The sequence below is a fragment of the Schistocerca americana genome, chromosome 3, assembly GCF_021461395.2.
Source record: "Schistocerca americana isolate TAMUIC-IGC-003095 chromosome 3, iqSchAmer2.1, whole genome shotgun sequence".
NCBI classification, from domain to species: Eukaryota; Metazoa; Arthropoda; class Insecta; order Orthoptera; family Acrididae; genus Schistocerca; species Schistocerca americana.
In genome coordinates, this window is record NC_060121.1 from 552,092,142 (window position 1) to 552,380,499 (window position 288,358).

Sequence of the window (288,358 nt, forward strand, 5' to 3'; positions counted from 1 at the left end):
TCATCCACAGCAACCATACAGCAGGCCGTCTCCTCTTCTTCAGCTTTGGGTATCAATATTGCCCACTTGACAACCCTCCTTGTGTCCGAAGACAGCTGTGAGCTGCTATGCTCAAAGTACCACTGTGCATACACAGCTTGTTTTTACATTTCCAAATATGTTATTTGGTCGGCTTCTAAATATTACCTCCGTGGAATAGAACATACTTATAAATAGTCATCTCCATTAAAATAAATCCAAAAATATATTGATAAACTTCCTTTTATTGTCATTAATTTGCGCATTGAGAATATTGTTGAAGCTTTCGTGAATAGCTATTTTCTTCTGATTTTTCGTTCTTCCTTTTCTGTTTGGAAGATTTCCATGACGTCTTGTATATCGTTTAAGTGTGACCTTTTTTACAATGTGAGACTTCATATGAGTTTCAAGCACATCGCTGTGATGCTATCAAGATCTGAAGCCAGTGACCCATTTAGTGAATAAATAGCTCCTCATAAGAATGTGTGGACTATTAAAACCAAGTCGCGAAACGGATGTTATAACATCTGAAACTGAACAGAAATGGCTCAATTAACTATGAAATGTGGGTACCATAACTCGCATAGAAATAATGAGGAAAATTTTCGTCAATCTCTCGATGGAAACTACACCGCCAAAGCGCAAAGACTTAATTCCAGAAACTGAATAGATAGTACCAGTAAATATTAAGTGTACAATGGTTTGAATGGATTATAAATATACTCTGACACAGTGGGGTGGCATTGGAAAAGAAATACTAATAATGTCTTACAAAATGCTTTGTCGAGGAAAAGTGCCAATGGTACTGAAATAGTTAACAGATTGAAGACCAAAAGCGTACACATGAACACCAGTACCGTCTGAGAGGGTGAAGTAATTCAGAAAAGCAAGACCTTAACTCGAAACAAACAAGCTCGTGTAAGCCTCGTCATATTGTGCGCAAATGCTCCACTTTGCTTACCATGATTCTAAAACTGACATACACAGAATGGTTGCAGTGGTAACTAAAAGTTATAAGCTCGACGCCAGCATTTGTGATCGGCCTGAGACTCGTAACGACCATTAGCCGAACTGTTGTCTGTTCGAAGTGTTTTCTAAGACAAAGTGTTCCGTCTCTGAATCTCTTAATCGAAGCGTCCCTCCTGACTTACCAAACATTCTGTTGGTGCTGTCACCAGCGTATTCCCTTGAGGCAGTAGCTTTGGGTCTTCTCAACTGCATTCAATGAAAAACTAGAGAAAATCCTTGCATTCTCAAGCCTCTTAGAGAAAGTACTGTGATTAACTAGTAATACACATTTCACTCTTAAAGTGGGGGCAGATCTCGAAATTATCTCCCTATACTGGTTTGGTTTCACGTTTTCGTCGAAGATAGTAGCTGCATGTAGACAACCGCGAGTTTTTCCTCTCCACTACAAAAATAATTTTGATGAGCCAATCCTGTGCTCGCTTACAAAACTTACGCATGAATTATAGCCTACTGCTGACCTGCTTTCCGTACAGCAGATTTCTCTCGTTCAATGTGCGTTTTCCCATCCTCCTCTAATCCTCATCTTTTTAGAAAGCGTCCTAACTGTGCCAGCTTACATCTTTCGGCCTGTTTTCTCCTGCTGTAGCCCATACCGGGTCGCCTTGCTCATCGCAAAGAACACCCGTCGCCCATTGCATACCTGCTAGCGACTCTGCCTTTTGGCGAGTCGTTTTATGGCCCGTTTGCGATTCGACACCTGCGTCCCTCTCTTTGCCACAGTCAAGCAATAAATTCAGCTCACAGAGAAATTCACACACGTCCTACACCACCACAAATGGTTCAAATGGCTCTGACCACTATGGGATTTAACATCTGTGGTCATCAGTCCCCTAGAACTTAGAACTACTTAAACCTAACTAACCTAAGGACATCACACACATCCATGCCCGAGGCAGAATTCGAACCTGCGACCGTAGCAGTCACACAACCACATAGAAATAAAATGAAGAAGTAATAATTATATTCAAAATCATTTGTATTTGTTTCAGTTACTTGCATACGTTCAAATTTCCCATGCAGTTTGAATTGATTTGGTAGTTTAATTTGAATAGATGTTTATTAATCAGGTTACAGAATAGTTTCGCAAAAACTACCCCATAACAATATACATGATGTACTGCTGTTAACTGAACGTGTTTTTGTTTTCTCTATGTCTGATCGGAGAAATTCTTCCTTCCTGTCCATGTATTTTGCATCACAGGATGTGTACTCACAGGATGTGTACTGTGTTTTATAGCATGTCAGTCCTCAACGTTTCGAGACTAAACTAATAAAGAATTGAGAAAATTTAAGATGATGGGTTTAATGCTTCAAGGTTTGCACATAGTTTCCCCCAGTTTGAGCACAAAACTCAGAACGTTCTAATAATAATGTGGCAGAAAAGACCTTCCTTAGAACTTTCTTCAACTCAGATTGACCTGAATGTCGGTTATGTTGTCAAAGTATTCATCTTTTATGTGATTTTCTGCACTTTGTAGTTTTGTGGTGGTTTTGTATTGATAACAGCAAGATCCCTCACTTGCAATGATTTTTTTCTATAAAAGAACTGTTCGCAGTTGCTTTTCAATGAAATTACGGGAGGCATCCAGAGTTATTGTTTTTGTTCCTGAGTGAAGGTATGGAACAAACTTTGTACACACGTTCTCTTCTTCAGAACATTCTGGAGAAGGTCGTGAACACTTCCTTTAGGGATATTGGTCCATCGTGATCAGTGAAACAACATCGTTGACGCACTACCGCCACACATCCACTACTTAACGTTACCTGGTTGTAAATGACTAGTAGAATGCAAATCCGTTGTTTGCAGTTGTTAGTTCAAGCTGCGAACGCAGTTCCCGTGCTAGCCTCGCTCGCACGCCAGGAATAAAATCGGTGTCGGAACTTTATGAATCGACGTTTACATTTCCGACCATTCAAATTTATTCATCGTGTTACCGACCATACATTTAGGCAATACCTCGCTAAATTATTTGTCTTTTCAAATGCATATTTGATTTGTATCAAGATGAATGGAGGTAATTATTATCGCCGAAGTATAGAAACCACTACCTCACATCCAAAAAAAAGATAATATTTAAACAATGCACCACGACTCTGTCATAGACCACATCTCAAACAGCCCACTCTACTTCTTAGAGTGCAGAATTAATTTAAAAATGACCAGATGTGTACTTGCTTGCAGTACACAATCATACACACACAAACACACACGCACACACACACACACACACACACACACACACACATACACAATCACACACAGATTTTTGAATATTACGTGGGGCAACAAACAGCATTTAGAAAGATAATTTTCCAATTCTCTGTTTCTGGCCAAGGATTTTTGGAGGTTTCCATTGCTTCTAGCGCAAATGACGGAACTATAAAACTCTCACGATTAATCCCCAGTAGGGAAAGCCAACTGGAAAAACTGGCGTAAACTGATCAAAACAAGTTCAGGACCATAGATTTATTTTTCGTCGTAATGTTTAAGCGCAAGGAAAACCAATTTCATCATGCACAAGTTTAATCGGTAAGACCCACTAGAAACGCACAAAAAACAAAACCATGATTCGCGACTGAATTACTTTACTATTCTTTAACCAAATGCGTACAGCGTACAGCGATTTTGACTGCATGAAAAGAACTCATACTAACTGTTCTACTATTCCGTACCTAACCACATCTTAAACATCCTAAGAGCACCGTTGGAATTAGGGGAAAATATGTAATCTACCCGAAATTTTGCTTGTGGGCTGCTTTACGTCCGAACATTCGGCTGAAAAAATTCAGGTTATACTGTATTCTGTAGTAGCTGATCGAGTAGCTTGGCCCTCACTCGAGGAGTCTAAAATTTGGTATCCTTAAATCAAAAGTCTCTCTGTTTGAAATTTTTACGTGTGAATATCAACAAACTTTTTGATATTCCTGCCAAAATAATTACTTAAGTCTGAAACAGAATATCCTTTTTAACATTAAGGAACTAACTGCGGACAAAGACGGGATGTGGCAAACGAGCGTGAGATATACTGATTTCACTACGGATCAGCCAGGTCAAAGAAAGGAAAGATACGGAGGCATTGGTCACTCGTCCCAGATTTACATTCAAATTTCGTGTAGAAAATTGCGCAGATGTTCATCACACATTACAAATAGCATACGCTAGGACAAAAACATTCTGGAGGAAGGGTAATCTTATGCTTGAAGCCAAATTCACATCTCTACTTTCATTTAAAGAATAATATTCACGGAGATTCAGCTTCTCCTACCTACAGGTCTTATGCAGTCTGCAACACCTTCAAATACCAAGCGCAGTATTTTCACATTGTTCGCTCGCTACATGCAAAATAGTAATGCGACAGATATAATGAATGGGACCTTTTTTGTACGAAATTAAATGTCGTTAAATTTTTTGTTGAGATATGTTTCCACCTGAGGAAGTAGTTTTCGAATTATGGAAGAAAAATTCTACAAAAGTAACCTTCGAACGCATAACTCGATAACTGTGGCCACCAGCGAAAATGTATCCCAGTACAAAATGTAACTATGTTAAATATCCTACAAAAAGATTCTCCTCAGTTCTCTTGTAGGATTAATAATCAGCGCGTAGTGAGCGAGAGAATATGAAAATTCCACGCTTGGTTTTTGAAGGCATTTCAGGACGCATAACGCCCATAGGCAGTGGCAGCCGAACCACCCTGAGTATACACAGGGTGTTAAAGGTATGCATGCAGATATTTCTGCTGATAACTGAGGATAGTCTACTGTACAACATTATATCAGTATTTACTTCACTCGCAGATTAATAATTATATGAAATGAAATGATCGAATGGTATTTACTGGCCGGGATATCCTCTTCGGGGTTCGGTCGCCATATTGCAAGTCTTTTTAGTTGACGCCACTTCGGCGACTTGCGCGTCAATGATGATGGAGGACACACAACACCCAGTCCACTGCCGGGAATCGAACCCGGGCGCTATTGCGTGGTAGGCGGTAACGCTACCGCTACCGCTGCGCTACGGAGGTGGACAGTAATTATAGATATTATGAGTAATATGTTTCTAGGTTACTTAGTATTGCCAAGTACATGTGGCAGAAGTAGGGAAGCAATATTTATTTTCTCCTGGACAGTAGGTCAAGTATAGAAGTGTGGACACATGGAGGCTAAATGAGTAGTCTGTACTGACAGGCGTAGCCCACTTCCAGCACAGCTTCGACCAGTCAGAAAAACTTACGCGATGTGTTTACAACAAGACTGTTAGAGGCAGAAAAAAAACATCTAACACACTGAAGTGGGTACATATTATCAATTATCATAACATCTGTACCTATGCCCCTGACATCTGTATGTATTCAGAAACGAGATGAATAACAGAAATGAAATGGATGACGTAACATACATACAGTTGATGATTCAGTTAGGAAAGCTTCGAAACGCTAAATCGTTTGCCATGACAGAAAGATTTCATTTAAACACAGTTAATCAACTGAAACTATACGAAAACTGACTGAAAAAAATTGAAATCGCTATGGAATAGGAGGTAATAATTACGTCGATCCAGGTCTCAATGACTACAGTGTGATTAAACCAAGGACTTAGTGGTCATCAACAGCCACGTGGTATGTAAAATCTCAAACTCAGAAAGACAAACTACTGACCAAAATATTAATCAAATACTGTATATTTGAATGTAAAAATAAAAGTAAAAAGCTGAGCTTCATGCGGTCACTGTGACAGTATTTGATTTCACTGATGGTAACAAAGCAAGGAGCTCCAATCGATTGTTTGGCATGTAAGGTGGGCATGTCATTTTGATTATCGATGCGTTCGTCAGAGAGAGAGAGCAAGTTATGCTATTGTTAAACAATATTTCGTCTTGTTGGGGCACAGTCTTTGCGTCTGAGCAATCTGATCATTCTTAGTTGGAGTGTGGTAAGTGATATATATATATATATATATATATATATATATATATATATATATGTGTGTGTGTGTGTGTGTGTGTGTGTGTGTGTGTGTGTGTGTGTGCAATTCAATTCAAATTAAATTCTCCTTAGAGTTCTCGTAAGTCGAAGGTTAACGTACCATTTTGAGGTACGACTGCGCTCTATTCCACAAGAGTGTCGGAATGATTATATTATTGCCAGATAGTTAACTTAGTTCACTTGCTCAGAGCTCAGTGGAAGTCCACCTCACTTTCCTGTGTCATGCATTAACATATCAACTGATTAAACTGTTTGGCTTATTCACAGAAATGCTATGTTAATATTGTACCCTTTTAAATCGTTGTGTACTTTGTTAAACATCGAACTGTTCAGATTAATGTTATAGGTAAAGATCAACCAATGTTTTTCTTTTTCTTTTTGAACACGTATTTCGTTCTGAAATCATTGTCTTGGAATATAATTTCATAGGAACGGTTACTCTAACCATCTCTCTGTTTAAAGCAGGTTTTTCATGATGCACTGCCACATTGTGCGATATGGTATGCAACAGTTTGAATATTGTTTGGAAATTGTATTTAAAAATAGAGATTTAGCTGAGCCGCTGCCTGCTTCCTGTTTACCGTCGTACTTTCGATAAATCTGCAACAATGTTGTCAAGATGCGAGGTAAGTGGAAATTTAGGTTACGGCCATATTTTTACTTCACTTGCGCATTTAATATGAAGACAAGTTGTCAGACCAATTGCAGTTCCATTCAAGTTAGGTTCTCTTTAGTCAAAGGTTATCATGCGAGGTTATGTTGGATAACAGCTTGTGGGTATATCGTTTTGGTAATACGTAGACATTTTATAGAGTGGGAGGTAAATTTGGGCTAAATTTGATGCAGAAACATATGGTGGGGAACTCACAGCACTCTAGTTCACGATGCATCATTGTTACGGTTTTCAGTCTGGAGATGAGCTTGATGAAGCTTTCCACAGTAGTCTGTCTTGTGCAAGTTTCTTCGTCTGTGCATAAGTACTGCAGCCAAATTCCATATGAATGTGCGTACTGTATTCAAGTCTTGGGTCTGTCTCCACAATTTTCTCTAGCTACTTTTATACTTGCGTGTTAGCTCCCTTGTCATCTAGTGGTCAATTCCACATTACATTGGGGTGGCGGTATTCCTTTGATCAGATGCTATATATATATATATATATATATATAACACCGAATACCTCAATACATTCTTCCCATAAACTTCTAGAAAATAAGAAGCCGAACCAAAGCACAGTTTCAGTAAGCAGAATGCGAACCAGCAGTCCTCCAACTAACATTTCATGAGTACATGCACTACACTTCATTTGACAAACATCTAATTCTACGTCTGTCACCTTGTGATGTCCTGAAGGCCTTAACCGCCATCTGCCAACATCTGAAATTTAATTTTCAAATGGTTCAAATGGCTCTGAGCACTATGGGACTTAACATCTGAGGTCATCAGTCCCCTAGAACTTAGAACTACTTAAACCTAACTAACCTAAGGACATCACACACACCCATGCCCGAGGCAGAATTCGAACCTGCGACCGTAGCCGTCGCGCTGTTCCAGACTGAAGCGCCTAGAACCGCGCGGCCACTCCGGCCGGCTGAAATTTAATTGAATCTAATCGTACAAAGAGGAAGAAAAAATCAATACAATGTACGATACGTCAGATGTTTATAGCTTGTAATTTAGAGCACAAAAATCGCCAAATACGAAACTTTATCCACTAAAATGTCGTCTCTCATTTTATTATAGCAAATCCTACAAGAAACCACGGTTTTCGAGGGATTCTCAATGTGGTAGTGCTCTGAAACAGCATACGTGCATAGCACGTAAGTTGTAACACAAATACCACCAAATATGGGCTCTTCAACGGCAAACAACTAATACAGTGTGGACTTTCTAAGGTCGGCTAGTGCCATTTTATCAAGCAATCTTGCGTTTCATCCTTCACTTTCCTCTCCACGAAGCAAAAATGTGGCTTCTAACTTTCACGTGATGCAACGTGAAATTCCACGATGTGACGTCCACATTCGCCCTCACGCCCTGTCAGGAGAAGCGGCCAGTGAAACAACGGCCCGCCGTGGCGCCACACGTTGGTCTCGGCGCCAGCTGCTGAATGGGGCGGGTAGCGTGTTCCCTGAATGGAGCAGCGTGAATGAGCCGGCCACATCCTGCGACGATAACCCAGCAGCCGCAGCCGCAACAGGCTCTGGTTACCGCAGCGTTCAGCTCCAGCAACGCCGATAGCTGCGGCCCGCCAGCCGATAAGACAACCGCGTTGAGAATACCTGTGGCCGTGTTCCAGCTACGACTCGCAACGCTACCAGAGCAAGGCACTGCAACTGCGAAATTGTACAAAATACATCTCTGATAAGACAGGCTAGCTTATACTGAATCAGGTCTCCAGAAATTGTTTCACGGCGGAATATCGTTTCCACTCTTCTTTCTTTACCCCAAACTTTTTTTGCTTCTGCAGATCGTTCACAGAGCCTCTTCCAAACTTCTCTTTCAAAATGGTTCAAATGGCTCTGAGCACTGTGGGACTTAACTGCTGAGGTCATCAGTCCCCTAGAACTTAGAACTACTTAAACCTAACTAACCTAAGGACATCACACACATCCATGCCCGAGGCAGGATTCGAACCTGCGATCGTAGCGGTCGCACGGTTCCAGACTGTAGCGCCTAGAACCGCTCGGCCACATCGGCCGGCAAAACTTCTCTTTCTTCCACGGTCTATCATTTAGTATCTGCTCTCATTGTAGTTCTCTTCGGATCATATCATCCTCAACCTGGGATCTCCATCTTGTCCGTGGTCTTCCAATTGGTCTTCATCCAGATTCTGTCCATTTTGGAGCCCTACTTGGAAATCTTTCTGGTTCATTTCTTTTAATGTGACCAAACCTTTTACGCATTTTTCTCCATAGAGCCTTTTAGGGGCTTCAATTGGAGGGTGTTTCATATTATTTCTATCCTTATCCCATCCCATCTCGTCTTACCGAGGATCCCTCAAACGATCGCTCCTCTGTCGCTTGTTTTCTGCTCAGAACTTTCTTTGTCCAAGTCCAGCATTCTGATTTATTGGCTTATAATGTGACTTGTCCATCATGATCTTTGCGTTGGCAGATATTTACTAATTAGTAGTTATTTTGAATACACAACAACAAAATTTCGAACAATTTTTTTTTCTTTCAGAAATTTCAGTCTTGATCCTTGAAATCTTTGTTAGTTCACTTACTAGATGAAAGAATCTACTTTTTTAATAATTTTTCCATTGCGACTTAAATGGCTCTGAGCACTATGGGACTTAACTGCTGAGGTCATCAGTCCCCTAGAACTTAGAACTACTTAAACCTAAGTAACCTAAGGACATCACACACATCCATGCCCGAGGCAGGATTCAAACCTGCGACCGTAGCGGTCGCGCGGTTCCAGACTGTAGCGCCTAGAGCCGCTCGGCCACCCCGGCCGGCATTGCGACTTACATCCTTAATTTTTTTCCTTTTCCCTGCTTATTTTCATTATTTCATTTTTATTAAGCTTGTATCCATGCCTGCTTCTTCAGTCCAATTTCTGCTCGTTTTCCTCCCAAATCATAATATCACCTGCACATGCGATAATTTTCATATCATCTGCTCGTGAACCTCGGCGAATTGTCCTCATAATGTTGTCCATGACTATATTAAATATCACTGGTGAGAGCACACCTCCTTGCCCAAACCCTCTATCTGTTTTAAACCGTAATGAGTTTTTGCCGTCTTTTGTAACACAGGCATTTCCTGTACTCGTTTCTGATTATCGATCCTTTCAGTTTGACAGTTCCAGTTCATGAAGACCTTACCAACTCTCTTCCCTTATAACACTGTCATTAGCATGTTTTATATCTGTGAATACATCTACAATGTCTTCCGCAATTTATCATTTCTTTTCTATAACCTTCCGCCCCCTTCCCCTCCCCTCCCCCCCCCTCCTCGCACTTCAGCTCTCTCTAGTATCTTGTACCATGGTACCCAATGGCACCCATTCCGTGATGTCTTAACAAATTCCCGTTCTTCTTGTCAGTGCTTTCCATGCTCCGGAGGACCTCCTCACCCCTTGCCGTATCAGTCCACCTAATTTTCATCATTCTTCTGCAGCATAACAGCTCGAATGCTTCCTTTTCCGGTTTTCCCACAGAACATCTTTCGCTACCATACAATGCTGCACTTCAAACGCACATTCTCAGAAATATCTTACTCAAATTGGAGCCTATGTTTGGTACTAGTAAACTCCTCTTGCTTAGGAATGCCCTTTCCCAGTATTAGTCTACTATTTTGCTGACTAGATAGTAGAATTCCTTAATTTCATCTACTTGCTGTCACCAATCCGCTTATTAAGTTTCTCGCTATTCTCATTTCTGCTACTTCTCATTACTGTCATCCTCCTTCGATTTACCCGCAGTTCATATTCTTACTCATTAGACTGTTTACTCCATTCAGTAGGTCCCATAATTTTTCACTTTCACTGAGGAAAGAGAATCATAACATTGATAGCCTTTCACCTTGAATTTTAAATCCACTATTGAAACTTTCTTTTATTTTCACCATAGCTGCTTCGACTTACAGATTGAACAGTGGGGCGGAAGACTACATATGTGCATTACACCCTTTTCAATCCGAGCACTTCGCTTGTTGGTCTTCCACTGTTATTATGCCCTCTTGGTTCTCGTAAAAGTTGTATATTACTCGTTTCTCAGTATAGCTTGCCCCTGTTTTTCTCATAATCTTGCACTATTTGATGCTGTCGCACGCTTCTTCCAGGTCGACAAATCTTATAATGTGTCTTAGTTTTCTTTAGTTTTGTTCCCCTCTCAACCCCAACGTCACAACTGCCTCTCTGGTGCCTTTACCTTTCCTCAAACCAAACTGATCCTCATCCAACACATCCTGAAATTTCTTTTCCATTCTTCAGTATATTATTCTTGTCAACAACTTTGGTGCATAAGCTGTTAAACTGATCGTGCGACAATTTTCGCACTTTCAGGCTGTTTCTATCTTCGGAATTGTGTGGGTGATGTTCTTGCGAAAGTCACATGGTATGTCGCCAGATTCATACATTCTACCATCAACGTGAAAAGTCGTTTTGTGGCCATTTCCTCAAGTGATTTTAGAAATCTGATGTAATGTTCCCTATTCCTTCATCCTTATTCGATCATAAGTCTTCCAAGGCTCTTTTAAATTCTGATTTTAATACTGGATCTCCTATCTGTTTTATACGGACTCCTGTTTGTTCTTCTATCACGTCATCAGACAATCTTCCCCCTCGTAGAGGACTTCAGTGCACTCTTTCAACCTATCCGCTCTCTTCGCTGCATTTAACAGCTTGTTTTGACTTTTCTGTATACTAAGTCAGTTCTTCCGACAGTCATTTCTTTTCCGATTTCTTCACTTTTTCATATAGCCGTATAGCCTTAGGTTTCCTACACTTCCTGTTTGTTTGATTCCTAAATAATTTGTATTTATTCATTCTTGAATTTCACGGAACACTTTTGTACTTCCACCTTTCATCGATCAACTGAAGTATTACTTCTGTTACCCATCGATTCTTCGCATTTAGCTATTTTGTACCTATGTCTTTCTCTCCAACATCTGCGATTGCCCTTTTCAGAGATGTCCATTCAATTGAACTGCCTACTGAACTATCTATAGTCTATAGTCTATAGTCGCAGAGAACTTCAAGCACATGGCCTCATTCCTTAGTAGTTCCGCATACCACTTCTTTGCGCATTGATTCTTCCTGACTCATCTCTTAAACTCCAGCCTACTCTTCATTACTACTGCATTGTGATCTGAGTCTATAGATGCTCCTGGGTACTCTTTATAATCCAATATCTGATTTCGGAATCGTGCCAGATCATGATGTAATTAACTGAAATATTTCCGCTTCTCCCAGCCCTCTTCCAAGTACACCTCGTTCTTTTCGTATTCTTCAGCAGAGTATTCACCATTACTAGCTGCCGTTTATTGCAGAACTCAGTTACTCTCTCTCCTCTCTCATTTCTAGTACCAATCCCTTCTTCTCCCGTAACCCTACCTTCTATTCTTTCTGCAGCAACCACATTCCGATCCCCCATGAGTACTAGATATTCATCTCCATTTACATACTGAATTACCCGTTCAATATACTTCTATACTTTCTCTGTCTCTTCATCTACTGCTTGCGACCGTGAACTATTGTTGCTGATGTGGTTTGCTGTCGGTTACGATGAGAACAACCCTCTCACTGCACTGTTCACAGTAACTCATTCTCTGTGCTGCCTTCCTATTCATTACGAATCCTACTCCAGTTATACCATTCTTAGCTTCTGATGATATTACCCTATACTCATATGACGAGAAATCCTTATCACTTCCCCCCACTATATCTAGATTGAGCCGTAACATTTCCCTTTTCAGATTTTCTACCTTCCCTACCACGTTCAAACTTCTGAAATTCCACGCTCTGAATAGCACGAATAAGCAACGAAAGGATAATATTCTACATTATCTTTTCGTTGCTTATTCATGCTATTTCTCATGGTCAAATACTTAAATGCAGTCCGCAGCGGAGATTCGAGTGGTACGAGTATATTAGTCCGGAATCTTTTACCAGTGGAGATGTCATCATGACACTGTTTCAATTACAGGCCACATGTCCTCTCGATTCACGTTCTGTGTCTTTAATGTAGTGGTTCCCATTGCCTTCTGCATCCTCATGCCGTTAATCATTGGTGATTCTTCTGCCTTTAGGGACAGTTTCCCACCTCGAGGACAAGAGAATGCCCTGAACCTCTGCCTGCTCCTCCGCCCTCTTTTACGAGGGCGGTGGCTGAATCAGGGTGACTTCTTATGCCGGAGGTATTCAGGCGCCATTGTTTTTATTCAAAACTTAAGCTGTGGTGGAGTTCGAACGCGGGACCAAGGACGATTTAACTACTATTGAAAGATGCTACCCCTAGACCAAGGGTCTCAACGCATCTGACTGTAAACATGGCATCTTTAGTCGATCTTCCATATACAAATTCTTATTGTTCTTTTCTCACTTGAATTTCTATCTTATTCCTGATTTTATCTGTCGCCTTGGTACGCTTCTTAAAGGTAGGTTGAAAGGTCTCTGTTGGATTCCTATCATGCAAATTTTTTAAAACTGTTGTCATCTACGGCATAATTTTGGTAAACATTTTTGGAAAGCAGTGATCAATTAATTGTTATATTTTGACTAAAGTTCAGTCTTGATCACGCAGTCAACTGATCAGTTGACTGCGTAGCAGCGAGGAGAGCTCCGCCTACTATCCTAAGGGAGCCATGGGTCTGATGATGGTTTTGTAGAAAGAACCGAAACCGGTTACCTATATTATTAAAACATACATGATGTGATCAAGACTGAACTTTAGTCAAAAAAAAATTACGACATACATTCCACTTATAAATTTACTGTGGCGTTTCTGACTATCTGGGAGGAGATTGAGCAGTGGAACGTGTTACTTTTACACATAATCAAGAACGATCTGTCACACCACTACACTTTAAAACACAGTTTATATGTAATTCATGTTACACAGTCTCATACGGAACCTACAGCCGCTTTCTTCTATACACTGTATATGATAAGATACTGTCATCCCCCTTCCCTTCTGTGTGAAAGGATGAATGAGCAAATGTATTTCTAGTTGCGTGCTTGATGGTAGCAGACAAGCCTGTCTGCTAGAGAACAGTAGGACCAACGTCGGAACAGGTAGCTACGCTTTCTAAAAGCAAAGAGGTTTCTATTCTTAGTATGGTCCTGTCCATCCCTTGTCATGTTGGTACAGAAAGCTGCCTCTCTGGTCACTTCCGTTTTGTATGTGGAAGCTCCCTTTGTAGGCGCCCACGGCAGTCGGTCCGCGGCGAGCGTCTGAAGTGGTAAGATCTCCGGCTAAGCACGTTTATGCTAAGTCCGTAGGACAATGGATTTCTTAACTTCAGCCTAACTAAAAATTTTATTCACCTTTATTTCAGGTTTAGATCTAAAATATCTTATCTTAAAATGCAACGCAGTGTAATTCGAGTGTTAAGTTCAGAATATCTTCCAGTAGTTGCTTTGTCACTACTTTGTGAGTAAAGTGGAACCACGTGTTGATCAGTAACTCTAACTAAGATCATCAATCTTAAATGCGAATGTGCGTGAGATTATAACGTCTCCGCTTGTCAATATTTTTCAATATAGCAACTTTTCTTTGTGTTCAACCCACGTGGGGTGTACTTTGTGAGACCAGTACCACGTGCTTATACAATTGTTTGACCCATCAGGTTAATAGTAAGACGATAGTCAGCAGTTCGAGGTTTTTCTTTTGTAAATTGCGTTTCGATGTAATTTATTTTAATCATCAAAATTACTGTGGAGTTACACTCTTTGTGCAAACCAAGTTGACCACGTAAAGCATGTGCTGCGATCATCAAAATAGCCCTCAGCTATTCTTTTCGGGAAGATTTCACAGAGGGTTAGTATGAATTTAGTATACCAGTGTGTGGTAATTTCATGATGGACAGGAATGCGCTACGAACGTAACTTCTTTGGGTGAAAATTGAATCGGTTGGTTGTGGTTAATTTCCTCTTGCATGTGTTTCAACGTTCTTCGTGTGATATTTTATGAATGCAGTGTTGTATGCAGTCTGCCAATCTTGGCTCCATGTTTGATGTGTTCCGTAAGATTACAAACCCACATTTTCACAATCCTAAATAAGGCACCAGTTTACTTATGAATCAAGTGTAATATGCTAATATTTTAGCGGAACAATGATCAATGTTAAAATAAATCTCCAAATGTAAACTGATATATTTCTTTTTATTTAAATTCTCTTTTTATACCGCTTTTATTGTCTTGAATATCAGCACCGCTTTCAGAACAAATTAATGCATCAACATTACAAGGTACAATAACTGCCTGTGTCCAACCATCAAGAATCTCTCCGTATGTCATACTATCCATTTTATACTATACACACTGAATTAAAACAGCTTCTGCGGATTTGATCATTTTCACTATGATGTCATCTGCTCCAGGAACATTGCCATTTTTAATTTCTAATACATCTTTCACTGCATCCAATATCTGCAGGTCTCTTTCTATTTCCTCTGTGATGGTGATACTTCATTCGTCCTCTCTGTCTCATCACGTGTAGTCGTTTCATCGCTTCCTTCAAATACTTCTTGGATATATTCTTTCCATACTTTCAAAAGTCCCTCTTCCTCTCACACGTGTTTTCCTTCTTTGTTGGCGACTTTTGAAGTATTTTGTTTTTGCTTCCTTCTGATACATAATTTGCAGCGTAGGCTAATATCTTCTTGTCATCCTTAAAATTTTCTTCTATTTCTTTATTTAAATTTTCCCCAGACATCTTTTTAGCCAGTGCCGTCATTTTCCTTGCTGCACTGTTTAGTCGTTTCCATTTGTCTCTGTTACGTACCTTTCTGAACCGTTCTCTCCATGTGTTACTCTTCTCCTTGACTGCTTCTGCAATTCTCTCATGCCACCATAGAGTTTCCTTGTGTCTGAACTCTGTTGATGTCGTCTCGCTTGTTTCTTCCACTGCCGTAACTACGTCCTGTTTGAACGCCCTGTGTTCTTCCTTTACATTCTGCGTCTCATATTTAAAAAGCTGTGTCTTAATCTTCTGCTTCTTACAACAATCAAACGAGTCTCGGAAAACGGTTTCCTCATTTCAGTCTACGCACGACTGTCAAAATGCCGAATAATGAGGTAACTGATCGTGTAACAGAAAATCAAATAAACGTACTCAGCACTGGAAAAGTAATAGGACGGAATGAGCTACATGTGTGGGTCTTCGAAGATTACACAATAAAACGTGCCTTGCTCCTCTTCTAGCAGTAGTTCATCGTAGGACATTAAAGCAACTGCCGGTAGCCTACCTATCGATTGGAAAATTAGCGTAAGTAATTCCCGTTTCTGAAAGGGTCTTCACACATATGCACATAATTATAGCCCTATATCACTGACGTCAGCCTATTGTGCATATTAACAGAATACAAAAATACGCTTCAGTGGCCAATAATTCCTTATTTATTGCACAACCGTTTCGAAAACTAAAGCTTCATCTTCGTATGCCGCCAAATAATTACGAAAACATAAATGTGTGGCAGTCAGATCAGTCACTCATGGAGGGGTCACACGAACGTCAAACAAAGGTTGGACCAGGACTTGCGTCTAATACCGTCAAGCCGAGCGCCGCCGTTGCGGTCCGATGTTCCTATGCGTCTGTTTGATATGCACGTGATTGCTATTCGGTAGAGATTATTAAATCTAACTTTTAAACTTTATGTTCTACGTTTCAACAATGCAGTATAAAAGAAGAATAATTGAGTTTTATGGAATCGTGAAAAAATGTTGATGTTGAGTTTTGTTAAAATTTCCTGTGTTCAGGCACATTTTACAACGACGAATATTCAGTTTTCTCGTACTTTCTTTTAGCCAGTGTGTGAGGCTTGTGTTAAAGTAATAAAATCAGTTAAAAAAACGCTTTTTTAAAAGATGGCATTAGCTAAGTTTTGTTAAAACGGTCCTCAATTGGGTTTGGGATCAACTACGATGGAGTCAATTACTCGTGAACACATCGTTTAATACTGGAATGAAAATAACCATATGTCAAAGTGTGCTCCTGAATGGTTGTGAAAGCTGGATAGCGTTAAAGACTGAATGAAAAATCTTAGAAGTGATGGAAACGTAGCTATGTAGAAAGGGACCTTGTCGTAACTATTCAAAAAAGGGAAACCTAAACTTATGAACATTTATTTAAACACAACAAGTTTTAACTAGCATGTTAGGAGGAACAATTTTACGAAATAAAATCAAGGGGAGGCAAGAAAGAAAATAGTCGAAGATCTAGTGGAAGTAACTAATTGCCAAACTTTTAAAGAAATGAAGAGGACAGTACTGAACAGGGAACAGTGATGGCAGCGACAACGCAAAGCCATTTGGAAGATGAAGAAGACTGAACATTAAAGAAATGTTTTTTATTGTTATGAACTCTTACACAATCAATGTCACCAGATCTCACAGAGAACCAAATCCTGTTATCACAGCGTTAATTATGTTGAAGGTAGCTATTATCACAAAATAGTTTTCGTTATTATCTCTACATTTCTGCTAAATAAGATATCGTCGAGTCATTCAGCAATGACGTAGAGACCAAATTTCTTCTTATGGGCCAGTTCTATCACTTTACAGTGTTTATTAAGCAATAGTTCCTACTAACAGAAGGTGTTGAGAAGACCTCTGAAGAATGAGGTATAGATATCGGACTGAAATCTGACCGGCACGGAATGAAGTTGAAGATTTTATGAAACATCCCCTTAGAAAAATTATAAATGACTTTGCTTAAACTGACACACAATATTTTTAGCGCAACGCAATCTGACTTTTAATAATCCCTACAAAAGAATGGCCCTGACTAACATTAACCTATACCTTTCACAAATCACTTACCACACAAAAATCTTCGTTACTCGAACTACTGCAATACAGCGAGCGCCACTACTGCCATCTAAATAAAAGATTTAAACTACTGAAGGCACTAACTACTGATAGGCATAGTTTGCAAATGAAAGATTTTGATAGAGAACAAACAATGTATTTACTTTAATAGTGTTCAAAAGTCATAATATATATAGCAGTTCATGACATCAATTCTTACAAATTTACTGTCTCTGATGGACACACGTCCAGATCATCCGCTCTCAAAACTCCGCAATTTCTCTCTCCACATCCACCACTGCTGGCGGCTCACCTCCCACTGCGCAACGCTACGCGCTGTTCACATCCAGCTGCCCAACACTGCATAGCGAATATTACAACAATGCTAACCAGCCACAGACTGCGCACAGCACAGCCAGTGATTTTCATATAGAGCGCTACGTGGAGTTATCAATATAAAAACCTAAACAGCCTACTTACACTATCTCTACATTTTCTGCTAAATAAGATGTCATACAGCAATGACGTAGAGACCAATTTTTTTCTTATGGGACAGTTCTCTCACTTTACAGTGTTTATTAAGCAATAGTTCCTGCTAACAGATGGTGTTGAGAAGACCTCTGAAGAATGAGATATAGATTTCGGACTGAAATCTGACCGGAACGGAATGAAGTTGAAGATTTGGCACAGCATCGGCCAAGTTATAGGTTCTGCCGGACTGTAGATAAGCGTATACCATGTATCATTAAACACTTCGTTTGCATGTTACCAACTCTGTTGAGTTTTGACTAAGAGAACTGAATTTACGAAACCGCAATTTACGCCTATGTGTTACAACCAGATTAGCAGCAAATATCGACGAGCAGCTTAGGATGTGAGGCGGGAGAAAATAACTTCTCTAAAAGTGCGTGCGTTCCAGCGCATGAGCGACATGGTATGGACAACGACAGCCCATTCAGGAAAGGACTTGCGGTATGCAGTTGCCTCTAGCAAAAACGCAGCTACAGGCCACGGTCTGCAGCCGAACGTCCTTCAACCCATACAGGTGCTGGCGATGGTAGGAAGTCGCGGCCGCCGCGGCAGAAAAAGCTGCGCGGCCCGCGCTCTGTGTATGGCCAGACACGGTGTCACCCCCATAAAGCTCTCTGTGCGACGACTCCGTGGAAGCAGCCCTTGTCTCCTCTTTCTTTCTGCTTCGTTATCTTCGGCGAGTTTGTGTGTTCGTTGGATACAAACTTCTAATTAGGAGACGGTAGCGGAATGACAACTGTCTACGCTGCAGGTGGAGAAGGATAATCGCGACTTGAGGCACAGGGAACGAGTGAGGGGACAGCTCAAGTAGAATGCGAATTATAACTTTAGTTCCAGCTAACATCGTAACTTCACCTGCCAAAACAGTAGTAACCTTGTTAAAAGGCGACACTGGTCGCTCTGGAACGCTAAACAGGGTATTCGGAGGATCATATTGAAAGGGTACAGTACCGCCCGACATTGAAAATAGGTACAACACTCTTCGTTATTCTTGTCATAACATCCTATTTTTTTTAATAATAACTTAATTTAAATTGAAACAGCGAAGCCGTATACCAGTGTAGGAAAGAATGACAATTTATTTACTTAATTGATTACATGTGCACTCCCACAAAATAAATCCCTACATCCAATTTGGTGAGATCTGTGAAATGAATGAATGTGTGGTCGTCTGCTAACCACAGATAGTAAATTGGAAATATGTGATCATCTTTGAGACGGTTCTTTGGTCTACTTTGGTGGAACCAAAGAGATGAAATTTATCTGAGCTTTGAGCGCCTGAAATGTGGCTGACCAACACGGTAGCAAGTTGCTCCCCCACCTTGACGGAGGTGCAAGATGACCTGAAGAACGGCCATGTTTCAGCACTCTGCCGCTGGATCTTGTGTTGGTAAGACCTGTCTTAGGTGTGCTCGGTAAAGACAAAAGAGTGGAGACATGGTATGCATGTGAAATACTTAAGAGTAGTTTGGAATAATAATTTCTCTATTTCAGGAACTTTTGTGGGGAGAATTAAATGTCAGGCAGGTAATATTAAGGGGATCGTAATAATCTTCGTAAGTGACCAACGGTCACAATGAAACCACGTGTAGCAATAAGTTGAAATACTTCCGAGTGCTAAAGTTAAGCTGAATTACTGGCGTGTGTACTATAAGTTGGAAATATTTAAGAAAGGGCATGTGCAGGACTTGAAATTAGAGACGAGTACTTCCACGTGGTGAGTACTGTGTGAGTCTCAATCTGTGTGTGAGACAAAGGATAAAGAGAAGTACTCGTCATGGTATCAGTTGAGGACTCACGTGTGTGACGAATATGTTCTTAATATTACTTTGCGTGTTATGTTTCCGTGTGATGCTTGATTCAAACTATAATACTCTGAGAGAGAAGCAAGATGAGTCAGCCGACTATCCAGCAACGGCACTTGGCTTGCATTGCACAGGAAGACGTGCATATATCCTCCAGAGTTCATAGTAGGGAAGAAAAGCTACGAAGTGGGGCAGTGTCGTGTGAAACTGGGATAAATTCTAATTGAAGTGAGAAAGCTGAAAGTGATGTGATTATAATGTTGTGACTATTCCTTGCGTTGTATTCCATGTTGCCAGTGTGTTGCATTTCATGTAATTTATGTATGTGTGGTTTGCATGGGAGAGTAGCAAGATAGGTTCAGAGGCAGTGGGTTATGCATGTTCCTTTTTGTACTGCTCGGTCTGGAGGAAAGTTTCGTGATGATGGTTGTGAGAGTCGAAGTGTGAGATATAGCAAAAGATCCACCATCCTATCCAGAAAGTGCATTGTAGTGTTAGATAATTACGGGACCCTAAGATAGAGAATCACCAATGTAAAGCCATGCCCACGGGGCGGAGTTTCTCATGTGCAATTGTTGTAGAAAATGTACTGGTGTGTTTAGGTTATAGAATTTATCGGAATAAAAAAGGTAGTGAAAAGAAAAAGATTGGTGGCCTTTTCCTTCGAATAGTATGTTGTCATGATATCCAGAATTTATAATGTGTGCGCCATTCATATTCAGTGGGATCAAAGCCGTTGGGTAAGAAAGAAAATGTGGTATTGCCAGTGCGTAGTGAACAGTCAGAGTTGTGCAAATTACTAATAGTCAGATGTGCGATTATCCGTTTCCGTTGCGTAATATTCAAACAGGAGAATAATTTGTAACTCAATTGTGAGTACTAGAGCTCATGTTACTTGATAAATAAGAATGAATCCACCCGCTTGGCAGACCACTCATCTTGCAGGCCTGACTGCTTGATGCCACAGTATGAGTAAGGAATGTGGGTGCCTCTCAACATGACTGCCTGGTTCCAGTTCTACACCATGCACGAGGTTTCGAAAATTCCCGTTACAAACTCCTAAAACATTCAGAGGGAAATGAGTAGGTAATATTTTAAAGGGAACCCATGTCCGGAAGCGTAATGTTTCCGTGCTACAACCATTCGAAAACATATTGGTTGCAGGACCACTTTTCCAATTAATTGATTAGACCTGCCCCATTACACAACTTGTTTTATAATTTCACTCATTAATAGACAAATAAATAGCTCCTGTACTCGTTGACGGGTTCTCTTGAACGTGATGCGGAGCGGCCTCTTCCAGTTCGGGAGTGTGGCGTCTTCTCAGAGCACGACAGTCAAGCCTGCCGACGGTGAAGGTACCCTTCCTCTAAGTCGTTGCGGAATTGTGGCGAAAAGCGTATGAGATGTAATCGGATGTAGTGGAGAACGATCTTGATAAATGCAACGGAGCAAGTCTTCAATTACCGTGAGCTTCACCATTCGCAAAGGTCATGTTGGTGTATTCTGCAAACGTGTTCTCAAGCATGTTGCTCAACACTCACAGACAAGTGAATGAGTTTCGAACCAGGTTAAAGGGATGGGGTGGACGACAAGCGACGTAAGTCGATCCGGCATAACCATCAGTCACAACGACTACCCTGTTTCACACGTACCTAGCAAATATGTTTCCAAGCGGCTGTCGCACGGAAATGTTACGTTTTCGGACATGGGTTACTATTCAAAATATTATGTTCTCACTCCTCTCTACAAGGTCTAGAAGGTGGTAACGGGAATTTCCGAACATGCTGTATGTGGTGTAGAACTGGAATCAGAGGGTCATGTGATTCTCCACCAATGAACAGAACCATGGCAGTCGGCTATTTAGAACCAGTTCAGTAAGATGGAGACGCGACGCGACGGAACGGCGTAAACGAGCTGTCGTACTTGCAGGTGCCCTTGACTACATCGTAAATCAAGTTGCCCAGCTTTTTGCTGTATCAAAGTGGACGCTCCAATGCGTCTAGAAGGAATAGCCACGTAATACGACAGAAGAAGAGTAGTCGTAAAAAGACACTAACTGTCCATGACAATTTCCGAATGAACATTTTCCGAACGAACATTGCTAAGGGAACTACAAGGGCGTGCTGAAAAGTAATCCCTCCGTATTCGTAAATCATTTAAGAATGAAATAAACGAAAATTGCAGGGCAACCAAGGTGAAATGGTTCCAGAATAAATGTGAAAAAATCGAAAAGGAAATGATCGTCGGAACGACTGACTCAGCAGATAGAAAATTCAAAACAGCCTTCGGTGACATTACAAGCAAGGCTAATAATATTCAGAGTGTAATGGGAATTGGTGGAAGGAGTATATTAAAGTTCTCTGTGAAGAGAAGGACTTGCCTTATGACGTGCTAGAAGAATAGATTGGAGACGGCATGTGAGACCAGTGATCCAGTATTAGAATTTGAAACAGCTACGAAAGACTTGAAATCAAATAAAGCAGAAGGGACAGATATTGGCAGCAGTAAAGCTGTGAGGACGGGGCGTGAGTCGTGCTTGGGTAGCTCAGATGGTAGAGCACTTGCCCGTGAGTTCAAGTCTCGGTCTGGCACACAGTTTTAATCTGCCAGGAAGTTTCATATCAGCGCACACTCCACTGCAGAGTGAATATCTCACTCTGGGATAGATAACATTCCATTGGAATTTCTAAAATCATTAGGGGAAGTGACATCCAAACGACTATTCTAATTGCTGTGTAGAACCTATGAGACTGGCGAAGTAACATCGGACTTTCGGGAATAATGTCATGGACACAATTCCGAAGATAGTAAAGGCAGATAAGTGCGAAAAGATAAGTGCGAAAACTACCGCACAATCAGCTTAACAGGTCGTGCAAATGTTCAAATGTGTGTGAAATCTTATGGGACTTAACTGATAAGGTGATTAGTCCCTAAGCTTACACACTACTTAACCTAAATTATCCTAAGTACAAACACACACACCCATGCCCGAGGGAAGACTCGAACCTCCGCAGGGACCAGCTGCACAATCCATGACTGTAGCGCCAAAGACCGATCGGCTAATCCTGCGCGGCACAGGTCATGCACCCAAGCTGCTGACAGGTATACTCGAGAGAAGAATGAGATTGATAAAAGACAACTGAGGACCTGTTAGATGAGACAATTAGGCACCAGAAAGGAAGATCTGACGTTCTGTTTGATAGTGGAAGGAAGACTGAGAAAAATCAAGATCCGCTTATAGTGTTTGTCGGCAGAGCGTTCGACACAGTGAAATCGTGCTGGATTTTCGATAACTAGGAATAACGTATAGGGAAAGGCGGGTAATATAGAATACGTACAAGAACCAAGTGGGAAAAATTGAATGGAAGACCGAGAGCCGGCCGGCATGGCCGAGCGGTTCTAGGCGCTACAGTCTGGAACCACGCGACCGTTACGGTCGCAGGCTCGAATCCAGCCTCGGGCATGGATGTCTGTGATACCCTTAGGTTAGTTAGGTTTAAGTAGTTCTACGTTCTAGGAGACTGATGACCTCAGAAGTTTGAAAGGTCTCTGTTGGATTCCTTTCATATTAATTTCTTAAATATGTTGTCATTTATGGCATAAATTCCTCTTCTAAATTTACTGTGGTGTTTCTGACTATCCAGGAGGAGACTGAGCAGTGGAACGTGTCACTTTTACTCATAAACAAGAACGATCTGTCACACTACTACACTTTAAAACACAGTTAATATGTAATTCATGTCACACAGTCTCATACGGAACCTACATCCGCTTTCTCTTATATACTGTATATGATAAGATACTGTCATCCCCCTTCCCTTCTGTGTGAGAGGATGAATGAGCAAATGTATTGAGAGGCACCCATATGCCTTGCTCATACTGTAGCATCAAGCAGTCAGGCCTGCAAGATGAGTGGTCTGCCAAGCGAGTGGATTCATTCTTATTTATCGAGTAACATGAACTCTAGTACTCACACTCAAGTTGCAAGTTATCCTCCTATATGATTAATACGCAACGGAAATACGCATCTGACTATCAGTAATTTACAGAAATCTGACTGTACACTACGCACTGGCAATACCACATTTTCTTTTTGTCTTTTATTTAACGGATTTTGTCAACACGTGGCCACCGCACACATTATAAATTCGGGACATTATGACAACATACAATTCGAAGTAAAAGTCCACCAATCTTTTTCTTTTCACTATCTTATTTATTCCGATAAATTCTCTAACCTAAACACACAAATTCTACAACCTACAACAATAACACATGAGAAATTCCGCCCAGTGGGCATGGCTTTACAATGGTGAATCTCTATATTATGATCTCGTAATTATTTTAACGCTACAGTGCACTTTCTGGATAGGATGGTGGATCTTTTATTATACCTCACACTTCGACTCTCACAATCATCATCACGAAACTTTCCTCCAGACCGAGCGGTACCGAAGGAACAAGCATAACCCACTAATCTTTTGAAACTACCTCGCTACTCTCCCATGCAAACCACACATACCCAAATTACATGACATACACCACACTACAACATGAAATACTACACAGAGAATAGTCACAACATTATCACTTTCAGCTTTCCCACTTCAATTAGTATTTATCCCAGTTTCACACGACACTGCCCCACTTTGTAATTCTACTTTCCTACTATGAACTCTGGAGATATTTGCACGTCTTCCTGTGCAATGCAAGCCAAGTGGCGTTGCTGGATAGACGGCTGACTCACCTTGCTTCTCTCTCAGAGTTTGAATCAAGCGTCACACGGAATCATATCACGCAAAGTAATATTAAGAACATCACACACGCGAGTCCTCAACTGATACCATGGACGAGTACTTCTCTTTATCCTTTGTCTCATACACAGATTGAGACTCACACAGTACTCACCACGTGGAAGTACTCGTCTCTAATTTCAAGTCCTGCACACGCCATTTCTTAAATATTTCAACTTATGGTACACACGCAATTTCTTAAATATTTCAACTTATTGTACATACGCTAGTAATTCAGCTTAACTTAAGCACACGGAAGTATTCCAACTTATTGCAACACGTGGTGTCATTGTGACCGTTGGTCATTTCCGAAGATTACTACAATCCCATTAACATTACCTGCCTGACATTGAATTCTCCCCACAAAAGTTCCTGAAATAGAGAAATTAATATTTCAAACTACTCTTAAATCTTCCACATGCATACCATGTCTCCACTCCTTCGTCATTATGGAGCACAAATAAAACTGGTCTTAACAGCACAAGATCCAGCGGCAGAGTGCTGAAACATGGCCGTTCTCTAGGTCCTCTCCCATCTCTCTCGAGGTGGGGGAAGCACCTTGCTATCGTAATGGTCAGCCACATTTCAGGCGCTCAAAGCTCTGGTAAATTTCATCTCTTTGGTCCCACCAAAGGTGGCCAAAGGATCGACTCAAAGATGATCATATATTCACATTCACTATCTGCGGTTAGCAGACGACCATACATTCATTCATTTCACAGATCTCACCAAACTGGATGTAGGGATTTACTTTGTGGGAGTGCACATGTGATCAATTAAATAAATAAATTGTCATTCTTTCCCACACTGGTATCCGGCTTCGCTGTATTAATTGAAATTGAGTTATTTTACAAAAAAATGTGTTGTTCTGACAAAAATAATGAAGTATGTTGTACGTATTTTCAATGTTGGGCGGTACTGTACCCTTTCACCACCGGCTACCCATGAAGAAAAAAATGGCACGGTACTATCCTTGCAATGTGAGGGTAGTTCCGAACATTTTTTTAAGAAAGCTGTATTAGAACAAACTTAGCAAGTCATCAAAATAACCAGGAGGAGACCTTAGCCCTGGTGACCTCAAATTGACGACCAAATGTTGTTACTTTACCAAAGTATTGACACAGTTGTTCCATTATTGTACTCTCCACAATCCGGAGTAACGTACACATAGAAGTTTGCAACAATGTACGTGACAAATAAAACATTACATCACACAAATAAAAAATAATGTTGAGATAAAAATTTGCGTAGTTACTGGGATCTTCGTTATTTTTATGAGTAATCCAAACTTCACTAATTCTATGACAAATTAAAAAAATGCTAAATTTTAAGTAGCTCACCGTCCAAACACAGAAAAAGTAATCTGACATTCATAAATTGCGGGGTTAACCCTTTACACAGCAAAGTCTATATACAAAACAAAATCAACAACAGAAAAAAAATTTCGTACACTAGTTACATGTAGAATTCAGGCTCCATATCAATACATGCAATAAATAGTTTGCAATAAGTGCTTGAATCCACCAGTAGCTCTCGTATTAGAGTATTAGCTCTCGTAGTAGAGTAATCTACTGCTAATTTCTCTATTGTTACATATTTAGACGACAAGAACTTGCATTTCGACTAACCTTCGTTGCACTTTAATGTGAAATATCACCACTGTGATAATGAAAATAAGTGGCTTCAGTCAACACACCAACAAGATCATTACTGTCCACGACATCAAAATATATCAGTTAATTCTGATATTTGTTGTGCAATGCAAACTCTTGTCCCCTGTGACAACCTTACAGACCAATGCAACAAAAGCCACTACGTTAGTATTACGCCACCGGCTAATAATTAAAGCATCATTGTACCAAATATTCTAATAAACATGCTACGTGAACTTGATAACCCAGAACAAACAAAAAACAAACACTAACTATTCTAAACACAAATGTTAATGAAATGCAATTACACTTGCTGTCCCTTCAGGAATGAAACACATAATAAAAACATTTACACAATTACAAATACATTATTCCCTATCTTGCGAGTCACACGGAAACACTTCATTCTGTGATTTTCTTGGGGTCTAAAAAGTTGCTGACAGGTTCCCTAGAAACACTGTCTCGGTGTCAAAGCTGTCCCATGTTTACCCGGACGAAACTCTTTAAGTCACTCAAATCGGCATTTTGAACATGCACTGAACAGTAAACTGTATCTCACATTAAACACAAATGTCATAGTCACTCTCAGCGTACCATACACACGAATCTGGTCATCCAGAAATGGCCCTACAACTACTATTACCCACGGTTCTGTCCTTTCAGTTCATGGTGTAATTAAAAGTCCTAAGTTCCAACAAACAACACTTATTCCCACACCAATTCAAGAAATGTCTCCTACTACAATTGCAAATGTCAATGTCCCACTTTAGTTTCTTGCGTTCATACAATAATTAGTCACCAAACGACAACTGTCCTCTTCAAGAATACCAAGCGTCCCACATGCAATTCACAAAGCACACTTAACAAGTCACTGCCAAAAGTTTATGGATCCCACCGTTCAGTGGTCATGACAAAACAAAACGATCGTCCTGTCTGCTAAAGACAAAATCTTTTTTTACCACTCACAACGTGGAAACACCAGTCCTTCACTTTCCACCTTATGGAGATGTAACGAGCAGTCGTCTTGTTTCACGGCTCCACAGTCCAGTACTAGTTAATAGTTGCTGGTAACAAATGCCCGCCGGGCTCTGCCGCGCGTCGTCCATTCTGCCGTGGCGCCGCTGCGTGCCCCGTTGAGCAGAAGAAACCACCCGCTGTTGCCTCCGCGGAATACTTTCCCCAGTCGTAAGGGTGGCGGAACTTATGAATGGCCAGTGGTACGTGCGTGTCGCCCCAGGCCGTTGACCTGCTGTAGCGGGCGCGTGGAGTGTACCCCGTCCGGCAGTGGAGTGGGGAGTGCTGCGGCTCTGTCGCCCGTCGCCATGGCTACGTCAGCTCGGCCCGCTAGCAGTTTGGGCGTTACGACACCCAATCAGTCAGACCCTTCCGTGCATCTCGCAACATTACAGACAAAAGGATATATTTAAAAATACTCATTGATTACATGTATGATCTATTAGATACATTGGTAATAAAAGAATCTTTGTTCTAAAAACATACAATCATACCCCCTAGTTTTCTACACATACAACATCAACATTTATCCCTTTTCTATATACCACCCACACTTGTGCTATTGATTGTACCTGTCGTCCCTCATACAAAACATGAAAGTGTAAAAAAAACAAAAGGAATAATAAACAATCTATACAACTCATAATTACAATATAAAATAGTAGACTACTCTAACATTCTACCACAGTGAAAATATTAGAAACTGTTTATTCTAAAACTACAATATACAGTGAACCTTTGTGCTTGTGACAGACTGAAATTAATACCCCTTGAAAGTGTTCTAACAAAAAAATAAGAAATAATCTACACAGCTCTCAATTACCTACCACATGTTATTAAATAGTAAACTACTTTAACATCCTAACACAATAAACATTTTAGAAACTGGTGACTCTAAATCTACAACATACAATGCATCTTTGTGCTTGTGACAGACTGAAATTTATACATTTTACATTTTATTATATATAACAACAATTCTAGGACATGTATGCGCCATCCACATGTCAGATGCTGACCTGACATCGAGGTTCATCCCAATCAAACAATACACAATAATGTTTTAGTTATGGATCGGTAGCATCCACTTTACAGGAGTGTGCGCATTGATCACACTACTCTACGACTCTCGCTCACCAGACATCACATTTTCCTTCTCATTCAATCCATTAATACACTAACAGAATAGGTCTAGAAGTCAGCTAACCTTAACACCACCACACTCACGACAACATACCATACCTTTGCTCCCTTATACTCATAACACCACCACACTCACAATATACCATACCTTTGCTCCCTTATACTCAACCACATAACACATGAAGCTGTTTCGGAGATAGCATTCCAGTCTCCGAATTCGTCCTTTCACTCTGGCACCTCTCTCCATCAGCTTACCTCTGCATTCGCTTTACCGACTATTCCTCCTGCTAAATATCACTTTAGAATTGCGACATTTCATCTAAGAACAAAAATACACAAATTATTCAACCTGCAAAATAACTGTACACATTCTTGGTACCGTTTTGATTAGTTATACTGGTACCAGGCTTCAACAACAACATCAACAACAAATATTATTTTTGCCAAATCGCAAATGTTATGCTAAAAATTAGATCTACACTTATATTACATCTTACGTCAGTATTCCACAACGTTCACCATCTGGATCTCATACTCCCTTTATGTCCTTTCACATTGTGCAGTTGTCCTCATCTCTTCATTCGTATTTCAGCTCTCCGTCCGTCCATTACTCCATCATTTCCTGGTCTTCCTTCGCCATTGGCATCAATCTCTATTGCAGCATACAGAGGCCTCTCTGTAACATACATCTAAGACATCTCCACATTATTAATTCTACTCACCTTTATTTACCACTGTTTCATCACGTCGAATCTCTATTTATTAATCACACTGCTTCACGTCGCTTCTCTCCTTAAATATCACCTTTATTCACTACTATTTATCACGTCGCTTCTCTATCTACCATCTTTATCCACTCATTAATCATCACGTCGTTTCTACTTGATCCTTATTCCTATGACAAAAAATACGTACATACACCACTCTGTCGACTCCTGTTCATGACTCATTCAACCAGTCTATTCCGTCATACTTCCTGACATCCCGCCTGAAAATTCTTATGTTCGATTTGACCTGCACAACGTTACACACCACAAATAAATACACTGACTATCTACCATAAATCGCCTACTTTAGATCTATCCTCAACTTTTCCATAATTTGATGTTAGAAATGTGATGAAGCCCACGAGATTGTTTTCCCTTGGTCGTCTCTATTGTGACAATGATTGTCCTGTCGTGAACGCAATGACTGCCTATCCTCTCTTCCCCCATCATTTTGATTTTCCCTTCTTCTTCCATCTCCGTCCCATCTTCTATTTTCCCGGTTTGATGGTCGATATTCCCATGAATGCTGCCCCCTACTTCCTCGCCATCTTCCATTCCCGTCATTCCTCTGATTCCATGCTCTCCTGCCATTCTGATAGTTTCTGCCGTTCCTATCCTCGACTCTGTCTGACCTATGAGTCGTGTCTCCGTTCACGATGTTCCTCTCATTACCCAGTTCCTGTAACAAGTGCTGAAATGACGCGGAATCTTCTAAGCCTCTGCCTGCTATCGCTATATCTCTGCGCAATCTCACTGGCAACTTCGTTATACAGATCCTAATGACCTCCCCAGGTTGGTATGGCACATCCAAATACCTATTCCGTCTCAGCATTTCCTGATAGCACGCCACTGGATCTGTTATACTACCTTCGTTACAATTTGGCATCATCAATATGCTTTGCTTAACCTGGTCCTGCTTACTTTTCGGCCAGAAGTCATTTAAAAACTTGTCACAAAATATCTTGTAGCTACTACAGTCTTTAATAACTTCCTGCATTTTTGCTCTAGCCTCGTCCCTCAAATGGTTACACACAAACTTCATTTTGAGGAGCGGTCCCCACGATGCAGGTAATGAATCTTGAAACTGAGACAGCCACAGACATGGATGTTGGTAGTTATCAGGATCCGGAAAACAAGTAAACTTTTGTACCGACACGAAGTGCCTCCTACATTCTTCTTCCGCATTTACGTTTTCCGACCTTGGGCTATACCCAGTTGGGTTTGCCACCTGTCTTATCTGACACAACTGTTCTTCTAACTCTCTGAGTTCGTCTTCCTCTTTCTGCCTACTTTCTTTTTTTGAATTTATCTCACTCTCCCTCTGCAATCTACCTGGTGGTGTGTCACCTCCGCTACTGCATGCTAATTGCAACTGTGCTAGTTCTTCCCTATGTTTCCTATTTATTTCTAATTGCGCCTCTTTAAACTGTAATAGTGATTGTATCTCTTCCAGCTTGGCATAAGCCCCTCGCTGCGTACTGTCAGAGCCTGTCTCGCCTCTTATACTGACCTTTTCTACATCTGCAGTAATTGTATTCATTCTGACCACTACCTCCGCAACTTCATCCCTGTATTTATTTAGCGCCACTTCCTGCTGGGTGACTTGAGCTTCCACGCTGTCTAATGCCCCTTGTTTATCTGCAAGTAAGTCCTCCACTATCTCTTTGGTTCGCTCATCCGGCAACACGTCCCTACGTTCTGTAATATCGCTCTCTATTGCACTTATTCTTCCCTCCAAATTATTGGCTTTTTCTTTCACGGCGTCACATACTTGCTTCAACACACCCACATTCTTCTCCCCTCGTCTAACCGATTATTAACTGCGGACAGACGCTCATTGATAACTGAGAGTAACTTCCGCATTGCCTCTTTATTTCCCTTATCCATTGCCTCCAATCTTTCCTTATTATCTTTATCCATCGCTTGCAATCTTTCCCTATTATCCCTATCCATCGCTTTCAATCTTTCCTTATTCTCCCTATCTCTCTCCTTATTATCGCTATCCATCCTCCGTAAAAACTGCAGTAGCACGTTGTCATTTGCTACTTTTGACGCGCTCACCTCGTTCGCCTGTGAAACCGTAGCTTCGCTAAGGGTAGCTGCACTTTCACTGCATACCTGACCTAGTCCCGGCTCGCCCGCGTCGTCGGGAAAAGCCCGCGTTTGTGGACAAAGCCCGCCGTATAAAGGATCATCCAGCAGCGGTCCACTGAACAATTCACCCCCTTCCGAGTGTTTGTCTTTCTCGCTCATTAACCCATGGTCAACAGCTACTTCCTGCTGCCCTGCTACGTTCACCTCAGAATCACTATTCTCCATGGTGACTACACTTTTCGACTGCGACCTAGTTACTACGGACATTACTAAAAAAAAAAGTTATACCACTATCTTCCAGCCTTGGATGATATAGCAATTAATTACATAAAAAAATATAAGATCCTCACCAACCCAGAAAGTATTTACAAACAAAAAAAATTTTACTTCTTAGTGCTATCACAATATATTCCACCAAAATAAAAAAAATCTTAACAGCAAACCCTAACAGCTAAATATCCTGGCAGAATATCCTAGAAGCAAAAAATCCTGGCAAAATATCCTGGCAGAAACGGAATCCTGGCAGGGCGAAATTTTGAGAGGCACCCACATGCCTTGCTCATACTGTGGCATCAAGGCCTGCAAGATGAGTGGTCTGCCAAGCGAGTGGATTCATTCTTATTTATCGAGTAACATGAACTCTAGTACTCACACTCAAGTTACAAGTTATCCTCCTATATGATTAATACGCAACGGAAACACGCATCTGACTATCAGTAATTTACAGAAACCTGACTGTACACTACGCACTGGCAATACCACATTTTCTTTTTGTCTTTTATTTAACGGCTTTTGTCAACACGTGGCCACCACACACATTATAAATTCGGGACATTATGACAACATACAATTCGAAGTAAAAGTCCACCAATCTTTTTCTTTTCACTATCTTATTTATTCCGATAAATTCTCTAACCTAAACACACAAATTCTACAACCTACAACAATAACACATGAGAAATTCCGGCCAGTGGGCATGGCTTTACATTGGTGAATCTCTATATTATGGTCTCGTAATTATTTTAACGCTACAGTGCACTTTCTGGATAGGATGGTGGATCTTTTATTATACCTCACACTTCGACTCTCACAATCATCATTACGAAACTTTCCTCCAGACCGAGCGGTACCGAAGGAACAAGCATAACCCACTAATCTTTTTGAAACTACCTCGCTACTCTCCCATGCAAACCACACATACCCAAATTACATGACATACACCACACTACAACATGAAATACTACACAGAGAATAGTCACAACATTATCACTTTCAGCTTTCCCACTTCAATTAGTATTTATCCCAGTTTCACACGACACTGCGCCACTTTGTAATTCTACTTTCCTACTATGAACTCTGGAGATATTTGCACGTCTTCTTGTGCAATGCAAGCCAAGTGGTGTTGCTGGATAGACGGCCAACTCACCTTGCTTCTCTCTCAGAGTTTGAATCAAGCGTCACACGGAATCATATCACGCAAAGTAATATTAAGAACATCACACACACACGAGTCCTCAACTGATACCATGGACGAGTACTTCTCTTTATCCTTTGTCTCATACACAGATTGAGACTCACACAGTACTCACCACGTGGAAGTACTCGTCTCTAATTTCAAGTCCTGCACACGCCATTTCTTAAATATTTCAACTTATGGTACACACGCTAGTAATTCAGCTTAACTTAAGCACACGGAAGTATTCCAACTTATTGCAACACGTGGTTACATTGTGACCGTTGGTCACTTCCGAAGATTACTACAATCCCATTAACATTACCTGCCTGACATTGAATTCTCCCCACAAAAGTTCCTGAAATAGAGAAATTAATATTTCAAACTACTCTTAAATATTCCACATGCATACCATGTCTCCACTCTTTCGTCATTATGGAGCACAACTAAAACTGGTCTTAACAGCACAAGATCCAGCGGCAGAGTGCTGAAACATGGCCGTTCTCTAGGTCCTCTCCCATCTCTCTCGAGGTGGGGGAAGCACCTTGCTATCGTATTGGTCAGCCACATTTCAGGCGCTCAAAGCTCTGGTAAATTTCATCTCTTTGGTCCCACCAAAGGTGGCCAAAAGATCGACTCAAAGATGATCATATATTCACATTCACTATCTGCGGTTAGCAGACGGCCATACATTCATTCATTTCACAGATCTCACCAAACTGGATGTAAGGATTTACTTTGTGGGAGTGCACATGTGATCAATTAAATAAATAAATTGTCATTCTTTCCCACACTGGTATCCGGCTTCGCTGTATTAATTGAAATTGAGTTATTTTACAAAAAAATGTGTTGTTCTGACAAAAATAATGAAGTATGTTGTACCTATTTTCAATGTCGGGCGGTACTGTACCCTTTCAGTATTGCTAATTGCATGCTTGATGGTAGCAGACAAGCCTGTCTGCTAGAGAGCAGTAGGACCAATGTTGGAACAGTTAGCTACGCTTTCTAAAAGCAGAGAGGTTTCTATTCTTAGTATTGTCCTGTCCGTCCCTTGTCATGTTGGTATAGGAAGCTGCCTCTCTAGTCACTTCCGTTTGTATCGGTTAAGCACGCTCGGTAGGAGCCCAGGAGCAGTCTGTCCGCAGTGAGCGTCTGAAGTGGTAAGACCTCCAGCTAAGTGCGTGTCTGCTAAGTCCATAGGACAATGGATTTCCTAAGTTCAGCCTAACTGAAAATTTAATACCTTTATTTCAGGTTTAGCTCTAAAATATCTAATGTCTTCTTAATTTGCAATGCAGTGTAATTTGAGTGTGAAGTTCAGAATATCTTCCGCTAGTTGCTTTGTCACTACTTTGTGAGTAAAGTGGAACCACGTGTTGGTCAGTAACTCTAACTAAGATCATCAATTTTAAATGCGAATGTGCGTGAGATTATAATGTCTCATCTTGACAATATTTTTCAATATAGCAACTTTTCTTTATGTTCAACCCACATGGGGTGTACTTTGTGAGACCAGTACCACGTGCTTATACAATTGTTTGACAAATCGGGTTAATAGTAAGACGATACTAACCAGTTCAAGGTTTTTCTTTTGTAAATTGCGGTTAGATGTAATTTATTTTAATTATCAAAATTATTGTGGAGTTACACTCTTTGTGTAAACCAAGTTGACCACGTAAAGCATGTGGTGTAAGCAGTAAAGTAGCGCTCAGCTATTCTTTTCGGGAAGATTTCACAGAGAGTTAGTAGGAATTTAATGTACCAGGGTGTGTAAATTTCATGACGGACAGGATTGCGCTACGAACGTAATTTCTTTGGGTAAAAATGGAATCGGTTGGTTGTGGTTGATTTCCTCTTGGATATGTTTCAACGTTCTTCGTGTGTTATTTTATGAATGCAGTGTTGCATGTAGTCTCCCAATCTTGGCTCCCTATTTGATGTGTTCCGTAAGATTACAAACTCACATTTTCACAATCCTAAATAAGGCACCAGTTTAGTTATGGATCAAGTTTGATATGCTGAAATTTTAACGGAACAATGATCAATGTTAAAATAAATATCCAAATAGAAACTGATCTATTTCTTGTATTTAAATTGTCTTTTTATATGTATATCACCGGTTATCGTAAGATGAGTACTAAAAGATTATAATTAATGTTAGTCTGGTTGTGAATTCGGTAAGCTAGACTGCATACCTGGTGAAACAGTTGCGCAGTAATGCAAGGTTAACTTCCTCACATAGCTCACAGCTTTTAACCCACTTTTATGGTGTTCAACATCAGCACCGCTTTAAGAATAAATTAATCCAACAGCGTTACACGTAAAATTACAAGTTAAGTCCCATAGTGCTCAGAGCCATTTGTACCATATTTTTGAAGACCGAGAACCAAGTGCCCAAGTTAAAAAATGAGTAAAACAGGGTTACATCTGTTTTGTATATTCTTGTTCTACATTCTCGACTGGCGAAGCGAACACTGTTTTCTCAAGTTTACAGCAGTTCTTGGCCGTGGGAACTTTACCATTCAGTTACATCTAAACCCTTAGCCTCAAATACTTTTACCTAAAAAATTTATTTCGTTATTTATTCATCATGCGATCATCCACTGTTTCTTACGACAACGTTGGTGAAGAGTAAGACTAAAATTAGAGTTATTCCCAGAAGGTTCCATATAACGTCTGGCGTCTTGCATACAAAATCTTATCCTGCATAAGGATTCTATGAAACAACGCATCGCTTGTCGATAAAGGTTCGCCATTGCTTGTGTTGGCAGAATGTATGCTTGAACCTGTCTGCCAAAGTGCAATACAGTCCTCCTGCTCATCTGCTATGAGAATATTGTTATTAAGAAACCAATGTGTATACGTGTTCATATCAGATGACTTTATTTACCAGAACAGTTGTTATTGTTGCTTACACTTGACTGATTACGGTCCTATCTTTTTTATTTCACAGCATGTTTTTCGTTCATTTGAACTCAGGTTCAGACAATGTCTTTGGCATGCACAATCATTGTGAATGCAAACGTCGTGTTTTCTTTTCAACTTGCATGCCCCTTCATCGATAAAAGAGATTGGTACGGCAAGACTTGGAGACTCTGTATACGCTAAGAAACGTATTTCTACCCTCCGTCTTAGTTTCATTACATTCTGCACACTTTTATCTGTTATCGTTATGTTTGTAGCTTACCTAATTTTATGTAAAGTAGTGTATCAGCTTTTATGCTCAACACTGAATCAGAATTTAAGAGAGACCTCAAATCGGTTGCGGTTTCTGGATATGATAGCATCTTACGATAAATTCCACGTCAGAAGCTAGAACTTTCATTTATCAAGTTCTCTGATTGACGGTTTTAGTTTTCGTGAGCTGAACCGCGGCCTGCCTCAACAATCAGTTTTGGTTCCAATTTTGTTTAAATTGAATGTCCTTCACATTTGAGCTACCAACCTCAAGAAAGTCCAGAATGCAGATGATCTGGTAATAATGTGTCCAGATAACGGTATAAAGCATTGTGAGCGTACTCTTTCACGTGAGCTTTTAATATTGAATGAGTATGTTTTGAACTGAAATTCAAGGGAAAAAGAGGTCACAGCGCTCGTTTTCCATAATAAAGAGGCGTACAGAAAGCGATATGCGTTATTTGATGGGGTCGACCTTCCTTAAATATCTAGGTGTCTCCTCCGATCGGAAACTGCCAAATAACCACGACTCAAAAGAGGAATTGCTCAACAAAATAGCTGGAAACGAATTGTGAGCACATGCAGTTATGCAGCGGAATACATCCATTTCACTTGTATATTCAGCTGCAGAATATTGTGCCCAAGCATGGGAAAACAGCACAGATAAAGCTGAAATCGATCTATGAATGATGTCTCTGCAACCATTTCTGGCACCGCGGATCTACTCCTATTCAGTAGCTGTTTACTGTACCCAATATTGCTCCTCCGCATTTCAGAAGAAAAGCTACCAATGAGTCAATTTCTAAGATGACGGAATCACGTAACAACACATTTCTCAGTAGCGTTCTCTACAATTACCGAGTTATACGGCTAAAGTTACGTATTCGACCTTGGACTGACCTTCAGGTCATATGTTTCCGATGTTACCTACAGGCGAAGAGAATACTGTGATGAACATCCACCTCAGAAAATGGGTCTGAGCACTATGGGACTTAACATCTATGGTCATGAGTCCCATAGAACTTAGAACTACTTAAACCTAACTAACCTAAGGACATCACACAACACCCAGTCATCACCTCAGAAAGCCGAACGGAGAAGGTTACTGGGGCTGACGTACCCCGGCACGAATGATGGGGACCAACCGCATTCAAGCGGGCTACATCTAGAATGAGTGGGGTTGCTGTGAAATTGCTAAGTGTGACTGTCCGCAGAGGAACAGATAATACCACATATTGTGCAGAAATATCCACTCCATAATTTTAAAGGAGGTCTCAAAGACTTGCTCGAAGTGCCAGCGAGTGGTGCACTCTGGATGTTAAATTGAAATATTAACTTGTAAATTCATTGTGTGTATATATATGTGTGTTTTATAATGCTATGCCGCAATCATAATAGACTCTATGACGTAGTGCAGTGTATTTGGACATTTTGTGCTGGTAAGTTGTTTCCAGTGGTCCAAAGAGAGCCCTCCCGTGGTGACTGTGAATGGCAGCTGGTGAATGGCGACACCGCGGCGCCGGCGGTGATGTAAGTTGTACCGCGAACGCGTCCGCACCTGGTGACGCGCGCCGCGCTAAATATACACCACTCGCGCTCACGCCGTTACAGCAGGCATTTCCGGCGCACTGAGGTGAAGAATGCGGCAGTTGAGCACGCGCGTGGGAAACTTAGTGGGTGGACACCTTGCAGAGGTCGTCTTGTGAAGACGACAGCCGGGCCGAAGACGACGCGGCAGTGTTTGTGCTTTCTCCCTTACACGTAGCCACTGAACGTTGATCGCACAGCTATACTCATTACCTCTCCTGTCAATCTTAGATCTTGTGTCTATGGTACGTACCTTGACTGACTGCTTTCTTCATCCATGAAACAATTTGCAGAAAGACCACAAAATGAACAACGTCAGGAAGAAATAATAATATTGTTGTTTCTTGGTCTGTCCGTACGTATTCTTACTCGTGACCCTGTGTAAGCAAGTTCTTATATTTTTTTATTAATTTTAATGGAAACTTAAATTTTAACTGGTTCAAAAATGGTTCAAATGGCTCTGAGCACTATGGGACTTATCATCTGAGGTCATCAGTCCCCTAAAACTTAGAACTACTCAAACCTAACTAACCTTAGGACATCACACACATCTATGCCCGAGGCAGGATTCGAACCTGAGACCGTAGCAGTCGCGCGGTTCCAGACTGAAGCGACTAGAACCGCTCGGCTACCAGCGGCCGGCAAATTTTAACTGTCAGCGTTATCTGTGTGTATCAGCTATCATACGACACTTCTCAACATGTGGAGAATTAGTACAAGAGGCGATTGTAATTTTTAGTTTGAGGCCGTTGCTGCAGCATTTATAAAATGTATTGTGACGCCGATGCGGGTGTCCCAGCACCGATATGAAGGTAAGCGATTAGTGTGGCATTCGTGTCTTTCCGACGTGCGTGCCATAAGTGTGGAAACGTGAACTACGGTGACGTTATTACCAAATGCCTCCAAACAGGACCTGGTTGCAGATATTCTTTTCTTGCTTGCCGAAGTACAAACACCGGTAGGCATCCATCGGAGAATAAAGATTGTGTATGGAGCAGCTGCTTCATGGTAACTCACGTTCCAATATCGCAAATGTCGTAACGCATAGGATACGCCAATTAAAGTGGGAGACACTCGAACGCCCGTCCTATGGGCCTCAGCTCTACTTATGCGATTATCTCACCTTCGATCACTTAAAAAAGACGAAGGCTCGACGATTCCCATCGGACGATGATGTGCAGCAGGCGGCTACGGACTTCTTAGCGCAGCAGAATACGGTAGCAGAATGGTATATTCAACCTGCGTCAGTGAGACGATTTCGCCGGCCAGAGTGGCCGAGCGGTTAAAGGCGCTACAGTCTGGAACCGCACGACCGCTACGGTCGCAGGTTCGAATCCTGCCACGGGCATGGATGTGTGTGATGTCCTTAGGTTAGTTAGGTTTAAGTAGTTCTAAGTTCTAGGGGACTTATGACCACAGCAGTTGAGTCCCATAGTGCTCAGAGCCATTTTTTTTTAGACTATTTCCACAATACTCACGGCGATTTTGCCTGACTGGTATACCGATTCTGGACTGTGAGGGCCTCGAACAGGTACCTTTTGATCGCTTCTTCCAGAAGGTCAATAATGTCTTTACAATAAAATCAAGTCTTTTTTTTTTTCGTCCCTAACGCGTGAGATCCAGAAGAGCTCAATGAAAGTTGAGCGCGCACATTCGTAGCATAGAATTTTCAATGTAGTAAGAGAAAAAAAGCAAAAGACGAATTTCCAAAGAATGAACTAGGAAAGAAATCCATAATAAAATACAACCAATTGTCCAAAGAATGAACGAGGAAAGCAATCCATGATAAAATATAACCAATTGTATGATAAGGGGTCGTGTACTAATAGGTCGTAGAAAGGTTTCCTTTGCTCATGAACAAGCAGTAGACAAGAAAATGTGAGGGGAGAAAAAAATTTGGGTACCAGTATGTAGCGTGAGTTACGGGGGCCGTAAGGAGTATGACGTATCAAAAAAAGAAAAAAACAGTGGCAATTAACAAGATGAGGAGTAAGATATTAAACCAATGATAGGTATGATGACTGAAAAGAAATAAAAATTTGTGCAATATTTATAATACAGTAAAGTTATGGCACTTCCAATAGCCTGTTTACGATGAGTGAAGAGTGGAATAAACAATGTTTTTCAGGAATAAAAACAAAAATCCTATCCGTTGTCGACGGTTCTCAAAAGTAAGAAATGTCCTTTTTCCCCTTTTTTTCGTGCACAATCATCGCTTTCCACAGCTTTCGCTGTGCTTTGTGCTTATCTGCTGAAAATAGATGAGTATCGTCCCTGTAGGCCGCGCCGAAAACAATAACAGTACGCAAAGAAGTATTCAAGCTATCATTCTTCAAACGCTCCATAAGCAAGTGGAACAGGAAGAAACTCTAATACACGGGGAAGCAGCCTGTGTCACGAATTTCACAGTGGTTTGCAGAGTACTGACGTAGACGAAAATAATAAAAAATTGAAAATAACGGCTTTTTGGGGTTTTAAGACATCTTTTTCATTAACTGGCCACAGTAAAATGTATCTCTACGTTTTTACGTTAACTTTCTTTAATGCCTATTAAGGGCTTGCGTCTTTCAGATTACAACTTTTATCAGAACTTCGTTTTTCCGCACATACTGAACAGGCTGTGGACTAACTGCACCTCACTCTGGCGGTGTCACAGACGGATGATGTGTAGCGTGGTTTCCGATTTGACAGTACATGTTGGTTCCTTCTCTTTGTACCCCTTCTTGAACTTCTTATTTCGCCTGCTTTTAAGATACGACTGTGCCCTTTAAATAAGAATGACAATGACGATTAGACACACACACGAATTTCCATATTCTTGCATTATGTTGGATTCTCAGTTGTCTTTGCCACAGTGGTCTCTACGTTATTCCTGATGGAGAGTATGCCACATACAGTGAGACTAGTGTAGTCGGTGTGGTTCTCAGTGACCGAAGCCTGTGATGGTGGCTTGTGCCAATGTGTGCTGAGCTCTTTGCTTGAAGTACCACACACAGCATGTTGGTATGCTGCCTTGCCTATATTTATGTGTATTTGTGTGTGTCAGGGATCTGGTTTTCATGGCGGCCTGTACGTCAGGAACAAATAAATAGTTTTCAACACCCTGATAAGTAGTATGTCCTGCGTGACAGGCGTGTTGTGGGAGTAGTATCGGCCTGTTTTACCGAACTGTTTTCCATAGGCTACATTTTCCGATGAGCAAGGCTGGGAGCAGGTTGAGGCAGATAGAGGAGTGGATGGACAGAACGAGGGGTAGGAAGAAATGGACAGAGAAACGGGAGGAGAGTGCGATGCATGATGTAAGTGGAAGGTACAGTGAAATAATTTGCATGTGGAAAAGGAAAATGGGGAGACAGAGATGGACAGAAAGAGAGGGAGGAGGATATGGACAGATGGAGGGGTGAGGAAGATATGGTCAGAGAGAGGAGGAGGACATGGACAAAAAGAGGGGGAGGAGGAGACGAGGAGAGAGAGAGAAAGTGGAGATAGAATGTTCGAGGTGGGAGGATGAGATGGACAGGCAAAGTGTGGACGAGATGGACACAGTGAAATGGAGGTACGTTCAGTATATGTGTCGAATACATACGGCGCAAGTCGCCGAAGTGGCGTCAGATCGAAAGACTTGCACCCGGCGAACTGTCTACCCGACGGGAGGCCCTGGTCACATGACATTTACATTTAGTGCCCGTCATGGGATTCAGACATCATCCAAAACTTGGAATGTGAACGATGTCTCCACTGAAAGACATTGTTTATCTGTGTCCTTAGCAATACGGGGAGCTGGAGAGGGGAAACGTAATGATTCACGGTTCTTCACTTGACAAAGCGTACTCGAGGAGATTGGGAAATTGAATTGATAATACCGTTAAATTGCAATGAACGCCATTACGGCATACAGCGCTTCAGTTGTGCCACACAAGCACAGCCGTTGATATGTTTACATGCGCTAATGCACGACATAATAAGTCAGTGGGCATTCAAGAAACAGAAAATCAGCAAACTGGGCTACTTGCAGCGGCAGACGTCAGCATCTCAAACGAATGGTCCAATAAGGGTTGTACTTTGTTATGAATTCGCTAAAGACGACCACAGTCGTTACAGGATCCTTACAGGATCTGTAGAACTGTTAACGCCATGTGACGTCATTTTAGGCTCCTCTAACAGACCGCAATGCCATGCATTTGGTTTTCGGCCTTTTCTCGCAGTACGCAGAAATGTAGCGGACAAAACATCTACTAGTACTGGAGAATGAGCGTCACACTTCGTAGACTTCCGACTTTGTGGTTTGTGTACTTCTTCCAATCACCTCTCCGCGCAACCGCAGAGACATTTCGCGAAGTAGTAGTCTCTTCACCCTCGACGGGTTGCTGTGTGGTGTGGAATCTGTGCGATGTTCCTTGATGGCACGCTGACTACCGAACGGTACGTGAAGGTTTTGGTCGGTCGATGATTTCCTCCCCATTATCCAGAGTGATCCGGATTTACACAAGATGTGGTTCATGCAAGACTGAGCTCAACCCCATCGAAGAAGGAGAGTGTTTGATGTCTAAGAGGAACACTTTGGGGACCGCATACTGACTCTGAGGTACCCAGAGGTCACTGATATGGGCCTCGAATGGCCACCGTATTTTCCGGATCCGAACACATGCGACTCCTTTTTGTGGGGCTATACCAAGGAAAGGTGTACAGAAATAACCCCAAAACCGTTGCTGAGCTGAAAAAAGCCACTCAGGAGGTCATTGACATCATCGGTGTTCCGACACTTGAGCTGGTCATGCAGAATTTCGCTACTCGGCTGCCCCACAAAATCGCCAAAGATATCAGGCATATCGAACATTTCATAACTTAAATCCGAATATCTGTAGCGAAGTTAGTATGTTGAATTAAGTGCGTGTACTCCGTAGTTTGTAACTAATTACCTTCTCTTCATATAGTTCAATAACTTTCGCCCTGTTTGTTACAACCCTCAAAATTCATAAGGACTTGTAACCCATAAATACTATAAACTCTCAGTTAGAGAATGCGGCTAGTGCTTTCCGAGATGGCGTGAAATTATGAGATTAATTGAAAGTATAACATAAATAATTAAATGGGCTGTCAGTTTTTCTTACTTCCCTAACGACCTGGCGATGTTAAATCTCACCTGTGGCTCTGATGTTGTCCCGGCCGCGGACGGCAACGGTCTCCATCACTTCTAGCTGGAGTTTCAGTATTCGAATTGATAATAAAAAGAGACTACAGGGGGAAGCCACAGACCAAGAAGAAAGAGACAGATCTGGTAAAATGTTGCATATATTGTCACTTAGGAAGACATTAAATGAGAGCCTGTTACATGTGTATAACAGTTACTGCACACAAATTAAGCTAAGAAGCTAGCGAGAGCTAGTATTGTTGCAGGTAAAGACAAGAAAAATTAAACACGAAAAAATTACTGACACTGTGATGAATGGGCTAACCCGTGAATTAAAAGAGCGTGTGCCGAGAGGTACTTGAAATGAGAACTGAGCAGACTAGCCTAGGTGATTTAGATTAGACTGACATTCCCGAAACATGATACGTTCACCGCTCCTCCGTCCAGGGCACACGCTTTAGTACTTCGACGTAATTATTACCAATTAGCACGTGGATACTGATTACCGCACATAGCGTAGCGAGTCGCATAATCAACGGCCGCTACCGATACAAGAAGCGTGCACGCCCGTGCATAATGGCGGCAACTCACTAGCTGATGGTCAACGAACCAATTTCAACTAAAAAATGACTTCAACCAGGGAGTCAATGGCGCCTTTCGTCACATTTGCGCCCAGATATCTAACGAAAGTAAATGTCTTCATTGGTAAGAGGAGGAACCCCGTGCGCTTCTTGCGATTTTGTTATTGTCTGCGAAGGCAGTGCCTGTGATCCAAAGGTTAGGAGACCTGAAATAGCAGGTCTTCTACGAAAAGGGCGGATGGGGTGTGTTGGGGTGTGTTCCTCCACCGCTAGTGAAGAAAGACTCAAATTCAAACTAATGGCTACCTCATCGTTCCAGGACTACGTAATATTGTACAAACTGCATGTTAATTAAAACAGACGTCAGAAAATTATAATCCCTTGACAAGCCGGTAGTCATATGGTTAGGCAAGCCTACAGAGCTCCCTAATTGCCAGGAAAATTAATTTGATATGATTTAACAGTCATTTAATTAAATTTACTTTTAAACAACTGCGCTTATTTGCTCACGACCTATATCAATCGACGCGTAATATGAAGAGAAACCTGTATCTGTAATCAGAAGCATTAATCACATTTTCTTTAGGCTCTCTCCCTTTATCAGAGGGCTACACCAGTTGCTTCCATGCTACCACATGCCTTGTGGCTAGTTAGCACCATACATCAGTTAATGGTAAAACCCTAACGTAAGAAGCATATAATAATACTACAATTCAAAAATTAAATGACAGAATAGACACAACGTGATAAACTTTGTACACCCCAACGCTGGCGTAATAGGCAATTTTACAATAATCGAAAATCATCCTCGCCTACACACACGTCATATATGAATGACATCAGGTCGTAAGAGTGTGGCAAGCTCTGAACATAGCTAAACCTCAAACCATAAATGTATTGTGATACAACGTTCATAACTTGATAATTTTATAATAATGTTTTACCGGTACGCCCGCATCTCGTGGTCGTGCGGTAGCGTTCTCGCTTCCCACGCCCGGGTTCCCGGGTTCGATTCCCGGCGGGGTCAGGGATTTTCTCTGCCTCGTGATGGCTGGGTGTTGTGTGCTGTCCTTAGGTTAGTTAGGTTTAAGTAGTTCTAAGTTCTAGGGGACTTATGACCACAGCAGTTGAGTCCCATAGTGCTCAGAGCCATTTGAACCATTTTTTTACCGGTACAATAACGAATTCCAACAAACAGTAACAACGAGACTGAACAAGGCAGGCAACGTCGATGCACTAGCCATATTGCGTCTGCAGGTGCCTATAGTAGTTGGCGAGTAGTCAGCTGCACAGTTTCAAAATACAACAAGCACATAACTAAACCAATCCACGATGGTAATCCACAAATGCATAACAAGTATCAAAGATTGTTAATTGCGTATTGCAATGCTGTAACGCTTCCTCGAGCAATCAGGGTGTACAGGGAACACACATCATAGCATCGTCCTTGCATTCCAGGAAACACCGAGCGTCGCACACTTCCTGGTCTGGCCCCGTTTTCTGCGACTCGACACCTAGTAATATTCGCGCACACAAAGTTGGCACTTGGCGCGGCGGCTGATGGGAACGACAAGAAAAGGGAAATGCCTTTACAGTCGCTCCCACCAGCCACAGCACCAAGTGTCGACTTTGTTTGAATGTGTAGTAGCCGCCACTCAGCTTGGAAAGACATACGTTCCCACAGTAGGCTGCGCCGCCGCTGCCCAATAGACTGTGGACACCAAGATAACAGTGTCCGCCCCGCCATCCTAGCATTGCGGCTCCATGCCCAAGTTGTCAGCAGCCAATCGCCCCTTGTGTTCCAATATGCACGCTCCAAGATTCTGCAGTTCCCGACTTACTACCACAGAGCAAGACAACACCTTCTGGATCTTGCCCTTGGCACATGGAGCCGCTCACTTGTGAACCGTCACTCGCGACTTGTCTGCCCAGATGCGCGCTCCAGGACTTGGGGACTCTGCTGCACGCCGACAGTTCAAGAATCAACCACTACACAAAAGCCACACTGTAAGGGGCACACGTGTGTTGACAGTCTGTTGCTGCCCACGGCCCCGGCGCTGGCTACAGTACCCGGCTGGTCCACAGCCACACACATTGTTACTGCACTCAGACACTTGTTGACACGCTGTGGCTCTGTATTCGTCTGCTTTCATGCCTTCTCGCTCTCTGGGTGCCAACCACCTGTGCTTCATAATAATGGCACACATTCAACAACAACGAACCATATGACACCGAAGTTCGTTATTGTTAAATGCGTGCCATTATTACACACCAAAGATAAAGTCTCGTCCGCGCAGCAACAACGAACTGTATGACAAATCTGCTCCCGCCCCCCTCCCCCACGAACCATGGACTCACCGTTAAACACTAAAAACCCGACTCGATTGCAAAAAAAGCACCTAGTGTTAAGTGCTAACCTAGGTTTCGGCGTAGATAACTACACCTTCTTCAGAACAACAATAAAACCCACAAGTGCCTAACAAGACCTTTGTCAATGATTAAAAGAACACTATAGCAATACATTTATAAACGAAAAAGAAAAGGAAAACACAGATGGTTCAGACGGCTCTAAGCACTACGGGACTTAACATCTGAGGTCATCAGTCCCCTAGACTTAGAACTACTTAAACGTAACTAACCTAAGGACATCACACACATCCATGCCTGAGGCAGGATTCGAACCTGCGACCGTAGCAGCAGTGCGGTTCCAGGCTGAAGCGCCTAGAACCGCTCGGTCACAGCGGCCGGCAGGAAAACACAAACAGTACATATGTACAAAGTCAAAACCACTACTTACCTTAATGGTGTACGCTCCACCTCACACCGGCCTATGTTCGATGGGCCATGACCCGCCATCGAACATGGGCCGGTGTGAGGTGGAGCGTACACCATCAAGTTAAGTAGTGGTTTTGACTTTGTACATATGCACTGTTTGTGTTTTCCTTTTCTTCTTCGTTTATAAATGTATAGCTATGGTGTTCTTTTAATCATTGACAAAGGTCTTCTTAGGCACTTGTGGGTTTTATTGTTGTTGTGAAGAAGGTGTAGTTATCTACGCCGAAACCTGAGTGCTTTTTTCGCAATCGAGGCGGGTTTTCAGTTTTTTAATATATTAACCAAGATTGCTCACGCGCTGCGATGTTGAAGGTTCTTGACTTCACCGTTGGTAGAAAGGCTTGGGTGCCTCAGTCATACAGATGCACCTAGGTGGCCAAATCATTCACTCGAACTGTACAGAATGTCCTTGAAACCTAGTGATTCACTTTTTGAATAAAAGTATCCGGACACCCCCAAAAACATACGTTTTTTTATATTCGGTGCATTCTGATGCCACCTACTGCAAAGTTCTCCATATCAGCGACCTCAATAGTAATTAGACATTGTGAGAGAGCAGAACGGGGAGCTCCGTGGAGCTCCCGGACTTCTAACGCGGTCAAGTGATTGGGTGTCACTTGTGCCACTCGTCTGTACCCGATATTTCCACTCTCCTAAACATCCCTAGGTCCACTGTTTCCGATGTCATGGTAAGGTGGAAACGGGAAGGGACAGGTACAACACAAAAGCGTACAGACCGACCTCGTCTGTTGACTGACAGAGACCGCCGACAGTTGAAGAGGCTCGTAATGTGTAATAGGCAGAGTTATATCCAGACCATCACACAGGAATTCCAAACTGCATCAGGATCCACTGCAAGTACTATGACAGTTACGCTGGAGGTATGAAAACTTGGATTTTGTGGTCGAGTGGCTGCTCATAAGCCACACATCACCCCGGTAAATGCCAAAAGAGGCCTCGCTTGGTGTAAGGAGCGTGAACGTTGGACGAATGAACAGTGGAAAAACGTTATGTGGAGTGATAAATCACGGTACACAATGTGGCGATCCGATGGCAGGGCGTGGGTATGGCGAATGTCCGGTGAACATCTGTCAGCGTGTGTAGTGCCAACAGTAAAATTCGGCGGTGGTGTTATGGTGTGGTTGTGTTTTTCATGGAGGGGGCTTGCACCCCTTGTTGTTTTGCGTTGCACTATCACAGCATAGGCCTACAGTGATGTTTTAAGCACCTTTTTGCTTCCCACTGTTGAAGAGCAATTCGGGGATGGCTATTGCATCTTTCAACATGATCTACCACCTGTTCATGTGGCGGAGTGCTTGTAAGACAATAACATCCCTGTAATGGAATGGCCTGCACAGAGTCCTGACTGAATCCTATAGAACACCTTTGGTATGTTTTGGAACGCCAACTTCGCGCCAGGCCTCACCGACAGACATCGACACCTCTCCTCAGTGCAGCACTCCGTGAAGAATGGGCTGCCATTCTCCAAGAAACCTTTCGGCATCTGATTGAACGTATGCCTGCGAGAGTGAAAGCTGTCATCAAGTCTAAGAGTGGGCCAACACCATATTCAATTCCAGCGTTACCGATTGACGGCGCCACGAATTTGTAAGTCATAATCAAACAGGTATCCGGATACTTCAGATCACATAGTGTAGCCGTACGGTAGGTGTAATCCAAACGGGGGGGGGGGGGGGGGTATATATGTTGAGTGGCCAGACAAAGGTGTGTTTCCTGAACAGAGGCAGAAAATTTCTCAATGGTTGCAGTAGGAACAACCTGGATGATTGACGGTTCTGTCCTTCTAACGTCAACCCAAACAACTTTTCTTTGCTGGTACAGCGAACGGTTGAAATCAAGGGTAAGTACAGATGTAATTTTTACAGAGAGCATGGGACTCCACTATATGGTTAAATGATGATGGCATTCTTTGGGAAAAAATATTCCGCAGGTAAAATAGTTCCTCATTCGGATCTCCTAGTGGGGAATTATTCAGGAGGATATCGTCATCATAAGAAACAAAACTGGTGTTCTGTGGTTTGGAGTGTGCAATTTTAGGTCCCTTAGTCGGTCAGGTAGGCCACAAAATTTAAAAATGGAAATGGGTAGTTTGAAGTTAGATATAGTGGGAATTATGATATTCGTTGGCAGGAGGAACAGGATCTCTGGTCAGGTGAACAGAGGCTATAAATACAAAATCGAATACGTGTAATACAGAAGTAGTTTAATAATGAATAAGAAAATAGCAATGCGGGTAAGCTACTACGAACAGCATAGTGAACGCATTGCTGTAGCCAAGATAAGCATGAAGCCTACACCCACCATAGTAGCACAAATTTATATGCCAATTAGCTCTGTAAATGATGATGAGATTGAAGAAATATACGATGACATAAAGTAAATCATTCAAATACTTAAGGAAGGCGAAACTTTAATACGAATGGGGGGCTGGAGTTTGGTTGTAGGAAAAGGAAAGGAAGGAAAGGTGGTAGATGAATATGGACTGGGGGAAAGGAATGAAACAGGAAGCCGTCTGGTAGAATTTTGTATACAGCATACTTTAATAATTGCTAGCATTTGGCTTAAAGACATTGAAAGAAGATTGTCTTCTTGGAAGAGATCTGAAGACACCAGTGGTAAGACATTGGGTGCAAGGGCAGATGTGAAATCTGACCACAATTTATTGGTTGTGAACTCTAGATTAATACTAAAGAATTTCGAAAAAGGTGGGAGATTAAGGCGATGAGACCTCGATTAGTGGAAAGAACCAGATGTTGTTGAGAGTTTCAAAGGGCGTAAAACGATCGACAGTAGCAGGCAGGTGGAAGAGGAATGGGTAACTTAGACTAAATACTGAAGACATCGGAGGATCAAATAGGTAAAAACACAGGGCCTATTAGAAATCCCTGGATAACACAGGAGTACAGGATTTAAATGATAAACGTAGACAATATAAAAATGAAGTAAATGTAGCAGGGGAAAGAGAATACAAATGTCGAAAAATGAAGTTGCCAGAAAATGCAAAATGTCTAAGCAACAATGGCTAGAGGACAGATGTAAGGATTTATAAGCATATATCAGTTGGGGAAAGACAGACAGTGGCTACAGTAAAAGCAAAGAGGCTTTTGGAGAAAAGAGAAGCTGCTGTATGAATATCAACAGCTCAGATGGAAAACTAGTACTAAGCAAACGAGGGAAAACTGAAAGATGGAAATAGTATACAGTGGGTCTACACAAGGGAGATGTAGAGCAGGGCTGTATTACAGAAATAGAAGATCACGTAGAGGAAGATGAGAAGGGAGATAGTATACCGAGAGTAGAATGTGACAGAGTACTAAAAGACCTATGGCGAAACAAAGCCCCATGTGTACACGACTCTCCATCAGAAGTACTGATAGCCTTGGGAAAATCAGACATGACAAAATTCTTCCATCTGATTTGTTATATGAGACAGGCGAAATACCTTCAGACATTGCGACAGTACCTAACGGTTAATGCAATTGCAGTTGTTCTTCTAAACTGCATTCAATACGAGCAAACTACTTGCGTCTTTACCTATGGTTTCTCGTACTTTAGATACTTGGGTTATGCACGCCTCTGTTCAAATAAGAATGCCTCGATGTAGTCATAGAGTCGAGCTGTGCACGTCAGCTTCCATACCCCACAGCTACTTCGCTGCGACTAATGTGATCCCTCACACCAATCGTCGATGCAATGGCTGGAACTGTGATTCAGTTAAATACACAGAAATACAACATAAAAGTTAAATGAATAAATTAACGACAAGGTTTCCATTCTAATATCCGTAACTAATATAGACGACAGCGAAGTATGTTGAAAAACGTTAGTTCAAATAAGGACATCTCAAATAAATGGAGAGTGGTCCTGCTATAATCAATGTATAATACAGACATAAATACAGTAAGAATGATAATCGAGTACAATACAGACACAAATACTCAACTAAAATGCAGTAAAGCTTCGTTGGGAGATTTATTTGAATGGTAGCAAGATTTCCAAACTAAAGTGTAATCAAAGATATGCGAAAGCTAAGATCATTTCGTAACCACGTTACATGAAACATTCACCAGCTCAAAACAGTTCAGAGTTCAAAATGATGATTCACAAATTAACAAATACAATACAAAGTACAATAACTCATGTGCTCAGTTCCCTAATACAATAGTGGAAGAAGTTGGAGTCCTACTCTGCAGCACATTTAGGCCTCTCCAAATATAAAATCACTTCGGAAATTAAAGTAAGGCAGCGTCCATTCACCACCCAGCATCCATCAGCCATACGACCGAATAAAGCATTGTATCACAGGCAGTGCTGCAGTTTTCAAGAATGAACATAAAAAGTCTCAGGAATCGCTCCCTTGAGCTCTTTGCTCGAAAAGTTCTAGTCTCCACTTAACTACCATAGTATTCCGCTTCTGTCTGCTTTCCCACTGGTTGACACCAGGCGTGATATGACTCAACATGACCACTTTCAGTACAAAGCTACCATGTTGCAACAATATTTAAATAACTAAATATTGTAAACATATGGTCATACTTGGAACAGTCACAATAAATGTAAGTAAAGGTCTGTTCATAAATAAATAATACAGGATTCTTGCGCAAGTGTGCTAATGATAAATGACAGCAGATTGTTGTTATCATTGTTTAAACAATTATTTAGGTCTGCTTGTCAGTAGCGCCTTTTGGCACTCTTTTACAAAGGTGGTGTAAGCTAACACATGCAACTGACCACTTCTTCAATTACCATAATTTTACATTATCAATTGTAGTTATTATTTGAATAAAGATATTGGCAAAGTAGTAAACCGTTCATTAAATAAACGCACAAGTATAATAAAATATGAGGTATTCATGCTGTACTCATTTGCTGTGCAATCCTGTAGGATACACTGTTCTGAGAAATATTTACATAATGAAAGGATATAAAAAAAACGTAATAAATCAAGAAAGAAATAGATACAGATCTGTAGCTTTCAGCGATGATAGATATAATGCAGTGCTGTCATCTGAGATATGGCATGTTGTAACTGCATGAAGCGTCTAGAAGTTACTAATTCAGAGGTTCATTGTCTACATATTTATTCACTGTAAATTATTAACTTTTTGCTTTGACCGCATCATAGCACTTCACTAACAAAAACACAGCACATGATTAATGTTCTGGCGTCTAAGATTAGACCATTTGCAGAACAACCGCCACTGCAACAATTCATGACCCCTTTGGCCACGTACCAGACCAAAACATGCTTCAATCCGCAGTCACCGTCAATGTTGAAGGACGGTGGCTGTCGATATACGACTGTGGTTTAATTACTAGAATCATAAAACTTCCCGGATCCCCACAGATTAAGCACTGAATGACCTCCTCAATGGAAGCTACATATTCACAAACAGGATAACAAACAAAAACTGTTTAATAGGGTAGGCAAAACACTTCATCTACTTCGACAGCCGCGCGGAGTGGCCCCGAGGTTTTAGGCACCATGTCACGGTCTGCGCGGTACCTCCCGATGGAGGTTCGAGTCCTCCCTCGGGCATAGGTGTGCGTGTGTGCGTGCGCGCGAGCGCGCGCGCGCGCGCGCGAGTGTGTGTGTGTGTGTGTGTGTGTGTGTGTGTGTGTGTGTTGTTCTTAACATAAGCTAGTTTAAGTCTAAAGATCGATGACATCAGCAGTTTGGTCCCTTAGGAATTCACAAACATTCACTTCGACATTTTAGAAATTCTGTCCACTTTCCCAGTAGAAAACACGTCTTTCGTCCTATGACATTTTTTCGGCACCATACATCAACTAACATTTTATCACTTCTCTACAATTCCACCGTGTCCAATTGAACTAATACTACCTTGTGCAGAAATCGCCTATTCAGCTTGGTTGAAGTTGTGGTGAGGTCTTATGGGGCCAAACTGCTGAGGTCGTCGGTCCCCGAGCTTACGCACTACTCAATCTAACTTAAAGTAACTTACGCTAAGGACAACACACACACCCATGCCCGAGGGAGGACTCGAACCTCCGACGGGGGCAGCCGCGCGGACCGTGACAAGGCGCCCCAAACCTCGCGGCCCATTCAGCTTTCCTTTCAACACAGCAGAGAACTGCTGATTAAATTCATCAATATCCTATTTGCATAATAAAACATTTATCCCTAGAACTATTCTCTTCAACATATCAGGAACTTGTCACCAAAATTTTACAAAGATATATCCATTCAAAACCCTTACAAAATGACCTACTTCATGTAATTGATCTACATAATATTCCCCCAGAAAAATTAGCTTATACTTTTCACGTAACCCCCTGTTCTACTTCCAAGGCAGATAATTTTTTTTTGGCGTCTAGAGACCTCTAAACACCAAATTCTGTGCGAATAATAATTACAAATGAACGAGAACCCATCCAAGTTACTAGAAGTAACGCGTTTAAATAATCAAAAATTAAATATTCCCCAAAATCTTACGTATAGTACGATTTATATTTCTCACTTACACAACTAATTACTGTCTGCTGACCCCTTCCACCAAGATCTGTTTCGCCAATATCGACACTCTCCTTGCACTAAGTCGTGCCTCTCTGTATTAAATTCACCAAAACTTTACGCACAACAGCAATAACCCCCAAAATTCTTTAAACTACACATGAAAATTACACATATATACACACACACATTTGTACACATCTACGACGTTCTTCTTTCTGTATATAATACCAAATCTGTCACGCTTCGTAGCCCCAGTAATTTTCCCGATACAGGATATTTGAGCCTATAGACATTCGAATGTGAACTTTCAGCGACAAACGAATGGTTCACAGTATATTTCGAAGAGCTTTTTTATTTCTCCATCTTCTTCATCTTCATCCCCATCTTCGGTTTTCACCAAGACGCAGTCCCCAATCTTGTGTTTAATTATCCTATAACGCCCATCACGTCGCTCGTGTCTTTCTTTTGCAATGTCTTTCATATGAGCCTTTGCTGCCTCCTCTCTTCCGGCTTCCGTCACGGGTTGACAAAGTGGAAAATCCACACTCTCATTCAGTAAGACCTTCGGCTTGCTTCCTGTCATTACTTCTAATGGCGAGCACCCTGTAGCATTACTCTCAACACTATTTTATTATCTTCAAATGATTTGATGGATTCCATCCACTCAGAATGTTTGTTGCTTGCATTTGTTCTACACAGGCGGCCAATTTCTCGCATATAGCGTTCACACGGCTTAATTGCCGGGTGGCGCCTAATATCTTTATGTGTTTGGTTTCTTGATTATTCATGAAATCATTCCACATTTTAGACGTAAATTGTGATCCAAGCCCGTCTGGTTTTATTACTTTAGCAAAGTCATTCTTTTACAGTTGGCGATCAGAGTTTAGCGTGTTTCACCCGCTGGCACTTGTCACAAGCGGCCAACTGAGAACGCACCAGTATGGCTAGATTATTTGTGTCCACGTATTCCTTAGTGATTTCCACACACCTTAGTAACTTAAGTGGACTTAGTGTGTCATCTGCTCAACATACTTTTCCGGAAAGGACAGTCTCCACCGATCCGTTTTCTCGTCTTTCCTACAAAATAAAACACCCTTACTCATTTTATAGCATCGCGGTATCTTTTCGTAACCCCTGCTGCCAAAATCTGTTCTTATATTTTTCAGTTCCGGGTCATCATTTTTCACTCGTCGCATGTCCTCACAGACAGCAGAAATCTCTCTTTCCCCTTCCACTCCTTTCACGCCTAAGAATCGGAATTCTGCATTTACTTCTTTCTCATCATTGCCCTCATCCCCAACAGGTATCCGTGACAGTGTGTAAGCTATGCAGTTTTCGGTGCCTTCTACATCTGTTATGCAATAGCTAAATTTCTGAAAAAGTATTGCCCAATGCTTAAGACGATCGTGTAGCAACCTACTATCCTGCAGAAAACGAAGAGCTTTGTGATCGGATAACACAATCACCTCACGATCCATCAGAAATAGCCGGAATTTTTTTGAAACCGTACACAAGAGCGAGTAACACTTTTTCAGAAATGCTGTAGCCGTGCTCATGTTTCCTTAAGATACAGCTGGCTAAACGTACACTCCTATGTTCTATCTGTCCTCCTACCGACTTTTCCTGGAACACCTCTCCTCCAATACCGTAATCTAAACTATCCAAAGTTATCCATAGCTAGTATAACGTTTTACTACTAAGAAAGTTTCTCTTGATGGCTAAGAATGAGTTCTCATACTCGTCGTTCCTTGTCAATGTCGAGTCCTTCTTTAATAGTGTGCATAGGTTTGGAGTACTCATCCCCTCATTGCCCAGAAATTTCCGGTAAAAGCCGTACAACCCCTGGTATGATTTTAGTTGTTTCCTGATATATGGCCTCTTGCACTCTGATATTGCTTTAAGTTTCTCAATTCTTGGCAAAATATCTTCGGATGAGAGTTTATGACCTAAAAACTGACTTTCCGCTGTAAAAAAATTCACAATTGGAGAGTTTTAAGGTCATTCTTCCCTTTCTTACGGCCATGAGCTTTTTCTTCATCAACTTACAATGTTCGCGCCAACATTCCGTGGCTCCTCTAAGCAGTATCCCATACGAGCAAACCACTTGCGTTCATACCTCTGGTCACTCGTACTGTAGGTACCTGGCCTATTCACGGCTCTATTTGAAAAGAAGAGCTCGATGTAGTCACAGGGTCGAGCCGATCACGCCCGCTTTCGTGCCACGCAGCTAATTTGCTGCGACTAATAACCTGTAGCTCTGATGCTGCAGTAAAATAGTCTACGCAACGACTAGAATTTCGAGTCAATTAAATACACAGAAATACAACATAAACGTTAGATGAATAACTTAATACCAAAGATTCTATTCTAACGTGTGCGACAGAGAATTACGCTGAAAAATATTTATTCAAGAAAGGGCATCTCAAATAAGAGGAATGTGGTCCCATTATAATCAAAGTATAATACAGACAAAAATGCAGCAATAATGATAATTCATAAATTAACACACGTGATACAAAAAATAGTAACTCTTACTCTATCTGCCCTCAGTTCCATAAAACCATAGAGGAAGGAGTCAGAGTCCTGTACTTAAGCACATTCAGACATCTCGAAATATAATCATTTGAGAAATTAAAGTATAGTGACCACAGATGATTGGTAGCCCTGCACAATTTACGAACATGCGTGGCGATATTGACGCTACAACTTATCTTAGAAGGTATCTTAAGGAAAGGCACAGGATTTGTTGATTTAGAGAAAACTTTGACAACGATGACTGGAATACTCTTTTTGAAATTCTGAAGGTAGCAGGGGTAAAACACAAGGAGCAAAAGGCTGTTTATAACTTGTACAGGAACCAGACAGTAGTTATAAGAGTCGAGGGGCGTAAAACGCAAGCAGTGGTTGAGAAGGATGTGAGACAGGGTTGTAACCTATCCCCCAAGTCATTCAATGTGTATACTGAGCAAGCCGTAAAGGAAATTAAAGAAAAAATTCGAGTAGGAACCAAGTCCAGCGAAAGAAAATGAAAACTTTGAGGTTTGCCAATGACGTTGCAATTCTATTAGAGACAGCGAAGGACTTCTAAGAGCAGCTGTTCGGAATTGTTTTGAGAGGAACATATGAGATGAACATCAACAAAAGCAAAACAAGTGTAATGGCGTGTAGCAACGCTGAAGGAATTAGATTAGGAAACGAGACACCTAAAGTAGGAGACGAGTTTTATTATTTGGGCAGCAAATGAACTGATGATAGCCAAAGTAGAGAGGATACAAAATGTAGACTGGCAACGGCACGAAAGGCGTCTCTGAAGAAGGGAAATTAGTTAACAGCGAATAGATTTAAAGTCAGGAATACTTTTTTGAAAATTCAAGCTTGTCGAGTGTGATCCAGCGTGGTGTCTTTCAATGTGCCCCACAAGAAGTAGTCACAATGAGTCAGATCAGGCGAATATAAGTGCCAGTCGATCCTGTGCCAACAAATTTGCAATAATCCAACATAATCACTCTATTCCCAAAATATTCATCAAGAAAGCGAAACGTGGATTTGGTGTTGTGTGATGTGGCTTCATCTTGCATGAACCACTCTGTGGTAACAAGGACAATAATTATTACTGATTTCAGTGGCGGGTCATAAACATTCATTCGCTGTTAACTAGCAAACGGCACATATACAGACTAATGTTCACTCGAAAGTTTTACTTCTACTACTACATATTATCAATAGTATCAGTTTCCAGTATTAAATAGGAGACACCCTATAAGTTATGATCAATTATAAATACATCGAATTTCACACAGGAAGACATGAATTATGACATTTACAAGAAACAAACATTAGTCTGAATTATCTGTGACACACAATGGTTATACTACTTTTCATACTACATGTTTTTCCAACATCGCATTGGGCCATAAACTTTAGTAATAGCTTCCATCTGAATGATTCCTTACATATTCTCAACCATTGTTTAAACTTCAGAGATATTTTTATTAGGGAATATGATGTCATTACAATCGCTTTTCGTAACATCTCAGTTCATATAGAGAAAGTAGGGAACGTACTTAATTTGGATTCGCAAGACACTTGGGCAAAGGAAGATATGTATCCTTTGTAAAATAATGCACACATTGGTCACTGGTAAAAGTAGACATTCGAAATATGTGTTAGTGCTAGTACTTTGAGTGAAGCTCTACTGGTTATTTTTGATGGGCTTATGTCAGTGACTGACAGCCAACATTGCGTTTCCTGACACATTCGCTTTGGTAGCTCATCCAGTTATCTTATTCTTCCAACCTCGTAATTGCAGTTTCATGATACAAAAAACAGCACCAGTAAAGGTTAATTTTTGCCCCTATCACGAATATTGTTATTTGGTCTTAACCAGCTCTTTGACATCAATGATTTATAATGATCCTGTCACAGTTTTAACTGCATATTCCGAGAATAATTTCAGTTCCTCACTATAACAAGTTTCGTGTATATGCCCAGTATGATGATTGAGAGATTGCCCCACAGCTAAAATACTTACGATCTTGTTAATCTTATTTTCGGTTCATTACACACTGTGAATTCACTGTTATCATTATACTGTTGTGTGCTTCCTTTGTGGTGTCGCAGATTTCACAAAGTGCAATATGTAGGATCTATAAGTAACGAAAATTTATAAATAAATGTCATAAAGGAGAAACAAAAAATGACACCAGGAAAAACTTCAATAATTTTACTCTAAAAGTAGTCAGTTTAGAAATGGTAAGACAGTTATAGTACTTACTTTTATATATGATGTATTATCATACATCGTCGTAGTCAAACATCATTGGGTCATATGAAGTAAAGGGATGTTAAACAGTAGAAGCTCTATGTATTTAAAATGTCTGAGATAAAAATGTAAGTAGGAATTAATGTGTGAAAAAGAGAAATGCCACTGAGATGAAATAAAATATATTCATTATTTTTTCAAATGGAACTCAAAACTCGTAAACTGGAAAAAATGAGTATTTATGCAATGATACAAAAAATATCCTAACAAAAATGGAAGTAAGTTACTGATTAACATATTTTAAGCAACGCTATTCTGTCTTGGATGTAATTTAGAAGCAGTGTAAAAATTCAGACATGATGTGTGTTTGTGTATGTATGTACTGCCTGGATAATACACTAACACACAAACACACTCATATATATATATATATATATATATATATATATATATATATATATATAAGAGCTGAAATCAAAACTTATTCAATAAACAATTCACTCTGTGTATAGCTGAGTATAGAAAAATATGACGAAATTCAGAAGGTTGAGTTTTGTTAAACCTTAGAGGAACTTAGCTTACACAGCCATAAAGTGAGCCTGAAAAAAATTCCTTACAAGTTTTTCATCCTCCAGTGTTTTGAGTATTCTGATGATAATTTTTGAATGGATTGCCTGCAAACATAAAAAAATTTAAAATATCTTCACAAATTCAGAATAAAATTAAATATATTGTTCTATTTCTAACCCTACCTAAGAAGTATCTCATTACTGTGATTTTAATATAGTAAAACCAATTGTTACTTAGGATGTATAATCATTCATTTGAAATAGGTTTTATGTTTGTAGTATTCAAAACACTATTATTATCATCATAATATCAACAGATAAATTATAACTCTCATTACAAATTGAAAGTATACACTTTTTCGAAATGGTTGCATACTTTTGTTTCTGGCTAATTTTATTGTGCTTGTTTTATGACAGGAGAAATGTCACATAACTGATTAGTTATGGTGAGTTGTTAATACAGCATATAGAAGTCAGCTATCTCTTGCTGATTTTCTAAAACTTTTTCCTTGTTGGTGTGCCTTCCCTTCATACTACAATCTCTGAAGAGGTGATTAATAAGTGAATAACCTAATGAACACTAAACGGATTTCCACTCCACGGCGTGGTGATAAAGAAACCAGATTGTAGAATGAGGAGAAGAAAACAGTCTTCGTTGCGATGTTCAAATCACTGTTTATTTGTTCGTTCGACTAATTCAAGGCATTTTCAGACTGGCCGATGTATGTTGATAGGCAAGTTATGGATATCGATGATAAAACATCTTGAAAAATAAATTGCCGTCATGTGCAAGACAAATAGTAGAGGCATGACGGGAGGATGTATTTGCCTACTTTGTATGTTAGAAAAATATTTGTGTTTCGTGTACTATAAAAGGTATGATGTGGCAGTTGATATTTATTGTGCACCGTAAGTGTCAGAAAAATATGATCGAGGCAAGGCGTTATACATACTGTTGATGGTCATTCAGGAAGAAACAGCTGTTTATATCTCCGCTTCGTTGTTCTTTGAATCGACTATTCATTCACAAGCAAGAGCGCTGGCGATGATATAACACTTCCAGGTACGCGTCTAAGAGAGTCGGTCGTTAAACGGAGAGTCGTTAGTGCTTACTCAGCTGAAGGTGATGTCATTGCGTTGCCGAGGCGTGAGGAAAGGCTAGCTCATCTTCTATCGAAAGCACTTCTCAGCTAAATTATTTAGGTGTACTGTTGCTGGAACACTACTGTTTTCAGTCATTTGTACATTTAATTTTTATTTTTATATTTTATTTTTTTATTTTATTCTTGAGTACAGTGAATGAGTATAGAGGAATCCATTTACGTGATCGATTATGTAATCAGTGGTAGACGGTTATAAAATTTAGGTCACACATAATAAGTGAACACAAAACATGACTTCAAGGATTTATAGTTCACTTGCTTGAAGTGAGATTTCTTCCATTGATATTAAAATTGTCTTTGTTGGTTTTGAGTAGAACAGATACCTCATAAGGAGATTAGTGTCTTAATCCAGCGTCACTAATAGGAATTGTGTGCCTTTCGCGAGGAGTGTTGTGTACCTGGAGAGAAGTTTAACGACGAATAAGCGAGTTTGTCTTCTGATTGGTTATATGCAGCCCATCACAATGTCCACTCTTGTTCCGATCCCTTTATCTCAGAACGCAAGTTGCATCTGATGTCCCCACTTGTTTCTTGTAGTTATTTCTCCCGAGGGCATGCAGCTTCACTGTATGATTAAATGATGATGGCGTCCTCTTGGGTAAAATACTCCGGAGATAAAATAGTACCCCATTCGGATCTCCGGGCGGGGCTACTAAAGAGGATGTCGTTATCAGGAGAAAGAAACGCGTTCTACGGATCGGAGCGTGGAATGTCAGATCCCTTAATCGGGCAGGTAGGTTAGAAAACTTAAAAAGGGAAATGGATAGGTTAACGTTAGGTATAGTGAGAATTAGTGAAGTTCGGTGGCAGGAGGAACAAGACTTCTGGTCAGGTGACTACAGGGTTATAAACACAAAATCAAATAGGGGTAATGCAGGAGTAGGTTTAATAATGAATAGGAAAATAGGAATGCGGGTAAGCTACTACAAACAGCACAGCGAACGCATTGTTGTGGCTAAGACAGATACGAAGCCCACACCTACTACAGTAGTACAAGTTTATATGCCAACTAGCTCCGCAGATGACGAAGAAATTGAAGAAATGTATCATGAGATAAAAGAAATTATTCAAATAGTGAAGGGAGACGAAAATTTAATAGTCATGGGTGACTGGAATTCGAGTGTAGGAAAAGGGAGAGAAGGAAACGTAGTAAGTGAATATGGATTGGGGCTAAGAAATGAAAGAGGAAGCCGCCTGGTAGAATTTTGCACAGAGCACAACATAATCATAGCTAACACTTGGTTCAAGAACCATAAAAGCAGGTTGTCTACATGGAAGAAGCCTGGAGATACTGACTGATTTCAGATAGATTATATAATGGTAAGACAGAGATTTAGGAACCAGGTTTTAAATTGTAAGACATTTCCAGAGGCAGATGTGGACTCTGGCCACAATCTATTGGTAATGAACTGTAGATTGAAACTGAAGAAACTGCAAAAAGGTGGGAATTTAAGGAGATGGAACCTGGATAAAGTGACTAAACCAGAGGTTGTACAGAGTTTCAGGGAGAGCATAAGGGAACAATAGACAGCAATGGGGGAAAGAAATATAGTAGAAGAAGAATGGGTAGCTTTGAGGGATGAAGTAGTGAAGGCAGCAGAGGATCAAGTAGGTAAAAAGACGACAGCTAGTAGAAATCCTTGGGTAACAGAAGAAATATTGAATTTAATTGATGAAAGGAGAAAATATAAAAATGCAGTTAATGAAGCAGGCAAAAACGAATACAAACGTCTCAAAAATGAGATCGACAGGAAATGCAAAATGGCTAAGCAGGGATGGCTAGAGGACAAATGTAAGGGTGTAGAGGCTTATTTCACTAGGGGTAAGATAGATACTGCCTACAGGAAAATTAAAGAGACCTTTGGAAATAAGAGAACGACTTGTATGAATATCAAGAGCTCAGATGGAAACCCAGTTCTAAGCAAAGAGGGGAAAGCAGAAAGGTGGAAGGAGCATATAGAGGGTCTATACAAGGGCGGTGTACTTGAGCACAATATTATGGAAATGGAAGAGGATGTAGATGAAGATGAAATGGGAGATATGACACTGCGTGAAGAGTTTGACAGAGCACTGAAAGACCTGAGTCGGAACAAGGCCCCCGGAGTAGACAACATTCCATTGGAACTACTGACAGCCTTGGGAGAGCCAGTCCTGTCAAAACTCTACCATCTGGTGAGCAAGATGTATGAAACAGGCGAAATACCCTCAAACTTCAAGAAGAACATAATAATTCCAATCCCAAAGAAAGCAGGTGTTGACAGATGTGAAAATTGCCGAACAATCAGTTTAATAAGCCACAGCTGCAAAATACTAACACGAATTCTTAACAGACGAATGGAAAAACTAATAGAAGCCGACCTCGGGGAAGATTAGTTTGGATTCCGTAGAAACACTGGAACACGTGAGGCAATACTGACCTTACGACTTATCTTAGAAGAAAGGTTAAGGAAAGGCAAACCTACGTTTCTAGCATTTGTAGACTTAGAGAAAGCTTTTGATAATGTTGACTGGAACACTCTCTTTCAAATTCTGAAGGTGGCAGGTGTAAAGTACAGGGAGCGAAAGGCTATTTTCAATTTGTACAGAAACCAGATGGCAGTTATAAGAGTCGAGGGACATGAAAGGGAAGCAGTGGTTGGGTAGGGAGTAAGACAGGGTTGTAGCCTCTCCGCGATGTTATTCAATCTGTATATTGAGCAAGCAGTAAAGGAAACAAAAGAAAAATTCGGAGTAGGTATTAAAATCCATGGAGAAGAAATAAAAACTTTGAGGTTCGCCGATGACACTATAATTCTGTCAGACACAGCAAAGGACTTGGAAGAGCAGTTGAATGGAATGGACAGTGTCTTGAAAAGAGGATATAAGATGAACATCAACAAAAGCAAAACGAGGATAATGGATTGTAGTCTAATTAATTCGGGTGGTGCTGAGGGAATTAGATTAGGAAATGAGACACTTAAAGTACTAAAGGAGTTTTGCTATTTGGGGAGTAAAATAACTGATGATGGTCGAAGTAGAGAGGATATAAAATGTAGACTGGCAATGGCAAGGAAAGCGTTTCTGAAGAAGAGAAATTTGTTAACATCGAGTATAGATTTAAGTGTCAGGAAGTCGTTTCTGAAAGTATTTGTATGGAGTGTAGCCATGTATGGAAGTGAAACATGGACAATAAATAGTTTGGACAGGAAGAGAATAGAAGCTTTTGAGATGTGGTGCTACAGAGGAATGCTGAAGATTGGATGGGTAGATCACATAACTAATGAGGGGGTATTGAATAGAATTGGGGACAAGAGGAGTTTGTGGCACGACTTGACGAGAAGAAGGGACCGGTTGGTAGGTCATGTTCTGAGGCATCAAGGGATCATCAATTTAGTATTGGAGGGCAGCGTGGAGGGTAAAAATCGTAGAGGGAGACCAAGAGATGAATACACTAAGCAGATTCAGAAAGATGTATGTTGCTGTAGGTACTGGGAGATGAAGAAGCTTGCACAGGATAGAGTAGTATGGAGAGCTGCATCAATCCAGTCTCAGGACTGAAGACCGCAACAACAACTATAACAACCACATTGTAATTTGTCTTCCACTTCATCATTTTTCCTTCTGCATCCCCCGAAAGTAACATGAAAGTTAACCTTCACTAGCAAGCATTTTACATATTTTTCTTCCCCCGGCCGTGTGCCGATAATGTCATTTATTGTCTTACCAGTCCAGTTAAATTTCTGGCTTCTCCGACACTGTTGAACCAGAAAATTATGAGCACTACTCACCGCGAGATTTAATATCACCCTGTGACGTTGAGGATGGTGATGAGGTAAGAAAGGTACGCAGTCCAATTGCATTGATTTAACGCTTGTTATATGGCTGAATAACCACTATTTACCTCGCCTACCGTAGAGAACTCTGCAAGAAGGGAGTCAATGAAGTTGTGGAAGGTAGCGACAGGGATGTGCAGCAATGCCGACTTCATCACCGTTGTAACTGTTCTACGCTTAATTTTGTGAACTGAAACTGGAGTAATGTGAACTGCTATTCCTTATAACTCTTGTATCTGTGTTGTAATCCTGGAAAATGCAGTTGGTGTGGTTACAGAAACTGTAGCTGATAAACGAGCCCCCAAACTCAAATTGTATAACTGTATTTTTAATTAACCTGAACCAAATTAATTAGAAAGCGAAAACTGCAAACTAAATAAGCTGTCCCATGAAACTGTATTGTGCGATGCAGTGAACATTGCTACAATGGGTGACGTCGCAGTTCTTGAGTTGCAATTTCAACACACAATCTAACAGAGTTACACAAAATTATTAATAAAATTTTAAAAATAAACGACAAAAATGTTTCTGTGAAAAACCCTGTGAATTTCCGTACAGAATTCGACTAAATGAAATTCCAAACTCTGAATAATGCACACGCAAATGTAACACCGCATTGTGAAACAAAATGTCTGTATGTGAAACGAAATCTCAACTGGTTGTTACCTAAACTCAACCTGATAATAATTTCGAAAAGCAATGCTTGACGCTAAATGATCTCAGTGTATCCTGTCTGTAATATGACTGGCCCTAACAAATTTCATGTGGGTTACCTGTGGCAACGTAAATTTAGTACTGCTCCAAGTGATGAATATTTAATACGCAACGCAGCAGCAGGCAGGCTGAAAAGAAAAGAAAAACTATTCCGCACTACAGCAAAGGGAATGCAGCTATTCTAAACAGCTCATGCTTCAATCACTGTGCCGCACAAAGTGCAATGCGGCGGCACAAACAATCATAAAGTATGAAATTCATTCATAAGAGGGCGGCTATGGAATCTGTACCTGCAAAATAATTAAATGGAAACAAACGTTTGAAAAACTGTAATGCAAAAACAGAAACTCATTTTCCACTATAACCATCTTCACAAAAATTATCTTTTATAAACAATACCTCTGCCAAGTGAGTAATTACTGAAAATGGTAAACGAGTGGTAAAATCTAACCTCTGAGGGCGAACCATATGAATAGTGAACTTTACTCATTCTCATCTGAACAGTGAAGCCAACTAAGCCAGACTCTAGAAAGAAATTGCACTAAAACCTCCTGCTGATCAAATACATCATAATTACCCGCAAGCAAGCAATGCAGCAACAGCTGTACCCGGACATCTCCACTTCCGAAATTATTCTCTACCAAATCATATTTCATAATTCATCACCCACCGTAGTTTTCTCTCTTTGCTCTGCAAGCTATTTCAAGACTGCTCAGTAGCGTAACCAACACCCGACACTCTCACTAGTTTATCTCAGAAAGCCTACTGCAACGACAATACTACTGATAACCAAAGATCACACTGCTTGTACTTGGAACTTGCGTAGCGTAATATAATGGCTATCGAAAACCTCTGTTTCAAAAATATCCAGTATATACATATAAAATATGACAGATAAAATAAAAATAGAGCTTGCATCACTTTTGTTGAATACCAAAAAGAAGTTAGAAACCTTATATCGAGGTCAGCTGCGCTAAGTTTCCCGGTTGAGAATCCGTGGCGTGAGGTGGTCTGACAGATTCTAGATTGAGTTTAAATCCCGAAATTTTGTGGCAAATGGAGCACGGCAAACTTGTCCTGGTGCTGTTCGAACCACACACATACACTGCGTGCAGTCTGACAAGTTGTCTTGTCCTGCTGGTAGACATCATCGCCCCGAGGAAAAACAAACTGCATGTAGGGGTGCTGCACATGGTCCCCCAAGGTTAGATGCATACTTATGGTGTAGCAGTGTGCCTTCCAGAAGTGTAGATCACCCAGGGAATGCCGTGAAAACATTCTCCAGATCATAACGGTCCCTCCTCCGGCTTGGACCCTACCGCGATTGTTACAGGATGTTTGCTTTCAGATGTTTCACACCGTAGGAGCATAAAACGTGATTCATCTGAGAAGGCAACACGTCGCCACTTAGTGAACGTCAGGCTGCAGCACTGACTTGCAAATTCCAGCTTTCGTTGCCGATGGACAGCACTCCACATGGGTACATGAACCAAACGCCTGCACATACACAGCAACGTTCGCTGAACAGTCGTTGAGGAAAGAGTATTGGTAGTCCCTTGGTTCATCTGGGCGGTCAGGTGCTCAGCAGTTGCACGATTACTTGCCCGTTCACATCTCTGCAGCGGCCGTTCACCCCTGTCATCAACCGCACTTGATGCACCACAGATGCGCTGGCACCGGTTTTGGATAGCGCCATTTTTCCATCCACGGTATACTTTAACCAGGGCAGCTCGTGAACAGTTTGCAAACTTAGCCGTTTCGGAAATGCTTTTGCCTTTGGCCCGAAAGCCAATGGTCGTGCCCTTCTGGACTCTAGATAAATCGCTCCGTTTTCGCAATACAGCGACTGCGCTGTTTCCCGCGCTTGGTATAGTCTCTGGTGCTATTTTTTTTTTAAACCTTATGGGAATTAACTGCTAAGGTCATCAGTCCCTAAGCTTACACATTACTTAACTTAAATTATCCTAAGGACAAATACACACACCCATGCCCGAGGGAGGACTCGAACCTCCGCCGGGACCAGCCGCACGGTGCATGACTGCAGCGCCTGAGACCGCTCGGCTATGAGCTGCTATTGCTGCCACCTACCTTCTATGAGTGGTTACTGCACGTTCATCGAACACAGGCGAAGGTCTCATTAATGTGACTGTACCGTGTATACAATGATCAGTCAAAACATTACGACCACCTGCTTAACAACTTGTTAATCCATCTTCGGAATGAAATACATCACCGATTCTGCGTGTCAGGGATCCGACAGTTTGTTCGTAAGTTTGTGGATGTATGTGGCATTAGATGTCATGTCATTCGCGTAAATAACGGGCCGCTGATATGGGTATTCGGCGACGATGCCCGATAGCGACCCAGATGGGTTCCGTAGGATTTACATCAGGCGAATCAGAGTTCACTACAATACTCTTCAAACCTCTGCTACACGGTTCTGTCTCCGAGACACGTACAATTATACTGCTGAAAGATGACATTGCCGTCGGTAAAGACAACAGGCTGTCAGTGTGTCTTCATTTACAACCACAGGTCCCATGCAAGAGCGGGAGAATGTCACCCGTAGCACAATACTGTTCCCACCAGCCTGCGTCCTTGTCGCGCTGCACCTTTCAAGCCGCTTTTCACCTCGGTCCCCTTGCCCCTGCAGTCGTAGCTGACGATGCCGTTAGGCCAACCTGTGAACACGTAGAGGTGGTCTGCTGCGAAGCTCCATGATCAACAATGAACGGTGTGCTCCGAAACACTTGTGAGTGCCCCAGCATCGTACTCCTTCGGTAGAAATGCCACAGATCACTATCTATTCCACTTCACAGGGAAGACAAGCCTCCGAACTTCACGCTCTATGAAGATTCGGGGACGTCCAACCATTAAGCGCCTAGTGGTAGTTCCGCTGTCGTTCTACTTCTTCCCGTTGATGCTCACGACAGTAGCACGTGAACATTCGACCAGTTTGGCTGCCTCCGAGATACTCTTTCACAGGCTCTGCGTCTCTGTTCCCCTTACATTTTTGCTACCGCGCTACGTGTCGCCAGGCGGCATCCAACTTCGCGGTGAGCGGTAGTCTCATGTGAATAAGCATGTTGTTGTTGTTGCGGTCTTCAGTCCTGAGACTGGTTTGATGCAGCTCTCCGTGCTACTCTATCCTGTGCAAGCTTTTTCATTTCCCAGTACCTACTGCAACCTACATCCTTCTGAATCTGCTTAGTGTATTCATCTCTTGGTCTCCCTCTACGATTTTTACTCTCCACGCTGCCCTCCAATACTAAATTGGTGATCCCTTGATGCCTCAGAACATGTCCTACCAACCGGTCCCTTCTTCTGGTCAAGTTGTGCCACAAACTTCTCTTCTCCCCAATCCTATTCAATACGTCCTCATTAGTTATGTGATCTACCCATCTAATCTTCAGCATCCTTCTGTAGCACCACATTTCGAAAGCTTCTGTTCTCTTCTTGTCCAAACTATTTATCGTCCATGTTTCACTTCCATACATGGCTACACTCCATACAAATACTTTCAGAAATGACTTCCTGTCACTTAAATCTATACTCGATGTTAACAAATTTCTCTTCTTCAGAAACGCTTTCCTTGCCATTGCCAGTCTACATTTTATATCCTCTCTACTTCTACCATCATCAGTTATTTTGCTCCCCAAATAGCAAAACTCCTTTACTACTTTAAGTGTCTCATTTCCTAATCTAATTCCCTCAGCATCACCCAACTTAATTAGACTACATTCCATTATCCTTGTTTTGCTTTTGTTGATGTTCATCTTATATCCTCCTTTCAAGACACTGTCCATTCCATTCAACTGCTCTTCCAAGTCATTTGCTGTCTCTGACAGAATTACAAGTCATCGGCGAACCTCAAAGTTTTTATTTCTTCTCCATGAATTTTAATACCTACTCCGAATTTTTCTTTTGTTTCCTTTACAGCTTGCTCAATATACAGATTGAACAACATCGGGGAGAGGCTACAACCCTGTCTTACTCCCTTCCCAACCACTGCTTCCCTTTCATGTCCCTCGACTCTTATAACTGCCATCTGGTTTCTGTACAAATTGTAAATAGCCTTTAGCTCCCTGTATTTTACACCTGCCACCTTCAGAATTTGAAAGAGAGTGTTCCAGTCAACATTGTCAAAAGCTTTCTCTAAGTCTACAAATGCTAGAAACGTAGGTTTGCCTTTCCTTAATCTTTCTTCTAAGATAAGTCGTAAGGTCAGCATTGCCTCACGTGTTCCATTGTTTCTACGGAATCCAAACTGATCTTCCCCGAAGTCGGCTTCTATTAGTATTTCCATTCGTCTGTAAAGAATTCGTGTTAGTATTTTGCAGCTGTGGCTTATTAAACTGATTGTTCGGTAATTTTCACATCTGTCAACACCTGCTTTCTTTGGGATTGGGATTATTATATTCTTCCTGAAGTCTGAGGGTATTTCGCCTGTTTCATACATCTTGCTCACCAGATGGTAGAGTTTTGTCAGGACTGGCTCTCCCAAGGCCGTCAGTAGTTCCAATGGAATGTTGTCTACTCCGGGGGCCTTGTTTCGACTCAGGTCTTTCAGTGCTCTGTCAAACTCTTCACGCAGTATCATATCTCCCATTTCATCCTCATCTACATCCTCTTCCATTTCCATAATATTGTCCTCAAGTACATCGCCCTTGCATAGACCCTCTATATACTCCTTCCACCTCTCTGCTTTCCCTTCTTTGCTTTAAGCATAGCAGGAAGAAATCAGGAATCATTCTAGCGTCGTTTTTGGGCAGCATATTGGGAATATCCCTGATATAAGCAACTTTGGCAAAGTACTAATGTTTATGACGAGGAGCCTGGGTTCGAGCATCTCGGAAACGGCAAAGCTGGTCGGTTGTTCGCGTCCTACTACCATGATCACCTGCATAAAGTGACTGAAGTACGCTAAAACCGCGACCAGGTGATAGGTTGCTGGAAGTTGACGTCACATCGGAGAACATGTAAGTCGGAGGTTTGCCCTGCTCTGTAAAGCAGGAAAGACAGCGATGTATGGCAGATCTGACAACAGAGAGCAGTGCTGATGCAGGTACAAGTATTTAGGAGCACAGCGTTAATCGCACATCGTTGAACATTGGGTTCCGCAGTAGACGTCTGCTACGTGTCCCCATGTTTACCCACTGACACTGTCAGTTATGACTGCACTGGGTGTGGGACAGTCGATCAGTGGAGACTTGTAGAATTCATGTCAAATAGATCAGCTTCGATGTTGCGTTCCAGTGGCGGGCCAACAAGCTCTTACACCGGTGGCTATTATATTTTGAGTCTTCGGTGTTACGTGAAACTTTCTGTTCTTTGCGGGTTTTCCCAGATTTTGTGTATCATTTCCGTACAATGCAGTACTGCAGACGTAGGGTCTCGGAACCTACTTCGTCAATCTAAGACCTACATTTGAGACTTTTGCTCAGAAAACGCCTCTCTGCCTGTACTTGTCTCCTTCTTTCATACGCCTTGCTTCGTCCATCATTTGTTACTTTCCTTTCGAAGTAGCAGGATTCATTCTATTCATTAACTACGTGGTTTCCTCTTTTATGCTAACTTTTACTCTAACGTCATTAGTATTACTCCATAATACTTTCGTCTTTTCTTTGTTTACTCTTAGTCAGTATTATTTCCACAGTAGACTGTTCATCCTGCTTAAAAGCAGGTTTTGTTTAAAAAAATGACAGTAATGTTATTAGTGAATCGTATCATTTATATCATTTCATTCTAAGTATTAATCCCGTTTATGCTAATTCCCTTCATTACGTCTGTGTAACACAGATTGGCCATTAGAGGAGAAACACGCCTTCATTTAACTGAGTACTTCTCTTCTATGATTTAGATAATGACCTACTGTACCAGTTACTTATTTTCTTGCATAAAACGTTGCTTATCAGGAATTAATTCTCATTTTGAGTCCTGCATACGTTTTGAAGTACCTTTCCACAACAGCTGAAGGTGGTATACTTTCCCGGAAAGCATCGTGCACCGCATGAGAAAACATAACTATTACAGTCTTTCATTATTTAAATTATTAGTGATATATTTTCAGGCTTCCGGAAACACCAATTTATGATGGATGAAATTACGCTTCCCTCATGGTCACTTGAAGCGTTACCAACGTGTTGCACCGGGTAGCTAGACGGGTAGGACACTGCCAATGGGAGACAGATGTTTGAATTAAAGGCTTCAAACAATTAGGAAAGAAAGAAGATAAATGTTTAACACCCCACCTACGACTGGCATGGACATAGCAACTGACCTTTCGTCTTCGGAATAAAGTCCGATAGTTTGATATATCGTCTGTATGAACTCTGAGAATTAAATTGTGGAATCAAACCTTACTGAATGTAAAAGTTGCAGTGTCAATTACTGGAACACTGAAAAGAGATTAGTACATGAAACACTGAATCGAAACGGATATGATCTATGTGTTTTATAAGCAGAAGCATCGTGTCGGGCATATGTGTTAAGTGCTGTAGAGGAATGTTGGACAGTGGGTATCAGTGTCTGAGAGATAAATGTGACTCGTCGAAGTTAATCTATGCGGTATGATGAAGTAATGGTGTTTGAGGTGGAACGAATGGTGAAGCCTACAGACAGATGGTTCAAATGGCTCTAAGCACTATGGGACTTAACATCTGAGGTCATCAATCCCTTAGACTTAGAACCACTTAAACTTAACTAACCTAAGGACAACACACATATCTATGCCCGCGGCAGGATTCGAACCTGTGACCGTAGCAGCAGCGCGGTTCTGGACTAAAGAGCCTAGAACCGCTCGGCCACAATGGCCAGCCCTATAGACGGAGTAACACTGTTTGTTGGACTTCTACTTGAGATCCAATCTTTGGCTTTTGGGGCAACTGTGAATCTTCTAAGCAAATGGAACACAGCTAAAAGCCCTAACCATGTTCCAATGTAGTTTGTGGTACCTATCTTAATGCTGAGGTGGCGTATGTAGGGAACAAGAAAGTCGGAAATAATCATAACGGTCTTAGCACGGTGGCGTTCAGGATATTATAAGGGACGACCGAAAGCTTACATTCGAAGATCGTACATACATCGGTATGCCAATGAGATAAAATCGCCGTGAGCACTGAAGCGATCATCACACCGACACACCAGATTGAAGGTAAAACACCGTGTTCTGCTGCGTGAAGAAGTTCCTAACTGCCTGCTGCACATTCTCGTCCGACAAGCATCGTCGACCCTTCAAGGCCTCTTTTAAGGGACCGAAGACGTGATAATCTCATGGGGAGAGATCAGAACCATAGGGCATGTGCACTAGTGTCTCGCACTTGAGCTGGCGTAACTTCTGCGTTGCGATATTGCGCTATCATGAAGCAGCAGTACCCCTTGTCGCACACCATTCCACATCGGTGGTTACCGAGAGATATGCTGCTCCATACATATTCTTCACTCTTCGATGGACGTGTACCGGTGTTTGTTCTTCGGCAGTCAAGAGAAGAATAACAGCATGTTGGTCCTGTTTTGATGCATTTGGTAATAACGTCCCATAGCCAACGTTGCCGCCTTAACGGTGAGCATGTCTGGAAGACACGAATGCCGCACTAAAACCTCGCTTACGTATCGATGTTTATATAACAGTATCGGAGTCACGCAAAGTTGTATATACGCTGCAGCAATGCCCTAAAACGGGAACTTCCTGTCCTGATTTGCGTGTGATATCCACGCCGCGCAGGATAGCCGCGGGGTCTCGGACGCCTTGACACGGTTCGTGCGGCTTCCCCGGTCTGAGGTTCGAGTCCTCCCTCGGGCATGGGTGTATGTATGTTCTTCTTAGCGTAAGTTAGTTTAAGTTAAATTAAGTACAGTAGTGTGTAAGCCTAGACCACCGATGACCTCAATAGTTTGGTCCTATTGGATCTTATCACAAATTCGTGAAGTCCACCACCGCAGTTTACATGTTTTACTGCATAGAGGACCTAGTTCACATTTTCCTCCGTAGAGAATCCTTCAGACGCCATACCAAGGGCATAACTGATGAGCCAAGACGTTACGACCCCTGCCCATCACGAGACAAAATGCCAACTAATGGTTGTGCGGGCAAGTGACGCCGTAAGGTAAGTATACACTGATGTGCCACATACATTAGACCGTGTGCTTAATGCCGTGTTGATCCTACTTTGGAGCGCAATACAGCAGCGGTTTGTGTTTCAAGGATTCGACAAGCTCTTCTTAGATTTCCGCAGATATGTGGTACTAAATGTCTACACACAGGCCACGCAATTCCCATCAGCTATTCGCCGTATGGCAGCGTATCCAAACACGACCATCGACTTGGTGTAACAAGAAACGTGATTCATCCGACCTGGTGACGCGTTTCCATTGGCCAACAGTCCAATCTCGATGATCGAGTTCCCACTGCCCTCGTAAATGACCACGCCGTTAGGTCAACGTGGAAACTCGTAGGAGTCATCTGCTGCGGAACGCCGTGTAAAACAGCGTGTGCTCTGAAGCACTTGTGCCTGCGTTAGCACTGTACTCTGCAATCAGATCTGCCGCAGAGCGCCATCTCTCGTGCCTTATAGGAGTGGACAAGCTACAAACCACAATGTTCTGTAATGAGACATGAACGTCCAGAACCTTGTTGTCTACTAGTTGTTTCGGCGTTCAGTCACTTTCCATAGATGCACACGGTAGCAGCACGCGATCAGCGACCAGCATCCGCGTTTTCGAGTCACAACGATCAGCCGTTTTTCAAGGTTTCATATTTCATTGGATTTCCCAATTTGGGACCAATACTGTCGCTAGAATGAATCTCTGTCATTCTCCGTCTCTATACTTTACTTATTGCTTCACGTGCCTGCAACGCCATGTGACGAATTTCTATCTAATGGAGAGCAATGGTCACAATATTTTGGCTCATCAACGTTACACAGGGAGCAGGGACGAACAGGTAATTATACTCTCATCAGGAACAGCCCAATAAGCCTTGCCCAAGATCTTTGAGAGTCTCTATCTCCGCAGCCTGTAACGCCACGTGGAAAAGCATTTCGGCATCAGAAGAGGCCATGCAACAAACCACCAGCTGCTGTATCACATGGAGGAAACAATGGAGGCCACCGACAGGCTGGAGTATGTCAGGGCGGTATTGCTCGCTGCCTCGAGATCTTTCGTGTAAGTGGGTCACGATGGGCTCCTGTATGAGTTATTTAAAGTGCCGCGCATACCGCTTTCAAAGTCCTACCATTGGGTACAGCTTACATTTGCATGCACAGGACAGACGATCTAACACTCATTGCGGCTGGTGAACCATGGGGATGTGTACTGTGTCCACACTTGTACACGTTTGCACTGGGAACAAATTGTACTACATTCGGATGATACTGCACTGCATATGCGCAGTACAAGTTTCCAGATTGTGTAGCTTACTGCAGGGCATCTGTGGAGCCCTCTGTGTCTGGACGACAAGATTTCACCTATGCTTTAACGCCACTACGAAGCAGTCGGAATCGATCTGCACACGACCGATACGGAATGGCCGTCCACCAGTGACAATGCGAAGAACCCTCATCTCATGGGGCTATACCATTTGCTACCTTGTTGTCGTCATGGATAGGCTTGTTAACCGGCACCAATAGGTCGAGGAGGCAGTGTATTGAATCATAAGTCACTACCTTTCTCAACGAGTCATCAACACTTCTCCTGGACTTTAGCATCGGATCGTACTTCACGCTATTGCAGTCCACGCTTTAGTTTACTCTCGCAGTGAGGGAAAATGCCGCTGACACTCAACGATGATCGCCTACATCGTATCGAATGGCGGGCGATAAGGCTTGTGCTGCATCTGCTGGGGAACCACCCAACGTCAGAACATTCACTGATGAGTATTCCTCTTCTAAAAGAACGTTTCCGTAAATAAGAGCAGAGCATCTAACGAACGGTCAAAGGGTCCAGTAAGAGTCTGATCAGCGCCCTCAGACACTGACAGCACTTATCATCGTGCAACAGTTGACCAGACTTGATGAAATCAAAATTTTTTATCCATCAACAAAACTGTTTGTATTAAATGGATATGGAAAAAAATAACTCTGATGGAAGCCACATCTTGATGTTACTATTTTGTACATGTTCAATGTAATTTTAAGTTCGCAGGTAAGGCCATAGAGGTTAGGAATGCCTTAAGCAATAGATAGTGACGACTCTGTACGATTCTTCGTCATCGTGGGGACCCATTCTAGCGACGATATGAGTCACATATGACGAAAAATACTGATATAACTTTGACAAAGGACAGATACACAGAGGTGACAAAACTCATCGGATACTACCCGATTTCGTGTCGGACCTCCTTTAGCCTGGTGTAGTGTAGTAACTCGACTCAACAAGTTGCTGGAAGTCCCTTGCACAAATACTAAGCCATATTGCGTCTGTAGCCGTCCATAATTGTGCACTGACATCTCGATTATATCCCATATATGTTTGATGGGATTCATGTCGGGTGACGTGGGTGGGCAAATCATTCGCTCGAACTATGCAGAATGTTCTACAGACCAGCTGTGAACAACTGTAGCCCAGTGACATGACATCGTAGGTTGGGAAAATGAAGTCCATGAATGGCTGCAAATGGTCTCTAACTAGCTAAACATAACAATTTCCAGTCAATGATCGCTTCAGTTGGATCAGAGGACACTGTCCATGTAAACATAGCTCACGCCAGTATGGAGACACCACAACCTTACACAATGCCTAGTTGAGAACTTGGCTCCATGACTTTCTGGGATCTGCGCCACACTCGAAGCCAACCATCAGCTTCCTTTTTTATTTATTTATTTATTTATATTTTTGAATTAGCATTCATCCAACTGGTTTGATGCGGCCCGCCACGAATTCCTCTGCTGTGCTAAAACTATTCATCCCAAAGTAGCACTTGCAACCTATGTCCTCAATTGTTTACTTAATGTATTCCAATCTCTGTCTTCGTCTACAGTTTTTGTTCTCCAGACCTCCTTCCAGTACTCTGAAAAGTCATTCCCTGATGTCTTGACAGATTTCGTATCATCCTGTCCCTTCTCTTGTCAGTGTTTTCTACATATTCCTTTCCTCTCCGATTCTGTGCAGATCTTCCTCATTCCTTAACCTACCAGTCCACCTAATTTTCAACATTCGTCTGTAGCACCACTTCTCAAATACTTCGATTCTCTTCTATTCCGGTTTTCCCACAGCTTATGTTCCACTACCATACAATGCTGTGCTCCAAACATACATTCTCAGAAATTTCATCCTCAAATTAAAGACTATGTTTGATTCTAATAGACTTCTCGTGGCCGGGGATGCCGTTTTTACTAGTACTACTCTGCTTTTGATGTCCTCCCTGCTCCGTCCATCATTGGTTATTTTTCTGCCTAAATAGTAGAGCTCCTTAACTTCATCTACTGCGTGACCATCAATCCTGATGTTAAGTCTCTCGCTGTTCTCATTTCTACTACTTCTCATTACTTTCGTCATTCATCTTGGGTATTAACAACCGCTTCAGCTGTATTCAGTCCTTTCTTGGTGGATCACTACCGGTTTCCTGGCACTAATAGCCACACCTTCAGATGAACATATGACTAAAAATTAAAGCGGAAAAGTTTGCAACCTTTTTACTCAACACCCGTTGTCCGACAGAACGAAACAACGGTGAAAGGCAGTATCTCAAAGAATAAAAGAACCGAATTCGAATATTGCGGATCTATACAGAGATCGGAGAAGCGGACCCATGCACTATATTGGAATTCGGCTGTTTTATCGTATGACATGCCGCCTTTTAGCGGTATTTCGTTCTGATGGACGACGGACGTTGGGTAAAAAGGTTCCGAGCTTTTCTGCTCTAATATTTGAGTCATATGTTCACCTGAAGGTGTGGCTTTTAGTGCCACGAAACGGGAAGTGTCCAGTAATAAACGGCTTATTACAGCTGAAGCGGCTACAGCACCCAAATGAGAACTCATAGCTGTTTGGCCTAATTACGAGGTTGTCTGCACTTGCGTCTTACTTCGATAGACTCTCAGCCCATCGTCTGCACTCATTAGATAGCTCATTCCATTCAGCACATCGTGTAATTCTTCTTCACCTACACACAGAATAGTAAATTCATCAGCGAATCGTATCACTGACGTCCCTTCACCTTGAATTTTAATTCCACTCATGAACCTTTCTTTCATTTCCATCATTGCTTCTTCGACGAACAGATTCAATGGTAGGGGCTAAAGACTACAACCCTGTCGTACACCGTTTTTAATCCAAGCATTTCGGTCTTCGCCGTCCTTTCTTATTATTCCCTCATGCCTCTTATACATATTGTATGTTACCTGTCTCCCCTATAGCTTACCCCTATTTTTCTCAGATTTGCGAACATCTTGAACCATTTTACACTGAAGAAAGGAAACTGGTACACCTGCCTAATATTGTGTAGGGCCCCAGTGAGCACGAAGAAGTGCCGTAACGCGACGTGACATGGGCTCGACTAATGTCTGAAATAGTGCTGGAGGGAATTGACAGAATAAATACTCCAGGGCTGTCCGTAAATCCGTAAGAGTACGAGGGGGTGGAGATCTCCTCCGGACAGCACGTTGCAATGCATCCCGATATGCTCAATAATGTTCATGTCTGGAGAATTTGGTGGCCAGTGGAACGCCTCTCTCTCACTTTAACTACGCTGTCAGTCAGATTAATATTCATATTTTAGGTCATGATCTGCGAGTTCTCCAGTACTACATTTGGGGCCGGCCGGGGTGGCCGAGCGGTTCTAGGCGCTAAGTCTGGAACCGCGCGACCGCTGCGGTTGCAGGTTCCAATTCTGCCTCGGGCGTGGATGTGTGTGATGTCCTTAGGTTAATTAGGTTTAAGTAGTTCTAAGTTCTAGGCGACTGATGACCTCAGAAGTTAAGTCCCATAGTGCTCAGAGCCATTTGAACCATTTTTGAACTACATTTGGTATGTGTGTTTTATGACTTTTTTACATGAGAAACTGGAGACAGAATGTTTATAAACTGCATGTGTAGCCTGTAGAAAACTTGTACCTGAGGGGCTGTAGTGTAGACGATGGAGAACAGTTCAGGAACCAGGCTGTGCGAGTGATTCTAGGAAGCTGGCCCTGTGGATTGTACCTGCAGAGGGTCTCCCGACCGTGGCACTCCCCTCTTTCCATTAAGGGTCAGAGCAGGAAGGTGCCGGTTGAAAAACATTTTACCTGGGCCTGGTAACAGTTTGTCACCAATGTGTTCAGGTGACGGAAAGTGGGTGGATGAAGCCATTTAAGAGAGACTGCTGTAATCTGAGCTTTTGTGCAAACGGTGAGCAGGTCATAAAAGTCTGAACATTTTCATTTTACAAACTGGAACAATATGGACAGAGTGGCTGGTGCACGTATCTAGTGGAGGCAATAATGTAGCTCTCTGACTCCAGGAAGTCGCCAGGTTCTTTCAGCGAACGGTAAAAAGGTATTTTTCACAGGTACAACTGTCTCGGAAGCTTAACAGCCTTCTGCCTGAAACTGGAAATGGTCGGTCTGGAAAGATTGGATCTCTCTGTAAATTGGTCCCATCTAGGTAGACTTTTTTTTCGAAACATGGTCATGCTTACAGTGATAATGACGCCTACCTGGTCTAAAAATCTTCGTTTTTCAGACAAAAGAGATTATGAGTCGCTGATTCGCTCCTCTCAGGATATGCAAAGTAGAGGGTTGCTCCCCCATTGCGGGAACTCCTGTGCTGTGTCTGGATTGGCTGTCAGGCCAACAGAACTTCCAAGAGGGGAGATTCAATGAGTAAAGGATAGTACGATTGAATTGTATAATGTGGAGGCGGTTTCGTTTTTGCTGATTCGGCTCCTGTACCGAGGCCTGGTGGAAAGTGGTTGTGATTCTTTGCCTTCTTCGTCTACTGGTCCTCACCTGGTGTAGCATTTCAGGTGTTTCCCTAGTGTAACTTGTGGTGGACAAACAGCCAGTGGCAGTTTCCAACTGTGCCGATAACGGCACTGCATAACATCGCGGACATATCGTGTGTCACGAGGGTGATCTTATTTGTCCTGAGACGGCCGTCTGACGTTTGACAGTTCCAGGACGCACTATCGTGCCTGTGAGGCAAATTGGTTTGGCCAGACCAGTGATAGTTTGCACCACGCACTGGAATATGCCGGGATTTCAGGGCTCTGATACGGAAGTTTCCCACGTTCTAATACTCAGAACGCCAATCCGCGTAGTTTGCAAATTTTCGTGGACACATCAGAAAATTACAGCTGCCGCAGTGTGCATCAATTCGCCCAAGCATGCCGTTTCCTGCTGCCGCCTGTTATCAGTGTGAAAGGGTAAAGTATTTCTGTACCAGTGGAGGGTTGTTAAATGATATTCGCATCTCCCTGTTCTCTGTGAACCATAGTTTGTGATGTATTTGGCTATACTTGATTCCATTTGAATGGAATAGGAGAGTGGATTTACGTAAATAAAGTCAGATTGCGTTGTGAAAGGAATTAATTCAAGGGAGAATTTGTATTGTTTCCATCCCAAAGAATGCATTGGCAACCAAGCACACTCCCTTCCTCCCTTTTCTGCCTTGTGTTTTAACGGAGGATTATACATCATTCCGGTTCCAGAATGAGATTTTCACTCAGCAGCGGAGTAAAAATCTCATTCTGGAAACATCCCCCAGGCTGTGGATAAGCCATGTCTCGGCGATATCCTTTCTTTCAGGAGTGCTAGATCTGCAAGGTTCGCAGGAGAGCTTCTGTAAAGTTTGGAAGGTAGGAGACGAGGTACTGGCAGTCGTGCTTGGGTAGCTCAGTTGGTAGAGCACTTGCCCGCGAAAGGCAAAGGTCCCGAGTCCGAGTCTCGGTCCAGCACACAGTTTTAATCTCCCAGGAAGTTTCATCCATCCGGATGCACATAACTGTTAGATACATTGACCATGGGTTCGACACCTGCTAGGGGTGTCTTCATCAGAATGAAATTCTACTAAATCCTATAAAATAACACATAGAAAATTAAGTTGACAAAAACACATTAACCAAGATGACAATTTTCATCATGTACAAAGGTTACTTACGTAAAATTACATTGCTAAAACGCAAGATGTCTTAACGAAGAAACAAAAAAAAAAAAAAAAAAAAATTCTTTGTTTTTCGAAATCATTATTCTGTTATCAATAGTCAAAATCTAGTCAGAAAAATCGATGATCTGCAGCGTGACCAAGATACTAAATAGTTTCATTAGACTTTACGAACCTATATACAGACGTACCTGTTCAAACAACCATTGACATTGTTGAAAAAAAGCTTACGAAATTGTAAAGAATATATTTCTGATGAGCATATCACTGACCTAATTCGATTGCTAGGAATAGTAGTAAAATACAACTATTTTGTTTTCAATGGAAAATTATACCATCAGCCTGACAGCCTGGCCATGGGCAACCCACTGGAAGCATCTTGACCGATATTTCCATTCATTCTATAGAAGACGAATCTTCACTAATTTTTCAGCCGCTGATCTCGGTATTTTGTCTTATTCTCGGTACGTAGATGAGATTTTGATCATATACAATGGTTCCCGGGAAGGAATTCAGCATTTTTTTAAGTTTTTAATAGTCTTCATGAAAAAATCAGCATCACTTGTGAGTTAGAAAATAACAACCGTCAGCTCAATTACTTGGACCTCAATATTGCTATTGATAACGACAGACTTTATTCCGATATTTTTCGTAAAGATCAAATTGTGCCTGCTAGTTCAGTGCATCCTTATTCCCATAAGAAAGCACTTTTCCATTCAGCCATTCATCGCGCAATTTCTGTAATTTTGTCACTCGAGAAACTTAATGAGAAGGTGAACATAATAATGACTATACTTGTTTTGTAAATAAAACCGCCTTTCCTGCTGCCACTTCATTTATTAATCCCAGACGCGTTTCGCCTTTTCTTGCTCTAAGGCATCGTCAGTGGGATCTATAACGGTACAGTTTTGTTAGTTTTAGATTATTAAACAGTTCAGGATGCAATTTTTATGTAAAGAAGTAATTACGTGCGATTTGTTGATCTACGTTTCCTCCGTAGGTCTGGAGATAATACTACCACTTTATTACTGACATATACGCACAACTTCTCGTTCTGACCTTTTCACACCGTTCACCATGTTTCTCCTTTTTTGTAGTTATGTGTTTGCTCCTCTTTGGCATGTTTACCTACTCGTTGCCAACCTAACGAAGTATATGTTCAAGACTAACTTCTGTTTATGACGTTTATACCGTGTGTGTGTGTGTGTGTGTGTGTATGAGAGAGAGGGGGGGGGAGAGATCTGAAGAGGGTTTTTTTGCGGGGGGGAGGGAGGGGGAGGAGGTTGGTTGTTTGAATTTTATGGTGTTGTACTACCTGTTAGCGAGTGGTTGAAGGTTTTTAGTTAGAGCTGATTTGACTTTTCGTTTCAATATTCTGTAGAGGGGTTCAGAAATAAGTGGGTGTAAAGATGTTGGGTGGTATTTTTATTATTATATTGGATAGTATCATTATTTAATCCTTTTTGTGAGCGTTATTGTATCATTTTATCTATTAGTGTAAATAATGAATTGCTTGGCATGTGTACTTAATCATTCAACAGGGTTTTTCTTTCTGTTTTGGTTTTCTGTATGTGCTAATTTTCTTGCTGCAGTAGGAGATGTTTTTTATTGTTGATTCTAATAACTCTCGTAAGGAAAGGCTCACCTACGTTTCTAGCATTTGTTGACTTAGAGAAAGCTTTTGACAATGTTGAATGGAATACTCTCTTTCAAGTTCTGAAGGTAGCAGGGGTAAAAGACAGGGAGCGAAAAGATATTTACAATTTGTACAGAAACCAGATGGCAGTTATAAGAGCCGAGGGGCATGAAGGGGAAGCAGTGTTTGGGAAGAGAGTGAGACAGGGTTGTAGCCTATCCCTGATGTTATTCAATCTGTATATTGAGCAAGCAGTAAAGGAAACGAAAGAAAAATTCGGAGTAAGAATTAAAATCCATGGAGAAGAAATAAAAACATTGAGGTTACCCGACGACATTGTAATTCTGTCAGAGACAGCAAAGGACCTGGAAGGGCAGTTGAAAGAAATGGACAGTGTCTTGAAAGGAGGATATAAGATGAACATAAACAATAGCAAAACGAAGATAGTGGAATGTAGTCGAATTAAATCGGGTGATGCTGAGGGAATTAGATTAGGAAATGAGACACTTAAAGTAGTAAAGGAGTTTTGCTATTTGGAGAGCAAAATAACTGAAGATGGTCAAAGTAGAGGGGATATAAAATGTAGACTGGCAATGGCAAGGAAAGCGTTTCTGAAGAAGAGAAATTTGTTAACATCGAGTATAGATTTAAGTGTCAGGAAGTCATTTCTGAAAGTATTTGTATGGAGTGTAGCCATGTATGGAAGTGAAACATGGACGATAAATAGTTTGGACAAGAAGAGAATAGAAGCTTCCGAAATGTGGTGCTACAGAAGAATGCTGAAGATTAGATGGGTAGATCACATAACTAATGAGGAGGTATTGGATAGAATCGGGGAGAAGAGAAATTTGTGGCACAACTTGAAGAAGGGATCGGTTGGTAGGACATGTTCTGAGAAATCGAGGGCTCACCAATTTAGTATTAGAGGGCAGTGTGAAGGGTATAAATCGTAGAGGGAGACCCAGAAATTAATACACTAAGCAGATTCAGAAGGATGTAGGTTGCAGTAAGTCCTGGGACATGAAGATGCTAGCACAGGATAGAGTAGCATGGAGAGCTGCATCAAGCCAGTCTCTGGACTGAAGGCCACAACAGCATAACACAACAGCAACTAGGCTCCTGGAACTTGGGACCCCCTTAGTAATCCATCTTCTTGTAAATAAAATTCATTATTGAACTGGAAGTAATTTCGTTCTGTTATTTGTGTTGTAGTGCTTCTCAAAAAGGGTGCCCATGTGTAAAGCCTGACAAGGCCAATTTCTGTACAAGTTGCTCCATTCTGCTCTGGCCTCGTGTGGCAATAGTCTGTTACAATGCTCGTGTAAAGTCCACAAGGCAAAATACTGCATTCTCCTCTGACCTTGTTCAGCAACAGTGGTTCCACATTTCAAATAAAAGATAGTCTATGTTGCAGTCATTTTGAAATTGGGAGTCATGTCTGAAGATTGATAATGCACACTTCTGTACAAGTTACTGCGTTCCACTCTGCTCGTCCAGGTGGAAATTATCGAACAAAGATTCTTTTCAGGCATGTGGTTACAGAGTTGCAAAACTGTCTTTCTTTCATCCCCATTTTCTACTGATAATATGCTCGGGATGAAATTTTGAAAGAGATGTCTTGTATTGTTAGTATGCAAGAAATCGTGCCGTTGTGTGCGAGTGCGCGAATTTTGTTTCATCCTGTATAATAACTGTAAAACGCCTACGAAAAGCGTGCAGAAAGGGAATTGTTTTAGTAGGCCAGAGCAGTGTTCATAAACGCATTTTCCGTGTATTATTATTTCCCTTTTGGTTCTCCCAATCAATTTCCGAAAAGGTATGCACATAACTGATTTACGCAATAGGTGGATTATGATATGAGAGACGTCACCGCCTATGATAATGGCTTGATGTAATAAAAATTCATACACAGTGAACATGAACCAAACAACACCCGACATAACTATATAAAAGGTGACTGGTAGCATTAATTAATACTTTCTAACAGACAAAGGAAAATTTGTTTTGCAGGTGCATGCTTTCAATAGCAATTTCCTCTTCATCTACCACTTCCCCATGCTTCATGCCTGCTATGATACTCTTTCAGTGGTGTGGTCTTCCCACTTTTCTGCTTTCAGCGCATTTACCAGGAGTCTTTCTCCAATGACAGTCGCCTATGGACTTCCATCTCATGGCCATCTTCATTTTCTGGTGCCAGTGTTATGTCATCCAATTATAAAATGGGCAGTTGTGATTTGATGAATCCTAATTTTTTATGTGAAAACTCTCAAAATTTTTAAATAAAATGAACGTTATTAACATTCTACATCTTTTTATTAATATCTTGATGTCTACATATCTGCAACTCTAGAGGGTTCCAAATTTTACTTCCAAACATGGCGATGTGCTAAGTAACTATGTCGGTGCGTGAGAACAGCGTGGTGTAATTAAGTTTCGAATCCAAGGAGTTCTTCCACACAAAGAACGCCCTCTCCTTGAACGTGAGAAGCCAGACCACACATGAGTTCTGCGACGTTTGCAGCAATCCGACAGCTTGGGTTCATTGTCATCGATTATAATCCATACCATCCTGACATGGCCCCATTCTATTTTCTCTTGTTAGCAAAACTTAAAAAATAACTTCGAGCACTTCACTTTGACAATGATGAAGCTTTGCAAACAGAAGTGACATGGTGGCACGTGCAACAAACATTCTACAGTGAAGATATTAACAAAACGTAAGATCGTTGAATGTGTTTGTCGCCGGGGTTACTAAGATGAGAAAGAAATACGTAAACATGAAGAATAAAGGTGTCGAATGTTAATAGCGTTTATTTTATTTAGAAACCCCCTAAGTGCTTTCTAAATACAAAATCAAAAAGGGGTAATGCAGGAGTAGGTTTAATAATGAATAAAAAAATAGGAGTGCGGGTAAGCTACTACAAACAGCATAGTGAACGCATTATAGTGGCCAAGATAGACACGAAGTCCATGCCTACTACAGTAGTACAAGTTTATGTGCCAACTAGCTCTGCAGATGACGAAGAAATTGAAGAAATGTACGATGAGATAAAAGAAATTACTCAGGTAGTGAAGAGAGACGAAAATTTAATAGTCATGGGTGACTGGAATTTGACAGTAGGAAAAGGGAGAGAAGGAAACATAGTAGGTGAACATGGATTGGGGCTAAGAAATAAAAAAGGAAGCCGTCTGGTAGAATTTTGCACAGAGCTAACTTAATTATAGCTAACACTTGGTTCAAGAATCATAAAAGAAGGTTGTATACATGGAAGAATCCTGGAGATACTAAAAGGTATGAGATAGATTATATAATGGTAAGACAGAGATTTAGGAACCAGGTTTTAAATTGTAGGACATTTCCAGGGGCAGATGTGGACTCTGACCACAATCTATTGGTTATGAACTGTAGATTGAAACTGAAGAAACTGCAAAAAGGTGGCAATTTAAGGAGATGGGACCTGGATAAGCTGAAAGAACCAGAGGTTGTACAGAGTTTCAAGGAGAGCGTAAGGGAACAATTGGCAGGAATGGGGGAAAGAAATACAGTGGAAGACGAATGGGTAGCTCTGAGGGATGAAGTAGTGAAGGCGGCAGAAGATCAAGTAGGTAAAAAGACGAGGGCTAGTAGAAATCCTTGGGTAAGAGAAGAAATATTGAATTTAATTGATGAAAGGAGAAAATATAAAAATGCAGTAAATGAAGCAGGCAAAAACGAATACAAACGTCTCAAAAATGAGATCGACAGGAAGTGCAAAATGGCTAAGGAGGCATGGCTAGAGGACAAATGTAAGGATGTAGAGGCTTATCTCACTAGGGGTAAGATAGATACAGCCTACAGTAAAATTAAAGAGACCTTTGGAGATAAGAGAAACACTTGTATGAATATCAAGAGCTCAGATGGAAACCCAGTTCTAAGCAAAGAGGGGAAAGCAGAAAGGTGGAAGGAGTATATAGAGGGTCTATACACGGGCGATGTACTTGAGGACAATATTATGGAAATGGAAGAGGGTGTAGATGAAGATGAAATGGGAGATACGATACTGCGTGAAGAGTTTGACAGAGCACTGAAAGACCTGAGTCGAAACAAGGCCCTGGGAGTAGACAACATTCCATTAGAACTACTGACGGCCTCGGGAGAGCCAGTCCTGACAAAACTCTACCATCTGGTGAGCAAGATGTACGAGACAGGCGAAATACCCTCGGACTTCAAGAAGAATATAATAATTCCAATCCCAAAGAAAGCAGGTGTTGACAGATGTGAAAATTACCGAACTATCATTTTAATAAGTCACAGCTGCAAAATACTAACGCGAATTATTTACAGACGAATGGAAAAACTGGTAGAAGCCGACGTCGGGGAAGATCAGTTTGGATTCCGTAGAAATGTTGGAACACGTGAGGCAATACTGACCTTACGACTTATCTGAGAAGGAAGATTAAGGAAAGGCAAACCTACGTTCCTAGCATTTGTAGACTTAGAAAAAGCTTTTGACAGTGTTGACTGGAATACTCTGTTTCCAATTCTAAAGGTGGCAGGGGTAAAATACAGGGAGCGAAAGGCTATTTACAATTTGTACAGAAACCAGATGGCAGTTATAAGAGTCGAGGAGCATAAAAGGGAAGCAGTGGTTGGGAAGGGAGTGAGACAGGGTTGTAGCCTCTCCCCGATGTTATTCAATCTGTATATTGAGCAAGCAGTAAAGGAAACAAAAGAAAAATTTGGAGTAGGTATTAAAATCCAGGGAGAAGAAATAAAAACTTTGAGGTTCGCCGATGACATCGTAATTCTATCAGAGACAGCAAAGGACTTGGAAGAGCAGTTGAATGGAATGGACAGTGTCTTGAAAGGAGGATATAAGATGAACATCAACAAAAGCAAAACGAGGATAATGGAATGTAGTCGAATTAAGTCGGGTGACGCTGAGGGAATTAGATTAGGAAATGAGACACTTAAAGTAGTAAAGGAGTTTTGCTATTTGGGGAGCAAAATAACTGATGATGGTCGAAGTAGAGAGGATATAAAATGTAGACTGGCAATGGCAAGGAAAGCGTTTCTGAAGAAGAGAAATTTGTGAACATCGAATTTAGATTTAAGTGTCAGGAAGTCGTTTCTGAAAGTATTTGTATGGAGTGTAGCCATGTATGGAAGTGAAACATGGACAATAAATAATTTGGACAAGAAGAGTATGGAAGCTTTTGAAATGTGGTGCTACAGAAGAATATTGAAGATTAGGTGGGTAGATCACGTAACTAACGAGGAGGTATTGAATTGGATTGGGGAGCAGAGAAGTTTGTGGCACAACTTGACTAGAAGAAGGGATCGGTTGGTAGGACATGTCCTGAGGCATCAAGGGATCACAAATTTAGCATTGGAGGGCAGTGTGGAGGGTAAAAATCGTAGAGGGAGACCAAGAGATGAATACACTAAGCAGATTCAGAAGGAAGTAGGTTGCAGTAGGTACTGGGAGATGAAGGAACTTGCACAGGATAGATTAGCATGGAGAGCTGCATCAAACCAGTCTCAGGACTAAAGACCACAACAACGACAAGTGCTTTCACATAAGATTGCATTTAGTTTGAAGTGGGGATCAACATAAACTCCCTTCTTATTCACTATTTTGCAATTACTAATCATGCACATACATATTGAAGAAAATCAGGGAAGGATACCATACTTACTTAACTCTGTGGTTTGTGATCACTAGCTGTGTGTTGTGTTTACAATATCCACAACGATTTCGGGTGTTTGTTTATAGACTTTTAAGAGCTTCTTTGAGATGAGACGGATAACATCGTTCAAGTATTACACTGAAGCGCCAGAGGATCTGGTATACACATGCGTATTCAAATACAAAGATATGTAAACAGCAGACGGCAACGGTTATATAAGGCAACAAGTGTCTGGCGCAGTTGTTAGATCGGTTACTGCTGATACAGGGTGTTTCAAAAATGACCGGTATATTTGAAACGGCAATAAAAACTAAACGAGCAGCGATAGAAATACACCGTTTGTTGCAATATGCTTGGGACAACAGTACATTTTCAGGCAGACAAACCTTCGAAATTACAGTAGTTACAATTTTCAACAACAGATGGCGCTGCGGTCTGGGAAACTCTATAGTACGATATTTTCCACATATCCACCATGCGTAGCAATAATATGGCGTAGTCTCTGAATGAAATTACCCGAAACCTTTGACAACGTGTCTGGCGGAATGGCTTCACATGCAGATGAGATGTACTGCTTCAGCTGTTCAATTGTTTCTGGGTTCTGGCGGTACACCTGGTCTTTCAAGTGTCCCCACAGAAAGAAGTCACAGGGGTTCATGTCTGGCGAATAGGGAGGCCAATCCACGCCGCCTCCTGTATGTTTCGGATAGCCCAAAGCAATCACACGATCATCGAAATATTCATTCAGGAAATTAAAGACGTCGGCCGTGCGACGTGGCCGGGCACCATCTTGCATAAACCACGAGGTGTTCGCAGTGTTGTCTAAGGCAGTTTGTACCGCCACAAATTCACGAAGAATGTCCAGATAGCGTGATGCAGTAATCGTTTCGGATCTGAAAAATGGGCCAATTATTCCTTTGGAAGAAATGGTGGCCCAGACCAGTACTTTTTGAGGATGCAGGGACGATGGGACTGCAACATGGGGCTTTTCGGTTCCCCATATGCGCCAGTTCTGTTTATTGACGAAGCCGTCCAGGTAAAAATAAGCTTCGTCAGTAAACCAAATGCTGCCCACATGCATATCGCCGTCATCAATCCTGTGCACTATATCGTTAGCGAATGTCTCTCGTGCAGCAATGGTAGTGGCGCTGAGGGGTTGCCGCATTTGAATTTTGTATGGATAGAGGTGTAAACTCTGGCGCATGAGACGATACGTGGACGTTGGCGTCATTTGGACCGCAGCTGCAACACGGCGAACGGAAACCCGAGGCCGCTGTTGGATCACCTGCTGCACTAGCTGCGCATTGCCCTCTGTCGTTGCCGTACCCGGTCGCCCTACCTTTCCAGCACATTCATCCGTCACGTTCCCAGTCCGTTGAAATTTTTCAAACAGATCCTTTATTGTATCGCTTTTCGGTCCTTTGGTTACATTAAACCTCCGTTGAAAACTTCGTCTTGTTGCAACAACACTGTGTTCTAGACGGTGGAATTCCAACACCAGAAAAATCCTCTGTTCTAAGGAATAAACCATTTTGTCTACAGCACACTTGCACGTTGTGAACAGCACACGCTTACAGCAGAAAGACGACGTACAGAATGGCGCACCCACAGACTGCGTTGTCTTCTATATCTTCCACATCACTTGCAGCGCCACCTGTTGTTGAAAATTGTAACTACTGTAATTTCGGAAGTTTGTCCGCCTGAAAATGTACTGTTGTCCCAAGCATATTGCAACAAACGGTGTAATTCTATCTCTGCTCGTTTAGTTTTTATTGCCGTTTCCAATATACCGGTCATTTTTGAAACACCCTGTACAATGGCATGTTACCAATATTTGAGTGAGTTTGAACGTGTTGTTATGGTCGGCGCACTAGCAAAGGGACACAGCATCTCCGAGGTGGCGATGAAGTGGGGATCTCTCCGTACGTCCATTTCACTAGTGTACTGTGAATATCAGGAATCTGGTAAAACTTCAAATCTCCGACATTGCTGCTACCGGAAAAGATCCTGCAAGAACGGGACCAACGACGACTGAAGAGAATCGTTTAAGATGACAGAAGTGCATCCCTTCGGCCAATTGCTGCAGATTTCATTGTTGGACCATCAGCAAGTGTCAGCAAGCGAACCATTCAACGAAATAACAACACGTTCAAACTCACTCAAATCTTGGTAACATTCCATTGTATCAGCAGTAACCGATCTAACAACTGCGCCAGACACTTGTTGCCTTATATAGGCGTTGCCTTCGGAGCCGAAGGTCCACACGTGTACCCTTGATGACTGCACAACACGAAGCTATACGCCTCGCCTCAGCCTGTCAACACCGGTATTAGCCTGTTGACGACTGGAAACATGTTGCCCGGTCGGGTTAGTCTCGTTTCAAATCGTATCGAGCGGATGGACGTGTACGGGCATAGCGACAACCTCATGAATTCAATGACCCTGCATGGGAGGAGGGGACTCTTCAAGCTGGTGGAAGTTCAGTAATGGTGTGGGGCGTGTGCAGTTGGAGTGATATGGGGGACCTCTGAGACGTCTAGATAGGACTCTGACCGGTGACACTTTCGTAAGCATCCTGTCTGATCATTGGCATCCATTCATGCCCATTGTGTATTTCGACGGACTTTGGCAATTCCAACGAGACAATGCGACACCCCACACGCCAAGAATTGCTACAGAGTGGCTCCAGGAACAGTCTTCTGAGTTTAAACACTTCCGCTGGCCACCAAACTCCCCAGACATGAACATTTTTGAGCACGTCTGGGATGCCTTGCAACGTGCCGTTCAGAGGAGATATGGACAGCCCTGCAGGATTCATGATGTCAGTTCCCTCCAGCACTAATTCAGACATTAATCGAGTCCAAGCCACGTCGTGTTGCAGCACTTCTGCGTGCTCGCGGGGGCCTACAAGATATTAGGCAGGTGTACCAGTTTCTTTCTTCTTCTGTGTATATTCCACAGAATTTTCTGTTCATATTATCTAATGATTTTTCAAAATCTAGAAAAGCTTGGGGGCGGGGGATCCCTATGAAATTCTCGTCTGTGTTCTGTAACTTGTTGTTGTGTAAAAACATTGAGCGTCCTTTTCTAAACCCCGATTATTTTTCAGATATATTTCTTTTCCATTTATAAGCGCAGAATTAAAATCAAAAAATCGTCGAAAACTGTTGTAGGAGCTGCTGCCCGTACACACTGTTGGAACTTGCAGGCGACGGCAGCTGCAAAGCCGCGCTGTGACGACGGGCCGTGGTGTGTAGCGGCGCGGGGTGCAGAGCGCGGCGTAACGGTACGCAGGCAGGCAGGGCTGGGCCACCCCACGGCCCTGCCTGCACGCGAACAATGCGTCGCCTCCGGCCCCCAGTCCACAGACTGCCTGCCGCCATTGTTCACCACGCGCTGACCGCTCGGCTTTCTCCTGATTTCTCATAGCCGCCTCGCATTCAGTCGCTCTCCCTGACTGCCTGCGTGCGGTCCCTCGTACCCCAGTCCACTGAGGAAATACGATTCCTCTCCAGAAGACAGTTAAAAAGCTGTTATACTTCCGTACAGTTACTCAGTAACAACATTATTCGACAAGTTCGTTGCTGTGGCCATTTTAATAGAAAAATAAGTAGAACAACATACCAACAGACAAACGTCAGAGTACTGCCACATCCTTCTTTCACGTCATCCTTTCCTAATTCCCCTCCAAATAACCTCTAAATCCGTCTTACACGATCGACTTTCTTGTCGCGATCGACTGCCCGAGACAGGTGAGTCTGCTGCAGCGCCCCTGCCTCTACACTGAGTTTCCTCTGTTTCGAGAGCTTATTTTCGTTTGTACATTTGCGCCAAAATCGCGTGTGTTGCGAGAGCCGCCTGGTTTACAGTTTGGCATCTGACCAATGAAAGTGAGGCTATGAAGGACTATTCTTTTTATGAAACAATTGCACTATAGTAAAAAACCTTGGGACTAAACAGTGGCGATAGAGGTAATTAATGTTCAAATCATTACTCATAGCAGAGGTTCTTGTCAATGATCGTGTGGTAAATTCTTTACACTCCTCAGAACTAAATCCATGGAAGTGTCGTCCAAACATTTCAGAGCGTATACACTTGTTTTCTAGAGAAAATATATACCTGCAAAATCTACAAACAGTATTTAGATCGCAGTAAGTAGCGCCTTTTGTTTCATCCTTTGTATCTAGTTTTCATGCTTAGTGCCAAATTACATCGAAAGCTATTTTTCTCGTCAATTAATTATAACTTGTTTATGGCAACGAGTTCCTCTATTTGACGACATTTTAAAGCTTTTTATTTTCCAACTCATGGATAGGGTTATAGGAAAAATGATCTTTCAGATATCAGGGCGTTCAGAGATCGAACGATTTTGCTTAGGAAGCCAGTATTTTGAACTGTGTAAACCGTATTTCTAAAGCTTCACGCTATCATGAAATGTCCGAGAGCGACATTTCTTTCTGCAGTTTGCTACTGTCTCTCTCTTTGGTCGAAAAGTACTGTGACCATTCCACATTCCTTTCTTTATACACTAAGCGCCTCCGTTAGTCCGACATGATATGAACACAACAGCTGAGCTCTATCCCACTATGAATTAACGAATGTTCTGCAAGGAACTTTTTTCTGTACTTTAGAATATCAGTAACTTACAAATGTATCAGAACGTTTCATTTCTCTAACTACTGTATTTACGCGACCACTTCACGTCATTTAACCATGACATACAGATACTTGGTAATAACATTATTACTTCCAAATATATGTATACCATGGCTGTTTGTGAGTTGTTGATCGTATAATCAAAGGTCACTACTCCCTTATGTATCGTGAAATACACAATTTACCTCGTTCATTGACATTAAGCTTTATTCCCGAATCTTTATAGAAAGCAGGATATTACTTGTTGGTATGAAGGTGATCAGCAATCGTTTGCTTATGATAACCGTAGCTTGACTGTGCTGGTGTCACTCGCATTACGTGCTCAGTGCAACGTCTCATTTATTGTTTTAATTTTTTTGAATGCGTATCCTGCATCCTGGCACTGAATTCATCTTCACCTGAGAAAACAACAACAACAAACCATATTATAATTTAATGTTTGAAATATTTTCATTTGTGTTGTCTCTTTTGCAGTTACTACTAACAGCAATGGCATTGCAGCTACAAGTATTGCTGCAGTCTACATTTATTAGCATCAGAAAACGTAGAGACCACGCTTCAATTCCCGGTTTCAGTCCCACATTTTTTGGTTGTGGAAAGCTGTCCAAAGTGATCCAGACACGAAGTCAAATGAGAAGTGGTTCAATAAACAAATGATGACTTGGTAACAGCGACACGTAACCCCCCCCCCCCTTCCTCCGCCCCCCTACGCAGGTGCATATACGAGAGAGGGGTAGGGGGGGGGGTCGTGACATTCAAAATAATCCTGGTACGATTTCTCAAAACAAGCCGTCATATATTTCATTTCCGTTAACTGCCATAAATATCGGCCAAAGTTTCCGGTAATAGTCCCTTGGTTCTATCAAAACCATGTCAAAGAGTGCGGAATAGTGAACAAAGTTATAGGGCAACCTCTTGGTCGTGGGGTGGCAGACTGTACCTACAGGCCGTAAGAATCAGCAATGATCAACGACATGAGAATACAGAAAATAATGGAAACTATTGCAATGGATGTATCCTCAGATAGCAGGACAAGTGGTCTGTAATTGAAAAAGTAGTGTGATGATCTCTTCGTTGGCAAAAGATGCCGGATTAACTCAAAATTCGTGTTTCCAGAAGGGCACTACCAAAGATGAAGTGGAAGCCTTGATGTTTTAGAGCAGCTAGAAAATCTGAGAGCCGGCCGGCGTGGCCGAGCGGTTCTAGGCGCTTCAGTTTGGACCGCACGACCGCTACGGTCGCAGGTTTGAATCCTGCCTCGGGCATGGATGTGTGTGATGTCCTTAGGTTAGTTAGGTTTAATGAGTTCTAAGTTCTAGGCGACTGATGACCTCAGAAGTTAAGTCGCATAGTGCTCAGAGCCAGCCTTCGACCTCGTCCGTTGACTGACAGAGACCGCCGACAGTTGAAGAGGGTCGTAATGTGTAACAGGCAGACATCCATCCAGACCATCACACAGAAATTCCAAATTGCATCATAATCTACTGCAAGTACTATGACAGTTAGGCATGAGAAAACTTGGATTTCATGGTCGATGGTTCAAATGGCTCTGAGCACTATGGGACTTAACTTCTGAGGTCATCAGTCCCTTAGAACTTAGAACTACATAAACCTGACTAACCTAAGGACATCACACACATCCATGCCCGAGGCAGGATTCGAACCTGCGACCATAGTGGTCGCTCGGTTCCAGACTGTAGCGCCTAGAGCCGCTCGGCCACTCCAGCCGGCTTCATGGTCGAGCGGCTGCTCATAAGCTACATATCACAGTTATGAATGCCAAACGACGTCTCGATTGGTGTAAGTAGCGTAAACAGTGGACGATTGAACAGTAAGAAAACTGTGTGAAGTGACGAACCACGGTACGCAATGTGGTGATTCGATGGCAGGGTGTGGGTATGACGAATTCCCGGTGAACGTCATCTACATCTAAATGTATACTCCGCTAGTCACCAAGGGGTGTGTGGCGGAGGGCACTATTCGCCCCCAAGTCATATCCCCCCCCCCTCCTCTGTTCCACTAGCGGATTGCGAGAGGGAAAAACGACTGTCTGAACGCCTCAGTACGAGCCCTGATTTCCCTTATCTTTGAATGGTGATCACTGCACGTTATGAAAGTTGGTGATAATAATATATGCTCTACATCCTCGGCGAAGATCGGATTTTGGAATTTAGTGAGCAGCCCCTTCCTTTTAGCGCGTCGTCTGTCTACAAGTGCGTCCCACTTCAAACTTCCTGTGAGATCTGTAACTCTCTCGCGATGGCTAAATATACCAATCACGAATCCTCTCGCTCTTCTTTGGACATTCTCAGTCTCTTGAATCAGATCCAACTGGTAAGGGTCCCATGCAGACGAACAATACTCTAAGACTGGACGAACTAAAGTATTGTAAGCAATTTGCTTTGTTGAAGGACAGCATCGCTTCAGGATTCTACCTATAAACCGGAATCTAGAGTTCGCCTTACCCGTTACCTGTGTAATCTGATCGTTCCATATGAGATCATTTCGAATAGTGACACAGATAATTGACGGATGTTACCGCTTCCACAGACTGGGCATTTATTTTGTACTTATACATTAATGAGGATTTTCGCTTTGTTATACGCAGTAGGTTGCACTTACTAATATTGAGAGATAACTACAATTCATTACACCACGCATTTATTTTCTGCAAGTCCTCACTGATTAGTTCACAACCTTCGTGTGATACTACGTTCCTGTAGACTACAGCATCATCGGCAAACAGTTTAATGCCGCTGTCAGTATCATCAACCAGATCATTTATGTAAATCGTAAAAAGCAGCGGACCTGTTACGCTGCCCTCGGGCACACCTGATGTTACGATTGTTTTTGCTGAAGTCTCCTCATTCAGGACGACAAACTGCTCTCTGTCTGTTAGAAAACTTTCTATCCAAACGCATACGTCATCGGATAGACAGTAAGCGCGCACTTTTTGGAGCAAAGCGGAACTGAGTCGAACAACTTTCGAAAGCCGAGAAATATGGCATCAACCTGGGAGCCGGTATCTAGAGCCTGTTGTATATCATGCACAAAGAGGGCCAGCTGTGTCTCGCATGACCGCTGTTTCCTAAAAGCGTGCTGGTTCCTGCAGATGATCTTCTGAGAGTCTAGAAAGGTCATTATACCTGAACAACAAATATGTTCCGTGTTTCTATAACAAATCGATGTCAGTGAAGTTGGCCGGTAATTATGTGCATCCGATTTTCTACCCTTTTTATAGATTTCTATGACCTGGGCCTTCTTCCAGTCACCTGGAACTTTCCGCTGTTCCAATGATATCTGATAGATGTTGGATAAGAATGGTGTTACATTTGTAGCATAGTCGACATAAAATCTTACGGAGATACCGTCTGGGCCAGATGCCTTCCTTCTCAACTGTGTTATAATCCCAGATACATTAAACACTATGTCAGCCATCCTAGCGTTTGTTCGGCAATTGAAAGGGGGAATGGTGCTGCAGTCCCCTACCGTAAAGGAGGTTTTGAAAGCTAAGTTTAGAATTTCGGCCGTCTGTTTATCATCATCTGTTACATTACCCGTACTGTCAGCAAGAGAAGGCATTGAATTATTCGTAGCGTTCATGGATTTTACGTACGACCAAAATTTTTTGGGGTTATTTTTAGAACCTGCAGATAAAATATTGCTTTCAAATTCGTTAAGAGAATCTCTCATTGACTTTTTGACTGCTGCTTTCATTTTGCATAATTTCTGTTTGTCAGTGCGGCAGTGACTACGTTTAAAAAAACTTCCCAATATGTTCGTTGAACCGAGGTGGATCCTTTCCCTCCCCTATATTTTTGCTAGGCACATATTTCTCTAGCACGTGGTGGACAATACCTTTAAATTCCTACCAAAGAAGCTCAATATATTTGTGTCCCACGGTGAATGCTTGGAGCTGACTATGAAGATATTCATTAATGACACTTTTATTTGCTTTCCCAAACAAGAAAACTCTAAGCTGTTTCTTTGTTTTTTTTTTCAACTTCCACTTACATAGAAGCCACAAAGACCTAATACCTTCTTCTAGATTAACTTTCTCAAAAAGATCAGATCTGTTTGTTGCCAAGCTATCTAATATGTTCCCATCTCGAGTTGGTTTTCTAACCAATTGCTCAAGGTTGTATGTTGAGAGCGCTCCTAGAATAACTTCACACGAGTCTTTGCTTCTACCCCCTGTAATAAACGTGTAATTTTCCCAGCCAATGTACGCCAGATTAAAGTCTCCACCTATAAGTGATGGATAATTTGGATATTTATTTCCTATGTACTCAAGACTTTCCCTGAAACGTTCTGCGACGTTTGTTGGGGACGCTGGTGGTCTATAAAAACATCCTAATACAATGATCACTTCTGGTCTGATCGACAGCTTTAGCCAGACTATTTCACAGTCCGACCTAGTGGCGATCTCAACAGCCTTTAAACAGCTTTTCACTGCGATGAATACACCACCTCCCATAGCACCAGTCTATCCTTCCTAAACATAGTCCAATCCGAATTCACACTTTCACTGCTATTTATGTCTGGTCTCAACTAGCTTTTGGTACCTAATACAATATTATCATCACTATTGTTTATTTCGTTGAGTAACTCGAGGATCCTCGACAATTTACTGACATGAGATTAAGAATACTTAAATCCTTTGGAATGACCTGTTTAGGCGAACTAATAATTTTTACGGTTGGCACACCCACATCATTGTCATGAACTGGTAATTCTTCAGGCCAACGGTTTGTTTCCTGTGGGGAGGGACCTGTCTAAAAAAAATCCCCATGTGCACGCCATAAGTACTGTGTCACCCATGTAGCTGCTTCCTGTGTGTAGTGCATCCCTGATCTATCTAGGGGCATCCTGCAACCTTCCACCCCATAGCGTAGGTCGAGGGATCTACAACCATTTTCGTCACTGAGTCGACGTAGCCTCTGTTTAGATTCTCCACTGGACTCCAAACCAGAGGACCCCAGTAGACCCTGGATACGATGCTGAAAATCGTCAGTTTGGCTTTCACTCCTCGAGAGATGGAGGCCGCCTTCGCCAATTTCGACAGCCGCCGAAAGGACACAAGGATTTCCTCGGAACCCCGACGGCTGCATCGTTGGTGCCGACATGTGCAACAATACGTAGCTGGCTGCACCCCGCAAGCTCGATAGCTGCCGAAAGAGCCTCTTCCACATCCCGGACAAAGCCCCTGGCAAGCACACCGAGTGAACGTTGGACTTTTTCCCGCCCTAGCCGCTATGTTCCTGATGGGCTCCATGACCCGCCTAAGATTGGAGCTCCCGATTAACAAACCCCTATCCACACTTGCATGTCCGGACCTTGCTGAAGTGGCGGCCATTATCTTGGCAGAATTTGCATTCTGATCCAGCTCAGCCTCCCTCCCCCCCCCCCCTCCGCCATGACCCCCCCCCCCCCTGCCCAGCAACATATAGCACAGTGAATCTATTAGCAAAGTGCATGGGATTTGGAAGGAGCCTGCTTCCCTCGTGCAGCCTCGCCTTGAGGCTCGAGACCTCGATACAGTCCGCCACCCACACCGAGGTGAGAGTAGGCCGGTCGGCTCAGTCGCATCTGAGGTCGGCTCACTGACAGAGAGCTCTGACATCCCCTCCCCCCCCGCCCCCCCACCCCAACCCCTCCCTGCACATCTAGTACAGCAGAGGCTGTCCTAGGCACACCATCCTCACCGCACCTCAAGGTGGCACTCTGGAACCTGTTGACTGTGGCCAACAAAACTCCCAGCTGCGTTTGGACTGTGGCCAGCTCCTCCTACTTGCGCACACAACAGGCACAGTCCCTATCCATCCAGCTAATATGTGATTTACTATAAGAAACTTAAGAAAACCTACTGCCACACAAGGTTAACAGCTACACTCTGGTTGGCAGGAAGGACACTCAACAATGAAAAACAATAAAAATGTATAGTAGAAGTCAGATCTGGTGCTTATTTTCCTGCTAGGGTCTATCTACTGAATACTAAAGAAAAAATAATACTGACCTACACTAAACTGCTGGGAGCTATCTAGTGAATATTATTAAACAACAAAACAGTAATTTACGGTAAGCTACACCTACTTATTATCCCTCATATTTATAATGTAAACTAACGTTTATGTGCACGCGGAAATGACCAAATAAAACCATAAAAACTGCTACCTTCAATGTATCGATTCTAAATGACAATAATAAACGTAAAGACTGAGTATTGTATACTGACAGATGCATGTACAAAACAAAACCTTTAGCTAACAAAAAGAGTTCAGAATGTAAAGAACAAATACGAACTCTACTTTACAGGAACAGATGGGCTTACAGTTCACAATCATTAAAGCCCACAACAAGCTAAGGACTTTAAACAAACGGCGAGGTGAATTTTAACTTTCTGCTAAGTAAACCGTTTGTAAGAAGGGCTCAGAAGTTGTATTATAACACTGATTTACTCAGATATTGTAGTGTAACACTAATTTAACACGTAGTCTATGTTTCCTCAACTGTTAACGCTCGCAGGTTGCGCTACTGAAACGTATACAAGCGAGGTTAGAATTCACTGTCAGAATCACGTTTCCTAATGAAACGTGTAAAAACTGCTACCTTCAATGTATCGAGTCTAAATGACAATATTAACGTAAATACTGAATATTGTACACTGACTTAATTGATAATCCCGCTTATTTAACGTCAGTTAATAATGTAAACAAACGTTTGCGTACAAGCGAAACTATCCTAAACAGAAATTTCGCTTTTCCTTTTCAGACACCAATAAAAACTGAAGCTCCCAATTTATCAAGTCTATCTGACACTAATGCACGTAAATAGTATAGAATATTCAGCAGAATCAATTCATTATTAGCCCAATTACTTATCTCGTAACATAGCAAGCGAAAAGCGCTTGTATCGGGTGTCAGGCAACGTGTGTGGTGGTAACAGTAAAATTCGGAGGCGGTGGTGTTATGGTGTGGTCGTGTTTTTGATGGAGGGGGCTTGTTGCTTTGCTTTGCGTCGCTTTGCGTGTCACTATCACAGCACAGGCCTACGTTGATGTTTTAAGCACCTTCTTGCTTCCCACTGCTGAAGAGCAATTCGGTGATGGCGATTCCATCTTTCAACACAACCGAGCACCTGTTCAAAATGCACGACCTGTGGCGAAGTGGTTACACGACAGTAACATCCCTATAATGGACTGGCCTGATCTGCATCTTATAGACACCTTTGTGATGTTTTGGAACTCCGACTTCGTGCCAGGCCTCACCGACCGACGTCGATGGCTCCGTGAAGAAAGAGCTGCCATTCCCCAACAAACCTTCCAGCACCTGACTGAACGCATGCCTGCAAGAATGGAAGCTGTCATCAAGGCTAAGGGTGGGCCAACACCAAACTGAATTCCAGCATTAGCGATGGAGGGCGACACGAACTTGTCAGTCATTTTCAGCCAGGTGTCCGGATACTTTTGATCACATAGTGTATATGCTCAACGATTGCTGTAAAAATAACAGCGATCAATACCAGATATCTTTTCCTCCAGCTTGACTCAACAGCCTGTTTAAACTTTTTTAAAGGGATAATGTTTCATCCACAGGCTGTTAGTTACTAGGTATAAAACATTTAATTCGGTTTCGATAGTACAATCTATTTCCAGTTAGGAACTTTGTGATCCAAAATGAGGGGCAAATATTTCTTCCTCTATGGGAAAGTACAAGAATTTGTAAGTGCATTTTTCATAAGCAGCAGTGGATGTCTGATCATATTTTTCCAGATTTTCTTAGGTAAGTGTATGGCCTATTGTATGCACGTATGGTTGGTAGCAGGACACCTGTACTGGACCGTGGAGTCATAAACTACCTGGAGGTGGTGTTATATAGAAGATATGATGAGTAAGGTAGTAAAATATAATTGTTTAGGTGGAAATTTGAGGAGTTTCGGCGTGACTCTAGATTTACATAGCTCTGCGAAGGTTGCAAGGAAACAGTGGGAGGTTATAAGGCAGCAAAATATTTTCATCATACATGAATAATTTTAACGATGCATGTTTCACGTTTACTTAATATGTGACCGCATTTTGGGTGGGTTGATAGAATTATTAATTGGTTGATACTGGGTAACCTCATACTAAAATTTCTGCAGAAGTGCATGCTTGCAACATAATTTGATGCAGGCTCTAGCAGCAAGGAGAAGTCGAGGACCTCCACAGTCTACGAAAGAGACATGGACTGAGGCAGACAGCGCTGGAGGTAGGGCAGTTTTTGTGGTTCTGGAAAGAATAGAACGATGCGAGTGTTTACTGCTAAGGTTCGCTACACCGTAAGAAGCGAACAGAATGGGCTCCATGTGGTGGCCCGTATAGTTGCTAAACAGAATAGGGAGCACGATGATGGCTGTATATTTAGGACTGGAGAAATAACATTTTACAAGCGTCGCCACCGGCCTTTCTAGCATGAAGGAATATTCTGAGGACGCCTGCAGCAGATACGAGCTAATGGTCACAGAAATTCTCACTCAAGACACCAAGCAGTATTCTCATCACAAAGCAGAGAAACAAATCTGATTGGCTGAATCTGCAGTTGGAAGATGAGATACAATGTATCAGAAGGTTTTTCTGAAATGAAAATGGGTTGTAGGCGGCTGTATGACAGCTTCATGACTCGTAGAGTAGGAGGCATTCCATTTTTGATGGGTGCGCAGAGTGGCCACACGGAGAGTGCACACCAATGATGTGAGGTTTGCTCTAAACTGGAGCACGCCATGTGAGAGGGATCCTCTGGTGCGTGGAGATAGCACATACATCGGTGGAGAGCGTGTGATATACTTCTGGCGAGGCAGTTTCGCTATTAGATTTCATAGTGTTGATTTCGCCACTAGGAGCAGATAAACGAATCTGTGCTTCATTGTGGGGACTGAGCCATTATGAGGTGCTCCTTTACGATTGCTCACTTGAGTAAAGTCTCTGCTCCTGGCTTATAAGCAAGCAGCAGTCTTGATTCGTGTTCGGCATTATACTGAAGTAGTTCCCGACCCTAGGAGTCTGCGGGCACTATTTCACATCCTCTGTGTAGTCAGAATTTGCAGTTATCCGCACGAGGGCTGGCAGTATGGACCAGACTGGCGCTGCGAAATTGCTCTTCCCAACACTGATACACACCATGGCTCGACAGATAGGGAATCTTTAGTAGTAAATGTGTTAAGTTACATTTGGTTCATCTCTGAACTCTTTACTGTCGGTGCCAGTCATGGTGGAGGCCTTCTTATCTTTATCAACCACTAAGTGTTCCCATAGAATAAACGGGAGCACGATTTCGAGTCATGTCATAGACGTTTCACCGATCTCAGAATTAGATTAATGAGCAGACGTTAACGTTCTATCTCAATATTTGTTCAACTTGCATTCTTCATGTTGTTTTTTATAATAAATATCTGCACAGTACCCAGTTGGTCTACTTTTCATGGGATTTGATTTCTAGTTCCGATTCAAATTAAGTTAGAGCGAAGTATTATCACAAGTTGGGGACTTATTCACTTGTTCTTCCTAGCTGCATGTTGTCAATGGCAGAGCTAATTTAATACAATTTTAGGTAGGAGCATTCTATTGTGAACACAACAATGACAACCATCAAACATACACATGCTGTAATACAAGCACACCCGCAGTAGCATGGGAAGGAGGTGTATTGACAGCTCTCGAAGTACATTTTCTAAACCAGTGCTCAGTCTTTAGAGCCTTTACTACAGCACTTACAAAATACTTGATCAGAAGAACTTCCGTAACTGAGGTACGTATGAAAGGAATACAAATCCGCTCCAGCTGATTTATTACGTGACCAGTTTCAAAGCCTAAAGCACCATTTTCGTGTGCCACCAACTACGAACAGGAGCAGGAGCTACTACCTTACAAGAACTATGGGGTTGGCATACCTAAATGAAAGGAAAGCATAAAAAGTAGTATTACTCAAATAATTAAGGCAACGTAAATGCGGGGCAGGTGGGCTTGTCAGGCAAGAGGTGACACATTCACGCCAAACAAATGCATGGGACTGGAAAAAAGACGCTAACGTAGAGGGATGAATCCAGACAAAAAGGGAAGAAAAAATAAATAAGCAACTGCACTCACGTGTAGAACCAGCAACCAGGGCCCAGCCTCTACAGCCGACGAGGAAGTGATCAGTGCAGCCTGCCAGCAAGCCTACTGAACGCGGTGCCGCGAGCAACTGACGTAGGCGCCAGTGAGGTGAGGAACCTTTGTTTTGGGTCTCAGGCACGAATCTATGCATGGTCACTGATGTTAACGGTTCGCATCATTCTCTCGTCGCACCTGACCTGTTGTCGTTTAATTGCTTTATTTCTAAATATATTGTATTTACCAACCATACCCTCTGTTTTAGTTGCATTTTTATTCTTATACGTTCTGTACTTCGTCTTTTAGGCATTTTGGTGGAACACTTAGGTTTATATGTGATCACACTATTCTTCTTTTTGTAGTTTTGTATTTACTCGACCTTTTGAACCACACGTATGTAAGCGAATGGTACAGTCAGCCCTTGTTACATGCATATTTTCTCCTGTATATATTGATTCCCGATGACATTGGCTCCTACGTCAGTTGCTTCAGCCGCCGCATTCGGCTGGCTTTCTTGCAGGCTGCTCCAACCATATGCGTGAGTGCAGGTTCTTATTTACATGATGGTTATAATTAAACTGACGCTCTATGAATGCTGCAGTGCTGACTATATAATCACATGACGCTAAAACGTAATAGTTACGTTCATTAATCGGTTACCCGTGGAGTGAAAAAAAATAGTTCCACTTTCTACCACCAGGTAAAAATATGGCGCAGCAAGAACGTGAAATGTTTCCTGTTTTGACGTCAGTATGCCGTTTATTGCTTGATGACGAGTGTTTATTTCTTTTCTGAAGTATAATGGTTCAAATGGCTCCAAGCACCGTGGGAGTTAACATCTGAGGTCATCAGTCCCCTACACTTAGAGCTACTTAAACCTAACTAACCTAAGGATATCACATACATCCAAGCCCGAGGCAGGATTCGAACCTGCGACCGCAGTAGCAGTGCGGTTCCGGACTGAAGCGCCTAGAACCACTCGGCCACAGCGGCCGGCCCTCTTTTCTGAAGTAACTCTTGGCGGAAAGGGTTAATAAGTTTGAAGTTTTCCATACGATACGCAATGGCTGCTGAGAGGAAATACTGTGCACTGCTGGTAGAGCAGTTCTATCCGAGCGACAGCAATAGCAGCGCTGCACTGTGGGAATGTCGCCGACAGAAAGAGATGTGAAGAAGCCCAAAATCAATAAATGAGCTAAGAAATTTGAAGAAACAGGTAGATTAGGAGATGCAGCAGAGAAAGGTAGAAGGCCATCCCCTTTGCAGTTGTTGATGAAGTTGCTCCAGCTATAGCCAACCGCACAGCAAATGCCTCAGATTCTGCAGGCAGTGTTCGATCTGCGTATCGGGAATTATTTATCACCTGGTCAATAGTTAAAAAGATTTTGAGGCGCATTTTCTACTGGTATCGCGACGGGATTCAGAATGTGCACCAAACGAAGCCTCAAGATAGGCTACAAGGCCGTGACTTTGCCCTTCGTTTTTGGCACACATGGAAATTGACGAAATGTGGGCAAGCACGAGTGGTTGAATGGACGACGCACATTTCACTTTGCACGGCGGCGTGGATGCACAATCTGTCGCTTTTGGGATTCTACTCCACCACATGTCCTGCAGGAACATCCGCTGTACTCATCTCATGTGACTGTGTGGTGTAGCTTCAGAAACTCCTTCATTCACGATGCGTTTTTCTTCAAGGTTATACTTCACGGGCGTATTATGTGGACTTTCGTGAAGACGTCCTTGTGCAACATGTGATTCCAGCTTTGTAAAACCTCAACTGTGTTCACACCACTGTTTTCGGGAAAGACACGACACGTCGCCTGCTAGATGAACGATTTACTTCGAGAAACCTTCCATAGCGACCGCATCATGTCTAGGCGATTTCAAGACGTGTGGTCTTCCAGATCCACCTACCTAAATCCATGTGACTTTTGCCTGTGAGGATATCTGGAATATCGTGTCTATCAGCCACGTATGCGGACTCTTCCTGATATGAAGGACAGCACACGATGACATATCGCTCTGAATATACCGGATATGTTGTGAGCAACCATCGACAATGCTGTGTTACAGATTCAGCATGTTGGTGAATCGGTAGACGATTTTGGACACGTGTTGCGCCTTGTGACCGTATCCTACTAAACTTGCCAGAACCATCGATATTATGTGTTGTATTGTTCCTTCCCTTCTCTTGCACCCACGTTACATTCTGGCAGCTTACAGACCCGTATTTTCACTAGTTGGCAGAAAATGGAACTATTATTTTTTCAGCATACTCTACGTATGAGTGCTCCAATTAATGAACATATCAAAGATGTTGCGGCGTCTTGTGATGTATACAGCCCGCACTACAGTACTCGAAACACTGTCATTTTAAATGTAACTACTCGGATCCTTTCCTATACGTAAACAGTTTTGTTCCATTCCTATTCATTTTTTGGGTGTGGACGTGACCCGTCGTGACTGCTTGCGACGATTTCCACGCATTTATGTTTTCTTAATTATGTGAGTAATTCCACTTTTCGCGGCTTTACCTTTCGTTTTGGTATGTCAAACGGATAGTCGTTGCAAGCTCCGGCCTGGGTGGCAGAGCGGTTCTAGGCGCTACAGTCTGGAACCGCGCGACCACTACGGTCGCAGGTTCGAATCCTGCCACGGGCATGGATGTGTGTGATGTCCTTAGGTTAGTTAGGTTTAAGTAGTTCTAAGTTCTAGGGGACTGATGACTTCAGAAGTTGAGTCCCATAGTGCTCAGAGCCATTTGAACCTTTTTTTTTTTTTTTTTCGTTGTAAGCTACCAGCTCCTCATCTTGTTTGCAGCTGGTGGCACCTGAAGATGGAGTTCGAAACCAGTCGTGTAATAAATAAGAAATTACTGGCAACTCAACGGGTCTTTATTTTGTTAATACAGCAGTTACATTAATACGTGAAATTTAAGCTCACCAGACAAAACGTTGCTCACCTCAGTAACAGAGCATTCGTTACTTTGGAGCGCTGTAGGCGGTGTAGAACTGATGCTAGGCTATCAAGTGACATCCCATAACTGACATTGGTCATGGTATTGAAGTGGTGTGGATGTGACAGTTGGTTGAAGTGGTGTGGATGTGACAATCGGTTGTATGGAATCAGCCTAGCAAGGCTGGCCGACAGCGAGACTTGAATGAAAGGCGGTAAAGAGTTATCGTACTTGGACGATTCCAAGACCATGTCGTGAATGAAGTTTCCCGATTAGTTTCCCGAGCGACGTGGATTATACAAACTGCCTACCGGAAATGGTGCACCATTCGAACTATATAAAGCAGCGTAAGAACAGTGGTCGTGAAAACGCCCTAACTGTCATGGATTGCCTACAGTTCTTACACCTTGTAAATAAGAATCGGAATCAAATCCGAAAAGCCGACAAGTATTGCTGTTGCTAGTATCTGCAGGTCCGCCGCACCTAGTTTATGAGCAAACAACGGCTAGAGAATCGAACTCAAAGCGCATTTGGTCTGATCGACACGGGCTGATTCAACGCGTGCAGGGTATTCCGAAGAGTCGCGATTTTGCCTCTTTAGCAATAATGTACCAACGGCCCACTGAGGTGTTCAACATGTAATGAGTTGAGGAATGGTTCAGTCTTTAGTAGGTTCTGTTATGTTTTGCGGACGTTTTACTTACCCAGACATGAGCTCATTCATTCAGGTTATCTTGAATATGAACTCGACAGCTGATTTCGACATTGTCGCTGACGAATTGTTGCTCAGTCTTCTATATGTTCATGCCTAGTATGCTGTCGACACTACCAAGAGACAAAGGGCGGGCTGTCTATGGAGAGACCAGACAAACGCCTGGTTTCGGAGGAGGGGCAGCTGTTGCAGGGCCAAAAGTCTACATGATTAATTGAACGTGCCTTGTAACATTAACCAACATGGCGTTGCTACATGAGAACTGCGATTCACTGAGATCAAGGTTAAGTAAGGCTGTCATATTTCCGGAGGACATGTATCTCTCCTGTATAGTAAAATGATGAAGGCATCCCCCGGGAAAATGTTCTGGATCTCTAGATGGAAACTACTTCCGAGGTTATCGTCATCGCAGAAAACTAAACTGGTATTTACGGGTCGCAGTGTAGAACATTAGGCAAGCTAGAGAATTTAAAGAGGGAAATGGCACAACGGAGTAGGATTCGTTATGAATAGGAAGATAGGGCGTAGAGTGTGTTACTGTGAACAGTCCAAGGGTAGGATTATTCATATCAGAATCGACAGCAAACCAACACCGACAACGATAGTTCGGGTGTACATGCCGACGTTGCAAGCTGAAGATGAAGAGTTAGAGAAAATATATGAGGATATTGAAAAGGTAATACAATACGTAAAGGGAGATGAAAATCTAATAGCCATGGAAGAATGGAATACAGTTGTAGCAGGAGTAGAAGAAAAAGTTACAGGTGAATATGGACTGGGGACAAGGAATGAGAGAGGAAGAAGACTAATTGAGTTCTGTAATAAATTTCAGCTAGTAATAGCGAATACCATTCTTGATATACTTGGAAAAGGCCGGGGGATACGGGAAGATTTCAGTTAGATCACCTCATATTCAGACAGAGTTTTCGAAACCAGGTACTGGATTGTAAGGCGTACCCAGGAGAAGGTATAGACTCAGATCACAATGTAGTAGCGATGAAGGGTACGCTGAAGTTTAAGAGATTAGTCAGGAAGAATCAATACGCAAAGAAGTGGGATACGGAAGTACTAAACAATGAGGAGATACCCTTGAAGTTCTCTAAGGCTACAGATACAGCAATAAGGAATAGTACAGTTGAAAAGGAAACGACATCTGTAGAAAGGTCAATCACAGAAGTTGGAAAGAAAAACATAGATACAAAGAAGATAACTGTGAAGAAACCGTGCAAAACAGAAGAAATACTTTAGTTGATCGATGAAAGAAGGATGAAGTTAAGGGAAAATCAAGGATACAGAACTACAAGTAGGAAAGGAATGAAATAAAGAGGAAGTGCAGGAAGCTAAGACGGAATGGATGCAGAGAAATGTGAAGATATCGGAAAAGAAATGCTTGTCGGAAGGACTGACTCAGCATACAGAAAAGTCAAAACAACGTTAAGTGAAATCGGAAACAAGTGTGATAACATTACGAGTGCAAAGTGAACTCCACTGTAACTTGCAGAGGAGAGAGCGGATAGGAGGAAAGAGTACATTAAAGGCCTCTATAACAGGGATGATTTTTCTGATGTGGTAGAAGAAGAAACAGTAGTCGATTAAGAGAACATAGGGGATCGACTATTAGAATCAAAATTTAAGAGAGCTTTGGAGGACATAGCTCAGAATTGATAGATAACATTCCATCAGAATTCCTAAAATCGTTGGGGGGAAGTGGTAACAAAACGACTAGTCACGTTTGTGTGTAGAATGTATCAATCTGGCGACGTGTCACCTGATTTTCGGAAAAATATCATCCATGCAATTCCGAAGATAGCAAGAGCCGACAAGTGCGACAGCTACCGCACAATCAGCTTAACAGCTCATGCGCCCCAGTTGCTTACAAGAATAATATACATAAAAATGGAAAAGAAAATTGAGAATGTGTTAGATAACGACAACTTTGCTCTAAAGAAAGGTAAAGGCACCAGACAGGGACTTCTGTCGTTGCAGTTGACAATGGAAGCAAGACTAACGAAAAATCAAGACACGTTCATAGGATTTGTCGACCTGGAAAAAGCGTTCGACGATGTGAAATAGTTCAAGATGTTCGAAATTCTAAAAAAAATAGGCGTAAGCTATAGCGAGAGACGGATACTATACAATGTGCACAAGAGCCAAGAGGGAACAATAAGAGTGGATGAATAAGAACGAAGGGCTCGGATTAAGAAGTGTGTAAAACAGGGATGTAGTCTTTCGCCTCTACTGTTCAATCTGTCCATCGAAGAAGCACTGATGGAAATAAAATAAAGGTTCAGAAGTGGAAACAAAATTCAAAGTGAAAGGATCTCAATCATACGATTCGCTGACGATATTGCTATCCTGAATGAAAGTGAAGAAGAATTGCATGATCTGCTGAATGCAACAAATAGTCTGATGAGTACAGAATATGTATTTGAGAACAAAACGAAGAAAGAAGAAAGTTGTGAGAAGTAGCAGAAATGAGAATATCAAGAAACTTAACATCGGGATTGATGATTACGAAGTAGAGGAAGTTAAGGAATTGTGCTACCTAGGCAACCCATGAAGGACGGAGCAAGAAGGACATCAAAAGTAGACTATCACTGGCAAAAAGGGCATTAATGGCCAAGAGAAGTCTACTAGTATCAAACATAGGCTGAGGAAGAAATTTCTGAGAATGTACGTTTGTATGGTAGTGAAACAGGGACTGTGGGAACGCCGGATCAGAAGAGAATCGAAGCATTTGAGATGTGGTGCTACAGACGAATGTTGAAAATTTGGTGGACTGGAGGAGCTCTTGATTTAATCGCATTGCATTAAAGAGCCATGCTTGACGATATGTTGACGTGACAGGAAACCATATGGTGGTAGGTGCTGTTGAATCCGCTGTCCGTTACTTTCCGTGCCTTCCGATGTATTTACAAACGATATAATGTTACAGATTCCACGTTCTTACCTTTCTGCACCAGATGGACAGCTGTTTTCCTTGTCTGTCTTTCTTCCGAAGACAGTCAGACAGTCCCGAGAAGTATAGAAGGCAAACTTTAGGACCAGTGATAAAGTCGGCTTACTATATTCAACAGGAATTGCCGTGATTCATCTTCTTCTACCTTCTTCGTTTGCTACTGGGTCGGCATTGTGCAAAAAGTGGCAGCCATGTTTCCACTTCTGAAACACGATGTCTATTCAAATTTCGCGCCATTAGCGTAAGAGTGGCGCTAGTAGCGCCACTATGAGAATGCAAATCAGGTTTGTTGTAAATACTTGTTGTAACGGTCGTGAGCGTTAGCTATCTTTGTCCCGAGAAGGTTCGTTTCCAGACGGTCGCATGGCATCACCGAGAGGAAAGACCGTCGTGTTCGATATATAGCTCTGGCGCATCGTCTTGCACCTGCAGCAGCGATTTGAGCAGCAGTTGGCACGACAGTCACGCAACGAGGTGTTACAAATCAGTTACTTCAAGGACAGCTCCAAGCCAGACCCCTGCAGCCCACATACCACTGACCCCAAACCGCCGCCATTTGCGACTTCATTGGCGACAAGCGAAAACTCATTGAGAGCAGGGGGAGTTCTGTTGTGTATTCTGATGAATTCTGGTTCTGCCTCCGTGCCAATGACGGTCGTGTGTTGGATAAAAGAGGTCAGCTGAGGACCTGCAGTCAAACCGACGGCCGCCTAGGTACACTGGATCTATACTTACAGTTATGGTCTGCACAGCAGGAGCACTTTCGTGGAAATTCTGCCGTGGAATGGCTGTAAATGGTCTCCAAGTAGCCAACGTAACAATTTCCACTCAGTGTTAGATTTAGTTTGACCAGAGGACCCAATCCATTTGTAGGAAACACAGCCCACACCATTAAGGAGACACTATCAGAGTGCACAGCGCCTTGTTGACAACCTTGGTTATGGCTTTGTGGGGTCTACAGCACAAGTGACCCCTACCATCAACTCTTACCAACTGAAATCGGGACTCGTCCGAGCAGGTCACGATTTTATAGTCATCTAGGGTCTAACGGATGTGGTCACGAGACAAGGAGAGACGCTGCAGGTGATGTCGTGCTGTTACCAAAGGCACTCATGTACGTCGTCTGCCGCCATAGCCCACTAACGAAATATTTCGCCGCATTGTCTTAAAGGGACCACACTCTGCCTATCTAACCCATGTTCATTTAGGCAAAATTTGACCCATTTCTGAAAAAACTATTTGAATCAAGACCTCAATACTTTTACTGTATGTTACATGATGCTAATAGAAACTGTACTTTATCCATTTTATAGTTTTTAAGAAGTACTTTTTAAAATTTATTAACAAAAAATATTAAGTTTTTTCTACAGAATTTTTTTTGTGAACGTCCTAGTGGGGGAATATTAATGAATGTAGTACCAGAGGTGGCTTTTTATGTTATGCAAAGTCTCTGAAAATTTCATTCATTTATCTGTGATAGTTTCTGATATAATGGGGCATATGTACTGAAAATTTTAGTTTGCGGAAATTGACTTTAAGGAAAATACTTTTGAAATTTGTTACTTAGAGTTAATTAAAACTGTTCTGCTGCATATGATGGCCCTTCTTTGGCCTTTAGCAGGTCTTCCAGCTTCTTTCTCAGCTTCCTGGATGTATGTTTTGCTTTCTTGGCCATATTAGATGCAGACCTGTCTGCATCGGCTATCCTCACTTTATCTCAATGTTGCAGCCCAGTGATCATTTTTTCACCAGGATTAATTACCAGCTTCTTCAGTACCCAACATTTTCCAATATTACCACAATTGAATGTAATAACAGCATCATGAACTCCTAGTTTCATTGTATACATGCCTACAAATACAGTTTTAGGAAGGCGGCTCCAAATTACTCTGTTGAAACATTCAATTGGGTTCTGTGTCTGCCTATGCAGACATTTCCTTAGAAGGTCAGGATGAGCCAAGTCTCTGAAAATAGGTTTAACTGCTGTAATTACAGGCAAATGGCTCTGAGCACTATGGGACTTAACATCTATGGTCATCAGTCCCCTAGAACTCAGAACTACTTAAACCTAACTATCCTAAGGACATCACACAACACGCAGTCATCACGAGGCAGAGAAAATCCCTGAACCCGCCGGGAATCGAACCCGGGAACCCGGGCGTGGGAAGCGAGAACGCTACCGCACGACCACGAGCTGCGGACGCTGTAATTACAGCAGCAGCAGGAAGAGAATGCTGGTGAGCATAAGATTCTCCAGTTCTCTGAGCCCTATTGTATTTGCACCACGAATTTTCTCCTGATGGACACAATCCATGACATGACTTATCACCAGTAGAGGGCTTATGGAAGAATATGGCCCAAACATCTCTCTATATTGCCTCCAGGTTTTCTTTATTTCTCCTAATTGCGTGCCCATAGTGTACCTGCAAGTTTTCTATTTCAGTTTTAGTTAACCGACCCTGTCCGGTCGACAGTTTTCCATCTTCTAATTTTTTTCCTGTCATATCAACAGTTAGTTTTCTCAGCCTTGTTCGCAAACGTTTTTGAACATGGCCTACACATTCTATTTTGCTAATATTGACAGTGGGTGGGTTGACAGTGGGTGACAGAAAACTGGGCGTGGCACATAAACACACGTGGTAGGAAAATGCTCTTTAAATGGTCGAAAAAAAATTTGCAGAAAATTCCTTTTCATAGTACGTAAATAAAACCTTAATCTATCGAAATGTGATGAAAACCGAAGATCTATGTGCGACCTGAATCACGGTGTGGTGCCCTTAACTGGTACGTTCGTCGTACATCCCACATTGGTTTCTGCGTTTATTGACGCGCTGCTGCTTGTCTATTAGCACAGACAAGTCAACACAAACACGCTTCTCTCGGTCGTTTAGTGAAAGCCGTCGGACACTGCGTTGTTCGTGGTGAGAGGCAATGTCTCAAATGTGGTATTCTCGACATACTCTTTACACTTGGATCTCGAAATCATACTCTACCAATTTCCAAAATCGAATGTCCCAACTACTATTTCGCGTCGAAACTCTGTTAATTTGCGTCTTGCGGCCATAATCACGTCGGAAACCTTTTGACATGTATCACCTGAGTACAAATCACAGCTCTGTCTGTGCGAAGCCCTTTTACATTTCCTGTACGCGATGCTACCATCACGTGTGTGTGTCTGTGTGCATACCGCTATCCTATTACTTGTGTCACGATAGCGTAAAACACAAGTAAGAATTCCCATCAGGGCTCGATATTTCAGAAGCGATCCTGCAGGAAAATTCTTGTCTTGCGTAGTTTCCATTGTTCACAATCATCCTTGTGTTCACTCTGGGGAAAAAGTAGCAATGGAAGGACGTACTGTATGTGTCAACAAACGAAAGTTCAGTGGCTGCCTTGAAGCTGGTACCACGCAGCAATTTGCCGTGTATAATAATGGCTGGAACCCCCTACCTCCCACCCGGCACTGGAGTGCATTGTGCGGCCAGGAAGCGGAAGGCGGCAGCACCGGCGACGCAATTAGCCAGGGGAGGGCGGTGCGTATCGTATCGTAGCGCCGGGCGAGGGCAGGCGACGCCAGGTGCCGCGTTCTGGTAGCGGCACGCGCCACGCCACGCCATGCCACGCCGCGGCGGCAGCTGCGCCTGCCGGCACACAGCGGAGGCCCGCAGCTGTCCGGCGCTGCGCAGTGCTCACCGAGCGATACGCCGCCGCCCCGGCACATCTGCGCCGCTCTGCACACACCGCCCATTTGATGCCTATCTGCCTGTGTGCACGTACCGACCAGTCGCCACACAACCTTCATTCTCGCTCGAGACGACTCGTTTCGTATTCAGATCGCGCGTCATTGGAATACCAGTCACGCCAAAATAAGTTTCTCAGTTACAGACACGTTCTATCATATTTATGACAAGCATTCTGGAACGGGGTATTGTGGTATCCTAACACGTCCGTACGATAGTCCGTGAGACATGGACACAGCTGTAATTGAACGATCAGATCAAGCTGCTGCAATTCGAACTTTACAATCTCATGCCGGAGACTGACGTGTTTTCGGGTACGAAAAACGACGCTTCCACTGTTTGATTGGAGTTTTCTAAAACTAAACGAAACTTCGCCCACACAGGTCAACGGTACCGACCGACCGCCGTGTCATCCTCAGCCACAGACGTCACTGGATGCGGTTCAAATATGGCTCTGAGCACTATGGGGCTCAACTTCTGAGGTGATTAGTCCCCTAGAACTTAGAAATAGTTAAACCTAACTAAGTACATCACACACATCCAAGCCCGAGGCAGGATTCGAACCTGCGACCGTAGCGGTCACGTGGTTCTAGACTGCAGCGCCTAGAACCGCACGGCCACTTCGGCCGTCTCACTGGATACGGATATGGGTGGACGTGGGGGGGGGGGGGGGGGCATGTGGTCAGCACACCGCTCTCCCGGCATCGGAGTTTTATAGGGACACAAAATTAAATAACGCTCCGACAATGGTTAATGGTGCTGATATCAATAACTGTGAAAGCAGTGCTACAGATTATCTGGAATAAAGTCCGTACATCGTGGTTTAGTGTTTAGCGTCACAACCTCTTGATCGGAAGATCTATTTTCGATTCCTGTCTAAATGGAAGATTTTCTTCGCTCGGAGTCTGTGTGTTTGTGTTGTCCTAATCATTTCATCTATGTTCTTCGATGCGCAAGTTGTCGAAGTGGCGTCAAATAGAAAGACTTGCACAAACTGACCGAACGACCCCTGAGGACCAGTCTATACTTCTATACAAACACAAGTCGTTGTTTATCGTTATTACCAAAAATATCGAAAATTTCGTGACCGATGTAGTTCAAATTTTTGCACGATGTTCTAGTAAACATTCGGACGGACATAAGCTACATATAAAGGGGAAAAATGTTAGCAAAGATCTTCTTGATCGATTTATCGATTTACTTCAGATTTTTACACAGTGCTCCAATAAACATTTGTACAAACATAGGAATTGTGTGTGTGTGTGTGTGTGTGTGTGTGTGTGTGTGTGTGTGTGTGTGTGTGTGTGTGTCTGTGCGTGTGTGTGTATGACGCTCTAATAAAAATTCGAACAGACATAGGCTGCATCTAGAGTGTCCCGAAACAAAACAACACCGGCAATGCTTAGTGTGCTCTGCGGGAAGGCAAGATGCTCAGTTTTCAAGAAGAAAGCCATATCCGGAAACGCATGGCCTGAGCGCTGGAGATCGGCGACGTTCGAGATGGGTTCGTGTTCACATTAGGTCAATAAACACACCATGAGTAGCACATTGCGCTGTCTACAGTACAAATGGACTTCGAACTGCGTACCTCGTACGTCAATGCAGAGCCTACGTTGGTGATGCTGATCCTCACGCACATGAGCCAATATTTGCGGTTGTGTTTAAAGTATTTCTATTGCTCCGTGGACTCGAGCAATAAGGGTCCCCGCTCGCGTTACAGGCGTGCCATACACCATGCTCTTCATATCACCCCACAGAAAATAGTCGACACGTCTGGCTACCGTACTGGCCGTGGAATTGAACCACATCCACCGATTGGAAAATACGACGCTGAGCAAAGTGTGCTGGACTCCGTTGTGTTGCCGTCACACAGCCATCCGAACATTTAGTGGCTCTACATCCAAGAGAGTAGGCAAAATATCTCTAATAATTGTGAGCTAGATAGGGCCTGTTAGTTTGACTGGCAGTAGATATGACCCAACGATATGGTCACCAGTTATCCCGGCCCAGATGTTAATACGGACGCTGTGTTGGTGACTCTGAAGCACCGGCGCATGCGGATTTTCATTGTCCCAAACATGCATATTGTAAGTTTAATAAGCTGTCTCTAGCACGCGTCCATTTATCCGTGAAAAGCTCGAGAATTGTGGATGGAGCATGCATTGTTGTAAATAACATCGTGCAAACTGTACCCGTTACGGGTAGTCCTCCACCCGTAATGCTTGGACTTACTGCAGATGGTATGAATGATGAAGCCGGTGTTCATGAGTACTGGAGGCTGGGTCCTCTTCGAACATTGTCAGCACGTAGTCCTCCAACTAAAGCGTTCGAGACCAGTGTGGACGACCCGCATCACGTTTCAGCACCTACTAGAGAACAAACAGTAGACTGGGCATAATATTCGTAAGTAGCGAGCACTACTACTTTACAGTACAATGGATACACCTCAGGCAGAAAATACCTTGGTGCAACTTTCCGGCTTTTCTGAAGGGTCTCTCGATAGCCGCGATAGTGCAATGATGTCTGTTTGGAAAACGCTCCGCATACAATCTTGCAGCAGTTCTCCCATTGTAGTCCGCTTTGCCGCAGGCAAGCACCGTGTCAGTCATTTCCGAAGCTGTGCATTGGTACATACTACACTAGCAGAGCATACAAGGACCGCAGTAGGATGCGCTCAAGGGCTGTGTGGAGGAATGTAGCTCATGTGCAGTAATGTTATTAGGCTCAGGTCGTCTAACCGCGGAACATAGATGGCTAAAGGGTTGCATACCTTCCGCATACCAAAACGATTCAGAAGAAACCGCCGCAATCTTCGTTATCAGACTCCTCAGACTTCGACGCTCCCCACTGCCCAAGCCGCACGTTTCCGTTTATGGGTTCCTTCTTGAAAATCGATCAGTTTGTCTTCCCGCATAAGATACTAAGGGTTGTTGGTGTTATTTGGGCTCCCTGTATAGAGAGGAAAACTGTTAGCAAAGATCTAGAAAATTTCTTTACTGATTTATTTCTAATGTTTACACACACAGTACTCTACTAAACATTTGGATAATGCAGCAACAATAAACAAGGCTCAAGGCCAGAGAGAGGGAGGCGACGATATGTAGGGAGAGAGTGTGTGTGTGTGTGTGTGTGTGTGTGTGTGTGTGTGTGCGTGGGGGGGGGGGGGGGGGACGGACAGAGAGAGGTAGAGGAGGAGACGGAGAGCGAGGAGGACGAGAAGATGGACGGAGAGGGGGGCAGGAGGGTCTTGACAGAGAAAGGAGAGAGAAGGAGATTAGGACGTGTATCCAGTTCTTACACAAATTAATCAGTTGCCACGCACTGCCGAATTCGCTGGTAATTTCATGAGGTCATTTCATTTCACCTTGAATAAACTGAACTTGTTGAGTTCACTGTTTAAAAAAGACTGGTCAATTATTTAAGTGCACCCTATGAAACGAGGAGTGGGAACAGATTTTTGACTGCAAAAGTCATTGCAATATATTTGTTGCATACTCAATGAATAATGCAGGAGCAGATGATGTAACAATGCACGATTTTGACAGCAGCTAGCCAGGTACAGGAAGATGCATCTAAGACAGGACACCCGAATTACATACAGGACGAGTAAAGGTATAGATGTGCGATTTTTGCCAAGTTACAGCGGACATTGCAACAAAGTCTGTAAATAATTTTTAACTGTTGTAGCTGCCGAATTATGACACCGACGTTTTTGGTCGTACTACACAATGTTTTTTTTTCTGTAGCATAGGGAAAGGCCTTCGAAGAGCACTTTAGCGTGTAAGGGACTTGATCAAATAGTAGCAACGTATTACCGTTGCAACCCATTGTTTCACCGCCAGTAAAAGATGTCACGCGGACGGCTGCCTCATTGCAATAAATATAAAGTACCCTTCTCGTGATTACCTGTTCGCTCTAGGCCTATCTGTGCCCTGCTGTAGTGATGAGACAACTTGCTTTTTAAGCTAGTCAGATACTCGCCATGTATTCCACAGTCGAGAAAAAAAGGACTCAGTTTTCATTTACGCCGAATGTCGCCAATTAAAACAACGGAGTTGTTTTTTGCTCAAAGGTATTTTTTGTTCCTGTACATCATGTTCTGTCTACACCAACATTTTTTTTTTTTTTTATTGTGCCTCTGTACTGCATCGATGCAAGGCTGGCAGTGTTACTGAAGGATCTGGTATTCTGCATTTAAGGGATGGCGGGATGCTTTTCCTGTCGCCTACTTATTCTCCCTCCTTACCCCTCAGCCCGCACCCCCCCCCCCCCCTCTCCACACTCTCCCCATCCCGCCGAGGAAGGAGTGTGCGACCACAACTGTCTGCGTGTAGTACAGCAGCTTTGGTATCAAGCCTCGTATTCACCTCGTCGGATTGAGAAACCGCATCCAGGCTGGCAGCACACCGATCCTCCGCGTTAATCCGGGGGCTGACGCGATCCAACGCCAGCGAATGTCCACGTATCATAAGCAGTGCTTTACACGCAATGCTACCCAGGCGGGTATCTTTATTTACGAACTTTGTGGAAATAATTCAAGAAACTGAGAAGAGTGAAGCATAAAAAACGCCAACGGAAAAGAACAGCAACTGATGGGCTGTAGCTGTAGCTGGAGCAGAGGTAACGTACAGCACATATTTCGCTAGCATATACAATGAGTGTGCGAGCGATACCGGCGAAAGGAGCATTCCGCGAATGCTAAGCTCCAACGCATTTCATCTTTCCCACATTTCACTCTATCAGCGCTTCCTGGCCATTACTTTCAAAATCGATTACAGTTTTCCGAATAGTGTCCACAGTTGCTAACAGGTACACTACTCAGTTATTGGAAGACATTCCACTGGACTTATGGCAATCCATGTGGCACCAACACTGCACATAATTACAGACGTTCGTACAGTGCGTTTGGAGATCGTTCCACCGGGCATTCGGAAGAAAAAAAATTACCTGCACTCTCATCAGAGTTAACGCGTTGTCTTACCTATCGGAAAAAGTTGAACAAGAGAACTCAAAGGAAACACGGAAGTATCCCTAAAACCATGAAATGCAGACTAACATGGACCTAATGGTGTGGTAAATAAGTTACATATGACTATGAAATCCAACGTAGTTTATTGTCTTTAGAGCACGTGTTGGTCATGAACGTAAACATTTCAGCATGTCATGGACGTCATAAGATTCACAAACTGAGCAATTCAATAAACGCATTGGTCTGGCTTTTAAGCAAGCAGTTTTTCGGCTTTCCATTGATTTATGATGTTGTTGGATGCCACTATGAGGGATATCGTACCAAATTCTATCCAATTTGCATTATATCACAAAATACAGAGATAATTGCAGGGTGCTGCCCTTAATGATCCAAACTTCCTTAAATAGGGAGAGATCCGGCGCCCTTCTTGGCAACGTTAGGGTTTGGCAAGCACAAAGACAAGCAGTAGAAATTCTTCCCCTGCGCTGGCGGGCATTATCTTGCTGAAATGTAAATCCAGGATCGCTGGTCATGGAGGGCAACTCAACAGGGTATATAATATCATCAGTGTACTGCTGCTCTGTAAGGGTGCCGCAGATGACAACCAAAGGGATCCTTCTACAAAAAGAAATGGAACATAGGATAACTTCTGGAGATTGGGCCTCACGGCGGACGACAGCTAGATTGCTACTCCATCGATATCCGGGGCGTCTTCAGACACGTTTCCGCTAGTCATCGGTTTTCATTTCTAAGTGGGACACCACCTACGAAAATTCTGCTCCAGTCCTGAGATTCCACGCTGAAGAAGTGTCTGGGGACGCCCGAGGCTGTGGTTGGGATACCAGCCTGAGAGTCATCTACCATACCACCCGACATCCTGGAGTGATGGCCTGGTCTGTCATTTCTTTTCACAGAAGGACCCCTTGGGTTGTCATCCGCGACCCCCTAACAGCACGTCGACGACATCTGCTCCCCATTTTGTTACCCTTCATTACAAGCCATCCTGGGTTCACATTTCAGCAAGATTGTGCCCACCCACACAAGTCGAGGGTTTCCACTACTTGTTTAGAAAACCCTCGAAGGTTTCCACTACTTGCCTCTGTGCTTACCAAATCCAACCTCGGCCAGCAAGGTCGTCGGACCACTAACCAGTCGAGAACGGTTGGAGTATTAAGGGCGGCTCAAGGTTTTGACGATCTAAGACTCCAGTTGGACGTAGTTTGGAACGATTCCCTCAAGAGCATATTCAAAAACTCTCTCAATCACTGACAAATCCGAATAACTGCTTGCATAAAGGTCAGAGGTGGACCAGTACGTTACTGACGTGCTGAGTTTGTGAAGCTCCTTCTCTTGGATAAATCATATGTTTGTGTGACCTCTGCTCCTCAAAGCGGGACAGCGGTTTGCGAAGTTCTTGTTGCTGTTTGATTAATTTACACACTTGTTACGTCACTTAAATGCCCTTCAAAAGGTTTCCTTCATAAAGCGGCAGCTGTAGTCGATAGCAGTTACTTGCGTAAAATAGAAAATTAACCACATCGTCCGCTATAACTTGGCGAAAACTATATACCTAGACATATTTACTCTTGTTAGCTGTAGTTTAAGTGGTATGTCAGCTCCATCACCTCTCTATGCAACACTTTTTTTTTGGTCATCATCCTTCCGACTGGTTTGATGCGGCCCGCCACAAATCTCTTCATCTCAGAGAAACACTTGCAACCTACGACCTCAATTACTTGCTGGATGTATTCGAATCTCTGTTTTTCTCTACAGTTTTTACCGTCTACAGCTCCCTCTAATACTATGGACGTTATTTCCTGATATCTTAACAGATCTCCTACAGTCTTGTCCCTTCTTGTTGTCAGTGTTTTCCATATATTCCTTTCCTCGACGATTCTGCGGAGAGCTTCCTCATTCCTTGCCTTATTTTCAACATTCTATTGTAGCACCACATTTCAAATGATTCGATTCTTTTCTCTTACGGTTTTCCCACAGTCCATGTTTTACTACCATACAATGTCGTGCTCCGAACATACATTCTCAGAAATTTCTTCCTCAAATTGGTATACTTCTCTTGGCCAGCAATGCCCTCTTTGCCAGTACTAGTCTGCTTTTTGTCCACCTTGCTCCGTCTGTCATGGGTTATTTTGCTGCCAGTTCTGATGTTAAGTTTCTCGCTATCTCATTTCTGTTAATTCTCATTCTTTTCGTCCAACTTCGATTTACGCTCGGTCCTTATTCTGTACTCAATAGATAGTTCACTGCATTCAGCACAGCCTGTAATTCTTATTCACTTTCACTCAGGATAAAAATGTCGTCAACGATTCTCATCACTGACATCATATTTAATTACACCGTTCTTTTATTTCGGTCATTGCTTCTTCGATACGTAGATTGCACAGTTGAGGCGAAAGACTACATCCCTTTCTTACACCCGTTCTTATCAGAGCATTTCGTTCTTTGTCGTCCACTCTTATAATTCCCTCTCGGTTCTCGTACATACTGTACATTACCCGTCTCTCCCTATAGCTTACTTCCATTTCTTTCAGAATTTCGTACATCTTACACCATTTTAAACTGTCGAATGTTTTTCTTTTCTAGGTCTCACTAGACAAATGTGTATAATACTTCATAAAACATCTCAAATTTTACTTGAATGAACAACAAGATCAGTACTTATCCTTATTGAGGAAGGGATGAGCGCCGGCCGAAGTGGCCGTGCGGTTAAAGGCGCTGCAGTCTGGAACCGCAAGACCGCAACGGTCGCAGGTTCGAATCCTGCCTCGGGAATGGATGTTTGTGATGTCCTTAGGTTAGTTAGGTTTAACTAGTTCTAAGTTCTAGGGGACTAATGACCTCAGCAGTTGAGTCCCATAGTGCTCAGAGCCATTTGAACCATTTGAATTTGAAGGGATGAGCGCTGAATTAGAGAGGAGGAGGGTGAAGGGTAAGTGGAATAAATACGAGGTGCGGCTAGAAAAAAACCGGACTAATGCTGGGAAAAACATTTATTTACAATTATTTACAATTTCATGTTATCTCCTTCAATGTACTCTCCTCCTCGGTCTCTACACCGCTCCATACGAATTTTCCACTGTTCATAGCAATGCTGCAGGTCATTTTCGGTAAGTCCATACATTACTTCCGTCGCTTTTTCTTTTACTGCTTCAACAGTCTCAAATCTAGTTCCTTTCAAAGCTGACTTGACTTTAGGGAAAAGAAAAAAGTCACAGGGGGCCAAATCAGGTGAGTAGGGTGGATGATCTAAGATGGTAATGTTGTGTTTTGCCAAAAACGTCTTCACTGACAACGCACTGTGAGCTGGGGCATTGTCTTGGTGAAGGATCCATGACTTTTTTCTCCACAATTCGTTCCGTTTTCTCCGTACTCGCTCACGTAGGGTAGCCAGGACGCTAATGTAGTAATGCTGATTCACTGTTTGTCCCTCTGGTACCCAATCAATGTGCACAATCCGTTTGATGTCAAAAAAAACAATCATCATTGCCTTGAATTTCGATTTTGACATTCGTGCTTTTTTTTGTCGTGGAGAACCAGGAGTTTTCCAATGCATCGATTGGCGTTTAGTTTCGGGATCGTAAGTAAAAAACCACGATTCATCGCAAGTAATAACATTTTGTAAGAAGGTGGGATCACTTTCAATGTTTTCCACGATGTCAGAACAAATCATTCTTCGGCGTTCCTTCTGTTCAATTGTGAGACACTTTGGAAACATTTTTGAACACACTTTGTTCATGTTGAAACTTTCATGAAGAATCTGCCTAACACTTTCCTTGTCAACTCCTGTTAACTCAGACACTGCTCTGATTGTTAAACGGCGATCTTGTCGAACAAGTTTACCGATTTTTTCAATGTTTGCATCAGTTTTTGCTGACAATGGTCTGCCAGTGCGAGTGTCATCACTGGTGTCTTCGCCGCCATCTTTAAATCGTTTAAACCACTCAAACACTTGTGTTCGCGATAAACAATCATCGCCGTACACTTGTTGTAACATTACAAACGTTTCACTTGCAGATTTTCCTAGTTTGAAACAAAATTTGATGTTAACACGCTGATCTTTCTGTACACTCAACATTTTCCGACGCACAGACAAAACGTCAACTACTTAAAACAGACGCCACGGGCAGACTGAGTGCAGGAGGCAGATGAAACTCGAGCAGTAGGCGGAGCGAGAGTCACGTGACAGGCCACGCGACTTTCAGCATTATTGCATTCGTTTTATTGTTTCACCAGTACTAGTCCGGTTTCTTTCTAGCCACACCTCGTAAATGTAGGAGTCGAGAGATGAAGAGCCCGATATGGAGCGGAACGTTGTCGGTATTCCTTATGCACTTTACTTTCGTTTTGCGTCTTGTCTTTGCTGTTTCTTCTCCCATCGTCCTCTTTTTTTCCGGTCTCCTATTATCCTTCTGCTGTTTGACCTTCCATTATATCTTGATTTGTATCTACGTTCATTGACCCAATGTTTCTTGTTAAACTTTTTGCATAATTCAAGCGTGGTTCGGATGCTCAACTAACTTGACAACTTGTCATTTTTAACATCAGATTGTCTCATTCTCTCTTCTTGTAATATACTTCATCGGCATCAACAAGTATTGTAGAAGACACTGTAACAGATAACATTAGATCGACACGTCGATAGTTAAATCGAAATAAAATTTGTTTCGGCCGCCGAATTGTTTCTACGGCGCAGAAGAGTTGATGGTGACGACCTGCATTAAGTATCCTCTGGAAAATTGTTAACTGTGATTAACAAGTTCCAAAGCACCATAACAATAGATGTACCTGAAGAAAGCCATTTCAAATAAACAAAGTGAACGACTGTGGGACTAGCACTTCTGGAAGAAAGAATATTGAGGAGATATGGCTTACCCACAGCCTGGATGATGTTTCCAGAATGAAGTTTTCACTCTGCGGTGAAGCGTGAGCCAATATGAAACTTTCTGGCGGACTGAAACTGTGTGTCAGACCGAGACTCGAACTCGGTACCTTTGCCTTTCGTGGACAAGTGCCCTACCAGCTGAGATACCCAAGCACGACTCACGAACCGTGCTCACAGCCTTGCTTCGGCCAGTACCTAATCTCCTACCTTCCAAACTTCACGGAAGTTCTCCTAAGAAACTTGCACGACTAGCACGCCCGGAAGAAAGTTTGGAAGCTAGGAGAGGGGTCTTTGGTCTTGCTTGGATAGCTTGGTTGGTGATAAGGATGTCTTTGAATTTTGATAAGTACTACAGGAGGGACATACGGTCCTACAGTTACTCGAACAATATAGAACACATTGCACATTGCAATTATTTGGGAGCATTATTCTCAGATTCCCCGGCTCGTTGCAGTTCCATGTGCGAGGCGAGAAGCATGAAAATGTTCTGTTAGAGGACTCTTCTCAACGCACCATGTTACCACTTAACAAGAAGGCAATCTGTATCCGTCCCATGGCTCGTTGCAGGGCCCTGTTTTTTGTGTGCTTTGGTGGTCGAAGAACGCCTTGTTGCCTGATCGATTCTTGGAAGGGACGTATGTAAGCATATAATTTATTATATGAAAATCAAGTAATGTGGGTAGAACGATTGCTTGAGAAAGGCAAAGCTCTCGAGTGCGAGTCTCGGCCCGGCACATAGTTTTAATCTGCCAGGAACTTTCATATTAGCGCATACTCTGCTGTAGAGTGAGAACTTCATTCTGGAAAGTGATTACTTACAGCCGACCAACCAACGATGTAAGTATTGCCTCATATTAGGTTATCCTTTTTTTCTGCAGGACGGGCGCAGAACTCTCCAAGGCTATGTGTACATTGGTTAAAAAATCTTCATAGTTTTTGAAATATTTTTCGGGTATTCAGCCACATGGCGTTGTCGAGAAGATGCGCTATTTCGGCAAGCTGGCTTACTTCATCTTCCAAAGTTCCTGATGACTCTGCCATTGCAGCCTGAAGATGAGCGTTCAAGTAAGCCGATTTTCCGACATGCAGGAAAGAGATCTGGAAAGGCGCTCTTTGAGTTTCGAAAACTTCTGTGGCATTTTAATGATCTTAATGGTAAAAACATTCCAATGACCAGCTCACAGGAGAATGATGCTTTACGCTAGCAGGCAGTTCGATATAATATTTTTGGGCTGCTGTTGGGCATAAACCAGGAACTCCATGTAGAAACTATTGTCATCTAAGAGGAAGTTTACACGTTGGAACTCACATAAAGTACCAACTGCCACAGCTCATACCCGTCTTCTTCCATAATTTGAGGGGTATGATGCTCATTTTCTTGTCGAGCAATTGGGTGATTTTACATTGAAGAATGGTAAGGGCGGTGTCATAACTGACAATGTAAAAAAATACATTTCATTATCCAGCGAATCACGCCAAGGATAGCACATTGCTTCATTGTATCATTACAGTCCAATCATGCACCTGTTTAAAAGCGTGCTGACAGAATGAGTCGGGATGATATGTGCATCACCAAAGCCACGTATCCTGATGATGCAAAATTTCTGCTGGTGACAAACAAGGGGGTCTTTCCATACACATTCCTGGAATTGATTGAGCTACTTTATGAGACCAATTGCCCGATATAACTGCATTCACCAGAGGTTTCGTGGAATGCAGTGTTAAAGAAGACACATGTCAACATCGAACTGTTAACTGATGTTGATATATGCGGGATTTGTGGGGAGCTCTGCCAGTACGTCCATAGGTATGCGAAGGCAAATAATCCGTGAATATGTGAGGAAGAGTACAGGATATGTGAGACATTGAGTTACATCCTTTGCTTCGATATAAACAACCTCTACGGACATGCCAGGACACGAACTCTACCGTTTGGAGAGGTCCGATGGATGTCAAAAGATGAAAACGTCAGATTGGGAAAAAGATTCATCATGCGGCTACTGATACTGGTGTGAGATATGTCCTAGTGGCAGACCAGGAATATCCCACTAATCTGCATAACAAGCACAGTGACTTCCTGATGTGTCGGAGCACCTGCGAAATAGTACTTTCCCCAAGTCAATGACAACGCTGGGGAACAAGCAGAGAGACAGTTTATATTCTGTACTATACAAACCTCCAGCAATATCTTAGGGTAGGGATACGACTTATTAGAAACACCAGCAGCGTTTCTCGTGACCAGAGTCCCTGGTTGAAGTAGTACATTACAAAAAGAGGGCTCTTTTTTGGCATGGAATAAAATGCACGCGTAATCGTTCAGAACTTAAACAAACGTAATTAAAGTAATTTTAAGTATCGAACGACTTTAACTGTTCTAAGTCCAGCACAGACGTGTAAGTTAAAATTCGGCGTCATAGTTTACAGTACTGTCTCCACTCGGCGAAACTCTACAAAAACAGTCCGAAACTAGCCGTAACACTTTCACAGTATCTCCATGTCACATCGCTGACTCACCGAGAACACTCTTAGTGGGCTATTTTGTAACCTTCAATGGATCAGGGAATCGAGAGCCGAGGTCTCGGCGTAGCTCCACTGCCAACTAACTGCTGTACTCAAATTCCAGCGCCTTATATATTTGACGGGACCGGATCGATGAAAACGCTTATTCATTTTTAGAGTTACACTGGCCTTGTAAAGGTTAACCATCCTCCTGATATCTTCCCGCTACGTAACTCTGGAATCAACCAGCTCCCTTATAACTATTCCATCAAAGATTACTTCCTTTCTCTTCAGTGAAAAGCGTAGCATCCTGTCTGTAAAATTATGTTCGTAGGAATTGTTCTCACAAAAAAGTGTATTGTTTTACGATTGACCTGAGTTCTTTAAAATTTTTCTATGCCCACTGTTGTCATTTTGAAGGGCATAAGACCTGACACAACTTGCTCGTCTGACCTGCTCTATACAGTAATATTAATAATTCTGAACCTGGACCAAAACTGAGACCATGTAACCTATAATGCTACGATCAACACCAATAACTCATAAACTACTTGCCCGATCTCAAAAGGTCACTAACCGCACGAATATAATATCTGACTAGACACTCATACCAAATCTGGTGTTCGTATATTCAGTCCAGTGCAGATCTCAGTTTCAATCAAATTTGGATAAAACATTGTCAAAGGTCTTAATGTGAGCCGTTTCATTGGCACTACTGAGCTGCCTTCAGCCTTTCTATACTAATTTGCACCTCTGATAGTCAGTACAACCGTGCTTTCGAATCTGGTTAGAAGGAGGAGCAGCAGAGTGTTTCATGAGACAGTCACAGTGGCAACTTAATTTCTCAATTTATACTTTTCATTACGTACATTTAAAGGTATAATAAGTGTATATATAGACCAATGTTTCATTTCACGGTTTGTTTATTACATTTCCATGTTATATTTCTGTGTTTCCATTTCCCATTCTTTGTCATCTGCTAGAGAAAATGTGTGCATATCTTCCGTGCACTTTGGTTCTTGCGTAGGGATGGTCACAAACGTTTTGTCTATGGTTACAAACTTTTTGTCGTCAGATGTCCGATGACAAAAAATTTGTGACCAGAGACGTGAAGTAAAGGAAATTTATTCTATATTCGCGTCACTGTTCAATTCGCGACTATGTCGCAGATCGTGAAACTTTGAGTGGTACTGAGAGTTTAGTCAGACTTTTGTATACAGACTAAGTAACTTCTGCTGGGCTAAAGAGACATTAGGGGTAATACAGGTAATCGGAACGTATTTTCTCTGCCCATTTCCGATCCTGTCTGGGAACGTGTGCCTGGTAGCGTGGAACAGCACAGTTCACTGGATCCTCGGAAGGTGTGGTAGTCCGCTCTGGTCATCCCTTATTATGTAGGTTCAGGCAGTTATAATGTGTAAGAATTTGGTCGAGGTTGACACGTGAATTCGTTTCGTAGCAGTACAACCAAGTTTAATCTTACCGGGGTATCTATTTCAGTTAGAGAGTGCGACTATGTTTATTAGTATTTTAGTTATTTAATGCGATTCTTTGTTCTACCGCTACTTGGCGATGGGAAAGTACTTCGTGTAACCTATGTATCTCTTTAGTTAATGTGAATCTATTATGTTTGAATGCTTTGTGTGTGTGTGTGTGTGTGTGTGTGTGTGTGTGTGTGTGTGTGTGTGTGTGTGCCGCGCAAATTTTTTTTTTTTTTGCATTTTCCAATTTCATATTCATTACCTGTTTCTTTATGTTGATTTCTTAATGCATGCCAAGTGCCTTTCCGTCACGTGGGAAGTCCTCAGCTCAACGTTATTTTTTTATCCAAGCAAGCTGTACAGCTTGAATTTCTAATCGTATGAGAATTTGCTTTTGTCTTATGCAGGATGGGGCAAACAAAAGTGGCCCGGGCGAGTGGATACGATTGGACGGGATTTTGTGGCAGCAATAACGAAGGAGGAAAAGACCTGCAGTTACTTTAAACAGGATGGAGCAACTGCCCATACAGCCGGCCGAACCTTGGAGCACATTTACGCAATCTTCACCCCTAACGGTGTTGTTATCAGAGGCCAGTCTGGTGGCGGCCATAGCTGCCCACGCAGTTCACTTGCTCTGTAGTTGTTTGATTACTTTGTGTGGGAAGCCCTCAAGTCAAAGTAACGTCATTTAGTTCAAGAACTGCAGCAGAATGTTTGGATGAGGCTACAGCAAGTCCAGCAGCCCAGCTTCCTTCGGCCTTCAGCAACCAGGACCCAAAAGTGCCAAGAGATGATTGGTGGTCACTTTCAACAACTGCTAAAGTCAGGTTAGTACTGTATTTCCTTTCCTTTGCCGTGTTTCTTTATACCCTGGAGCTTTGTTCTTCGGGCCACTTTTATTTGCCCCAACCTATATGTTTTCGTATTTTGTTGTACCTCCCAGATGGACAAATGCTACCGGCGATATCGACCACGCGGTTTATCAGCAAAGCTAACGTTTTTCTGGCCCACCGTCTTTCTGTGTGTGTATTTTGTTATGAACGTGAGTGTACATGTAGTTGGGACGAATCCTTCGTTATAACAAACTGAGCCTTTTCCTACGTGTTAAGGAACAGACAATGAAATAGTTACTATGTTGCACAAATAGTATCACACGTTCCATTAATGATCATTATTGTTAGTAATTGAAGTTGCTTGTGAATAAATGTGAATTCGTTTTCGAAATTGTGTTCTTAACGTTACTTGTGCAGCCAAGCTCTCTCAGAGCCATCTGATTTTGCTATTTGATGTGTTGATGTTTTACTTGGGGTTAATACGAAATTTTTAGTCCGAATTTGATCAAATTCTAGTCAGGGAGAAAAAATCCCATTGATTCAGTGAAATCTATATTGATTTAACTACTAATCAATTCAAAAAAACTGATTGAAACTTACTCCATGCAGACGAGCTCTAGGCTCGCATTCAATCTTTCCAATCGGATATGTCGTGTAATTGATGCACATGTGGATATCATTCAACCGATAACTCTCGAGCTGTTGGTCTCAAGAGCTTCAAACTCCGGGCCCTCGGATGTGCAGTCATGGTGAGCACAACAGGCCACAGCAGCAGTGGTCTCGAGATCAACGCCTCTTTGCTCGGCGGCCGGACATTCCCTACACATGGACAACTGGACCTCGTGACCCGACAATGAGATTTACTACAGTGAGTTGACAAACGTCATGGGATGCCTCCTAATATAGTGTAGGACTTTTTTTCCCTCAGCGTAGTGCAGCAGCTCGAAGTGGCATGGACTGAAAAAGACTTTGGAAGCCGCTGCCAAGCGTTGCCGGTGTAGGATATTGTGCACGAACTGAAAAATCGATTATGTCACATAAATGTTAGATGGAATTCATCTCAGGCGATCAGGGTGGCCAAATCACTCGTTCAAATTGTCCAGAATGTTCTTCAAACCATCGCGAACAATTGTTGCCCAGTGACATGGAGGATTGTCATCCATCAAAATTTCATCGTTGAATTACTGCAAATGGTCTTCAAGTACACGAACATAGCCGTTTCCAATCAAGGACATAGTCCATTCCATGTTAACACAGGCCACACCATTATGGAGCCACTACCAGCTCACGGAGTGCCTTGTTGACAATTTGGGTCCACCGCTTCGTGGGTTCTGCCCTTCACTCGGACCCTACTATAGCTCTTGTAAAGTATATATGTAGAACTGTAAACAGATCCTAGCCAAGGCTCGACATACGTTATGTAGCAAGAATAATGGGGACGTAACCCTTGTGCGCAATTTCTGGTTAAGGCACCAGCCCAAACCCTTCCTAACAATTAAGGAAAGACCGAACTGGAAATTATCAGTTTAATTAAATTAAGAATTTAATTAGAAGAATGCAATTTTTTAAAAAAAAGAAACTAACAAGATGAACGACATTGTATGTCGTATATAAAAAAAATTATAAAAAAACAGGGAATAGAAAATTAATTTGAAACCTGGCATCAATGAGAAAGATAAAGGACGCAAAGTTTATGTTTCACGTAGCACATTTATTTCATTACTAAATTTGATGCACATCCTCTGAATACACATGACTGGTGCCTGAACAAAGAAGTTTAACTAAATAATTCGCAAAAAATAGAATCGCGCAATTAAAAAGGAAAAACACAAAAAACGGAAACAGGAAATGGAACACAATAATTCAATCATTTCGTCTACATACCCACGACTGTCCGAAAGGAAAAATGCAACTTCCACACTTTTAATTTCAACCAGCATCATCGCCGAATTTTAACAAAATATTTATGCCACATTCCGAAAATAGATAACTACACACGCTTCAATTAAGCTGAAGTACTGAAATATGTCACGAATTTAACAAAGAGAAGTTCTAATCCGACCTACTTCCTATCAGCCGAAACCCTCTCTAGGAGATACGAACCGTACTCACCAACCGCTAGCTGCAGAGTGCCTTTCTCCACAGAGCTTCTCATAACTACCGGCGCAACAGAAGCTACCAGAGTGGTAGGCTTCCGCCACCAACCTGACAGACAAACCAACCACAGACTAAAAGAGGTAAACCTCTCTGTCCAGGTACTGGTATCCTAAGTTGGTCATCCTGTGCTACCCTCCAAACGAGAAGGAAACATCACCTGCTCCTAGCACACGACAACCAACTCAGCGTCCCCCACAAAAGAAACCCGAAACCACACGTAAAAACATTTATTCAGTCACTTTCACGCACGCATAAGGTAGGGTGAGGGGAAAAACGTAATAAATACAGGTCATGATTTCCTATAGAACACAATAAAATCAAACATAATATCATTTAATAAGCCTTAGTTTGACTGCTCAGGCTTTCTGGGAGAGTTAATAAATTAAACCGCGATCAGGCGGTGGACAGAATAGGATGCACAGAATCTAGTGAGACAAGCGTCTATGAAACGACTTCACGGAGACGTTCCACACTTACCAACCGAAATCGGAACTCATCCGACCACGCCACGGCTTTCCAATCGTCTATGATCCAACCGATATGGTGACGAGCCCAGGAGAGCCGCTGCAGGCGATGACGTGCTGTTACACTCGTGTCGGTCGTCTGCTGCCATAGCACACTAACGCCATATTCCGCTACTCTGTTTAAAGGAAAACGTCCGTTGTACGTCCCGCATTGATTTCTGTGTTTATTTCAGGCTGTGCTGCTTGTCTGTTACCACTGACAATTCTACGCTATCGCCGCTGCACTCGGTCGTTAAGTGAAAGCCGTCGGCTACTGCGTTGTCCGTGGTGAGGGGTAATGCCTGAAATGTGATATTCCCGGGGTACTCGTGTCACGGTAGATATTACAACATTAAATTCCTTAACGGTTTTCGAAACAGAATGTCCTATGCGTCGAGCTCCAACTACTATCCAGCGTCTGTGAATTCCCGTCGTGCGGCCACAATAACGTCGTAAATGTTTTCACACAAATCGCCTGACTACGAATGATAGCCCCGCCAATGCAATGCTCTTTTATACCCTGTTTACGTGACACTGCAGCTATCTGTATACGTGCGTGTCGCCATCCCATGACTTTGGTCACCTCAGTGTCAACTCAGGCCTGGTAAATGGAGAACCGGGAGCAGTAACAGGTAGACACGGCGACAGACTATTGGGCTGGCCTGTAGGGAAAGTCGGCGGAGTGCGCGCCGCGGTTCCCAGGGAAACGGGCCTCCGCGCCGTTGCTGCCTGCCGCAGACGCCCTTCTGCCGCCGTCCTTGTACGGACATCGCGCCGACGTCTGATCGTGGCCAGCACAAAAACCCACCGACCGCCTCTCCACCAGCAGCAGCCAGCAGCCGCGCCAGCATATCACGCAGCGGGAACGCCTCTGCCTCTGCCGCTACCGCTGTCGGTGCCTCTTCTGGCGTGCCCCGGCCTGGCTTAGGCTGCAAACGGAGGGCGCCTAAGCTTCGTTTGCTGTGTGGCTACCTCTGAGCAGAGTTTCCTGCAGTTCAGAGTTCTCCACTCTGCAGAGATGACAGTCGTCTAGTCGCAGAATACATCGGGGCACTGGATTACCAAAGGAACCGGCATCTGCCCCTCTGTCAGCCGCTGATCTCTTCTGCGTCTACATTTACATCCACACCTATACTCCGTAAGCCACCTTACAGTGTGTAATGGAAGATACTTTGAGTGCCAGTGTCACTTCCTTTTCATGTTTCAGTCGCGAATGATTCGCAGGATGAAGGTTGCTGGGAAGCCTCTGAGTGAACTCGAATCTTTCTAATATCACCTTCGTGGTCCTTTCGCGATGTATACACTGAATCACCTAAGAAACTGGCACAGGCATGCGTATTCAAATAAAAAGGTATTTAAACAGGCAGAATACGGCCCTCCGGTCGGTAACGCCTTCATAAGACAACCACCGTCTGGCACAGTTATTAGATCGGTTACTGCTGCTACAATGGTAAGTTATCTAGATTTAAGTGAGTTTTAACGTGATGTTATAATCGGTGCACTAGCAAATAGGACACAACCTCTCCGAGGTAGTGATGAAGTAGGGTTTTTCCCGTGCGCCCATTTCACGAGTGTACCGTGAATATCAGGAATCCGGCAAAAAATAAAATCATCTACGTCGCTGCGACCGGAATAAGATCCTGTAAGAACTACTGATTGAAGAGAATCTTTCAACGTGACTGAATTGCAACCCTTCCGCAAACTGCTGCAGATTCAGTGCTGGACCACCAACAAGTGTCACCGTGCGAACCATTCAACGAAACATCATCGATATGGGCTTTCGGAGCCGAAGGACCATTCCTGTACCCTTGATGACTGCACCACACGAAGCTTTACGCCTCGCCTTGGCCCGTCAACACCGATATTGGACTGTAGATGACTGGAAATATGTTGCCTGGTCGGGCGAGTCTCGTTTCAAATCGAATCGAGCGGATGGACGTGTACGGGTATGGAGACAACCTCATGAACCCATGGTCCCTGCATATCAGCAGGGGACTGCACAAGTTGGTAAACGCTCTGGAGTGGTGTGGGTCGTGTGGATTTGGAGTAATATGGGACCCTTGATGCGTCTAGATATGAGTGGCAGGTGATACGTACCTAAGCATCCTGTCTGATCACCTGCGTCCATTCATATCCATTGTGCGTTCAGACGGAATTGTGCAATTCCAGCAGGACAATACGACACACCACACGTTCAGAATTCCTACAGAATGGTTCCAAGAACACTCTTCTGAGTTTAAAAACGTGCACTGACCGCCAAATTCCCCAGACATGAACATTACTGAGCATGTCTGGGATGCCTTGCAACGTGCTGTTCAGAAGAGACCTCCATCCCCTCGCACTCTTACGGATTTATGGACATCCCTGTAGGATTTATGGTGTCAACTCGACCAGCTGTACTTAAGACATTAGTAGAGTTCATACCACGTCGTGTTGCGCCACTCCTGCGTGCTCGCGGGGGCCCTACACGGTATTAGGCAGGTGTATTACTTTCTTTGGCTCTTTCGTGTACTTAGGAAGAAAGCAATATACTGGTTATCTGCCGGAAATTTAATGCTAAACCACATTGTTGTGCAAAACAGCTCCGTCGTAGCGTCTGCAATTGTGGTTGGCTGAGCATTTCAGTGATGCTTTCGCGCTTACCAAATGAATCTGTACGGAAACATGCTGCTGTGATTTTATTCTTCTCTATTTCCTCTTGAAACGGATGGAAAGTTACTGGGCCTCAGAACATAAACAATTTGAACAGACAAACTTTATTATAACACCATCCAGTAAGTGGTAAGAAATACAAATGGAATACAGGTTATGAGTAGAGCTTCAAGGATAGGTCGGCAGTGCAACTAATAACTACGTCACGTCAGTTAAAGAGGGGAAAACGTGGTGACATACTCCTAATCTCGAATACACACTTGAGTGGCAACCCAAAAATCACCATAGCCGACGTAATCGTCTTGGGAGATTCAGCAACTATATAGATATCTAAGATGAGTACTTTGATATGTTGCTCTTAGTAGATAAGACATACTGCTTACCCAACTACTGAGATCCGAACATGATCCAGAGTGATCGAAAGACATAATCTAATTAGGAACGTGTATCTGGGGCGGAACAACAAAAGAAAATTATCTTAAATCCATAAAATAAACAAAAGTGATTACAGTTTCTCTGATGTGCAGTTTTGACTTGAATTGTAAGGTACAAGGCACGAGAAATAACGCTCAAGGCGAGATTGAAATTAATAGCTTCCAGCATAGATTTCTTGGATACACATGTTACCACTAGTTCCTCGGATTACGCATTTGCAAAATTTACATTTCAGTCTGCAAAAATTATCACGATTACCCGTGCTCAATTAGGAATTAAAAATTTTGGCGTCAACAAAGTCCAATGTTAATGTAAAATTTTAGCGATAAAATGCAATGCTGTAGAATTACCAAAAACCGATGTATAATAAAATTCGTAAAACACTGATAGCACAAAAAGACACGGTAAAGGGGAAACATTTCTTGATCACTCAATTAAAGAATTACATAGTACTCGTTCACAGGAACTTGTAGTGAATAAACAAGTAAAACTTCAAAGCTGCAATTTTAATGGAGAGCAGGTTTAGAATATTACACATGGAAACGCTTGAAAGATTACACGAAAAGCAAACAGAACAGACAAACATGGCAAATTAACTGCGCAAGTACCGCAGTAATCAAAATGGATAAAGCAAAACAAACACTTGCCAAATTATAATAAGACATATGAGTTAACTCAGCCGATCAGCCACACAAACCAATCAACAGACATTTATAGCGATCCACTAGTTTTAAGCATATTAAAACGGCTAATGAACATGAATAGGACCAACTGGACACAGACAGGATACGATAACATTATGTACACGGTTGCAGGTTCGAATCCTGCCTCGGGCATGGATGTGTGTGATGTCCTTAGGTTAGTTAGGTTTAAGTAGTTCTAAGTTCTAGGGGACTGATGACCACAGAAGTTAAGTCCCATAGTGCTCAGAGCCATTTGAACCATGTTTTTGTACAATACACTCATGACGGTGATTCTAAGTACTATCTGTAACATAATAAACTTCATTGACACACTTGCCAATCACACAAGCTTCGGTATTACATGACTTGCAGAGCCTGTAAAAAGAATTAAAACCAAATAAAGCAGATACTAGTAAAAATTTCGATAAATATGCTTCAGCGTTGCCATAGCCGACATGTGTCGCGTAACAACTGCTCTGTAGAAACTTAAACCGAGTAGGAGAACGTGACAGGATCAACACGTCCTACACGAAAACAGCGCAAGTACCAGCTTGGTAGTGCCCCTCAAACAGGAAATGGCAGTCGTCCACTGAGGTACTACTGCCGAAAATCAGTCAACAAAACAATGCTTTAAGAAAACAACAGACATACCATGGCGATGGCGAGCATGGCGAACTTCATATACAAATCAAATGCAAGTTGCTGTAGGTGGACAAATCGCACAAATAAGCATCAGAAAACATCGTACGTTAAATAAACCACGATAGATGACCACTCTGTGCACTTAACCTGACATTTAAACTCTTTATACAGTCACACAGTGACTCATAATGCGTGGTTCCAACAAGTACAACAGGAAAACATTTCATAACTTAAACGGCGGGACACTACGGTGAGAAAGCACAAGGCGGACGTAATCAAGGAGCTGGAAAGCAAGAAACTTCGCGTAAACAGAAACCTTCACTTAAAGCAGACGATTAACATTAACTTTTGTACCGTTTTGAGAAAATAAGGTAATTCCATGATGCGATTAGCACCACAAGGGTGTAAGGTGCTGGTCTGGTCGAATCCATACCATTCACTGACAGCAGGGAACAAGAGGCCAGGCTGCCACTTCGCCATACTCAGGCGTGAACCGCGAGGGAAAACACGCCGCGGCTCACTAACAACACCGAGAGCCTCCCGCCAGTCAGTTCGCTGTCTTCAGCAAGCCAGTAAACAGCCTGAGATCAAAGCGTACCGCTCACTGGCGAGCCACCTCGCGGGACAGCGTGGTTGTCTTTCCTCGTAAACGGCCAAAGACAGGCAAATCAGGGCCGCAGCTATCCATATTCGATGCGCGCGACAGAAAAATGGCTCGTGCATGTCTCATCTATGTCGATCCTCTCTGGTGCTGATCTCAGACTGACGAGCAATGTTCAGGTATTGGTCAAACGACGGTTTTGCAACCTTCACTGTGCGTGTACTACATTTTCTGAGGACTCTTCCACTGAAACTGAGTCTGGCATCAACCATCCCTGCAGTTATTTTATGTGCTCGCTCCACTTGTAACTGCTACACATGCCTTTATAGACGTGACTGTTTCCAGTAACTGTTCTGCAATCGTGTAATCATATAACGACTCTTTCTTCCTATTTATGCTCAATACATTACAGTTGTTCTTGTTGAGGGTCGATCTTCTACAGGTCTTCCTGCATTTCGATACAGTTTTCTAGGATTGCGACTCTTTTGTACACATTAGCAGCGTCCGCGAAATGCCTCATTGTGACGTGAAAAATAAAGTCCAATAACAGTCCCTTGGGGAACACCAGAAGTTACCAGCTATCAGCAGCAACCATGATGACGTATTCAAAAATGGTTCAAATGGCTCTGAGCACTATGGGACTTAACTACTGTGGTCATCAGTCCCCTAGAACTTAGAACTACTTAAACCTAACTAACCTAAGGACATCACACACATCCATGCCCGAGGCAGGATTCGAACCTGCGACCGTAGCAGTCGCGCGGTTCCGGACTGCGCGCCTAGAACCGCTAGACCACCGCGGCCGGCGATGACGTATTAACTAGCCGGGTTATATAGACGGCGGCTGGCTGTTACTTTCCATTGAGTGAATCACATGGATCATTTACATCTAGCAAATAGTAAACATAATGCTCGATTTTAGTAGACTGTCACCTCCCCACTAGTCCGGCAGCTCGTGGTCTCGCGGTAGCGTTCTCGCTTCCCGAGCACGGAGTCCCGGCTTCGATTCCCGGCGGGGTCAAGGATTTTTACCTCGAGATGACTGGGTGTTGTTGTGTCGTCTTCACCATCATCATCATTCATCCCCATTACGGTCGGAGGAAGGCAACGGCAAACCACCACCACTAGGACCTTGCCTAGTACGGCGGACCGGGTCTCACGCATCGTTCCCCTACGCTCTGTCAAGGAGTGTGGGACTTTATCATCATCGCTACCCCTATAAATGCGTGAGGCCTACAACTGGGTCCTCTGTGATTTACACCGACTACGCGGTCGCTTCGTGTGAACTGATACAGCACACCCACAAAAGTGAGGGTATGTGACTCTACCGAGTCCTATTTAAAAACCCTGTCCCAGCTGGGAAACAGTGGGCTGTCAAGATAGGCGGTACTTTCTACTGCCACCCTAGTCGGTCGTTCATAGAAAAGGCTATGTGCGTCTTACAAGCGAGCTCTGAGGGAACTCTCCAGATGTGTTAGATTACTGGTCCTAACCGCCAACTACATTCCTTTGTTCAAACTGAGACACTGTGTATTTACAGTTTAAAATGAGTTAAACTGACATTCACCAGGCCCAAAATTATTGTTCAGAGTTAATGATGGTATTTAATTTACATCTCTCTCTCGTCTCGGAACATATAAAATCGGCAGGCCAGGTTTTTTTTTCTATTTGTTTTAATTTAGAACTTTACTCCCTAGAAAAATATATGTAGTATGACAAAGCATTGAAAGAGTTTTTCAGCTGCACGTGTAATGACTTTACAGAAGTTCATTCTAAGTTTCAACTGTTCTGCGGTTCTTGACGACGACTTTACTAAACAAAATTTTAATTGTACCCAGCATTACTGTATTTGATAATGTCTTAAGATCGAAATCACGATAGCAGTGTAAAATAAAGTGATTTGTACAGTCAACAGGCAGGAACATCGTTTAGTTATTCAAGTTATCAAGCCCTAGCTTTTTCATTAAACTAATCTTTCCCATCAGAGTTCGTTTGTGGTGTTTTAGACGCATGAGAACGACAACTCCAAGTGGGTGAATGAAAATGTGCGGATATGTGAAAACAAATTGGATCAGAAAAACAGAACATGTCTTGTAACATGTGATTACGATGGAGCACCAACTTCGAAACTAGACAGTGCAACCTTCGAAACATAGGAGACACAAATTGAAAAGGTAACTCATTTGACGTTTGTAAAGCAGCGTACGCCGGAAGCTATTAAATCGGCGTCTGCAGACTAAACTGCTTACAAAACCCTTGTGTGTCCCATTTTAGAACGCTGCTCGAATGTGGGGCGCTTGTGCCAGATGGGACCAACAGGAGATACTGAAGATGTACAAAGCAGGGGAGAAAAAAATGGCCACGGATTTGTTTGACTTGTAGCGTCATGGAAATGCTGATACATCTGAATTGGCAGACACTTGAATAAAGGTGTTAATTATCGAACAACATCCTACATACAAAGCTTCGAGAACAAGTATTAAGTAAAGAATCTAGAGATACTCTTCAGCCTCCCACGTGTCGCTTCCGTAGAGACAGCGAAGACAAGATTAGACAAAACACCGCGCGCACTTGCGTATTTAATACATCGAATTTCATTTTTAAAGCAACGAAAGATGACATAAAACAATTTTACCCTAAACTAATCACAAATTACACGATATCTCACTTGTTCAGAAAGCTCTGTCGTTGAAGGGTCACACAAAATTGTATTCAGAGGTATTCCTTGCGCCTGACTGATCGGTAGTACATCATACGATATCACGTTGTTAGTAGCATAATTTGTAGAGTCGAGCGTAAGCCACCGGTGGGTCGCGCCGTCCGATGGGAAGATCTTTCGTGAGCCACCAGTGGTTCACGCAGCCCCATGGGAATTTCTAGCGCGAGTAACCGGTGGTACATGCCGGTGTGAATGTGTTACCAGAGTGAATGAAACGGTACGAATCACTATTCGAGGAACTATAGAGTGTTCCATGTACTTCACTGTGGTTTCTAGAGTATGGATGTATCTACACTGATGAGCCGAAATATTATGACCATCTGCTTAACAATTTGTTTGTCCGTCTTTGGAACGAAATACATTGATCCTGCGCATCAGGGATCCGACAGTTTGTTGGTAGGTTTGAGGAGGTATGTGGCATTGGATGTCTACGCAAAGGTCATGTAATTCGCGTAAATAATGGGGTGCTGATTTTCGAAGGAGGTAAAGGCGCCCGATAGCGACCAAGATGGGTTCCATAGGGTTTACAACAGGCGAATTTGATCACCGAGATATCAACGCGGGTTCACTACAATGTTCCTCAAACCACCATAGCACATTCTGGCTCAGAGACACGGACCATTATACCACTGAAAGATGACATCACCGTCGGGGAAGACATCAAGCATGAAGGGATGCAGGTGGTTGGTGGCTGCCAATCTATCTTCGATCAGTAGTACAGGTCCCATGCAAACGCAAGACAATGTCTCCCATAGCGTGCTACATGTTTCGAGCTGCCGTTTACGTCTATGAAAGCTTTCGTGGAGACGAACATTGATCTAGTGCAGGAAAAATTTCATTCGCCCGAAGAGCCGACACGTTCCCATTGATCGAACGTCGAATCCCTCTGGTTTCGGGCCCATTGCAATCGTAACCGACGATGTCGTTGGGTCAACATGTGAGCACGTAGGGGTGGCCTGATTCGGAGCTCCATGTTTAACAATGTACGACGAATGGTATTGTCCGAAATACTTGTGCGTGCACCATCATTGCTTTCCTTCGGCAGAGATGCTACAAATCAAAACGGTTCAAATGGCTCTGAGCACTTAGAACTACTTAAACCTAACTAACCTAAGGACATCACACACATCCATGCCCGAGGCAGGATTCGAACCTGAGACCGTAGCGGTCGCGCAGTTCCAGACTGTAGCGCCTAGAACCGCTCGGCCACTCCGGCCGGCTTGCTACAGATAACCATCTATCCTACTTAACAGATCATACAAGCGCCCGAATCCCACGTTCTGTAAGAGTTTTGGACGTTCAACGATTTAGCGGTTAGTGGTAGTTTCACTGTCCTACCTCTTTTCGTAAACGCTCATGACAGTAGCACGTGTACATTCGACCAGCTTCACCGTTTTCGAGATACTCGTTCACACGCTCTGCGTAATAATAATCTTCCCTGTGTCAACGTCCCTTATCTCAATGTATTTCCCCACTAGCATCCCATGTCTTCGCTAGAGTGATCCCCCGTCCTTGTCTGCTCCGCTTGCATACTTTTTCACCGCGTCACGTGCCCGCGACGTCGCCAGGCGGTATCCGACGTCGCGGTGGACAGCAACTTATCAGATTATATAGGTCATTGTAATAAATAAATACTGCTGCCACCAGAATAATTCTGTTGCCTCCGATATGCCGTTGCCATTCCCCGATCCTAGTTTATTGTGGACTCCGTACGACGGTATAGCTTGGCATTTTTCATATTAACAGATCATTGCCAGAAGAGTTCCCAGGAGAGCATCACAATGGGTTTGAACTCTAGATTTGCAGTGCAGTATTCACCGACTACGCCAGCGAACCACGACTGGGGCGTTTACCATTATTTTTTGCAAAACGTATTTACGTATTTGGGGAGTACTTTGCTGAACTGTTTCCCAGTCACACCCTGTCCTGCCTCTGTAAATACGCAGTAGTCGACGGGAAGATCGGTCGTAATCTTTCCCCTTTTTTACAAATTTACAAGCTCTATAATACATTTTCTAACTGTCACCGTGTTCTAAAACATTTAAGAAAAGTGTGTGTGTGTGTGTGTGTGTGTGTGTGACAGAGAGAGAGAGAGAGAGAGAGAGAGAGAGAGAGAGAGAGGCGATGGAACGGGGCAGGGCGGAATGGACGGAGAGGGGGGACGGCAGAGAGAGAGGGGGAGAGAGAGAGAAAACAGCCTCGAAAAAATGAAGTTGTGACCACAAGATTTGGAAGTAGTCTTCCTCTATATATAAACCTTTCAAAGCAACACATAGCGTAAAATACGCACCATATAATAAGTAGGATTCATATTCAAAACATGCAGCACTGTTTGCACAACAGATGGAACAGTGTTCCACGCACACAAGAACCACGGCTTCACAGTATGGAAACGGAAATAACAGGGACTAAAATGTCCATCTACCTTACCGGATGCACCCTCTGTTGTAATTTAAATTTGTTGCAATAGAAATGAGCTTCCGAATTTTTACTTTAATACTCTACACGGCAGTTAGAAGTAGTCTGAAAAGCTTGTAACACTGTTGAAGGGTAAGTTGTGCTGAGAAATATCTGTTAAGAAAAAATTTCGACGCGTTGCGCCGTTTCCGAGTTAATTAGCGTCGTCGTTAGTCAGTCAGGCAGTTGCAGATGCAAATCCAAGCAATACGTGAGAGACGGTGTCGTCGAACGTGTCTACAGCACTACGGGAGGAGGTCGAGGAGTCTTGTCCAAACATACAGTGCCTCAATTTTGTTCTTGAGAGTTTTGCATTAAATTTTTCGGAACATCCGGCATTGCTATCCATATAAAATCACGCATGTTCAGCAGCTGGTTCACGGTAACCTGCCTGTCAGACCAACGTCTGCTCTAGAATTTCTTGCTCTTATGGAATGACCATGAAAAATTCTGTCGACAGACGAAACCCATTTCCATCTCCAAAGACATGATAATACACAGAATTGCAGTATATGGGCAATGAAAAATCAGCTCGCACACAAGCTAGTACCGCTTCATTCTGTAAAGGTAACGGTGTGGTGCGGGCTGACGGCATCATTTATCGTAGAGCCATATTTTTTTGCGAGGAGTTGGGTCCTGCGGCTCCTTTTACCTGCACCGTGATTGGTAAACGTCATGTGAGTCTGTAGCGTAGCGACGTAATTCCAACCGTTCAAAAGCGTGGATTTTTTGATAGAATAATTTTTATTCGAGATGGAGATCCTCCGCACATTGCAAAGCCAATGAAGCGGCTGCTGCAGAGGTATTTTGGAAATGCTAGAATTATCATTTCCCTACAGCCTAGCCACTCAGATCACCTGATCTTAATTCATGTGGCTTCTGACTGTGGGGTTATCTGAAAGACACTTTTTCTGTATTACAACAACAAACGTTGCTGGATTTAAGGCACGTTTGCGCAACACATTCTGAACATGATCCCTGTGACATTCCGATTTGTTGCGGAAAATACTTTTCATCCTGTGGCGAAAACAGAGGGCAGCATATTGAACATGTCTTTCGCCAGTCTCAAACCGACTTCATTCGTGCTTTTTACGCGGTTTTTGGCCTCAAGACAAATAAAAACCAATTATTTTTATACGTTGTTGTATGACATTGCCGACCTGGAAAGGCTTACCTAACAGTGTCACAACTGTTCAATGCTGAAATTGTGAGGTCCTGCAAATTGCAAAGAACATTTGGTTTACTGTGCGACTCACATCATAAATTTCGTATTAAAACTGGAGATAGAAAATTTCATTAGAAGATCACGTTGCAACGAAAAACGCCTTTGTTTTAATGATTGCCACTCCAGTTCACGTATCATGTCTGCGATAATATCTCCCTATTTCGCGATAATACAAAACGAACTGCCCTTCTTTGTACTTTTTAGATGTCATCCGTCAGTCCCACCTGATGCGGATCCCACACTGCACAGCAATACTCCAGAATAGGGCGGACAAGCGTATTGTAAGCAGCCTCTTTAGTAGACCTGTTGCACCTTCTAAGTGTTCTGCCAATGAATCGCAGTATTTCGTTTGCTCTACCCACAGTATTGTCTATGTGATCGTTCCAATTTAGGTTATTTGCAGTTGTAATCCCTAAGCATTTAGTTGAATTTACAGCCTTCAGATTTGTGTGACTTATCGCGTAATCGAAATTTAGCTGGTTTCTTTTAGTACTCATGTGAATAACTTCACACTTTTCTTTATTCAGGGTCCATTACCACTTTTCTCACCATACAGATACCATATCTGAATTATTTTGCAAGTCGTTTTGATTATCTGATAACTTTACAAGTCGGTATATGACAGCATCATCTCCAGACAATCTAAGACGGCTACTCAGATTGTCTCCTATGTCGTTAATATAGATAAGGAACAATAGAGGGCCTATAACACTTCCTTGGGGAACGCCGGATATTACTTCTGTTTTAGTCGAAGACTTTCCGTCTGTTACTACGTACTGTGACCTTTCTGACAGGAAATCACGAATCCAGTCGCACAACTGAGGCGATACTCCGTAGGCACGCAGTTTGGTTAGAAGACGCTTGTGAGGAACGGTGTTGAAAGCCTTCTGGAAATCTAAAAATATGGAATCAACTTGACATCTCCTGTCGATAACACTTATTACTTCATGAGTATAAAGAGCTAGCTGTGTTTGACAAGAACGATATTTTCTGAATCCGTGGTGACTATATTTCAATAAATCGTTTTCTTCGAGGTACTGCATAATGTTCGAAGACCCTACTGCAAATCGACGTTAGTGATATAGGCCTGTAATTCAGCGGATTACTCCTACTTCCCTTTTTGGGTATTGGTGTGACTTGAGTAATTTTCCAGTCTTTAGGTACGGATCTTTCTGTGAGCGAGTGGTTGGATATAATTGCTAAATATGGAGCTATTTTATCAGCATACTCCGGTTCCGCAAACATTCTGTTGGTACCCACCTAAATAGTGAGAAATGATCATCACAATAAAGTAAGAGAAATCAGGGCTCGCACAGAAAAATTTAAGTGCTCGTTTTTCCCGCGTATCGTTTGACAGTGGAACGGTAGAGAGACAGCATGAAGGTGGTTCATTTAACCCTCTGCCAGGCACTTTACTGTGAATAGCAGTAGATGTAGATGTAGACAATTCATCTGTCGTTTGTAGCCAAACCTATTTTCTTTTGACTGTTATAGCGCCATCAAGTGGGAAAATTTTTGTTACTTTTCTTTTGTTTCTATACTTTTTTCCCCTTCCTCGATAATATTCCGTTCAAATTTGACGTCTTTCTATTTACAGTGCTTCGAAACCGGAATTTTAATTATAATCAGACTGTGTATTGTCGGATGGCATGATCTTTGCCCTAAAACACACTGAAATTATCACTGGCTTGCTGCAGCGCTCGTTCTTCCCACCTGGTTGACACACTAAACAACTCATATAAGAGACAGGTTGTGCTTCTTACTTTTAAGGCATTCCGACTCAATTAATTACAGGGAAGATAAACCAAAAGGACGCTTTTGTATGGACCCCTTCTCATCGTCACTCCCACTTCTAGGGGTAATAAAGCATTCTTACTCTCACTGCATTTTTATACAATTAATCAGTTATGTAGGAAAGATAGATTGCGAAATGGAATCCACAGTGAAAATCTGCTGAAGCTTTGCTCATATGTGTTGGATAGTATCTCTAGTACGCTTGTAGACAGCGTGAATTCGCTCTTCTAAGTTCCGAGCGCACAATGAGCGCGTTAAGATGCCTAGAAAATAGGGCCCCCCTCCAAGTACGGGTGCCTACTGAGAGCTTTCACCTTAGTTCATGCAACCTCACAGAACGTAAATGTCACGCATTTCCTTCTTCATGACTATTTCAACCGCGCAGTGCAGGGCCAATGAGAATGCTCCTGCAGCGTTTTCGATGGAAAGTGTTCGATCACCCACCATACAACCCGGACTTCGCTCCTCTGATGTTCATCTCCGCTCAAATGAACCGTTGCCTATTTGGCATCGACACCAACAGCAGTACAGCGTAGAAAATTGTCGGAAAGCATAGAGACTGTCTTCTGTGGCGAGGGTAAGGAAAGTTGGTACAACTCTACGTCTTATGTCTAATTCGGGACGGCGACTACGAAGAGAAGTAGCTGGTAGATGTAGCTAAGTGTTGCAAATAAAGCATTTTTAGTTTTCACAGTGGTTTCCCTTTCGCGACCGATCGTTCCTTGCTTTCCGAATAGACCTCATATTTACTAAATTTGGTAGAAATTTCACCTCTAAATTATAATTCCTGTCGCATTAATTTTTTTCCATATGGAAAGTGATAAGTATGCCAATTTTCGTATAAATTGTTTCAGGCGTTACAGAGATATGTGGATATGTCACTGCCCTCGCACCCTCCCCCCTCCATATCCCTTCCCACCTCTAGAGCTGAAACGTCGTCAGGACGGTCACAAAGAGCCTAGCGACACCGAAAACTAACGGTTCGATACTAGAAAAACAGTAATATCATATATTGAGTCCGCCTTGATGCAAAACACCTTGTTATTCGTTTATTTCTTTATTATCCCAAACTAGTTTCGGCGACAAATATTATCATCATCAGTGGAGTTTTTTAATCTAAAACATGCAGAAAATGCTATGGTTGTACAAACACAGTAAAACATTACATTTTTACAAATCGTCTTTTGAAATATAGTTTTATATTGATACTTTTATACTACCTTATTTATTGTATGTTACAGCATGTTTTTAAGCAATTATTGGCGCTGTTTGTGACACATTTTCTGTACTAAAAGGTGAATTTCGTATGTCAGCAGTAATAAAATGGTTCAAATGGCTCTGAGCACTATGGGACTTAACTTCTAAGGTCATCAGTCCCCCTAGAACTTAGAACTACTGAAACCTAACTAACCCAAGCACATCACACACATCCATGCCAGAGGCAGGATTCGAACCTGCGACCGCGGTGGTCGCGCGGTTCCAGACTGTAGCGCCTAGAACCGCTCGGCCACCACGGCCGGCAGCAGTAATACTTGGGGTTGTGGTAGTGTTGTGGAAACCAGTTATTTTGGTGTGTATTGAGCTGTTGCTTAGCTATTCGTGTACTCACGTTCGTTGGATGGTATGTGGCTGCTTTTTACACAGAAAAACAAAACCTTTGCACTTTGTTTCTGCTCCAGAATATTACGCCATCTTGCTGTTCGCGTGTGTCGCGGGAGGCGTATCGCATGTTGCGAGAAAGGCTATGAAAAACTGTAGCGCGAATTACGACGACTTCTGTTCATTATTTATGTCTCTGTGTGTGATGGGGAAGTGGTTCTTTTGCGTGTGTGTGCTTTCTGTTCTGTGTCCTTGGTCAGTTCTCTCAGAGCGATAAAGAGCGTGTTGTTGCAGAGCGTTGTTTTTTCATTTATTACATTTTTCCCTTCGACTATAGCCTTTTGTATGTGGTAATTTTCTTCTATTGTTAGTTGTCGGTATAGATTGTTGCTGTTTCTCAGAATGCGTAGATCGTTTTCGGTATTAGTGGGGTTATGGTTTTTGTTCATTAGATGTTCTGCAAAAGTTTAATGTGTGCTGTCACTTCTTAGATCTCTGATGTGCTCTGTGTACTTCGTTCGGAAATTTCTGCTTGTTCGTCCTATGTAGTGGGCCCGACAAGAGTTGCAAGTGAGTTGATATATTCCAACGTTGCTGAGTTTGTCTGAGGTTTTTCTGACTGGTCTTAGTCTTTTCTGAACTGTATTGCTTGTTCTGAATGTTATTGGGATCCCTTGCTTTTTTAAGATGTTTCCTATTCTATGTGATATTTTGTTATTGTATGTTCTGTTTATACGGCACCACATACACGACCCTCTCCCCCTCTCCTATAAGACGTAGGCGGTCCTCACAATCATAATGCCTCTTTCCGACAGGAGGATAGATGTGTACGAAGCTTGGTTGAATTCGATACAGTGGTTTAAGGGGAGATTATTTATACACGGTGATTCTTAATGACGTTTAAAAACCTGCGAAGATGACACTGATGACGCTGAGACAAATAATTTAATGTAAGACACATGGGGCCGTAAATGTCGGGAAATTCCCCAAAAGTGGATGACCGATATATGATACGTGACGTCACCAGATGAAAAATGTGCCAAGCTTGGTAGAAATTGGTTCAGGCGTTACAGAGAGATTACGTACCTCACTTCATGTGCAACGCAGCAGTTGAGTCTATCCGTCTGTCGCACCTGATCATTTGAACCCAAGTCAGGTATTCATGTTGGTGTGGCTCCAGACCCACGCGCATGACTATAGTGCCTGGAGCTCAGGGTTCGAGTCTTTCATCTGGTAAGCAGTGCTTTTTTGACTGCATTAGGCAATTATGTGTTTGTAGTGAGGTAAGATTGAGAGGTTCCATGCCCTCTTTTGCATGTCACCTCTCATTTTCATCAATTTTATTAATTTTTTATGTCATTGCACGGTGGTAACAGGACGAATAAAGTTATTGTAATGAGAGTATTTGTACTGAGAGCTCAAAATACATTTCACCTGATTCCTATGCATGTTGGGTTACTTCCCTGGGTGGCCTGTGTGGGGCGAGCACCGGAGGACACGGCACACTGCGTTCGTGGTTGTGTTCAAAATGGCTCTGAGCACTATGGGACTTAACATCTGTGGTCAACAGTCCCCTAGAACCTATAACTACTTAAACCTAACTAACCTAAGGACATCACACACATCCATGCCCGAGGCAGGATCCGAACCTGCGACCGTAGCAGTCCCGCGGTTCCGGACTGAGCGCCTACAACCGCTAGACCACCGCGGCCGGCCGTGGTTGGGGGCTGCACTTCTGCAATTACTGAGAGGGTCGTACATCAGTGAGGTTAAGCGGCTGGCGGGACCACTGACATTGGTCGAGTTTCGCCTGTTGTATGCAGGGCGAAACGACCTGCGAGACGTCTGAGTGTCGCCACAGTTTATTTGTTTACTGTTCCGGTGCGTCTGGAACGAAGACGGCTGGCGACGACTGACTGCACTGTCCGCGTGATTCTGAGAATACTTGTGGACCGTGCCCAGCTCGGCGCGACTATTTGGCGCCAGGTGGCCGATGGTCTAGGCTTGTTGTTTTTGTAGCCAGTCAAACGGCAAGTTCAGTGCCTTCAGCTGAACAGCAGAGGCGTGATTGGTCAACTTAAACAGAGGCTAGTTGACGTCATAAAGCGCTGCTCGAAATTGGAGGCAACAGTCGCTATTGGCGTCAGTGATGTTCTGAGACAGTGTGGGGGAATTTTGGAATCAGCACTGAATGCTGATTCGAGGTTTTCGAGGGGAGTAGGGAGTTGAGCAGTGTTGGCTTCGCTCTTGCATTGTGCAGGTGCAGTGCATTCAGGATCGGATCTTCGTCGGAGTCGGACGATCTTGCGATTTAGTCACACTTTTCGGAAGAACTTAGGATTCCCGGACAGCCTTCGAGGCTAGGTGTTGAAACAGACTTGCAGCGCAGCAGAAGTCGACGCCTACATTATCAGAACGCTGCCTAGCGACGGCGTGCTACAAATTTCAGGACTGGTACAGCATTTTGCGGCTTCGGCATTGTAGGACGTATCATTTCTATAGTGAATCCCTCAGCAGCACGCGCGCTCGCTTTGCTACAAGTCCACTTGGCTTGTTTCTCCATGTGACCCCATTTGAGCTCTCACTACTAATCTCAATACTGCATTATAGTTGGGGGAGTAATATTTGATTCATTAGGACCTCTAGTCACTATCGTCAATCTATTACATCACAGGGAGTAGGAGCCCCTTGTTCTCGAGCCAACTCTTTTTCTCATAATAGTTCTGTATAACACTTCCTATAGCCTACTGTTTGTATTGACAATCAAATACCTTTATGTTCTGTTTTAAATCACATTGTAATGTTTAATCTGCATATCTTTTCATAGATAGATGCAGAATCCGATTTCCTGTCGTTTATTAAGATAAAATTTCCCTTTTTCTTTACTGAGTAGGTAATGATTTTTATTAAATTATTGTGAATGTGCACTCCTTATTTTACCAACTAGCAGGGTCCACCATCAATTCCATTCGTTACCGTTGCGCACATAATCAATTAGGTGGTAGGTAAGGGAGGCGTCGAGATCATGTCCAGTTCTCGTGTAAAATTCGCCAGAAGTAAAGAGGTACAAACTCTTCTCCAACCCGGCACCTCGCAAGATTTATCATTTTATTTACCGGTCTCACGGTCTCCGGTGATTTAATGAAAAGTACAGTAAAACAGCTTATTGCGTCACAACTGAATCAGCATAAGCTCCCGAACTGCGTCGTTACCAGTAAACGGGTACGTTTATTTTAATAAATAATGTTTGTAAACAGAAACAGAACAGGAACGAAACACAAAGTAAGAACAGCTCGTACTTGCTTACAGCTATGTCAGTAATTTTGTAACTTCTACGTCTACAACAGACCACATTTACAAAAGGTGTTCGAAATTTGCTCAGTTTACTCGAATGTAAGTATTGCATCGCTCAATCATCCCTTCAGGACACAACCAATCACTGCACGTGCAGCGAGATACGTCATTTGCTGACGTAACATGTTGAACATTTCTCATCCATTTTTCTGATATTTCCGACATTTACAACCCCTGACTCTGAAGTTAATTGTCTCAGCGTCATCAACGTCGCTCCAGTGGTTTTTAAACGTTAATAAGAATCACCTTATAAAATGAATGAGACATCATCAGTTCTCATCGTATATGCGGCCTGGAGTGACATGTGGACGAGGGATTAGTGTTCGCATTTGTGTCTTTCCTACGTGCGTGCCGTAAAAGCAGAAACGTGAACTATGACGACGTTATTAATGCAAATTTCCAAACAGGACCAACGTGCTGTTATTGATTCTAGGCTGCCGAGGGATAAACAATGGTACCCATCCATCGGAAAATAAAAAAGCTGTATTGGGCAGCAGTATGTCGAAATTCACAGCTGTGGAATGGTACACCAAGTTTTGTGCTGCAGCTGCACATCGCAAATGTCGTAACCCAGAATTTAGGCTACCTCAAGTGGGAGACACTCGAGCACCCGCCCTATTGTCTTGATCTCTACCCATGCGTCTATCACGCCTTCGGTCTCTTCAAGGAGTCCGTGAAGGATCGACTATGCCTGTCGGACGAGCATGTAGAGCACACAGTTACGAACTTTTCCACACAGCAAGACTTGGTGTCTCACCAAAAATCTTCATATTAGTGCGTCGGTGGTGTGATTGACTCAACGCTCACTGCTGTTTTGCCTGATTGGGATACCGGTTCTGGACTGTAAGGCCTTCGAACGGAAAGATTTTGATCGCGTGTTATTAAACTAACAACCCGAGGCCACCACGTTCGGATCACGGACTTACTTCAAACTTTGTATACGTTTTGCAGTCCATTAAGACACCATAATGTATAAGCAGAAAGGCGTACTACTTAGAAGATTTCGAGAAAATTGCAAAAGAAGTTTTACGCGTCAACGATGTACGCGGTGCATTGTGAACCCGAGCACGAGTTGGCGACGATCATGCTATTAGCGATCAATGTCCGTTATTGGAGGGTCGTTGGATCGAGTCCAGTTCACTTTTTTTAATTTAACTTTTTCAACACTAGCCACATTATTACGTACATATTACATTTGAATGACGAAAAGACATATAATTGCACAAACTTTTATAGAGTTTTCAGTGTTATTTCGCTGTTTACTGATTTTTATTATTGCAACAAACATTATGTGACCTTTATTTTTATAGGCAGGTTGAAAACTTTTTCAGGCGCCTTCCAACTTGTTCATATTTGATTGACAACGAACGAGAAATAGCTTATCGTGAAGATGCTATTAAAGTGCATTCAGTCGTACATTACCAAATTCGGCACCGATATTTGCGGAAATGATGCGTTACAAATGGCTGAATCCAAATTGTCATGAGATAAAGAGACTTTTTGAAATATCGACAAGCTTTGTGTTTCCTTAGAAACTCTAAAGATTTCTTACGTATGCGGGAAAAGTGCAGTAATTCGATGTAGTAAATGCCGCTTGAATTTATGTTTTCCGTGTATGTGTGAAAAATATCAACCTGCCATTTGTAATTTTGAAAGAATGTGCTATGATTAATCGTACGTTACCCTCTTATTCTAGCGTATTCTAACTCGTTGTGTTGTTGATTAAGGTAATTGTTTATACTTTTAACTACCGATGTCTGACTTGGTGTTTCCAAGCCTGTCCCCCGTTCTTGAAACCTGTGTCTGCAGATCGAGACGTCCAGACGCAAAGCTATTCTCAGTATCTTACCCACGTGTAGATGTAAGGGATTTCGGAAATCACGACGGGCGTACATTTTCAGGAAAACTTCATGCGTTTGGTCGTTTACTTGTCGATAACTATAAATATAACATTTGATGCGGAAATAAAAATTAGCAACCAACCAAATAACACTAGAAATTCAACAAAAGGTCATGCAGATACACGTGTCTTTCACCATATTACCTTTCGAATGCAATACGTACGAAATAATATGTGCAGTGCTGGAAAAAAAAACACGATCACCGCCAGCTGGTGCTACTGGTAGTAACGGATCGGTATATCATTGACACGTAACATTTCTCTTGGGATTTTCTTGAAATCTTCTAAGTAGTACAAAGTCTACGTCGTGGTCTACCATTGTAAGATTAAATTCTAAAGGGAACTGAGAACTAATGACAGAAGATAGCTAAATAAACCGGGGAGGGGGGGGGGGGTTGACGTTGGAATTTGGAACTGGAGGTATTCGGCACTAACCAGGCTAACCAAGAAACGTTGAATACTGTTCCACAGAAGGCCAACGCTGGAGCAGAGCTGTCGTGGCAGTGTTGTTGACGACGACGATGAATTTCACTTTCACGTGTGCACGCGTCCCCCCGCTGTCAGTGGCCGCGTGGAATGCAGAGGAGGCAGGAAGGGAAGGCGGCGGCTCGTCTCGCCGCTGCGAGGCGCGCCGGCGCAGACGCGGAGCGCGGAGAGCGTTGAACTTGGTTAGCGAGGCCGGCCTAACAGGGCGCCCACGTCGGCATTCTTGCGGCCGCCGCCTCCCTCTGCGTGCCTTCTGCCCTCCTTGCCTCCAAAAACCAATACGAGCGACGTGTGCGGCCGGCCCGGGCCGAATGCAGACGAGCGGGCGCCGCTGGCCTGTTTGTCCACGTGCCGTCAACAGCGATACGTCCATCAACGCCTCGCCTTCAACAAACATATACGAGGGCTCTTCGAAAAGTATGGTCCGGTCGGGCGCGAAATGAAAACCAAAGTGTAAATCCTCTTAAGCTTGGCCAGTGTCTCTAGTATGCCCGTCGATCGCGTCAATTCCCTCTATTCACTTCTGCGCGCACAGTGAACACGTATGGATGCCTAGAAGATAGTGTCTCCCGCCAAATGTGAGAGTCTGGCGAGAGATTTCGCCTGATGTCAGGCAGTCTGCATAACATATCTGTCATGCGTTTTCTTCGTCATGACAATTCGCGCCCGCGTTTTTCACGGAAAGTGATCACCCACAATGCAGCGCATAAGTGTATAGCCCTGAGTTTCATCTCTGATCACATGAACCGCGGGCTATGAAGACAACGTTTTGGCACAGACATCAAGCTGCAGATCAGCGTAGAGAGTTGGTGGGAGGCACAAGCGGCTGCCTTCTGTGATGAGGGTACTGGAAAGTTGTGCAACGCTGCGACAAATGTCTAAGTCGCAGCGGCAACTATGTAGAGAAACAGCTGGAAGCTCTAGTTGTAAATAAAACATTTTTGGTTTTCACACTGGTTTCCATGTCACGACCTATCTGATCTTCCTTTCCGATCAATCCTCGTAACACACAGCCCCCATTCAACACCGTAACTGTGTCTGTTCACATCACCAATGATTCCACAACTGAAATGAAACAGTAATGAAAGTAAACAATATAATACTGACAGCAATTCTTTTCCTCACCTTGACAGTAGGTAAGTTATAGCAATAAAACAACTATTTATTTTCTCACTTATACAAACTGAAGAGGGAACAACTGCTACTGAGGCACTCAGTACTAACTGCAAGACATCGTGTACGAATAAAGCAAGTTGCTAAGTATGTCCATTATGGATGTTCTAGAACCGGTGAATATGCAGTGATGTAAAAGGAGGAAACGTTGTGAAACATTTGTTTGTCCCCGTAAAATAGCTTTTCGGCCTTTGCAGGCTGAAATTCAGATGGGGCGTGTGGACATTACGGTCTCATTTCGGTATTGTGATGCTCGGAACTGGCGTTACTGGCGTGGGCGGCACATTAATTACTATCTAACTGGCAGTTTCCATCTTTATTGCCTGTTGGCCACATGTGAACCAGTTACCACTGTAAATATAAATACTGAGTATCACCTTAATTTCGTTACCATCCAGCTTGGGCCGTATAACCGCTGTAGGTTATAAAGTCCTTCACTCAAAGATATCATACACACTAACTCAGAAATAATACTTTGGCTGTCAGTGCCTTTAATACAGTCGTTATATGGGCAAAAACATTGACCAGAATCCGTGTTAGCACGAATGCCATTAATGCTTAGTTTCCTCTCGGTAGCAGGTCAGTTGCTGAAGTGTGGACGCACTGACATTTACTGACGAGCAGGAGCATGTAGAATAACTATAGCGCAAGTTTAAGTGAAAATTTGTCCATACACCTTCTACAAAAGAACTTTATGTGAGGGGCCACAGCTTTGTAGTCCAATTATTGCGATTGCGAAGAGACTTAGCACATTTTTACATGAGACGAAACTTGATAGTTCTGCTGTTGCAGTGTCAGTGAGAGAGAGAGAGAGAGAGAGAGAGAGAGAGAGACTTAACTGTTATTGCAAAAAATTACGACTTAACAGTTGTTGTGAAAAATTAGACTATGGTACACCAAAGCTGTAGCAAAATGCTCGATGTCACGTCACCAATTGTGATAAAACAGCTCTCTCTATATATAAACGTTGTACAGCTCTACTTAGTCAACTATTAGAACCGAAAAACTTCAGGCACTCGCAGCATAATAGCAGTAAAAGCATAAGACTACATGTAGAAAGGGACTTTACAGTCCAAGTAGCAGATATGTTGATTAGACTTTGCACATTTTATGTGAGATGAAATGTAATTGTTGAAATGTTTTAATCTCGTAGAGAAACTTCGCAGTTATACATTTTCATCTGTTGCTGGACGCAGCGCGTCGTCATCAGAAGAGTTAAGATATATGTGTAATGCAACTGCTCAAATATTAAAGAATGTACAGAGTTGAACCATACAACAGGTCTGTGCGAGGGCGGTCGTTCACTCGCAAATACCACCTCATCCTATGGCATAATTTTTGTGTGGAATAGCTTAATATATGTTGAACAGTAGCTCGCTTTCTGTTTGTAGGAGGGATGACTGGAGTTTAATTATCGAATTAATCCAAGCTAAAGACGTTACGATGCTTCTCGTAAACTATAAACCTTATGAAAGCTACTATGTACATTCTGCAAACCTTTACACAACGCAACACATTCTGATGTGTATCTTATATCACCGCTGTTCCTTCCAGTCCCTTTTCGACTCACAAATGAAGCAATGGGGGAATCGTTATGTGCTTTCGTGCATTATGTTTGCTCTGTTAGTTAACTTTAAATCAGCTAACTGCCGGAACTTGAGCAACGATATGGATCGCTGTAGAGAGAATCAATCTATGGTGGACATATTACAAAACGCTCTTCGATGATGCAGGAAAGTATTTGTTGGACCATAAAGTATGTGTGGCCCGCTTCCGGTTGGGGGTGAATCAAGTTCCGAGATGTCACCACGTGAACAAAATACGTAATATACGAATTTAAGATTGGATTGAAGTGTTCTTAGCAAATACCACGTAGTCCTTAACGGTGGGTACTAATTTAATTAATCTTGGTACTATATTCGCTGTTTTCAGCTCGAAATTCAATGCTGTCCGTGAAAAATTCGTTTTAAAAGCAGAAGACTGCACCTGAAGAAGGACTTGACACAGCTTTAGGTGGAATTATTGATTTCGATACATTATTAGCTGATTTCACAATAAAATTAAATTGGAAATTCAATGATTTACTTTATGTATGTCACCTGCTTTCACTTACCTGCAGGATAATGGTATAGGGGAATGTTGTCTTGAAATAACGTGCTTTGTGTACTTGGATTACTGTGTTGGAATGTCACAAGTTAATAACACGGTAGAAATTCACACCCCTGCCTTCTGGCCGGTGTTCTATATAGTCCCAAGGTGTCACCACACGAACAAAATACGATATGTCACGCGGAATTGAATCGACGAGTTCCTAGCAAACAGCATGATATTCTTAATGGTGGGGAAACTAACTGTTTTCATTCACGACACTGGATGGCGTTCGTTAGATATGTATTATGTTGACAGTGTGTTCAATATACACTACTGGCTATTAAAATTGCTACACCAAGAAGAAATGCAGATGACAAACGGATATTCATTGGACAAATATATTATACTAGAACTGACATGTGATTACATTTTCACGTAATTTGGGTGCATAGATCCTGAGAAATCAGTACCCATAACAACCACCTCTGGCCGTAATAACGGCCTTGATACGTCCGGGCATTAAGTCAAATAGAGCTTGGATGGCGCGTACAGGTACAGCTGCCCATGCAGCTTCAACACGATACCACAGTTCATCAAGAGTAGTGACTGGCGTATTGTGACGAGCCAGTTGCTCGACCACCATTGACCAGACGTTTTCAATTGGGGAGAGATCTGGAGAATTGGCACCCCATACCATCACGCCGGGTGATCCGCCAGTATGGCGATGACGAATACACGCTTCCAATGTGCGTTCACCGCGATGTCGCCAAACACGGATGCGACCATCATGATGCTGTAACAGAACCTAGATTCACCCGAAAAAATGACATTTAGCCATTCGTGCACCCAGGTTCGTCGTTGAGTACACCATCACAGGCGCTCCTGTCTGTGATGCAGCGTCAAGGGTAACTGCAGCCATGGTCTCCGAGCTGATAGTCCGTGCTGCTGCAAACGTTGTGGAACTGTTCGTGCAGACGGTTGTTGTCTTGCAAACGTCCCCATCTGTTGACTCAGGGATCGAGACGTAGCTGCACGATCCGTTACAGCCATGCTGATAAGATGCCTATCATCTTGACTGCTAGTGATACGAGGCCGTTGGGACCCAGCACGGCGTTCTTTATTACCCTCCTAAACCCACCGATTCCATATTCTGCTAGCAGTCATTGGATCTCGACCAACGGGAGCAGCAATGTCGCGATACGGCAAACGGCAATCGCGATAGGCTACAATCCGACCTTTATCAAAGTCGGAAACATGATGGTACGCATTCCTCCTCTGTACACGAGGCATCACAACGTTCCACCAGGCAACGCCGGTCAACTGCTGTTTATGTATGAGAAATCGGTTGGAAAGTTTCCTCATGTCAGCTCGTGTAGGTGTCACCACCGGCGCCAACCTTGTGTGAATGCTCTGAAAAGCTAATCATTTGCATATTACAGCATCTTCTTGCTGTTGGTTAAATTTCGCGTCTGTAGCACGTCATCTACCTGGTGTAGCACTTTTAATGGCCGGTAGTGTAGTTCTGTGCTTTCGTCAAATGTAAAGAATACTAAGAACAAACCAGGTTTGTGATTGGGTTGGAGAATTACTAGTAAATAGCGTGTTGGTCTTCACATTGAAGTTAAGTTTGCATTTCAATGTAGTTACAAGCTTACCTTTAAGAGCATCTCCAATGGACCTGTTAATTTTACATTAAAATATAGATCTACGCAATGTTGGATTGTGTTAAATAACCATCGCACTTAAACGTTCAGCGAACCTTAACATTAATGTTTCATGAAACAACGTTCATTTTCCACTCGTAAATGGAGTAAGAGGTCAAAGGATGCTTTTGTATGGTGTTGCATATCCCGAAACTACGGAGAAAGGCAGAGTGACGGTACTGTTCCAGGTGAATATGAGCAGAGACGAGAGCATGGTGAATGGGTTGTGGTCGCGTCAGTAGCGGAAGAGGTCAGGCATACGTGGTGCTGACTTTTCGTAATGGCAGGTAGAAGTAGTCTCTCTATAGTGGCGCACTGTGTGCTCAGTGCGGCAGTTAGGTACTGTTTGGGGGTTGGTGGAGCTGTAGTGGTGGCACTTTGCGGCAGCGTTGTGGAACATCCTTCCTATGGTGCGGGAACCATGGCACTGTTCAGCACAGATAAGACCGTCCCTCCGACGTGGTATTTGTTTAAATAATGACACAAGAGCATCTCTTTTCTATTCTTGTCACACGAAATACGACTGTGATGAGTATTTGGCAACTGTACAGACTATGCCAGCGAACTATGCAGGTGGAAGGTTGGGATAAGTGATCTACTTCTAACAACCAGAGAACTTCCCATCTTATTAAACTTGGGGTATGTGAATTTCTCACCACTTGAAATATAATAATTTTTTTTTTTTTTTATTTTCCCTCCCAGGATTGGTGGCAGTATTTTAAACATGCTGCAAGTTGACTTAAATAAGACGAGTCAGATAAGACGTTAGGGTGACTGTTTGAAGCGTGACTTCAGGGGGGAGGGGGGAACATAAAAAATTACTTGGCAGAACAATATAGGGGGAGGGGCCAACATCCTTCGTTGTCACAGAACTCTCAGTGCGTACCTACTCATGCATACAAAACATAACAGGTGTACAGCTGATGTTGGAAAAATGACAGATGTACGGCTGATATTGGATACTATATTCATATTTATAGTGATAGCATAGCACAAATGGACTCAGGGGAAAAGTGGGCTCCCGATTTCACTTAGAAGAGTTGGGGATGGAGAAATAATATGTATGTAACATCAGGAATTCTATAAGGGATGATACTGCTAAAATAACCATATATCTTTGAGTGAATAATAGCTTGGGGGTTAACATGTTAAGTAAGTTCTCTGGTCACTGAAATGGTTACTGCCTGCAGAGTGAAAACCATCTTCAAGCTCAGACTGGCATCCTTTGTCTGACACAGAGGCCTGGATCTGCAACCTGTACAAGATGTTTGGGGAGATCTTTTCCTTTGTTCCAGAACCACAGGCTTGGTTCTGAATAGAAAAAGAACAATCATAGTCTCAGTGGGAAGACCCAGAATATCTGGCAACAGTGCAATCTGCACTCTTATTCCAGGTCAGGCGTCATGAATTTTGACTTGATACAGTTGCACCAGTATTCTGGGTCAGCCATCTCGAATTTTATACTTGGTACAAGTGACCTACCTCCACCAGCATGGCAATGCTGTATCTTTGATTTTTTAATTTCCCACGAATTTATACCTATATAAAAGCCCCACTTCCACACTGACATCATCAGAGTGGGATATTCTTAATTTCGCACAGATTTCGAATTTCCCACGATCTTGTACGTAAGGCAATTGGCTTATGTCAGACGGGTTACCTTCTTGGAGGGGTAGGGAGGAGGATATTTAAAACCACTTGAGGCACCAATAGAGAGTTCAGAGAACTATAGGCCTTTGTTCCAGGACAATACAGCGGAGAACACGAAAAATTATTTGGCAGAACAATATAGGGGGAGGGGCCGGCATCCTTTGTTGTCGTAGAATTCTCACTGCATACCTACTGATGCCTACGAAACACGACAGATGTACAGCTGATATTGGAAACATGACAGATGTACAGCTGATATTGGACACTATATTCATATTTATAGTGATAAGTGAATGACGTGAGGCCATCAGGCAGTTAAAACAGAAGCTACCAGGTGGGAATTAGCTACAATGCTGCCCATGTTGTCACAGAGCCAGCATCCAACAGCACTCTACATAAAAAAGATTTCATGTCCATGTGCCCCATCAAAAGAGTGAGACTTGAAAGGCTCGAAAACCAGTTTTTGGGTATAAAAAAGTGTTTCGGAAGTGACTGGTTGCAGTTTCCTGGTTTCCTAATTCTAAAACACCCATAAAAGATAAACTTAACAACTTGCTTGATTCATTCAAGACACCTTGCAATCACTCAGGATGTTCTAGAAGTCGTCGTAACCCTTTTCGATTTGCAGAATTCGTAAATGAATAAACGATTTATCGAAGTGCTTACTCTCCAGTCAACGAAAAGCTTTGTTGTCAGTATTTTATTGTCTACCATCAGTACTGCATTGTTGCTGATCTGAAGCCATTGCTGATGCGAGCGGACCCTTATACTGTTGAGTAACGATCATTGATATGTGGTTAAGTGCTCCAGCTTCTTAGAGACAGGCGTAGCAATGACAGAGATAGTGAATGCTTTTGGACATCGTTTTGGGCAGGAGCCTGCCTCGTAAAGCAAACCTGCTTGCCTGGAAGAAACGTACTGTTGGTTCAGGCTGTGTCAAAGTCAAGCCACGTAGTGGACGCAAGAAAACGCCAGAGGAGATGTGTGTCGCCGCCACCTGGTCCATTAGGCAGTTTCTACTGAAATCCATTCATAAAAGAGCAACTGAAATTCAAGTACCGCGGCAAAGAGTGCATTCTCACATAAAAACGATTTGAAAATGAAAGGATCTAAACTGATGTTTGTGAACGAATTACCAGAGAAGGATATGAAGCAGATAGTTGCAGCTTTCTGTGTTTATTGGCGTATTTTTTACCATTGTGTAAGACGTCGTGGTCTCCTGACCTTCATTGCTTACATATTCAAGTCAAACAAATATATGTAAAACAAAAATTGTAAATATTTCTACGCATCAGAGGGAAATCGCCACCAACACCAATCACCAGCTCCCTTAACACCAGATACCTCGAGATAACGACAGAGAGGGTACAGACATGTTGAGAAAGCACTTAGGGCAATAACAACATGAAGACCAACGCCACATTGGAAATGCAGGTTGCAACCAGGTTGGACTTCAGGAGGACAACGCGCAGCACGGACATTCATATGTCACGACACTGCTACACAACAGAAGAGCGTGGGGAGAATCATAATATGACGAGACGACAATGAAGGTACAAAAAATTACTAAGATCTACAAACTCATCAAGTAACAGTTGGAGAGGCAGTCAGATCCTGCAAATCCTATATCACTCCTACACTAAAATTCACATATTCCTAGCCCAAGAAGAACAGAAGAATGCAAGAAAGAAGAAAAGAACAGAAGATGCAAGATGAAAAAGGGCAGAAGACATCAAGATACCTTTCTTTCCTATCCTACAAAGCAAATTACTACAAACGTCTTTCCATGAACTTTGAGGCATAGCAACTACTACAACCACCTCTGCAAAAATAAACCTTGGATCGTCAAACAAATAGAAGCAAACGGCAAACGGAATATTAAGTAGCACCAACCAACATTATCTAGAAATAGATTCAGCAAAATGAACAGTATTCTTCCTACCACATCATCAAATCGCCATACGGAACCAGGTGTGAAGTACCAAGGCGTCACACCACAACATTGGGTGACGATCGTCGGTAGTCAACTACAATCATCGAACTGCCATACCGTCCCAGGTGTGACAGCAAAGGAGTACCAAGACATCACTGTTTATGCAGTAAACCACAGTCATCATCATCGGTTAAAAGTACCACTCCATGATGGCAATGTCAACAAGTAAGACCTGGCATCGCATGCTAGAGTACTTCTCTCATGATTTGTGACACCCATACAAATGAGTCAGCGCCTTCCAGTATTTCAGTGGGGATCATCGAACACAGCAACTGACGCAACAAAATACGAAAAACTCATAAAACACAAATGTAGAGTTAATAAAATGATATATTTGTAAAAGTACCTTTTTCCTTTCTTGTAAAAGTAATTATTTTTATTATGTATGTAAAGTCCACAATTTATAGATATCTTAAGCCTTTTGTAAAGAAACTTAATATAGTTATATAATCTCACAAACTCATGGAAAGTCTGTTTATTTCTTTTATATGTAAAATTAGAATAGGATTCATACAGGAATTTTCTTCTTTAAGTAACATTCAAAAACACCTTTTTGGGGTAATAATATTAATACCGAGAATAGAATTAAGAGGAAACACTCATTCATCCTTACAAAAAAAAAAAAAAAAAAAGTGACACATAAAGAAAAAGATAATGCCTAAATAAATATAACAAAGTAACACAACAGAGCTTTTCCGAACACTTACGCGATGCTTAACTAAAGAAAAGATATAACCACACTAAAACATGATACACTGTACATTAACGAGTTTAGAAAAATTAGTATTGTAAAAATAATTTTTGGAAATGAAATAGGAAAACAGTGACACGTACTGGCAACGACAAAGAATAACAACCTTTGTAAAGTCTATATTTGCCTAACAACAAAACATAAATTGTAGAATTAAAAAATAGAAACAATAGCTATAAAGAAATCATTAGAAAAAAATTGTTAAGAATGGCTGAGAAAAGTTTATTGGAAAATCTAAAAGAACATTTTTTGCCTGCCTTTGTCAATGTTTTCCTCGGCATTGACAAACCCCAGACAAAAATTTTGTCAGAAGGGGGGAGGTATGTAAGATGTCGTAGTCTCCTGACCTTCATTGCTTACATATTCCGCCCTCACAATCATATTCCTCACATCAAGACGCTTCATTCGAACCCGAACTCGATAAGATAAAGTCAATGTTGTGTGAATTCATGTAAACGATATGCAAATAACAAGTGCACACCGGGGTTGAAATACTCGAGTCTGGCGTACACACATACATTTCAGACATGAAATTCACAGGAGCCTTTAGTTCGAGAGAGGCAGACCACACACCGGTAGGCCGGTCCCTTCAGAGGACGAGTCAACCTCGGCCGCCCGTGGAGCAGACAGCCTGTGCCCGAGTGAAAGGGGGAACGACCCCGTGTTCGGCTTAAAAGTAAATGCCACTACATTGTGTGGGAGCGTCCAACCTACGCATTCTTTACACACAGCACGCAGTTTCAGAGAGTTTCACAGGGAGGGAGCGAACGCCAAATGCCGATACTGCATATTTCCGGATTTTGCCTTAAACGAAACGTCATTCTCCCGTTTTAGAAGAGCAATGCTGATTGGCAGACGATATTTCTGACGCCTTGAGCTGAAGGAGTAATGGAAGAGACCGAATTATATACCCCTTCACGTCTGGCGTGGAGAGGCGCCGTTCCGTTGTCGCTCTTGGAGCGAGGAACAAGTCTCTCCTCAGCACTTCACTGGGAGAGCACCTCTGTCGAGAGCGAATCGAAGTGTGACTCTATATTGAGTCCTTGCAATTAAGCATTGTTCACTGTGTTGGCCGACACACTTAGTGTGTGGTGTGAATGGACAGAGTTATAGTTAAACACCTGTGAGCGAATTTTTGGGTGGCATCGCAGTCGACTGGTTATCTGACCAGTGTACCACGCCAATAGTTCGACTAGGGGCGAATAGGAATCCTTGACTTTCTTAAGGCATAGGGAGAGTTTTATTGGCGAAGGTCGATCCAGATAGAACGAGAGTTATCTTATTTGTCAGCAGCGAGCGGCGCAGACAGCAGTCATCGCAGCATATGGTATTGTGCGCTACAGCTAGTGTGAGCCCCATATTTCCTCCCCAACAGTACACTTCACTGCATTTCACATGCGACAGCCTCGACTGTACCTAGCAACATTCTAGTTATTCAAGTTGAGTAGGCGCGCCTCTCGGCCATTCTGCCAAGTCAATAACAATCTTAAACTTTGTGTAGAAATTCCATTACTGAATCCTATCCTTGAGACGTAACGTCACATTCCAAAAAGAACCAGGATACAACATGTTCCATTCATAACTAAAAGTGCCGTTGTGATTTCTCAGAATTTTTGCAAAATAAATAATACATTTCGTTAGTTTCATGTTTTTCTTACATTAATCAGCACTACTCCAGTACCCAAGTATCCCACTAGTTACGTAAGAAATTTTGTGAATTTTTGTGACATTTCCTTACAGCGGACGACTCCAGAGGATATTTATTGCTGAAAGTTTTTCAGGCATTTCTCTTTAGAACGTTAGGAGCGTCTGTCTGACTTCTGTAGTAGTGTGGGGGTGGAAATTGCATCTTGCAGGAGCCACAGGATAAAGGGTATATCTCAGATTAATCCGTTGCGGAGAATAACAGAATAACAGATCAACCCCACGCTCACAACTGTTCTTTCTTAAGTTTCTCCATGAACCTGTCATTCGTTACAAATGTTCGAAAAGCGTAACGAAACGTTACGATTTACTCTATGATTTAAATCTTTCGTAATTTCCTTTTAGCAGCTGATTTTGATAATCTTTGAATTAATAATGCTGAGCAGTCTTTTGTTCATTCTATAAATGTTGCCAAAAATTCCTTACTCACGATGTTTGTGAACTTACTCCTTTTGCTTTACAACCAAATTTGGTGTTCGTATGTAGGATTATACACTTTTCTATGAGATTTTGGATCCTGTTTTTCAGTTTCTGGAACTTCAGAGTTCCTTCCAAAAGCTGTCGTCTCTGATGTATTCAGTGCTTCCAGTAAATGAGCCATCTCGTAACGTCGAAATTTTCCATTGTGCAATAATATTTTTCTTTTTTTTTCGGTTCCATATGGTTTTGGAGCCCTCATAAAGTTTGATTTTATTTTTTAAGTTTGCTCTGTTATTCAACCATGATGTCAGTATTATCTCTACGAGTTATCTGGAGGGGAATACTTGTCAAATCGTCCCATATTCCATCTTTAGTGGAACTTTGCTGCTCCTTTGACGCAGATTTTCCGAGCAACTGGATGCGTACCCATACCACAATCTCTTGTAATTTTTCTGTGATGTTTTTTTCTCTTCTTTACACTTTGTAATAACTGATAACTCATGATATAGGTTAAGTATTTAATTTCTTTATCGAGAATTTCCTGTGTTTATTCTGTTAATATTTTTCAATTTCCTTTTGTAATTTCGTCAGAAACTAGGTTATACAACATGAGGGAACTACGGTCTCTTTGTTAGTCTGACGCAACTTGATGCCTTTTGTATCCCGGCCGGAAGGCGGCGAGTGGGTCAGAAAAGGTGAAAATCTCTCGGTAATGCTGTGTGAATTATAGATGTTTACTATAGGCAAAATCAAGTTAATGAATGGTTACATAACTTTGCAATGATGAGCAAAGCCTTAGACCTGTCGTAAGTAGTACTTAGTCTCAATAACAAGCAAACACCCTCTGTGGTTGAAGCGATGTTTGCAGGCCGTCTGCTCTTGATGAAAGAGTGAGAATCTGGAGCGGAGCTCGTAGACCTCCGCAGCGCCGGCTAGAGGGCGCAGTCGTCGGTCTGTCGTAGTGCCAACTTGCACCTACGCCGTGGCATCGTAGCTATCGATACCACAATGTCCATGTGATGATGGTCTCAGTCGTTATAAATATGGCCAATGGTGTCCGACACCGTCTGAAGATATGCTGCCCAGTCACATTAATTTGTCCAACTGTCAAATGTTTGCAGCGCGCACGCGCAGAAAGAGAGTGAATGAGCTTCTGGAAGGTACCGACAGCGAAGAGGTGCCGTGCCAGCTCCAGTGCCGTGATTATATGCGCCAGATTTCACAGCTGAAAATCCATGGTGAGAACAGCCAGATCGAGGTGGTCCCTCAGACTCAATATCGGGTTTAAGTTGGGGCCTTTGGTGGTCAGGTGAGTACGGTAAACACGTCCTGGTGTTCTCCGAATCACGCACATACACAGCGAGCTGTGTGATACGTTACATCGTCCTGCAGATAGATGCCATCATGCTGGAGAAAAACAAACTGCATGGAGGGGTGAGCGTGGTCCCCAAGGATTGATCCACTGTACTTTCTCAGAATGACGAGGACACCCCTGTCCCAAGAAAATATTTCCCGGACCATGACGCTCGCTCCTCCGGCCTGACGCTTTCCGATGATTCCTGTAGTCTCTTTGATTTCAGATATTTCGCGCCATACGCGATTCATCTGAAAAGGCCACCTGTCGTCATTCAGTGGACATCCAGTTGCGGTACTTGCGTGCAAATTACAGCCTTCGTAGCCGATGAACAGCAGTCAACATTTGTGTATGAACCAGGCGCCTGCTGCTGAAGCCCACACGTAGCAATGTTCGGCGAACAGTCGTTGAGGAGACACTATTGTTAGCCCCTTGGCTCATCCGGTCGGTTAGTTGTTTAGAAGTCGACCTCAGTCCGCCCGTACACAATTCGACAGCTGCCGTCTATGGCCTATGGTACACCACAGCTGCCTCGGCGCCGATTTCGCTTAGCAGCGAACAGTTTACAGACTTAGCCGTTTCGAAGATGCTTCCACTCTTGACCCGAAAGCCAATGACGATGGCCTTTTGCGCGTCAGATAAGTCACTCCATTTCCGCATTACGAAAGCGACTGCATTGTAGTTGGCGTCCTCTGACACTCTTTACATACAAATAAGTAGAACTGTAGGTGCTAAAAAATGCCAAGTGGAGAAATCGGAACATTTCCGACATATTCCTCCTTTCTTGAGTTCAGTAGAGGGTCGAGAGCAGTGGAGGCAGCCAGAAACATTTGCGCCGTGTGTGGATCGATGGCATTGGACAGAGAACACACACAAAAAAATGGCATTCTCGTTTTGAGCAGGATCTTTTTGATATTAGTGGCCATGCAAGTTCAGGAATACCTTCGAGATTTGATGAATATCATTTAAAAGCGTCAGTCCACGATCCCGCTCAGTGTACTCGAGAACTGGCAAATGTGGTGAACAGTCAATATTTCACTACCGTGCGACGTTTACTTGCGGTGTGGAAGGTTCAAAAATAGTGTGTGTAGGTACCTCATGCTCTAAGCCAAAATCACAAAAACCAGTGGGTCGTCAATATGTGAATGTCTGATTGCTCGTCATGAATTGTCCCGTGAACGACACCGACCATTCATATCCTGCATCGTTACTGGTGACGAGGAATGGTGCCTTTATGCAAACGTGAGGAAAAGCAAGAATTTGTTGAACTCAAACAAAGCAGCAGCTACCCGTACAAAGAACTTCGAACATCTGCAAAAGATAAATGTTATGCATCTGGTGAAATAGCGACGGTGTGTACCAAGAATTGCTTCACAGAGGACCCTGCGGTTCTAGGCGCTTCAGTCTGGAACCGAGAAACCGCTACGGTCGCATGTTCGAATCCTGCCTCGGGCATGGATGTGTGTGATGTCCTTAGGTTAACTAGGTTTCAGTAGTTCTAAGTTCTAGGGGACTGATGACCTCAGATTGACCTCAGATGTTAAGTCTCATAGTGCTCAGAGCCATTTTAACCATTTGAGCTTCACAGAGGTATAACAGGAAGACTGTGTGAAGTGATGATAGTCCACGATAACGCCCCCTCCCCCCCATTCTACTAAATTGACGAAAGACACTATACAGAACATGTGTCAGGAAGGTATCTTGCACCCTCAGATTTTCACCTTTCCAGTTCTCTATCAAACAGCCTTCAGGAATTTCCTTTCTGGTTCAGAATACACTCCGAACATGACTCGTCGAATTCTTCACCTGAAAACCAAGTGATTTCTACAGTAACGATATCAGGAAGTTGCCCCAACGTTGGAAGACTGGTAAATAGTAAAGGAGAGCATCTTATTGACGACTAAAGTGTCTGTTCCTTGTATGTTTTATGTTTATTATACTTATGGAAAATCGCTAGAAACTTATGCATCACCCTAACATTTTTGTGTTTTTTACCTCGTGGATTCGACACACCACACTGACGACAACTTCAATTGGAGAGAAAGGGCTCGACTGCTTGTCCCCGAGTTCCAGTCGTACGGTACACACGAAGATTCGCGGACTGAGTGCAGCCACACACGTGGAGTGAGTAACATGTGGCGACCGTTCGGAGGGTTGAGCTATTTATTTCAGACGAAATGAACGGAGCGCTCACGCCCGCGCCGCCACCCTTACGTAACCACGGCGGCCGCTGCTTGCGTAATGGCAAACGGCTTCGCGACGACTGCGGGAGGCAGCCTAGTCCGTGGGGCGTCTCGCATGGTGCAAGGTCTGCTAGCTCTTCCACAGAGGAACACATTCTGCAAAAACTGCTTCCACCGTCCTCCGCTGTCAAGAACCTTGCCGAGGGACGGAAACGCTAAACGATTAACGACTCGAACGACTCGTATGGAGATATACAGACACCACCACACAACTTGACTGGTATGTTATCCCGAGTGAGGATGCACAATAGGGTCCGAATCTCTTGCAGGAATACAGGAAACGCTGCGAGCAAATGAGACAAACGGATAGGGACGCTACTTAGAAACGAGCAATAAATTGAAAATTTGGGTCAGACGCAAAGCGTGCTCAGGTAGCCGAAGTGGTTAAATTGACCGTTCGTGTCAGGATGGAAATCCGGAATCGAGTCCCGGATCGGCACAAATGTTCAACTTTGGCCACTGATTTATATCAATGCCCAGTTGCGGCCCATGGCGCTATCTCCCACGAAGTATCGAAGTTCTGTAGCTGACCCGAATGTGGTGCCCAGGAATATTCTGTTGAACTGATGGCTGCAGAAACACAAATGGCATAACTTTGAGTAATATTTGATGGTAAAATCGCTATAGGGTAACGGAGTCGTTTTCCCCTTGAAAACATCATTCAAAAACCCCAACCAAGAGCAAAAGATTACTTTTCATGTGTATAAATGTAAGACAGTAACTATAAAAACGAGAAACAATTCGATAGTATCCGATTACAAGATTAGTTATGAAATCTTAAAAATTTGACATTGCATAAGTATTTAGGAGTAATACCAAGAAGCAGTAGGGAAGGTGAAGAGATGATTCAGATTTCTTCGAAGAGTTCTTTGAAAGTGAAATGCATCTGTAAAGAAAACAGTGTATAACACGCTAGTGTGACCACTTCTAGATTATTGTTCCAATATTTGAAGTCCCTATTAGATTGTCATGACAGTGTACATCGAATGAATTCAGGTGAAGGATATAGAACCGTAAAAGGTTACTATAGCCCTTATGAATGCCTGACACAAATTATGAGTCAGCTATGTACAGAACTTGATGGGAGTAAATACATTGCCTAACAAAAATGTTATTCACCACGAAGGGGCTGAGACAACCACCTGAAACTACACGGTTTGAGAGATTATGTGATATTATTTCAGTAATTACAATATTAAGTCAAATTCACAAAAAATTTCGCTGTAGGAGCGCATTTGACACTATGACGTTTCATTTCCTCGGATTTGGAAGCAAGCACTGAGTCGATCGGGGGAGGTCTGATAAAACCATTGTATCCTCTCTTGAGCCAATATCGCCCGTAACTGTTGCAAATGGTTCGTGATATCCTGGACGGGGTCAACATCCAAGCTGATTCCAACCATGTTCTATCGAAGAAAGATCTGGGGCTCCTCCTGGCACTGAAGAACCTCAACATGTTGCAGAGAGTTCACAGTCACTTGTGCCATGTGTTGATGAGCAATGTCCTTTTGAAAAATAGCACCACGGTAGTGTCACATGAGTCCTAGCACATGAGCACGTACGATGTCCGTGACGTTCCGTTGTGACGTCAGAGTTCCCTGGATCACTACCAGCCGCGATCTGGATCCATACTCGATGGCTACTCTCACCATGATGCCAGGGTAACACTGTCGTGCCTCTCTAAAACACTGGAAAAATGGGGTTTTCGCCAGTATGCCGATATACTCACCAACCATGGTCATTCGGTATAACGCAGAACCATGATTCATTGCTGGACTCAATGCGACGTCATTCATCAACAGTTCATATCTCGTAGTTAGCCTACAGCATCACTCCAAGCGCTGGCGTTTGTGCTGAGGTCTTAATAGCAGGCTACACATGGGATGGCAACTCCCTAGGTTTTGTATGTCCATTCTTATGATTGGAGATCTGGAGGATTTCAGTCGTTCACTTATATAAGAAAATGAAACATCTACAGCCGCCCTTGTGATGTCGTTTATTGTATGGCTGCTACCAGTTTCGGTGCTTCAGCGCACCATCTTCAGACCTTAGCTGATGCTCAGGGGGAAAACACTATCCGTATCCACGATAGATCAGTGACCGACATCTATCATCACAGACTTCCTGTAACCGCGCTGTTGTCTCTCCACACATCAACTTTCAGCCGACTGGATAAACGTTCAAAATAGAACGTCCAAAAATATGTGTCAGCGAACTCCCTAGTCCTGCTGCTGCTACTATACGACCTACAATGCGGGATGACAAAGAATATTACAGGGAGTCCGTTGCCTGTTCTCAAATGGCAATTGCAGATGTAAAGAAGTTAGGAAGGGTTTGGTGCACAATACAGCGATCCTCCTTGTGGTGGACAAACGTTGACCCATGTAGTCCAACATCGCGCCATTGTCACACCTGAACGCCCCACAAATTTGCGTATTTGCACAATTCGACTACCCGTACAAATAGCGAACTAAACTGAGACCCCTTTCGTTTTCAGGTGCTGATAATACTGTTTCGAACGTGTAAGTGACACCTCGATGCCTTTCACACACCTTACATACCATACTAGACCTAATAACCACGCTAAACACGAACAACACTAATGAAATCTGACGCCCGTGTAACGTAGCAAGTTATTACGAGATGACGTTCTTTGCACTGAAGCACGCAGCCATTTGATACGGTGGCTGCCGGATGGCTATGTTCTTTTTTTTTCTTTTGTTTTCGCTTTGCTCATAGCTCCATAGCGCTGCCTGCCGTTAGAACTGCATAGAGTAACATTCAGTCGGTACGAAAATTCACACTCTCCGTGTGGCCGAGCGAGCGGTTCTAGGAGCTTCAGTCTGGAACAGCGCGACCGCTACGGTCGCAGGTTCGAATCCTGCCTCGAGCATGGGTGCGTGTTATGTTCTAAATTCTAGGGGACTGATGACCTCAGATGTTAAGTCCCATAGTGCTCAGAGCCATTTGAACCAGTCCATATTAGTTATTATTCGATTTTGTTCAAATTTGGTACACAGTCTTGTGTTATTAATGGAATGATGTTGTCAAAATTTCAGATTTTTTTTTATTATAGTTCCAGAGATAATTAAAATTACCTAAAAGTGCTAAAAACGACGCTTCTGTTTTAAAACCTAGATAGGAACAATAACAAATTGACTTTCATATCATTTGAACCCATTACAAAGTTATCATAGCATAAAATCAGTTAATTAGAATATTCTTCTCAAAACTTTAGTTACTTTATATTACGTAATACCAAAATCGCTCAAAATTATTATTTGTTTATAATTTTGTTGTGTGAGTGCATGAGAATGATTGAGAGAGTGTATGTGGGACATACATTAAAACTTACTATGTCATTTCATATAAAACCTTGTACAAACGAACCGTGGGAAAGTTATGGTGCAACTACGATTCAGAAGACGTATGTCGGTGTGTGCTTGCTTTTGTATAAAAGTAGCCACAATGAACGTTAGAGACGGATTAAGTTTATTTATCAATTTGGAGAATATTTTGCACTTCGCTTATTTTGATTAAACAATATACTAGAAGTTGAAGTTTTAATAACGATCTGGAAGGAACGTTCTGATTGGTCATTCAGATCAACAGCCAATCATAATCAAGCTGTTCCCACGCAAATATAGTGGAGTGGGCAGTGAGTAGAATAGTCCGAGGTAGTCGCTTGCTAACCGGCCTACGGATAACACCATGTTAGATAACTCCTTAAAAATAGTCTGCAAGATGAAGAACTAGTGAGTTCATTTCGGTTAGAACGTGTCGTGACTGAAGCGACTGGAGCTATGGACATTTTAATGAAATTTTGGTGTTTCTGAATTAAATAGTTTGAGAATTACGAGCGTGTGAACTTTCTGGTCGAAGGAACAATTCCGGATGGCATATTTCGTGCGCTCTACATAATACTTTGGCGAGCACTTCTTACTGAGAAGACCACTGAAACGATGTTTAACTCGCGAATAGTTGTGGGTCTGTGACTGTTAGAACGTGAAAATTAGTCGGGTCTGACTTGCAAAAATTCTGGCTGCTTTTCGAGTGAAACTATGTGGTACAGACAGTGAACTTTAAATGATAGAGCATTACCATATTAAATACGGACTTGATAGCCATTAGCCATTTCATGTGTTTCCATATGAATAAAAAGCAGATTCAATCTAATTTTAAATGCTCTCTACAAGTACACTGTATCCTCCGGACGCCCGATTTTTTGAATATGAACTTTCAGGAACTGACATTCAACTCGAGATGCGCGGCGTCTGTGTGGTAGGTATTAGGTAGTGGTTTCATCAACTCTGCTTTACACTGCCTAGCACGTATCTGCTACTACAGAGTGAAGGGACGTCGGAAGGAAGAAATATCGAGGTAGATGGACTTTCGATAATTCAGAGAGAGAACGAAGACGGCCGACCCCTCCCCGCCGCAATTGGTGCATTTATCATCTGAAGTGTGGGAAATGTGAAGTTCAGCTGAATGCGAACTTTAAAAGTAGCAGTGTAGCTAACCCGATGAAACTAAGACCCACACGTGCATAAATAAACTTTGGTCAGAAAGGACAGCAATAGCAAAGTGGAAGATTTGGCGGCTAGAAAAACCAGTGGAAAAGGAGGCTGGAAACGTCAGCAACAGCTGAACATCGCGCGACAACGGGCAACAGCGGCCGGGAGTCTGCGGCAGTTGGCAGCAGTGGACGCAGTGTGGACCCAGAAGCTTCACCTGTTATGGGGGGGGGGGGGGGGGCAGAGCTGACGACGATCGAGAAAAGCTGAGATGTATTCTACTTCGTTTGGTGGGAGTGTGTGCAAAGAAACTTGTGAACATGGCGGAAATTAAAACCATGCTATAGTAGACGAGAATGTGGTGCTAAATTTCGGTAAAGTAATATATGCAGATGATGCAGTGGCCGGTGAATTTAGTTTTTATACATCACAAGCAAATGATAGTGGCTTGCCAGATTCAATGTACGCTAATTATGGGACACACAATGAACAGAACACGGTGGAAACCGATGTCAAGTTTACACCGTTTCGTGTTCAAAGGCTAAAAAGGGAATTGAAGGTTGAAAACTCCGTACCTATTTCTACTTAGGAGGCAAAAAGTGAAGCAGCACCTGAGGTTAATGTTAAGTTTATATCTGCTACTGTTACAGAGATAAAGCAGGAACGATTCTCAATTGCTTGTGAGCAGAAAGATAGTGTTTCAAAAATGTTAGCAAATATTTATATACATATGAAGGAAACGAGTTCTGATATTGACACTAAAATGAATGGGCTGCATTCTGAAGTTAATCAAGGATTTCCTAACAAATCTGTAGAAATGGAATCCAGAATGGAAAACAAGAGATTCATGGAAAACGATATGACTGTTTAGTGACAGTGTAAAAAGTGAGATTAGTAAAGTAAAACAAGAATGTAATAATCTGTTGTAACAGTAAAAAATGAATTGACATCTCAGACTAAGCAAGTTGCTGATGACAGCAAACAGTTAAAGGAACAAGTAAATACAGATTTAAATAAAATCCAGGAACAAGTGAATAATGTGGGAAAACAATATGAGGATAGTAAAATTATAATGGAAAATCAAGTCGAGGAAGGAATGCATGTGTGTGCGAAATTTGGTGTGCAAGTGGCTGCTAAATTTACTAACCTGGAAACTAACATAAATCAGTTTAGTATAGCTGTAGATGAACAACGGCGTAACCATGATGGTAGACTAAAAAGAGTAGAGCTAAGTGTTACTAACAGCAGTGGCTGTGTAATATCTAATGGTGTGGTAGATCCCTCAGAAATTGCATATGTGACACATCGGCAGTTTTTGCGATTCGGTCCAAGTAAAAATTACACATCCTAATAAATTTTGGGGTGATTTTGAGGACTTTTGCCCAAATCATGGAACGATAAGCGTAAAATTGGTTTCATTATGTGAAGTTTGATGGGAGAAGCTATAGTGTGGGGAAATTGGGCAGTGGATAAGTGTGACAAGATAGAGGATTTCAAGCAGGCATTTTTCGAGACAAATTGGAGCAAACGAAAACGGATGGAAGTTTTAAACAAATTCAGGTAAGGTGAAAAATATGAGCCGAAGAAAGAGACTATTGAGAGGTTTGTACAAAAATGGGTCACATTTTTGTCGTATTTGAACTCTAAAGTGGAGACAGAACAAATCATTAAGAGGATAGAGAATAAATTGCCTTTGTACTGGCATAATAAAATAATCTCAGTGCCTAAGAATGATATTGATAAATTTACTCATTATCTTGAGAGGGTATAAAATACTTTAAAAGAGGAGGAGAATGCTAGAAGAGATTATAGGCTTCCTGTTAGACAAAATGACAACAGAGCTGAGGTACACGTAAATGCAATAGGAGTGCAAAGATCTAGTAATTACAGAGGCAGATACCGAGGGCGAGGAGATCCTGTTGGAAGTAGATATAATAACAGGGACCGAAACATTGAATATAGGCAGCAACAGTCCGTTGACTGGGTGAAGTAGCGAAGACCCCCAGCCAAAAGGAATATCAGTGGCAATGATCGCCACTGGAGAGGGGGAAAACTAATGGCAGTCTGTAGTGGTGCTTGCGTTTGCAGGCTGTGGCAGCAAAACCTTTTGTAAGGCAGGGGGTGGTCTCGTAGAATCAGATGTTGCAGAGCAGAGGGACACTGTTAAAAATTGTGTTTTCAAGAAAGTGTAGTAGATTTTTGAGAAAGAGAAGGTCAAAACAGCGATTCCAGGAACCATGTTAATGAGGAACAGCTATTAGAAAGTAGCGATTCAGAACAAGATGTTAGTGTGAGTGAGCACCGCAAAGCAGATAAGGGGCATACAGTGAATTGTGGAATTAGTACGATAATAGGGGAAACGGTATTAGAAGTACCTGAGAAAAAATATAGAAGAGCAGAGGAAGTTTTACGAAGATTAGAAGGAGTAGTTTCTGATAATGACGAAGAAGGGACAGAATTGGAGCAAGCAGGGGGTTATTTTGATGATTCTGACAACACGGTGGGAATGGTTGAAGAATCTGATATTATTATTAAAGAAGGATAGTTCTAACATTCTGCGTGGTGTCTGTTTGTTCTATATCGTGTCTCCCTACCACTTTCGCGCAACGACGCTCTGAGCGTGTTTTTAAGGAATTGACTAGTTTGAACCTGGGACCTGTTGCTGGTAAGGAGACGCCAGACCACACATGACATGTAGAGTTCAGAAGATTTCAGTGAGACTAGTGATGATATAACCAAATACTTAATGATTTCAGCGTCAGCTCCACTGCACTCCCTGTAAAAGAGTCTTAATACTAACTAAATTTAGTGGAAGGGGTTCAAGGCTTTCCTATTTTTAGTAAGCTGGTAAAATAACGTCGAAAAAGCAGTTAAGTTTACCATTGGAAATTTTATTCTACTCACAAAACATTGTTTATAAATTGCACTATTGATAAAAGGAAATGTTTTAATACAGGATGGTAAAAACCAACTGCGTTCAACAAAACTGTGAACGAATATTCCCTGAATGGGTTTCCAAGTTCTACAATGGATCGAAGGATGACCTATGCCATATCACATCTATAATCTAGGTTTAAATTAAGTTTCACAAAAGAGAAAACTATCAAAATGGTCTACAGTGACCCTCAATTATCTTTAATTACTTATCTAACTTGTCGTAAACTGCAGTGGCTGATGTGGCTTCTCAATAACTATATAACAGAAAAATCACTGCGTTTCAGATTTTTACTTCAAGTGGCAAATGTGAACACCATGAGCTTTAATTGACGATCGACACTAGTATTACGCAAAAAGGGGGTGTAACAGATGAGACTTCTGCAGTTCTGAGTGAAGCTTTATGCGCTGTTATGGCGCAACGCATGCGTTCATTACCTTGTCGGTGTTCGTCAGGGGGCGGCAGCCAGCACAGCTCCACTCACCACGCCGTCTCGGAAGCAACTCTCCTAACTTCTCCTTACTACAATTTACCAAAGTTGGTTTAAAAAAACTATCTGGCTGTGTTTTCATCTGACCAATCAGGGCCTCAATGTTAACCTTAAGCTCCGCCTACAAAAATACTGTCTATCCAATGAGAAACGTTATACTTTTCATGGTGGGGCAATGTTTTTAAAGTTTGCAACGTAACAGAGATGCGAAAAAGTCTCACGCTAAAACTTGCAGCTGGTGTGGTCCTTTTAATGTTAATGTAAGATTTATACTGTTCTTCTGGAGGGCTCTAGCTTTTAACATGGGCTGGGGGGTGGTCCTGACGAAACAGAGACGCGAAAAAGTCTCACGCTAAGGCTCTAGCTTTTAACATCGGCTGGGGGGTGGTCCTAACGGTTAGCTGGCGAAGAGGGTGTCCGTCCCTTATCGTAGGGCCTTCTAACTTAACACGGTTCTGCTCTCAGCTTCTGTTCTCGGTTTCTCCCCTCGGAACTGCGTCTGTCTTACGGTGGGAAGGTATGACATGCATTTAGGCATTCTTGTGTTAGTTTGTGGTATTCCATTTGCTCACTCGTTACTCGTATTACTTTGGTTAATTTAATGTCACGATTTATTCGGAGCTGTGTGACAACAACAAAGAATAAAACAATTATCTTGTTGGATGTTTTCCCTTTTTTTTACATTTGTACCATTTCTTAGGATAATATCTCAATACTTGTGTATGTATATTTATTTGTCAAAGCAATTCTTGGAAATAATTCTTATTTGTTAGTGTAAAAATGTCGAAATAAGTGTCTAGAAACAAAAACATTTTACTTGTACATGATATTTAGAAAATGTGTTAGGAATAGATTTTACTTAATTACTACATTTATAAAAAAAATATATTTCTAAGAAAATCGATGTGAAAGACTCCTCACTTTCGATAGCAAACTTCTTAAAAAACAAACTTCACACTTAAATAAAGAAAGAAAGTAATTAAAAATTAATAATAGCATAAAAATATTCTTCTCTTGTCATTTTTTAGAATAATGTGGAAGAATATAAAAATATAAATTAGTAATACAAACCAGCATAGAACCAGAATAACGTGGCTGAACAGTAGGCAACAAAATTTAGATAAAGGAATAATTTTTGACTGACTTAGTCAACGATTCAATCATTGCCTAAATTCAGTGAAAAAATTAAGTTCGAAGGGTGGTGATATGTGAGATGTAAGGCAAATCCAACACCTTCCATGAAAACCCTGACATGATAAGCAAATCCAGTAGTATGTCACATAGCTCCGAATAAATCGTGACATTCAATTAACCAAAGTAATACGAGTAACGAGTGTGCAAATGGAATACCACAGACTAACACAAGAATGCCTAAATGCATGTCATACCTTCCCACCGTGAGACAGACGCAGTTCCGAGGGGAGAAACGAGAATGAAAACACAGCCAGATAGTTTTCTTAAACCAACTTCGGTAAGTGTTAGTAAGGAGAAGTTAGGAGAGAGTTGCTTCCGAGACTGCGAGGTGAGCGGAGCTGTGCTGGCCGCCACCCCTGACGAACACCGACAAGGTAATGAACGCATACGATGCCGCATAACAGCGCATAAAGCTTCACTCAGAACTGCAGAAGTCTCATCTGTTACACCCCCTTTTTGCGTAATACTAGTGCCGATCGTCAATTAAAGCTCATGGTGTTCACATTTGCCACTTGAAGTAAAAATCTGAAACGCGGTGATTTTTCTGTCATATAGTTATTGAGAAGCCACATCACCACTGCAGTTTACGACAAGTTAGATAAGTAATTAAAGATAATTGAGGGTCACTGTAGACCATTTTGATAGTTTTCTCTTTTGCTGAAACTTAATTTAAACCTAGATTATAGATGTGATATGGCATAGGTCATCCTTCGATCCATTGTAGAACTTGGAAACCCATTCAGGGAATATTCGTTCAAATTTTTGTTGAACGCAGTTGGTTTTTACCATCCTGTATTAAAACATTTCCTTTTATCAATAATGCAATTTATAAACAATGTTTTGTGAGTGGAATAAACTTTCCAATGGTAAACTTAACTGCTTTTTCGACGTTATTTTACCAGCTAACTAAAAATAGGAAAGTCTTGAACCCCTTCCACTAAATTTAGTTAGTATTCAGATTCTTTTACAGGGAGTGCAGTGGAGCTGACGCTGAAATCATTGAGTATTTGGTTATATCATCACTAGTCTCACTGAAATCTTCTGAACTCTACATGTCATGTGTGGTCTGGCGTCTCCGTACCAGCAACAGGTCCCAGGTTCAAACTAGTCAATTCCCTAAAAAACATGCTCAGAACGTCGTTGTGCGAAAGTGGTAGGGAGACACGATATAGAACAAACAGACACCACTCAGAATGTTAGAGAAGACATACCACTGGATTTGCTTATCATCTCAGGGTTTTCATGGAAGGTGTTGGATTTGCCTGACACTTTACATAGTATTGGGAGAAATGTTTTGATTTGTCATTTGTGGACAGACTAAATGAAGCTGCCGCATTAAAAGAGGAAGAAGACCCATTGAATGTATGCGTAATTTCCACAGATTCAATAGACGTGATATAGTGCAAGATTTGTTCGATGAACCTAATTCTGAAATCATAGAAAAAACTGCAGGACAACCTATAATAGAAGTTACAATTTTCAATGAGATAGTTCCTTGTTTATTGGATAGTGGTTCCAATTTATGTGCAGTGTCACAGGGTTTGATAGTAGGGATGTGGTTGATAGTAAGGATGTGGTTATAAAGCCAGTGAATGACAAATATTATTGTAGCCACAGGGAAAGGTAAGAAAGTAATTAAACATGAAGTTATGATACCTGTCAGGATCAGTGAGGTAGAACTGGATCAAAATTTTTCGATAATAAATGGATCAAGCGTGGAAATGCTGGTAGGCGCGGATTTCTTACAAAATTACCAAAGAAAAGTGGATTTTGGATGTAATGAAGCTGTCATTGTGGTACTGCGAACAACAGTAGCTATTCCTTTTATTGGAAAAAGGCAATATGAATCCGACAATCAAAGTGACATGACTATATGTTACTGCAGAAAGAAAGAGGATATTGTGGGATGTGATGAGTATGGTGAAAATATGGAAGTAGATCCTTCTGAGATAGACGGGTTGATAAATATCATTGATTTGAAGAAGTACATACAGAAGGGTGATGGAGACAGTAGTAACTATCTGGTCTCAGGGGAGGCGCATTCTTAGCGTCTTCAGGTGTTTGACGAACACCAGGCATTCTGAGTTGTTGGCAATATTATTTCCTTCTCATTCTTATTGTCAACCTAACTCTTCATCATTCAGAACTTTTTTGCTATTTTCTTTCGTTCTTCCCTATCGTAGTAAATAAGGTATATAAAAAAGTACATAGAGAGTAAAAGCCATCTGAAAATAAGAGAACTGGTAAAAGAAATTTCTGGAGGTATATGATTACTAAAGACTAACACAAATGAATGTGGAATGAAGGTAATGAAAAAAGGGATACTGCAAGGAATAATGTAATGTGACTATGTAATAAGTGATTTCTAAGCAATTCTTAGAACATGTAGAAATGTTGTTGGAAGATGTTTGTGGTAAAGGCATAAGGAATGTGCCTAGTAGAACTAAGTAAACAGATTATGTATCTGATGTGTTTTTGAGAGCCACATAAGTTGGCATAAATATAAGATTTTAATAGTAGCTGTAAAGTAAATACTTTTTATGAAAAAAGTAAAAAAGAAAATGTTTGTAAATTTTAGGCTTGCTTACATAGGAATAAGTATTGCTTTCAGCAGGAACTTGCTTAGAAATTGTCTCATTATAAAATATTTATAATGATTTTTTGAAAAAACGTAAAGTAATAGTGGCGATTTGGTTATTGTCATTATTTCTGAATAATGGATAATTCATTCTTTACAGAAAGTAATTGGTATAATAGAGGATTATTTGACAAAAGATGATGACTTTCAATGAATATTGAGTTTTCTTGAACAAAACATTTTTTGAAAATATGCAGTAATTTTCGAGTACGCTAAAATTCTGGAAGGTTCCTCACAAAGTTTTCCTTTAAATTTGAAAAAAAAAATACGAACTATGATACGTGTATAGGTGTAAAGTTAGGGTGCAGAAATTAAAAATGGTGGCTTAGATGTACTGTATTTTGCGAGTACAAAATTTTGAAAAACATGATACGATACTATAAGAAACCAGGTCTAGGACTGAGGACTGCAGTGTGAAAAAGAAAATTGTTATACCCCAGTGCTGCTACGGAAAGTCAGTGTTTATATATATATATATATATATATATATATATATATATATATATAAAGGACGCTCCCCAAAGCCAATAAAATAATATATTACGTTTCATGAACGCTAACATAGCGACTGTAAAGTGTTTAATTCATTTCAAAACGATATAGAAATTTCATTATTTTCATCATGGCAGCAGTACCAGCAACCGCTACGAAGTTGTTTCGAATGAAAAACAGACCACAGTTGCACTAATTATGTTTATACTACATCTTAAACATAATTAGTGCAACTGTGGACTGTTTTCATTTAAAACAATGTATAGAAATTTGTAAAGAAATTCTTCAAAGAAAAATTTAATTTCGAGGAAATCTTCAGTATTTACAAAGTAAATGGTTTGATAAACAATTTTTTGGGAAAATGTTAAAAATGCGGAATTTTGTACGAAAGATATTATTTCTGAAGAAAAAAAAAGGAAATTTTGTATATCAATTTTGTTATTCGCTATAAAGTCCAAGTCTTTGAAATCTGATGTAACATTGTAAAAAACTGTAATGTAATTTTGATATTTCTTTCATTTGAAAAAAAAAATTGTAAGTAGGAACAATTTTCATTAGAAATACCATAGTTAAATTTGTCGGTTCAATTAAAGAATTCAGTAATAACATCGCCGTTATATGAACCTTAAATGCACTTAAATGCCGTTCTGTTTGTCGCAGAGAACGGCAACTATAAACACGTTTACATGTCCGCCAATCGTGTACATTTGTACAAAATTACATAGACAATCGATCACGCTTCGCTTCTTTTGTCAGGCAGGGTACGTAATAGAGATGGTCTAGGATCATAAACGGGATTCATTGGAAGAAAGATGACGATTTTCTCTAGAGCCCCAGAGGGCGAGGTTAGAGAATCTGTATTTGATCAAGATTGTGTGACAATTGTGTTTCTGGCATCGCGCATCCCGCGTAAGGTCCATGAAAACCAGAGAGTTTTGGGCGCGTACATAGGCGTACTATGGTATTCCCTCACGCAATAGGGGAATGGAATACGACAGAATCTCGGCAATATTGGTACTAGCTACCCTCAGCCATTTCTGTGCTGTGGTTGACGTACTATACAATGAAGCGCCAAAGAAACTGGTATAGGCATGCGTATTCAAATACAGAGATATGTAAACAGGCAGAATACGACACTACGTTCGGCAATGCCTATACAAGACAACAATTGTCTGGCGTAGATGTTAGATCAATTACTGCTGCTACATTGACAGATTATCAAGATTTAAGTGAAATAGAACGTGGTGTTAAGTCTCCCCACGAGCTATGGGACACAGCATCTCCGAGGTAGCGATGAAGTAGGGATTTTCCCGTACGACCATTTCATGAGTGTACGTGACGTCAGGAATCCGGTAAAACATCAAATCTCCGACATCGCTGAGGCCGGAAAAAAGATCCTGCGAGAACGGGACTGGTGACGACTGCAGAGAATCGTCCAACGTGACAGAAGTACAACCCTTCCGCAAACTGCTGCAGATTTCAGTGCTGGGCCATCAACAAGTGTCAGCGTGCGAAGCATTCAAGGAAACATCATCGATACGGGCTTTCGGAGCCGAATACCCACTCGTGTACCCTTGATGACTGCAAGACACAAAGTTTTACACCTCGCCTGGGCCCGTAAACACCGACATTGAACTTTTGATGACTGGAAACATGTTGCTTGGTCGGACGAGTCTCGTTTCACATTTTATCGAGCGAATGGACGTTTAAGGGTACGGAGACAACAATCCATGGACTCTGCATGTCAGCAGGGGACTGTTAAAGCTTGTAGATGCTCTGTAATGGTGTGAGGCGTGTGCAGTTGGAGTGCTATGGAACCCCTGATACGTCTAGACACGACTCTGACAGGTGACACGTACGTGAACACCCTGTCTGATGCGTTGATGTACATTGTGATTCTGACGGACTTGGGCAATTCCAGCAGGACAATGCGACACCCCACACGTGCAGAATTGCTATAGAGTGGCTCCAGAAACACTCTTCTGTGTTTAAATACTTCCGCTGTCCACCAAACTCCCCAGACATGAACATTATTGAGCGTATCTGGGATGCCTTGCAACTTGCCGTTCAGAAGAGATCCCCATCCCCTTATACTCTTACGGATTTATGGAGAGCCCTGCAGAATTTATGGTGTCAGTTCCTTTCAGCACTACTTCAGACATTATTCGAGTCCATACCACCTTGTGTTGCGACACTCTTGCGTGCTGGCGGGGGCCCTACATGATATTAGACAGGTGTGTCAGTTTCTCTGACTTTTTAGTCTACATGAAGATGTGGGTATCCAGCGATCCATAGTAAAATTATATATTATACCATCTGTTTGTAATGAGCATAGAATGATGTTATCCAGTGATTCTAGACACCGTACGAAACACCTATGAGCAGTCTTTCCCAATAATGACTATTCCTAACATGTCAAAAACAGAGTAAAAGCACATTTAGCAATCCCTAGAAATGGCATCTAACTATTGTTAGTTGGGACGTCTGTACATACAGGGTATTTCAGGTGTGTATACCAAGTGCTTTTATGCATAGATTGGCACAAGACCTTTAAGTCGTTAATCTTCAATTAACGAAGTTAACTTTTCGAGTAACGGTTGAACTTTCAAGTTAATTTTAAAAATGGTTAACGGACTGTTTAACTTCTGTTAACTTCCTTTGAGTCCGTTAATATTTAATAAGGTACCTATCATTTTTGAGAAAAATGACGTCACGTCGCCCGTGGAAATCATGTTTTGACAAGTTCGGGTTGTGTATGTGTGTGGTTACGTCGATGCGCGTGTGATTGATGGCCGCGTAAACAATCGAGTGCGAGCGAGAATAACTAGCTGTTATATGTCTGAAAGAACAGATACCTCTGTGACCATGCAGCTCTCTTAGAATGAAATGATAATCAAATCAAGACCATAAGCTGACGACAGGTGTTGATATACATCGACGGGGGCAGTTGAAAATGTGTGCCTCGACCGAGACTCGAACCTGGGATCTCCTGCTTGCATGGCAGCCGTTCTATCCATCCGAGCCCCGAGGGCACAGAGGATAGTGCGACTGCAGGGAATTATCCCTTGCACGCTCCCCGTGAGACCCATACTCCCAACTTAACGTTCACACACTACATTCGTAGTGCCCCTGCCCATTATACTCATTACTTGCGGCAATCTTACCGAGTGCCGTAAGAGCTCGGGCAATGCGTGTGCATCCAGCACAGAAGGAGAAGGTCAATGGCCAGTTAGCCTTAACTATATAAAGATGGTATCTTGTCCTAAAGAACAGATACTGCAGATGTCAAGTTTGTTACTTATCCTTCTGAAGAAGACGGGTTTAAATCTGATGATACCAGGGTTAAGATTAAGCGAAAACCACCATTTATTGCAACAGGTTGGCTGTCTCATTCACCTGCTACATCAATTGTACTTTTTTTGTCACGAGTCTTGAGAATTTTTTACTTTGTATTATAAAACAACTTTGCCTCACGATAACACAGATGGCGACGAGGTCGTTCTGATTGTTCACATATGCAGTTGATCTTTAGTGAGTGACTCCTATTGCAAAATTTTATATATTCTTTCGGCTTTTTGGGCACTACAATGAGTTGCACCATACATTATGTGCATGCCTGTAAACTACTGTCACAAATAACGCTCCATCTTCCACAACTTATGGCGAAAAATTAACAGTGGCAGGCACAAATGCGGATACCTCACCGACGACTGTATAATTTTTTTCAAGGAAGAGCCTCCGAAATCGACGCTGCAGTTCATTTTCTTCCTAGTTGTGAAACATTAGCACTTTAATAACACATGTCCTATTTGCATAGATGATTAAGACCTCAAATTGTCTATAATTTTCATGTGAATATCTTCTTTTATCTAAAAATACTTAGCTGAGGCTTCTCTACTCCCATAGAACTTTGCCTTACAGGTATGGCACAGTGTATATAGAACACATACTTAAAACTGAATTCGTGAACGAAACTGATCAACACAACTGCACGTGAAATGTATTTCCAATCGGCGTACACATTCTGAAGCATAAATTGACACCAGATGATCGTGTTTAATAAGAAGAAACATTCTTTCTGTTGTAGATTCCTAACAAGGGCAGATAATTTCTGTAAGGGAATCCCTAAAGAATGGTAAGCGAATACCTGTGTGGTATTCGTGAAGTTTAGATCTCGATAAATGGTACTAACAGATGTACCGAAGGCCCATAAGTTCCCAGGGACCTCGCAAAAGATATTTACAATGTCACTTTTAATGGCTGGTCTGTTGCCCCTGTGAATGTATTGCACCTAACCAAGGTAAAACCCACACATGGTTTCGTTAAGATGTTCTACCGAAAATATTACGTAGAGACTAGATGGTGCATTGTTCTCATAGTGATGCGTTAAAGATGCAGAGCGCGGATGTGTCATGTAACTTTACTTTTTTATAATGCCGGATTACTTGCTCCTGATTTTACATATTTTGTTCATTACTGTTACTGGACGTTTCCACTGCGTAAGGATGTGTGACTGCAGATACAACTGACAACTTACTTCTTGTTTGACTTTTTTATTTATCTGCGTCGACTCATTATGGTGTATAGTGCCGTTAGCAGAGCACTAAGTTCCCCAGTACTAATATTTACGTTTACAAATATAGATAAGCTGTTAACCTGATTTTTGTTGGTTTGTATTGTCTGAATTTTCTGAGCTAGTAGGCAGAGCTATTTTTTGAATCTGCTCTACTTCCTGGTGTCTGTACTGGAACTGGGATGTTATTCAGATGCAAATTGTTTGAGTGAACAGTGCCTGAAGGGCAGAGTAAATTCTGTGAAGTTATTTTCAGCGTAAGACGATGCTATTAAATGTAGTATAAAGTAATTAGATAACAGTGATTTAGTTCTCATTCACTCCTACCGCTGAAATCTAAAGTAGATCCATTATTAGTTTCTTTGTGTATGACTATAATTAGTAAGTGCTAGCAGCCAACAGTAAAGGGCAATATTTCCGTTTTCAATGTTTCACTGAAACCGTCGTCTTTTCTTTGACAAGGAAGGGAAAATTTCTTATAAATTCTCTTCACAAGAACAATAATTAGAATACCTGAAAGCGAATATTTACTTCACACTATTATTTGAGCAAATAATACCAATTAAATCCTTGCCATGGGTTTAAATACAAAAAGTTTAATTTCAATTCAGATTACTCATAATATCTTGAGGACTATCTAGTATACACAGGGACGATATCGTCGCTATCAGAAGGACAACGTTTTAATCTTACCATATTTGAGAAGAATGGTTGTTGTTTCCAGGAAGGGAAGCGGAAAAACGTTCAAATGTGTGTGAAATCTTATGGGACTTAACTGTTAAGATCATCAGTCCCTAAGCTTACACACTACTTAACCTAAACTATCCTAAGGACAAACACACACACTCATGCCCGAAGAAGGACTCGAACCTACGCCGGGGCCAGCCATACAGTCCACAATTGCAGAACCATAGACCGCTCGGCTAATCCCGCGTTGCGAAGGTAAGCGGATTCTAGTAGGATATATGTGAGAACATTGAAGGAAAATTTTCGTAGTTTTGGAAAGTTACCTAGATGGTCCTATGGATATATACTTACGAAAAAAAATCGCACCACCAAAAAATAACTTATATAGAGTAATGAAATTTCGGGAAAACATTTGTCTAAGTAACATATTTCAGTAATTAACATTCCAAGGTCACAGGTTAACGTAAGCACAAGATATGCCATTGAAAATGTGAAATGCTGCTACATTGTGACCGCCAGAATGTTGAATGGAAGCAAATGGCAAATGGCGGTGGTGTGGGATCGGCAGAATTCACGCTTCATTGCGTCTGGCTCGTACCTATCTTTGAAGTAACCGGTTTGTAACAGTTTGTTGTGTCACTGTGGTGCCAGCTGCTGCTCAGATTGCGGTAGCACATGCAGTACGACGCGCCGGAGCCATACGCCGAACACGACGGTCCTCCCTCCCGCCAGTGCGAGGTGGCCGCCCAGAGCGCGGTCTTGTTGTGACCGTACGTTCTCTTGAGCACCGCTGCCAGCAGTCATGTGCAGTGGCTGCATTTCTGCCCTGCCAAATCTTTCTGCAGAGCTGCAGAAGGAACATCCAGCTTCTCGTAGCCCTACTTCTCGACCGCCTTCAAACTTAGTGAGGTGCTGATAATGGCATTTTTGTCGCCTTAAAGTCATTCTTTACTAACATCAGCACACCACGACCAATCTCAAAGACAGCTAACGTTAACGACAGTTACAGCGTGTATTTCAAGCAAGCACTGGCGCTACCAGAGCTATTCTTATGCGACTTGCACGAAATCTTGATAGACATCATCTTCCAGATGGAGGAACACGCATACCAACTTTCACGTGTGTCGCACAACTCCTTCTTGGAGTTGCGATGTTTTTCGTCAGTCTATAAGCTCTCTAATTTACTAGTCGGTAACATTAAGTGCACAGTGGATAGATTAATCAAATTTGTATTTTTTTATCTAATGTGGCAATGAAAGTCTAAATAATACTTCTTAAGTTAGATTAATATAAAGTGAATCTGAAGGCAAAACAGGGAACAATATTAATAATAATAATAGTGATAATAATAATAGTAATAATACCAAAATAGAAGTTATTAGTGGAATATGTAGAATAGGAATAATTTTAGTGCTTTAGAAGTCGTGTATCGTATAAAACATAGGGGAGAGCGGTAGTGACTTTTGGGAAAGAGAAGACAGCCTACAAGAGAGAGAAAGGGTGTGCTGCAGACAAGTATGTGAAAGATACTGCTGTTGTGATAGCTAGTGGGTCATACAACTGCCTCGAATTGATGTGTGAACAACATCGAGCTAGTTACTCGATTTGTTTAGACACTTTTTGTTATTCATGTTGTGTTCTCCGGTCGGAAGGCTGGTGCGATTCACCTCCCCATGATGATCTACCCAGTGCAAACATTTTCATCTTTGAGTAATTAATGCAGCCTATATGTCTACTTACCATACTCACCTCTTCGCCTCCCTCTACAATTTTTACTCGCGTACTACACTCCAATAAATCCCTTCTTGTACTCATGCTGCCCCACAATTTTTTTCTTCCCAATTCTATTTATTACTTCATTGGCTACATGATTTACCCACCCAACCTCCAGCATTCGTCTGTTGCACCGAATTTCAAAAGCTTCTGTTCTCTTTTCATATGAACTATTTATCGTTCACGTTTCACTTCGATACGAGGATAAACTGCAGCCAAATACATTTACATCACATTCATACAGAGGAAGCCACCGCAATATGCTCGGCGGAGGATAGCCTGTACCATTACCAGATATTTCCGTACCTGTTCCACTCGAAAACAGAACGAGGGAAAAACGACTATCTAAACAACAAATTATTGATGATGTACAGCAACCAGCCAAAAACTGGTTTTAGGTTCCTTTATTTAAAAAGTGCCCTTACCGGTTTCGAATTTTTCGCCGTTCATCAGACTGTTCTTTCATGCTTTCATCGAAACAAACTATATATTGAAATTATAATTAAATCAAGGCCCTAAGCTGTCGACAGGCGTTGATATACATCAACGGGGACAACTGAAAACGTGCGCCACGACCGGGACTCGAACGCGGGGTATCCTGATTACATGGCAGACGCGCTATCCATCTGAGTCAGTCAGAGCACAGAGACACTGCGATTGCAGGGATTTATCCGTTGCACGCTCCCCATGAGTCCCCATTCCCAACTTAATGTCCACACACTACATTCGTAGTGCCCCTGCCCAATACACTCATTATTCGCGGTAGACAATCTTACCGGGTCCCGTAATAGTTCGAGCAGTGTGTGTGTATCCAGTACAGAAGGAGAAGGTCAGTGGCCATGTAGGGAAGCAGCATACTCACGCCTTATAAAATTCACATCAGTCTTTTCATTGTGTGCCTAGTCCACTGTAACTAGCTCTGAGGTCATAAATGTTGTGTAATACTTTAAAAATCAAGTAAATAACCTGAAACGTTTCTAGCATGTCAGGAGTGATACTAAATCAATATGTGTTGAATATCAATTCAATAACTTTAACCATTTTCGAAATTTGGATGTTTTTCTGTAAAAATCATTGGCGCAACAGAAAAGAGCTAGAAACTTAAAAATTTATATTTAGATTCCTTTTGCATAATAATTTAGTAGAAACAGTATACTGGATCTCACAAATTAAAATTTTAGTTGAAATTCATGATTTTCTGGTTTTTGTCTTAAAAATTAAGGAAGCAAGATAGATTAAGTAGGCAAATAAATAAAGCTAGGATGTTTCAATTTAAGTAGAAGGGAGATCCGCTATAATCATAAAGGTATGAGAAGTTTCAACTGAATAACTGTAAAACTATAGCGACAGCGTATCTCCAAAGGGCAAGTACAGAGCTCGTTTACTGTGTAGTGTAATTAAATTAATTCTCTCACCCAAAATATTTGACTTAGCCACGTCATGCTTTTATTATGATTACTTACCTGTGTGCTGGTTGCACATTTAAATTGAGAGCTTCATCGGCCATCAGCAAAGGAAGCAATGATTTATTCAGTAACTTTAAGTGGTGCATTACTAGCCCAGCGGCTAGTCGGGAGAGCGGATTTGATCAGGCGTTCCCTTCGCCGTCCGCACCGTGGCTTTATATGTAAGAACGCTGCATGAGAGAGGAAGGCCCCAGTTCTCTCCAGACGCTGATTAGCACACCACCTGTGCCGGGAGTCGCTTTGCGTCGGTATCATTGCTATGAACAGCCTTGGATGCCGTAATAAGTTACTCGGGATACGCGTAACCATGAAATCGTTTTCGAGTGAAGTGTTAATTCTGGGATGACTTTAATGATCTATCTTCAGTTTGCGTATGAAGTATTTTCACGTGCCATCACGGGACAGACATTCTACCATTATTTAGTGTGGCGTTTGATGAACATTATCATCAAATTATGGCGAGCATTCACTTAAATATTTAATTTGGACAGTTATAGTTGCATCAGCGCATTAGACTATGAACTGCTCTGGTAGTTGGATTGTGTGGATTCTTTTTGGTCTGTGACTTTCAAAATATAGTGAACATTTTAGAGAAAATGGTTTTTGATTATGAATCCCAGACAATCTCCTAATTCCTCAGAGCTATAAACTGCAGCTATAAATGTATTTCTCAGATGAAGTGGGCACTAGGAATGTTAGATATTCCTCAGAGCTATAAACTGTAGCTATAAATGTATTTCTCAGATGAAGTGGGCACTAGGAATGTTAGATATGACTGATCAATCAGAAGTTTCATTTAGTTTTGCTGACTCTGGTATTGGAGCTAGTTTTTTGTCACCTGAGTGTGATAAAAAGCCAGCTAGTGAGCAACCCAAAGATACTGGGGCTATTGATTTAAATGTAATATTACAAGCAATAGCTACCAGTAATGCTGAATTAAAGTCTGAAATAACTGAGGTCAAAAGCAGTAATGCTGAATTAAAATATGAGATTGTGGCCAGCCAAACTAATTTTAATAAACGATTGGAGGTAATGGACAATACCTTCAAGGCTGGTTGCAATAAGTTGAAAGAGGATCTGGACAGTTTGAATTATAAAATTGATTACAATCATAAGGATATTAAGAAAAAGGTTGCTTAACAATTTTCTAAAATGTATAAAACAGTAAAATCCGAAGTTGCTGAGGTTCGCAAAGACTTCCAAATGGAAGATGCAAAGCTGGAGCACAAGTTAACAGAAAAGATCGAGACGGAATCTGAACTGTGCACAGATAGATTTAAAGATGTTAATATAAAAGTAAACATACGTCAAGCAGAAGTAGAAGCAATCAAAAATGATACTACTCATATTGTGCAAAGAGTAGATAATGTTGAAATGAGAGTAGAAAATATTTGTACTAACATTGCTAACATTGAGAGTAAAGTAGCTTCAGTAACTTCTGGTAATGGTAGTATACAACAAGTTGTAGCTGCAAACGCCGCTTTTATCGGGTGTCGGCAGTTCTTGCGGTTCGATCCAGATAAAAATATCCACACGCTAGATTTCTGGAACGATTTTGATGTGATTCCACCAACTTGGTCTGAACGATAGAAAATCTCATTTATTAGAAGCCATTTAGCAGGTGACGCCATGCGTTGGTCAGCTGATGTTATGTTGAAGTGTAAAACATTAGCGGAATCTAAAACAGCTTTCATTAATGAGTATTGGTCCAGAAATAAGCAAAATGAAGTGTTGAGAGAATTTTGGAGTGGGAAACGCTTCAATGCAGGCAAGCAATCTATTAAAGAATTTGCCAGGTCATGGATCTCACGTTTGTCACATTTGGCCGAAAAGCTAAAACCTGAAATGATAATACTAGGTCTTGAAGCCAAACTGCCATGGTATTGGCAAACTAGAATTATATCTGCCCCTAGAGACAATCTGGATCGTTTCATTGAATATTTGGAACGTGTAGAGGGTGTTGCTGCCAATGAGGAGCAAGCACGTAATAAAAGAAATGGTAATAACATTAGTAGTAATTTTAAGAACGAGCAGAATGGCAATGTAAACATCAGAGCAGTAGGTGTTCGCCATCCTAAGAGAGGTAGGAATTGGAGAAATAATTATCAGAACCAACAATGGCGACAAGATGATAGTAATTTTATTCCGAGCAAAATTATGCATGTAAACAACAGTACGGAAAGCAATGCTGTGCCAGTTAATTATAATGGAAATAAAGGAAACAGTAGTAGGCCGAGGCAGGAAAACTAGTTCCCGTCTATGAGGACACCGGCGCTAACCAGGCGGTTACTTTTCCGAAGCCAGTAATTACAGTAATTGGTAAGACAGATCAGAATACTCAGAATGAACATGTGGATGAGGGGTCGGTAGCATCTAAGGATACAGCAGAAATATTAGGTCACTCACAGTATTTGATAGATACCGTGTTAAAGACGCTTTCTAAGTGGGAAGAGAAGGAGAAGGCGCAGCAGATTAACGGTAGGGAAGAGCTATAAAATACTGAATTGTCAGGTGAAGAAGCAGAAGAAATTCATGCTTACATTTACGATGGGGATGATGTGCTCTTATCTAAAGTGCCTTTGCAGAATGTTGATACTGTACTAACAGATTTAGGTCAGGAGGTAAGTGAGAATGTAGAGGATAGCCTGTTGGGGGTCGATGAACCCAGTAGCTGTGACCAGTTGTCACTTGAGAAAGAACCCGACGATAATAGTGAAAGTGGTTTAGCTGTAACTAGTGTTATGCCCAGTCTGGAGGCGCAGAATCGCTCAGACTACAGTAATTTGGGTCATGTTCAGCAATCTATATGTAATGAAGTCGTGCGGTGTTTCGATTTGAAATTAATAGACCGACTGGAAACGGCAGCTGAAAATGTAATTCAGGAAACCCCTACACACTATGATCTAAATGTAATGAAGACAGATGTCGATCACTTTAGTTGGAGGCAAATCCAAAAGGAACTATTGGATGAGTTTGAGGAACCACCTGTACAAACTAGAATAAGCCACCCTATAATAATAGTGAATATGTTGGGTATCAATGTACGTTGTCTCTTAGACAGTGGAAGTGAAGTGAGTGCGATATCTCAGTCCTTCTTTGATGCGTTACCTGGTAAAGACAAGCTTACAGTAATGAGGGTATCAGGACTAAGAATAATTGGTGCTACTGGCAAGGTGTCAAAAACGGTAAAACAAGAAGCTTTGCTGCCCTTCGATGTTAATGGTAATTTAATTGATCATCCATGCTTAATTGTAAACAATCTCAGTATTGAGGTTTTAATTGGCACATATTTCTTGTCGAAATATCAGAGTGTTGTTGACTTTGAAAGAAGCCAGTTAAAATTGGTCTTGCCAGTAACGGAAGTAATTACGGTACCTTTTATTGATAAACATGTAGTAACTAATGATGAAACATGAGAGGTGCCTATACGAGTTCTGAAAAATAGGAGATATTGGGACGAAGGTGTTAATCTTACTAAAAGTAAGCTAAACACAGAAGAAGAAGAAGAAGTAATTATTTTGGACAAAATAGAAGCTAAATTGCAGGAAATCGATAAAATTTCAGCTAATCAGAAGGAACAACTGAGACAGGCTTTAAAAAGGCATCATAAGGTATTTTCAAATCGACCTGGCGTGGTCAAAGGTTATGAATGTCAACTAAAGCTGAAACCTGGCCAAGTGTTTTTCAGAAAACAACATGCCAATGCATATAGGCTAGAGTACCCTAAGAGTAAAAAGCTATTAGGTCTCAGGAACGGGATCGACCTACAGAAGTTCATAGGTAGTGAATGAATTCTGTAGGGACGAGATTATTCTGTAACCTCTACACAGTGTGGCAGCTGTGCAGTCCCAGCTGTGTGAGATCTTCTTTCCTTTTCAGGTCTCACTCATTCTTCATCTTTCCTATCCACCAAAATTTCGGCTCTTACCCTCAAATATTAAAATCTTCCGGTATGTCTATCAAGCCATGAGTTCTGTAACCATTCTATCCACCGATTACTGAAGAAAATACCTAATGTGACAAACCTAACAGTGACATAAACAACAGAGAAGTATGATGTAATGAAGATACAAAGGTATTTGAGTAACAAGTATGTATAGAACCCTGGTAATATTATAAGTACAAAGTTGATGTTTTATTGGAAATGGTCCACCAACAGTAATTTAAAAAGATATACAAATTTGTGTACAAGCAGGATCTGAAGTGGCAGTGAAACCTATTGTATGCTGTAGAGCTAACTAATTAATAGTAAAAGAGATTGCTCAGTGTTATGAAAAATATGCAGATAAGTTGTAAAAATGAACTCACCTTGTGTAGCAAGGAATGGCAGTGTAATAGAATTGAACAGTGTTTGTGGTTGAGACTTGAAGGACACGTCTTTGAAATATTTATAAGGTTGGAACTGGCCGTTATTTGCTGTAGTGTGTGACAGAACACTCCTACACGTATTGAGGTTATGAGTTAGAGGCGTGAATGCGAACATAGGTACCCTTATGTTAGATGAGACAGAGCAGCTCATGGTGTCCTATAGGTTTAAGGAATTTAGCATTACGCTCGCCCATAATTACTTAATGCACTTAGTGGTAGGTCGAGAGAGACTACCCGTGGTTTCAGCGTCCGATCAAGTGGAAATGGATTGCCACGTGAGCAAACTGATCAGCTGCAATACACTATAGATATGAAATAAATGTGCTATCCGATGCGTTAAATGTTAATAGAGTGAGTGTTAAATAAGTACATACACTAGCAACATAATTGAGTAACATAATGGCAGACGTGAAACATTATTTATAGCTCAGCATAAATATACGTCGATGAAGTAAGTACATAATTGCAGATGTGGAACTGACGCAGCAGCAGAGGAGCAATAAGTGGATTTAGTAGCCAACTAAACGTAGTGTGTTTTGAACACTCAGAACTGTACTAGTACCACAAGTTACTCACATGTACAAAGAAGCTGGGAAGACAACTACTAATCAAATATACTCATACTATCTCTAAGTATAAGGTAATCAAAGATGAGTCAGCTAAGTAAATAAAATACAAATATATCAGGAATGTACCGAGCATTGGTTCAGTGTTCCGGCCCAGGAATAATAAATTCAGATTAAATAGGATTTATGATTGTATGCCTTGAGCATAAATTTTCTCTCGTACCTAACTAACGGCGTTTTGAGCCATTTGTTTACCGATTTTATAACAGTTAAGTAACCGCGAGAGTGAAATTGAAAAAGTTCTGTTAACTTTGTTTCAGTAACATATTGAAAGATAAAATGTATATATTCCCATTTCATTGTGACCCACCCTTAGATATTAAGTGAACAGAGTCTGAGGCACTCTTTTTGTTTGTTCTACAGGACAAACCAGATAATGGCAGCCTGGTAACTGCGTGAAAGCGTGGAGTGACTTGGACACAACTCACAGTGACCCCTCCCCTTTCCCCATGTAATTTAGAGTGAACGTGATGGACGCACTCCATAGCAACTTCCCCTCCTCTGCCCTTGTGAATGGAAGTGTAGAACGCCAGCCAAAGCGGCTACAACCACGTGTGTAAAAATGAAATTGTCATGATTTGTGAAATTTTCTTTCAGGTTTAGAAAAGACTCCTAAGATATAATTATCTGTTTATGTATCATGAATAACTATGTTATTTCCTTTGAGTTGTGTATGTAAAAATGTACTTAATGGATTTAAGATTTTCATAATTTTACATATTTTATGTGTTTGTCTGTCTAAGGCAATACGTATGCCAAAGTGTGTCATTGATTTTGCTTAAATTTTGAGTGATAATGTTGCTTATTAAGCAGTGAACATGCTAGCAATTTAAATAATTGAAGTAGGTAATAAGTTTTCTTTTGATATTTCTATATGTTTACATTTCAATTTTAATTTTCATAGGGAGTTAAGCTGTACTTTTGCTTTCCTTCCTGTAATTAATTTTTTTTCCTATTTACATTAAAAAAATTAAGTAGATGGTGATGTAGGGAAGCACCATACTCACGCCTTATAAAATCCACATCAGTCTTTCCATTGTGTGCCAGCCTAGTTCGCTGTAACTAGTCCTGTCGTCATAAATGTTGTGCAATACTTTAAAAATCAAGTAAATAACCTGAAACGTTTCTAGCATGTCAGGAGTGATACTAAATCAATATGTGTTGAATATCAGTTCAATAACTTTAACCATTTTCGAAATTTGGATGTTTTTCTGTAAAAATCATTGGCACAACAGAAAAGAGCTAGAAACTTAAAAATTTATATTTAGATTCCTTTTGCACAATAATTTAGTAAAAACAGTATACTGGATCTCACAAATTAAAATTTTAGTTGAAATTCATGATTTTCTGGTTTTTGTCTTAAAAATTAAGGAAGCAAGATAGATTAAGTAGGCGAATAAATAAAGCTAGGATGTTTCAATTTAAGTAGAAGGGAGATCCGCTATAATCATAAAGATGTGAGAAGTTTCAACTGAATAACTATAAAACTATAGCGATAGCGTATCTCCAAAGGGCAAGTACAGAGCTCGTTTACTGTGTGTAGTGTAATTAAATTAGTTCTCTCACCCAAAATATTTGACTTAGCCACGTCATGCTTTTATTATGATTACTCACCTGTGTGCTGGTTGCACATTTAAATTGAGAGCTTCATCGGCCATCAGCAAAGGAAGCAATGATTTATTCAATAACTTTAAGTGGTGCATTACTAGCCCAGCGGCTAGTCGGGAGAGCGGATTTGATCAGGCGTTCCCTTCGCCGTCCGCACCGTGGCTTTATATGTAAGAACGCTGCATGAGAGAGGAAGGCCCCAGTTCTCTCCAGACGCTGATTAGCACACCACCTGTGCCGGGAGTCGCGTCGCGTCGGTATCATTGCTATGAACAGCCTTGGGTGCCGTAATAAGTTACTCGGGATACGCGTAACCATGAAATCGTTTTCGAGTGAAGTGTTAATTCTGGGATGACTTTAATGATCTATCTTCAGTTTGCGTATGCCGTATTTTCACGTGCCATCGCGGGACAGACATTCTACCATTATTTAGTGTGGCGTTTGATGAACATTATCATCAAATTATGGCGAGCATTCACTTAAATATTTAATTTGGACAGTTATAGTTGCATCAGCGCATTAGACTATGACCTGCTCTGGTAGTTGGATTGTGTGGATTCTTTTTGGTCTGTGACTTTCAGGATATAGTGAACATTTTAGAGAAAATGGTTTTTGATTATGAATCCCAGACAATCTCCTAATTCCTCAGAGCTATAAACTGTAGCTATAAATGTATTTCTCAGATGAAGTGGGCACTAGGAATTCTAATTACAGGCTTCACGTTTTGCTAACCACTTTCTGGTTACCATTAGTGTAGTTAGAGAGCCAGTGTTGAGAAGGGCAAACAACAGCATAAATAATAAGAACAATTAATATAACAATAAAAATTCGCACCCGCTGCCCCACAGCCGGTTAGCCGTAACTATATGAAGATGATATCTGTTCATTTGGACATTTCCGAAAGAATAGATACCATCTTCATAAAATCGTACATTGTTTTCCTGTGGGTAGCCCTAGGGCAAACAATACTTCACAATTATAAAGCTGTAACCAAATGACTGTGCTACATACTTGTGTTACAACTTACATGAAATATCCATCTGGCGCATTTGTTTTCGCAGTTCTGTTGTAATGAAACCCATTCTCAAGGATGTTTCTATTTTCACAGTCACTATATACCTCCGTACGAGCGTTAATTTCTCTTATCTTATATTCGTGGCCCTTAACGCGAAATGTATTTTGGCGGCAGCAAAATCGTTCTGCAGGGAGCTTCTAATGGCGGATCTCTAAATTTTCTCAACCGTGGTTCTCGAAAAGAACGCTGCCTTCGTTCCCAGAATTCCCATTTGAGTTCAAGAGGTATCTCCGTAACTCCTGCGTGTTGTACGAAGCTACCGGTAACACATCTAGCAGCACGTTTGTGAATGCCTTCAATGTCCTTCAATCCCACCTACTATGGATTCCAAACACTCAAGCAGTATTCAAGAGTGGATTGCATTTGTGCCCTATGCACGGCCTCCAAAACAGGTGTATAACACTTTCTTAAAATTTTACCAATAAAACATTGTCGACCATTCACCTTCCCTGCTACAATACTTACATCCTAGTTGCTGTCTCAACACCATCAACATTTGTTTTCAAATAACAGCCACGGTCACAAATCATGTCATCATATGACAAAAGTGCCCTTACATGTCCGTCCCATTTCACATCGTTTTGCAACGTTACGCCTAGGTATTTAATCGACGTTCCTGCGTTAAGCAACATACTACTAACACTGTATCCGAACCTTACGGGATTATTTTTCTAACTTATCTGCATTAACCCACATTTTTCTACATTTAGAGCTAGCTGCCATTCATCCCACCAAATATAAATTTGTCTAAGTCAAGTAGTACACACCTACAGTCACTCAACGATGACACCTTCCCGTTCGCCACAGCATCATCAGCAACAGCTGCAGTTTGCTACTCACCCAGCCCGCTAGATCGTATATATACATAGAAAGTAGCAGTGGTTCTGTCACACCTCCTTAGGGCATTCCTGAGATACCTTTATCTCTGATCAGCACTAGCTGTCGAGGAAAACTTCTATTATTTAAAATGTCTTCGAGCCATTCACATAGCTGGGAACCTATTTCGCATGCTCGCACCTTGGTTGACGGTCTGCAGTGACGCACCGTGTGAAATGCTTTCCGGAAATCTAGGAATATGGAGTTTACCTGTTGCCCTTCATCCATGGTTAGCAGCATATCATGTGAGAAAAGGGCAAGACGAATTTCGCACGAGCAGTGCTTTCTAAAACCGTGTGACTCTGGACGGAAGCTTTTCCGTATCATATTCGAACTGAGAATGTATTCAAGAATTCTGCAGTAAACCGATGTTAATGATACCCGTCTGTAATTTTGTGGGTCCGTTCTCTTAGCCTCCTTATATACAGACATTTTTCCAGTCGCTTGGATCTTTGCGCTGAGCGAGAGATTCGCGATAAGTGCAAAGTTTTATTTTGCTCCTCGGCTCTACAGACCTTGCAGGGCCTTGGTCTACATCACGATATCCTGCCGTTCTATCCGGTCCATGGCTTTCCATCTCCATCCTCTCACACCCAGCTTTTCATGTCTTCTTCAGTTCCGTCCATCCATCTCTTTATGGGACGTCCTTTCCGTCGTCTGCCTCCAGACTTGCCATCAAGAATCTTCTTACATGTTCTATATTCCTCCATTCTGACCACGTGTCCTGCCCACCGCAGTCATCTTATTTCAATGGTAGTGACAATGTCAGGTTCTTCAAAAAATTGTTCTAATACTGAATTCGTACGGATGCGCCATCCCTCTTCTTCGTATATTGGGCCGTATATTTTACGCAGAACCTCCCAAATGCTAAGGATTCTTTCCTCATTTGCAGTCATGGTCCATGTCTCGGCACCATACATAACAAGTGGTCTTACAAGTGTTTGTAAATGAGGATTTTAGATTTTCGTGATACAAGTGAGCTCCTAAGCACGTGGGTAGTGCAGCAAAGTAGCATATGTTGTCTGCTGCTATTCTACCTTTCACATAGCTGCTGACGTCATTTGTCTCTGTGATAATTAAAGACTCTCACCCTTTCAAACCCCCTGTCAGCTATCCTGAGATTTTGTAGGTTTCGTTGGTTGATCATTGCCAAATAATTGCCCTTTTCTACATTGACTACCAGGAGAAGTTCCCTTGTACCTCTCTCCAGTTGTTGATAGGCATCAGAGAGCACAGCAGTGTTTCGTGACAGTAATGCCACGTCCTCTGCGTACGCTAGGTACTGCAGTGAACGATTAAAAATGGTCCCTCCTCTGTTTATCTCTATTTGACTTATGACTTTTTCTAGGCAGAGGTTGATCAGCAGTGAGGAGATATTGTCACCCCGTCTCAGTCCCTTCTTCACTTCCACTTCTCTGGAGATTTCGCCCTGTATTTTTACTTTACAGTTGGTTTCATTGATGTTCATGATAGTAAGTTTAACGAGCTTCTTAGGTATTCCAGCCTCTTCCATCACATTCCGCAGTGCCATTCTTGTGATGCTATCATAAGCTTATTTCAAATCGATATAAAGCTGATGTGTGTTTACTTCATGTTCATAACATTTTCAAGTAGTATGCGTAATGTGAAAATTGGTCAGTTGTTGACCTGTTTCTTCTAAAGCTTCTCTGATAGTCTCCAATTCTCTCTTCCACATAGGGAGTAAGCCTCCCATTTAGGATCTTTGAGAACACTTTATATGTAGTACTTTGCAGGGATATTCTTCGGTAATTATGGGAGTTTCATTTATCTCCTGTTTTATGTATGGGGCACATAATAGCCGTTTTCCACTCCATTGCCATGCTCTCCTCCTGCCAGTTGCTATTACTTTATGTATAGCTTTCCACAATGCTTACTCACCATATTTGAGAAGTTCCGCCTGGATCTGATCTTCTCCAGGTGCCTTACTATTTTTTAAGGTCTTAATGGCTTGTATCAGTTCCTCCAGTGTGGGTTCTGGTGTTGAGACCTTCTGTCCATAATAAGTTATTTCTACCAGTTCTTCATCTTCTAATCCTTCTTCTTTTGGGTTCAGTAACTCTTGGAAGTATTCTGCCCATCTGCGAAGTATTTTATTTCTCTTCCCTATCAAACCACCTCCTTTATTTCTACATATATTTGTTCTGACTTGAAACCCAGGCTTTCCATTTTTAATCTTTTGCTACATTTCACGTACTTGCTTCTCTTCTCATAGATTTCAACTTCTTCCAATTCTTTCTTTTGTAGTGCTCTTTTCTTCCTTCTGCAAACACTCTCAGCTACACACTCTTCTCATTATATTCATTCAGATTAGTTCTAATTCTTCTCTGAAATAATTTCATTCATGCTATGTTACGCTCCCATCTCGTACATGCTTCATAAAATCCATCTACCTTCTTTTGAGCCCATGCACGTCCCAAAACCTCCCAAGCTGCCTCTAGAATTGCAGTCTTACATTGTTCTCACATTATTTCTATATGTTCGTTTAATGTGTCGGTATCGTTTTTAATCCCCTCTTCTATTTTCCTCTGATATGCTCTCTGTATTTCTTCTAACATCAGTTTCTTAATGTCAAAACTCTTCGGTTTGTGGCCTTTTTGTTTACTCAATAGTGAGATACTTTGCCTGTACTTAATTCTCAATAGGTGATAGTCTGAATTGCAGTCAGCTCCACGTTGGTTCCTGACGTCCATTATGTCTGATCCGTGCCTCTGGTCAATCAGTATATGGTCTATCTGATTTCTAGTTTGTCTGTCTGGTGACATACATGTTCTTGAGTATCTATTTGTGTGGAAAAAAAGTACTGCTGACGCTCATGTTTTTACTTATAGCAAAATCTGCAACCATACTTTCATTCTCATTTGATATTTCATGCAGGCTGTGTAGTTGTTTACTTGCGTTAGCAGCTGCCGTAGGGCTCCAGCTTGGTATAGGCTCCGCCCATTCCATGTTCCTATGTACATATCTCTTTTCCTGTTTTTTGTTTGCTGGGACAGTCGTCAAAATATTTGTCCAGTTTACTCCTTTACTTGCATTCTCAACAAGTGATTTTTTCAGGGGAAAATTGTTAATCTTCTGCCCAACCATTTGAGGAGTTGTCTCTTACAGCGCGCCGGGTAGCTGGTTCCATTTTCAAGGGAACATCCTTAGCCTTTGTAGATCCCTCTACTGACTGCAAGGCAACAGTTGATAGTTGGGGGCTCCTCTGCCATTCTTCCAAGCCACTGGCCCACATACCTGCTGGTTTTGATCTGCACTAGGTATTTTATTTCCCTGGTACCCTCTATATCTGGAGAACGTTCCCCTATCCGCCACTTCGGGAGGCCCCCAATGGGGGACCAGCAACCCCACACGGGAAATGCAAGTTTGAGTAAGGGAACAATGCTATAGGACGCTCTTTGTAGAACTGAATTGAGATTATTGATTTCAGCTCTTTAAGTTGTTTTTCTATGCCACAGACTTATTTTATTTCAACTCTCTGAGTTGTTTCTCTACTCCGCGGACACTTATTACTATGTCGTTCATACAAGAGTCCTTTTGATGTTCAAACGCCGGTATGTTCGTACGATTCTTTCTTAAATGCGAAATCTAAAACTTCAGATTTCCTTTTGGCGTTCTTTACTGCACACCAGACTGGTCAACGAATGACTGGAAATTTTTGGAAATTTGTGGTAAAGTCTTATGGGAGCAAACTGCTGCCGTCATTGGTCCCTAAGCTTACGCACTACTTAATCTAACTTAAACTAGCTTACGGTAAGGACAACACACACACCTATGCCCGAGGGAGGACTCGAAACTCCAACGGGGGGAGACTGACTGGATAGAAGCATTCGACTCGGTTAGCGACTTCACGTAGGACCAGAATATTCTCAGGTCCTCGGAAAGATCTTTTGCTAAGGTATGACTGTGGTAGTAGTTGTAAACATCGTGCATCGATCTTCTTACAGCCGCACGAATTACTACTAACTTTTGCCTCTCTCATCTGCGCGTTCTGTTCTGAACCGAGAGTGCAACGGCCTTTGCTTCCTCGTGATTTTCCAATCTCGTTGTTAAACCACCGTGAATCTTTCCCGTGCGTGCTTAGGCCACTTACTCGGCACACACTTCTCCAGAGCACGGTTTACAATCTTTGCTCATAATTCCTGTACGTCTGTCATACTAGAACTAAATAATGTCAATTCCTTGTTTAAGTGGGATGCTAACAACTTCTTACCTGATCTTTCTAGCTGAAATGCTCTCCTACATTCTCAATAGACTTATAACTTCAGTAATCGTAGTCGCTATGATGACATCATGGTCACTCATTGCTGTATCCACATGGGCACCATAGATAAAGTTTGGCCTGTTTGTGGCTACAAGGTCTAAAATATTTTCATTGCTTGTGGGCTGACTAACTAGCTGACTAACTCAAGACAGTCTTCGAAAGTGTTCAAAATTACTTCACAAGACTCCCTGTCTGTACCCACTGCAGTGAATGCACAGATACCACAGTCCGCAGTCGGTGTGTTATAAAGTCGCCTCCAACTAATATTGCATGATCTGGGTATTTCCACACTACTGATGTATACTTTCTGCCAGTGACTCTAAAAACGTCACATAGCCTTTTATATGTCACCAGATAACTTCATTGCTGCACTCAAATTCGACTTCAGTAGGGACAATACATCTATCTAACCTGTTGAAAGGTATCTGTTGGATTCCATTCATGTTAATATTTTAAATCTGAAGTCATTTACTAAATTTGTCTAAATTTACTGTGGTGTTTCTGACTATCTGGGAGGAGACTGAGCAGTGAAACGTGTTACTTTTACACATAAACAAGAACGATCTGTCACACTACTACACTTTAAAACACAGTTCATATGTAATTCATGTCACACAGTCTCATACGGAACCTACATCCGATTTCTTTTATATACTGTACATGATAAGATACTGTCATCCCCCTTCCCTTCTGTGTGAGAGGATGAATGAGCAAATGTATTTCTAGTTGCATGTTTGATGGTACCAGGCAAGCCTATCTGCTAGAGAACAGTAGGACCAACGTCAGAACAGGTAGCTACGCTTTCTAAAAGCAGAGAGGTTTCTATTCTTAGTATGGTCCTGTCTGTCCCTTGTCACGTTGGTATAGGAAGCTGCCTCTCTGGTCACTTCCGTTAGTATCGGTTAAGCACGCTCGGTAGGAGCCCAGGTCAGTCTGTCTGCGGCGAGCATGTGAAGAGGTAAGATCTCCGGCTAAGCACATGTCTGCTAAGTCTGTAGGACAATGGATGCGCCACGCGTTCCCTTTGGCATTCTTCTCTCAGTGCTTGGAAATTCCTAAGTAGCTGTTCAAATGGTTCAAATGGCCCTAACTGAAAATTTAATCACCTTTATTTCAGGTTTAGCTCTAAAATATCTAATGTTATCTTAAATTGCAACGCAGTGTAATTCGAGTGTGAAGTTCAGAATATCTTCCGGTAGTTGCTTTGTCACTACTTTGTGAGTAAAGTGGAACCATGTGTTGATCAGTAACTCTATCTAAGATCATCAATCTTAAATGCGAATGTGCGTGAGATTATAATGTCTCGTCTTGACAATATTTTTCAATATAGCAACTTTTCTTTATGTCCAACCCATGTGGGGTGTACTTTGTGAGACCAGTACCATGTGCTTATACAATTGTTTGTCCCATCAGGTTAATAGTAAGACGATAGTAACCAGTTAGAGGTTTTTCTTTTGTAAATTGCGTTTCGATGTAATTTATTTTAATTATCAAAATTATTGTGGAGATACACTCTTTGTGTAAACCAAGTTGACCACGTGAAGCATGTGGTGAAAGCATCAAAGTAGCCCTCAGCTATTCTTTTCGGGAAGATTTCACAGTGAGTTAGTATGAATTTAGTATACCAGTGTGTGGTAATTTCATGACGGACAGGGTTGCACTACGAACGTAACTTCTTTAGGTGAAAATTGAACCGGTTGGTTGTGGTTAATTTCCTCTTGCATATGTTTCAAGGTACTTCGTGTGTTATTTTATGAATGCAGTGTTGTATGTAGTCTCACAATCTTGGCTCCCTCTTTGATGTGTTCCGTAAGATTACAAACTCACATTTATACAGTCCTAAATAAGGCACCAGTTTAGTTATGAATCAAGTTTGATATGCTGAAATCTTAACGGAACAATGATCAATGTTAAAATAAATGTCCAAACATAAACTGATTTATTTATTTTTATTTAAATTGTCTTTGTATATATATATATATATATATATATATATATATATATATATATATATATATCACCGGTTATCGTAAGATGAGTACTAAAAGATTATGATTAATGTTAGCCTGGTTAGGAATTTGGTAAGCTAGACTGGATACCTGGTGAAACAGTTGCGCAGTAATGCAGCGTTAACTTCCTCAGATAGCTTTTAACTCACTTTTATGGTCTTGAATATCAGCTCCGCTTACACCACAAATTAATGCAACAACATTAAACATGACGACCCTGTTCTGTGATTCCGCTAGACTCTGGAATCTCTGAAACGTTAGATTGCGAGCGTTGTATCATCTTAATGTTTTTTCCCTGTAGCGCTCAAACAACTTCTGCGTTGTTTCTGTGCAGACTTTCAAAAGATTCACGGCATTGTTGAGCGGCGTTGTGCTGTTTGTCTTGTTTTGTTTTCTATATTTGTGTGCTTTTTTTGTATGTGTTTTTTTTCTCGCTTGTAAATTGCACTGACTTCGATCAAAGATATAAATTTGTTTTGCGCGTGAGAAAGTGCGTACTAGGTTGGGTACCTTTCGTGTGACTGTCGTAATTTTTGGGGGATACATTTATTCTGATTAGTGTGTTGCGTACCGGGTATAAATTGAACTAATGCAGACACGTAACCAAGCTAAAAGTAGGCGGTCCAACAGATTAAGCAACATGGACCAAGGGGATAATCTGATTCCGAATATTAATGCGTCGGACGGTTCCGAAAATGCAATGGGGAATACTTCAGAGGAAATGCTAAACAGGACGAATGGGCTCACATCAGAACCAGAAATTAATTTGCCTCCAACTAACCAAATTGATTTGGCAGAACTCATGAAAGCCTTATTGCAACAAAATAAAGAAAACGCAGAGAAATCTGAAAAATCGATCCAAGAGCTAGGCTAGCAAATAGACGAAAAACTAATCCAACAGACAAATAAAGTCGACAAGTCGATGCAGAGAGTGTCCAATGATATCTCACAAAGAATAAACACTCTGGCAAGTGAAATAAAAAGTGATATTATGAAAGAATTAGGCCGTACATTTGAACAAATCGATGATCGTCTGCAAGCCTTAGAACAGGGCAAGCAGAGGCGCGATGCAGAATCGAAAGAGAGCGAGGAACAGCTACTTAGCCGGCCGGAGTGGCCGAGCGGTTAAAGGAGCTACAGTCTGGATCCGCACGACCGCTACGGTCGCAGGTTCGAATCCTGCCTCAGGCATGGATGTGTGTGATGTCCTTAGGTTAGTTAGGTTTAAGTAGTTCTAAGTTCTAGGGGACTTATGACCACAGCAGTTGAGTTCCATAGTGCTCAGAGCCATTTGAACCATTTGAACAGCTACTTAGGAATTTCCAAGCACTGAGAGAAGAATTCCAAAGGGAACGCCAGCAGGTACTCTCCATGGTTCTGGAGGCGGAAACGCATTGTCCCGCGTCCGTTAGCAACATAGTAGCGAACAACAAAAAAATGGCTCTGAGCACTATGGGACTTAACATCTGAGGTCATCAGTCCCCTAAAACTTAGAACTACTTAAACCTAACTAACCTAAGGACATCACACACTTCCATGCCCGAGGCAGGATTCGAACCTGCTACCGTAGCGGTCGCGCGGTTCCAGACTGAAGCGCCTAGAAAGCGGACAACAGTCAAGCGATTCATGCACTCGAACAGCAAGTAGAACAATTGAAGCAGACTGGGGCGGAGGACAACAGACAAATACATGATAAGATTGCGGCTTTAGCGGACATCGTAGGCACGATGAAGGTGATGGAGAGCGATAACAATACTATACCGGTAGTGGTCGTAGAGACCAAAGAAGTGCGTTCGCTTCTTAGATTTCAGAAGGGACAGTTCGAAGTGAACAGGTGGCACAAAGCTGTAACAGGCGAATTACAAGAACGTGTGGCGCATCTGGAAAGCGGCATGGGGTGTGATTCCGAACTCGCGAGTAGCACTAAAAATAGCTGTACGAACAGTGCAGAGAGGGACTCCGGCCACGAGGGAGATTTAGACGACAGGGAAGAATGTATTTTGATGGGCAGACATGAGAAGAATAGAAACATTCAAGGGCCCCGCCGGGAGGAAATGCGGGGATTTGATTTCAAACATTTCCTTACGGTGAGAAAGTTTCAGATATTTCGAAATTCACAAAAAGGAATACATCCACGAGCATAGCTGGAGCAATTTGAGTTCTGTCTTCCCCACGACTGGGCAAGTTCACATAAGATAGAATATATGTGGGGCTATTTGGAAGGCGAACCGGCGATTCGCATGAGGTCGGCAGCGCGTCACTGCAACTCCACTCGGGAATTTCGACAAGCCTTTCTGTCCGCCTATTGGTCGGAGGCGGCACAAGATAGGGTCAAGCATGGCATAATTATGCTGCCAAATTTGAACCAGTCTGGTTTCGGCAGCCCAGCTCGCCTATTCGACCACAGGCTGCGGGAAAATCAATCTCTACACCACCCATACGGGCCTGCGGATGCACTTGCGCAACGTCATTCTTGCGGGACGATGCAAAGAGGACGTGGAAACGTTTAAGACACTTCTCCAAGAGTTGGAATATAATACAGCAGAATGTCCGCCTAATCAGGCACAAAGTTATTACGGGGCACAGCAGCGCGATCGCAGTCATGGCCGTAGTACTAATCAACGGCGTGACTGGTCGTCGCGACGCGAACGGAACAATAATCAGGACCGGCCGTATAGAAACTGGGGTAACAGTCGCGAACACAGGTGGAACAACGGAAATGATCAAGGACGTGGACAGGATCGTGAACACTACAGTTATGGCAACCAGAATCGATACTACAGTGAACACGGTGGGAATAGGACTCTAGGCGGAGCACCTCTTGATGTTGAAATTCGGCCGGCTAACCCTAGACATAATCCAGCAAATCAAAATGAACGAAATCGGTAATGACAAACGATCAGCGCAGAAGGCGCCCAATCGGAACAAATGAGTGACATGGCAAATGAGTGCATACGGTATATAGAGAGGGAAGATATTAGAGAGGATTTGTTGCAAGAAACTACGAGTGCTAAAATTTCGGGAATAAATCCAGTCGTGACAGTTGCAGTAAACGAAATATGTTTTAAGTGTGTCATTGACACTGGAAGCCCTTTCTCCATAGTGAGCGAGGCAGCATTTCAAAAATGCGAAGGGACTGGGACTTGGCCCGTTTTTCAAGTGCGAGGAATAAAGGCGAAGGGCGCAATCTACGGTAAGAGCGTAGAAATCCGAAGGCAGACTCGGCTTAATTTTACCTGCCAGGGAAGAGAGTTTGAGTACAACTTCTTTGTGCTCCCAATGCTAAATGTGGCAATGATTTTAGGAAATGACTTCATGAATGCCCACCATGCAATAATTGACATGGGTGGACGAGTAATGACAGTTCAAGTTGGGGATCAGCCAATTAATGTAGTATTCGATGAATGCATATTACGTGCCGAGTCAGAAATTAGTTGCCTAAAATTTCAATCTCAAACCGAGTCGCAACCCAGACTGGAGCTACTCATGAACTATGTAAGTGAGTCGTGCTCTACGTCTGGTGAGCAGGGGAAAGATGTTTTTGCTGATGCACTGAGAAAGAGCATCGCGGGTGTCAGAACCACGGACAGGGAAAAGGAGAAATTGTATTGCCTACTGAGGAATCATGAGCGGGTATTTTCTGAGACTCCGGGGGCGATTAAGGGTTTTACCTACCAATTCAGAGTACGTGACCATCAGAAGTTTTCTGTTAGACCATACCCTATTTCCGTGGCGCATAAAGCCCAGGTGGATAAGGAAATAAACAAGATGTTAGAACAAGGAATAATTGAGCGGGCAGTAAACTCGTACAACTCACCCTTGCTTGTCGTGCCAAAACGCGACAACTCGGTTCGTTTGGTACTAGTCTCGAGACAGATAAACCCAATTATTATGACGGAAACGGACAGGCCTGAGAGCCTTGAGGAACTGTTACAACGTTTCCACGGGGTAAACGTACTATAATCTGTCGACCTCCGTTCAAGTTTTTGGCAAATCGTTCTACACCCATCTTGCAGATTATGTACAGTGTTCCTGTGTTATGGAAATTGTTTCCAATTCCGGCGTCTCCCATTGGCACTAAACGTCTCATCAGCTGCTTTTATAAGGGGATTAAATAGCATTTTGCCTGATGATTTGAAACAGTGAGTGACAATTTACGTGGATGATATATTAATTGCGGTAAAGTCGTGGGAGGATCATAATGACGTTCTGAGCAGACTACTGGATGTTTTTGAGAAGGCAGGTGTAACAGTCAACTTAGATAAGTCACAGTTCGGACGAGAGAACATAAAATTCTTAGGCCATATTGCCTCAGCAAATGGAATAGAACCTGACCCGAAGATAATTGCAGCGATAGCGGAGTGTGCAATGCCGACAAATAAAAAACAGTTGCGAGCATTCTTAGGCCTGTGTAATTTTTATAAGCGATTTATAAATTTTAGTGTACGCGGTACACCCCGTCTATGTGGACTAACAGGGAAGAAAGCTTTGTGGGTCTGGGATCAAGAGGCACAGGATGAATTTTATAAATTGAAAAAGGCATTGACAGAGGTTCCTATCCTCGTGCATCCCGACCTGACACAAGAATTCTGTTTAATGACGGACAGTTCCTTGTCAGGATTAGGTGCGGTACTGTTTCAAACGGAAGGAAATGATGATATTACAACTTGGAAAACAATCTCGTTTGGGAGCAGGGTGCTCTCTCGATGTGAAAAAAATTATTCCGTGACAGAACTCGAAGCACTAGCGATAATTTGGGAATTCTCAAAATTTTGGTATTTCTTATTTGGGAGGACCATCAGGGTGTACACTGACCATCGTGCACTCCAATATCTTATGAGCACAAAAATCACGCATGGGAGACTAGGACCCTGGGCACTATACCTACAGGAATATAATTTCACTGTAGAATACATTCCAGGACAGAAAAATGTAATTGCTGACGCTTTATCGCGCATTCCTATAGGTTTGGTTCACACAGAAGAAGGGGAACTCGGTGAAAATAATTTTAGCATCCTATACTTACAGAACGTAGCGTTCGAGAACTTTGTTACCACCTCTTTAGGGAGTATAGCGGACGAACAGGATAAGGACGCAGTATTGAAAGATATAAAGAAGAAGTGGAAGGACAAGAGAATGTAGGAATACGCCAGTACTACTTAGTGCGCAATAGAATACTATTCAAGAAACGAGCCCCGGACTACTCCAGATGGGCGTTGGTTATTCTGGAGGAACTCGTAAACAAACTTATATGGTACATACATTTGAGTTATGGTCACTTCGGAGCACAGAAATGTTGTGAAAAACTGAAAGAGACATGCTATTTTAATAACATGCTACGGCGTATTCTTTGTGTACTTAGAGTGTGCGGACCTTGTCACCGAGCAAAGGCGGACACAGTGACGTATGCTGCATCATTGCACCCGATAATACCAAGCAAACTTTGTGACTTCGCGACCGTGGATCTATTTGGGCCACTAATACGATCTAAAGCAGGTTTTGTATATTTTTTCGTAGCGGTGGAGCCAACCTCCAAGTTTGTGTGTCTGACTCCATTGAGGCGAGCCACAAGGAGGGCAGTGGCAACTGCATTTGCAAAGCAGTTTCTGAATTAAGTTGGGCGTGTGAAAAGGGTTATCTCGGATAATGGACCACAATTTAGATCGTAATACTGGCAGCGGATGCTCCGAAAGAGAAGAATTAAACCTATATATATCTCTCTATTTCACCCCACATCGAACCCCAGTGGGCGTATTATGCGTGAATTAGGAAAATTATGTAGGTTATACTGCAGTCGTAATCACCGATCGTGGGACATACGCCTAAAAGGATTTCAGAACATAATAAATGAGTTGCCTAATACGTCAACAAAGCTTCCGCCAATCACTGTGCTAAAAAGCAAGGAGCCCCCGAGCAAAATCAAAGAGGTGGTGCCTTGGCCACTAGAGCCGAGACTACGCCGGAACGCAATTGTTGACTTAGCTTTACGCAACATAAAGTGTGCAGCAGATGCCAGAGTCAAGGCGTATAAGAAAAACGAGAGAAAAACAGTGTTTCATGTAGGACAAAAAGTTCTTATCAGATAACACAAGCTGTCTAACTAACGGCCAGGTGTCTGCAAGAAATTTTTTAATCTCCTTAACGGCCCGTATCGGATAAGGAAGATTCCCCATGAAAACGCCATAGAAGTTGAAACTCTTCGATCGAAAAAATCAAAAGGGCTACACTATGTGTCAAACGTAAAATCATACATTGAGTAGAAATGACAGTGAGGAGTACAGAGGACGGTGAAGAGAAACAATCGATTAGTTTACATTTGTGATAAATGCATTTTGAATAATACGTCGGTAAAAATAATGATAAAGATGTTTCTATGTGATTGTTTGAAGTGATGGTTTTAGTTTTTCTTTCTTTCCTTGTGCAATTAGGATTTAGATTGGTTCAAATGTGAAGGTAAAAGGTTTCTTTGTGAACGAGTGAAATACTGTTTATGGCCTTTTGGTGTAAATTGAAAAGAGTCGCTCCTGAGAGAAGCAAGATCTGTGTTGAATTAATGCAAAACTCAGGGGAATATCCGATCTGTGGGTATTATGGGTCTGGCAAACCCAGGTCCCCAGCAGTTAGTAGCCTTGTTTCCGATTTTCTGCTTTCAGTGCTACTATCTATGTATTACTATTCTATATCTGTTAGCATAAATAAGGATCTCTTACTATAGTATGCGTGCTGTATGAATATTTTAAGATAGGAGAACTCTGAGAAAGGAATGAGTAAGCTTGGAATCTTGAAAGCAGGATGCGATAATACGATTGTTTAACCAATGGCTTCCCAATAAACGCTAATATGTTAATATTGATGATATGTCTTTTTTGTTCTTTACAGCCGAGTACGTAAAGTGCTGTCCGTGAATTTCGTAAGTAGATTGATTCCCTTCAAGGTGAAAGGAGAATTGTGGTTTGTGTAATTTACGAGGCCCCGAAATATTATTGTGTTAGTCAAATACGAGCAGTTCTTCAGCAAATGGAGAATGGAACAGAAATATGGATCCCTTTTGTAGACTGTTGTTGAGCCAGAGCCTGAAAAATTATTCTGCGTTAGTACTTGTCCTAGAAAAGCGACGTTTATGTGTTTCGCTGAAGCTGTGAGCATTACGGCTTACTGTTTTCGCTGGTGCGGGAAGCACTGCAGCCTATAAGAGTTGAACTGAAGAAATTTCCCTCTTGAAGGTAGAGGAAGATTAAATAATTTTGATTATGGGACCAAAGGAAAGCTTGGTTTAATGTAATAAGGATGAAGCAAAACATTTGTCATTTAAACTACAGTGGGATTCAGATCTTTTGTGTCAGTTCAAAAATGGCTCTGAGCACCATGGGACTCAACTGCTGAGGTCATAAGTCCCCTAGAACTTAGAACTACTTAAACCTAACTAACCTAAGGACAACACACACATCCATGCCCGAGGCAGGATTCGAACCTGCGACCGTAGCGGTCGCGCGGTTCCAGACTGTAGCGCCAGGACCGCTCGGCCACCAGCGGCCGGCTTTTGTGTCAGTTGTAAGTTCAATAGGATGTTAAGATGAAACTGTTTTACAGAATAGAGGAGACCACAATTTTGCCATTCATGAGAAATGAATCCAGAATAACCACCACAGGCGAAATAACTGATTTGGAAGCGAAAGGCAACTTAAAGAAGGAACGAAATTGGAGCAAAATGGGTAAGAACACGTAATATAACCTGTAGGATGAAAATATTTTTACCCTTCTCACAGTCATCTGCGTGATTAATTCTTGTGACAAGGTAATTTTAGATGAAATTGTCTTACTGTTTTATGTATAAACATATGAGTATGATAGATGTATAATTGCGAGTCTCTTATCAGGTGTGTCAACTGGTATAAATGTTTTTGCGTGTGAATAACCGTTGTTCTTTTTACTACGTATGTTTAAGGAATGTTTCTCCATATTTATCACGTGACAAGACATATGCCGTGAGCGCCAAGAAGAGGACGAATTAGAACAATGTTGTAGTGGTATAAACACTATGATGAAGTAGCATTGAAGTAGCTTGTTGGATTAACTAGTAGTGGATTGAAGTAGAATTTTGAGTAATACATGTTTATGGGTACTTAGTTTGTAGTATAGACAACAGGTGTGCATGTGTGTGTGTGTGTGTAAATAACATGTGAACCCTATGCTGTCCTGACCTATACTTCCACAAGGAATAATCCTATTCATTTTAGTGAATTAATAAGTAGCATTTGATTTTTTAAAACGCAAGTGAACCACATTAGTGAGAGGGATTTAGATAGTATATTGTCAGTTCATTTAATTATTATTTTTATACCGTCAAATCATTTCACTTTTATTTTTTTATATTGTCAAGTCATTTAACTTTTATTTTTATATTATCGATTTATCTAACTTTTTTATATAAAAAAAATTATGTCTCATTTTGTTCTTAAAAATTGTGAAAGGCAATTCTAAGTGGTAACATGTATGACGTTTTGTAATCACATAACTTTTTTTTTTCATCTTTCCACTGACTGGCTTGATGCGGCACGCCACGAATTCCTTTCCTGTGCTAACCTCTTCATCTCAGAGTAGCAGTTGCAACATATGTCCTCAATTATTTGCTTGACCTATTCCAATCTCTGTCTTGCTCTACATTTTTTGCCCTCTACAGCTCCCTCTAGTACCATGGAAGCCATTCCCTCATGTCTTAGCAGATGTCCTATCATCCTGTCCCTTCTGCTTATCAGTGTTTTCCACAAATTCCTTTCCTCTCCGATTCTGCGTAGAACCTCCTCATTCCTTACCTTATCAGTCCACGTAATTTTCAACATTCGTCTATACCACCACATCTCAAATGCTTCGATTCTCTTCTGTTCCGGTTTTCCCACAGTCCATGTTTCACTACCATACAATGCTGTACTCCAGACGTACATCCACAGAAATTTCTTCCTCAAATTAAGGCCGGTATTTGACATTAGTAGACTTCTCTTGGCCAGAAATGCCTTTTCTGCCATAGTGAGTCTGCTTTTGATGTCCTCTTTGCTCCGTCCGTCATTGGTTATTTTACTGCCTTGGTAGCAGGATTCCTTAACTTCATTGACTTCGTGATCATCAATCCTGATGTTAAGTTTCTCGCTGTTCTCATTTCTACTACTTCTCATTACCTTCGTCTTTCTCCGATTTACTCTCAAACCATACTGTGTACTCATTAGACTGTTCATTCCGTTCAGCAGATCATTTAAGTCTTCTACACTTTCAGTCAGGATAGCAATGTCATCAGCGAATCGTATCATTGATGTCCTTTCACCTTGTATTTTAATTCCACTCCTGAACCTTTCTTTTATTTCCATCATTGCTTCCTTGATGTACAGATTGAAGAATAGGGGCGAAAAGCTACAGCCTTGTCTTACACCCTTCTTAATACGAGCACTTCGTTCTTGATCGTCTACTCTTATTATTCCCTCTTGGTTGTTGTACATATTGTATATGACCCGTCTCTCCCTATAGCTTACCCCTACATTTTTCAGAATCTCGAACAGCTTGCACCATTTTATATTGTCGAATACTTTTCCCGGTCGACAAATCCTATGAAAGTGTCTTGATTTTTCTTTAGCCTTGCTTCCATTATTAACCGTAACATCAGAATTGCCTCTCTCGTCCCTTTACTTTTCATAAAGCCAAACTGATCGTCACCTAGCGCATTCTCAATTTTCTTTTGCATTCTTCTGTACATTATTCTTGTAAGCAGCTTCGATGCATGAGCTGTTAAGCTGATTGTGCGATAATTCTCGCACTTGTCAGCTCTTGCCGTCTTCGGAATTGTGTGGATGATGCTGTTCCGAAAGTCAGATGGTATATCGCCAGACTCATATATTCTACACACCAACGTGAATAGTCGTTTTGTTGCCACTTCCCCCAATGATTTTAGAAATTCTGATGGAATGTTATCTATCCCTTCTGCCTTATTTGACCGTAAGTCCTCCAAAGCTCTTTTAAATTCCGATTCTAATACTGGATCCCCTATCTCTTCTAAATCGACTCCTGTTTCTTCTTCTATCACATCAGACAAATCTTCACCCTCATAGAGACTTTCAATGCATTCTTTCCACCTATCTGCTCCTCCTCTGCATTTAACAGTGGAATTCCCGTTGCACTCTTAATGTTATCACCGTTGCTTTTAATGTCACCAAAGGTTGTTTTGACTTTCCTGTATGCTGAGCCTGTCCTTCCGACAATCATATCTTTTCCGATGCCTTCACATTTTTCCTGCAGCCATTTCGTCTTAGCTTCCCTGCACTTCCTATTTATTTCATTCCTCAGCGACTTGTATTTCTGTATTCCTGATTTTCCCGGAACATGTTTGTACTTCTTCCTTTCATCAATTAACTGAAGTATTTCTTCTGATACCCATGGTTTCTTCGCAGCTACCTTCTTTGTACCTATGTTTTCCTTCCCAACTTTTGTGATGGCCCTTTTTAGAGACGTCCATTCCTCTTCAACTGTACTGCCTACTGCGCTATTCCTTATTGCTGTGTCTATAGCGTTAGAAAACTTCAAACGTATCTCGTCATTCCTTAGTACTTCCGTATCCCACTTCTTTGCGTATTGATTCTTCCTGACTAATGTCTTGAACTCCAGCCTACTCTTCATCACTACTATATTTGATCGGAGTCTAGATCTGCTCCTGGGTACGCCTTACAATCCAGTATCTGATTTCGGAATCTCTGTCTGACCATGATGTAATCTAATTGAAATCTTCCCGTATCTCCCGGCCTTTTCCAAGTATACCTCCTCCTCTTGTGATTCTTGAACAGGGTATTCGCTATTACTAGCTGAAACTTGTTACAGAACTCAATTAGTCTTTCTCCTCTTTCATTCCTTGTCCCAAGCCCATATTCTCCTGTAGCCTTTTCTTCTACTCCTTCCTCTACAACTGCATTCCAGTCGCCCATGACTATTAGATTTTTGTCCCCCTTTACATACTGCATTACTCTGTCAATATCCTCATACACTTTCTCTATCTGTTCATCTTCAGCTTGCAACGTCGGCATGTATACCTGAACTATCGTTGTCGGTGTTGGTCTGCTGTCGATTGTGATTAGAACAACCCAGTCATTGAACTGTTCACAGTAACACACCCTCTGCCCTACCTTCCTATTCATAACGAATCCTACACTTGTTATACCATTTTCTGCTGCTGTTGACATTACCCGATACTCATCTGACCAGAAATCCTTGTCTTCCTTCCACTTCACTTCACTGACCCCTACTATATCTAGATTGAGCCTTTGCATTTCCCTTTTCAGATTTTCTAGTTTCCCTACCACGTTCAAGCTTCTGACATTCCACGCCCCGATTCGTAAAACGTTATCCTTTCGTTGATTATTCAATCTTTCTCTCATGGTAACCTCCCCCTTGGCAGTCCCCTCCCGGAGATCCGAATAGGGGACTATTCCGGAATCTTTTGCCAATGGGGAGATCATCATGACACTTCTTCAAATACAGGCCACATGTCCTGTGGATACACGTTACGTGTCTTTAATGCAGTGGTTTCCATTGCCTTCTGCATCGTCATGTCGTTGGTCATTGCTGATTCTTCCGCCTTTAGGGGCAATTTCCCACCCCTAGGACAAGAGAGTGCCGTGAAATCTATCCGCTCCTCCGCCCTCTTTGACAAGGCCGTTGGCAGAATGAGGTTGACTTCTTATGCCGGAAGTCTTCGGCTGCCAATGCTGATTATTTATCAAAATTTAGGCAGTGGCGGGGATCGCACCCGCGACTGAAGACGTTTTGATTATGAATCAAAGATGCTACTCCTAGACCATGGGTACCTCCCATAACTTCTTCACATAACTATGATGAACAATTTCTGTGAATGCAGTTGAGAACGTGAAAGGGAACCGGCTAAACTCTTACGAGACAGCGGGAGCAGCGAGGAGGAGGGCTAGTTGTAAAATGGTGGGTTTCCCAGCAGGGCGCACTGTTAATCGGGCCACATCGGGAGCGTGGTCGACAGCAAAAGAAGGGTACGCGGCAAACACTTTGCCTTGCACCCGGAGCTAATGGCCGGCCGCACCAGTGCGACCCTTCATGGAGACGATGACCTGAGATGGCCGAGCGGTCCACCGCGCGGAAATCCATCTGCTGGCAACGCACCACACGCACGCGACCGTGACGAGACGACTGCGGTGAAACGACGGAAGACAGGGGATAAAGGGGCGTGGAGCCTTTTGACAGGTACTGTCCAGAGAAACTTGCAGACGTCAATGACGACTATCAACATTTCTTGGCGGAAGCCCATTGTCAAACGACAATAAATCATGGTTCGGTGTTCTCGGATTGCTAAGGGTGGCACAAAGAAGGGCCACTAAGTGTCATCCTTGCCCAGGAATATCAAACCAGCGAGCCAGTTGAGGATAACTCAGGAATGTAACAAGACAAGGGGCATGGAGCCTTTTGACACATACTGTCCAGAGAAACTGGCAGACTTCAACGACGCCTATCAACAATTCCTGGCGGATGCCCACTGTCAAGAGAAAGTAAATCATGGTTCGATGTTCTCTGGTAGCTAAGGGTGGCACAAAGAAGAGCCATTAAGTGTCATCCTTGCCCAGGAATATCAACCTGGCGTGTCAAACGAGGATACCGCACGGATTTGACAACACAAATATGGAACCAATTCGAGATGTACGTGACACAGGCCACCAAGAGAAACTTCATGAGAGGGCAGAGACGGCGGGATTGCACGCAACAGATGGACAAAAAAAAACCCTACTGACAGCTGCAGCGACGAACCCCCCCGTCCCTCCCCTTATATTGTGCCACAGAACAGTGGAACTACTGATTGTGCCAGTGAACAGTGATTATACGGTTCTTAGTCCAATGCATATACATGTGTTCTTTCAGAGAAACTTTGATCGTGTATTTTGCAGGGGTTCGATTTATTGGTGTTTTTTTATTAGACTGACTCTTGTATTTTGCAGGTGTTTTATTTATTGGTGTTTTTATTTAGACGTTGACTACTATACTTTCAGAGCTGTTTTATTTCTCAATGTTGGTCTCTGTTTGTTGTATTAGATTTGTGATATTTTGTTTCGTAAATTCATTCCTGTCGGATTGCTTCGTTTATCAGTCAGATAGCTATTCATGCTCATTGGACTGTGATAGTTTAGCCTTTGCATGGGGCATATTTATAGTGAGGAACCCCTTGACGGTAACAATCACATAATTAATTGTAGTTTCAGTATAATGACACAGTGATCACTGTTTGCTAACTAACTGAAATATAGTAGAGTGATTAAATTAGTGCCACAAAGTTATTTTAATTCTACAAATTATTAGTTTTATAAGATATAGAATTTTTTTGCGATAACCACTTTGTAAAATACGTTTTTTCTCTTATCTTTTTTTTTGCTTTTGCGGATCGTGCATTGTAATGTTCTGCTTTATAATACTGATATTATTTTCATATTTTTTAAATTGCTGTGGCGCCTTTGCTATTTTCATAAATTTTACTTGCTAATAATCAGCAATAAATTTTCCTGTGATCAGTTGGCTCTTGCAATGGGCAGATATTGGTGAACTCCATAATGGTAACAACCAGAAATTGTTTTCATACTAATGACACAGGAACCATTGTTTTTACTTGCTGACCGAATTAGGTCTACACTATCTTTTAAATAGATGTCACAGATTGTTATTCTGTCTTTGAAATTGGTAGATCCTAAAGATGTATTGAAATTATTGTGTTTTAGCAAGTAGCTGGTGATCTTCTGCCTTTTCTTTACATTTTTGGTTAAGTTGGGTGTGAGAAGCCTGCTTGGGAATGTCCTAGCATGGCCAGAAAATTCCCTGCACAGTCTTTTCCCGGAGCGTTGGGGTTACGAAAGGTATCTGTTGGATTCCTTTCATGTTAATTTCTTAAATATGTTGTCATTTACGGCATAAATTCCTCTTCTAAATTTACTGTGGTGTTTCTGACTATCTGGGAGGAGATTGAGCAGTGAAATGTGTTACTTTTACACATAAACAAGAACGATCTGACACACTACTACACTTTAAAACACAGTTTATATGTAATTCATGTCACACAGTCTCATACGGAACCTACATCCGATTTCTTTTATATACTGTATATGATAAGATGCTGTCATCCCCCTTCCCTTCTGTGTGAGAGGATGAATGAGCAAATGTATTTCTAGTTGCATGCTTGAGGGTAGCAGACAAGCCTGTCTGCTAGAGAACAGTAGGACCAACGTCGGAACAGGTAACTATTCTTTCTAAACGCAGAGAGGTTTCTATTCTTAGTATGGTCCTGTCCGTCCCTTGTCATGTTGGTATAGGAAGCTGCCTCTTTGGTCACTTCCGTTTGTATCAGTTAAGCACACTCGGTAGGAGCCCAGGTCAGTCTGCCTGCGGCAAGCGTCTGAAGTGGTAAGATCTCCGGCTAAGCGCATGTCTGCTAAGTCTGTAGGACAATGAATATTTTAAGTTCAGCCTAACTGAAAATTTAATCACCTTTATTTCAGGTTTAGCTCTAAAATATCAAATGTTATCTTAAATTGCAACGGCATGTAATTCGAGTGTGAAGTTCAGAATATCTTCCGGTAGTTGCTTTGTCATTACTTTGTGAGTAAAGTGGAACCACGTGTTGATCAGTAACTCTAACTGAGATCATCAATCTTAAATGCGAATGTGCGTGAGATTATAGCGTCTCGTCTTGACAACATTTTTCAATATAGCAACTTTTCTTTATGTTCAACGCACGTGGGGTGTACTTTGTGAGACCAGTACCATGTGGTTATACAATTGTTTGACCCATCAGGTTAATAGTAGGACGATAGTAACCAGTTAGAGGTTTTTCTTTTGTAAATTGCGTTTCTATGTAATTTACTTTAATTATCAAAATTATTGTGGAGTTACACTCTTTGTGTAAACCAAGTTGACCACGTGAAGCATGTGGTGTAAGCATCAAAGTAGCCCTCAGCTATTCTTTTCGGGATGATTTCACAGAGAGTTGGTATGAATTTAGTATACCAGTGTGTGGTAATTTCATGACAGACAGGATTGCGCTACGAACATAACTTCTTTGGGTGAAAATGGAACCGGTTGGTTGTGGTTAATTTCGTCTTGCACATGTTTCAAGGTTCTTCGTGTGTTATTTTATGGATGCAGTGTTGTATGTAGTCTCACAATCTTGGCTCCCTATTTGATGTGTTCCGTAAGATTACAAACTCAAATTTACACAATCCTAAATAAGGCACCAGTTTAGTTATGAATCAAGTTTAATATGCTGAAATATTAACGGAACAATGATCAATGTTAAAATAAATGTCCAAATATAAACTGATTTATTTTTATTTAAATTGTCTTTATATATATATATATATATATATATATATATATATATCACCGGTTATCGTAAGATGGGTACTAAAAGATTATAATTAATGTTAGTCTGGTTAGGAATTTGGTAAGCTAGACTGGATACCTGGTGAAACAGTTGCGCAGTAATGCAGGGTTAACTTCCTCAGATAGCTCACAGCTTTTAACTCACTTTTATGGTCTTGAATATCAGCTCCGCTTACACCACAAATTAATGCAACAACATTAAACTGTCTCTTCGATAAACGTTCCATGACTCGATAAATATCTCAAAGCTTTCTAGTTTTGGTTTCAGTCGGCTCTCGGTACAGAGAATAATTTTTACATGAAAAATTTCCTGGAGGGCGGTAAATTCAGGAATACTTTGGCAATTTATTGATAATGTTTTGACAGTCTAAGTGTTATTACTCTGAAATCAGTCTGGCTTTCATATCTGCGAGTTGTCTGGCGAGTTTTCATCAGAGGACCTCAAACGACCGTCTGGCCTAAAGAACCCTATGTGACCGAACAAGTACTCTGCTACCCGAGTAGCTGCTTCCATCGTATAGGACGCTCCTGACCTATCAAGGAGAGACCTGCAATTCCCTACGTAATAATGCAGGCCCAAATCTGCAGCCAAGACCGTCAAAGAGTAGAGGAAGCCCTTTTTTGCGACTGTCCACTCGGCTCCAGACCAAAGAACCTCGATGAACTCTAAAACAGTGATGCAAATTACGAGCTCTGATTGCACCCTTTGTGCAAGGCCAGCAACGTTCACCACACGCCATCTGCGTGGATGAGCTGAGGATGACCTCAGAACTAAAGCAACAGGCATCGTTGGTGTACCTGGCAGACATACCGAGTGCACATTGGGTTTCCTTCCGGCCCTGAACGCTGTTTCCCAAAGAGGCCCTTAACATGCAAAACGTTGAGTCCCCAGCAGCTAGCATACCCTTTCCCCCGTGTGTCTACACGAACGCTGCCGAAGGAAAGGCCACCTGTCCACTCACAGGGCGAATAGGTGAGACCAGACGCCCCCTCTTTACATTGAACCTTCACTTCGAGCGACGCGAAAGCGTTACCACCTGCAAATCATCCTGCTGTGAGGGTGGATCCACGGAAGTATGTTTAGAAAATGTTTCCTAACAGTTAAATCTACATACGATGTTAACAAATTCAACTTAATCGCAAACACTTTTCTTGCCATTGCCGGTCATCTTTTTATATCGTCTCTACTTTGGCCACAATCAATTCTGTTACTGTCCAAATAGCGAAACTCATCTACTGTTTTTACTGTCTCATTTCCTAATCTAAATCTCCCAGCGTCACCTGATTTAATTCCACTACGTTCCTTTACCTTAGCGTTGCTTTTATTAACGTTCATTTTATATCCTCCTTTCAAGGCTGTCAATTCCATTCACCTGCTTTTCCTGGTCCTTTGCTTTGGACGCCGTGGACGACATTTTTTTTCTGCAGGGTTATGTAGCAATCTAATCGTGATTCGATAGGATGCCTGAGTGATCGTCAAACTAGCAACTTCGATGATGGGAGTGTCTACAGCATACTCTTCTTGGCGATGTAGAACACAGGGCAACATTTGGCCTCCAGAAATGCTGAAATGAACATCCTGCTTTACGTTCATGGTCTCCTGAATCAGTGGGCCGAAGTCATGGTACGAAAGACGCCCCCAACAAAATCTGAGGATTACCTCTGGCTTGAACCACACCGTTCGCAAACTGCGAGTTTGTTTGGTGTTAGCTGCTTGTTTAGTAGCAATTTATTTTACTGGACCAATTTTGGGCGTTGCTCATCATCGGCGGTATCTGTACTTCAAACGATACTTATTTCTTTTATAGTTCATTACTTACAGCATAATAATAGTGTTTTATGAGTATGCGGCCTTTTATATATCGTTATAATGTGATCTGCTTACTCTTAATGCTCCCTGGCGTATACTAGTGACGATATTTCGTACTAATAGTGTAATAATAAGATTGCATATTATGTGATCAAAACTATCCGGACATTGTATATTATGTGATCAAAACTATCCGGACACCCCCAAAAACATACGTTTTTCATATTAAGTGCATCGTGCTGCCACCTACTGCCAGGTACTCCATATCAGCGACCTCAGTAGTCATTAGATATGAGAGAGCAGAATGGTGTGCTCCGCGGAACTCACGGACTTCGAACGTGGCCAGTTGACTGGGTGTCACTTGTGTCATACGTCTGCACTCGAAATTTCCGCACTCCAAAACATCTCTAGGTGCACTGTTTCCGACGTGATAGTGGAGTGGAAACCTGAAGGGACACGTACAGCACAAAAGCGTACAGATCAACCTCGTCTGTTGACTGACAGAGACCGCCGAGAGTTGAAGAGCGTCGTAATGTGTAATAGGCAGACATCTATCCAAACCATCACACAGGAATTCCAAACTGCATCAAGATCCTGTGCAAGTACTATGACAGTTAGGCGGGAGGTGAGAAAACTTGGATTTCATGGTCGATCTGCTGCTCATAAGCTACATATAAGCCTATGAATGCCAAACGAGTCTCGCTTGGTGTGAGGACCGTAAACCTTGTATGACTGAACAGTGGAAAAACGTTGTGTAGAGTGACGAGAATCACGGTACACAATGTGGCGATCCGACGTCAGGGTGCGGGTATGGCCGGTGAACATCATCTGCCAGAGTGTGTAGTGCCAACAGTAAAATTCGGAGGCGGTGGTGTTATGGTGTGGTTGTGTTTTTCATGGAGGGGGCTTGCATCCCTTGTTTTGCGTGGCACTATCACAGCACAGGCCTACACTGATGTTTTAAGCACCTTCTTGCTTCCCACTGTTGAACAGTAATTCGCGGATGGCAATTGCATCTTTCAACACGATCGAGCACCTGTTCATAATGAATGGCCTATGGCGGAGTGGTTACACGACAATAACGTCCCTGTAATGGACTGGCCTGCACAGAGTCCTGAACTGAATCCTATAGAACAACTTTGGAATGTTTTGGAACGTCAAATCCGTGCCAGGCCTTACCGACCGACATCGATATCTCTACTCACTTCAGCATTTCGTGAAGAATAGGCTGCCGTTCCCCAAGAAACCTTCCAGCACCTGATTGAACGTGTGCCTGCGAGAGTGGAAGCTGTCAGCAAAGCTAAGGGTGGGCCAACACAATATTGAATTCCAGCATAACCGATGGAGGGCGGCACAAGATATTTTTTACCGAAACATTGGCAGTTGCTGTACATGCAGTGATTAACTTTGTATATACGTCACAAAATACATACAACGCTATTTGTAAGTTGTATTATCTCTGTTTAATTCGTAGTACAGTGTAATTAGTATCATGAATAGTATAACGTTTGTAACAATTTGCATCTTCCTATCTTCGTAATGGCGTAAAATCCTGTGCCCCTTTACGGACCACTCGTTTCGGCTGAGTTCGGAATCTGTCCCACGACTAAGCTGCACCTTGATCATCTTTCTGGCGTCCTACATTAATGGTAAAACTGCTTTATTTAGATCGCCAGCCTCACCTTCAACTGACAGACAAAGCTAAAAAAGTGGTTCTTTGTATAAATTCATCGCACTTCAAAACTTTCATGTTTCGACTACTTGACTGGAAATATACGATGCTATCAACCCCTGTATCGTCTACGACGATATCAGTAAATAAAAGGCTTGTTACAAGAGTTCACGGACTTGGGGGCCAGAACTCCACACAAAAATTCAACTTTTTACTTTTCACATAAAGAACACATTTTATTCAACTCCATGAAACAACACCTCTGTAGAAGAAATGCTGCTCTGTGAGGCAGTTCTCTCTTGTGGGAGTCAGATGTGTTCGACTGGATGTCGAGAATACCTGCCGTCACGTTGCCATGTAGTCCAACGTTCGGCCACTGTCAAATTCGAATGCCTCAGAAGTCTGGATAGAGCATGATTCCACGAGCTAGATAAATGGAGACCGACCATGAGGCCCTTTCATACTCTGTAAGGTGCTAGTAACAGAATCTCAGACGGGTAATTGGAATATCTGTGTCCTTCACACTGGTCACTCAACAGCTGACGCTTTTGACGCCTGTTCTATACCCTATCAGACCTAGTAGTAACACAAAATACGAACAACAGTACTGTACTGTATCTTCGTTGTACGTGCCACAAAGAACTGCACGTCTGATCCTTACACCTCAGCCGGTGGTGTGTTTGTCCGAAGACCGCTGGCATATGACCATGTCTTCTGGGTACCTCGTTTTTATTATCAGGCAGTGTGTATTGTAAGCAGTAATGGTCCTGCAACACTTGCTTGGTGTAATTCTAAAATTTCGTTTACATATGTCGATTTTTCTCCGTTAAGACCGGATGTCGCGTTCCATACGGAGAAACTTCTTCAGTCCAATCACAAATTTGTTCTGGTTCTCGTGCACTAAACGACGGCGCGAAATTTGTATACACTCTAAGCTGGCAAGGATAGTAAACAGGGGACATGTCGATATCAACGGGTAAAGTCAATGCGAATTTCATTCCTTGTACTCAGTTAGGCAGTAATCATGCCTCGCAGACAGGCGCTTAACAATATACGCTGATGTCAGCATTTGAGAGAGAACGTGCGGTTGGCCTCAAAGAAGGCGGCTGGAGTAATCAGCGAATGGCTCAACATATGTATAGGAGCGATGGCACTATTAGACAGGGTTGGCAGGAATGGACTAACTACGGCCAGACACAACGTCAGGAAGGAAGTGGTCGACGTAGAGACACGACAGAATGTGAAGACCAAGCAATCGTCAGGCAGGCACTCAGAGTCCTGCATTCATCATTATCATCGATCCAATGTGGAATGGTACTTCAGTGACCACAAGGACCGTTGATAAGCGGCATACAGAAACGGAGCTCAGTACACGGTGCCCCTTAGGGCGACTACAAATGACGTCTGTACGCCAACAAGCCCCTTTGCATTTCAGCTTCGAACGTCATTGACTGGAGTCGAATAGTCTTCAATGGCGACTCTCGCTTCGAACTGAGTTCCGATGACCAATGGAGCCGTGTCTGGAGACGCCTCGGATAGGAGTGGGATACCTACCCGTCAGTTGCCCTCCATACGGTCCGCCAACCAGGAGAGATGGTCTGGAGTGCCATTTCATTTCACACCAGCACCCCTTTCGTTGTCATTCACGGCACCCTTATAGCACAACAAGTAAATCGCCGATATTTTACCCCACGTTTGATTGCCCTTCACGGCAAGCTATCCTTTGCTTAAATTTCAGCACGACGAGTGTTTCTACTGCTTACCTTCGCTCTTGCCAAATGTTACCGTGGTCAGACAGGTCACCGAATGTCTTCCCAATTGAGAGCGTCTGGGCTATTATGGCCAGGGCCGTCAAACGAGCTCGGGATTTTGACGACGTAACTCGCCTGTTGAACAGAATTTGGCATCAGATCCCTCAGGAGGGCATCCAAGAACTCAGTGCCAAGCAGAATAACTGCTTGCACGAGGGCCAAATGAGGAGCACTGCGTTATTGACTTTGTAAGTAGCCTGTTTGTATGTAGAATGTTGGCAGCGCTATAGACTCTATTAATATCGCTGACAGCGCTCTGCGCTTTCGGCGAGAGATTCTATGGTAGGACGGACTTGTAGTTAACGAGCGGATAGAGAAGGGCTTGGACATGATTTTCTTAGTGGAGAGTCAGTGTTGATAGGACATTCATTGCAAAATGAAGATGGATGTAGTTGGTAATGTTTAGGCAGTGGAATTATTGACAACTATATAATTTTGGAATTGAATGTCACACCTTACAATCACGCATGCACATACTTTGCCTTGATCTACAAACACAATTCGGTATCATTGTCACGTACGTCTTGTAAATAATTGTTAACGCTTATTGCATGAATGGTGGTGGGGTGTCATTATTATCAGAATGGGGTAATGAATGATTGCCTATACTAGCAGAGGTTGGAACGACAGTGGGAATGAAACGGCAGGCGGAACTCAAGCCCTGGGTGGAACGCCCACACAGGTGTGGTGGTTCAGCTCCACACAGGAAGTGCCAAGACGGACAGTCTGGACACCTGAGCGCGAAGACACAATACAAGGGCTGCCGGTCGCTATTGTAGTGGGGCCGGAAGGATAACTGTATAATACTTCCGAACTCTGGAAATCTTGGACGCAACTGAGAGGAATGAAGAAGTGTCACATCGGAAACCACGCAGGCTGGATTATTTCCATGGATTTTTACTCAGAAGCGTACCATTGTACGAGTATAGGTTTTTCCTCGCAAAGTTTTCGCGCTGAACGATAAAAGACAAATACTGTTGGTCGGCGTTCGGAAGAATCTGTAGAGAGGGAGAATATTCCGTCGTTTCGGGAATATGACTCGTTTCCGGAATTACGAGAGTAGGAAGCCGAGCCTTGCTGGGATGCCAGCGGTGAAGAGAAGAGGTCTTCCCTTGTGAGCGCCCGTGTGTGATGGTCGCTCAGTATCAGCTCTGTTCTTACAGACGGACCTGCTGTCTTTGCTCTCAGGAGAGTTTATAGTTAGAACAGTTAGGAACTGTGCTGTTGCAAACCTATACAATTCTGGACTTCACCTCCAGGTTGGAAGTCGTCGTTGAGTACGCAGCTTTCAGTGATTGAGAGCACTTCTTCTGCCTTCACTTACGTTGAGACGTTATCTGGACTCCGTCCTTGTGGCTGGGAGTTCGAGTTTCTCGTCTGTAGAACACAGACAGGAGAAGACAGTATTAGAGTATATTATTCAGCGGACCGCCTCCTGCCATCCTAGTGTTTGAAAGAGTTTATTTGTGGCTGGAGTTCTTCCATCGACGCACACGTGTACGAGAACAAGCACGCCGACGCACCAGACGCAGCACATACGGGGATATCCTAATTGCTTCGGCTTGTTAGGGGCTATGAAGGCTAAACAGCTGTGATCACAGTTTATTTCCACGGAGGTTATTGATATTAGATCGTGCAGTCATAATAAGGGGCAGAGTTGGGCAATTGATTAATAACTTTAGTTAGGAAATATAGACAATTATACTTAAAGTGTTCATTTTAATCTAAAATAAATATATATTGAACAATAACGTTTATCATTCAGGAGTTCCCTGAATCAATCGTTTATTTTTAGATTATAATTTATGGAATTAAGAGATTCTAAAATCTGCCTCAGGGGGTAGGCAGACAGGGTCAGATGTTCATTTTAGCGTTTATTATTTTCCGTTGCGCACATTCATTTTACACCCGCCTGGAGTAGCATCTAGGAACATTAATAAGGTAAAATCTTGTAAATACATTGTTTGCTCTTCAACAAAATCTTTCTTCTGCTTACCACATGCCTCCTAGTAGCTAGAACCTACAGTAGCTAGAATCTTTTTATTTAGCTGTTTGTAGTTGCTGCTTGCTGTAATTGCTGTAGTTCGTGTTATGAAGATTTTCTATGAGTTAAGTGACCTATGAACGAGTATGGGTTACTGTTAGGATTTCTTGAAATTCAGGGGCATTCTTTTGTGTGAATTATCTGAAGCCATTTTGTCATTGTATAGGAGTCAGATTGCTTTGGGCTTGTATATTGTGGGTAATAAATCAATAGGTTAAGTTTGAGATGCCTTTGTCAGGGAATATTCCGTAGGTCAGTGTCGAAATTATAAAAATAAGTAAAGACTCAGAAGGTTCACCCACTCAGTAGTTTCAACGCGTACAGTTTGTGAAGCTCCTTCTATTGAATAAATCGTCCAATTTTTCTGAAATTGTAATCATTTGTTTTTCTGTAGAAGTACATCACATCTCCCGATTTCCGTCCCATTCAGATAATTCCTTCGTGGTTCGACTTTTCTTTGTCTTAGACTGTATGTACTCGCCTTTGTGTTAAGGGATCTTTGCGGAAGTGGAGTACCGGAATTGGACGACATTTCCGAACTCGTGTGCTACGCAGTTCTTCAGACTGACGTCAAACACGCACTCTATGGATAATTACACTACTGACCATGAAAATTGCCACACCAAGAAATAATGCAGAAGAGAAAACGGGTTTCATTGGACAATTATATTATTCTAGAACTGACATGTGATTACATTTTCACGCAATTTGGGGGCATAGAAACTGAGAAATCAGTACCCAGAACTACCACCTCTGGCCGTAATAACGGCTTTCATACGCCTGGGCATTGAGTCAAACAGAGCTTGGATGGCGTGTACAGGTACAGCTGCCCATAAAGATTCAGCACGATACTACAGTTCATCAAGAGTAGTGACTGGCGTATTGTGACGAGCCAGTTGTTCGGCCAGCATTGACCAGACGTTTTCAATTGGGGAGAGATCTGGAGAATGTGCTGGCCATGGCAGCAGTCGAACATTTTCTGTATCCAGAAAGGCCCGTACAAGACCTGCAACATGCGGTCGTGCATTATCCTGCTGAAATGGAGGGTTTCCCAGGAATCGAATGAAGGGTAGAGCCACGGGTCGTAACACATCTGAAATGTAACGTCCACTGTTCAAAGAGCCGTCAATGCGAACAAGAGGTGACCGAGGCGTGTAATCAATCGCACCCCATACCATCACGCCGGGTGATATGCCAATATGGCGATGACGAATACACGCTTCTAATGTGCGTTCACCGCGATGTCGCCAAACACGGATGCGACCATCATGATGTTGTAAACAGAACCTGGATTCGTCCGAAAAAAATGACGTTTTGCCATTCGTGCACCTAGGTTCGTCGTTAAGTACAGCACCGCAGGCGTTCCTGTCTGCGATGCAGCGTCAAGGGTAACCGCAGTCATGGACTCCCAGCTGACAGTTCATGCTGCTGCAAACGTCGTCGAACTGTTCGTGCAGATGGTTGTTGTCTTGCAAACGTCCCCATCTGTTGACTCAGGGATCGAGAAGTGGCTGCACGATCCGTTACAGCCATGTGGATAAGATGCCTGTCATCTCGACTGCTAATGTTACGAGGCCGTTGGGATCCAGCGCGGCGTTCCGTATTACCCTCCTGAACCCACCGATTCCATATTCTGCTAACAGTCATTGGATCTCGACCAACGTGAGCAGCAGTGTCGCGATACGACAAACCGCAATCGCGATGGGCTACAATCCGACCTTTATCAAAGTCGGAAACGTGATGGTACACATTTCTCCTCCTTACACAAGGCATCACAACAACGTTCCAGCAGGGAGCGCCGGTCAACTGTTGTTTGTGTATGAGAAATCGGTTGGTAACTTTACTCATGTCAGCACGTTGTAGGTGTCGCCACCGGCGCCAACCTTGTGTGAATGCTCTGAAAGACTAATCATTTGCATATCACACCATCTTCTTCCTGTCGGTTAAATTTCGCGTCGTCTTCGCGGTGTAGCAATTTTAATGGCCAGTAGTGTAAGTTACTAATTAACTATGGGTGATAATGTCCCGATGTGACGCTATGATAACAGTAATTTAGAGTCTGATTCTGACTTTTTTCGTCATTGCTAGTACTGGGTCCAGTGCGTGGCGTAGCGGCGCTGGAGGAGACGTCTCCATTGAGGGCCTCAGCGGCCTGTGGGTCGGCGGCCGGATACTTGAGACGCGGCCGCCGTGCTGCAGTGCGTGCCTCGCCGACGCGACGCCTGGCACAGCAGGCTTTCATGAATGGGAATGGCCACGGAGCGAAGGAGAGGCGAAGAGACGAGAGGAGGAGAGAGAGATGTTTTGAGACAGGCGCGGGCCGGGTACTTAGCTCACTTGTGTTAATTTGAAGCGAGGCAACGGCGGCGCAGGCGGCGGCACCAGCTGCGTTGTCATCTGCTGCCCGATGTCTGCTGTCTGCGGCGCCCCCCACAGTTTTTTCGCCGCGGACCGCTCTCCTTCAGCAGCCGGTCTTAAGCTCGTGTCTGCCGGCGTTGGTCCATAACGTCGGTGGCCAAGACTGGAGGAGAGCTTTACCACTCACCGCTTACGTCGTACGTCTATCGGGTTTACTACTTCAGAATTTGATAAACACCGATAGTAGACTGATACACTGCTCTCCAAAGCGTAATGACGAGATGTTATCTGCTCTGTAGTAATGAATGAAGGTGGCCGGAGTGGCTGAGCGATTTTAGGCGCTACAGTCTGCAACCGCGCGACCGCTACGGTCGCAGATTCGAATCCTACCTCGGGCATGGATGTGTGTGATCTTCTGAGGTTAGTTAGGTTTAAATAGTTATAAGTTCTAGGGGACTGATGACGTCAGAAGTTAAGTCCTATAGTGCTCAGAGCCATTTTAGCCATTTGAAATGAATGAAGGCACGTTGTCAGAAGAGTCTTAGTCGTGCACAGAAAGCTGGGAGTCACAGAACATAGCGTGTGGCCTCACACCACATGCAGTTGCGTGCCACTGTCAACTACTGACCGCTATACTGTGCATCGGGTAAGGAGGGACCACAGTAAAACAGCACGTGTGGTTTGTAACCACATTTAACAATACTACGTCATGGTTTTAAGAGCATGGAAACTGGGCCAGTTAGGAATGGGTTAGTGAGTTCGGCTGAGAGCAGATTAACTATGAGTAGTGATTCTGGACAGACCCTCATAAGGTGAGAGGTGGGAATACGTAATGTATCAACGAATGTTTTCGTGGTTAAGGTGTTACGGTGAATGGAGATCAGAATGTTTCATGGGCGTATCGCTTCCACATTTCTGGACGCTTTTCGCTGACGATCAACATATTCTGAGATTGTACTCGTTCTACACATGCTACTTTTTAGGGGTGCGTTGGGCTCTGACTTCATTTTTATGGGTGACAATGAGTGGTCGCATCAAAAAATGCAGGTGGGGGAGTTCTTGGAAGAAGAGGATATACGGCGAATGGACGGGCCTGCCCGTTTGCCCGACTTAAATCTGATCGAGACGTACTGCAGCACATCCGCTTACACTAAAGACCGTGCAGCAGTGGATGAATGGAACGCCCTACTACAAGAATTTTCCATCCTTTAGGTCGCCACATTAGCACGATACAGAGCATGAACTGCCTTTCTTATCCTATTATAAGCCATATCCTGCCTTTTGTAATGCTCAGAGGATCCTCATGAATCGCCGTGACTTCAGTGTAATTATTGTTTTTAATAAAAGTGTCATTTCATTTCGTCTCATTACGTATTTATTTTAGTTACGTTATTTACTATACTGTAGCTATTCTTTCTGTGTATGGTACAAGTTTCATTTAACTATATTACTTGGCAGTGACATATCATGCGAAAGTTACTTTCGACCTTAAGTTCTGCTCAGAAGTCTATTTGTGAAATAGCTGTGAAAGTATGCTGAGACTATGCAAAAGAACATTTCTGCCAGTAATTCATCGTACATTTTTGGAGCGACGAAGAATACCTAATGATCGGATATAAACTGCAGACTACCGACGTTTTCTAAACATGCAGTAGGATACATATAAACCAGTGCCTCCACACTTGAAGTAGGTGTTTGTTAACACATGCCGGAACAGCTTTATGAACAAGTGGATGGTGTAGCCATGGGGTCCCCCTTAGCTCCAGGCATCGCTAATCTTTACATGGAGCACTTTGAAGACATAGCCCTGGACACCGCCCCATTGAAACCTAAAGCCTTTTACAGATATGTGGATGACACTTTTGTCGTGTGGCCACATGGCAGAGAGAATCTGCAAGACTTCCTGCGACATCTCAACAGCATACACAGCAACATACAATTCACCATGGAGGTGGAAGAAAACGGAAGCTTGCCCTTCCTTGACATTCTAATCAAGAGGCACCCTGATGGCACCTTGGGTCACGCTGTGTATAGGAAGAAGACACATACGGATTTATACCTCCATGCACAGAGTTGCCACCACCCAGCACAACGCAACTCAGTGCTTAACACACTTGTGCACAGGGCCAAGTCTATCTGTGATGATGACAGCCTACCTGCAGAGTTACAACACCTAAGGAAGACCTTCCGCAGCAACGGTTATAATGAGACGCAAATCTCGCGCGCCCTACACAAGAGCAGGAAGGTAGACACACCAGAAGAAGAAGATGAGACCAGATGCCTGGCATTTCTACCATACGCGGGACCGCCAACAGCCAAGATTGCCCGCATTCTGGAGAAATACAACATCAAGACAATTTTTCATGCCCCAAGCAAAATTAAGGACATACTTGGCTCAGTCAAAGACCACCTAGGACTGCAGACTCCGGGCGTATACAGTATTGAATGTGAATGTGGTACGAAATACATCGGACAAACGCAGCGCTGCATCACGCAGAGGCGCTCGGAACACATTAGAAATGTACGCCTTGGTCAGACAGAAAAATCGGCGGTAGCGGAACATAGCCTTAACGAAGGACACACCTTCCTCTTTGAGGGTACGAAGAAGCTGTGTGACGCTAAAGGATTTTGGGATTCAGTTTTCAAAGAGGCTGTAGAAATTCGGTTGAACAGCAACCTGATCAATCGAGACACTGGTTTCCAACTTAGTACAGCTTGGAATCCCGCAATAACTAAAATTAGAAGAGAACGCTCCGGCACGAAGACGGTAGCGGCCACAGACGTATTAGGAACCGGCAGGGACAGCGCCCGTCTCCTCCTCTCTTCGCACTTGAATTCCTCTTCTTGAGGATGTTAAGGGGGAGTTTGTTGTCGTTAGACATTTACTCCACTGAGATGGGTTGAGGTATGCTGGGACTTTGGGAATAACTGGGACGGTTGTGCGTATTTGGGTTCATGTGAATTGCCTGTCGGAGACAGGCGGTTGGTCACGTGAATTGACAAGTATGCATCGGCTAGGGGCCATTACTTAACTGGCCCTGTCGACGCCTGGTACTGTCAGTCGGTGACTGACAGAGTGGATATTTAATGATGATGAAGATGATGGTGATGGGTGCCGGACACAGTGAGGAAAGGAGTCTTCTAGGTCCTTCTGGCGTCTGGGTATCTCTTCTTGTCCTTCTTCTTCTTCTTGTTGTGGTGATTGTCTGCTTGTGACACTTTAGGATGTGTCACATCCTCCCAGTTGGCAGCGTCGGCGTCTTCAGCGGTCCTCGCCCCTTGTTCCTGGCTTGCGTAGTCTTCTTGTTGCTCTTGTTGTTCTATTGAAACGAAGAGAGCTTCCCACTGGACAGGCGTGAGAGGAGGGCGGGCGTTGTAGGACCTGAGAGTGTCCAAGTGAATGGACACTACCTTCTGCAACTGCGTCTTTGAGAGGGGGCAAGGAGCCTCCTCCGTGATGGTTTGGGTTGCCATGGTCTCAGCCACGACAATCGTCTGTGCGGCTGCGTCTTGTTTTTCCACCCTCGTGGCTTCCTGTATTACTACAGGTTCCACGGGGGCGGCAGTCTGCGTGTCGGCGTCCTTCTTCTGTGCTGGGAGGGGCTGGCTGGCCAGTGCATCACGGAGACTGTGCACCAGCAGCCGAGCCTCGGCCAGCTCGGCTTGGAGTGTTGCCCTCTCTTCCGCCATTGCGGCTTTGAGGGCAGCAATTTCTTCGTCGGCGGCGGCGCGGACCCTGGCGCACGCCTCGCTGACAGCGTCCGGTGGTACAGCCACGTCATCAGCCACCACAGATCCGCCAGAGGCGGGGGGTGGCGAGGACGCAACGGCCTCGGCTGTGTCCGCCTTCTTGGTGATCTTGTGTCTCCGCCCGACTTTGTCATCGCGACTCCAGCTCTTGATGTAGCTGCAGCCGCGGTAATTCGCCGCATGAGGGCCGCCACAATTGGCGCAGCAGCGTGTGGCGTCTTTCTTGGCGCAGTGGCGCGAATCGTGTGCTTGCGCACAACGAAAACACGCCACTGCATTGCGGCAGTACTTGGCAACATGGCCAAGTTTTTGGCAGCGATAGCACTGCTCCTTCCGCTCCGCCGTCTTCGTGCGCTTCCCGTCTTCTGATGCGCCGAGCACGAGGCCCAGCAATTGCAGCAGGGCAGCAGCTTTGCCTCCCTTTCCGCCACGTCCGAACATGCTGGAGAGCTAGCGCTTACGTGCAGCGATTAGCTCAACTCCGCAGCCTGAGCGGGACTCGGACAGCGCCCGGTCCGCGCCGCGAACCCTCCACCACTGGCGCGGCGGCCGATTCCGCAGGTACCTGATTGGTCGGCGCCCGGAATCAGTCACTGGTCCAGGAGCCTTTATAGGACCGCGCAACACAGCATCTCGACACCTACTGCCGAAACAGTAGAACAAGCGCTACAAGACCTAACAGGCACCATCTTGCAGGCAGCGGAAGAAGCCACCCCTCCACAAAGGGATGGCCCACCGCCACAAATACAGCTCCCGGAACACTTGTTAGCTCAAATTCGACACAAGAACAGAGTGGCAAAAGAGTGGAAGATCACCAGAAATCAGGCCACCAGGAGGCTGCTCAATCGTCTACAGAGAGAACTGAAGGTAGCGCTCAATGAGCACAGAAACCAGCAATGGCAAAACCGCCTCACAGCTCTCAAAGTAGACTATCATACACTTTGGCAAGCAACCAAACAATTCACAAAAGGACGCGCTAGGATGCCGCCACTGCACGGCGAGCGGGGACTGGTCTACAGCAATGCTGAGAAGGCCAACGCCCTCGCCGACTCCTTCGAGAAGCAGTTTCAAACGGCAGAACCCGAGGATGAAGAGCATGAAGAGGTAGTCAGTCGTCAACTGGCCGTCTTCCTCAATGCTGAGGAGGACCCAGAGGACGAACCCATACTTTTTGCCCCCGAGGACGTGGCAAGAGTAATCAGGTCCCTCCCTACAAAAAAGGCGCCAGGGCACGACAGTGTCACAAACCAGTTAGTCAAAAAACTCCCACCCACAGCGATCACACACCTCGCGAACGTCCTCAACGAGATTACTCGTTCCCGTGAGTTCCCAGCTTGCTGGAAACATGCGGAAGTGGTCGCGATACACAAACCAGGAAAAGACCCTCTATTCCCGCAGCACTACAGGCCGATTAGCCTCTTGCCAACACTCAGCAAGATCTATGAGCGCCTCCTGCTAAAATCCATACAAGAACATATTACCAGAGAGCAAATTCTGCCGGATTTCCAATTTGGATTCCGGCAGAACCACTCTGCCCCACAACAGGTCATGAGAATGGTTAAAGCAGCCACAGAGGGCTTCAACCACAGAGGCTACTGCGGGATAGTGCTACTAGACGTAGCCAAAGCCTTTGATTCAGTATGGCATAGAGGGCTACTCTACAAGTTGTACTCACAAGGGTTTCCAGGGAGCATTGTTCAGCTAATCAAGAGCTACCTCGCGAATAGGACTTTCTCCGTCAAAGTAGAAACTGCCACCTCCACCAGAAGGCGTATTCGTGCTGGGGTGCCACAGGGATCGGTCCTGGGGCCCGTATTGTACAGCTTGTACACTGCGGACACTCCGACGGCCCCCCTGGTGCACACCGCGCAGTACGCAGACGACACAGCCTTCTACACGAGAAATGCGAACAAGGACCTGGCCATTCGTAGGCTACAAAGGGTTTTAGACGACACAGAAACCTGGGCCCGTCGCTGGCACATCACCATCAATTCGGACAAGACGCAGGCAATGCTGATTACCCGCAGGCTCTGAAGGCGCGAACCTCCTCAACGTCCCCCCCTCCGCCTCCACCTAAATGGAACCCAACTCCCCTGGCGCAGAACCGCCAAGTACCTTGGCGTAACCTTGGACTCTCGTCTTACGTGGAAACCCCACATGGACGAGGTCCACAGGAAGGCCTGCGCCAGAATGTCCATCCTATACGCTATCCTGAACACAACCAGCTCCCTTCCCTGCCCAGTAGCAGTAAATGTATACCAGGCCCTGATCCGGCCGGTAATGGAGTATGCGTGCCCTGTCTGGGGATACGCGGCAAAGCAGCACCTGGACAAACTCCAGAGGCTGCAGAACCGCGCCCTCAGAAGGGCACTGCACCTACCTCTTGGATTCCCCACAGACGACTTGCACGCCGCAGCCGAAATCCCACTCCTGAGAGAGCGGTTCCAGGACCTGGCAAGGGCCTTCTATGAGGGTTCTTCCAGATCCGAAAACGAGCTCATCCACTCCCTAGGTCGGTACGACATGTCCCGCGATAAGCATAAGCGCCCTATGACGATCTTCGACGACTAAGTCGAAGAGAAAATCCCAAAACCCAATCCCTAATCCAGTTCCTTCCCATATAACACCAATCTTCTCGCCTACCTCAGGCAAGTACTAGACTCACTCACAACAAACATCACAAGTCACAGACACCAAAAAACTATAGAAAAAAATCACACACACACGTTCACAGGGGAGTAAAAGCCGAAAGGCTACAAACTCCCCCACACACACTTCCCCAAAGAGGGGAAAGTAAAAGATGTGAGCAGCAGCAGCATCTCGACACTTCGCTTGAAGATGATGGGTACGAAACCCTTGCGAGAAGACGACGCCTTTACTCGGCTGATCACCCGAGAAGATTTCACGAATGGAATACGCCGAGAAAGTCTCAAATCACACGTTTGATAATGTCAATCCGCTTGAAGATACTAACTCGCCAAACGTGATTTTGAAAGGATTAAGTATATTGTGTAAAATAAGAAATTCAGAGATTGAACTATGTTGCTGTGTAGAAACAAGTACTACGTGTTTTGAACAGGTACTTGATTTGGAGATAACAAAAGCAATGAATTATAACCACAATGCCCCAAGTTTGTTTACCCTATCGTTGGGAGCTTGTAGAGGTTTGCAACATAGTTACTTGAATATATCATTTGGATCCTATTTTACTGAATACTGGCAATCCTAGGAAGCCATAAAACAGTTTCACGAGCAATTTAGTGATAGCTCAATTTTGAGCAGTTTCATGTGTCATAATACCTGCTGTGCACATTAATTTTGCGGTAATAATAAAAATCTGGTGTGGCTCAGCGGCCTTATTAGCAATGGACATTTTACGTTAGCTGGCTTCAAAAAATGCTTCAAATGGCTCTGAGCACTATGGGACTTAACATCTATGGTCATCAGTCCCCTAGAACTTAGAACTACTTAAACCTAACTAACCTAAGGACATCACACAACACCCAGTCATCACGAGGCAGCTAGCTACAGAAACGATCTTAAATCAGTGACGTGTGTTAACTATAAAATTTTGCCCTTGAGTGTAGCATTTCGGCTCAGTGTCAAGTAAAAGGATTATGACACCAGATGCAGGAATATAATTACGGTGTATTATAATAGCTTTTATGTCTACTGGGGACCCTGTCTATTTTACACAGTACTCAAATAGATTAAATAATGCTTTACAAAACGTATTTAGAAACATTTAAAACCTTTTCATGATCGTGGGGGTTTAGTGGGTAGGGGACTAGGTTCCGGGCCTGGAGATACCGGGTTCAATCCTGAATAGGAGACGGGACTTTCCTCGTTCCAGTCTCTTCAATAGACCCATATCCACTCAGCCTGCTGTCTAAATGAATACTGACGATCTTTCTTGGGGTCAATGAGCCATCGACGCAGCGGACGCGCCACCCTTCCTCCTCATAGTGCCACGGCAGATAAAAGGTGTTCACCCTGCATCGTCACAAGCCGAGAGTCTGGTCACGAGACTGCTCCACAGACTTTACCCTATCTTTTGATGTATTACAGCACTAAATCATCTGTCGCGAGACTAAAGAAATATACGGTGTGAACTGCTGCATTTGTACGTCCCTTTATGATACTATACGAGAAGAAGGTGTGGATTCTTGACCAGGTGGGCACCCTTATGGAAGGTTCTGGATTCAGAAACTTTGACTTCCGCCACTTCAGCACTGTTCTATTACTCCTTGAATTGTGTATTTGAAATCCGTACTCTGTTATTTAATTACGTCCTAATTAGGTAGACACAACATTATCTCCGAAAAATGACAGTATCTAGTGCTTTGCCGACGTTGAACATCCTCGTATCTACTTTATCACTCCACCAAATTTTCAACACTCGTCTGTAGTACCATATGCCAAACGCTTCGATTCTCTTCTGGTCGTGTTGTCCACTGTCCAAGATTCACTACCATTCAATGCTGTGCTACAAACGTACATTTTCAGAATTTCTTCCTCAAATTAAAGCCTATGTCTGATACGAGAAAGACCAGCAATGCCTTTTTTGGCTGTGCTACTCTGCTTCATTCTTACAGGTCACTTCGCTTCCAAGGTGGTGGAATTCCTTAACTTCACCTATTTCGCAATCAACACTGTAATGTTAAGTTTCTCGCTACCTTCATTTTTACTACGTTTCATTACCTTTTGTCTTCTTATGGTTTACTATCATTCCATGTTCTGTATTCATTGCTGTTCGTTCCATCCAGCGGAAAACTTATCACTGATATCCTTTCTCCCTGAATTTTAACCCCACTTTTGAAACTTTCTTTTATTTCCGTTATTGTTTTTTCGATGTGTAGGCTGATCTATATGGACGAAAGATGCATCCCTGTCTTACACCTTTCCCGTGCACTTAGTTCTTGTTTATCCAGTCTTACTGTTCCCTCTTGGTTCTCGTATATTTTGTATATTACCCGTCTTTCCCTACAGCTTACTCATATTTTTTTCAGAATTTCGACCCTAGTGTATCGTTTTACCTTATTGAACGCTTTTTCTAAGTCGACAAATCCTATGACCGTGTCTTGATTTCTCTTCAGCTTTGGTTCCAGTATCCACCCCAACGTCAAAACTGCTTCCCTTGTGCCTTTATCTTTCCTGATGCCAAACTAATCATCATCTAACTGATCCTTAGTTTCTTTTCTTGTGTATATTATTCACGTCATTAGATGGATGCATGAGCTGTTCAGCTGACTGTGTGATATATTCCGCATTTATCTTACCGTCGTGTCTTCGTGTTACAGCATAAAGTCAGCGCCGACACGCCAGTCGGGAACGAAAAAGGAGGGGACGGCTGTGAGAAGAGATCAGCCAGCCGCACACTGACCGAACCTCCCACCGGGACGACAACACGACGGGACATAAGCGCCGCGACCGACTGGTGACGGTCCGGTTCAATAGCAGCTTCAAGATTAGCCACTTCGATAGCAGCGTCAACGTTAGGTACTTTGATAGCAGTTCAGGAAAGACTTTTGTCAGTTATAGATCAGCAGACACTGCAAAGACATTATTTCGTACGTCGCCCTTTGCTTGCGACACATCTATGTAATTGCCAAAGTTAAGTATTTGTCATTTTCATATTGTAATAAAACTTATTAATACGAGTTGTTTGATTGTTTGTCTAGCGAACCGAGTACGCAGGCTTCCTAGACAAAAAGATGACGACGAGGCTGGAAGAAACACTTCGGAATTGTGTGGATGACTTTTTTTTCCGAAAGTTTGTTGATACACTCTAACTTGAATAGTCATTTGGTTGTCACTTCTGTCAATAATCTTAGAAATTCCGATGGAACGTTGTCTATCCCTTGTGCCTTGTTTGATCTTAAGTCTTTCAAATCTGTTTGCCATTTTAAAACTGGATCCCCTACCTCTTCCATATCGACTCCAGTTGCCTTTTCCGTCATGTCGTCAGACAAGTCGTCATCTTATAGATTTAACATTCTACCTTTTCCACCACTCCGCCCCACCTTTGAATTTAACAGTGGAATTCCCATTGCACTCCTGATGTCACCGACCTTGCTTTTGATTCCATCAAAGGTTCTTTTGACTTTTGTAAGTACTGAATCTGTTCTCCATACGATCATTTCTTTTTCGATTTCTTCACATCTTTCCTGCAGGTATTTCGCTCAGCTGTCTTGTTCTTACTATTTATTTCACTCCTAAGGGATTGCTGTATTTCTGTCCTTCCCAGAACATTTTTGTACTTCCTACTTTCGTCGATCACGTGAAGTATTTCATCTGTTACCCATTGTTCCTTCGCAGTTACCTTCCTCGTACCTGTTTGTCTCTCCAACATCTGTGGTTGCCCTCCTTAGAGATGCCAACTCCTCTTCTACTGAATTGACTGCTCTGGTGTTCCTTATAGCAGTATCTAGGTCCTTGGCGAACTTGAAACAGTCTATCTTCCTCAGCACTTCAGTATCCAGTTCCTTCCACACTGACGCTTTTGGACAATTCCCTTAAACTTCAGTGCACTCGTCACCATTACTGAATTATAATCTGAATCTATATCTGCACCTGGGTATGCCTTGCAATCCAACATCTGATTTTGGAATCTCTTTCTAACCATGATGTTATCCATCTGGAAAATTTCCGTGCCTCCGTGTCTCTTCCAAGTATACCTCCTCCTATTGAACATCGTATTCGCTGTTACCATCTGAAATTTATTGAAGAAATCGGTTAGTCTTTCCTCTCTCTCTTTTCGACTACCCAGACGTTATTCTTCCATAAAGCTTTCTTCTGTTCTTCCCTCGTGACAACCTTTAACGATTATTCCATTTTCATCTCCATTAGCATACTGAATTTCCCGTTCAGTATTCTCTCATACTTTCTTTGTCTCAATATTTGCTGCTTGCGGCGTTGGCACGTTTACCTGAAATATCGTTGTCGGCGTTGGTTTGTTGTCTACTCTGATGAGATCACCCTATCGGTGTACTGTGCACTACGCTTTGTACTACTTCCCTACTCATAACAAATATTAATCTTGTTGTACCGTTTTCTGCTGCTGTTACCATTACCATACATTCGTCTGACCACAAATCCTTATTTTTCTCCCATTTCAATTTACTGACCCCAACCATATCTGGATTGAACTTTTGCATTTGCCTTTTCAGATTTTATAGCTTTCCTACTACGTTCAGACTTCTGACATTCCGTGCTCCATGGCGGCGACTGTGGCCAAGCGGTTCTAGGCTCTTCAGTCCGGAACCGCGCAGCTACTACGGTCGCAGGTTCTAATCATACACTCCACAAAAAGGACGACCTGCGTGGAGAGAGAGCTAGAGGAGGCGTAGGTATTTTCGTCAAGACGGACTACCACTCCTCGCCTCTCTCGCTTCCGACGACTTTACAGGCCGTCGCTGTGTCCGTGCACGTGCAGTCTTCCATTGACTGTCTGTTCACTTTACTTGCCCCCACACGACGCACTTGATGAAGTGGCCCTCACCGACCTTCTTACACAGCTCCCCCAGCCATTCATTATTTGTGGTGATTTTAATGCCCGCAATGTGCTTCGGGGCTCTGCAATTACCTGCCCCAGGGGTAGAGCAATTGAGAGGATTCTCCTATCATCCTGTGCCTACTTGCTCAATGGGAGACAGAGTACTCATTTCTGCACAGTGACTGGGTCGTTCTCTGCCATTGATCTCTCGCTTTGCTCTCCAGCTTTTGCCACCGGTGCTCACTGGGAAGTGGTTGCTGACTTGCACGGCAGTGATCATTTCCCAATCTGGATACACCTGCCAGATGGCGTGGGCCCCGAAAGGAGACCACCACGATGGGTGCTCAGTGGAGGTGACTGGACACTTTATAGCCAGTTGGCCCAATTCGAACACTGTGCGAGTGTTGATGTGTGGGTGTATCATATTACCAAAACGGTCCACCACGCCGCTGCAGCGTCCATTCCACAGTCCACAGGCCACCGGAAGAGGCCACCTGTGCGTTGGTGGAGTGCCGAATGCCGCTCTGCAATCAGGACCAGGCGTGCGGCGCTGCGTCGGTTCAAGTGTCGGCCGACTGCTGAGAATCTTGCAGCCTTTCGGGTGGCGAGGGCACGATGTCGCCGCATTATTCGTGAGAGCAAGAAGAGGTCATGGCAACAGATCCCGAACGCTATTAATCGTTCCACCAAAAGTTCCATTGCGTGGGAGACCATCAGGAGAATTTCTGGCAGAGGGAGGAGGTGCCCCATAGCTGCTGTAATGAATAACGGCGCTCTCCACACGGATCCAAGAGACATTGCCCAGACTATGGCAGCGTATTTTGCCACAGTTACTGCAACAACCAGTCAGGATCCAGGTTTCCAGCGCCATAGAGCCGTTGCTGAGAGATGTAATGTGGACTTCCAGTCCACCTCTCATGAAGTTTACAACTGCCAATTTTCTATGTGGGAGCTGGATTCTGAATTGTCTGGAGCTCGTGACACATCCTCTGGTCACGACAGGAACCATTACAGTATGCTATGGCACCTCACAATGCGCAACAAAGAAATTCTCCTCGCACTTTTTAATGCCATTTGGGCGTCGGGTCACTTTCCTGACGCGTGGCGTGAGGCAGTTTTAATTCCTTTTTTAAAACCTGGGAAAGACCGCACGATCCCGAATAGCTACCGTAGCTGCCCTCACTAGTTGCATGGGGAAGACCTTGGAGCAGATGGTCAACCACCGCCTTGTCTGGATGTTAGAATCCCGGCAACTCCTTAGTCGCTTTCAGTGTGGGTTCAGGAAGTTTCGTTCCACCTTCGATAACCTTGCCCTCCTGGAGGCGGCTATACAACAAGCTTTCCTACGCCGTCATCACCTTCTAGGTGTATTTTTCGACATCGAGAAGGCCTACGATACCACTTGGAGGCGTCTCATCCTGGAGCAGCTTCACGAATGGGGTTTTCGTGGTTGTCTTCCTCTTTTTATTCAGTCTTTCCTCTCGCCACGATATTTTAGATACCGAATTGGTGACGTCCTGTCTGATCGCTTTGAGCAGGAGAACGGTGTCCCTCAGGGTAGCGTTTTAAGTGTGACTCTCTTTGCCATCGCTATTAATAGCATTACGTCCATAGTGAAAAGTCCTGTCCAGTGTTCCTTGCTTGTGGATGATTTCTCTTTGTTTTGCTCTTCTTCAAGCCTTGCAACGACAACGCGTCAGTTGCAACTTGCTATTAGACGTTTGGATGACTGGGCGCAGAAGAGTGGTTTAAAGTTTTCCACCGAGAAGTCTGTATGTGTTCTTTTTAACCGTTCTCGTTCGATTTTAACCTTTCCTGAGTTGAGGATGAGGGACACTATTCTTACTTTTAAAGACACGGTGAGATTTCTGGGGCTAATTTTTGACTCGAAGCTTACGTGGTTACCTCATCTTAAAGACCTGGAACGGCGGTCGCATCAGGCTTTAAGTATTTTAAAATGTCTTAGCCACAGTACATGTGGAGCTGACAGGACTTGTCTGCTCCAGTTTTACAGGGCGTTTGTGCGATCTCGGCTCGATTATGGGTGCACGGTGTATGGGTCTGAGAGGCCTTCTTACTTAAAGATGTTGGACGTTGTGCACCATAAAGAGCTTCGGTTGGACACTGGGGCATTCCGAACTAGCCCCATACCAAGCCTCTGTGCAGAGGCTGGTGAACCGCCACTTCATGTGCGGCGACGGCTACTTACAGCACTCCAGGCGTATAAAACTTTGTCCACACCATACACACTTGCACACCGTACCGTTGCTCAGCCTCCTCTGGCACGGTTATTTCATAACCGACAACGTGCGACACAGCCCTATGGGATTCGCGCACAGAATTGCCTCGCTGCGATGTCTATGGCTGGTCTTCGTGTTTTACGTCGCGGTTGGAGCAGATCTACACCTTGGCTCCTCCGGAGACCCAAATTTATTTTAGATTTCCCTAATTTTAAGAAAAATGGCACACCAGATTTTACATTCCAATCTCTGTTTTTTAACATTTTAGATGTGCATCACGGTTTCACTGTCGTTTACACTGATGGTTCCAAACAGGAGAATTTCCTTGGCTGTGTTCCCTGATCATGTTGCCCGGATACGCCTCCCTGCTGAATATACCGTTTTCGCAGCGGAGCTCCACGCGATCCTGAAGGCACTGGAGCAGATGAATCGTGTTCGGGGCGATAGATTTCTTCTCTGCTCCGATTCTCTTAGTGCCTTAAAATCACTGCAGAACCTGTACCCGACTGAGGAGATAGTGCAGCTGATTTATGACCAACTGTACTTGTTCCAACGGCGGGGTAAAGAGGTATCCTTCTGCTGGGTGCCTGGTCATGTCGGAATATGGGGCAATGAACAGGCCGATCGGGCTGCCAAGGAGGCCTGCAGAGAGCAGGATGTGGTCCAGTGTCCTATCCCCTTGCAGTCAGTCATCTCTGCACTCCGCAGGAAGCGCATGGAGTTGTGGGAGGACGAATGGCTGGCGGTGACGGCCAATAAACTGCGGTTGGTAATGTCAACCACTCGGCCGTGGCGTTCCTCCTGCCGGTTGCTCAGGCGGGAAGAGGTGGCCCTCACACGTCTTCGGATCGGGCACTGTCCTCCCACACATAGCTTTTTATTACGGCGGGAGGATCCTCCGTTTTGTGATGCTTGTGGTGTGCACATCTCTGTCCGGTACATTTTAACAGACTGCATTTTATACCGTGATGCAAGGGCAGAAGCACAAGTTGATGGGGATCTGCCTTCTGTTTTAGCTAATGATGAGACGTGTGTGTCTAGAGTTTTTAAGTTTTGTGATGTGTCTGGACTCTGGCCTAAACTTTTAGGCTGGAGATTTTAGTGTATTGCAGAGTGGCTGACTCCTCCCCTTTTTTCCTTGCGGTCAGCCAGCCACTTCCATCTGCTACATTTTTTTAGCTCCCTCTACCATTTTCTTCCTGTGTTGTCCATGTTTTACTGCTGACACCCTGCTTCATCCCACGCTTCGGCGTGGGTGAGCACATATTTTTCAACGATTGTTCCCCGTGTTTTATGTTCCGTTTTATATTCCTGTCCTGGGATTTTTCTTGACACCCGTCTCACTATGTTACTGAACGGGCGCTGAAGACCTTGCTGTCATGCGCCCAGAAACCCCTCTACTACTACTACTACTACCTGCCTCGGGCATGGATCTGTGTGCTGTCAGGTTAGTTAGGTTTAAGTAGTTCTAAGTCTATGGGACTTATGACCTCAGATGTTAAGTCCCATAGTGCTTACAGCCATTTGAACCGTACGCCGACTCGTAGAATATCATCCCGACGTTAGTTATTGCATATTTCTTTCATGGTTAATACCCGTTTGGTTGTACCCTCCTGGTGATCCGCATAGCGGCTTAATTCGGATGTTTTGCCAATGAAGAGATCACTAGGATACTTTTTCAATCGAAATACATTTCACATGTCTTGTAGATACACATTATATGTCTTCAATGCAGTAATTTCCATTACCGTCTGCATACTTCTGCCGTTGAGAAATGCTGATTCTTCCGTGTTTTGGGGGGATTTCCCATCCCAAGGGCTACATCTATCTATATCCGAATCCCGCTCCAGCTACTGCCGGGACTGGGTGCTGACGAGTCCTCTCCATTTAGCTCGGTCCTCCCACCACTTTTCTCCCTCCACTTGCTGCCAGGTCACACCTCTCCTTTCAACAGATATTCTCACTCCCATTTTCCACCGTGTTCTTGGGCGCCCTCTAGGTCTTTTCCCATCCATCTTTAGTTCTTCCACAATTTTGGGGAGTCTCTGCCCATGCATCCTCTTAGCATGCCCATACCATCTTAATCTCTTTCTTTCAATTTCTTCTCTCATACTTTTTTGTTTGAGGTCCTTTCTAATCTCTACATTCCTTACTCTGTCCATTCTTGTTTTTCCCTTAACTGCTCTGAGAAATTTCATTTCCCCTGCTTGCAGTCTGCTCCAGTCCCTTTCTGTCATTGTCCATGTTTCTCCACCACAGGTGACAATAGGAATGCAATAATTCTTATACATAAGGAGTTTTGCTCTTTCTGAAACTTCATTATTCCAAATCAGATGTTTTATTGTTTGGTAGAAATTGCCTTCCTTCTGTAACCTCCTATTAATTTCGTTAGTTATTCTTCCATCCCTAGATATTTCACTCCCTAAGTAAGTGAAACTTTCTACCACTTCGAGGGGTTCTGCATTCAAGGTAATATTTCCGTTGATTCCTTTCTCCCTTCCAAATACCATTACTTCACTCTTATCTTTATTTATTTTTAATCCATACCTTTTCATTATTTCCTTCCACGCATCAAGCTGTAACTGTACATCTACCTCTTTATCACCCAATATTACCATATCATCTGCAAAAATAACCTTTTTGCCTTTTCTTTTACTATATCTTTAACTGCCCTATTCATTCCCTCCATCACAACATTAAAAAGCGCAGGAGATAGAATACTTCCTTGCTTAAGTCCTTGTCTTATTTCGAAGTATTCAGAGTTCCCCAATGGTGTTCTAATTCTACAATTGTGGCCTCTGTACATTGTCTTTATAACATTAATGTATCCATCTTCTATATCTGTCTTCTTCAGTTCGTCCCGGAGTCTTTCCCTGTTAACTGAGTCATATGCCTTTTCTATGTCTATAAAAACCGTTATCACCCTCTTGTTATACTCCCAACTTTTTCCCATCAGTTGACGGATAGAAAATATCAGGTCGATCGTGCACCTTCCTTTCCTAAACCCATGCTGTTCCTCAAAAAGCTCCTTTTCTATCTTTTCACTTATTCGATTTAGTAAAATTCTTTCAAAAATCTTGGCTGTATGGCTTATGAGGGTTATTCCTCTGTAGTTTTTACAAAGTCTTTTATTGCCTTTCTTGAAGATGGGAACAATGTTTCCTGTTCTCTAGTCGTCAGGTATTTTACTATTTCTCCACACGCTTGATAGTACTCTATACAGCCACTGCATTCCCACTGGACCTGCTGCTCTTATCATGTCCACTGATACTTCATCAGGTCCTGGGGCTTTTCCCCCCATTCATCTTCTTCACAGCTTTTTCCATTTCTTCCCGTGTAATTTGTCCTAATTCTGCTTCCCAACTTCTCTCAATTTCTTCATTATGTTTCCTCGTGTACCTGCTCCTCAGCGTTTAACAGCTTCTTAAAATGTTCTTTCCAGAGATCTTTTATATTCACTGTATCTTCAATAATGGTACCGTCCTCTGTTTCCATCTTTACTGGTACTTCAGAAGCCTTCCTTTTATTTTTCATCATTTTATAGAACATTTTCTTATTGCTCTTCACATCTTCTTCAAGTTTTTTTTGTAAACTCTTCCCATGCCTTTTTCTTTGCTGTTTCCACTATTTCTTTGCACTTCTCCTTTTCCTCTATATATCTTTTATGGTCTTCGTCAGTTTTAGTTTTCCACCATTTTCTCCATGCTCCATTTTTTCCTCTAACTGCTTGGATTGTGGTATCATCCCACCAACTTGTCTGTCTTATTTTATTCCTTTCCAGATGTTCTGCCACATACTTTTTGTGCTGCTTCGACTAAAGTGTCTTTGAATAAACTCCATTCTTTTTCTACTTTGCAGAAAACTTCTTTTGGAAATTTTTGTGTTATTAATTCTCTGTACTTCTCAGCACATGCACTCTCCTTCAGTTTCCAATCCCGTATCCTCATCACTTTCTTCTGTTTTCTATTTTTCACACACTGATTCATTTTCCATTGTCCCACCAGTAATCTATGGTCTCCATCTGCACTCACACTTGGAATTACCTTCACATTTGTTACTTTCTCTCCCCATTCCCTATCTACTAGAATATAATCAATTACACTCTTCGTTCTTCCATCCCAACTGTATCTGGTGATAACATGACTTTCTCTCTTCATAAACCAGCTGTTTGCTATTTTCATTCCATTCCTCTGGCACAAATCCAGGAGTCTTTCACCTTCTTCATTTCTGCCTCCATATCCAAAACATCCCAATACTTGCTCAAATCCCTTTCTGTCTTTGCCTACCTGTGCATTAAAATCTCCCATCACTATATTAGCACTCTCTATACGGTTTTCTAACACATTTTCAAAGTCCATCTTCTCTTCTTCGCTACATCCCACTTGAGGTGCATAAATCTGGATTACTTTTAGTGTTTCTTTTTGGAATCTCAGGTTTAAGATTATGATCCTGTCTGATATATATCTCACATTTTCAATACAGCTTTGTACATTCTTATTCACCATCACTGCCACACCATTTCTTCCATAACTGTTATTCCCACTCCAGTACAGTTTTCCTCCTCCTCTCAAATTCTTCTCACCTTTTCCCTTCGACATGGTTTCGCTTAATCCCAATATATCCAACTTCCTCTCTGTTAATACATCTGTCATTTCTTCCATTTTTCCATTGAGGGTTAATATATTAAGGATGCCAATATTTAGGTTATTTTTTAGTCCAGTTGGTTTCATCTTCTTGTACTGATGAATCATCAGGTCTCCCATAATTTGCACCGGTACTTGAAGAAGCAGTGGGGTCAAATCCTGAGTGGTTCGTTCCGAGGCTCGTCTGTGTTTTGAAAGCAATATATGAAGACTTTCCTACTGGCTTGCTAGGCCTAACGCAAGGAAGGATTTTCTGTTGGGGTTGTCTCCCTTAGCCTTTGGTGTTTCTCCTCCACCACAAGGCAGTGGTTCCCTTCTCATTTAATCCCCAGAAAGGAGGGTTGCCTCATCAGCCAGCTACGCCGTTCCGAAGTCTTCCTTCTCCGCCGTGGCTGCCATTAAGGTCTTCACCCGTAACCCTGGGCATGGGTTCCGTTTTATACCCCACGGGATTGGGTCCCTGCCTGAACTCAGCCATCCTAGCACTCCGGCCTACTGAAGTGTAGGATGCCCACCCCCGCGACGTGAACGCGCCAAGCAGGAATTACCCCAGTGGAGGGCTACATACTGTCTTTAATCTCTGTCCCCTCCTCTTCCATGTTTGACAAGGCCGTTGTCAGAACGAGAGCGATTCCGTACACTGTAAGTCTTCGGGCATCACGGCAGATTTTTTTTTTTTTTCAGAATTTAAGCATGCGCTGGGTTTGAACCAGAGATTCAGGACATTGCTAATTAGTAAATTAATTGTATTCGCAGTTGCGAATATCGAAAATCATCAGCTGTAGGATGGAATGACGATAATGTGCCAGATGGGACTCGAACCCGGATTTCCCCCTTATCGCTATCGGTCGCCCTACCATCTGACAATCCGCGACTCACGGCCACATCCAAACTTCCATAAGTCGTCAATTATGTGTCGGCAATCTGTATTACTACATCCGTTATGTATATTCTCGTACAGGCGTGATATTTTACTTGAGAGTCGCTTCACCGCTATCGGCGGATAAGTACGATATTGAAGTGCCTGTGTTTTCCCGAAATACGATGCATGTTCAAAGGTACATTGCATCGTTATTCGGAATAACACAGGCACTGCAATTTCGTGTTTCTGATTAGCTCAAAAAATGTTCAAATGTGTGTGAAATCTTATGGGACTTATCTGCTAAGGTTATCAGTCCCTAAGCTCACACACTACTTAACCTAAATTATCCTAAAGACAAACACACACAACCATGCCCGAGGGAGGACTCGAACCTCCGCCGGAACCAGCAGGACAGTCCATGACTGCAGCGTCTTAGACCGCTCGGCTAATCCCGCGCGGCTTCTGATTAGTAGCAAAAGACGCTACACTTTTTTTCCTTCGTTTTGTTCGACATTTCCTATCATCATTTAGTGTGAATGGACATCACAAGATACTCCTTCATGTTTATCGTTGATTATTTCACTCAGGTTTTATATAATATAGAGGCAGCCAACAGTCTGACCGAATGTGCTACCATGTTGGTGCCACTAGAACACAAGTGATTTTCGCATATCATTCTAGATGAAGACTGGTCTTTACAGGCACACACATTCTTTTGGAACTTCACTAGATAGGTGTCCCTTGACAAGAAATTTTCTTTTTCCGCAGCGGTTGTTACGGTCTTCATTCCGAAGACAGGTCTGCTGCAGATCTCAATGTTACCCAATCATTTGCAAGCTTCTCATCTCCGCATAACTACCGAAAAATGCAGCATTAGAACTTGCTGATTATATTCAAGTTGTGGTTTCCCTATAAAATTTTTACCTCTATACTTCTTTCCATTACCAAGTTGACAGTGCCTTGATGCCTCAGGATGTGTCCTATCAACGGATCTTCAACTAAAGAAAGAAAATGTGAATGGTGGACTATTAATCTTAAAGTCCACAGAAAATAGATCATAGAGGTAGGCAACAGTAAACTATCACTAATAATACCATACCTAACAAATCGCTGCGCTGTTCAAAGAGCTTTCCGCTTGGGATCAGGTTTGCTTTTTACTTATTAGCAGGGTACAAGTTACGTTTCATTTTTGTGGAAACCATCTTGATTACCACAGGCATAAATGTTTCATTTTAGACAGTTCATTATAATCAGATTGATAATTTAATCTAATATTCTGAAAAGCTGTTGAATTAGGTTAATGGGAGTCGTGCTATAGCAATGACTGTACAAGTTGATTTCATTTCCTCTTCTTAACCTTCTGTAATATAACATGATATGGTGTACATCAGTTTGCTTCATAGGTGAGCTTTGGAAATGAATTGTGCTGTGAATATGAGACAGATAACTTGGAGTGATGAGGCCAAGTGAAGCGAGGTATAGGGATCTGTGGCATGCTGGCCTTCACAGAAACATCGGGAGAAGAAGTGGAGGTGCAGTGTCTTCACCATGTTGGGTGGTGAAAGTCGCTTTGCCAAATGATGAACAGGGAGAGATGTCACTGTCTGGTTTATAGCATGTTATGCAGGATAGCCAAGATAAAAAGCCTTCATTACAGAAGACTGTCATAGGTGGTAGGTGCTAGGAGCTCGATAAAAGAAGTACTTGAGCAGATAAGCATCTCCTGGCTTTCCTGAAAATATGAGAAAACGGCTCTGACATACTTAATGTTCGGAATTTGCAGCAATGTTGGCGACTAGCCTTGTGGACAGTTTTTTAACATCTCCACAGGACCTGAAATACGAGTCTGGCCGGTGGCTTAATGCGCACCGATTGGCGCGTTATTAGCGACATCAAGAGCAGTGCAAAGTTTCTAGGAAAAGAGAGGAAAATTTTCAATTCATTGACTTGCTGACATTTCGCCGTTACTTAACAAAATATTTGGCAACTGGTGGGCTCTAGTCACTTGAGAAGATTGATGGACGTGTTTTGCTCGCAGGAAGAAAGGAGCACGCTGCGTTTTGGAGACTTACAAATACCAGATGTGGCCAAGTCGCTGACAAGAGACCGTGGCATGATTTGTGGCCGCGCTCTCAAGTGGCAGAGTCGCCTGGGGTCCAGTGTCATCAGAGTCCTCTGCTGCCCAATTGTACTGCTGAACTTAAGACCAGTCCACATTACTCTGAAGGCTGTAGTAAATGTCACTTACAGCTGTGGAATAATAGGACAAGGGACAGTATTAAAGTTTAATTTCAAAATAGTCTCATATTCGTCAGTGCTTCCTCAGATCTTTGGGATTCCTAAATTCTTGTTTCAGACGAATAGCCACTGTGATCATCGTTGTCAGGCTGCAGATTAGTTCATTGTGTCATATATGACATTATTAAGCAACTCCATCTCAATTAGTGACTTCGCCACGTTAGAGTTTTAGTTTGCAATTTTCAACAGAAAGTACATCATTGTAAAATTCAAATTCACATAATTATTGTTAATGGTTTGTGATTCCAACTGTCGTTTGTAGTGAACCATAGAGTTTACTTACTTCTTGAATTTATCATCACTTTCATTCCATATCACTGATAAATAAGACGTAAATTCTCCTACCTTCAGACTCACTGTTAGGGCCTGAATAAATGGAAGCGTTAATAAAGCCGATGTGTGCATTAAATTCAGCTCTCAGTCTCAATGGTTCAGGATTAATTCTGATTAAGTGTCACTTCCATACGAGCGGGGTTTTGCATAAAATGGTATCCCCTTCCAGAACTGGACTGAAATAGGATATTCTATGACGCTGTCAGATATCAAACTTTGTGAGTTTTTAACGAATCATCGACGAGCACCATTTAAAAACACAGTTGTATACAGAACATTTCCTGGTGCAAGTAATTAATAAACGTATTTTATTTCAGCTTTCTATGTATGTTTCGCCAACGGCCTTGCCGCAGTGGTAACACCGGTTCCCGTCAGACCACAAAAGTTAAGAGCTGTCGGGCTGGGCTAGCACTTGGATGGTGACCATCCGGTTTACAGAGCATGATTGAGAAGTAGCGGCTCCGGTATCGTAAACTGACATACGGCTGGGAGAGCGGTGTGCTGACCACATGCCCCTCCATATCCGCATCCAGTGATGCCTGTGGGCTGAGGACGACACGGCAGCCAGTCGGTATCCTTGGGCCTTCCAAGGCCTGTTCGGACAGAGAGAGAGAGATGTATGTTTCTATTCCATCTCTGAGTGATTATCTGCGTTTAGTACCAACGGCGAATATTTTGTATGGGATGTTTGTTGATATATTATATGGGATTTGTTGAGTAATGTGATAGATTGAGTTCTTAGTTATAATGAGATTTTTTTTCTTTTTCGTGGTAGCAGTAGGGTACATCGCATAATTTGATTGAGAGTGAGGAGTAAACTGAGAACAGATATAGAACTGTCACAGACTAAACCGATTAGTATCTTGGAGCATAGCCACCATAGATTAGGTGGTGATTTATGGGAGGAACTGATGGTCTTTCCCACGGAACCGTCATGTCTGATCGTGAGCAATAGTGAAGTAAGTTAGTTAGGTCACATACACCCAGGTGACGAATTAAAGAATGGACACGATAACGTGGTCGCTTCGCGACAAGCCGAAGTCGTAGAGATAATTCGAAATTATAAGGTAGACGAGACTGATGGGCCGGAAACGCCGGTGACACGAGCTACTCAGCTGAGTTTACAAGCGTCTTCTCCAATAGACAGACAGTGAATAGCGAAGGTAATTTCGGAACGCTTCAGTTTTTAAAGAAAATGAATGAGGATGCACGGAAGAGGACGGACAAGGTGAGGTAGAACATCAGACATTCAGAAATGCACAGATGAATAACAAAAGAAGTGAATGATGTTACTGGCGCAGTACTTTTCGTATTGAGTAGACCCTGGAGATATTCATAATGCTACTAACGCTAAATAAGTAATTCACACAAAATCAGCAGCTGAATGTCTCTCTACTTCAAATGAAGCCAATAAAAGGAATTGCAAGCTGGTGTCTGGGTCTAAATATCCTTGATGACTTCCATGAAATACACAAACATCTCCTCTCACATAAATTGCATATTTCTTTAGGAATGAACGGACTCCAATAATTGAGGTTACTTAAATTTTTATTGATCTGTGACCGGTCTTCTGCTTCTTGGCTTTGCATGTTAACGTGAACTGATCAGTTATATTACGTAACGGCCCCAAGTCAGTGACTCGGCTATGGTATTATTTTTATATTTTCACTTAGCAAATTGCATTTTTGCTTCGGTTTTGTATATTTTTGTGACTAATGGCATTGCTAGTAAGGCACTTTAGACATAACGCTATGATAAGTGTCTGTATCCTTCGAAGTTCTTACTTACGCTTATGTGAATGTAAACTCTTTGTTGATCTGATGTACTGTTAGTACATCACTGCTGAAGAATTGTGATCCAGATTAACTAACGGGTCATACCAATTCTGAAATGAAATGAGCGTATGGCACCGTTAGGGGGAGGGCTCTTTCGGGGAATATCGGCAGCCGAGTGCAAGTCTTATTTCATTCGACGCCACACTGAGCAACTTGCGCGCCGGTGATGAGGATGAAATGATGATGAGAACAACACAACACCCAGGCACCGAGTGGAGAAAATCTCGGCTCCGGCCGGAAATCGAACGCGGGCACCTTTCATGGGAGGCAAGCACGCTACCACTCAGCTAAGCAGGCGGACCCATACCATTCCTTATCACTTCACCTGACTGTCCTTATGACAATTTCTAATTATCTCTGCTGAAAATGTTTCAGGTATTAGGTTTAATAGTTATTGTTACTGGACAGTATTTTTTTCGTAAAAATATATATGTAGTTCTTGCTACTGGACGCTACTTTTTTCCTAAAGAAAATGCATGTTCATTTAACACCTTTTCGCTGCGTATGTTAGTATGAATTAGGTATTTGCAGTGGGTATTCACCCCATTTTCAGAATTTTTTACATTTCATTGTACAGATGTTACTCTTTAGTCTTCATGACGGCAAAGAATGTTGCCATCGTAGAGTCATTAAGTATGTAAAAATGCTTTACTTAATGCTATTTGAAATGTTTATCACTTTGTCATCTTGAAAATATGAGGTTGGAGTACAATTTTGATACGTTGTGTATGATTAGTGTTATCTTCATCTTACCTACAAACGTAATACCTTTGCAGTGCCCGTGTTATTTTGACACGCTCGTACGATTTCAGGTCGTAGACGCATGGTTGACGACATATGGAGGTTTGGGTCTGGTCGTGAGTCGTGTACGGATAGCCAAATGGTAAGCGGGTCCACAAATGGTTCAAATGGCTCTGAGCACGATGAGACTTAACATCTGAGGTCATGAGTCCCCTAGAACTTAGAGCTACTTAAACCTAACTAACCTGAAGACATCACACACATCCATGCCCGAGGCAGGATTCGAACCTGCGACCGTAGCAGCTCCACGGTTTCGGACTGAAGCGCCTTGAGCCGCTCGCGATAAGCGGTAAATCCGGGTTCGAGTTACGGTCTGGCCCAGATGGTTGATGGTTACTCATATTCGCAATTGCGAGTTAACCGAAGACCTTTTGCAGTCCTTGATCTTTGAATTGTTTACTACAAGTTCTGGCCCTCAAATGCCACTCTATGTCTCGTATTGGTCCTCTTCGGTTAGTTGGTCTTCACACAGATATCATACTTGTAATGTTCGAAGTAAACGATAATTTTGGTTCTCACATGCAATGTTGGTTGTAGATTAATTTTTCGACGTAACGAACGTTTCGGCTGTTACATTCGAAATTATCTTGTGAGCGTGTAGTCATTTCCTTTCTACACTTGACATGAATCTTGCTTTGTATTTCGTGCAGGAACGTGAACAGTGTTTATGACAGAAAGCGATCAGAATCAAACATAAATAAAGTCAGCATTTGTGTGTCATGCATTATATACAGACCCCGATAAACCCATCAGCACTGTGTGTGAGGTTATTAAGCAGATCAACTAGAAAATTAAGATCACTGCCCACCATATGACTGAATGCCACTTGGTGGTGCTTTGACGCTGTGAGAAGGTATATAAACGACGGAGCAGAGACACATGGGAAGCAATACTAGTGACCCTACGGGCCACAAATGGAGAAATTTACTGGCATAAGCGACTCTGACAAACGGCAGATAGTTACAGTGCCTGAAAACGAGCGTTCAGGAGAAGGTGAGGCTGGTCATGTGTTCATGTGCTATTACTGCCCGTATCTATGGAAAGTAATTGAAAGACGTTGAAACCACGAGTAGACGACAAGGTGTTTGACATCCACACGTCATCACAGATCTTCGGGGGTTAGAAGCATGCTCTGTCGCTTAGCAAGGTACGTGTCTATCCATGGCAGATCTGACGACAAAGTACAAAGCACACTGTTCTGTGCATATTGTTGATCATGGCACTCCACGGCAGATGACTTCTAACGTTATAAAACGTTTATTATAAGGGACTATGTATCCTGGCACTCTAATACTGAGAAATGTGGGGATACAGAATGTTACCTTGTCAGGGTGAGTTAAATGGCTCTGAGCACTATGCGACTTAACTTCTGAGGTCATCAGTCGCCTAGAACTTAGAACTACTTAAATCTAACTAACCTAAGGACGTCACACACATCCATGCCCGAGGCAGGATTCGAACCTGCGACCGTAGCGGTCGCTCGGCTCCAGACTGTAGCGCCTAGAACCGCACGGCCACTCCGGCCGCCGTGAGTTAAATGAAAGGGGTCTACCATTAATAAGGAATATGTGGGGAGGAGCTCAGTATCCTGCCAGGTTGACATACATGAAACTTATCTATTACTATGTGGAGAGGAACTAAGTAAGCTGTTACTATTTGTTTCTTACCATGTCTGAATACAAGGGTCGCCAGATACCTGAGTATCAATGATTAACAAAAATTAAAAGAAAGTATCCCAAGGCCTGTAGGTTGATGGAAACTATCCGCTATTTAAAATAAGATTTGCACCATCGATTTGTCATAAGAAAACACGTCCTTCACACAATGGTGGATACAGAAAAACCTCAAGGAGTGAGCGCTAAAGATATCTTGAACTACCTTTACTTTTACCATAATAAAAAATAATCAAGTCATATACAAAGTTTAATTCGCGAATAAACACTTTATTCGCACTGAAAAATGCGACACTAGTAGACTTAGCACTAAAACACACACGGTCAACCCCCCCCCCCCCCGTATTTCTACGTCACTAAGCACAACACTGACTGAAGTCCGTGATATTAGCCAATGTGTATTCGGCGAATAGTCCGTATTTACAGCGCTACGTATCTAAGGTTCTCTGTGCAAGGGAACAGTAGAAAATTCGAGACTTTTCTCGAACAAATGCCAGACAGAATAACGTATCGAGATCACTAGAATGACCGCAACTTTCTTCGTAGGTATGCGTTAGCTATCTACGTGCCAGACAGAAACGTATAACATACGATGAAGAGGACGCGCGCGCTACATAGGAAAGTACAACTACTCGATAACTCGATTCAGTCGAGTCGACTGACGGCGGCGCGGGTGGCAATTCGGGTCGCCTCGCTAGTGGGTGGGGTGGGGGGGGGGGGGAGGGCCATCCCCCTCGCCGCCCCCCCCATATGTATCCGTCGCTGCCTTCACACACAGTAATGAAAAAAAAAAATCGTACCAACTAGAAGTAATTAACATACAGTAACGAAATTTCGGGAATACATTTCCATAGATAACATATTTAAGTCATTAACGTTGCAAGCTCACAGGTTAATGTAGGTGCGAGAAAAGCTATTGTGAATATGAAATGGTGGTACATTACTGGTGTAATCGCCAGAATGTTCAATGTGAATCGTGTAAACGTGCATGCATTGTGTCGTACAGGTGCCGTATGTCAGTTTGTGAGATGGAGCACCATACCTGTTACACTTCGTCGGTCGATAAGGGGCGGTTTATGTTGGTTGTAGATGACGCTGGAGTTGTCGTCCTATGACGTCGCATACGTGCTGGGCTGTAGAGAGATAGGGTGATCAGACAGGGCAACGCAACGCCTCGACACTCTGTAGAGCATTTGGGCGAGCGTTGGCTATTGAGAGACGCCCCCTGGAATGAGGTTCATGAAAGGCAGCACAAAAGGTCGAAGAACAAGACTGGCGCGCAAACTTACAATCAGAGTGCTTGGAATAATCACGAGAGTGCTCCTGTTGTTATACGAAATCGCATCCCAGACCATAATTCTAGGAGCAGGTTCAGTATGTCTAGGCAGCAGACCGGTTGGTTCCCAGAACTTACCTGGCCTCCTTCTAACCAACACACGGCTATCACTGGCACCGAGGCAGAACCAGCTTTCATCAGGGAACACAACAGACCTCCACCTCACCCTCCAATGAGCTCTCGCTTGACACTACTGAACACGCAAACGTTGGTGGTTTGCGGTCACTGGAATGCACACCACAGGACGTCTGGCTCGGAGCTGTCCTTGAAGTAATCGATTTCTAACAGTTCGTTGTGTCACTGTGGTGCCATCTGCTGCTCGAATTCCTGCTACAGACTCAATACTATGCGCCATAGCCATAAGCCAAAGACGCCGAACTCCCCTCTCAGTAGTCCAGTGTCCGGTCATGTTGTGACCGTACAGTCGCGTGACTATCGCTGCTAGCAGTCGTGTACAGTGTCTACATTACTGGAAACTCCTGCTGTAATATCGCAGAAGGAATATCCAGCTTCTTGTGGCCGTATTAAACGAGCTTGTTCGATCTCAGTGAGCTGTCGTCTTAAAGGCGTTCTTCACTAACGTTAACTCACTGCGTCCAATTTCAAAAATAACTAACCCCCACGACAACTACAAGGCGTTTTTTAGGTGCACCTCTGTTAACAGTGAGCCTAGAGGCCAGTGATCGAAATACCATTGGCAGTAAGGGTTCCAAGCGAAACAATGTTCCGTTGAAACGATAAACATGTGGCTTTAATTGTAAACCTAAGTAACAACATTCCTGATGAATTTAGTTTGGCATGAGGTCCACCTTGAGCATAACATAATTTTTTCTTCTCTTATCCAGACATCTTTCGCTGAAGTTTCAGCATCGTCAGTGGGTTTCTATTTTCTTTTTCGTTACCACGCGCTATGATTATTTGTGGATTTTTGTGTTTTGTTCTACAGTTGCTTTTCTTCCACCGTTTGTCTTTTATCCCCCATTGTCTTCACTGGTAAAAAACTTTTTAAACGTTCACTTTTCCTCTTTTAATTACACTATATTCCATTACTTTTGATTTACTTTTCTTGACGTCCTTCTGTTTCAAGACGCTATCAGTTGCGTTCAACTGGTCTTTCATGTTCTTTTACATCCCTTACAGATTTAAAATGTCATCAGCAAAGCTTAAAGTTTTAATTTCTTATTGATGAACTTAAATAACTTTTTTTTTAAATTTCTCCTTTGTTTTCTTCATAGTTTCTTCATTTTTCCTTAGGTTCCTTCGTATCTTGCTAAGTGTACAGACTGAATGACTTCGGGGAGAGACTACAACACTGTCTTACACTCTTATCAACTACTGACACCCTTTCACACCCGATTGTTTTACCTGTAGTCCCTAGATAGCCTCCGCGCCCTCTATTTTATTTCTACATCCTTCAAAATATCAGTGAGGTATTCTATTAAACATTGTCAAAAGCTTTCTGTAAATCTACAAACATTGTAAATAGGTTTTTGCCATTCTTCAGTTTGACACAATTCGTAGGGTCAAGGCTGTCTCACACGCTCATAGAATTCTCTGGCACCCAAACTGATCTTCCCTGAGGTCGTCTTCTATCACTCTTTTTCATTCGTCCACTGCCAGTATGTAACTATAATCATTTGGGGATTGTAGCGCACTGCACCTATAGTATAGAGATCATTTTTGCTGTAAATTCTTACCTCTATTACAGTTTTCACAGAATATCTTTAAGCATATTCTCACATAGTCTAAGTCTGTAGATTTATTTTGTTATTATCATTCCAGTCCGCCTGTATTACTCCATCCCCGTCTGTTCCATCTCATCTTTGTCTGGGAAATGGTGGCATTCCTTCAGTGATTGAAACAGACAAAACTCAATAGGCGTAAAAACCCACGAAGCCGCAGACGTGTGTAGGCAGTTTATGTAGAGCTGCGCGGGTGGGCAACAGCAGGTAGCCGCCCACCCCTGTACCGCGCCGCGACAGGCATCTGTTTGTCCGCTCGGCGCCGCAAAGCCGCTACCTGTCCGGCCAACTTCATTGTTGTAGCTTTGCTATGTGCATCTCGTTCAACTTTAACAAACATCTTTCTGTAGAGAACCCTGGCCGGAAGTCCTATTACCTGCCTTGTCCGACCGAATTCATTTCACCCTTTGAAAGCCGTCCTCCCACATTTCTCTCCGGTTTCAGTATAGTTGTGCACGGATAATAGCAAGACCGTTAAACTTCTCAACTATACGAACAGCTCCTTTTAAACTTAGAAAAAGGCCAGCTAACAAGGAGTTCTCTCCGCCTGCCTCGCCTCCAATTTCGAGGAAGCAGAGAGGAAGTCATGCTTTGGAGCAGATTACTAAAGCTTATCCGTAATGGATAAGCATAAATTTAGCAAGTTGCAAAAGTATTACCGTCGTTCCTTGAACTTCTTCAGTATTATACATCTAAGTTCCAGAAATAGTACTGGTGGCCATGAACTGTCTATTACTCATATCTGGTCAGAGCTGTTGTTGTTGTGGTCTTCAGTTCGAAGATTGGTTTGATACAGCTCTCCTTTTTATACTAACCTGCGCGAGCCTCTTTATCTCAAATAACTACTGCAACCTACATCTTTCTGAATTTGCTTACTGTACTCATCCCATGGTCTCCCCCTACGATTTTTACCGCCACACTTCCCTCCAGTACTTAATTGGCGAGCCCTTTATGCCTCAGAACGTGTCCTATCAACCGATCCCTTCTTCTAGACAGGTTGTGCTACAAATTTCTTTTGTCCCCAATTCAATCTAGTACCTCCTCGTTAGTGATGTGATCCACTCATTTCACACATTTCATAAGCTTCTGTTTTCTTCTTGTCTGAACTGTTTATTGTACACCTTTCTCTTCCATACATGCCTACACTCCTCACAAATACTTTTAGAAAAGACTTACTCACACTTAGATCTGTATTCGATGTTAACAAATTTATGTTCTTCAGAAATGTTTTTCTTACCATTGCCAGTCTACATTTTATATCATCTCTACTTCGGCCATCATCAGTTATTCTGCTGCCCAAATTGCAAACGTCACTACTACTTTTAGTGTACCATTTCCTAATCTAATTCCCTCAGCGTCACCTGATTTAACTCGACTATATTCCAATACCCTTGTTTTCCTTTTGTTGATGTTCATCTTATATTCTCCATTTAGGACCCTATCCATTCCGTTCAACCGTTTTTCCAAGACCGTCGCTGTCTCTGAGAGAACTGCTATGTCATCGGCAAAACCTGAAAGTTTTTACTTCTTCTTCCTGGACTTTAATTCCTACTCCAAATTTTTCATTTGTTTCCTTTACTGCTTGCTCAATGTACAGATTGAATAACATTGGTGGTAGGCTATGGCACTACCTCCCTCCTTTCTCAACCATGCTTCCCTTACATGCTCTCGACTGGTGTCTGTTTTCCGTACAAGTTTTAAATAACATTTTGCTCCCTGTATTTGACCCTCAGTATTTCAAAGACAGTATTCCAGTCAACATTGTCAGAAAATTTCTCTAAGTTTACAAATGTTACAAAAGTAGGTTTGGCTTTCCTTAAGCTATTTTCTAAGATAAGTTTTAGGGTCAGTTTTGCCTCGCCTGTTCCTACATTTCTCCTGAATCCGAACTGATCTTCCCCGACGTCGGCTTCTAACAGTTTTCCATTCTTCTCTAAAGAATTCGTGTTAGTAGTTTGAACCATGAATTATTAAACTGATAGTTCTGTAATATTCATAACTGTCAGCACCTTCCTTCTTTGGAATTGCAGTAATTACATTCTTTTTGAAGTCTGTGAGTATTTCGCGTGCCTCACAAGTTTCTCAGTGGATGGAAGAGTTTTGTCATGGCTGACTCTCCGAAGACTATCACTAGTTGGAATGTCGGCTACTCCCGGGTCTTTTAGACATTCCAGTTCTCTGTCAAATTCTTCTCGCAGTATCATATGTCCCACCCGATTTTCATGTACGTCCCCTTCCACTTATATAATATTGCCTTAAAGTACATCTTCCTTGTCTTCCTCCTTTCAGCTTTCCCTTCTCTGCATAGGACCGGTTTCGCATCTGAGCTTTTGATATTCATGTAGCTTGCTAGGCCATTTTGTACTTTCTGTTAATCTCATTTTTTAGACGTTTGTATTCCCTTTCGCCTGCTTCATTTACTGTATTTTTATATTTTCCCCTTTCATCAATTAAATTCATAGTTTCCGATGTTATCCTAGGTTTTTACAAGGCCTTGTCTTTTTACCTATTTGATCCTCTGCTGACTTCACTATTTCATTTCTGCAAAGTTACCCATTCGTGTTGTACTGTATTCCTTTCCCCTATTCTTGTCAATTGGTGCCTAATACTCCCTCTCAAATTCTCAACAATCTCTGGTTCTTTCAGCTTATCCCGGTCCCACCTCCGTAACTTCCTATCTTCTTGCAATTTGTTCAGATTTAATGTGCAGTTCATAAGCAATAAATTGTGATCACAGATAACATCTGTTCCTTGAAATGTCTTACAATATTAAATCTGATTCCGAAATTTGTGACGTAGCATTACATAATCACAGCTAGAGCAGCAAAAGCAGTGGGGAAAATTCATCAGGCGCAACACTTATGAACCGTACTGTGTCGATAGATCCGCAAGCCATCCTTGCCTCTAGCGGAGTGTATGCCGTTTTGCCGTAAGCAAGCGGCAGTGTGAGTGACTGGACTGCGCTTTAATATTACGCTTGAGGTCGCGTGTCCGAGAATAAGGTTTCATCCTAGCGGCTCCAGAGGACGCGAGGCGGTCAAAGCTGTTCCTACTGCGGAAGTCCCTGGTTGCTGCACATTGGAGGGACGTGGGTCGTCTCAGAACTATGCTGAGGTACCTCGCTTCTGGTGAGTGGATTTGGGGAGAGCGTGAGGTTCGCAAAATGTCCCTTTCCATTGTCTTTACCAGTGCGTCGTCGTCTGATCATTCGCCTTACCAACTTTCACGGCTATTAGAAATCTAAAAATACCAGTCCAATATTCCTGCTTGCTTAAGCCTGGGTGATGGGTACATTGAGCGCGAGTTCAAGAGGCCTGCACATGTCTATACCAACTGCTTATTACGCAAAAGTAAATTTGTGATTTTCTGTGATTAAGACATATTGAGTTTTTACCTTCTTGTATATGATAGCGTTGTGGACTTTGGTTTAAGTTACCTCATTTATTTGAATGGCTTTGATGCTTTCTAGTTAGGATTTATGTCAAATTCCTGGTATTTAAGGTACTGTCTGCTAATGTAATTGAGGTTCGTTTGCCAACCATGTGCGTTCACTCAATGCTTGTTGATTATCCGACCCGCATGGCGGTCCCTTCATACTGATACGTCACTGCGCGTTTTTTGGAAAGTTAACTGAGGTTGGTGGTGAATCTCGTTTTCTCGTTGTTGAGATTTTGGTGTAGTGTTCAGTAATAAGGTCCTGAATGATTTTGTTTTCTGTTAATGCTGAGGGCTTGGTTTCTGCTTCTTTATTGATATATGGGTGCGGTAATTACGCTTGTGGCTGTATTGTGCTCAGGTCCATGATTGAGGGGTTAACAGTCATTTATGATTTGATTATTTCTTGAACTTAAAGATCCTTTCTCTCGCCAGGTAATATTAGCAATTACTAGGACCATGGATACCACTGTCTCGATTATCTGTGTGTTGTTTGTAGCTGATTTACGCTGAGTGACTAACTACCTGACTGCAGCCGATTGGATTCTGAGATCGTGGGTTGCGCTGCCTCTTGATCAACGTACCCGTGTGGCCAAGTAAAAAGTTACTTGACGCTACACTGTACCTATCTTGTTTTTTTTTTTTTTTAATCATGTTTTTCTTAAATGTGTGTGTATGTGTCCTTTTGGGGAACTGAACGTAAATTTTAAGTTCATTGTCTTAGTACGTTTTCATTCCTTTGGTCAGTAGTGATGTGGAACATTCTGTGATACCAAACAATTGAGAATCACTAGACAGACTGTCAGGGAATACGACAAGGTGAGTTGTCAAAATGTTTGTAGCACAAATTGTTTTTGTTTAGGCTGTCCTTTTGAAGCATAGATACTGTATTAAATTTTTGCATCATTTTTCTCGCACATAAGCTTGTACTAAAAAGTTTTTAATGTCCTAATAATTACATGGTATCTCATTATAGGAAATGCAACTTAGTGATAAATGATTAATTCTCAAGGAACTGCAAAAAATTCCTTTGCTTCTGTGTTATGGGTTGTTGAAAGTATTTGCGTCCAAAACTGTGATATTTAAGTTCAAATTTCATTTGTTGTCTTTGAACATAGATATTTTCCTAACCATATACAACATTTTGTGTTTCCTATGTTTTTAACTGTACACTGTGCGTCATTGTGACAGTGTATTAAAGTCTTACTTGAATGAAAAGTAAACAGTGCAGCACATGTTCGGGGATGTGCACTTTTATGAAACTTGGTCACCTTTGAAACTTGTTATTATTATTATTCGTAACGCGTTTTGTAATTAGCTGTTGAAAGCTTACAAGTAAATTTATCTTAATTGGTTTGAATTATCTTTTCTGCGTTGTTTAATAGAGATTTTGGTCACGAGTGATGTTCAACCCTTACTTGGGGCCGGCCGGAGTGGCCGAGCGGTTCTAGGCACTTCAGTCTGGAACCGCGCGACCGCTACAGTCGCAGGTTCGAATCCTGCCTCGGGCATGGATGATTGTGATGTCCTTAGGTTAGTTAGGTTTAAGTAGTTCTAAGTTCTAGGGGACTGATGACCTCAGATGTTAAGTCCCATAGTGCTCAGAGCCATTTGAACCTTACTTGGGCCTAGTCCCCCCCTCCTCGACAATCTCATGCAGTAGCTGTGTATCAACTCACCCGTATGGCTTTCTGCAATTTCTTCATTCTCGTCAAGTCGTTTATCTGTAATAAACTTTCCTTTTTCACATTAAAACTTTGGAAGGTAACGTTACTGCTTGTCTCGACATGCGATTCACCGTACACATAACATCAACTGCGCAAGTCCTCGTTATGGACAGGGAGAGCACATCATTGTTTATAAGTGTGTATCACGTCCTTGGTGTTTGGTGCTGTGCAGTGAAAATATACACAAATACAGAACTGGCAGATGTATAGATTAGCATGAGGCAATGGGCGTGCCGCACAACGTTTATATCGAGACACACACTGACAAACCAAAACTGCTCAACCCAAGATTTAATGCCACCTGGTGGTGTTGCAGACATGTGACACAGTGAGGAATGTATACGAGCGAAGAAAAGGAGAATGGGCAACCATTCTAGCTACAGTGTTGAACGCAACGGTGAAATCCACTGACATAAGCTGCTTCGACAAAGCGCAGAGTGTTATGGACCATCGTCTGCGAACGAGCCTCAGGGAACCGGGTGTTCGTGAGAAGCCGTTCTGTGAGACCAGCATCGGGTTGTTGAGTGACTAACGTTCATAAAGTCATAAGAGAAGCAGCTTGGTCATTTAGTCCGAACCGATACTAGTAGTAGCAGTAGTAGTAGTAGTCCTATTCATCCACATATCACTTTTACAAGGATATTGGGTATGCTATGGTACTAAAATTTAAGAACAACAAAAATGGGTTAAATGGCTCTAAGCACAATGGGACTTAACATCTGAGGTTATCAGTCCCCTAGACGTAGAACTACTTAAACCTAACTAACCTAAGGACATCACACACATCCATGATTCGAACCTGCAACCGTAGCGGTCTCGCCGTTCCAGACTGAAGCTTCTAGAGCCACTCGGCCTCAGTAGCCGGCTACAATGATATAAATTGGTTGAATGGTTCGCTGGTACTGTCTGCTAAATTTGTTCCGAATTGAGTTAGTATTAAAGAAGCAATAAATTAAACCGTCACACCTAATGAAGTTTTACTGCGAGAGCAACAAAAAGATGGTGAGCGATAAACTTTCTCCCATTTGTTTGTGGAGGGTATCAGAGAGAGGAAGTGCCGTGAAGGTTTTAAATTGTGTGTAAAGGTTGTTCGAAGTTGCAAAGTGTGCGACGGATCGCCTATTCGACCGTCATGACCTACAATTAATATTTGAGTACGCGATCAAGTTCCCAGGGTTTAATAGCGCGAGTACAGAAATTCCGACGAACTGCAGGTGTGGGGAATTATCTGTGTGTGTAGTGGATTAAAATATTTCAGAATCGTATAATTTCTCGAGCCATGCTGCCACTGATGCGACCGGCGGAGCTGGTCGCTGGCAGCGAGCTATCCGACAGCGCGGCGATAAGGCAGAGGCGTCAAGAGAGGCCAGACTGCGCCCGCTGAAGACTCAGAATATGAGTTATTTGATGATATTGTTAAAAAACAGCCTTGTATTGCCTTGTCCTCAACTATGTCTTGCAATGCACGTAGGCACCAAGCCAGGACTAACAGACATTAATGTGAAATGCATTTAATAGTGATAGATAGTCAGGGAATCAATGGTGCTATATTTGTAATAAGAAGAACAACGTAAGCCACTGATTTACAACGTTCGCCGACATGTGTTTGGTATTTATCTGTTACTGTATTGGTTGATTTGAAGTTTAATATTGATCTATTATATTCTTACGGTTCAAAAGAATTGTTTACGATAGAGTGGTAGTCTATTTATGCTTTGGAATGGCTATAGGTTCCGTGGAAATAGCAGTTTCTGGCAGTCGCGATAGTTTCTGATCCTTCTCCACGTTGAGTGCGAAGTTAGATAGTTGAAAAGTGTATCCAGAGCTAGTTAACAAAGTATTGGGGAATGTATATTTTTTGGTGTCTTTGTGTAGCATCCACTTGGAGAGTGATTCTAACTATGTGCATCCAAGTGCAGATGGGCTATTTCTAAATTTAGACCTGACCACACAGAAGAAATGAAACATCGATGGGAGGCACGCTACAAGTGCTGTCATTCTCAAACACCGAATGAATATATTTTGGTTAATTCGCCTGTCAGGAATTATGCTGCCTCAAGACGTAAACACTGCAGCTGCCTTTAGTACTGATCTTACTGTGTCAAATCTGTAACAAAAGCCTGCACCTCTTAATGAATGGATTGTTGTTGTTGTGGTCTTCAGTCCTGAGACTGGTTTGATGCAGCTCTCCATGCTACTCTATCCTGTGCAAGCTTTTTCATCTCCCAGTACCTACTGCAACCTACATCCTTCCGAATCTGCTTATGGTATTCATCTCTTGGTCTCCCTCTACGATTTTTACCCTCCACGCTGCCCTCCAATACTAAATTGGTGATCCCTTGATGCCTCAGAACATGTCCTACCAACCGATCCCTTCTTCTGGTCAAGTTGTGCCACAAACTTCTCTTCTCCCCAATCCTATTCAATACTTCCTCATTAGTTATGTGATCTGCCCATCTAATCTTCAGCATTCTTCTGTAGCACCACATTTCGAAAGCTTCTATTCTCTTCTTGTCCAAACTATTTATCGTCCATGTTTCACTTCCATACATGGCTACACTCCATACGAATACTTTCAGAAATGACTTCCTGACACTTAAATCAATACTGGATGTTAACAAATTTCTCTTCTTCAGAAACGCTTTCCTTGCCATTGCCAGCCTACATTTTATATCCTCTCTACTTCGACCACCATCAGTTATTTTGCTCCCCAAATAGCAAAACTCCTTTACTACTTTAAGTGCCTCATTTCCTAATCTAATTCCCTCAGCATCACCCGACTTAATTAGACTACATTCCATTATCCTTGTTTTGCTTTTGTTGATGTTCATCTTATATCCTCCTTTCAAGACACTGTCCATTCCATTCAACTGCTCTTCCAAGTCCTTGGCTGTCTCTGACAGAATTACAATGTCATCGGCGAACCTCAAAGTTTTTATTTCTTCTCCATGAATTTTAATACCTACTCCGAATTTTTCTTTTGTTTCCTTTACTGCTTGCTCAATATACAGATTGAACAACATCGGGGAGAGGCTACAACCCTGTCTTACTCCCTTCCCAACCACTGCTTCCCTTTCATGTCCCTCGACTCTTATAACTGCCATCTGGTTTCTGTACAAATTGTAAATAGCCTTTCGCTCCCTGTATTTTACCCCTGCCACCTTTAGAATTTGAAAGAGAGTATTCCAGTCAACATTGTCAAAAGCTTTCTCTAAGTCTACAAATGCTAGAAACGTAGGTTTGCCTTTCCTTAATCTTTCTTCTAAGATAAGTCGTAAGGTCAGTATTGCCTCACGTGTTCCAGTGTTTCTACGGAATCCAAACTGATCTTCCCCGAGGTTGGCTTCTACTAGTTTTTCCATTCGTCTGTAAAGAATTCGTGTTAGTATTTTGCAGCTGTGACTTATTAAGCTGATAGTTCTGTAACTTTCACATCTGTCAACACCTGCTTTCTTTGGGATTGGAATTATTATATTCTTCTTGAAGTCTGAGGGTATTTCGCCTGTTTCATACATCTTGCTCACCAGATGGTAGAGTTTTGTCAGGACTGGCTCTCCCACGGCCGTCAGTAGTTCCAATGGAATATTGTCTACTCCGGGGGCCTTGTTTCGACTCAGGTCTTTCAGTGCTCTGTCAAACTCTTCACGCAGTATCATATCTCCCATTTCATCTTCATCTACATCCTCTTCCATTTCCATAATATTGTCCTCAAGTACATCGCCCTTGTATAGACCCTCTATATACTCCTTCCACCTTTCTGCTTTCCCTTCTTTGCTTAGAACTGGGTTTCCATCTGAGCTCTTGATATTCATACAAGTCGTTCTCTTATCCCCAAAGGTCTCTTTAATTTTCCTGTAGGCGGTATCTATCTTACCCCTAGTGAGATAGGCCTCTACATCCTTACATTTGTCCTCTAGCCATCCCTGCTTAGCCATTTTGCACTTCCTGTCGATCTCATTTTTGAGATGTTTGTATTCCTTTTTGCCTGTTTCACTTACTGCATTTTTATATTTTCTCCTTTCATCAATTAAATTCAATATTTCTTCTGTTACCCAAGGATTTCTACTAGCCCTCGTCTTTTTACCTACTTGATCCTCTGCTGCCTTCACTACTTCATCCCTCAAAGCTACCCATTCTTCTTCTACTGTATTTATATCCCCCATTCCTGTCAATTGCTCCCTTATGCTCTCCCTGAATCTCTGTACAACCTCCGGTTCTTTTAGTTTATCCAGGTCCCATCTCCTTAAATTCCCACCTTTTTGCAGTTTCTTCAGTTTTAATCTACAGGTCATAACCAATAGATTGTGGTCAGAGTCCACATCTGCCCCTGGAAATGTCTTACAATTTAAAACCTGGTTCCTAAATCTCTGTCTTACCATTATATAATCTATCTGATACCTTTTAGTATCTCCAGGGTTCTTCCATGTATACAACCTTCTTTCATGATTCTTAAACCAAGTGTTAGTTATGATTATGTTGTGCTCTGTGCAAAATTCTACCAGGCGGCTTCCTCTTTCATTTCTGTCCCCCAATCCATATTCACCTACTATGTTTCCTTCTCTCCCTTTTCCTACACTCGAATTCCAGTCACCCATGACTATTAAATTTTCGTCTCCCTTCACAAACTGAATAATTTCTATTATTTCATCATACATTTCTTCAATTTCTTCGTCATCTGCAGAGCTAGTTGGCATATAAACTTGTACTACTGTAGTAGGTGTGGGCTTCGTATCTATCTTGGCCACAATAATGCGTTCACTATGCTGTTTGTAGTAGCTTACCCGCATTCCTATTTTCCTATTCATTATTAAACCTACTCCTGCATTACCCCTATTTGATTTTGTGTTTATAACCCTGTGGTCACCTGACCAGAAGTCTTGTTCCTCCTGCCACCGAACTTCACTAATTCCCACTATATCTAACTTCAACCTATCCATTTCCCTTTTTAAATTCTCTAACCTACCTGCCCGATTAAGGGATCTGACATTCCACGCTCCGATCCGTAGAACGCCAGTTTTCTTTCTCCTGATAACGACATCCTCTTGAGTAGTCCCCGCCCGGAGATCCGAATGGGGGACTATTTTACCTCCGGAATATTTTACCCAAGAGGACGCCATCATCATGTAATCATACAGTAAAGCTGCATGCCCTCGGGAAAAATTACGGCTGTAGTTTCCCCTTGCTTTCAGCCGTTCGCAGTACCAGCACAGCAAGGCCGTTTTGGTTATTGTTACAAGGCCAGATCAGTCAATCATCCAGACTGTTGCCCTTGAAACTACTGAAAAGGCTGCTGCCCCTCTTCAGGAACCACACGTTTGTCTGGCCTCTCAACAGATACCCCTCCGTTGTGGTTGCACCTACGGTACGGCTATCTGTATCGCTGAGGCACGCAAGCCTCCCCACCAACGGCAAGGTCCATGGTTCATGGGGGGATGACCCCATTTTAAATTTATAAGTTGGACGAAAAGTTATATAAAATACTGAAACTTCTTTTGCCCTTGGAATTCATTAGACTGGCAACCTGCTATTGGGACTGTGCACCATGAAAGATGAACTATGAACTCCCTTAGCCGTTTAGTAATAGAGAGCGTGTGAGATGTGGGTAGACATCTGGATGCACATACTTTCGGTAACCTAAAAAAAAATGTTTCAAATGGCTCTGAGCACTACGTGACTTAACTTCTAAGGTCATCATTCCCCTAGACCTTAGAGCTACTTAAACCTAACTAACCTAAGCACATCACACACATCCATGCCAGAGGCAGGATTCGAACCTGCGACCGTAGTGGTAGCGCGGTTCCAGACTGTAGCGCCTAGAACCGTTCGGCCACATCGGCCGGCTCGGGAACCTACTAACGACTTGTCGAATCCATGACACGCTGATTAGTTTGTTGCGCTGCGTTCGAAAAGAAGACCAACACGCCGCTAAGAAGGTTCTTATAATGTTTTGGCTCTTCGTATGTTTATTTCCAGGGTGACGATGAGCCGACAGCAGAAGGTTTGAAGAAACTGAGGGTCTTCCTAGGGAGCATGGTAGATTCAGGCTCTTGATTTGCGACAGGTGGAAGCCTTGAAGGACGAAAACACTGCCACCGGGAGAACCAATCCTTCACTTAGTGACAACGGCTCTAGTGTCAGCTAAAAACTAGTGTTAGGTTGGTGCTTAAGTTCGTAGCATTTTTGTTTTGCATCTTGGTATTCAGATTTCAATGGGTTTATTTATCGATTGTCACTTTTTACTAGTGGTATGCTGTCGCTATTTGACTTTACATATTGTGATTTCGTCATTTGCAGGTAGTGAGTGGAGACATGGGCGCTAGAAAATGGAGTCTCAAGTGAAGAAATCGGAACATTTCGATATAGTGTTCCGTTTGAGTTCAATAGAGGGGTGGCAGCAGCAGAAGCAGCCAGAAACATTTGCGCTGTATTTGGAGATAATGTCACTGGACATGTAGCGGTAGGAGCGGAAAGAATTCGAAACCAGAACAGCTGTTAGCATGAGTGACTTAAAAGTGGATATCTTAGGAGTTGCGAAACAACTCAAATCGCCGGCCGGAGTGGCCGTGCGGTTCTGGGCGCTACAGTCTGGAACCGAGCGACCGCTACGGTCGCAGGTTCGAATCCTGCCTCGGGCATGGATGTGTGTGATGTCCTTAGGTTATTCAGGTTTAAGTAGCTCTAAGTTCTAGGGAACTGATGACCTCAGAAGTTAAGTCCCATAGTGCTCAGAGCCATTTGAATTTTGAACACATTTTCACACGTTGATACAGACTCCGCGTTAAATCCTGATGCAGTTGACATCGACTGTCCCTTCCCTTCCCTTTCCTCCCCCCCCCCCTTCCCCCATCCACCTTCAATTTACATACAGGTAATAACCGTCTTAGACATACTACAGCCAACTGCCCCAGCGCCTGTCGTTACAGTCGCATCATTTCCGGCATCTCGAGGGGAACCACCACTAAACCGTCTCCCCCTGGTAGCTGAATGGTCAGCGCGACAGACTGTCAATCCTAAGGGCCCGGGTCCAATTCCCGGCTGGGTCGGAGATTTTCTCCGCTGAGAACTGGATGTTGTGTTGTCCTAATCATCATCATTTCATCCCCATCGACGCGCAAGTCGCCGAAGTGGCGTCAAATCGAAAGAATTGCACCAGGCGAGCGGTCTACCCGACGGGAGGCCCTCGTCACACGCAATTCTATTCTACCACTAAACCAAAGGCGCTACTTTAGAAGAGAACCGCACGGCAATGGGCACTAGCCGTAATAGCCTGGCGATCACTGCACAGGAAACCCTCTGACGGGAAAATTTCTAAAGAACAATCGAAGTACGAAGAGGTCAAAGACGCAACAAAACCACCACAAAAGAATTTGATAAAATTAACCCGGGCGATTCAGGACACAGCACGGTAAAAACAGTGATTTTCTCGTTGTGAGGATCTTTTTGACATCGGTAACTCTCCATATTCAGGTAGAACTTCAGGGTTTGATGAAGATCGTTTAAACACGTTAATCCCCAATGATCCACGTCAGCGTACTCGACAACAGCCAAATATGGTGAGCTGTAATCATTTCACCATTTTGAGACTTTTGCATGCGACTGGAAACGTTGAAAATTGTGTGTATGGGCACCGCATGCTCTAAATCAAAATCAAGAAAATCAGCGGGTGGCCATATATGCATCTCTGCCTGTTCGTTATCAATTTCTCGTGAACAATACCAACCATTCCTATCTCGTATCGTTACTGGTGACGCGAAATAGTGTCGCTACGCTAACATGAGGAAAAGTAAGGACTGGTAGACCTCAAAGAAAGCAGCAACTCCCGTTACAAAGACTGAGAGATTCCACAAGAGGTTAATGTTATGCCTCTGGTGGAACAGCGACTGTGTGCTGTACTAAGAGTTGCTTCCCCGATGTGCAGCCATCACTGCTGACATTTCTTGTCAAAAACTTAGACGTCTTACAGACGCACTCCAAGCTCAACTACCAGGAAGGGATGCTACTCCACGATAACACCCGCCCTCATTCTGCTATACTCACCAAAAACGCTATACCAGAGTTAGGTTGGGAAGTCAGTCTGCGCTCACCTTACCTTGCTCCCTCAAATATTCGCCCCTCTGTCGAACAGCCTTCAAGGAAATTCCATTCCGGGTAAAAATGCGCTCCGGACACGCCATGACGAGTTATTCGCTTCAAAACCACGTAATTTCTACAGTAGCGGAATAGAAAATTTACCCTAGCGTTGATGAAACTTCCTGGTAGATTAACATTGTATGCCGCACCGAGACTCGAACTCAGGACCTTTTGCCTTTCACGGACAATTGCTCTACCAACTGAGCTACGGAAGCACGACTCACGAGCCCCCCCCTCCCCCTCCCTCCTCCTCACAGCTTTACTTCCGGCAGTAGCCCAGTTGGTAGAACACTTAGCCGCGAAAGGCAAATATCGAATATCGGTCTGGCACACAGTTTTAATCTGCCAGGAAGTTTCATAACACACTCCGCTGCAGAGTGAAAATTTCATTCTACCCCAGCGTCGCTAGACTGTTGTAAATAGTGAATAATAGTATTGATGACTGAGGTTTCTGTTATGTTTATGTGCCGTGTTTATTAAACTCATGGAAAAAGGCTACGAAATTATGCAACAACCCAACAATAGCTGCAGTGAGTAATGTTGACCACATGGCTGGCGAGCTCTACATCGAGATAACTTATAGCGTGTCCGGTCTGTGTTGTTGACAGATGAGATAACATTTCGACGTGATAACACTGTAAATTTTCACAGCCAGTGAACTACAAATTTCGTTTAATGTGAAAGTTGTAGATATCGTGCTCCTTTTAAAAGGTGGCTTGTCAGAGGCGAACGATACTGGATAAGGCATTAACAGAGAATCACAGTCAAAATTACAGTTTATAGGAGTGTTAGAATTATCATTGTCCCCAGTGTGACTTGCAGTATTTAATCATCTCTGAGCCAGTACACCTTGATTTGTCTTAAACAAAGAATCTACAGAATCCATTCCACATTGATAATTACCGGTTAACAGAATTCTTGCTCGCTGGCACTGTTTCAATACAGGAGACGCAGTGCACTCTGTGCCAATATGGATAAGAGCACTGTCGTGAGCCACACGCGTATGTGTGGAATACACAGTTGTGCAGAAATTCTTCTACGACGTTCGAGCTGCATTCAGTTGCTCTAAGAATATTCGCCACCTCATTTCCACCTTGTTAACTCCATCGTTACGATACAGCCGAACGACAGAACGAGTATCGCGTACACGCATTCAGTCTAAGAGGCTCTAAAACTTTGTTATATGGTGTATTCTTCGCCAAGAAGACGTTTGTATTCTCGAACAGAGACACGCGTATTTACATTGCATTGGACGAAGGCGTGCACCATGCCTGCATACTCTGCACATGTACGTATTCTTGGCATCAAAGGGCAGAATACGAAATACACCTGTAAACTGCTCCAACTTTACAAGGTCGAACAAGTTAGAACCCCTCACACTGTCTCTTTGCGCAAAATGGTGTTTATGCGTCAAGGTTAATGATGGGGCCTACTTAACAAAGTAAATGTTTCTTGGAAACAGTTGGAAATAAAATCTACTCGCACGTTTATAACACACTTCTTTGAAAATGTCATGCACTTTTTAACGTACATACTGAAGCACCTTCTACTTGAATGAAGAGAATATGCAAAACAGTCGGCAGTAAACTGTAATTACTTTATTCGTAGTGTCGTTTAACAGCTGTACCCATGTGGGTAGTAAACTTTATTACTGCATGAAAATACTCTGATGAGCCAAACGTTATGACCAATTTTTTTTTTTTTTTCTTGAGCATACGGGTTTAGTTAATGGTCACAGTGTTGCTCCTACTTCACACTTTTAATTCGTTGAAGATCAAAAAGTTAATTTTAAAAGTACTGTTATTAGGTTAATGTACTTACAGTGTCCAGTGTCCCAGGTTATATTATTTGTCTGCATCGTCACGCGATCTTTTTATGCACATTTCAAAATAATATTTGTATTATGAGTTCAGTGACTTTTTCTAATTTACTTTTATTTATTTATTTATTGTGCTCTACATACTTACCACGTAATGGACTTACGTAAATGTTGTATAGGTTTTATTTATCTGTACTGGTTTTGTTGAAATCTGTGTTACGTTGTTTCGAACTATTTGGTATTGAGTTTAAAGGAATACCGATTTAACAGCTACATTCAGTACTTGTTTTGTTTATGGATTTGGTGTGTCTGAATACGTGTGTCCGTGTGTGTTTGTGTGTGTGTGTGTGTGTGTGTGTGTGTGCGTGTGTGTGCGCCTACGGATGGTGGATGGAATACTGAGAGGATTGTATTGGCATATGAAAACAAATTGGAGGCAGCACTTCATTGCCTAGGAAATATATAGTACTGTAAATAAAGGTGTGGGCAAGACATCTAGCGTCAAATCTGAAAATCTTCTGAAACATACGTCAATAAGCCGCGCACCCATTTAAACTATAAAAAAACGTAGAAAGCCTGAAGTAGTGAACTCAACTTTAATAGTTTGACAGTCATCTTGCTTTTTCTTACATGCGATGATGAAATGTTACTGATGGCGCTTCATTTTATCGTCATACTTGTTTAGAACAGTCAAAAGCTCGAAAAACTGTATCTTTTTATCATGGCAGAATTTACACAGAAATACACTACCTGACAAAAAAGTTGTGCACCCAAAGGACACGGTCGGATGTCAGTATCACTTCGCATACGTACACACCTTCAGCTGGTGCGTAAATGAGTAGCGTTCCAATTCTCCGAGACGTGTGGAACGGCCCCCAGACTACTGTTCCTGATAGTGTTGTTAACAGGCCTTACACGGTAGACAGAGTGATTTTTTTCCGTTCTAGGGCTTGATCGATGAGTGGATGCGGAACAAAAAAGGTCTAATGATGAACTTTTGACCGGAAATGCGTGGTTTCCATGCTAGAGACCATTTTTGCAGTTACACTTTGTTATAAAGACTGTACCGTAATACGAGCTGTACCTTGCAGCCACAGTTACAGTATGCATGGTTTCTCCTAGGGTGTGGCACTGTTCCTGATACGCCATGCCCTAGCGCCTTCTCCTACCATAGTCATTGGTAATGTTGTGGCCGATTCACTTCTCTTGCTGACTCACCTCGTATACGATGTGATACAGCGTTCTACGCAATGGTTCCGTATTCGGATCGAGAGCTTTCCAACACGCTGTTCACTTACGGAAAAGCAAATGGCAACGGGCGGCGGGTCGCAAGGCTTTATCAGGAGACCTGACCCCGCTGACAACAACCACAGCATTCATTGTTTGCAACAGTGTTTCGCCGTTTGTCTGAGATATAATCGTTTCACGATGCAGGAGATCATGAAGGTCGTACCCGACGTGCTCGAACAGCAGACGTGGAGGAAAGTGTGATTAACACTGTGGATGACGACCGCATGTCGGAACCAGGCAGCTGGCCCGCCACTACAGTGTAAGCCAGATGACCGTGTGGAACATTCTCCATGACAAATGTTACTAACGTTATCACTTACAGCGAGTACAGGGTTTACTAGCGACAGACTTTCCCACATCGGAAGCAGTTTTTTCACTGGTTTCTTCACCAGGTAACCACCACATTGCGGGATTTGTGTCATCCATCCTATTCACAGATGAGGCCACCTTTCCACAGAGTTGTATCTTCAACTTTCGTAACAGTCATCTGTGAGGCAGTATGCAGAACCCCATTGATATGGTAACAGTGAGTCAGGAGAATCGGTGCAGCCGGAATGTTTGGGCCGGGATAATTGGCGACTGTGTTTTGGGACCAGTCGTCCTTCCACGTAGTCTAACAGGCCGGAAATATCCGCGTTTCTTGCGGTGACTTTGCCTTCTCTGCTGGAAGAAGTGCCATTGATGATTCGAAGGGTTATGTGGCTGCTACATGATGGTTTCACTGGTTTCACTTCGCCGTTAACGTCTGGAAGCATCTCAATCGTGTCGTCCCCGGTCGATGGAACGGACAAGGTGACTGATCGTTCACGTGATATCAAACATATCGTGTGTACAGAAGCCATTCCAGATGTGGAGACACTGAAGCAGCGTATTCACGCGGCCTTTGACACTGTCCGGATGCTGCCTGACTGATGTGAACGTGTGAGACAGAACATGCGCACGTGGAAACCATTTTCAACATATACTGTAACTGTGGCTGGATGGTACAGCCCTTATTGGACCTCATGTACGACTGAATAAATGGTCTCTAAAAAGAAATGTCATACCTTCTCGATCCGTATAGTTTCATTTCGTCTGCTGCTTCAGTCCCCCCCCCCTTCCCCCCCCCCCCCCCCCCCGTCTTAGGAAGTGTATCTCTAGCCAGGGTATACATCCTTATCATAATAATTGACTTTTTAACACCTACAATGCGTTTCGAGAGATATTGCTCTCATCATAAGGTTGTTAACATTAAAACAACAAGCGATTAATCCGCTCAAACTCCAACAACAAATTCGTGGCGTTCATTAAATAAGATAAACTAAAATCACGTTGGACTATGGGTCCTCGTCTTACCTTATAATCGTTCACTTCTGTCCTTAACCGTCCCATCATATTTCGTAACCGCACACAAGGCTGCCTCGTCATCAGCTGTCTACTTCAAGAGAGCTTAGTTGCCGCTGCTGCCGGCGTCTGGATATAGCAGCCAGCTGCTATTTTCGAGGAACGACTGCAAGCGCAGCTAGTTCCAAAACATCGCTGTTCCATTGCGTACCTACATTTGCTTCATTTCCAAAGATGATCTCTCAGAAGTCAGCTCTGCCTCAGAGTCAGTACCCACGATACCATGGACCATTTACACTGAAGCGCCAGAGAAACTGGTATACGCATGTGTATTCAAATACAGAGATACGTAAAGACGCAGAATACGGCGCTGCTGTCGGCAATGTCTATATAAGACCAATAGTGTCTGGCAGACTTGTCAGACCAATTGCTGCTGCTACAACGGCTACAACGGCAATGAGTTTGAACGTGGTGTTACAGTCGGCACACGAGCGATGGGAAACACCATCTCCGAGGTAGTGATGAAGTGGGGAAATTCCCGTGCGAACATTTCCGAGTGAACCGTTAATTTCACGAATCCGGTAAAACATCAAATCTCCGACATCGCTGCGGCTGTAAAAAGATCCTGCAAGAATGGGACCAACGAAGACGGAACAGAATCATCAACGTGACAGAAGTGCAACGCTTCCGCGAATTGCTGCAGATTTCAGTGTTGGGCCGTCAACAAGTGTCAGCGTGCGAACCATTCAACATCGATATGGCATATTGAACAGACGGACGTTTACGGGTCTGGAGACAACCTCATGAATCCATGGACGCTGCATGTCAGCAGGAGAGTCTTCAAGCTGGTGGAGGCTCTGTAATGGAGTGGAGCTTATGCAGTTGAAGTGATATGGGAACCCTGTTACGTCTAGATACTACTCTGACAGGTGAAACGTACGTAAGTATCCTTTTTGATCACCTTCATCCATTCTTGTCCATTATGCATCCCGACGGATTTGGGCAATTCCAGCAGGAGAATGCGACACCTCACACGTCCAGAACTGCTACAGAGTGGCTCCAGTAACACACTTAAGAGTTTAAACACTTCCCCTGGCCACCAGACTCCCCAGACATGAACATTATTGAGCATATCTGCGATACATTGCAACATACTGTTAAAAGAGATCTTCACTCCCTCGTGCTCTTACGGATTTATAGACAGCCCTGCAGGATTCATGGTGCCAGTTCCCTCCAGCACAACTTCAGACATCAGTCGAGTCCATGCCACGTCATATTGCAGCACTTCTGCGTGCCCGCGGCGGCTGTACATTAGGCAGGTGTGCCAGTTTCTTTGGCTCAGTTGTGGGTCAGACTGCCTCGGCAGAGTATACAACGACTTTACGACAAACCCATAATCGGATTAGTACATGCATCCAGACTTCAAGAAGAATATAATAATTCCAATCCCAAAGAAATCAGGTGTTGACAGATGGAAAATTACCGAAGTATCAGTTTAATAAGACACAGCTGCAAAATACTAACGCGAATTCTTTACAGACGAATGGAAAAACTGGTAGAAGCCGACCTCGGAGAAGATCAGTTTGGATTCCGTAGAAATAATGGAACACGTGAGGCAATACTGACTCTACGACTTACCTTAGAAGTAAAATTAAGGAAAGGCAAACCTACAATTCCAGCACTTGTAGACTTAGAGAAAGCTTTTGACAATGTTGACTGGAATACTCTCTTCCAAATTCTACAAGTGGCAGGGGTAAAATATAGGGAGGAAAAGGCTATTTACAATTTGTACAGAAACCAGATGGCAGTTATAAGAGTCGAGGGGCATGAAAGGGAAGCAGCGGTTGGGAAGGGAGTGAGACAGGGTTGTAGCCTCTCCCCAACGTTATTCATTCTGTATACTGAGCAAGCAGTAAAGGAAACAAAAGAAAAGTTCAGAGTAGGTATTAAAATCCATGGAGAAGAAATAAAAACTTTGAGGTTCGCCGATGACATTGTAATTCTCTCAGAGACAGCAAAGGACTTGGAAGAAAAGTTGAACGGAATGAACAGTGTCTTGAAAGGACGATATAAGATGAACATCAACAAAAGCAAACGACGATAATGGAATGTAGTGGAATTAAGTCGGATGATGCTGAGGGAATTAGATTAGGAAATGAGACACTTAAAGTAGTAAAGGAGTTTTGCTACTTGAGGAGCAAAATAACTGATGATGGTCGAAGTAGAGAAGATATAAAATGTAGACTGGCAATGGCAAGGAAAGCGTTTCTGAAGAAGAGAAATTTGTTAACATCGAGTATAGATTTAAGTGTCAGGAAGTCGTTTCTGACTATTTGTATGGAGTGTAGCCATGAATGGAAGTGAAACATGGACGATAAATAGTGTGAACAAGAAGAGAATAGAGGCTTTTGAAATGTGGTGCTACAGAAGAATGCTGAAGATTAGATGGGTAGATCACATAACTAATGAGGAGGTATTGAACAGAATTGGGGAGGAGTTTGTAGCACAACTTGACAGGAAGAAGGGACAGGTTGGTAGGACATGTTCTGAGGCATCAAGGGATCACAAATTTAACATCGGAGGGCAGCGTGGAGGGTAAAAATCGTAGAGGGAATACACTAAGCAGATTCAGAAGGGTGTAGGTAGCAGTAAGTACTGGGAGATGAAGAAGCTTGCACAGAATAGAGTAGCATGGAGAGCTGCAGCAAACCAGTCTCAGAACTGAAGACCACAACAACAACAACAACAACAACAACATGCATCTAGACGAGAGGGGACCCTGCAACGTCCTAGTGAATGGTACGCTCGTACTGCCAAGTTATTCGTAAGTCGGTCTCGAATTTGTAATCTATGGAATAACGTGTCATACCCTCCCAACGGGTGGAGTTGCATTCCGTTTCCTCCTTTCCCCCTGGGTGCTTCACCTTATTGTTGTGAGATCGTGTCAATGAATAAGCGTTCACTCCGCGGCCGACGAGAGCACTGCGGTGGACGGTGGAGGTCGCGCCTCGCGACTCTCGCCGACAGGAAGCGCGGCGGGCGGAGTCCGCTCCGCGTCCGTCCGTCAGCATCGCGGAGGCGGCGCGCGGCGGCCGCCCAGGAATGCGCCCCCTGCCCCTCCCCCTCCCACCCTCCCCACACCTGTTGCGGGCCGTGACGCACGCCGCACACACCGCTGCGCCGCGCCGCCTGCATTCAGATGCGCCGCGGCCGAGACGCCGCATCGGAAGCGGACAAAGGCCCGGCCCCGGGGAGGATGTGCTGTAAATCAAGTTCCATCTCGGGGCCCCGCCGCATGCATATGGACTGGCTGACACACCTCCGGATCTAATTCTGTCACCGGTCACAAACATTGAGACATGTCGTTTCCGAGTTAGTATCGAGGATCTTCCGGCCTACTAAACTATCCCACCCGGATGTTATTACGAGCACCAATTTTATGCACAGTGAGTGTGGTGCAAGATACCGCCCCAGGTAGGGACGTGGCCTCTGCTATCTTTCAGACGAGAGCGGCCGTTCGCTGCGTTTTCTGCAGAACGTGCCGACAAACCGATTGACTGAAAGTCAGATTGCCATGGCCATGGATGACGTCCGGATGTTGGGGATAGATGTCATGTATGGCGCGAGTGTAGACACATCATCTCAGCAGTCTGTTAAAGACATCTGTGGTGAACGTTACAGCAAGTTGAAAGTTAATCCACTTTGGAAGTGGGATGATGATCGGTGCAAAACGAAAGCAAGATTTAGAGTTTATCATCCCGTCGACGTTGAGGTCATTAAGGACCGAGCACAAGCTCGCAATACGAAAGGATAGGAAAGGAAATCGGCTGTGTCTGTTTCAAAGGAACCCTGCCGGCGTTGGCGTGGAGCGATTTAGGGAAATCACGGAAAACCTACATCTGGCTGGCTGGACGTGGCAAGCGGTTCTAGGCGCTTCAGTCCGGAACCACGAAGCCGCTACGGTTGCAGGTTCGAATCCTGCCTCGGGCATGGATGTGTCTGATGTCCTTAGGTTTAAGTAGTTCTAAGTCTAGGGGACTGATGACCTCAGATGTTGTCCCAGAGTGCTTAGAGCCATTTGAACCATAGAACCGGACGCGAATTTGGACCGTCGTCCTCCTATCTGTGAGTCCACTGGTCTAACTAACCGCTGTGCCTCATCGCTCGCTGGTAGTCGGGGCATGGCTCATAAGGTATTGGAGATTAAGCAGGAATTCCGAGGTAAACAGTTTCTATGGTCCATGACGTGACGCAGAAGCTATATTTATGTGCAAATCGACGTACAGGCTACCACAGGTGCTTAGCGAGTGGACGCACATCGTCTCCGACAAGTATGTGGGGCGACTGGAAAATAAATAAGTAAAAGTCCTCAGCTATACGATGCTGTACTGGTAACAAATCTCCAGGTAACGAAGGACAGTATCTAGTATCACATATCAGGTTCCCCCGTCTGTCTCTCCTGTCTGCAGTGTCTACTGGAAGCGGTTGTTATTCTGGATACAAGGAGATGTTTCCAGTTACGTGCTACGGCAACGTATGGGAAAATATTTGATGAAGTTAATATAGACACCGACATTTAAGGGTGACCGTCGACAGTAACGTCGGAAGGTTGTAGACGATTATAAGGAGCTAGGCGTCGCCATCGTATCCTTTTATTCCTCAGCGGTACTTGTTGATGACACAAATTATTTTCCATGATCTTGTGCAAACGCTAAGACACCGCTCTTGATTCCCCTCCCGAAGAGTGTTTTTAGACTGGTTGTGACGGCGCCTTGATATGCATGAAAAACTGTATTAAAATTATATTGAACAATTTACACTGTTGCGTTTACAAAGTAGATTAAAAGGAACTTACAGTAAAACCGTTTAATAGAAACTACGTCCAAATAAATCTTAGGTCTACAACTTGGTTTCATCCGTTGGTCTCGAAATTCGAGGCTTTATTACGAAAAGCTTACAAAAAATTTACCATTCAATGTACTTGCTATCGCTGGTCACTTTCTCCCGTATTTCGGCCAGCATACGAACCCCGCGGCGGAAGAACTGGGCGTCCTTTCACGACTGGAAATGCTGATCAGCCAGGCCGAGTGCCCTTGACCAAAACAGGTGACAGACAGAGGAAGCAATGTCTGGAGAAACGGTGGTTGGGGTATTATCGCATTTCAACGCCTGCAAGAATATTTTGACGGGTTTTGCGAAATGGGGTCGAGTAATGTCATGCTGCAAAATCAGCTTTTAATGTCTGTCGCAGTATTGTGGCAGTTTGTCTTTCAGTGCTCGGTTCACAACCATCAGTTTCTTTCGATAATCATCTCCTGCGATTATTTCCTTCAGTTTCAGTAGCTTCGAAAACCTTCTCTTTTCCACCATCATACCGCTGTCCGACGTTTAAATCACCGTTCTTGAAGCGTTGAAGCCATTCACTGCATGTTTTTTCACTATTAGAGGCCTCCCCATAGGACTTTTTCAGCATCTTATGAGCCTCAGCTGCAGATTTTTTTAATGTTAAATCAGAAAACTAAAACATCCCGCAAATGACGAGAATAACTTTATGACACAATCTTAAATTGATTAATAATGCTTATTGTATGACTCTTACTAGCTACCACATGCACTACCACTTGCCGCTACTACCATCTGTTGCAAAACGGCAGAAGCAAAGCTGTAAAACCAATGTAATAGATAATGCGTTTCGAATTGTTTCAACTTTCCCATTACTTGCTCGATTATAAAACTGAACTTTAGGCTTTATTTCCCTGACAGAACAATTTAAAACATTATTGTTGGTGACTTCCGATGATATGAGACCATTGCTCGAGGACAATCACTACATACTGCCTCAAGACTATAAAATGTGAGGATTAAAAAGAAAATTACTGCAAAAAAAGTAATTTCATCTCACCAACAATTGTCTAACAAACTTTCAGTACAGTGAATAAACGAGGAGCTACTCAAAAAGAAGGAACTTCATTGTAAAGTTCATCATATTAGATGTTTCAGGACAGTCTGCACCTGTGGCATTCACGATTTAATTAATGAAAACTGCACCAGTTACTTATGTTTTAATGCTTAGCATAACGTGTTTCGAGAATTATTCGTATTTTCAAATGAATTTCTGCATTTTTTTACGTGAATATGCTTGTTGGTATTAACATGTGTAATTTTCTGGCTCTTGCGTATTTTTGCGGTTGGATGGTATCATCACGAACACTGTTTGTTGTAAACAAGGTAGAAGATATCATCACTTATATTGTTTGTTGTAAACAATGTAGAATGTATCATCACTTAGACTATTTGTTGTAAACAAACAGTGTAAGTGATGATACCTTCTAACTGCAAAAAGACGCGATAGAGGCAGAAAATCACACACCAAATATATTCATGTGAACAAATGCAAAAAGTCATTTGAAAATGAGAATAAATTGTCGAAAGTGTCGTGCTAAGCATCGAAACATAGCTGGTGCCGCAAATTGTAACTATGTTTTCTAAAGGTACGCTTGAATAAATATATTTTAATCAGCCAGGAAGGAATAGGAAATAGGTGCATAATTTTCATAGTCAGTAGTTACATTTCTTAGCCCATTTTTAATATACCCGGCGCCCAGAATAGCTTTACCTCTTCATCTCCGAAAACAAGCAGGCGCTTGGCTTGCCAGTAGTATAGGGTGGCTGCGCTGGCAACTCCACAGTAAACTGTCTGCAAAACAAATAACTTGCAGTGCAGCGCAACAACATGTGACGAAATGTGTGGTGTTGCACGAGAGCATTGTGCAAGAAAGAGGGCGACAAACACAAAGGTGGTAGTGGAAACACGTGCGAACAGTCAACAAGTCGAGGTGGAGGAGAAAGTAGACTTCATGTTACTATGGACTCATGCAAAATGTGGAGAGAGAGAGAGAGAGAGGGAGAGAGTGAGTTGTGAGAGGGGGGTACTCGTGCTAGACTAAATTACCAAATATAATACAGAAATATGATTTCAAATTTGCCGAACTTATTAAAGGTATTTGACATTGCTGTGTTGTGTTTGTTGTACAAGCTGGATACACCGAACTGCTGTGACATATGCCCGCATCTCGTGGTCGTGCGGTAGGTTTAAAAATTCGCTAAAATAGTAATGTCCTTTTTCTTTTGTCATGGATTGTTTAATATGTTAAGATAGTTTTTCATGAGGGTTTCCCCTTTGGATACCACTTTACCCATCAAACAAGAGCTGACAACTGATACACTCGTTAATATTTCTATCAAACTGATTTCATGCCTAGTGCATGTCCCACTAAGGTCTCGTTTTTCAAGACCCAACGTAAAATGCCTCCCCCTTGTTTCTAACACAAGATTTAAAAAGAGGATAGTAATAACACATTATTTAAAATGAATAGAGCACATCCTCAACTCAAAACATCTACAAAAATAATATCAATAATAATACCATAACTAGTAATAAGTAAAATTCCATAAAATAACTTTGTTTTCTTATATACTAATTATTCTCTGTAAATAACTAGATCGTACAATCAATGCTTACTCCATATTCACTCTGCCATACGTATAAATGTAGCGTACAAAGGTTCAAAAAAGCTAAATTGCTAAACTACAACAATAAACGGTGCAAGAAACAACTAAAAAAACCTCAGACTGACAGACTTTCGAAAAATATTAAAAAAAAAGATACAAAATGAAATCATTACCTGGACAGTACAGTAACAGAAAAATAAAAATAAAGAATGGATTGTCTCGTCTTTACAAGTAAAATGTAAACTGTATTTTGTAAAACGAAATTGTTATTTTGTAAATAAAAGTCTAAATACGTTAAAAAAAAAAAAGGTTCGATTCCCGGCGGGGTCAGGGATTTTCACTGCCTCGTGATGGCTGGGTGTTGTGCGCTGTCCTTAGGTTAAGTTAGGTTTAAGTAGTTCTAGGGGACTTATGACCACAGCAGTTGAGTCCCATAGTGCTCAGAGTCATTTTTGTGACATATGTTACTTGCTCAAAACACTCATCAGGTCAGGCTTTTGCTTTTTAAGGGTTATTCAGTGCAAATAAACTTATTGTTTAAAGCATTAATGACAGCAAATTTATTGACTGTGAAAAGCAAATACAAGTACTTTAATGAAGGAGTTACCTGCAAGCAAAGTTCCAGCTTATTCTTACGGCGTAGTTGTATAAAATGTTTTAAAATAATCCTTCTAAAATTTTACATTGCATGCGAAAAAAGTTAAATTTATAGAATATCTTATCAGTACATCGAGGACCGTAGACTTTTAAAATCTGAAATACTCAGTATTGATGTTTTGTAGACTGGCAATGGCAAATTTGTTAACATCGAGTTATGGAGTGTAGCCATGCATGGAAGTGAAACATGGACGATAAATAGTTGAGACAAGAAGAGAATAGAGGCTTTTGAAATGTGGTGCTACAGAAGAATGCTGAAGATTAGATGGATAGATCATGTAACTAATGAGGTATTGAATAGAATTGGGGAGAAGAGAAATTTGAAGCACAACTTGACTAGAAGAATGGATCGGTTGGTAGGACATGTTCTGAGGCATCAAGGGATCACCAATTTAGTATTGGAGGGCAGGATGGAGGGTAAAAATCGTAAAGGGAGACCAAGAGATGAATACACTAAGCAGATTCAGAAGGACGTAGGTTGCAGTAGTTACTCGGAGATGAAGAAGCTTGCACAGCATAGAGTAGCATGGAGAGCTGCATCCAACAGTCTCTGGACTGAAGACCACAATAACAACAACAAAAGCATTTATTTTATAGTTTGTAGTGAACCAACTTTCAGTTTTATAGGATACTGTAAGATAACTGAAGACTGAACAAGGAGTCCACACAAGCGACAGCTTCTTGCTCTAAAAATTCTGTATTTCCGTATATATATAAGTGACATATAAAGATTATCCACCTACATGAAAGACACAAGATTGGAATGCTTCAATTTGCCATGGTTAAAAAGGAATAGTATAACGAATATTTTAGACTGAAGGTATGAATATAAATGCGTAAACCCAATGCTTGAGTGACATAAAAATATTGAACAACACAATTCATACAGATATCAGTTAAAAACTCTAAATTAAACAAAACTAACTCCATACGAACAAGCCACGGGAGGCCCAACGGTACAGACCGACCACCGTGTCATCCTCAGATGATAGGCGCCACTCGATGCGGATACGTAGGGGCACGTAGTCAGTACATCGCTCTCTCAGCCGTTGTCAGTTTTCGTGATTGAAAATCTCCAAACTGTACACAAACATTGAAATACAGACACAGCAGGAATGTACCAATAAACCGTATATTACATTGTGCACAAAAATTAAAAGTATATGAATGTGAAGAACAAAACAGTACGCCATTTGAGCTCTGACACAGGCTATTGTGGTATATGGAGGAAATACAGAGGTCGGTGAATATGATGATCGGGGAAAGGTAGAGGTAACAGAGAAATGGGGAAGAAAATTATAATTTACAACAAACATTTCATCATAGGGTGAGGCCAACGCTAATTGGCTGTTACAGTGACGGCTGTGAACTGTGCAGCCTTATAGCAATTACCCATCGAGAATCTTTGGAGCTGTGGAATCGATTGAATCTTCCATACTTAACAACGTGTCAGCAATTAAAGAGACTATAAACCGAAAACTGTATTCTGATTGTAAGTCCGTTTAGTAATGTGTCAAAAAGACTGCAGAGGAGCAACTTTTTGACTTCATGCAATGTGACATATTTAATGACGGGGCCGTTAACTAGTCCTTGTTGCTTCGCGCCTGTAATTTAAGACGTTTAGCATTTTCAGCACTTTGCTGAAGCCATGGAGAGAGCCTGATGGTGACGGCAGCGCTGTGTGTGAGAGCAGAGGGCGACGAGGAGCTGGTGTGGGGGTGTCGGGCGGAGGCGCGACAATGGCTCACAGCGGCACGGGGGCTAATGAAGAGTTATAGGCCGGGGGCGGCCACCACTGGCTGCTCATAATACGCACTTATTTAATTACTCCCGCTTCAGACCGGCCGCTCTTCAACGATCCATCACAGACATGAATCAAGCCGAAGACTTGAAGTGGGGAATTTTATGTGCTACCAGGAAGGTAATCCAGCGACATACCGAAGCTTTTTGGTTCTGCAGTTCTTCCGTTGAGAGCTGAGCATGCTAAAGAGCATCGAAAAATCATAATTTCAGCATCAGAAGACATCTATGTCTCGGTTTATTATTGCACGGGTTAGGGACCAGAAGCTGCCGGCTTCCAAAGGAAGTCACCCCTTTAAATTTCATCAGGCAATCGTAAATATTCACGCTTCTTGAAAAATCCTAAGTAGCATATCTGTACGACTCAGTGTTCAGGTTAACAGTTGGATGGCAGAACTGTCGCACTGCTCGAAGGAAGGGTTGGGTTGTTGGGTTGTTTGAGGGAGGAGACCAGACAGTGAGGTCATCGGTCTCATCGAATTAGGGAAGGCTGAGGAAGGAAGTCGGTCGTGCCCTTTCAAAGGAACCATCCCGGCATTTGCCTAGAGCGATTTAGGGAAATCACGGAAAACCTAAATCAGGATGGCCGGACGCTCGAAGGAAGGCGACGGCGTCCAGATGTTGAATCTAGGATAAATATTTTGTTGTTCCAGCTACATGTAAAATCCACTGCCTGATAATAAAATTGAAGCACCCAGAAGTCATGGTCAGATATCACACAAACCATCGACGGGTAGGTGAATGACGTGTAGAGCGACCACCACAGTGTTATTCTGTTTACTGTCGCCAGCAGGTCTCGTATGGTACATAAAAAGGCATGAACAGTGTCAGATGTTGAGTGATCACTTGGCTGTCTGGTCGAATCATGCAACATCAAGATTTGTGGTGCATTCAGCTGTGACAGTGGACCGATGCTGGACTGCATGGGAACGTGAGGGCAACGCATACTCACCGTCAAGGTTCCGGCAGCCCACATCTGGTCACCACAAGGGAGGATCTCCAAATTGAGCACCAGGCACATCGTAACCCAATCACAGCTGCATCTGGCATCTGTTCAGCCCACATTATTGGTCGAAGACCAGCAACAGCTGGGCTAGGGAGTTGCCATCTCATGAGTAGGCTCCCACAACACAAATGGCTGCGTTTGGAATGATGCCTTGACGAGGAAGCGTGTATTGAGGACGAATGGCGTTGCATTGTGTTTAGCGATGAATCGCCGTTCTGCTGTTCCCTCGTTAACCGTGGTCGGCGAGTATGACTGCACCTGCAGGAGAGGTCACGCTTTTCCAATTTTCTGGAGAGGCGCAGCTGTGTTACTGTGGGCGTCATGGTGTGGGAGCCTTCGGATATGAGTTCAGGTCATGACTGTTAGTGATTGAGGGAGCTCTGAAAGCACAGTGGTACGTCCAGGTCAGTGAGGGCCCACAAGTGACACACGTCTCTATGACTTCTCTGTTTCATGATGAGGCCATCCTTATTAGTGTTAGGTTGATTATTTTATGCCTTAAACTCCCATAGCCTCATGTAATGTAAATGAACTGGATGCAATACATAAAATTAATTTGAAAATAGTTGTCATAATGAAACATGAAGCATGCATTGGCCATCTAGTTACATATACAGCACATTTCACTATTCATGTTACGCACTTCAAGGTGTAGTAGACGCGACTTAAAAGATCAAGCTGAAAGGATGGACGGTACTGGGTACTATATGTGACTTCGTTTCAGTATTCACAAGAAAGATTCTTAGTTTTACATTCGCGATTCACCATAAAGTGAAGGAAGTTGGAAACTAACTGACTTTCTAATCTCTGCCGTCACTGAATACTGTTTACTATAAATGGGAACATTCATCAACTAACATCGATCAGACTCAACCAGAATGAATTAATGTGAAGTATGACAATAAAACCTGGGACGTGTCAGTCCACCAACAGCCTGTCACGTTTCATCCAGTGACTCAATACAACAAGTGTGGGACCAGCATAGATGTCAACTACGTGCCAGTGCCATTATCCAGTACATTAAAGCGCAGGAGACGATACAACGGTCTCATGACGTCCTTCTCGAATGAATCACTGTATGTATTCAAGTCACAGGCGATGCAAAGTCATACTAGTAAGTGGACTCATACTGCTAAGTTCTTTGTAATCTTGACTGTTTTGTAATTACTGAAATAACTTCGCATTCGCTCTCAACAAATGAAATTTCATTTAGTTTTCTCCTCTCTTTCTGGTGCATCACTTTTTTTTTTTTTTTTTTTTTTTTTGCCAGGCAGTTTAGATGACTTCTGTAGCTTTTACTGCCAGATCCAAGCAGTTTGAGGAATATTAATGACATTTTATGAGATACGCCATGATCGTTTGGATATTTCCTCTCTCAATATTTTTGCTAGCTCTCTAAAATATGGAAAATCTTTCCATGAATTCGTCATACGTCTACGCTCTTCATTCACACAGCTTTTAGTGTATTTTAATCTTCATTGCCATTTTAGGTCTCTTTTCAATATTTCATCCCCAGTGACACAAAACATGTCTGGTGGCAGTAAAGTGTCCCATATAAGAACACCAGAGGAGGCATCACACTGACACCGCCTCTAGCCTCGATAATGGACTCAACTCAGTGACGGAGACAGCCTACAAGTTTCCTCTGCTACTCCATATACAGCTGAAGCTACTCGCTGATGATTATACTCCGTACAGATATAAAATTGCGGGATGTTGATTCATCCACTGTTGATTCGCCCGTTGTTCCAAATTGTCGGGTATTTTATAAATGAATAAAATCGACTGACTTAGCAGGCTAGTCGAGGGTCGACGGGGTGTGTCAGTATTCATTAACTGTATGCATGCTTCGCTGCGAACACGGCTGTTGTCATTTTTGGAAGACAGGAGTGGTGGTAAGTTCCTATGGGATCAAACTGGTGAGGTCATCTTTTCAATATTTCATCCCCAGTGACACAAAACATGTCTGGTGGCAGTAAAGTGTCCCGTATAAGAACACCAGAGGAGGCATCACACTGACACTGCCTCTAGCCTCGATAATGGACTCAGCTCAGTGACGGAGACAGCCTACAAGTTTCCTCTGCTACTCCATATACAGCTGAAGCTACTCGCTGATGATTATACTCCGTACAGATATAAAATTGCGGGTTGGATCCGCGCGAACCATGGCAATTGCAAGCCGCCCAAGACCGCGCGGCGGAAGACAACAGTCTCTACACTACACCCATCATGAAGATGTAGAAGAACGAGCACCATATGCTCATCGAAAATGCTGTAATGAACATCCTGGTTAATGTTCACGGTAACCAGAATGACTGTGACGAAATCATACTACAGAACACACGCCCATAACATTACAGAACCAGCCCCGTGATGACTGCACTCCGTATGCTCTGCGGGTCAAACGCCTGATTGGGCTGTGGGTGAGCTCGACACCTTGCATCATTTGAAAACACGTAAAAGCGAGAGTCTTTAGACGGTACTAGACACTTCCAACCAGCTACTATCACATTCCCGTATTGTTTGACCCAATGAAGATGTGCAGCTCCATGTCCCGACATGCTTTTTGTGTGGTACGCGAATGCAAATACCCACTGCATATAATCCGCTTCACTACCTGCTTTCAATGTGTAATACTCCTGATTTTAAGAAGCAGCGCTGACCTTATTTTCCGCTTGAGTGAAATTATGTAAGTGAAATGCATTAACTGTTCATTTACGTATATTGTAGGCCTACATTATGTGCGTATTAAAGATGGCTTCCTACTTTTGTTGGTTGTGCTGAACGAGCAAGTTCCTGGCAAGGTGATGCAGTGGTCCCCACTGACGCAGCAGTGAGCAGTGCAGTTCACTGAAAGAAGGAGCCGATGATTCGCAACGGAGTGAACAGCTGGGGATCACTGTCGAGAACTAGTATACTGTCTATTAAGAACAAAATTAAAAAAAAAATTGTGAATTAAGCCCCAATCCTCTATGAGACTTGAAAAAGTCTTTAATATGCAGTGATCTATGTAACCTCTATCAGTGTGAGATGTGTATCCTCATTAATTTGTGTCGAGCACACGTTTTGAGTAGATTAGTACCTATACAGAGGCATAAAAGAAATATTTGTTCAGTGTACTGGAAAATAATTAAGTGATCTTAAAAGGAATTTATTTATTTATGAGATTATCCTCAACAGGCAATGAACACTCAGAAGTCATTACTGAGAAAATACGTACTAATTTGCAAAATATCATGACCGTCAAGTAATACTGTTAAGTGTATTGATCTTTGGAAAGTACTTATTACACTGAAAGAAATGTTTTAGTCGCAACAGTGACATTTTAAACAGTGATAATCTCTTTAATAGTGATAGCTGCGGATCAAGTACATAAAAATATTTCATTTAAAATTCAAATTAGAATGTGAGACTAGTTGTACGCAAACCAATTGATGGTTCAAATGGCTCTGAGCACTATGGGACTTAACAGCTGAGGTCAGCAGTCCCCTAGAACTGAGAACTACTTAAACCTAACTAACCTAAGGACATCACACACATCCATGCCGAGGCAGGATTCGAACCTGTGACCGTAGCGGTCGCGCGGTTTCAAACTGAAGCACCTAGAACCGCTCGGCCACTCTGGCCGGCCAAACCAATTTATCTTACAACATAACGCGTACGTTACGTTTGCAAAGAATCATCTTACGTCTATGGATTGCTGGTGATAACTCATTTAATGTTCGAAAGCGTTCTGAAGCCGGTTAACTGGGAAGAACTGGGAGGAAGATCCAGTATTAGATTCTACGTTGAAACTTGGAACAAATTCTAACAGGGAAATTGGCTGGAGTAATATATGGAAATATTGCGGAACATTTCAGCCAAACAGCATCTGTAAATTGTCGAACGCAGATGCTAAGCTTTGTTTTTTTAAGAGAACGCTCACAATTTACGCTTCAACGGCGGCTTGCATTAAGTTTCTGAGGCAATCCAGTCTCTTCTATGGAGATTAACGGCCCTGGTTGACATTTGAAGAATTATTCATAGGGGCACCGGAACATACTACAGGGCTATTACAAATGATTGAAGCGATTTCATAAACTCACTGTAGCTCCATTCATTGACATATGGTCACGACACACTACAGATACGTAGAAAAACTCATAAGTTTTGTTCGGCTGAAGCCGCACTTCAGGTTTCTGCCGTCAGAGCGCTCGAGAGCGCAGTGAGACAAAATGGCGACAGGAGCCGAGAAAGCGTATGTCGTGCTTGAAATGCACTCACATCAGTCAATCATAACAGTGCAACGACACTTCAGGACGAAGTTAAACAAAGATCCAACAACTGCTGACTCCATTCGGCGATGGTATGCGCAGTTTAAAAGCTTCTGGATGCCTCTGTAAGGGGAAATCAATGGGTCGGCCTGCAGTGAGCGAAGAAACGGTTGAACGCGTGCGGGCAAGTTTCACGCGTGGCCCGCGGAAGTCGACGAATAAAGCGAGCAGGGAGCTAAACGTACCACAGCCGACGGTTTGGAAAATCTTACGGAAAAGGCTAAAGCAGGATCATTTCTTAAACAGGAGATTGGAAAACCGATGTATCGGTCGTGGTGGAGATCATGATCAACAATTCATGTCATGGCCTCCACGCTCTCCCGACTTAACCCTATGCGATTTCTTTCTGTGGGGTTATGTGAAAGATTCAGTGTTTAAACCTCCTCTACCAAGAAACGTGCCAGAACTGCGAGCTCGAATCAACGATGCTTTCGAACTCATTGATGGGGACATGCTGCGCCGAGTGTGGGAGGAACTTGATTATCGGCTTGATGTCTGCCGAAACACTAAAGGGGCACATATCGAACATTTGTGAATTCCTAAGAAAACTTTTTGAGTTTTTGTATATGTGTGCAAAGCATTGTGAAAGTATCTCAAATAATAAAGTTATTGTAGAACTGTGAAATCGCTTCAATCATTTGTAATAAACCTGTACAGAACTACTTAAAGAAAGATTTTCTACGTGTTGTTAGCAAGAGGCTGAAACCCTATAGGAGAAGAATTTGCACAACATTATCTATGTAGAAGTCACTCTTACGCAGAACGTGTAGTAGAGGGACACAGAATGGGTTGGGAAAGCATAAACGGGGATGTAAGTGAACTGTTTATTGAAGACTATATACATGAGTGCCTCAAGGAAGCCTTCTGCAAACCAAAAGCGTACTGAGTCACCGCATATGACAGTAGCATTATCTACCCTTCAGTTCCATGAGGCCTTACATAATAACACATCAGAAACATGGACTAACAGAAAACATCGTCACAATACAGCTCAAACGGCAATAAATGGAAAAGACGCTAACTGAGGCGGTCCTGACAAAGGCTGCATTGTGAGGCGAAGCTGTCGGGAAGGATTGTCACGACAACGCAGAGACTTGTCACATGTTCACGTACTGCTGTCACGAGTATCTATCGCAGGTCTACAAACGGCGACCAGGCGGCTGCTAGGCGAAAGTCTTCGGACATGAGTGCTTCGCATAAAAAACTAGACCTAGACGGTTTTGTACACAGTATAGCACATTGAGGGCACAATTGTCGTTCAATTACAGCGCTAACGAGTGTTTCAGAGTGCGTCGGTTGACACCGAACTTAATCCGAAACGGACGTCTTGCTTCCCATTAGCTATCACCGTATTTTCCCGAGAGCGGTTGTATTGATTCCCAGTAGTTGCTGTCAACAGTGCCATAATATTTCCGTTCCCGTTTTACACAGACTTAGAACTATTTACACGCAGTAGGTCCGGCTATAATTATTTGGCTTTCCGATATTCTCGTAATCTAAGTACAACACAATCTAAGCTGGAAC